Raw genomic sequence first — 211515 nt, 5'->3', positions numbered from 1 at the left:
GTTAGAACCAAACAGGATAAATACTCCTGCTGCTATTTTCTAAGATTTTGGTAGTACGTTTCTGTCTTATTCCTGACCCACACAAATAATTTACCAAAAACATTGAATTACTCTTCAAAAACTGTTGAACTGTGGTATGCAGATACTAGTTAACAATACTGTGCATATTAATAACTTAATTTTACCAGTTTACTGAGTTCAGCCACAGTAAATCAGTAAGTTTTCATGGAATAATGCTGTGGGGTCACTCTTGGCTCAAAAATGTGCTGTGAGAGTAATACCTGGTGCATCAACTGTAGGCATTAAGGAGTGGGGCTGACTACTGCTCCATAGTATATTCCCTTGAGAAATTTATTGAAAGTTACTGCAGTTCAAAAGAAACAACAATGTACAAAATTACAATACCAGAAGGGAAACCGACATTCATTACTCAATATTAAGGTTGTCTTTAGAACAAAGAAGTGTTGCAGAATGTTGCGGCAAAAATTGATAACTTACCCAGTAATTACTTACTTATGTTATGTGATCTACCCATCTAATCTTCAGCATTCTTCTGTAGCACCACATTTCGAAAGCTTCTATTCTCTTCTTGGCCAAATTATTTATTGTCCACGTTTCACTTCCATACATGGCTACACTCCATACAAATACTTTCAGAAACGACTTCCTTACACTTAAATCAATACTCAATGTTAACAAATTTTTCTTCTTCAGAAACGCTTTCCTTGCCATTGCCAGTCTACATTTTATATCCTCTCTACTTCGACCATCATCAGTTATTTTGCTCCCCACATAGCAAAACTCCTTTACTACTTTAAGTGTCTCATTTCCTAATAATTCCCTCAGCATCACCTGACTTAATTCGACTACATTCCATTATCCTCGTTTTGCTTTTGTTGATGTTCATCTTACATCCTCCTTTCAAGACACTGTCCATTCCATTCAACTGCGTGAAATGATTTCTGTTGTGAAAAGTTTGTAATGCGGGTTGAACAAAGTGTGGTAGCAAGTGATACTCCAAGAAACATGGGACCTTAAACGAATTCTGTATGGTTGAAGGATTTTTGCAGCAGCATGCATTGATTTTATATATCATTAATTACCTTTTTGCAAACAAAGTTGACACTTAGTGGCATTGGCTGACGGGAGCAACTGTAAATGGAAAATGTGTTAATGCATTTACAGTCACTCCCATCAGCCACCGTGCTGAGTGTCACAGTGTCACATTTTGGGGTCGGACATATAAACTTGCATGTTGTTGTTGTTGTTGTGGTGGTGGTCTTCAGTCCTGAGACTGGTTTGATGCAGCTCTCCATGGTTCTCTATCCTGTGCAAGCTTCTTCATCTCCCAGTACCTACTGCAGCCTACATCCTTCTGAATCTGCTTAGTGCATTCATCTCTTGGTCTCCCTCTACAATTTTTACCCTCCACGCTGCCCTCCAGTACCAAATTGGTGATCCCTTGATGCCTCAGAACATGTCCTACCAACCAATCCCCTCTTCTAGTCAAGTTGTGCCACAAGCTCCTCTTCTCCCCAATTCTATTCAATACCTCCTCATTAGTTATGTGATCTACCCATCTAATCTTCAGCATTCTTCTGTAGCACCACATTTCGAAAGCTTCTATTCTCTTATTGTCCAAATTATTTATTGTCCATGTTTCACTTCCATACATGGCTACACTCCATACACTTTCAGAAACGACTTCCTCACACTTAAATCTATACTCGATGTTAACAAATTTCTCTTCTTCAGAAACACTTTCCTTGCCAGTCTACATTTTATATCCTGTCTACTTCGGCCATCCTCAGCTATTTTGCTCCCCAAATAGCAAAACTCCTTTACTACTTTAAGTGTCTCATTTCCTAACCTAATTCACCAGACTTAATTCGACTACATTCCATTATCCTCGTTTTGCTTTTGTTGATGTTCATCTTATACCCTCCTTTCAAGACACTGTCCATTCCGTTCAACTGCTCTTCCAAGTCCTTTGCCGTCTCTGACAGAATTACAATGTCATCGGTGAACCTCAAGAGTTTTTATTTCTTCTCCATGGATTTTAATACCTACTCCGAACGTTTCTTTTGTTTCCTTTATTGCTTGCTCAACATACAGATTGAATAACATCGGGGATAGGCTACAACCCTGTCTCATTCCCTTCCCAACCACTTTTCACATATATTTAGTGTATATAGATTTAAGTGTCAGGAAGTCAATTCTGAAAGTATTTGTATGGAGTGTAGCCATGTATGGAAGTGAAACATGGACGATAAATAGTTTGGACAAGAAGAGAATAGACGCTTTCGAAATGTGGTGCTACAGAAGAATGCTGAAGATTAGACGGGTAGATCATGTAACTAATGAGGAAGTATTGAATAGAATTGGGGAGAAGAGGAGCTTGTGGCACAACTTGACTAGAAGAAGGTATCAGTTGGTAGGACATGTTCTGAGACATCGAGGGACCACCAATTTAGTATTGGAGGGCAGCGTGGAGGGTAAAAATCATAGAGGGAGACCAAGAGATGAATACACTAACCAGATTCAGAAGGATGTAGGCTGCAGTAGGTACTGGAAGACCACAACAACAACCCAGTAGGCCTAATATAAAATGTCCGACAGCAAATTACAATTTTAAAGCAAACCTAAGTTTCTCCTTCCCAACTATTCTCTAGAAGAATTTATATTACTATAATTCATAAAAGGTGGTGGGCAGGAATTACCCTTTTGTTTTAAACAGTCTTTATAAATGTCCAGCATATTGCCATATTTCAAAACTAATTTACAACGTGTATGTGAAAATCACTTTTTCCATGCCACTACAATGTTGCGTGCAAGTGATCTGCGGAACATGAAACCAATCTGTATCTGTTTTGTGTTAAAGTTACATCTATTTCATTTGGAATATAAACATAACAGCTCAGTAGTGTTAACTTTTCTTGGCTATATGGAGGTGTTGCCTTAACAGTCCCTATGACAGTTTTCACTATTCTTTGTGAGAATGACTAAGGTGAACTTGAAGCCTATTATAGGCCTAAAATTTTTCTGTCACTATTTACTTTATTAAGTTTATCATTGTTTTGGTATGTATTGCATTAGCAATTATTTACTGTTCCATTATTAATCATTTGTTGTTGCTGCTGGTTATGAAGATGACTGAACCTCAAGGTAGAACACTGCCTCTAAGTACTGATGATACTCGTGTACAAAATGAGTAACAGAATATATTGAGGCTGAAGTCTACAGTAATCACCTATGACCTTAAAAAAATCTGTGCTGAGAATGTTGATTTGAAATGTGTAACAACTATACTCACACTGCCATTCCCAAATGATAACTAAAAAATTAACCTACTTGTCTTTCAAAATTCTACACTAAAAATGGGTCAACAGAAACATCCGATCTCACGCGTCGGCTTTGACCCGTGACGTAAGGGTGTTGTGGTGTGTGACGTCATTACGGCACGGAGTTTTGTCGCTACTCGTTATGTCTAATGAATCAATATTGTTTTTTTCTTTTTTTTTAATTTGTTTCTTTTTTTTTATCTTTTGATTGACCTACACATTGGTCTGTAGCGTAGCCCTGAATACAAGGTTAGGTTGGGAGTTTTTTTTTTTGGCGGGGGGGGGGGGGGGGGGGGGGTGTCAGGGGGGGGGGCGCAGCCCCCCCCTGCCTGGCCTTGAGTACAACTTGTTTATTATTATCTTTGTTTGCTATCAATGTTAGCAGATTGTTCTTGTGAAACCTTTGTGTGTGTTGTTTTTCTATGTGTTTTCGTCTTTGTCATACGTATGCAACGTTTCTATATCCGCCATATTGGAATTGTCGTTTCCGCTATATTTGTGACGTCATGGGTCAAAGCCGACGGGTTAGATCGGACGCTTCCGTATTTCCCTAAAAATGGGAGTTGTAGTGTAAGTGCACATAAATTGTGGAGTCATACTTTCACTTTTAGACTGGTTTACTTTTCTAAACACACTGCCAGCAGTGTGTCTTCAATGTACACATGAGTTGTGCAACTACTTTTACAACTTTCACTAATGAGATTTTAAAAGTTTGGTCCCAGAGTTATGGCACAAAAATATTACAGCATTTAATTTAGCATGTATCACTTTCACTTTTATTATGCAACTCACACCAATGATGGAAAATTACAAGAAAATATGACTAATACTACCCACACCTTACCATTGTTCTTCATACTGATGGTATTTAATGTGATTTGGTAGCACAAAGGTACATAACTGCTGCTGCTGACAGTATTTTGAGAAGCCACACATATGAATAGGCTACTCTCAGATCTCTAGGGGTTGATAAGAAAATAAGTTTCTCTGTGGGTTCCATGAAAGAATGAGTAGATAAACAAAAAACAACTGGAATTCACACACCATTTATTGATTGAGAACAGCCTCATATAAGAGTTGGAGAATTTGTTGTGTAACTAACATTCTTGTTTCGTGACTTCTAATGGCCTTCATCTCAGTGGCCAAATATTTCACAAATGTATCATCATCACTATTAGTCTGTAATCTTTCAGCTATTAATTGAAGAGCACTTGAATAGCTCCCTTCCTCACTCAATTTCCTTCTTTTTGGTGTAGAATTATTTGCTGCACCACTCTGTGCTATACTCAATGTAGTTGCTTGCGAAAGTACTTCAGCTATTACTTCAGTTTCTTCATTGAAGTCTATCATTCTCCACCATCACATCATGTGTGGAAGCTCGCACAGCATTATTATCAACTGAGCTTTCATCCACCTGAAATACATAAAACAACTCAGATAAAAGTATCCAGCTTTGTATTTTAGGGTGGTGTAAACAAAAATTACTTTATATGAGCATGTAACAAATTCACATTGATATCAGAAACCACCAGCAGCAAAAGAATGCATTAGGATGGGTTAGATATGTTGCCAGACAACATCCCAATCATATTTTAAAAAATATTAAGACGGAAACTCCAAATCAAGATTAGTTGAAAGTAGTAATCATTACACTACTCCTACTGGTGAGATTTAAAATCAACCAATAAACAACAGTACCACGTAACAGGTTAAAAAGAGGCCTATGCAAACTTGACAGTGAAATACAGACACTTCAACGCAATTACAGATTCACTTTCAAAGGTGAAACACATCTATGTCCAAAAACCCCAAATAGCATGCAATTCGAACGTAACTACATGAATAACGGGGAAATATTTCCATGCAGTTCAGTTCACAGTGCTTTTCAAAATACCAAACACTAGGACAAAATAGGTTTTAAGTAAATGTACAAACCTGAAAACTATAACTGTTTTCAGTTGATGGTGAGGATGACGACGATAATGGTGTTGCCAGGCTATTGCGAGGATGTAGTGTTCTTGCAGAAATTCTAACCTATGAAAGTACCATAAAGCTGGCGTATACATCTGGAAAACGATTGAAAACAAACTATGAAATGTGCCGTACGGTACTTCTTTCCCAGGTTAGAGTGTACTCTCGAACACTAGTATTAAAGTTATTGGAAATTACCAAGTTATTAATAATCCACTAGATGAGCGGTGAATACTTACATTATCTGTTCCAACTCCGCTTCTCATATTCTCTTTCCTTTTTCTATTCTGAACATTGTACATGTTCCTCATGTTGTAGAACTTTGTTTGGCAATCCTTTGGACTGTCTTCTGCAGATGTAGCAGTTCTTAAGTGAATATTGTGCTTTGTGATATGAGGATACACTTTGTTAAGCACATACAGAAATGTATGCTCATCCATTATTAAGTAATAGATGTACGACTTTACGTCCTCCACTATAAGCTCACTAACTAGTTTTGTTGAATGCTTTTATCGTGTCGTCGTAAAACCCATGACTTCACCCAGGTGTGTTTCCTTTATTTCCGCATGTGCACACAGTGCAACTGTGGTAGATGCAACTGCTGCGGTTAATAAGTTGTTGTTATCAGCCATCTTTACCATTGACGAAAAATACCCCTTCTGCCGCTACGTCAAAGAACTTTATCAAATATATTTGACCATGGAGTACCTCCATGTAATTGACGGAATATTTGATCAGAACTTTATCAAATTTCTTTGTCAAAGATTTGATTAGTGTAATAACCGGCCTCGAAATATCGCAGAACTTATTTTGTGTTTCACGTTAGAAAAATGGCTCCTCAACGTGAAATAGCAGGAAGTGACGCTACAAAATTCGTAGAGCACCACGTCAACCGTTAGCTATTTCTTACTGTGTGCCCCCGCCTTAATGTATTCCGTTGTTGGATACTTTCTTTCATTCTTCCAAATTGCCGGCACTCTTTTTCGGTAGATCATCCATGTTTTGTTTCGATTTCAGCTGCATATTTTCGTACTTCAGGCCGTCGTTTTCTCTTCTGAGGCTGTTGATTACACACTGAAAACTTGAAATACATTCATTATATTTAGCGATTTCACTTCGCACTGCACACACGCTATCTTTTTAACTGCATCGCTATAATTCATTATAGCAGCAAAATCGCGTACACCCATATTCGCCGCCATCTTAACCCATGGCCTGTTATAGATGGTTCACAGAGGAGGCAAGGTAACCAGGTAAATCAATCTTACAAGAAATTACTCTGTACTGTGCCAGTCACCTAACCTCACTTCCCATTTACGGGTCAGACCAGTAACTTACCCATCTCTCTCAGTCACTAAAACCTGATAAACGGAGGCGGTCACGTTCGCTACATCTGAACAAATCAAATGAATCACTATATTAAAAGAAGCCCCCACAGAAGAAATTTGTGAGTATGGCAGAAGCTGTCTACTAATTTGAGACAAGTACACCAGAGAGATTCCAATATCTCAACTCTCATATTTCACCCATGCGGCGGCACACTGAAAGTCTGAAAGAGATAGCCACGGGGGTGAAAGCTATACTGGCGAAGAGGCAACAAGCCACGTAGTTCCATTCCAGACCATTAGAGGCGCTAGGGGACAAACGAAGCTGGAATTGACCAATGAGAGCTGTCTGAACTCCAATGGTGGTTGTTTTGAAATATTCTATCGCCTTGCTCTGCACTGAAGTCTGTGGTCCTCGGTTACAGTCGTCTTTGTATCTGTTTCATATTTACATACTACTCATCTTCATTATAAACAGATTTTTTACATTAAATTCATAAAGTTCTCCATGGAATTGAAGAGATTTCTTGCTGAAAAATGTTCACAATTAATTGTAAGGTAAGACATTTAATTTTTCATTAAATAATCTCGTAACCTATAAATGAAATGTATTCTCTTCTATCATGAATTAAGCAGTGTGGTTTCCGTTGTTTATTTAAATAACTTTGATATGTCTGTAGTAGTTTTATTTAATGAAGACTTATGTTTTTTTTCAGAATATTCAACACAACAGATTGACGGTGAAATACTCTTGCAAGTTCCCCGGCTGTTCATCTGGCTATTACGTGGGTTCAACGGAGGAAATTCTCAACAAGCGTTTCTACAGGTTTTCAAAACAACCTCAAGAGTTGCTTCTAACGTGGAAGAGTGTTTGTAAACTGTCACCAGATGTGAACTGTACTTTTTATTTTGTTTGTGAAGATCATTTTTTCGAAGCAGATTTTATGAATGCAAGTAGGCATAGGCTAAACAGGGGTGTGTTTCCAAGTCAGGTGACACTGTTGTTAATAGTGAATTGGGCCTACCAAGCACTAGTGGTGCTGTGGCACCTGTTCTTGTGTACTTGAGAAATAAAGAGTAAGTTTTGTTTTCATTTCAGTGTTTTCATTTCACTGTTTTTATCCACCTTTCCTGCTTTTGGTACTTGATATTGATGTTTTCTTTTTTGTGTTGAAGCATTTACAGTAGTAAGATGTAGGAACCTTTTTAAGAAATTAATGGTCAGTAGTGCAAGTTTGCTGGGCAGTTACTCAGAACTTATAGTCCTGAACCATAGTTGTAACAAATTATAGAATTCTTCATTAATTAATACTGTGATAAATATTTCTTAATTGAACCTCTTTAACTGCTGCTTATTCTCTTAATAATGGGCTTTTTTTGTCCATTGATCCAGCGGCTTGTATGACATTATTCAGGAATATATGTAGTCCAGTTTAGCTGCTGCAATGTTATTTTGCTTTTGCTTCAATTATTTACACTACAAGCTTGTTTCAACTTACTCTCAGTTTCATGTGTTTCATCTAGTTCTTATGAACCATAAAACATGCTGGAGCTTTTACATGTTGATGGATAACAATATAAGCATGTCAATTTAAAAGTCTATTTTTGACAGAATGAGATTTTCACTCTGCAGCAGAGTGTGCGCTGATATGAAACTTCCTGGCAGATTAAAACTGTGTGCCGGACCGAGACCCATACTCGGGACCTTTGCCTTTCGCGTGCAAGTGCTCTACCAACAGAGCTACCCAAGCACGACTCACACCCCGTCCTCACAGCTTTACTTCTGCCAGTATCTCGTCTCCAACCTTCCAAACTTTACAGAAGCTCTCCTGCGAACCTTGCAGAACTAGCGCTCCTGAAAGAAAGGATACTGCGGAGACATGGCTTAGCCACAGCCTGGGGGATGTTTCCAGAATGAGATTTTTCACTCTGTAGCAGAGTGTGCGCTCCCGAGTTGCAGTCTTGGTCCGGTACACAGTTTTAGTCTGCCAGGAAGTTTCTATTTTTGACGTTAGCGCCTGACAGTCGCTGCTCCTATCATGTTTTCTTGTCTGTCAGACGCAAACATCAAAAATAGACTGAAAATATTACTGAATAGGTTTCTCTCTGCTGTAGTACCGTGTGCTATAGCTGTGTTTCAATAATTTTATGATTACATAGCATGCCCAGAAAAATAAGGTAATAGAATTAAAAGAAAAATAGAAACCTACAACGTAAGTAAACTGGGGGGGGGGGGGGGGATGCAACCTGCAATGTTTTCATATTTTAGTTCATTTCCATACCACTTGAGGCACTGCTGCCGGTCTGTGTTTCCCACTTTTAACACGGGAGTTGCGTTTGTCTTTTTTGTTGTTCTGTGCCTGTGGAGATGGCACTTGCCGTTGGGGACAGCTCGGCTCGAAACGAGACCAACCATTGCGTTTACACTGCGATTTGTATTGGCACATGTATGAGATACACGTATATGCGACATGTATCGCGACTTGTATGAGTTGACAAGTATCAATCTCATACATGTATGAGCATGCATTTACACTGGTTGATTTGTATCACTGTGCGGTGGCTTCCGACGATGATTTGCAAGATTTCACAGTTTTATGTGCTGGTACACTTGCTCTTTTGGGAGATGATAGGAAGAAAAGGCGAAGGAAGCGTAGATAGTGGCAGAGAGAGTTTCTTTGCAAACGCATTACTCACGGAGCTTACGCAATGCTCGTTCAAGAATTAACGCTACAGGATGGCGCATATTTTAGAAACTATGTTAGGATGAGTATGGAGGATTTCCACGGTTTGATATCTCTTGTGGCTCCTCTTGTGTCCAAAACCAACACAAACTTTCGGGAAGCGATTCCACCAGAGGATCAGTTGGCAGTAACACTACGTTTTTTGCCGCTGGGGGTTCCTTTTCGACGTTAATTGTATCTGTATAGAATATCAAAAAGTGCCATATGCAACATTATTCTTCGTGTTTGCGACGCCATCCCAAGAAGTGAAGGTAAAAGTTTTATATATATCAGAGTATGTAATACATTATATACGTTTTTCATGCATCTGGCACGTATATCAATTTTTTGCTATTATTCCGGCGGCCTCGCGTGATAATGTTGACAACGGATGCTAATGCCGACAATCGTGTGTGAGACGTTGGCAATAGCAATTGCGCGACAATGCAAATGTTTTGTCATGAAATCTTCGTTTTCGAGGGCAATTATTTTTAACAAGCGGACGAGGGTACATACAAGTTGCTGTCAACCAGGAACAGCAGCACAAATTTTCTACCGCGTCGTTGATGTTGCCAACATAACCACGTGAGGCTTCTGGAATAGGAACTAAAACTTTAACGGCTCATACATTTTGCACCATATATTTCTCAAATTTTGCTGAAATGGGTTAGCTTTTAGTTCTTTGGAACGACTGACATGCTTCACTCAATAATACAATATCACAATTTCTGAGGACACTTTCTGCACAGTAAAGATATCCAACAACATTAATTTGTATTTAGTTTTATTAAGTAGTACTTGACAGCACATGACATGCATATTTCGACATTTATACATGTTTTTAAAGAATCCATAAATTATGTTAAATTTGCATCTATTAGTTCATCGTTTGCCTCCTGCAAACATCTGTATATTCCGTTCTCAAGTCTTGCCATAATTATAGAATGGCCATTTTCATAACGAAATCTGAGCTTATTGGCGACAAAGTCAGCCAAGTGGGAAAACTGGTCCCTTTTTCTGCCTGCTAAATTGTCGTCAACTTATCTTAAGGTCTGTAAAAGACCTTCTCGGTCTTCATCCAGGTCTCTCCTGGCTCTCTTCAGTGCACTTGATCTACCACTTCCACTCGGACTTGGAGTGGTACAGGGTGACATGGTTGCAGATCCACTTTCATGTGGAGGCACAGAGATGACTGGAGTGGTTTCCACTTCCACAATGGCTTGTGGGGTCGTGGCAAATGTCACCTCCTCAATTTCTGTTATATCGAAAGGGAAACTAATGCTTCCTTCTCCTTCACAATCTCCTTCTGTGGCTGGGGCTTCCATGACCTTTAAAATACATAACACATTTCTAAGGCAAAGTGAGCTATATGTTATATACACACATTATAATCAAAGCATCTTAATGTATTGGGAATTTTTTGAGTGTCCATGCGTAATTCAAATTAAAAAAGTAACAATTTTCTTTCCAGCTTCCTGCTACTGAAGGGGAATGGCTGAAAATTGCCAAAGAATATGAAGAAAAATGGAATTTCCCCAGGTGTTTGGGAGCCATAGATGGGAGGCACATTGACATTGTGGCACCACCCAACAGTGGAACAGTTTATTTTAATTATAAAGAGCGCTTCAGCATTGTTTTGCTAGCAATTGCTCATACTAATTATTGAATAATTTACGCTGATGTTGGCACACAGGGGAGGATATCAGATGGTGGTGTCCTTAAAGACACCACATTTTACAAAATGTTAGAAACCAAAACTCTAAATATAGCACCATCAACTCGTCTTCCTGGTAGGAGCAAGCCTGTTCCACATTGCTGAAGAAGCCTTTGGCCTAGAAGAAAATATTGTGAAACCATTTCCAGGTCTGCATGAAAAAAATAGTTGGCAACGTATTTTTAACTATAGAGCATGCATAGCAAGAAGAATAATAGAAAATGCATTTGGGATTATAAGTGCTGTTTACAGAGTGCTGAGGAAGTAAATGCTTCTCAGTCCAAAAAAGGCTACAGTGGTGGCACTATTCTGTGTTTATTTACATAATTTTCTTCAAAACAGAAAATCTCAAAGGTACTGTCGAGCAGGAACATGACAGCGAGGGAGATGATGGCAACGTAATACCTGGGTCCTGGAGGGACACCCCTACTGTGCTGGAGGCACTGCCCAGAACTGGGCAAAGAACTTCATTGCTGAATGTCAACAGAAGAGAATATGCTGAATACTTCTGCAGTATTCAGAGCTCCATCCCATGGCAGTATGGAAAATAAGTTCCACATCATTGTTAAATGATGACATAAAGGAACATGCTCTATTCTTCTGCAGTATTCAGGACTTCAAACCATAGCAGTATGGAGAATCATGTTTTTCAATGAAACTGTTAATAATTGTGAATATTCACATTACGTAAAGCATTAGCACGAAAAAATGTTGCCAAATATATGATTAATAAAATAATATAACAAATTTACTTACTGGTACTACTTCATGTGTGCTCCTATGAGAGAGTGGTTTGTAATTGTCTCTTATGAACTGCATACTTTCAAAAGCATACCATGTAGAATAGTACCCATTGCTTGTAGCACTTACAGTTCCTTTGCTGCTCTTCCTTATCGCTAACTCGCGACTATATTGGCTTTTTTAATTATGCCACTTGCCCTCGCATTCCTTCCTTGATGTTAAATGCCTTAGCAATTTCCTCTCACTCGTCGTACCTTTTCTGAGTGTTCTTATAGTCTCCTAGTTTCACATCCCATATACAGGGATGCCTGCGCACTGCCTCTAAAAAAATGCAGTGTATTTTGTTTTGACCAAGAAGTCATGGCAAATTTTAAAGTATTACACGCGGGCACAACACACGACACAATACACAAATACATAGACAACAAACGACAGTCGGCACCTCCAAAACTCAAACAGCCGCCAAAGAGCCTGGTACTAAGCATGCACTAATCGTCAAAATAAGCGGCAGGCGACAAGACGAAAGGAAATGATAGTACTGCGCATTCGCGACTTCTTCAAATGTCGCTCATACATGTCGCGTATATGGCCAAAAAGCGATATACAAAAAGCAATACGCGACATGTATGAACTCGAGGGTTCGCATACAAGTTCCGTGAATTTTCGTATCAGGTGATGTATCGCGACATGTCAAATAGACATGTTGCTTATGCATGTCGCGATGCTGCTGCTCTCATCTATTACTTTCCCCTGTTTGGGGAAGTGTGAGGGGGAGTTTGTAGCCTTTCGGCTTTTACTCCCCTGTGTACTTGTGTGTGTGATTATTTCTGTACTTTTTGGTGTCTGTGAAATGTGATGATTGTTCTGTGTGTGTCTGGTACTTGCCTGATTTGGCAAGATAATTGTAGTAATTTGAGTAGGAGCAGGATTTGGAAATGTATATTCGGATTTTCTCTTTGACTTAGTCGTCAAAGATCGTCATGGGGCAATTGTGTTTATCGCGGGACATGTCATGCCGACCTAGGGAGTGGATGAGGGCGTTTCCTGACCTGGAAGAACCTTCATAGAAGGCCCTTGCCAGGTCTTTAAAACGCTCTCCCAGGAGTGGGATTTCAGCAGCGGCATGCAAATCGTCAATGGGGAATCCAAGAGGTAAACGCAGTGCCCTCCTGAGGGCGCAGTTCTGCAGCCTCTGGAGTTTGTCCAGGTGCTGCTTCGCCGCGTATCCCCAGACAGGACACGCGTATTCCATGACTGGCTGGATCAGGGCCTGGTATACGTTCACTCCTACTGAGCAGGGAAGGGAGGTGGATGAGTTGAGGATTGGGTACAGGATGGACATTCTGGCGCAGAACTTCCTATGGACCTCGTCTATGTGGGGTTTCCACGTAAGACGAGAGTCCAAGGTTACGCCAAGATACTTGGCGGTTCTGCGCCAGGGGAGTTGGATTCCGTTTAGGTGAAGGTGGAGGGGGGCGTTGAGGAGGTTCGCGCCTTCCGAGCCTACGGGTAATCAGCATAGCCTGCGTCTTTTCGGAGTTGATGGTGATTCGCCAGCAACGGGCCCAAGTTTCTGTGTCATCTAAAACACTCTGAAGCCTACGGATGACCAGGTCCTTGTTCGCGTTTCTTGTGTAGAAGGCTGTACCATCAGCATACTGAGCGGTGTGCACCAGGGAGGCCGTTGGTGTGTCCGCAGTGTACAGACTGTACAAAACGGGCCCCAGGACTGATCCCTGTGGCACCCCAGCACGAATACGCCTCTTGGTGGAGGTGGCTGTTTCTACTTTGACAGAGAAAGTTCTGTTCGAGAGAGAGCTTTTGATCTGCTTAACTATGCTCCCTGGGAACCCTTGTGTGTACAACTTGTAGAGTAGCCCTCTATGCCATACTGAGTCAAAGGCTTTGGCTACATTTAGTAGCACTACCCCACAGTAGCCTCTGTGGTTGAAGCCCTCTGTGGCTGCTTCAACCACTCTCATGATCTGTTGTGGGGCAGAGTGGTTCTGCCGGAACCCGAATTGGAAATCCGGCAGAAGTTGCTCTCTGGTAATATGTTCCTGTATGGGTCTTAGCAGAAGGCGCTCATAGATCTTGCTGAGAGTTGGCAAGAGGCTAATCGGCCTGTAGTGCTGCGGGAATAGAGGGTCTTTCCCTGGTTTGTGTATCGCGACCACTTCCGCGTGTTTCCAGCAAGCTGGGAACTCGCGGGTACGAGTAATCTCGTTGAAGGCATTCGCGAGGTGTTCGATCGCCGTGGGTGGGAGGTTTTTGACCAACTGGTTGGTGACACTGTCATGTCCTGGCGCCTTTTTGGAGGGGAGAGACCTAATTACTTTTGCCACGTCTTCAGGGGCAAAAACTGTGGGTTCGTCCTCTGGGTCCTCCTCAGCATTGAGGAAGACAGCCAGTTGACGACGGACCACTCTTTCATGCTCATCATCCTGGGGTTCTGCCGCTTGGAACTGCTTCTCGAAAGTGTCGGCGAGGGCGTTGGCCTTTTCAGCATGGCTGTAGGCCAGACCCCGCTCGCTGTGCAGTGGCGGCATCCTAGCGCGTCTTTTTGTGAATTGTTTGGTTGCTTGCCAAAGTGTGTGATCGTCTACTTTGAGGGCTGTGAGGCAGTTTTGCCATTGCTGGTTTCTGCGCTCATTGAGCGCTACCTTCAACTGTCTCTGTAGACGATTGAGCAGCCTCCTTGTGGCCTGGTTTGTGGTTATCTTCCACTCTTTTGCCACTCTGTTCTTATGTCGAATTTGAGCTAGCAAGTGCTCCGGGAGCTGTATTTGCGGCAGCGGGCCATCCCTTTGTGGAGGGGTGGCCTCTTCTGCTGCCTGCAGGATGGTACCTGTTAGGTCTTGTAGCGCTTGCTCTACTGTTTCGGCAGTAGGTGGCGGAGCGCGAGCGATATCAGAGGCGACAGTTTCTCGGTATCGCTCCCAGTTTGTGCGTTTGTAAGACCTCTGGTACCGTGAGAGTGCTACCCATTCTCCCACGTCGACCTCTAGAATCACTGGGTTGTGGTCGGAGGACATTCTGTTGATTGTCCTCACAGTCACAAACCCCGTAATCCTCCTGGTGAGAGCTATGTCTAACATGTGGGGCCTGCCTCCATTTTTTGGAAAATGTGTGGGCTTGACTGGACCCCATGTTTCGAAATGGTGGTTGCGCGCTAGTTGTTGCAATCTGGCGCCTGCTCTGGAGGTTACTCTAGAATTCCAATCAGGATGTTTGGCATTGAAGTCGCCCCCTATTATGAGTTTGCCTTCAATTTGCCCTAGAGTAGCTATGTCTCCCTCATCTATCTGGTCTTGTGGGGGTCGGTAGATTGCAACGATTGTTAGGGGTCCAGTGGCAGTGGCTACTTCCACCGCCACTGCTTCGATTTTATTGGTAGCTGGTAAGAATACCTGGTGGTGGGGGATCCCTCTTTTTATGTATATGGCCACTCCTCCGCCTTGGGTTGGCCTGTCTTTGCGATAGCTAATATAGTTGGGGACTGTCGCTTTTATTCCCGGTTTTAGGTGGGTTTCCCACATCATGCATATGTCGATGGAGAACTCCTTCATGAGTTCTCTGAACTCAACCTCTTGATTAACAATGCCGTCTGCGTTAAAGACGCAAATTGTCAGGCCTTGGATGTTTGGTCGTCTATCCATGATGGGGTTTTGAAACTACTGAGGAAGTCGCAGAGGGCAGCGACTGCTGCCTGAAGGGCAACGAGGATCTGTGTGTTCTGCTTCTGGGCTTCCCTGAATTCCTTCATCATTTCCATGACAAGGTTCATGGTCTGCACCATAACGCCTAACAACTGATCCGTGGGGGGGGGGGGACTGTGTATGGGGTTCCCTAGAGCTTCCTCTGTCTTGGTGGACCTGGTCGTTGTTGTTGTGTGTTTCCCGGTGTTGTTCTTGTGACTGTGATTGGTGTTGTTGTGACAGGGCCACGCTTTCATGGTTTCTCGGAGGAGAAACCACTTCTGTGTATGTTGCCCTGGGTGTGTCCAGTCTTGGTTTTACCCAGGCCTTGTCTGTGTGTGTTGTTGTATTTTGTTTTCTTGTGTGACTGGTTGGGTTTGTCGTGTTTTGTTTATGTGTGTGGGTGGGGGGGGGGGGGGGGCGGTCTTTGCGCCCTTTGCCTGCTGTGACTGTCTTTTGTGGACCTCACAACCTTGGTAACCCGCTGTGTGGTTTTTGCCACACAGCACGCACCTTATTTGTGGATCCGTGTGTTTTAGTGTGCATGTCCTAGTGTCATGGGCTTCGGCGCACTTCCTGCATCTCACTGGCATGGTGCAGTGTGCAGCGATGTGGTTCAGGCCCTGACACCTGAAGCACTGCACCGTCTTGTTTTTACGGTGCAGCAGCTCCGTGGTGACAGACACAGCCAGGACCATCTTAATCTCCCTCTTGTTTTGTGGTATGTCAGGGAGTGTTACCTGGTACAGCGGCCACTTGCTGTCTATGCTGCCCATTTGCTGGACCACCTTGACGACGTACCCCTGGGCAGTCAAGTCTGTTTTGATTGCCTGGGGGGACAGTCGTCCTTGAAGGTCTCTAATAACTATGTTTCTGTTTCATGTCTTTGTTGTGGGGAATGTGTAGTGAGGTATGTTTTTTGTGTTGAATAGTGTTTTGACTGTGTTGTAGTGTTCGAGTGTGTGTACTGTGACATGTCGCTTATGCATGTCGCGATAGATGTATCCCACTGTAAACGTACCTTGTGGAGATAGCACTTGCCGTTGGGGACAACTCAGCTCGAAACGAGACCAACCAATAGCATTTCAAGGTAGCTAGAGCCAATAGGATTGCTTTGTTTCAGATGAGCTTGGCGTGGACATTTGCAGTTTGGTGTTTACATCACATGTAGTCATCTACAATAACAGAGACGGCATACGCTCTAACTTTTGAGATAGTTATTGTTTTTCTTATTTACAACTGAAATCAAGCATTAATTTTAACAATAAAAACTCTTGTTATATTGCCTTTACACATGTAGAGATACAGATAATGTAGTTACTGCGAAATTCCTTATATTAGTATGATAGTTACCGTTTTTACATGCGGCTACGTGAAAAGTGTTCACAGCTCTTCTCACAAGCAACAAAATTACGCATCATCAGTGAATACCTGTTTTTCTTGCACCAACAGTCTTTTAGTTGTACAGTTACTCAGGAGAAGACAAATATCTGTTTGGCAACAGCTTTTTGGCGATTTCTCAAGCATACTAGTGAAATGTTTAGTTACGTTTTTACAAGAAGTGGATTGGTGTATTTTGTCACTGCAGTTATCTGAAGGCACTATATATTCTGTAAATTATGCATCTCCGTGTAGGCAAATTGTGAAACACACAATACAAGGCTCTGAAAATGGTGGTCTTTCCCAATTTGTTTGTGACATGCACGTTTTAAAAGCGCAATGAACTATATGTGGGCTACAATTACCTAACTGCAAGAGTTTCATGTTATCAGAAATTTATTTTACTTCATTATTCAAATACTTCCAAGCTGCAAAATTTTAGGAATATTATGCAAATTAAAAGGTCCTTTCAAAGCATAGGCTCTTCTGCATTGAATAAAGGCAGAATCAAAATATCAGGTTGAATTATTTCAAACCCAAAAACTGACATGGATGTCCATTCTTTCTTTTGTATGACGTTGGTGCTGTATACAGCCTGACATAAGTAATGTGTGGCCCTTGGCTACATAATTTTCTGAAGCTGCTCGTGTTTGTTGAGTGAAACTACTCAAAATACAGAAAAATTACATGTAACTTGTGGCTGGTCTACAATTTCAATATCCAACAGTCACTGATTCCCTGCAGATGATGCTTGCTATTGCTAATACGAAATTGCGTTTACAACTTACACTGCCAATGTAGAGTCACTCATACAAATTGTCTCTCATTATTTACCATACTTGGCACACATAAACATTGCAACACATAAGATACACCTGGGTCATCAGGTATAGACTTTATGAAGTAATACAGTGATGTACAAAACATACAAAATGTGAAAAAAATAGTTTCCAAAAATCCAACACATCAGCTACAAATTAAGATACACAATTGAAATTTCATATTTAAACAGAAAATAGACTGCATATCAAAACTGTAAACCAAAAGAAAAGATTAAATTCAGTATATAAGTTTCTGCAGGCATAACTTACGGGAAGACTTTACTGTAACACTTTTAGCTGAATGCATACCGCAATTATAAAAATATTTCACAGTGTGATGAATTGCAATAAAATTGTACTTTTTGATAATTAAGTTTCTTTCCAGTCAGTTTCAGAAACTTGATTCATCCAAACTTCCTAAACAGTTTGCACACAAAACAATGGAACTTCCAAACACAATGGTGCTCGTCATCTGGCACACACTCGTGATGTGTTCCTGTCTTTTGAATAACCTAGAGAAATGATACAGTTTAGCTGTGAGTTTCCTGGCATCACAGGTTGCTGAAACATCAAAACGAAGGCAAAATAATAGACATTTCAAGGATATAGTAGTTCTAAAATTCAGTCTACTAGTGCCATTTATAGCATATAACCCATCCAGTTCTTCACACTCTGATCTGAAAGGCCCCCAAAAATAACAAAAACCAATGATTACCTTGATTTACGTATTGTCAGTTACTTTTGAGACAGAATTTTGCTTTACTTATCTGGCAATGATGGAGTCTTTTTCAATGGTTCTGAGTACTATCTTCGAAATAATTTCATTGTTGAAAAGCAGTTCCAAAAACGAAAAAGAGTCCTTTTGTTTACCTGGCTATGGAGAATGCAATGTCAAAAGGCTATGTAGTAAGCAACAAAGAGTTTTAAGTACTGGAACAAGGTGAAACAGATCAATATAGAGAATCTGCTCTCTTAGCACATTGTAGTACAAAAATAGTATGGGGAAATAACAGTGTGCAAATATTTTATCTGTTGCCAGTTTGACACGTCCTGACATTTTCTATAAAGCTTTTAAGTATCCCAACATTTCCATTCAGACAATGGATCCAAATCGCACCATATCCCTTTTACCAGGTATTATTTCCAATCCACAGCAGCAGAAAGAGGTAAAATAAAAAGAGTAGCCCAGTATAGGATACATTGTTTGAGTAGTTCTATTTCTGTCTCAATGAAAACAAACAAATTTTGCTTAATTTTGAATGATACATCCTTAAATAATGTGCTTGAACATGTTGCTGAATATAATTAATTTATGTAGTATGTGCATAAACATTGATACTATTAACTACTGTACTTCTATGGGATACAGCAGGTGACAATTTTTGTAAAGTCATACAATGTAGACTTTCACGGCTGGCATTTTCTTGAGTCAGATTTTCCAGGTTAAAAGGCCATGGTTGTTGTATAAAATTACTTCTTCCTGACGTTTCGTCTCTAACTGCGAGAGACATATTCCGAGGTAGAATGGAAGTTAGCATTGTGCCTCTGAAGATGTCTCCCACACTTGGAGTAGTAGTTTTATACATTGACCACAGCCTTTCAATGCATTATAGCTCAAGAATTCTTGTAAGGTAGGCATTGTTTGGTGGAAACTATAAATAAGATATGTTACCATGAATAGTGCAGTGAGCTTATTCAGTTTCAATAAGTTACCTGTCTAAGAGAAAGCAGCATTGTAAATAAGTATTATAGTAGTTCTGTTACATGTTTATTACCGTATAAATAAATAAAAGACTTTTTTTATTTTAAATTCTTCGCATTAGTGTTTGTCAAATGATTCTTTCATATAGGGTTGATTTTAAAATATGGTGATCATTCCACTTGGGACCTGTGGAAGGTATATTAACTTATTTGTTTCAGTTGTAAATATTTGTCATGTATTATTGTTTATCCGACATGTTCTACATCCTGGAGAACCTCCTCACTACAGATCATTTGGAATGAAAATAAATCTAATCTATTCTAAGGCATCAACAAGACATGGCAAACGAGACTCATTGCACCTCACATGTACAGAAAACCAGAGAATAAAAATTGATCATCCTGATCTGGAAATTTAATACTGTCAAGCATAACCTTTGGATGTTTGTTAACTTTACAGGTGAGACTAACACAGGAGATGGGATGATGAATTACACTATATGTTATGGAGGAAAAAGACACTGTTTTATCCAACTGTCAACATCACACAGCAATCAGCAAAGTGATGGCAGTTTGTCATTTCCAGATGGGATAATCCCAGTTTTTACTTTGGTGATTTATTTGTTTTTAAAGGACACATTTATTGAAATATTTTTGGCAGTAAATAAAATACTTAAGTGTGACTGCCCAGTTTGGTGCTCTCCTGACATGCACTGGGCACGGACACACGATGGTAGCACTAGTACAGTATGTGTATTGAAAGTGTAATCAAGTCTACTTCACAAGTCAGTGGTGAAAACTGCAAACAGTTTGGAAGTAGTAAAGTGTGTTGGCCCAAGACTTTATTAATTTTACACACAATTAACAATTAGTAAAGATTATTGTGGCACAATCAGCAATATCACATGACATTTACAAACTAAATGTATTTAATCCTATTACAAAATAATAGCTATGCTTCAATATGGAACAGTAAGTGGACAGTGGATAATGTGCGTTCAAAACGATGAACAATTTGTGAGTTCCTTTCCAAGAACTGGAAATACCATAAGAAATTGTGTGAACAGATAATTTTAGACTACAGCATTCAAGAACGACCACATTAATGGAACTTTGGATTAGGAATTTAGGTAATACAGTTGCTCTGAGAATTACAGTAGAGAAGAAATGCAGAGCAGCCTCAATGTAACCAACACTAAGAACAAAAAGTTATGCCCAAATGCGATCAAGTGTGCACGCTATCAAATAATTATTTGTAGGAAATACTGAGAATCTGTCAACTTGACACATTCATCCTCACGAGTACTACTGTGTCTATTGGTGGCCACTGTCGTACCAGGAAGCTTGGGGCAATCTTACGGCACTTCAATGTTCCGACTCGCCAGAGGACAGGTAACTTATTAACTTACTGCTGTGCATTAGCTGGTGCACTTGTGCTCCTTGTGGCATGACAATGAGGAAACAAGATGATGTCACATTTATATGGTTTAAACTTTACTTACGGCTTAGGCGCCCTCATGCGGTGATGTTGGCAACGACCATTGAATGCTAGTTTTAATCTGCCAGGAAGTTTCATCTTGGCATTATATCATTTAGCTACTCACAAGTTTCAAATATTAGCAGTTAACATATTTGCTGTTGGCTTACGCATGTGCTGTTAACGCATAATAAGTGTCAGTTGCAGAATATGTTAAGTATCGAATCAAGAGTGAACAGAATATTGTGTTGCTGGTCATTGCTTCAACTTACAGAGACAGTCTTCACGAAGAACACATTTTTAGACATAATCTGAGTGGCATGGGAGAGAATTATGGAGGAAAACGGTCATGCAAAGTGACTTCTCAGTCTTGCTTATATACCGTATGGCACATTCTGAGAAAATAATAAAATAAAAGGAATAATGTTGCTCTAAGGTGAAAATAATTCAAAGCTCCTAGCACACAGCCTAACTAAACAAAAGTTGGCTGCACTTGACCAGAGGTGACCAACATGTCTAGTACAGTCACACTGACTGACAGCAAATCATATATCTTCCACTCTCTCTCTCTCTCTCTCTCTCTCTCTGACATAAATTGAATGAAAATTATAAAAATGGTGGGTATGTTCTGTGTTGGCAACTTCATTTACTTCAAGTTAAAAAGACTGTTCAACTAATCAAACTTTTGAAATTGTGCACTAAAGGCTAAAGATGTCAATATCTAGTGGTGGTTATACCATATTGAGAGCTGACTACCACACTGTGTTGTCTTCTTTAGCCTTTGTCATTTGGTGTTCACTGCATCTGACACTGCTAGTTCAATGGCCTCCTCCTATCCTCACAAATTATGAACATTAGTTTTTGAATTTTTTCCCCCATCAAACCACTTTTCAGCACGTGCATGCAACATTATTGTACTGTATGTGACGAAACTAAAATTTTTTAAATGAGAGTGTGGATGTGCAGTTCCTAACATACTAGACTTCCATTTTTGGTGTGAAAGTCAATTCCTAATCTAACAACACTGGTTGGTTTTTTCACTATTTTTGAAACTCCCTCCAGACTAATAGCCAGAATGCTTCTTTTGAGAATTTGGGGATTTTCCCTCCAAACTTTGGATGCCTGTTTTGTTGTTAGCCATTTCACCATATCAGGTGGGGTGTTGTGCTGATATTGACAGTGACCAACCATGAAATAAATAATTAATCCTTTTCCTGCTCTATGGTGGACATGTTCTTCCATGTACCCTTGTCTGCTCAGTAAATTAATTATCCTTGTAGAGCGAACATTTAGAGAAAGTAATTACAAGAAACAAAATATAAGAGAATGATTTCCAGCATTCAATGGTCATTGCCAACATCACCGCACGAGGGCACCTAAGCCGTAAGTAAAGTTTAACCCATATAAATGTGACATATTCTTGTTTCCTCATTGTCATGCCACAAGGAGCACGAGTTCACCAGCTAATGCGCAGCAATAAGTTACCTGTCCTCTGGCGTGTCGGAAAATTAAAGTGCTGTAAGATTGCTCCAAGCTTGCTGGTATGACAGTGGTCACCCATGGAAACAGTAGTACTCGTGAGGATGAATGTGTCAAGTTGACAGATTCTCAGTATGTCCTGCAAATAATTATTTGATAGCATGCACACTTGATTGCATTTGGGCCTAACTTTTTGTTCTTAGTATTGGTTACATTGAGGCTGCTCTGCATTTCTTCTCTACTGTGATGTACAATGCTAACTTCCATTCTACCTCAGAATATGTCTCCCACAGTTAGAGATGAAACATCAGGCAGAAGTAATTTTATACAACAACCTGGAAATTTTGAGTAAAGAAAATGCCAGTCGTGGAAGTCTACATTGTACGACTTTACAAAAATTGTCACCTGCTGTGTCCCACAGAAGTATAGCAGTTAATAGTATTAATGTTTATGCACATGCTAAATAAATCAATTATATTCAGCAACATGTTCAACCACATTATTTAAGGATGTATCATTCAAAATTAAGCACAATTTGTTTGTTTTCATTGGGAGAGAAATAGAACTACTCAAACAATGTATCCTACACTATGTTATTCTTAATTTTACCTCTTTCTGCTGCTGTGGGTTGGAAATAATACCTGGTAAGAGAAATATGGTGTTATTTGCATCCATTGTCTGAATGGAAATGTTGGGATACTTAAAAGCTTTATAGAAAATGTCATGAGGTGTTAAATTGGCAACAGATAAAATATTTGCACACTGTTATTTTCAGATATTATTTTTGTACTACAATGTGCTAAGAGAACAGAATCTATATATTGATCTGTTTCACCTTATTCCAGTACTTGTGAAATATTTTTATAATTGCGGTATGCATTCAGCTAAAAGTGTTACAGTAAAGTCTTATCGTAAGTTATGCCTGCAGAAACTTTTATATTGAATTTAATCTTTTCTTTTGGTTTACAGTTTTGATACGCAGTCTATTTTCTGTTTAAATATGAAGTTTCAATTGTGTATCTTAATATTTGTAGCTGATGTGTTGGATTTTTGGAAACTATTTTTTTCACATTTTGTATGTTTTGTACATCACTGTATTACTTCATAAAGTCTATACCTGATGACCCAGGTGTATCTTATGTGTTGCAATGTTTATGTGTGCCAAGTACGGTAAATAATGAGAGACAATTTGTATGAGTGACTCTACATTGGTAGTGTAAGTTGTAAACGCAATTTCGTATTAGCAAAAGCAAGCATCACCTGCAGGGAACCAGCGACTGTTGGATATTGAAATTGTAGACCAGCCACAAGTTACATGTAATTTTTCTGTATTTTGAGTAGTTTCACTCAACAAACACGAGCAGCTTCAGAAAATTATGTAGCCAAGGGCCACACACTACTTATGTCAGGCTGTATACAGCACCGACGTCATACAAAAGAAAGAATGGACATCCATGTCAGTTTTTGGGTTTGAAATAAGTCAACCTGATATTTTACTTCTGCCTTTATTCAGTGCAGAAGAGCCTATGCTAGGAAAGAACCTTTTAATTTGCAGAATATTCCTAAAATTTTGCAGCTTGGAAGTATTTGAATAATGAAGTAAAATAAATTTCTGATAACATGAAACTCTTGCAGTTAGGTAATTGTAACCCACATGTAGTTCATTGCGCTTTTAAAACGGGAATGTCACAAACAAATTGGGAAAGACCACCATTTTCAGAGCCTTGTATTGTGTGTTTCACAATTTGTCTACACAGATATGTAAAATTTACAGAATATATAGTGCCTTCAAGTTTTCCTTTGAAATTCTGTGGCACAAAATGGATTGAAAATGTGGCCAAACTAGCTTGAAAATTCTTCCACATCTAAGAACTTATATTTCTCAATTGGCTTAAAATTAAACTCTTATCTAATTCAGAGCATTTGACAACTGTATCTTAACTGTTGGAGACAAATTCTTAGGTCTGAAATTGGCCTTTTTTCACTGTGACAGCTCATGCTTTGGTTGGTTGGTTTGTTTGTGGGATTAAAGGGACCAGACTGCTACGGTCATCGGTCCCTTTTTCCAAAACTTAAAAACACCTACACACAATAAATACGAGCAATGGAAAAGACAACAGATGACACAGGACAAGAAAGACTTAGACAGAGACCAGACAAAAGGGATTAAAATCACACAGTGTGTGACAGTGGTTGGCCAACCATAGAGACAAAAAAGGAAAAGCCAACCACCGAGAAACACACTAAAAACTCAGACTAAAATTGTAGGCCAAAGGCCAGAATCAATAAAAAAAGGACAAACACTTAGATGAAGTGATAAAAGCCCCCTGCCCGAATAAAACGCAAAACTAAGCCTGACATAGCAGTGTCATCTTTTAAAAGGGTAGGGAGTATATCATGCAGTACAAACGCCTGCCTGAGCACAGTTAAAGGAGAACAGGCTGACAAAATCTGGACCACTGTCAAAGCCGACCCACAGCGACATAGAGGCAGGTCCTCATGGCGCAGTAAATGGCTGTGTGTCAAGCGGGTGTGGCCAATGTGGAGCCGACAAAGGACTACTGAGTCCCTGCGAGTGGCTCGCATGGATGACCGCCACACATCCATCATCTCCTTGATAGGACAGAGTTTGTTTGGTGTGGTCAGGTTGCGCCATTCAGTGTCCCAAAGTTCGAAAACTTGGCGGCGTAAGATCGCTCGCAAATCAGTCTCCGGGAGGCCAATGTCCAGAGATGGTTTACTGGTGGCCTGTTTGGCTAGGCAGTCAACATGTTCATTGCCGGGTATCCCAACAGCCTGGAGTCCACACAAAGACCACAGAGCGGCCGCAACAGGCAAGAGTATGGAGGGACTCCTGGATAGCCATCACCAGACGAGAGCGAGGGAAACACTGGGCGATAGCTCGTAAACCACTCAGGGAGTTGCTACAGATAACGAAGGACTCACCTGAGCAGGAGCGGATATACTCTAGGGCATGAAAGATGGCGACCAGCTCAGCAGTGAAAACGCTGCAGCCAGCCGACAATGATTATTGTTTGTAATGGTCCCCTAGAGTCAGAGCATAACCGACATGACCAGCAATCATTAAACAGTCAGTGTAAACAACGCCAGAGCCCTGATACGTGACAAGGATGGAAAGAAAGCGGGGGCGGAAGGCCTCCGGAGGGACTGAGTCCTTCGGGCCCTGTGCCAATTCGAGCTGAAGGCAAAGGCGAGGCACACACCACAGGGGTGTATGCAGAGGGGCCCGGAAAGGAGGTGGAAGAGGGAAAACCTCAAGCCCTGAGAGAAGCTCTCTGACATGGACCGTGATTGTACAACCCGACCGGGGCCGACATTCTGGGAGATGGACGACTGACTGAGGGAACAGGAGACAATAATTAGGATGACCGGGCAAGCTACAAATATGTGCAGCATAAGCAGCCATTAAACGCTGGCACTGTAACTGCAGGGGAGGGACACCTGCCTCCACAGGAAGGCTGTTCACAGGGCTGGTCCGGAAAGAACCAGTGGCAAGTTGTATCCCGCTGTGAAGGCGCAATGCAGAAGGGGATGCTGAACCATAAGCCAGGCTCCCATAATCCAAACGGGACTGGATTAACGCGCAATGCAGAAGGGGATGCTGAACCATAAGCCAGGCTCCCATAATCCAAACGGGACTGGATTAACGCCTGGTAGAGCTGTAAGAGGGTAGATCGGTCGGTGCCCCAGCTGGTGTGGCTGAAGCATCGCAGAGCATTAAGATGCCGCCAACACATCTGTTTAAGATGCCGAATATGTGGGAGCCAAGTCAACCAGGCATCAAAAACCACACAAAAAAACTGATGTGTCTCCACCACTGCAAGAAGTTCGCCGGCAAGATAAAGCCGCGGCTCAGGGTGAACTGTTCGTCGCCGGCAGAAATGCATAACGCAGGTCTTGGCAGCCGAAAACTGGAAGCCGTGCGCTACAGCCCAAGACTGTGCCTTGCGGATAGTGCCCTGCAGGTAACGTTCAGCAGCTGCAATGCCAATGGAGCTATAGTAGAGATAGAAGTCATCAGCATACAAGGAAGCTGAAACAGACATTCCCACTGCTGCAGCGAGCCCATTAATTGCAATTAAAAACAGGCAGACACTTAGGACAGATCCCTGTGGTACCCCGTTTTCCTGAACTTGGGACGAACTATGCGAGGCCGCGACTTGCACGTGGAAGGTACGATGCGACAGAAGCAGAAAATTTCATAGGAAAATCGGCAGTGGACCCCGAAGACCCCAATCATGAAGCATAGAGAGGATGGGATGGGATGGCACCATGTTGTATCGTACGCCTTCCGCATGTCAAAAAAGACAGCGACGAGATGCTGATGGTGGGCAAAGGCCGTACGGATGGCTGACTCCAGGCTTACCATTTTGTCAGTGGCAGAGCGGGCTTTACGGAACCCACCCTGAGATGGAGCCAGAAGGCTCACATGAGAAAATGGCTCCTCAATGTGAAATAGCAGGAAGTTACGTCACAAAACTCGTAGAGCACCACGTCAATGTTAGCTATCTCACTTGCCATTGGGGACAGCTCGGCTCGAAATGAGACCAGCCAATAGCATTTCAAGGTAGCTAGAGCCAATAGGATTGCTTTGTTTCAGATGAACCTGCCGTGGACATTTGTATCTTTGGAGTTTACATCACATCTACAATAACAGAGACTCCATACGCTCCAACTTTTGAGATAGTTATTGTTTTTCTTACTTATAATTGAAATCAAGTATTAATTTTAACAATAAAAAGTCTTGTCATATTGTCTTTACACATGTAGAGATACAGATAATGTAGTTACTGCAAAATTCCTCATATTAGTATGACAGTTACCGTTTTTACATGCGGCTAGGTGAAAAGTGTTGACAGCTCTTATCATAAGTAACAAAATTACGCATTATCAGTGAATACCTGTTTTTCTTGCACCAACAGTCTTTTAGTTGTACAATTACTCATAAGAAGACAAAATATCTGTTTGGCAACAGCTTTTTGACGATTTCTCAACCATACTAGTCAAAACGCGCGCGCGAGTTATACCTGTCCTTTTTTCCCCCTAAGGTAAGTTTTTCTGCTCCCGGGACTGGAATGACTCCTTGCCTTCTCCCTTAAAACCCACATCCTTTCGTCTTTCCCTCTCCTTCCCTCTTTCCTGATGAAGCAACCGTGGGTTGTGAAAGCTTGAATCTTGTGTGTGTGTGTGTGTGTGTGTGTGTGTGTGTGTGTATCAACATACCAACACTTTCGTTTGGTAAGTTACATCATCACAAAGCGTTGTCATTCAGAAATTCTTTTAAGTTGGTTGGCTATCTGTCAGACTTTTAATGCTATTTGGCAAATGACCAAAGATTTTCGTGGCAGCATAATTCACCCGTTTCTCTGCCGAAGTGAGAATAGTGAAGATCTTCCTTTCTTCTAGTGTTGTAGCTATGCACTATCCTGTTATTTGTGAACTGAGCCGGGTTATCCTGTATAGTCCATCAGGAGAAACTCAGACTTAATGTCATACACCAGAATTTTGATGGTCTTAAAAATAAGCACAATCATCTGAATATTATTACATGTCTTGCTAAGCCTGATATTTTAGTCATAACTGAACACTGGTACACTAAGACCTAATTAACATTGGTCAACCACTCTCCACGAAATTTTGTTACTGGGGATTCATGTGGATGAAAACTTAAATTTTAATGACCACATAATACAACTTGCACAGAAACTTAATTCAGCCTGTTTTGCCCTCAGAATTATCACAAATATTTGTACCTCAGAGGGTGCCAGAATGGCATACTTCGGCTATTTTCAATCTCTTGCCGCATACAGAATAATATTTTGGGGTTCCACAACAGGGCACCTAAAACAAATTTTTTTGTTGCAGAAGAGGGCCATCCGAATAATAACTCACAGTCATCCACAGACACACTGCAAACCCATATTCAGAAAGCTTAGAATACTTACTATACCATCATTATACATATACAAACGTGTATTGTATGTCAGGACCCACATTGCAGATTTTCAGACAAATGCCGACTTTCATAACTACAATACCAGTAATAGCGCAGCAAACAAAAAGAACGAATACACAAAGGCATGTGAGCCATATCGGTGCAAAACTGTACAACGCACTGCCTGTCAACATCAGGCAGCTAGAAGATGAAAACAAATTTAAAACAGAATTTAAAAAATTTCTAGTAGAACAATATCTTTATTCTGTAAATGACTATGTAGGTCAATAATTTTTTTCTGATGATATTTATAAAGGCAAAATGGAAAATACTCTATCTGTACCTAATCATTCATTACCTAATCATTCATTACATTTACATACTTAAAGGACAGCTGTTGTGTGATGTAAATATATACTTAAGCAGTGTTGTGTCATGTAAATATATACTTAAGCAGTGTTGTGTATATAAGGACTTGCCATTTAGGGAGGACAAAACTAAAGCCTTATTAAAAACAGACTATGCATTTAAAATAACAAGCAGGGATGTATATAGGCTATATTAATTTCATTGTATTATTATTAACTTCATTGTATTATTTTGTTTTGTACTTTTTTACGTATATATTGTTTGTGTCCCATTTCTTTGAAATGGCTTACATGTACCCTTGACAACATCTATACAATATTTATTGTTAACGGATGGATAAATAAAATAAATAATAAATAAACATCAAGAGCTCTAAAATCTTCCAGTTCTGCAGGTCATGATGGCCTCAGTATTAATGTATTAAAAGTGTGCAGACAAAGTGACTCTGTACCTCTGTCTGTAGCAGTAAATAATAAAACAGAGTCATGCAACTACCCAGACAGACTAAAAATAGCTAAGGTAACACCAATCTTTAAAAAAAAGAGACAAACTCAAAATTCAAAACTGCAGACAAATCTCAATACTTCCAGTCTTTTCCAAAACAGTTGAAAAGTCATTTACAGCAGAATTATAAACTTTCTCCAAATGCACAATCTAATGTTTGAAAAACAAAATTGATTCTCAAAATGTAAATCAACCAGTACAGCAGCTGCTCAATTAATTGAAGAGATAATAAGTGACATCAAGAAAAGCAACATGTTGCAGGTATATACCTCGAGCTTGGGAAAGCTTTTGACTGTGTGAATGCCGCAATACTATTAGAAAAGCTATGGAACATTGGCATCAGAGGCACTACTCATAACCTAATAAAATCTTACATGAGTAACCAAAAACAGTTTGTACTGCTTAAAACTGAAAGTGTTGTTCACAAATACAAAATCACTAATGTAAAATATGGAGTATCCCACGGCTCAGTATTGGGTCGTCTTCCATTTTTGATTTATGTAAATGACATCAGATTTTGCACTCAGAGTTCCAAAATAATTCTGCATGTGGATTATACATCCATTTTATGTAGAAAGGTATCATTTAATGAACTAGAGACCCACTGTAATAATGTGACAAATGAAATTGTACAGTACTTTAATGAAGGCCACTTAAATGTAAGCAGTAGTAAAACATGTCTCATGGAGTTTAACAACAGTAGTTTTAATGATGAAATTAAACTATACATAGGCAATGAATTAGTAAAAATAGTGTTAAGTGTAAAATTCCTTGGTTTAACAATTCAAAGCAATCTAAAGTGGAACACATATGTTGATATTCTAGCAAGTAAGTTGGCTAAGAATATATTTGCAATTAATATGATTAGCAAGTGCTGCAAAGACACTCTTACCCTAAAGACTGCATACCATGCTGTGAATAGAAATGTGGGGAGCAACAACCAAAGCAAATCTAAATAGCCTATTGCTACTTCAGAAAAGGGCTACGAGAATCATCTGTGGAGCAAAATATAAGGAATAATGCTGTGGCTTATTTCCAAAAACTAGTGTATTAACCATAGTACACATGCACATTTTAAAAGCCACATTACTTGTTAAAAGACTGCAGCCCAAAATTTGTTCCAATTTGTATCAGTACAATACCATAAATATAGAAAAATTTTACATCAGCAGCCACAGAGTGTGGCTGCTGATGTCTTGACTGTCTGCTGCTTTCACTATTCATCCCTCAAAGCTACCCATTCTTCTTCTATTGTATTTCTTTCCCCCATTCCTGTCAATTGTTCCCTTATGCTCTCCCTGAAACTCTGTACAACCTCTGGTTCTTTCAGTTAATCCAGGTCCCATCTCCTTAAATGCCCACCTTTTTGCAGTTTCTTCAGTTTTAATCTACAGTTCATAACCAATAGATTGTGGCCAGAGTCCACATCTGCCCCTGGAAATGTCTTACAATTTAAAACCTGGTTCCTGAATCTCTCTCTTACCATTATATAATCTATCTGAAACCTTCTAGTATCTTCAGGGTTCTTCCATGTATACAACCTTCTTTCATGATTCTTGAACCAAGTGTTAGCTATGATTAAGCTATGCTCTGTGCAAAATTCTACCAGGCGGCTTCCTCTTTCATTTCTTAGCCCTAATCCATATTCACCTACTACGTTTCCTAATCTTCCTTTTCCTACTGTTGAATTCCAGTCACCCATGACTATTAAATTTTTGTTTCCCTTCACTACCTGAATAATTTCTTTAATCTCATCATACATTTCATCAATTTCTTCATCATCTGCAGAGCTAGTAGGCATATAAACTTATACTACTGTAGTAGGCGTGGGCTTCGTGTCTATCATGGCCACAATAATGCGTTCACTATGCTGTTTGTAGTAGCTTACCCGCACTCCTATTTTTTTATTCATTATTAAACCTACTCCTGCATTACCCCTATTTGATTTTGTATTTATAACCCTGTATTCACCTGACTAAAAGTCTTATTCCTCCTGCCACCGAACTTCACTAATTCCCACTATATCTAACTTTAACCTATCCATTTCCCTTTTTAAATTTTCTAACCTACCTGCCCAATTAAGGGATCTGACATTCCATGCTCTGATCTGTAGAACGCCAGTTTTCTTTCTCCTGATAACAATGTCCTCTTGAGTAGTCCCTGCCCGGAGATCCGAATGGGGGACTATTTTACCTCCAGAATATTTTACCCACGAGGATGTCATCATCATTTAATCATACAGTAAAGCTGCATGCCCTAGGGAAAAATTATGGCTGCAGTTTCCCCTTGCTATCAGCCGTTCACAGTACAAAAGCAAGGCCGTTTTGGTTAGCGTTACAAGGCCAGATTAGTCAATCATCCAGACTGTTGCCCCTGCAACTACTGAAAAGGCTGCTCCCCCTCTTCAGGAACCGCACATTTGTCTGGCCTCTCAACAGATACCCCTCCGTTGTGGTTGCACCTACAGTACTGCTATCTGTATCGTTGAGGCACGCGAGCCTCCCCACCAACGGCAAGGTCCATGGTTCATGGGGGGGTTATTAGCCATACAGTGGTCATTTTCAAAATTCGGGACCTATTTACATGGACATAAGGTAGTAGTGTACTCTGATCATAAATCCTCAAGCTATACACAGGAATGCAAGCTCTATCATGATAGGCTTACAAGTTGGGCATTGTATTTACAATTCTACTTTGAAATTAAGCATATTAAAGGCACTGACAACATAGTTGCAGAAGCTCTATCAAGGCTACCAGTAGGAGTGGAAACAGAAATTTTTGATCAGAATGAAGAAAAATAGTTTAAAATGAGGTATATTAAAGGGGTCACAGATGAAAAAGTTGTTAGATCATTGTGTGATAAAATTAGGAGGAGCCAGAACCATGATGTAAATTGGAAATTAGTAAAGAGCTGTTTAGGGAAAAAGAACTATGAAAAATTAGAGAAGTACTATAAGGTTTATAAGGGTACTCTATTTAACAGAACTGATGAAGACTTGGACAATTGGAAACTATGCTGGCCTGAGGAGGAAGCTGAGAGGTTAATTAGGTATACTCATGAGAGCTATGGTCATTGTGGCATACGGAAGTGTATGCAGAAATTACAAGAAAACATAGACTTCTACAATATGGCCAAGAAAGTTAGAAAAGAATAGTCAACTTATAATAAGTGCCAACGAGTCAAAGTAAGTAACAGAAAATGTCAAGGTGAAATGCAAAACATTATTCCTGCACAACCTCTAGACTTAGTCGCTGTATTTCTATGGGCTTCTTCCAAGGAGTATGAGTGGCCACTGCTACATTTTTGTCATGGTGGATGTATTTTCTAAACTAATCAAGTTGTATCCTGTCAGAAAAGCCACAGGTAAAGAGATAGTTACAAAAGTTGAAAAAGACTATTTCTTAAACGCTGGGAAACCAAAAGCAATCTTGTCGGATAACGGTTCTCAGTTTTTGTCAAAAGTTTGGAAAGCCTTTGTTGATAAATCGGGAATCAAACATGTTCAAATATCTGTATATAATCCGTCGTCAAACCCAGCTGATACGTATATGCGTGAGATTGGTCGTTTATGTTGTACATATTGCAGTCATAAACATCCTACATGGTATGACCATGTACGAGACTTTGAAGATGTTATGAACAGCTTGCAGCACACTTCCACAGGATTTTCACCTTATGAAATTGTGTTTCATCTAAAACCAGACAACATTATCACTGAACTCGTAGAATTTCCACCATGCACAATGATGACTATGCGTGAACGTGAAGCCATAGTCAAAGAAACCATGGTAAAACGGGGGGAAATTAGAAAAAGACAACATGATGGCAAGATCAAAGCAACCAAGTTTAAAGTAGGAGATTATGTTTTAGTAAAATCACATGAGAAATCAAAAATTCTAACTTCTGAAATAAAGAAATTCTTTGATATATACATGGGTCCATTCGAGATTGCAGAGCATCCACACCCTAATGCATACCGGTTGGTGTATCCTAAATCCAGGAAAGTTCTTGGGCTAAGGAATATTGTTTCATTGAAATTGTATAAACAAAAGGGGTATGACTATTCTGAGAAAGTTAAAAGGTGACTCAACAAAAGTTTTTCACTGGAAATTATGAAATTTTATATATAAAAATTGTCTGATTTTGATACAGTTTTGTGCCCTTGAAAATGTTTATTATGTTTAATATGTATTCACTGTATGAAGTGTTTGCAATGAATTTTCTGTGTAATGCGCTTGCCATGTTAGTTCTTGATATTTCTGTATGTTTACGCAATTTGATTGATATTTGATAATTTGTGTAATTTTAGCTTGTGTAACTTTCTCACACTACACTTGTTGAGACATCATTTAAAATGCAAGCCACTAATCAGCACAATTAAGTTTTTTTAATTTTTTAAATCTTAAAGGCAGAGTCCTAATTGTTGTTATTGTTGTTGTGGTCTTCAGTCCTGAGACTGGGAGTCCTAATTACTACACACTTAAGTGCTTGAAATGTCCAACTCTAGTAGGAGACAATCATTTTTAGTAAATCACATGAATTACTGTATATTTCTTTCTCAACCACTGAAAAAGCATAGGCAGTAATATTTTTTAATTTTGATAGATACATACCATTCCAAAACTTTCATCCATGATTCTACCTTTGCACTTTTACTGTGAATATGAACCCTTGTAACAAACTGCCTGCAACTTTACTTTTGAAAACAATTTAATTTTTTTATCCTTGGAGTAATGTCTTTGTGATAAGACATTTTACACCCAATATGTTAATGCATTTGTATTACATGTTTATTGAATTTATTATTATTATAGGATCTTTTTTTTGGACCAGTTCATACTTTTGTAGTATTACTCAGACAGATTCTGTAAACTTCTCCCACTAGAGAAACATTACCAGAAGGATAATTATGTATCCTAACCATGTACTTACATATAAACATTATGTATGTGATTTTTAGATAACATGGCGCTATAGTCAATGAAGTGATGCAGACAGCTAAGCTTTGGAAACAGACGTGCTGCAGGACAAGCAGAAATCAGACCTATTAATGGAAGTCACCTATGTGCAGATGGACAATGTGGGACATTACTGTGAGTAGTGTGAAAAGTGGGCAACAAAAGAAAATAAAACAAACCAATAGTTAAAAGTTACAATCTTTCAATGGCTTAATGTGAAGTGCTACAGCATTATGGACTTTTCTGAGTGAAAATTGTAAATCTTTTTTTGTATTTCAATTACCTTGATATCAACAATTGTATGTTTTCCTTTACTTTGTATAACAATTTCAGTGTTAGCATAATTCAAAGGAAACAGTACTATTAAAAATTTTAATGTATTTAAAATCATATTCTTGGCAGTTCCATTATTCTGGTGTCAGAATTTTGTTCACATTTTCATACTTACAAAATCCTTGGGGGGCTACTGTAATGGAACTGACAAATAGATATCATTTTGTTGTATTATACACTAAAGTCGCATTAAAAAAAGCTTTGGCTTAATATAATACTAAGTTAGGTGTTGCGATCAATAATCGATATTGGAATTGTATGTTCTTTGTAGCTTATGACCGTGATCTTTGGTCTACAATGGGTTTACGGCCGATTCAGTGTTGGCCGCGGTTGAGTGTAGTTGTTTATCTAGTTTTTGTTACAAATAAAGTCATGGAATACTGCGTCATGATTTTGATAGTCCAGTGATAATTAAAAAACTCACACCTTTTCTTGAACCCAGAGCAGCAAAGGAATCATCGCCTAGACAACAAGAAGCCACATGGACAACGCAGACTCAGCAGCATCAACAAAGGAGACATCATGGCCAGCTCTATTAAAGTACTATACAGCCATTAGCCACACCGTAATGGTGTCCTTATGGAAATAATTTTTCCGGCACAATAGAAAGGGTTCATAACAACGCATGAGACAAGTCGACGAAGGATCTCCCCTTGCACCCACTGTCTGCTGCCGTGAAAAACCCTGAAAAACACAGTATCATGTGGCGCAAAGTGATTCCTTTGGCGCCGGATGCTGAGGAGGGTGGAGCAGTGTTGGATGGCAGAGGCTGTGAGGCATTTCCACCAGTGATTGTCCATCTCATGGATGCGAATGATAGGAGGTGAGAAACAGTTGCAATGCTTGATCCCTAGTGTGTGAGGTGCGAAGTTTGGCCATGTGCTGCTGGAATGTTCTGGAAAAACATTACACTTCTCCGTTGGACTGTGGATGGAACAGTGCACTAGTTAGATGCTGTATGCCACAGAATGTTTCAAATTCATTTGATGTGAACTGAGGACCATTGTCTGACACTATGACTTCAGGCAAACCTTCGAGGAAAAAAAATAAGAGGAAAATGCCTGAATGGTTCTACATGACATTCTTGAGTTCATTGGCACAGCAAAAGGAAACTTGCTATTAGAGCCTACCACAATCAAGCAACGAGTGTCCCAAAAAGGTCACGTGAAGTCTATGTGCACACATTGCCATGGTGATTGCAACTTAGGCCAAGTAGAGAATTTTTGTGGCAGAACAGATTGATTTTCCGCACATGTGTGACAACATCTGTTCTTTTTGGGTATCCATACCCTGCCAAATACAATGTCGACATGCTAATTGTTTCGTATGAACAATCCTCCAATGTCCTCGGTGAAGTAACTGCAACACATCTTTTTGCAAAGCTTTGGGGATCAACGTACATGACTGTCCACTGTCATTTTGTCTTGTGTCCACTTGTGTCACAAGAACCACACCTTGCTGTATAGTGAGGCTATGCCGACATTCAAAGTATTGGCGCGCTTCAGAGTTCTTTACGCTATGCAATGAGTGAGGCCAAGATGTGCGAATATAGTTTAGTAAAATGTTCAAATCTGAATCAGCTCCTGTGGCCTGTTCAATTTACCTATACTTCAGAGGAAAGGATTGAAGCAATTCAGAATCCTGAGCATCAACGTGACGACAAGATGCAGCAGAAGCATCAAAATCTGTATCAGGGCCAATCAGAAGATGGTGAAAGTGCGTCTGCATTACCATGTTGAGCTGTCAGATGATACACAGTCTTCTATTGGCACTGAGACAACAACAAAGCCCATCTTTGCAATTTTTGGGCAGTTTGTACAGAAACTGGCTTCATCAGATGAAACAAGGACTGCAATGGCTTTTGATCCATTACTAAGTAGAATTTCTGCCATACAAATAGTAGTGAAATTTGGTCACACCATACACAATAGCCAATGCTTCTTTCTCTATTTGTGAATAGTTACACTGCTTTGGACAACACTTTTGATGCAAAAGCAATAGGTCTGTCTTTATCACCAAACCTGTGCAAAGCACTGCACTGATTCCGTAAGAGGAAGCTTCAATTTGCAACACAACCGTTTTGTCAGGATCAAAGTGAGCGAAGCATCTATCACTGAGAAATGCATCTTTAAGTTTTTCAAAGGTTTCATAGCTCTCATATGTCCAAACAAAGGGAATGCTCTTGCGATGCAATGTACATGGGATTTGTGCAGCATTTGATATGAACAGAATATAATAGTTCAGTTGTCCTAAGACTGACTGCAATTCCATCACATTGCGAGGAGCTGCAGGTCCCACATGGCTAACAAATGTGACTGAAGAGGATGTACACCTTGACTGTTTAAGACATGACCAAGATACTGAAAGTAACTAGCATTGGTGCTTCTATCCAAGTGCCTAATCTTGAAGCTGCTATTGAACTGGGCCACCACCAGTCAGAAGCCAACAGCCTTGCGGCAGTGGCAACAACGGTTACCCGTCAGATCACCGAAGTTCAGTGCTGTCGGTCTGGGCTAGAACTTGGATGGGTGACCATCCGGTCTGCCGAGTGCTGTTGGCAAGTGGGGTGCTCTCAGCCCTTGTGAGGCAAACTGAGGAGCTACCTGATTGAGAAGTAGTATCTCCAGTCTCATAAACTGACATATGGCTGGGAGAGCGGTGTGCTGACCACATGCCCCTCATATCCACATCCACTGATGCCTGTGGGCTGAGGATGACACGGCGGCAGGTCAGTACCGTTGGGCCTTCCGAGGTCTGTTCGGTAGTAGTCACCAGTCAGAAGCGGTGCTTATGTCCTCTTCACGCTGTCGCATTATTGTCCTGGAGAGGGGTTGATCACCATATGATTGGCTGATGTCTTCTCACAGCCATCTATCATTCCTGACTGGCGTGCTGGCACTTGACTTTGGATGCCTTGAGAGTGGCTCAAAATGGTGTATTCTGTGAAGTTTCATCACAGGTTAAAAGTCTATTAATAAATACATCAATACCCTGGTGACTTCACTGCTTTACATGATATTCTCATTGATTGCTACTGCTGGACAAACACTTGAAGGTATGTCAACACTATGCCTCTTTTGTTATGTGCAGTCGCAGATGCATGGGAATGAAAGGGCATGCACAAAAATTTGATGAAAGAATGGATGTACACATGGGCATTCTCAAGTGCACATGTTGCTTCATTGCACAAGCAGTCTGCTATGAATTCCCTTATTTTCTTGGGAGCTTGTGTTGTGTTTATTGTGGTGAAAAGGCAACAGAAGAAGAAAACACAAATGCGACTGTAGGTAAAGCAGTATATAAACAACAGAGGTCGAGGAATATAAAGTGATGACACTGTTTTGCCACAAATGTCAGGAGGAGGTCACAATGAGATTTTAGATTTTGTGCTTGGGAAACTGTAGTGATAAGGCTGGCAATAAAATTTTGTTAGCTAGTAACTGGCGACTTATATACTCATTTGAATTATTTATTCTTTTTTTTCCCCAAAACAAAGCATTTCAATTCTATAAAATTTGTAACTTATAATGTGGAATAATTGTAATTTATTATTTGATTGTTTTATACCTCGTTTCACTGTACGAAATGCCTAACCTTGTAATTATTAGCATATTTTGTTTACAATTTGTATCTATTAGCATCTATAAGTACTGTTCTCATGTATAATTATGACTTGTTCAGTATCCATGCAATTCTCTTGCATACTGGATCAAAGGAACATGAATAAACAAATAAAAACGTGATTTACTTTCAATGGGTCATTTGTATTTAATCATGAAATATAATGTGTAGATTAATATTCTCGGACTCGACAAATTTCGGAATTTCATGTATGCCAGAACCCACTAGAATGGAGGTTGTGTTTTTAAGTTCTGTGTTTTTTGCATCATCAATGTGTTTCTTTTCTATTTTTAGTAGTTTGTAGAGGAGCTACACATACTCCATAAGTTCTTTTGTTCAGATGACGGGCTTCTCAGTTGTGTCCTTAAGTTGCCATAACATGAGTATTTGTCCACAGTTTTCATACAGACTTTTCATAAATTTTTGGCTTATTCTTCTCAGTTTTCATATTTCAAAACTTATTTATCTTATTTGTTACAGAATTGTGATCAGAACTTTTTATATAATACATGATGCTCAGGCCAATACATCTCAGATTTGGTTCAAATAATCTTCAGAACTGGCATCCCATACAACTTTTTTGTTTGTCTGTAATCATCTATAAACTTTGGAGCACTTCTGCCAGAGTCAACAGACATTATTGCACATAAACCACTTCACAGCATAACCTCAACATGAAACTATCCACACTGAATGACTGCTACAGCAGGGTGGGCTTTATATAGCCGCATTGTCAATGTCTCAAAGTGTCAAGGCAACACAAGGCGGAGGGTTCCAGGCACTTCTGCTCCAGTGCTATTGATGTTGCTACGGCCGCAGCACTGACCCGCCGGCACCAGACTTTACCCGACAAATTCCAAGTGTGCCTGCAGCACTGCAACACTATCATGACTCACACCACTCGTTTTCTGTTAACCTGCTTAGTACTGTAATAATTATTTGTTTTAAATCATTACTGAATGTATTTTAAAAGGTAACTATCACCAAACAAGGGAAATAAAAAATTCCAACATAATTTTGTGATTTTACAATGCATAATGTAACTAATAATTTTCTTAAATTATTGGGGGCTCTGACGCCCCGCCCCACCAAACAAATTTTTGAGGGGGCTCGCTCGGGCCCCCTCGGGCCTCAGGGAGTCTGCACCTGTGTCTGTAGGTGATAATCCAGCTTTGGCTTTCATAGGTTAAGACAGGAGCTACCATCACTTCATAGAATTCCACGTTGGTCTTTTGTACTTTATGGCCTGATGTTCTACTAATGGTACCACAGACATTATGGAATTTGAGTATTTCGTACTCAATATCAGAGTCTAAGTCAAAACTTATACCACAACCCAAGTAAGATTTTTGGGAAACCTGTTCTAAAATAGAATCATCTAAAATAATTTTTGGTCTGACTGGATATTTTCCTCAGAATGTCATCATTTTTGTTTTAGTGCCAGAAACTTTTAATTTGTATTCCTTGCACATTTCAATCAGTTCATATATGGAGGTAATCTTCACGCCTTTGAACAAAAACGATATTCCGCAAACAGACGTGTATTCATGTACTCATCAATCACTATCTTAAGTCCTTTGTTTAATTTATATTTCCCTTTACGAAGAATGAAGCTGATCTAAATGTCAAAAGAACAGGCCACACCCTTGTCTCGTGCCTTGGTTAATGACTACTTCTTCTAACTGATTCTTACCTGTTTACTACAAGGTAGTTCCTGTTGTATTTTGGGAGATCACAACAGTAATTCATAGACTAGGAAGCAGGAGACAGACCAGGGCAGCTGAGCATACTACAGAATATCAATAGACAGCGCCGTGATTGTATAATCAAACAAATTTACTTATCTTTCGAGAAGAAGCCATATAGAAGACAGAAAACATTTTCAACTTCTGAATAAAGTCTTGTCAATTCAACAGTAAACTAATTTCTAACTGTGCTTGCAGACCTAACTAACTATGATGCTGACTGCTGCTGTCCCATGGAGCTGAGCGGTCAAACTGGGGAGACAGTCTGCGCTGAAGAACTGGCTCCCGAGTGCTGTTGTTGGTGTCCTTTATGACATTGCTGGAGAAGGCAGTAGTGCCATGTTGACACCACCCCTTGGGTCCGCAGATACTGGTGTTTGAACTGATGAACTTTTGATAGCCAGCACGCAAATGGTGTCTTACAATGATACCACTGTTCCTTTTCAATGAGAACATATTTTCAACCATAAATCCAACCGGGGAATATATGCAACAGCCTGCATGAATATTAGAAACTGGTGTGTGTGTGTGTCTGTGTGTGCGCACACACACACACACACACACACACACACACACACACACACACACACAAAGTGGTGGCAGAACACCCATACAAAAGACTGTTGTGATTGGCGAGCTTTCGGGTCTACTGACTCCTTCAGACAGAAGGGTTGAAGAGGGTGAAAGAAAAGGACTGGAGAGGTCAAGGAAAAGGGGTGGATTTTGGGAAAGTCACCCAGAACCGAAGGTCAGGGGAGACTTACCGTACGGGTTGAGAAGGAAAGAATGATTTTCAACTCTCCAATTAAATAATTTCATCAATAATTGATTGTGTGTCAGTGGATATTCTGTTTCTTCTTATTTTGTGTTCACCAACTGTGGACCATAATATTCAACTGTTGTGTCTGGAGTGGGTTTTGATGTTCACCAGGAGCTGTGCATCCTCTGGCTGTGTTGTTCCTTCCTCCCCATTGTCCAGAGATGTTTTGTCCTAGAACCTCAATTCCTCAAGAATTCTCTTGAGAGATTTCTGGCACCTTTCAATATTGCAGATGTTTTATGACTTTCATCAACCACTGTGACTGGGTCTTCCTCTTTTGCCAATATGTGAGAAACTGACTAGTCAATCTACTGGAATACAACATGTAGATGTGTCCATACAAGGCTAGATGTCTCTCCAGAGACCTTTGGAGAAAAGAGAAACACTTGCATGAATATCAACAGCTCAGATGGAAACCCAGTTCTAAGCAAAGAAGTGAAAGCAGAAAGGTGGAAGGAGTATACAGAGGGTCTATGCAAGGGCGATGTTCTTGAAGACGATATTATGGAAATAGAAGAGGAGGTAGACGAAGATGAAATGGGAGATACAATACTGTGTGATGAGTTTGACAGAGCACTGAAAGACCTAAGTCGAAACAAGGCCCCGGGAGTAGACATCATTCCATTAGAACTACTGACAGCCTTGGGAGAGCCAGGCCTAACAAAACTCTACCATCTGGTGAGCAAGATGTATGAGACAGGCGAAATTCCCTCAGACTTCAAGAAGAATATAGTAATTCCAATCCCAAAGAAAGCAAGTGTTGACAGATGTGAAAATTACCGAACTATCAGTTTAATAAGTCACAGCTGCAAAATACTAACGCGAATTCTTTACAGACGAATGGAAAAACTGGTATAAGCTTACCTAGGGGGAAGATCAGTTTGGATTCCGTAGAAATGTTGGAACACGTGAGGCAATACTGACCCTACGACTTAACTTAGAAGAAAGATTAAGGAAAGACAAACCTATGTTTCTAGCATTTGTAGACTTGGAGAAAGATTTTGACAATGTTGACTGGAATACTCTCTTTCAAATTCTGAAGGAGGCAGGGGTAAAATACAGGGAGCGAAAGGCTATTTACAATTTGTACAGAAACCAGATGGCAGTTATAAGAGTCGAGGGATATGAAAGGGAAGCAGTGGTTGGGAAGGGAGTGAGATAGGGTTGTAGCCTCTCCCCGATGCTATTCAATCTGTATATTGAGCAAGCAGTAAAGGAAACAAAAGAAAAGTCCAGAGTAGGCATTAAAATCCATGGAGAAGAAATAAAAACTTTGAGGTTTCCCGATGACATTGTAATTCTGTCAGAGACAGCAAAGGACTTGGAAGAGCAGTTGAACGGAATGGACAGTGTCTTGAAAGGAGGGTATAAGATGAACATCAACAAAAGCAAAACGAGGATAATGGAATGTAATCGAATTAAGTCAGGTGATGCTGAGGGAATTAGATAAGGAAAAGAGACACTTAAAGCAGTAAAGGAGTTTTGCTATTTGGGGAGCAAAATAACTGATGATGGTCAAAGTAGAGAGGGTATAAAATGTGGACTGGCAATGACAAGGAAGGCGTTTCTGAAGAAGAGAAATTTGTTAGCATCGAGTATAGATTTAAGTGTGAGGAAGTCGTTTCTGAAAGTGTATGGAGTGTAGCCATGTACGGAAGTGAAACATGGACAATAAATAATTTGGACAAGAAGAGAATAGAAGCTTTCGAAATGTGGTGCTACAGAAGAATGCTGAAGATTAGATGGGTAGATCACATAACTAATGAGGAGGTATTGAATAGAATTGGGGAGAAGAGGAGCTTGTGGCACAACTTGACTAGAAGAAGGGATCGGTTGGTAGGACATGTTCTGAGGCATCAAGGGATCACCAATTTGGTACTGGAGGGCAGCGTGGAGGGTAAAAATTGTAGAGGGAGACCAAGAGATGAATGCACTAAGCAGATTCAGAAGGATGTAGGCTGCAGTAGGTACTGGGAGATGATGAAGCTTGCACAGGATAGAGAACCATGGAGAGCTGCATCAAACCAGTCTCAGGACTGAAGACCACAACAACAACAACAACAACATGCAAGTTTATATGTCCGACCCCAAAATGTGACACTGTGACACTCAGCACGGTGGCTGATGGGAGCGACTGTAAATGCATTAACACATTTTCCATTTACAGTTGCTCCCGTCAGCCAATGGCACTAAGTGTCAACTTTGTTTGCAAAAAGGTAATTAATGATATATAAAATCAATGCATGCTGCTTCAAAAATCCTTCAACCATACAGAATTCGTTTAAGGTCCCATGTTTCTTGGAGTATCACTTGCTACCACACTTTGTTCAACCCGCATTACAAACCTTTCACAACAGAAATCATTTCACAACAGAAATCATTTCACGCAGTTTCTCAAGCTTCTCAGGAGATATTTATGCTACCAGATTGAACATGCAGAAAAACACGAGATCTGACTTTCTTTGAAATGCCATTTTTACTATGTTAACAACTGCACTGAAGTTGCTACAAGACACGTTTGGAAAGAGATTCGTTTACACAATGATAAAATTATTAACAGACATAACAACAGCCTCCTTTTTCCCCAGCATCTCATGTGTTGATATTTTGTCTTCAATATCAAGATTACAATGTTTCAAAGACTTCAGCATCGTTACTGAAAAGTAGTTAGTCTAAATGTGGGAAAACTTAGGTTACTGCGGATGAGTAGCAGTAACAAAACTGTAGTGTTCCGATACAGCATTAGTGGTGTACTGCTTGACACAGTCATTTTGTTTAAATATCTGGGCATAACAGTGCAAAGTGATATGAAATGGAACGAGTTTGTGATGACTGTAGTAGAGAAGGCAAATGGTAGACATCAGTTTATTGGGAGAATTTTAGGAAAGTGTGATTCATCTGTAAAGAAGACCGCATATAGGACACTTGTGCAACCTATTCTTGACTACTGCTCGAGTGTTTGGGATCTGTATCAGATCGGATTCAAGGACATCAAAACAACTCAAAGGGGGGGCTGCTAGATTTGTTACCGGTAGTTTCCAACAACACGTAACTGTTACAGAGAAGCTTTGGGAACTCAAATGAGAAGCCCTGGAGGTAAGGCAACGCTGTTTTCAAGGAACACCATAGAGAAAATTTAGAGAACTGGCATTTGAAGCTGACTGCTGCATCATTCTACTGTCTGCCACCAACACACATTGCATGTAAGGACCATGAAGATATGAGAAATTAGGACTCACATGGAGGCATATAGATAGTCATTTTTCCCTCACTCTATTTGCTGGTGGAACAGGAAAGGAAATGACTAGTAGTGGTACAGGGTACCCTCTGCCACACACTGCATGGTGGCTTGCAGAATATCTATGTAGATGTAGAAGTTGATGTTTAAACTCACACATCAAAATTTTGTAAATATCAATGTTCATCTCTGTTTAGATGTAAAAACTGTGTTGACACAGTCTTCAGACAGTATTCATTCACACATTTTGCTCCATAATTTCCATCGTACAGACCCTTTATGTATGTGGAATGAGTAGTCATAAAAATGTGAACAGTTATGTTCGAGTTTGACTGCCTCCATCTCTCTATGACCCTCCACTGCAGTTCATCAGGCAAATGGTGCTTTGGCTTCATTCTGGTTACTCCAAAGTTGTGTTGTTTATGAAAGTAAAGTATTTAATACTTTCCCCAAAACACTGTTATTCAAGTAGCTCAGAGTCATGAGATTCAATTATTTTTGTTTTTGATTACCCTGGAAGTATGGCTGCAGTGTAAACATTTACACTAGGTAAATGTATACTAATTTCATGATTAAAATAGCAATATCACTAATAAAATACTGAAATAAAGCATTCATTTCTAAACATCAATAGGGATGACAATACAGTAATGACTAGAAGATGAAGAATTGAAAACACGTAGTGATTCAAGTGAAGGAACAGCTCAGTTCAGAAAGGAATCTAATATAAAAAGGAAACACTGTAACAGTTTAGAATCAAATTTTACAGTAGTAATACTGAACAGCTGACAGCTGATATGTCAATAATCAGAGGTAACACTTCACATTAAGAACACAATCACTTAAAGACAAGGATGCGAACGTATCATGTATATTTTCATTTCCGGCTTACATAATTCTCTCTGGATAATGCAGCTACAGTAAGGAAATCTAACAGCAATAGTATTGGACATGGCGAGTTGCTGCACACCTTGGCAAAGGCACATCAACATACTTTGTATACTTACACACACTTTCCAGTGCATTATTTCTTAACGGTATTCATTTCTAATAGTAAACATCTGTTTTGTGTGAACTAGGCTTTACGAAATTGTAAAAATTTGCACATAGACTCTGCCTATCTGTCTAAGAGTTCCGAGTGTGATTTTGCATTATGATTTTCAGTGTAGTTTTATTTGATTTGGCAAACACTGAGGATTACTATAAACTAAAAGAGAAATTAAACACAAAACTGAAGATTCACATTAAGCTGTGAGACAAGTACAAGTACCAGATATGTGCGTTCTTATAGCTCAGAAACTTCTGTTCTATGATAAATATCAGTCGGGGTACATCTTTCGCTAACAATAAGATCAAATATTTCATATTGGTAAATGAAGAAGCAGCAGCTTCTTTTTTTTATCTTTTTAAGTAGCAGATCTTGTTTGTGTGTTATACTTGCATTGAGTAAGCACAAATAATTTGTAGCAATTTAATAATAATTAATTATTACTGTAGTTTCTAATAGTTACTCCACTTTGTTAAGGTATACCTTCATTTGTTTCACACGCCTGAAGGATCTTCATGGTGGAAACTATGAAATATAATGAATTAGTACATCAACAATGCAGGAAAAATGAGATAGATGTAACCTGGAGTAGGACGGATGGTGGATGTTAAGGGTTGGGGTTGATTTGGAGGGAGGAAACCAAACTGCGAGGTCATCGGTCTCATCAGATTAGGGAAGGAAGTCGGCCGTGCCCTTTCCAAGGAACCATCCTGGAATTTGCCTGAAGCAATTTAGGGAAATCACAGAAAACCAAAAACAGGATGGCCGGATGCGGGAATGAATAGTTGTCCTCTCTAAAGTGAGTCCAGTGTGCTAACCACTGCGCCACCTCGCTCAGTGGATGTTAAGAAAATTACATATTACAAGCACTGTAAAGAAAAAAATGGAATATGAAAGAAAAGAAAAAGATGAGTAAAATACATTTTTGAATGGAATAGACAAGCCAATACATACAAGGACACTAGATACGGAATATGATTGCTGTTCCCACTGACTTGGTCTCCACGTACATCACTTTCTTTGATATTCTCAGTTTTCTTCCTTAGCCAACTGATGTCCAGTTTTTAATGCTTTTTCCTGTAATTTCTTTTAAATTACATGTAACTGCATATAATTTTAGTACTCAATGTACACCACTGCCTCCTTTCCATCTGATGATCATTATTTTCTCAACCTTTTTGCACTTTTCTGTGTTCAGGGTGTGATTCCTTTCACGTTTTAATCCTCAACATCAAACCACAAATAATCTGAAACTCACCGTCAGTGCATCTTGATTCAAAACTAGTGCTTAATACTCCAATATTACTTCCAACTTCTTCCCTGCACCTGGTATCCATATTTGTATGCGACACTGCAGCTCATTACAAGACTCACACCAGTGTTCACCTAATGTTTCCCTGGGAACCACTTAAAACCAATATCAGGGGACAGAGGCAATGATTTGACACTGATCCTCCGGAATTTGACTACAGTGACTTGACCACTGCATCATTTCATTCACTAGATTGTACAGAGAGATTAACAATTCAATGAAATGCTTTTACACAATAAGGCAAACAAAATTTTATAAAATAAATTTTTATTTTCACAATGACATAGACGATTAGTATTTATTCATTTATATATCATAATCATATATGTCTCTGCATATTCGGAAATAATAAACCACACAATGAAAGTGCCCACCTCAACAACATTTTTACAATTAAAATATCATCGTCACACCACCCAGAAAGTCAGGAAGTTTTAACATTTCTGTATGCCACTTTACTATACAAGCAATGCTGCATTCATTTCCTATCAAATTATTTTATTAACAGATTTCACTAATTGTGACAGCTGCAGATCACATGAATAACAATTATTGTATTTATACTCCGGAAAAATGACACTAAAATTTGGAAATGAGTTTTTCATTATGGAAGGAAAAGGAAAAAAAAAACTAACTAAAACAACAAATGTTATTCAACTGATCCACAACTGACAAATCATATTAACACTAAGCATTCAGGTACAAGCACTCATATGTAGCCCAGTGAAATCCAATGTTTGAAACAATGTTTTAGTCACATACAAAATTCTAATAAATCTTGGAACATTTAAATAAAGTCAAAATACTGGAATTTTTCTTTGTATGTGCATACAGAAGTTTATTTCAGACACATGAATCATGCCTCAAACATTTCTTTCACTGTGCTACATATGACTGGACAGTGCCAGGAACTATAATCAGAAGAACACTATATTCTCTTCCTATTTCCCCATTTCTGTTGTGCATTACGCAATTCACATACCACAAACACACTCTACAATATTAGGCTAGATTCTGCGAGTATGGTGACAGTTGCAGTTTGCTATAAACATAGCACATTCTACATCACAAAAAAATAATTACAAAATTGAGTGGCAGTGAAACAGAATGGAGGGAGAAAGCTAAGAATAGCCGACTTTCAACAAACTCAGGTAACCCACTCTGGGTATTGTTACATATTTATTTTGAGAATGTAACTTGAAGCTCAAAAAGCAAATTAATTTTTGTTCCAGACATTAAACACAGAAGGTTAACCCTACAGTGTATACAGGAACAAGAGCATTACTTTTTGGACTTCCAGCTACATTTGATTTGTTGAAATAAGAATGTTTAATATGAAAAAATGCAAAAGTGGAACAGAAATCTGTATGGCTAATCAATAACCTCACAGTGATAGAACAGGATCAATTTTTTTTTTTTTTTTAATTAAGTTCTCTGCTGGACACCAGTCAGTCTATAAACAGAAACCAAATTCAGCATTTTTTGCTTCTATTCTTTTTTAATGTATAATGTACTGTTCATTTCCTCTTCCAGTTTCTCCTTTTCTTCTCCTCCTCCTCCTCCATCACTATCACTGTAGCCATCACCACCTCTCCCACCTTTCCTTTCATTGTCACTTGAATATCGTGTCCTTTACGATGCTGCCAGTCACCAATAACAACTACTTGTAGTGTGATAAGACACTGCACCACTCATCAATAACATAATGGCTGCGAGAATATTCTGCTGAGGAAAGTTTCTCTTCCTACAATCACAGCCACCTATGATGAAACTCTTTAAAAGTGGAGCAAGCAGAAGGTAGAATCCGTCGACATAGGAGAGATTTTAATGGGATGTGGTCCACATTCCACACCCCTGTCACTATAAGACACTGAAGTCCAACAGTAGAGACGTACAGTTTCTGAAGGTCAAAGTGGGAGTAATTTACACAACACTACTCCATTTATGCACATATTGCCCAAGTTGAAATATCTCGAAAAATCCTGCTCTCTACACACGATACAGCGAATTTTTTTAATTCGCAGTACGGTTGAAGATAGGGGGAAGGGAGGACACAAAAGCAAGAAATTACTACCATGCAGATTTCTGTTCCCAAGCTATTAAGGATAACATACACTAAGCTACACTTTAAACACATGATGGGTTTTCACCAATATTACATAATTACCCACAGTCAGGAGGGACTTAAGCCATTCCTTAAAACTATGTCTTCAGTAATTTGAATCCAAGATTGCCTGCATTAACCACTTTAGAAATAGATGAACAAAGAGGTTTTTAAGATATATGTTGGTACACTCTACAATAGAACGGTTCAAACCCTGTAAGATTACATATTAATAGTGTTAAGGAATGATCTAAATCCCCCTAATCTGTTGTTATTTTTGAGATTTTCATATAATTTTGAAGGGTGCTGACAAAGATTTTTTTGGGAGTGGGGTAGAAAGACAGGTGACAGAAAGAGATTTTTTTGGAAGTGGGATGTAGAGAGAGAGAGAGAGAGAGAGAGAGAGAGAGAGAGAGAGAGAGAGAGGGGGGGGGGGGGGGGGGAGGAGATTTAAAATAAAATTTACATAAACAGTTTTCCAACAAACTTTCATTCCAGGAAACCAAAATGGAGAAACTTATTGTAAGTAATTCATCTTATTAAAATGAACTCATAAGAATCATCCACCAAAAATTGTGATTACCATTTAACAACGTGGTATTATGAACATGGTTGATTTTCACAAACACTGATGCACTTTGTAGCAGTGTTTGCACATAAAAGCAAGTATCAGATATGGAAATGATGCAGCTTTTTTTTTTAAATGAATTTGCTTACAACTACAGCATTTCAAGACATACATAACTTAACAACTATGGTATGTATATGTACAACACATACTTAGTATGTAAAAATATATTCAAATATGTAAAAAAATCATATTTCTGTTCTGAAACATTATGTGGCGTAACTGAAAAATTTTTTGTTGTCATTGCTATTCCAGAATGTTTTCCTTAATATCTTACAAGAATGAGAAATTTATAAAGATGTCGTGATTTACAGAATCATGCAACAGCACAGTGATTGGCATCTGAAGCAAATCACATTACAAAAATAGTGAAACGGACATTGTTACATCTTTCTCACACTTATAAAAAATTTACAATACGGCCTTAGTAAAGGCTTCACCGAAATTCACTCTAGGATCAACACCAGAGCTTCATAATGAAGAAAATTCACTGCTGTCACAATCACAACAGGCAACATGCGAGTGGAATGTTGACATTCTCAATCTGTTATTAAGACTGAATATCAAAATGGCTATTTCACAAATGCCTCGGCAGGAACTAAGCCTTTACTACTGAGCTCTGTGAAGGCATTCAGTGCTGTTTGCGGGTCCCAATTTGTGTCATCCAGGCATCTGCAAAATATGGCATACAATTAAGTTTAAAAACAACAAAACAATAACATCAGCATGCACTGTTTACCTGACAGTAGACAGCAAAATGTGCTAATTTATCAGTAATCTGAAACTGACGCTACTGTTTTACCAAACAATACAGAGAAAGAAGGAGCTAAATTACAAGCTGCAGCAATTAAAAAGCATTTGCCTTTGTTTATTTTATGGGGAAGGGGAGATTTATTTGGGATTATAGTTAATTTTAACTTCTTCAGAATCCATTCTCTTGGGTTTACATTTCTAACAATTACAGTTCACTCTTCAGTTTTTTTGAGTCGACAGTGAATTAGCCTTTTATGAAATTTAAGGAAAATAATCTCCAGGGGAATGTATTTAATCCAATTGTTAACAAAATATTTAGTGATAACAGATGTCACATGTGCAAGTGTTTGAATGGCACAAACGGTTTATTACGATCAGGATGGAGTTGAACATTAGAAACATTTTGGTTGACCTAAGACAGCAATCAAGTGATGGAATACTTTCTGAAATTTGTTGCAGACTGCAATACTTGTCTATCTGGATGACTCCATACATGATGGACATTACACTTGACAACACAATAAATTTTGCACAAAAGGCTAAACACAATGAAACTATGTACAAACAAAAACTGAGCCAACAAACTTCACTTCAGAGCAAAGAATATAACAGGAAAAACATCTAGTTTTTCCATCATTTCAAAATGACATGGCAGAGCTGCTGCAAAAGTGTCTCGAAGAAAATGCAGGAAACTTCCATGAAATACTGCAGCTGGGATGGAGATTACATTGAGGTTTTTCACTGTTATTTATGGCCACAATAACAACCAACAAGCTTTTAACAATCTGGAGGGAAAAAAAAAAAGAGAAACGCCATTTACCTGACAAAAGTAACAATAAAAACTAAAAACAACAAAAAAGAACAATTGAGTTGATTCCAAAGGCAATGCTGATTCAAAATCAGTGCTGTAATCATGATAATGTAAGTGAATTGTTAATGAGGATTGCTGTATACTGAGGTCCCAATAGAGCTTTGGAAACTGAAAGGAAAAATCATCACACTTGTGGAAGAACAAATCTTGAAACAAAACAATGAAACCACCCACAATGCCTTACCTCTGAAGCAATTTATAATGAACAAGCATAACTGAGTTTGAGTACCAGTTTGTATTAACAAACCATTTTTAATAAATTCCTGCAACTAATAAATGTTTCACTCAGTCCTGACGAAACTGCTGTATGAACAGTTTTCTTTAAATTAATTGTTAACAAACTCCACTTTTCTGTTGGTACGAAGTTCTAAATATGGAAAGCTGGGTCCAAGTGAATACTATGCTAAACATTTCGTGCATGGCAAGAATGAAAAAGCAAAAGATGCCACCCAAATCTGGATGCACCATAGGATGTAGTGCGCACAATCTGATGTCAAAGACATTGTCTTGAAATTTAATAAAGCAAACACAACATGTTTTCTTTATTGTTTCAATCATAAAATGACTGTAAAAATCTGATGAGAAACAATGGTTTCGTTTTTGATACCTAAAGTTTTGCTCCTGCCAATCACGATTTTTATTTAACATGTCTCATTCAGAATGCGGAGTTGCGATTTCTAGTGTGTCTTCCATTATACGACAAAAAGTTCAACCTAATTCACAAATGGGGATTATTTCTTGAAATGAAATGTGGACAAGTTAAATTAAACAAAACTATGACTGGCATATATAGGGTAAAAATGAAATAATAAACATTTTCTGTTGTTCACAAACATACTGGATGGGGTAGCTGATATTTTTGTCAGTAAATATACTACGCAACAGGAAAAGAATTATTTGCAATGTTAATAACGGCCTCAATTTTAAACTCCCCATCATGGAAAGCACTTACAATTTTATCGAAAAAACTTCCTGAATAATGAAACAATGTTGTTCTGCGTTGAATATGAAAAATAATTCAGAGATTTCCATCACCTTAAAATGGAGTGAAAACAGAAGACAAAGAAATCATGCTTGCGATCAGGAATGAAGATGACACACATTAAACATCTGACTACGTAACACAAAAAATTATCTTAAAAGTGGATAAAGTTATGCAGTGGAATAGTGGAAGAACAATATTTTGCTACAGCTGATGCAAGGATATTGATCCAGAAACATTTTCAGTTTAAATGACATTAGGGTCTTTAACCCCCTCCATGAGCCATGGACCTTGCAGTTGGTGGAGAGGCTAGCATGCCTCAGTGATACAGATAGCTGTACCGTAGTTGCAATCACAACAGAGGGTTATCTGTTGAGAGACCAGACAAACATGTGGCTCCTGAAGAGGGGCAGCAGCCTTTTCAGCAATTGCAGGGCCAACAGTCTGGATGATTGGACTGATCTGGCCTTGTACATCAATCAAAAAGGCCTTGCTCTGCTGGTATGGCTGAAACCAAAGGGAAACTCCAGCCATAATTTTTCCTGAGGGCATGCAGCTTTACTGTATGGTTTGATGGCATTGTCTTGGGTAAAATATTGCAGAGGTAAAAAAGTTTAGACAAGAAGAGAATACCGTATTTACTCGAATCTAAGCTGCACTCGAAGCTAAGCCGCACCTGAAAAATGAGACTCGTAATCAAGGAAAAAAAATTTTCCCAAATCTAAGCCGCACTTGAAATTTGAGACTCGAAATTCAAGGGGAGGGAATAGTTTTAGGCCGCACCTCCAAATCGAAACAAAGTTGGTCCATTGTAATATGAGACACAATTTAGGTCGAATGAATGACGATACAGCTACAGTAGTTTGGTTCGAGTCTTAAGTTTAGCAGTTAAGCTTTACCAAGTAGCCATTGCTACGCGTCATGCGCTCCGTCCATATTTATACGGGTACCCTTCCTTTTTCACGTACTTCATCTGGTTTGAATCGATTAAGCAATCGATCTGATAAGTGTAGTTTTCTTTGTTATAGGTGTTTACATCACTCTAAGCTGAAAATGCATTACTGTACTGTGTCATGCATTGTTTGTCGCATTCTGATAGTGCGTGTTTACGGCCTGTCACCGCTCGCAGCATGGCTTGCCTTTGTGCGCGCTACTGCCGCTTTTTTTAAAAAAAGGAATCGTCTCATTAGCAAAACAATGGCAAGAGACTGCTATTTTTTGTTACTTACACCACTGCTTTCTTTGATAATGATCAGCAAGAACCAAATAATAGACTGCGTATGATAGAAGATGTTCTGAACGAGAGTGTAGTGAAAATTTTTCTCCGTTTGGAAATCTTTGCAGGCGTCTCTTTAGTACATTACATTCTGCACAGAAATTAGTCGTCTTAGATTTAAAAATCTAGTCGGCTGCCGTGCTTCATTTCTGACTGTATCACTATTAGGCATAAGAATAATACGAATATAAACATGACACGATACGTATATTCTTCCGCGTTTGCTGTTGTCTCACTCTAGTTTCGTAGTTTATTAGGCAGGCAGGATTTAAATGAGATAGCAGCAAACACGAAAGAATACATGGCAAAATGTTTATATTCGTATTATTCTTATGGTGAAGAGAATTCTGCATGTGATTCACAATTCATCAAATTCCTATTTGCAACCATCTCTCCTCACAGGCAGGAAAAATTTCAGAATGTAGAGTTGGCCATATTGACAAACATCCCAAACAGTTTTGCCAGTCGGATTTTCATAGTACATTGAAATGCTGCTACATTCGAAGATGAACAATACGGAATTTGTATTTACGTCGTTGGATAATGTATGAAAATGCAGTGGTCGAAACTCGGGGCGGAGAAAAAAAGCTCGGCTTCCACCTTTTTTTAAATTTATTTACTGACGCAGAGGTTTTGGCGCCAGTTTTTGCCAGTTTGTGCCTACAAAGCACACCTGTGTAGTGCTACATATATTCGACGACAGAAGTTAGTTGTGGCTGCACCTTCCAACATTTTTCAGAACTTCCGCTTGCTTTGCACTCGATTCTAAGCCGCAGGCGGTTGTTTGGATTACAAAAACCAGGAAAAAAGTGCGGCTTAGATTTGAGTAAATACGGTAGAAGCGTGGTGCTACAGAAGAATGCTGAAGAGTAGATGGGTAGATCACATAACTAATGAGGAGGTACTGAATAGAATTGGGTAGAAGAGGAATTTGGAGTACAACTTGACTAGAAGAAGGGAACAGTTGGTGGGACATGTTCCGAGGCATCAAGGGATCACCAATTTAGTACTGGAGGGAAGTGTGGAGGGTAAAAATCTTAGAGGGAGGCCAGGAGATGAATACATGAAGCAGATTCAGAAGGATGTAGGTTGCAGTAGTTATTCAGAGATGATGAAACTTGCACAGGATAGAGTAGTGTGGAGAGCAGCATTAAACTAGTATCTGTACTTCAGACAAGAAGAAGAAGAAGAAGAAGAAGAACAACAACAACAACAACAACAACAATACTCTAACTTTAATAGCAATGTCTGTGTGGTGGCAGAAAGACTGTTTTTATTATATCTAGATGTAATCTCACATATTAGCAACGTTAATATTGTGTTTTTCCTGCTTTCATAACTGCAGAAGTCATCTGCATCTCTGGACCTGGGTGTAATTCAACCTCTGAAAGCAAAATACGGAAACTGTTTAGCAGAGCTGAAATTCATTCCACGAGTGAAAAACAGTTATGAAAATGGATATTGTACAGTATTATCAGTTGCAGTAGATGTTTTTCCCCCAATATCCATTACAGTTATGTTGGAACTTCCAAGAAGAAGAATGGAAAGTCATTACAGACGTTTTACATAGTGAGACACTTCACTTCACGATTGTGTCTCAAGGCAGCTTGCCTTTCATACCTTAGAGGGATATACGTTAAATGCGTAATTCTCTTGTGAAGGACCAAGACAGAAGAAATTATGATGTAGGTTGTAGCAATTAAGATGACGATAATGACAATGAAATGAGGATTCACCTGGAAGGACTTTTCTGTTGCTGTCCAAGGACTTTATACTCAGTTCAGTTAATTCTTGCAGCATCAACCATCTGGCAACACCCAGCACTACATTATACTGGAAGACAGGAGGACACTAATTTTTTTATAATTTTACATAAAACAAAGAAATTATTTTAGAAATTTTCTTTAAGTTCCCTTATGTTCACCCAGTATTATTTGTCAAATAATAAAGAAATCCAAATAAAATAATGTCTGCCTGCATTTTGAAAAACCTTTAGCAAACCCCATCTCCCAGTCCCCTACACTTCAAGAAGCAAGAGAGAAAATTAAATCACTTAAAAATAACAGAGGACCAAGAGAGACTGACATAACTACAGAAACGTTAAAAACAGGAGGAGATGACATCACAGGAAGAATTCATGCACTCTTAACAGAAATCAAGGAAAACTGAAATGAATCCAATTAACTGGAAGGAAGTTATTATACATCCGTTGCATAAAATGGTTATAGAGGAGACCCCAACAACTCCAGAGGCCTATTTATTCTGTCAGCTATTTGTAAGGGTCTACCAAACACTCTCTTAAATAGAGTTGAACAGCAAACAGTTGATCAGTGAATATCAAGCAGGATTATGGAAAAGTAGAGTGTCTTAATGCAATATTAAGGATATGTTTAATACCAACACATATGTCACTTGTGTTGACTTTAAAAAGGCGTAACCATTTTGGACACTTTCGAAGAGCTCAGAGTAAGCAGGAAGGCTCTCTCAACATCTCAAGTGAAGTTTCTTGGTAAAATATCTCACCCTTTGGAGTTAAGTACAGGAGTTCAACAAGGGGGTGGTTTCGCCCCTCTTTCATTTAACATACTATTAGACAAAGCCATTGGAGTATGGGAGTATAAACATTGGGAAGTGGGAACAGAGATTCAATGTGAAGTGCCTACCTTTTGCTGATGATCTAGCTATCTTCACTAAGATCAGCGAGGAAACCAAGTACACCACAGAGAAGTTACACGAGATAGCATCAATATCTCCTAAATATAATATGGTAAGACTCATTTGATGGAAAATTTACATCAAAAGATTCCCAATACAAACAAAATATAGGACAGATTCATGTGTGTCATGTTTAAATATCTTTGATAAATCATAGAACCATCTCTACTAATATAGTAAAGCCAGATTAGAAAGAGCCACTAACCCCCAGAAAACAATCAGAATAACATGGAATCATTACAATAAACAAGAGATATCCTGTAACGCACAATTTCAGCATTACAAGACTTATGTTGTCTGAAGCACTGTATGCCTCAGAAACTACATCTCTAGCAGACCATTCAAAAATTTATGAAACTCCAAAGGAAGAGAGAGAAATTCTAAGGAAAATTTATGGTCCCACTATATATAAAGAGTATATGCAGTAAAAGAAAAACTTACAATTTATATGCAGCAATGGGCAAGTGCGCTTATGCAATGCATGGATGTCTAAATTCTATGCTCACATCTGCAAAATATGGGGAAAAATGAACACTACTCAGTATAATAATTTCAAAAAAGATAAAAATCATGTGGTCAGAAGAAGTTAAGCAAGACTTGGAAGAAATGAATGCCATCAGAGAACACAAAGCCTTTGGAACCCTTAAACAGCAAATAAATTATTCAGAGATATCTCTCTCTCTCTCTCTCTCTCTCTCTCTCTCTCTCTCTCTCTCTCTCGACAACAATACTGGATAGCAATAGAGAGAAATGTAAGAAACATCACAGTTAATTTGTGAAGACATTTTAGGAGAAGAAATAGAAGCTGTCTGACCGAGTTAAGATGTTCAAGGGTGCACTTTAATCAGGCATACTGAAGAAAGACTAATGTCTTCTGTATTTTAATACATTCTTTAAAGCTTTATACCAACTGATGATTTTTCATATAAAAGAGTGCAAATCTCTTGAGTTCATTCTAAGCAACATTCCAATTCACAGCAGATAACAGCTTGTGATTTAATTAATAGTTAATAAGTTTTGAAATTAAATTCTGGTCAGGTGAACTATTTAAGGACAAACCTCACGTAAAAGAAAAAGATATTCAAGTTTCCAGAAATTAGTAAAAAGAGGGGTCTACTGTTATATGTGTTGCCAAAAAAATGATCCAAAACACTATTTTCAACAACAGATGACTTGTTAGCAACACTGTAGAGATACATAAGACAAGTACAGTGAAGATAAAATAAAATGTATTAAGTCTGTAATGAACTATGTCTCTCATGATAGTCTCCCTAGGTACTTGGCACCTACTGTACAAAGATTAATTAATATCATGAATGTACTAACACACAGGAGGTGTTCTAGAATGATTTTTAGAAATTTGATCTCATGAGGGGGGAGGGGGGGGAGGAGAGGCAAGGAGAGAGGTGATGGGGGGTGAGAGGGGGAAGGGAGGGAGGGACGAGAGGCAGGATGCGGGGCTGGTGGAGGGTAGCTGGGTAGCTAGTGGCTTGAAGGAAGACAAATGGTTGGTTGGCTTGGAATGTGGGGAGGGAGGGGTGGCAGGTGCACAATGAAGGTGGTGTGAATGGAAGGGGGTAATAGGATAGAGGTGGGGGTAATAGGATAGAGGTAGGGGAAATTGTAGGGTGGAAGGTGTCAGGGTAGTAGGTTAATGTAAATTGAGACCGAGAGTGTTACAGGAGCAAAGCATGCATTGCAAGATAACTCTCGTCTGTTTAGTTCAAAAAAGCTGGTGATGGAGGGAAAGATCCAGATGGCCCGTTTCGTGAAGCAGCCACTTAAATTGAGCACATTGTGCTCAGCTGCATGTTGTACCACTGGGTGGTCAAGTTTCTTCTTGGCCACAGTGGCAGTGGCCATTCATTCTTATGGACATGACAAGGAAAAAAAAATTCCCGGATTTCACGGTTAAAAATATACTTTCTCGTGAGTGAAAACACATTTCTTCCGTGTTAAGTGACAGTATATTTTCTCTTGGAACTGCAAAACTTGTCAATCCTTTGAATGGTTATGGTTTTATACACGGGCGTAGAATTTTCCGGCACTTTACAAAACGAAACTCAGGGGGAAAAAGACACGTTTTGGAAATATCTTTGATGTGCAGCAACATGTACACTGCATATTTTTGTATTACGAAAGTATACATTGGAATTCCACTAAATACTGCATGTTACTTTCCGAATAATTGAAATTGAGATTGCGATGCGGTTTTGTAAGCCAGTCATAGCTCATGTCACGTGATCCCACCAGCTGATGAGAGCGGATATTCAGAGCATAGGACATGTGGTGCAGTCAGCCAACAGCAACATCACTGATAAGTAGCACGAACACACAGACAGGGAAAGTTAATAGTTTAAATTAATTTACATAGTGCTGCTACAAGAAAAGCAAAGCTTTCACATATAATATTTGTCTCTAAAGATAATAAGCTGCAAGAGAATCTAAGCTTTCGCATATAATGTTGAGCTTTTTCGTGCGTTTTACACTTTTAAGGCATATCACACAAATGTGACAGTAAAATTTTTAATAATGACAGAACTTTCTGATCTTCAGGGTTCAAATTCTTCTAAATGACTCGTCATCAAAGAAATGATTTTTAAATGAGAGTCAAATGCTCTGTGATTTAAGAAATTATGGTACATTCTCACACATATTTCACCTTACTTAAAAGGATATTTACTTTGAAAGTAATGCTTCTCAAACCACCATTTGCAATATTTTCCTGCGACCTGTTGGAAATAGGTTCGTTTCAGCAATTGCCAGAGAGTGTAGATAACAGGCGACACCACGCTTCTACATCTACATCTACATTTATACTCCGCAAGCCATGCAACGGTGTGTGAAGGAGGGCACTTCACGTGCCACTGTCATTACCTCCCTTTCCTGTTCCAGTCGCGTATGGTTTGCGGGAAGAACGACTGCCGGAAAGCCTCTGTGCGCGCTCAAATCTCTCTAATTTTACATTCATGATATCCTCGGGAGGTATAAGTAGGGGGAAGCAATATATTCGATACCTCATCCAGAAACGCACCCTCTCGAAACCTGGAAAGCAAGCTACACAGTGATGCAAAGCGCCTCTCTTGCAGTCTGCCACTTGAGTTTGCTAAAAATCTCCGTAACGCAATCATGCTCACCAAATAACCCTGTGACTTAACGCTTGCACAGCTACCATGACGTAGGAAGCCCGTATGTACGTACGTGTAAAACATGAAAAGATCATACATTATGTCATAAAAGAAACAAGACATCAGAGGGTACTCCAAGAGCATTGGAATTTCGTGAACCATACTAAAATGTGCACAATTAAAGTGCATACTTAAAATGCACATTCGTATGTCCAGAGTCCCTATGAAGTAGACCTCGACCTGATATTAAGCTTTTCAGTGTCGTTTTCGGGATGTACATTTTCTTGGAACACCAGTACAGTATTCTATCATGTTTGGTTCTTTATTATGGCATAATGCCATACGTGCTTGAAGATGAAAACGTGTTGAAATGCAGCGAATAGTTGAAACTGGCCAGTACTGTAAAATTAAACATTTCGTTTCAAATACATTGACAGCCTCTGTGGAAAAGGTTAATAAAAGTCAAATCTTTAACAAACAGACAAAAATAGCTTCATTGTTCTGCAAGGTGATTGATGATTGACTGTCAGAAAGGTGGAAATAAAATAAAATAAAAACTGAAACTATTAACATATTTTAGCCTTCCGTAATTACGTGAATGTATTTTAATTGACTTTATAGTTCCCGGCCACAGATATCAGTTTTGTTTTCATTTGACGTGAGAGTAAACAAAGGGGAAACAGCAAAATCACTAAATGTAAACATGGGTCACGTGGAGACTACCCACTGTAACTCAAGACTGCTCTGCTCATTAGCCCCAGGTCTACGAGATTTGCTAACCGGGTCAAGAATAAAAAAATTGAATTTTCAAAAATATGTTCATCTTGTAGCCCACATCTATCTGAAACATAGAACATATGTGTTTGAGGAAATGTAAGACATACTATTGGGTCTTCAGTGTGCCAAAGTGCAGTGCCACACCTCTTCATACAGCATTCTTCTATCGCACATCACTGTATTTTGCTGTGTGGAATTATAACATGTATATTTTGTAATGGATGCCATCAAACTATATTCAGAACAGTGGAAACTGAAATGTCCTGTGGTGCCTCTCCCGCTCCCAGTCGGCCGCTTTGACAGCCTGCCCCTCTTTGAAAAAAAAATCTTGCAATTAATAGGGGATGGGATTATTTGTAACTGGGAGAACATAACTCTTCAGAAAATTTGCTCTCTTTATTGCCTATTAGCTAATAACTTGCTGTTTTGTGTGACATAAAATTAAATGTAGGATACATAAAACCAATAAAGACAAGAGACAAGAAAAAAGTAAACATTTCTTCAATCCTTAGCTCCTAGCATTTCTTTCTCTCTGATCTTGCTACAGGTTTACACGGCGCGCTTTCCTTTCTGCGAAAGCATCTATTACCTCATCAAAGTTCGTCAACGTTTTGCTATACGAAAAATCGAAATGTCCTTATCTAATACTGAAAAAAGCTGTTACTACAAATAATATCCAAGACTGGTGTGGTTTCTCGACCTTATTACGTCTATTTTGTCACTGTACGCTAGATAAAACAAAATAGGCCTTTCTAATATTGCAGCAATTTTGTAACACACACCAAGTAAATGAGACTGTTTTGGCACACATGGTCATTTTTATAACACGACAGAATACAATTCACGAAGTACCAATATCAAATGCCTATTAAGCCTACTACAAGCAAAAAGCTTTATGTTAGGAAATAGTTTCACATTTCATTCATATGCACCAGTTTCTCAAGCATGAGATCGAAAAGTAGTATTACGAAATTTTTATATAAATTTGGAATCATCTTATTCTTCCGTAACTTGTGTGAAGTCCGCATTTCTTCCCTTCCCCGTTATCACAAACAATCTTATCATCACCAATTCTGTAACTATTCCGGCCATTGTCAAAATCTGTTCGCCAATTAACTCCACTAACCCTTCCAAAAATCACAGGTTTTTAACTTCACTAACCCTGTCAGAATCACAGGTTTTGTTATCCCGTGATTATACTCCTGTTAGGCATTATTACATGTTCGTACAACACGTTTTCCGCGTTACTTCCAGAATACAACTTAAGCGGCTGCTAGCCAGGGTCTGGACAACTGGTCCTTACTAGTGTAGCGATCTGGCCAAAAATTTTCTGTCAAAATTTCATTTTCTTGGATACATTGAGAAGGTAATACATAATATTTCTCACCTATTATTCTATTTAGTCGTTTATTTCCATTCTGATAGTACGGATCTATAGATTTAGCTAGTAATTAGAACAAAGCTGATAATTCGCAAACCCAATCAACCACATTATCGGACAGCGATTGGCATTCATCTGTTTGGCTTTACTCCGCTCAGCTCTTATAGCCCTGTCCCGTTTTGTCTCCAGGAAAGTTCATTTCTAGATGCGACAAGGATTCTCCTGGCAGAGGCATCACGTACACTACGCACGCATTCAGAAATCAAATTATAATGTGTTCAAAAATGTTCAAAAACTAACAGGGATGAGTTTCAAAATCATATGAATAATCGATAGACCGAAGTGCCCTGGATGCTAGGCGCTTTGTGAAACAAAGTTTTGGAAAGCTTTAATGAAAAAAAAAAGAAGAGAGAAGTTATGGAAAGACCTTTGATTTGCAGCAACATACGCTGCATATTTTCGTATTGCGAAAGCATAAATTCGAATTGCACCAAACACAGCGCGTTAGTTTCTGGAGCGTTGAAACCGAGATTGCGATGTCCTCTTGTAAGCCAATCACACAGTATCTCATGGCACGTGATCTCGTCAGCCGATGACAGCAGATATTCAGAGCATAAGACACGTGTTATAGTCAGCCAATAGCAAGATCACTAGCTTACGTAGCGCGAACACACAAAGAGGAAAAGTTAGCGGTTTATATTAATGTACATAGGATAGCTACAAGCAAAGCTAAGCTTTCACATGTAATATTGATCTTTTTTTGCATGTGTTATACTTTAAGATACATCACACAAATGTGCCAGTAAATTTAAAATTGTGACATAATGTCTGGGCTTGAAATTCTTGTAAGTGGCTGGTCATCAAACTGATCAATTTTAAACACTCTGTGATTTAGAAATCCATCCCACTTTCTCACACATAACATAATTCATCTTGCGTAAAAAGAAATTTACTTTGAAAGTAACGCTTTTCGAACCACCATTCGCAATACTATCTGGAGACTGTTAGAAATTGGTTCGATTTACCAGTTACCAGAGCGCGCCAGAAAACAGGCATTATTGCGCGTGAGCAGCTGCAGTGCTGTAGGAAGCCCACATGTAAATACGTATAAAGCACTAAGAGAGCTTACATTACACCATAAAAGAAACAGGGCATCAGAGGATACTCCCAAGAGCATCGGAATTTCGTAAACCATGCTAAAACGCATAATTCGGCTTTAAGTGCACATTGGTTTTTTCCAGAATCACAATGAAGTAGGTCCCATCTGATATTAAGTTTTTCAGTGTGGTTTTTTGGATGTAAATTTTCTTGGAGTACCAGTCCTCTACAATCTCATTTTTGTTTCTTTATTATGGGATAATGCGACACATGGCAGAAGATGATAACGTGTACTTGAAATCCAACGAACAGTTGGAACTAACCAATACTGTGGAATGAAACACTTCATTTCAAATGAAATGATTGCCTCAGGTGAAAGATTAATAAAGCCAAATTTCTTTAGCAAACTTGCAAAAATAACTTCATTGTTCTGCAAGGTGATTAATGCTTGACTGCTAATAACTTGGAAATAAAATAAAATCAGAAAACAAACTAAAAATATAATTTTGTCCTCCATAATTATGTGAATGTATTTTAATTCACTTGATAGAAATCCGTTTTGTTTTCATTTGACATGGGAGCTGTAAACGAAGAGAAGCAGAGAAATCACTTAATGTAAACATGGGTCACGTGGAGACTAATCCCCTCCACACTACAACTCAGACAACTCTACGCATGAGCGAATCTGGCAGCTAGGGCACGCAAGAAAAGATTTTTTCGTTAGAATCTGGCTGCTTGCTGCTAATACCTATACAGCTAATAGCCACACTTTTAGGTAGTGGGAAGCGGAGAAGATACTGCTCATACGCAGGTCAACTGCGCATGCGCATCAGCTCGCTGGCGACTGGTCAAACGAACCTAATGTGAACAGTTGTGACGTCATGCTTATAGCAAGCAGTTTATTGTTACGAAGAATTACATAGTCTTCACCCTACGGCCTTTGACATAGTTTTGCTATTTGCAGAAGAATGTGCGCTTGCACGGTGTTATGTTGTTGTAAATTGCACATTTCCTTTGCCACTAAAGTTTTATTTTTTTTCTCTTGTTTATATTTTATTGCAGTAGTATCATTCTCCAGAAGCAGGATATAGTAACATTCTTTGCTAGAGAATCAATTCTTACCAGTCAAAATTACAAAAATTTAACTGAAAGCTAAAACGATGAAAAATTCCCGGGTTTTTTCCAGATTGTATACACCCTGTGTAACTTCACGCTCATGGGAGGCAATTTGTTGTTATGAAGCATTGCATAGTCTTCCTAAAGCCTTTGACACATTTTGCTGTTGGCAGACACTTGCATGAGCACTGTGTGTCGTCGTCGTATATGGAGCATTTCCTTTGCAATTTAAGTTAGTTTCATTTTTTTTTCTTGTTTATGTCTTATTGTTGAAGTATTATTCTGCAGTAGTGGGACACAGTAATATCCTTTGTTAGAGTTTCGGTTCTTACTGTGGATGGTGTCTCTTACCAGTCAGAATTACAAAAATTTAAGAGAAAACTTTCACATATAATATTGATCTCTAAGGCCAACACACTGCAAGAGAAGCTAAGCTTTCACATATAATGTTGGTCTTTTATGCACGTATTACATTTTAAGATATATCACACAAATGTGCCAGTAAATTTTTTAATAACGGCATAAAGGTGTGATCTTCTGGGCGATAAATTCTTCTAAATAGCTCGTCATCAAAGAGCTGATTTTTAAATGAGTCCCAGACTCCCAGTGAATTAGGCATCGACCTGATATTAAGCTTTTCAATGCGGTTTCGGGACGTAAATTTCCTTGGGTACCAGTACTTTGTTATCTCATGTCTGGTTCTTTATTATGGCATAACATACACTTTAAATGCACCGAACAGTTGAAACTAGGCAATAGTTGGAAATTAAACCCTTTGTTTCAAATATATTGACTGCCTCAGCGAAAAAGATTAATAAAAGAAACTTTCTTCAGCAAACCGATAAAAATAACTTCATTATTCTGTACGGCAATTAATGCTTGACTGTCAGAAAGGTGGAAATAAAATAAAATCTGAAACTAATGATGTGTTTTAGCCTTCCGTAATTATGTGATTGTATTTTAATTCACATGGTAGCTCCCGCCCAAAGAAATCAATTTTGTTTTCATTTGACGTGAGTGCAGTAGACAAAGAGGAAACAGCAAAATCACTAAATGTAAACACGAGTCACATGGAGACTATCCGCTTCCCCATTATAACTCAGACTGCTCTGCGATATTTCCGAACCAGGGCAATAGTAGATGGTGGCGTCCCTTGAGCGTTTGAGATAGGACGTCAAAAATTAAAATATCGAGATTTCAAAAATATGTTCATTTTGTAGCACACATCTTTCTGAAGAATCTGATACACAAAACATATGTGTCCGAGGAATTGTTAAAGACATGTTATTTTCGTTGTGTGGAATTGAAACGTGTATATTTTGTAATGGATGCCATCAAACTATATTCAGGACAGTAGAAACTGAAATGTCCTATGGTGCCTCTCCTGCTTCCAGTCAGCCGGTTTGACATCCTGCCCCTTCAGAAAATTTGCACTCTCTTTTCCCTATTAGCTAACAACTTGCTGCTTTGTGTGACATAAAATTAAGTATAGGATACACAAAACCAGTAAAGAGAAGAGACAAGCAAGACAGTACACATTTCTTGAATCCCTAGCTCCTAGAATTTTTTTCTCACTACTCTTGTTACAGCTTTACATGGCATGTTTCCTTTCTGCAAAAGGATCTGTTACCTCATCAAAATTCGTCAAACGTTTTGCTAAATGAAAAATCGAAATGTCGTTGTCTAGCATTGAAAAAGCTGTAATTACAAATAGGTCCAAGACTGGTGTGGTTTCTCGACCTGATTACGTCTATTTTGTCACTGTCTGCGAGATACAACAAAATAAGCCTTTATAATACTGCAGCAATTGTAACACATGCCAAATAAATGAGACTGTTTCGGCAGAAATGGTCAATTTTATAAAACGGCGGAATATAATTCACAAAGTACCAATATCAAATGCCTATTAGGCCTACTACAAGCAAAAAGCTTTGCGTTAGGAAATAGTTTTACACTTTATTCATATGCTCCAGTTTCTCAAGCATGAGAACGAAAAGTAGTAGTGCGAAATTTTTATATAAATTTGGAATCGTCACATTCTTCCATAATTTAAGTGATGTCACCATTTCTTCTCCTTCCTCGTTCTAACAAATAATGTTGTCATCACTAATTCTGTATCTTTTCCTGCCAATGTCGAAGCTTATTTGCCGATTAACTTCGCTAACTCTGCCAGAATCACCAGTTTATTTATCCCGCGATTATTCTCCAGTTAGGCATTGTTACGTGTTCGTACAACGCGTTTTCTGCGCTACTTGCAGAATAGACCTTAAAGTGGCTGCTAGCCGGAGACTACTACTGGCCCTTGCTAGTATAGCGATCTGGCCAAAAATTTTCTGTCAAAACTTCATTTTCTTGGATACACCGAGAAGATAATACGTAATCTTTCTTACCTGTTATTTCTGATAGTCATTTATTTGCACTCTGGCAGTCTGAATTTATGGATTACGCTGGTTATCTTAACAACACTCATCATTCGCAAACACAATCAACCACATAATCAGACAGTGGTTGGCTTTCTTTAGTTTGGCTATACTCTACTCAGCTCGTATAGCCCCTTTTGTCTGCAGGATGTGACAAGTTCCACTGACAGAGACATCACGTACACTATGCACGCATTCACAAACCAACTTACGATTCACTCAGAAATAAACCTACAACATGTTCAAAAACCGACAGAGACACGTTTCAAAGTCATCCCAATAATCGATAGACCAACGTGCGCTGGATGCTAGGCGCTTTGTGAAACAAGGTTTTTTCCTCAAAGAATATGAATTTGCCACTTGGGACCTATGGAATGGTACATTAGCTTATTTGTTTGAGTTGTAAGTATTTGTCATGTAGTGTTGTTTTTCTGATATGTTCTACATCCTGGAGGACCTCCTCACTATGGATCAATTGGAATGAAAGTAAATCTAATCTAATCTCATCTCATACAGAGAGTCATCAATAAATGTAAAAGTAACTTCATGTGTGCCCTAGGCAAGTGTGTTGAGACCTGGTTGTTGATATTGTGACCTGGCAGACAATATGAGTAGAAACCTTTAGACACTTTGTAGACGATGCAGTTATCTATAATGTAGTACTGTATGAGAAAATCTGCGCAAGTATCCCTTCAAATGCTGATAAAGTTTCAAAGTTATGTAAAGACTGGCAACTTGTTTAAATATACAGAAATGTAAAACTGCGTACAAAACAGAAATAATAATAATAATAATAATTCCCGTGGAGGCCCGGGAAAAGAATAGGCCTCCGGTATGTTCTGCCAGTCGTAAAAGGCGACGAAAAGAACAAACCACTAATAGGGCTAACCCCCCTTTAGTGTGATTAGTTGGTTCAGGACAGAACTAAAGAAGCCTCGGACAAGTGCCGTCATGGTCACGGACGACACTTGAACCCTACGCCCGCCCACAATGGTAACGACACTCCTAGCCAACTGGAAAATGATTCAAATCCAAATAGAGGTGTTTTGCAGGATATGCTTCCTGCAACCACCGTAGAAGGAAAACAAAGACAGAAGATGAGATGGTCAGATGAGGTTAACCGACACCTCATGTTCTGTTATTACCAAGCAACAAACCTAGGAACCAGCACAACTGGATACAGATCACAAGTATGCACAACATTTATTACCAGATACCCGGAATTAAAATTTTTAACAGGACAACGACTAGCTGATCAGATCCGTGTAATAATCAAAAATAACCGGATACCCCAGTCAGAATTAGAAAACAACAAACAACAAGTACAACAAATACTGGAACAAAATAATGTGCAATCAGAAGAAGAAGAAGAAAAAAATACAGTAATGGACTCAAACATCCCAGAGCAAACAAACAAAGAACAACACGCATCAATTAAAGAGTCAGAGGAAAACGAAATCTTAAGACAGCCACCAGAACAAGCACAAATAGAACACGAAGCGACACACATGTTAGATATAGAAGAAAAATTTCAGCTGACATATATAGAATACAAAGACACAAATACAAGACATTAGACCATTCTTGCATAGACCGCCAAATAACCCACAAGTCGAAACAACAATAAAAACTATCAACACAATCATACACAACAAAATAAATGAAAACACAACTATGGAAGAGTTACAACTACTGGTTTATATAGGAGCACTCACTACACTAAATATACACACTAGGCAGAGGTCAGAACCAACCAACACACAGAAGAAACCCACAAAACCAGCATGGCAACACAGGCTACAGATCAGAATAGAAAAACTGAGAAAAGACATCGGACAGCTAACACAATTTATAAGAAACGAAATATCAGACAAAAAACGAAAAAGGTTAGGTAAAAACTCACAACAAGAGGTGATAGAGCAATTAGATGAAAAGAAGCAGAAATTACAAGCATTGGCCAAACGACTTAGAAGATACAAAAAAAGTGAAAATAGAAGGAAAAACCAAATATTCAACACAAAGCAAAAGACATTTTACCAAACAATAGATAACACACACATAAAAATAAACAATCCACCAAACATAACAGACATGGAACACTTCTGGAGCAACATATGGTCAAACCCGGTACAACATAACAGCCATGCACGGTGGATACAAGCAGAAACAGATACGTACAAGATGATACCACAAATGCCTGAAGTGATAATTTTGCAACATGAAGTCACCCGAGCAATTAATTCTATGCACAATTGGAAAGCCCCTGGAAATGATAAAATAGCAAATTTCTGGCTAAAGAAATTCACCTCAACACATTCACATCTAACTAAATTATTTAACAGAAATATGTGTGGATGGATATGTGTGTGTGTGCGCGCGCGCGCGCGCCTGTGTATACCCGTCCTTTTTTCCCCCTACGGTAAGTCTTTCCGCTCCCGGGATTGGAATGACTCCTTACCCTCTCCCTTAAAACCCACATCCTTTCGTCTTTTCCCTCTCCTTCCCTCTTTCCCGATGAGGCAACAGTTTGTTGCGAAAGCTTGAATTTTGTGTGTATGTTTGCGTTTGTTTGTGTGTCTGTCGACCTGCCAGCACTTTCATTTGATAAGTCACATCATCTTTGTTTTTAGATATATAAATTATTTAACAGTTACATTGCAGACCCATACACATTCCCTGATACACTTACACATGGAATAACTTATCTGAAACCTAAAGATCAAGCAGACACAGCAAACCCAGCTTAATAATGCCCCATAACATGCCTACCAACAATATACAAAATATTAACTTCAGTCATTACACAGAAATTAATGACACATACAACACAGAACAAAATTATAAATGAAGAACAAAAAGGCTGCTGCAAAGGAGCACGAGGTTGTAATGAGCAACTGATAATAGATGCAGAGGTGACATATCAAGCTGAAACTAAACAAAGGTCGCTACACTATGCATACGTTGATTACCAAAAAGCTTTTGATAGTGTACCCCACTCATGGTTACTATAAATATTGGAAATATACAAAGTAGATCCTAAATTGATACAGTTCCTAAACATAGTAATGAAAAATTGGAAAACCACACTTAATATCCAAACAAATTCAAATAATATCACATCACAGCCAATACAGATTAAGCGTGGAATATACCAAGGAGACGCAATAAGTCCTTTCTGGTTCTGCCTTGCTCTGAACCCACTATCCAACATGCTAAATAATACAAATTATGGATACAATATTACTGGAACATACCCACACAAAATCACACATCTGCTATACACGGATGATCTAAAACTACTGGCAGCAACAAATCAACAACTCAACCAGTTACTAAAGATAACGGAAGTATTCAGCGATGATATAAATATGGCTTTTGGAACAGACAAATGTAAGAAAAATAGCATAGTCAAGGGAAAACACACTAAACAAGAAGATTACATATTGGATAACCACAGCGACTGCATAGAAGCGATGGAAAAAACAAATGCCTATAAATATCTAGGATACAGACAAAAAATAGGAATAGATAATACAAATATTAAAGAAGAACTAAAAGAAAAATATAGACAAAGACTAACAAAAATACTGATAACAGAATTGACAGCAAGGAACAAGACAAAAGCTATAAATACTTATGCTATACCAATATTGACCTACTCATTTGGAGTAGTGAAATGGAGTAACACAGACCTAGAAGCACTCAATACACTTACACCATCACAATGCCACAAATATAGAATACATCACATACATTCAGCAACGGAAAGATTCACATTAAGCAGAAAGGAAGGAGGAAGGGGATTTATCGACATAAAAAACCTACATTATGGACAGGTAGACAATTTAAGAAAATTCTTTATAGAACGAGCAGAAACTAGCAAAATACACAAAGCAATCACTCATATAAATACATCGGGTACACCACTGCAATTTCATAACCACTTCTACAACCCTTTAGATTACATAACATCAACAGATACGAAGAAAGTAAATTGGAAAAAGAAAACACTACATGGCAAGCACCCATATCATCTAACACAGCCACACATCGATCAAGACGAATCCAACACATGGCTAAGAAAAGGCAATATATACAGTGAGACAGAAGGATTCACGATTGCAATACAGGATCAAACAATAAACACCAGATATTACAGCAAGCATATTATAAAAGATCCCAATACCACAACAGATAAATGCAGACTTTGCAAACAACAAATAGAAACAGTAGATCACATCACAAGCAGATGTACAATACTAGAAAATACAGAATACCCCAGAAGACATGACAATGTAGCAAAAATAATACATCAACAGCTTGCCTTACAACATAAACTTATAAAACAACATGTTCCCACATACAAGTATGCACCACAAAATGTACTGGAGAACGATGAATACAAATTATACTGGAACAGAACCATTATAACAGATAAAACAACACCACATAACAAACCTGACATCATACTCACCAATAAAATAAGAAATTAACACAACTAATCGAAATATCCATACCCAATACAACAAATATACAAAAGAAAACAGGAGAAAAAATTGAAAAATACATCCAACTGGCTGAGGAAGTCAAGGACATGTGGCATCAGGATAAAGTTGACATTATACCGATTATACTATCAACTACAGGAGTCATACCACACAATATCCACCAGTACATCAAAGCAATACAGCTACATCCAAACGTACATATACAACTACAGAAATCTGTAATTATTGATACATGTTCAATCACCCGAAAGTTCCTAAATGCAATGTAACATATACCGTACAGTTAAAAGGAAGTCACGCTTGATCAAGGTCCGCGTCACCTTCCATTTTTAACCAGACATAACGTCTGAGACAAGAAAGAAATAATAATAAAAGAGGTACACAATGACTACAATACCAATGAGTTAACTGGAAGCAGTTGAGTCTCTTAAATATCGGGATGTAACAGTTTGCACAGCGAAATGGAATACCTGCCCAAATAGACATGCCCCTGGGAAAGTGCAGCTAGGTCTTTTTTGCAGACTGCTTACAGATCACTTGTGTACACTGTCTTAGAAACCACTCATGTGTGTGGAACCCAAATCAAACAGGAGTAAGAGGGGACAGTGAACTTCTACAAAGGTCACAGGGTTTCTTTCATTTATATGTGTGTGTGTGTGTGTGTGTGTGTGTGTGTGTGTGTGTGTGTGTGGCCACTTTGAAAAAGTGGCAAAAGCCTACTTAAAAAGTTTTGAGGAGGAGTATTAAGTGAAGAATCTACAGATATTCTTCATACCCCTAAGAATTGCTCCCATAGGGAGTGTGGAAAAAAAGATTAGCCAAGTATGGTGTTCCTTCCTACATACCTTATGACTGGAACAAAAACATATCCTAGTATGTGGTATCATGTTAAATACTCTCTGCCACGCACTTCACAGGGGTTTATGTAACTGTAGAACCATTACTTTTAAACACAGAAAAAAATATTGATAGCATATTTGGAATTAAGAGGCACAAGATACCATGTGCCCAAGTTTCAAAGTGGTAGGTCAGATAATCCAACATACAGTTTTGGTCTCCGAGAACTTCAGCAGGTTAATGTTTTCACAACGACAAAGGGATGTAAACTACAGTTGCATACTTGTCCCAATTCCAAGTTACGCACTTCTGAGACCTTCATATACAAGTTGACCCCAATGTATAACAAGTGACTCAGTTCCAGCAGTAAGTTTGTTGAGAAGTAGAGTGGCTGCTGTATCTGATCTGATGAATATTTTTAGGCAATTCTGGTAATTTTGTTAACAGTCCTAAGAAACCTTACTGTCTCAACACTCCTTGTACCAAAAATTAAGGTCCCACATTTATACTCACTTTTTTGACCAGAGAAGGTTCATGCCCGTTTGCTGAGCCAGAGCTTCAACAATCTGCTGTTTGACGGCTTCATCTGCCATCGCTATAGGTGATACTGCAGTAGCGATGGCAGCAGAGGGTGGCGTGGCAGCAACAAGCTGAGATGGGCCAGCTGGAGCTGTAATTGGTGTCTCGACAGGTTTCGGAGGCTGGAATGCAACCTACAAAAAACAACTAATATTGCAGTTCAACAGGTCACATTCACAATAAACAATATGAGATAGAAAGTGCACATTGTATAAAAGTTGCACAGATATGAAGGTCATTTATAGGTTTGTAAACAACTGCTTATTTCTATCCAATAATTCCCCTTCAGTAGGGAACAAGGATTTCAGGAAGAAAGTTTTAATCTGTATTAAAACGCTCTTTGTCAGATTTCATTTACATGGATGGAGTGTTCAACAGTGTAATAGCTGTATTTCAACTCTTTCTGTGCCAAAGTTACATTCATTACAGGACAAACAATGGATAATGGAGCACAGAATAAAGAGAATAATATGAGAAGGATAGACTGCTACATACCACTCGAAATGCGACAATAAAGTAATGAGAATGATTTTCTTTGCAAGATGTGGCAACCCTGCAGGCTTGCGTAGGCACAATATCTTTGACCTTGGTCTACAGACTGCTTCTAGTCCAAGCGGCAACTGCTCAGTCGGAGCTGTACTGTAATAAGTTAACAGGTGGTGTGTCTCTCATCACGGAAATGGAACTGCATAATATTGCGCAACGATATGCCATTTCTTTTTGCGTTAAAATGGGTGAAAGCGCGATGACAACTTATGGTAAGTTTTAGAAGGCTTTTGGAGAGGAGGTTATGTCAAGAGCTCAAAGGGATCACCCAGACCAAAAAAAGCTCGCATGTCAAAGTCAAAAGTGAAATGCATGCTTGTGTGCTTCTTTGATTCTAAGGGAATTGTTCACAAAGAGTGGATGCCTCCTGGACAAACGGTTAACCAATATTACTACAAAGAAATTTTAGAAAGACTTCATAAAAGAGTTCGTGTCCGTGCCAACATTGCTGATAACTGGATTCTGCATCACGATAATGCGCCATCCTGTACTGCTTTGTCAGTACAGCAATTTTTAACCTCAAAACAAATTTCAGTACTACCACCGCCACCTTATTCACCAGATATCACTCGGTGCAACCTTTTTATATTTACAAGAATCAAAACGGCGATCAAGGGACACCATTTTCAAACACCGCAAGATGTCCAAAAAGCTGTGACGAGGGTCTTGGAGGATATTACACAAGATGAGTTCCAGAAATGTTACCATCAATGGCAGAAGCGCTGGAAAAAGTGTGTGCAATCAGAAGGGAACTACTTTGAAGGAGACAACACTAAACTTGACTAAAATGGTAAGCAACATTTTTTTTTCACATCAGCCTCATTACTTTATTGTGGCACCTCATATATTGCGGACGTTGAGTCACAGATAGGCACAACAAAAAGACAGTCAGACAAGCAAGCTTTTGGTCAAAGGCCTCCTCCTGAATTAGACAAAACAAACAAACAAACAAACACACACACACACACACACACACACACACACACACACACACACACACACACACATGACCACTGTCACTGGCTGCCAAAGCCGGACTGAGAATAACAATGCATGATGGGAGAAGCAATCTGGGTGGTGGAAGGGCTAAGGAGGTAGCTACGACAGGCAGGAGGACAGATAGCAGGGTAGGGGTGAAGGGCAGTAAAATGCTGCTTTTGGGAGAATACAAGGTGGAGAGAGGGTAGGGCAGCTAGGTGCAGTAGGTAGGTTACACAGAAGGCAGGGGGAAGTGCGGGTGGTTGTGTTTATGGACTTTAGGAAACAGGTAGAAGGTAGGAGTGCGCGGAGTGGTAGGGGTGAGGAGGGAGATGGACTCCAGGGAGAGGTTCTGGGATGAGCTTAAGGATCTGAGGAGACACTGGTGATCCTGTTGGTTTTCTGGAATGGCACCACTGTTGCAGTGTTTGTAGGTGGGATGAATCTGACAACTGGTGGATCCTTCTGCCAGGTAAGCCTTGCAGTTGCTTCTTTCTCTAAGCTGGTTGCAGGTTGTGATGTGAACAGCTTAGAGAAAGAAGAGATGACAATTTCTGCAGGACATGCCCATCATTTTGCAGGACAATGCTTGGATGTGTACATTGCAAGTTGTGATCGATTTGTTCAATCGAATGGCCTGGGAAGTGCTGTACCAACCACCGCAATGCCCAGACTTAATTCTTTGTGACATCCACTTGAATTCTAAACTGAAGGAAGCTCTCAAGGACATTAACTCTGAAACTTGTACTCAAAATACACACTGTGGGCGAATGAAGGTCAGTAAAACTTTGAACATGTATATCTTTTAATGGGCAGTTGCCACTATTAAAATTGCAACCCTCACAGAAAGTGACTGTCTAATGATGTGTGCAACAAGAACTACAGGAATTGAACATTTAATATGATGGTTGGTGATTTTTAATGTGAGTGTGTCTTCTTGTGTCATTCACATTGGAGTAACAAAAAAACAGCTGTTACATAAGTAGGGCCAATTCCCAATGGTGTCACAATGTACGGTGTAGCTGCACTGCACTTTACGACCAGTCTCTGAGCGGTATTTTGTTTACAGTAAGACTGATCTTACAATTGCCAAAGAATAACAAGAGAGGTAACATGTCTGTAAACGTTTCATTGCTGCTTAAGTATTTTCATATCTACTATAGTTTAATTAAAATAGCTTTGTGATTGATGTTTCCAAGAGTCTAGGGTAGTGTTAGGGCCCACCCACCAGCTAATTGTAGTTCTTTTTTGAGAGCCACATGCTCCTTATTTGTTTTACATGTACATACAGAACCTTGTCAATGTGGCCGGTTGTACACTGGAAACATTGCTTCCAACACAGCGCTCACAAAATTATTTTATTTCAGTCAGTGCCTCCTCATTTGGTGAGTAGCAAGCTATCCTCATACGGAAACTATATTCAACCTGGACTTTCTATCACTACATTTTGTTCGTTTTTATATTTTGGAGACTTTTAGTTCCTTGTGTGAAGTCTATAAAAGATGCAGAGCAGAACTTACCTTCAGCTGGTCTGCTGTGGGATTTGTGATAAGAAGCTCATCATTGGTGATGCACATGCCAACTCCGTGAGGTACTATGACCATTACGCGGCTAAATGAGCGAATGGGGAACGGTTTTGAACCACCTGGCTCCCGGAACATACCACTGACGGCCACGACCATTAGCTGTGGCTAAAAATGAAGGACAAGATGTTAACATTCAATGATAAATATGTCAATAATTGATCTGCAAATGAAAAGACACACAGAAGAAAAATGTAAAAAAACAAAACATAGCAAAACACTTCTGAGGAAGGTACCACTGAAAGTGCTGTAAGAGCGACATCTAAACTAGTTTCCACAATGGTACCACCCAAGTGCCTACCCACGAGCATAGTTCGTGTTACGATTTCAATCAGCAAGGCAGGAGTGTATGCTCCCAGACATCCGGTGAACAATTTTAAGTTTAAACACAGAGTACACCACATCATTAATGCATGGGCTGATAGTAGGTTTTAAACTTTGCTTAGAAACACAAGAAGAGGTACAGCTACAGCCTGGTTTGAATCGGGGTGGGGTGGGGGGAGAACCGGGGTGGGGTGGGGGGAGAACCGGGGTGGGGTGGGGGGGGGAGAACCGGGGTGGGGTGGGGGGGGGGGGGGAGAATCGGGGTGGGGGGAGAATCGGGGTGGGGGGAGAATCGGGGTGGGGGGAGAATCGGGGTGGGGGGAGAATCGGGGTGGGGGGAGAATCGGGGTGGGGGGAGAATCGGGGTGGGGGGAGAATCGGGGTGGGGGGAGAATCGGGGTGGGGGGAGAATCGGGGTGGGGGGAGAATCGGGGTGGGGGGAGAATCGGGGTGGGGGGAGAATCGGGGTGGGGGGAGAATCAGGGTGGGGGGAGAATCGGGGTGGGGGGAGAATCGGGGTGGGGGGAGAATCGGGGTGGGGGGAGAATCGGGGTGGGGGGAGAATCGGGGTGGGGGGAGAATCGGGGTGGGGGGAGAATCGGGGTGGGGGGAGAATCGGGGTGGGGGGAGAATCGGGGTGGGGGGAGAATCGGGGTGGGGGGAGAATCGGGGTGGGGGGAGAATCGGGGTGGGGGGGATGGGGGAGGGAGATTTTTCCAACCAGCTCGTGATTTTGAAAATCTTATACCACACCACTTAGACAGAATTTGCCACAATATCCCTCAGGACACCCAACAACTCTGTCAAGCAATACCAAGCCAAATACCTACTTGCATGCAGACCACAGATGGACCAATGAGTTAGTGACTTGCTCAATTTGTTAAGCACTTTCACTTGAATAAACCATCCAATCTTTCTTAAATTGGAATCATTCGTTTGTCCATACACATAGATTACATTTACCGATTTCTGTAGCAGTAAGCTAATTCCTTTAAGGTACAATTTATGCAAGAAACCGACTTCAAAAAGGGGGAACACCATCTTGTGTTCCATCAGGATTTGTACTAGGCGCACTCTTGTTCTTAACCTACATAAATGATCTTCTAATGTCCTTAAGGGACAGTTCAAAAACTATGATATCTGGTGAAATGCATACTCGTTGAGGGCTCAAACTCAAACCCAAACCTAGCAGACACAGCTTACAGCTGATGACACATACAATTGGTTCACTGTTAACAGTTTAAATGCGAAATCTCTGAGACTCATATAATGCAATTTCAAAAAAGCAAGACTGACCTTTTAGCATCAGGCATAGTTATTAAAATATGCTGAATGAAGCACAAGGCGTAAAATTTCTTGTGGTCCAGCTGGTTGACAAATTAAAATGGAAGCAACACAGGGGTAAATTGAGCAAGCTCAGCATGTTATGTCCTTAGAAGTTTCTCTCACTGAGCTGACCTAAAGAACAGACAGTTGGCATATTTCACGTATTTTCCCTCCCTTTTGTTTTACGGTACTATTTTCTGGGGCTCTGTGCCAAAAGTAAATGAAGTGCTTATCTAGCAGAAGTGAGCAATAAGAATATCACATAAAACAGACAACCACACATCTAGCATAAGTCCTTTTAAGGATCTTTGAATTCTTACAATAACTTCCCAATAAATATGTTCCTTAACTGACACACAAATAATTTTCATATAGACTCCTCTTGTCCAGGCTTCAGAATGCAGTTATACACTCTTGTGATAAACATTCCGCAACCTCCCATCTTACATAAATAATTGAATCCCAACCAATTCGAAACTAAAATAAAAACATATCCCATCAGGCACTCTTTCTACAAATTATTTGAATATCTACATTAACAGATTGAAAAGTTTTCTTGACTTCATGGCACACTCCACACACAAGGTTGTGCACATTACAACTAAATAAGGTGGATCAGTTTTGTAAAAAAAATATTTATTTCTTGCATTATACACCATTCTCGTTGACAATATATTGCCATTTCTCTGGAAGCTTATAAACTCCATTATTCGAAAATGTGGGGGTTTTCAGATTGATGACCTTTTTGAGGTTTAGTCTGCAGTCCTCCAAGGGATGAGGCATTTGCTATTCAGGAAATTCTGCAGCGAACGGAAAGATGGAAGTTGGAAGAGGTAATATCTGGTTAATATGGCGGATGGGTAACACATCCCACTCAAAAGAATGCAGCTTTTGACAGGTCACCAGGAGTAATGTGGTCAGGCGTTGTCGTGATGGAAGACATCATCATGTCCCGATCCGATAGTGATGGCTACCCTTTCTTGCACTACGATTTACTCTTTCAGGTATTGTACATGATCCACTTCTCATCTCCGGTTATCATCCATTCCAGAAAAGGAGCATTCTGATTGCTTCTTAATAAGGAGTCACAGATACACACACACTGAATCAAATTTGCTTCCCTCAGTTCATGAGGAACCCATGTACTGCAAATATTGACGTAATCTAGCTTCTTCAAGTTCCTGGCTACAGCAGCATGTGCAACACAGAGCTCCAGTGCCAACACCCACATTGTCATTCATGAATTGTTGACTATCATGTCATTAAGTCATTCCACATCCATAACCATTGGCCATCCAGATAAAGGTTTGTTTGTAAGGGAGAAATTCCCAGATCAAAATTGACTAAACCACTTTTGACATGCTCGAGCTGTTACTACGACATCCCCGTCTACAGCATAAATCTTCTGCCGGCACTGTGAGGTGGCTCTCCCCTCACAATAGTAAAACAGCACAAGATGTTGGAAATGTTCCTTCTTGCTTTCCACAGGTTGTAAACACACGTTCACACTATATCATCCAATAACATGAAAGAGAATTATACGGAGCAGAGATAATATGAGTGAAAATAATATTTTATTGCGCGCACACACAAATGTATATTAGGAGTTTTGAACAGATATGTGATTCAAAGATGACAACTGTATGCCACAAGTTCACAGTTTGCACCATGCTGCTCTGCTGAATGAATTTCTTACCAGCGAGAGTTTTGAATCTGGGTACTACCACAAGTCTTTGAAGACAAACTGCATCCTCCTGTCAGCCAACACACATCTACAAAGTTGTATTGTACTGATAGCCATTACAGCTGATCTCTCAGAGTATTTCATGTTGTTGCCAAGCATTTGTACCAGCTAGGGGCTAACTATTCACAAAACTTCCCAACTTCATGCTCTCATTTCTTTATTATCCTTACTTAAATAACACGGAAAAGATTCCTACTGACAATAAGAATTATTTGATTCATAATCCCAGAATACAAATGATCAAATAATTTCTGTAAGTGGCGACGTCAGCAATTATTTCTTGCTACCCCTTTATACGAGGGTTGACTGAAAAGCAATGCCTCCACCTTCATAACTCTTCAACAGTTGCCAGCATTGGTATGTGGCAGGTACCAGCTTGTTCTGTTGCCTCTTCTCTACAGCTCCAGTTGGTGGGAAGCCTTAGCATTGGGCAGTTGTGTTGCTACAGTGTGAAGTATGGAACCCTGCAAAGACGGTCGGTCAGTGCGATTTAAGCAACGTGCAGTCTTTGAATTCTTGACAGCAGAAGGTGTCACCCCAAAGGAGATTCGTCACAGAATGAAAGCACTTTATGGTGATTGTGTTGATGCGAGTACTGTGCATCATTGGGAGAGTAAGATTAAAGGTATTGAGGCAGAAACATCTAACATGCATGACAAACAAAGAGTTGGATATCCTGTGACAGCAACAATGGAGTTTCACAACCAAAATGTTGACAGATTGATTCAGGACGATCATTGTATCATTGAGAGAGAAATGCCAGCACAATCGACATTTCACAAGAACGTCCTTTGCTTGGCTATCTGAAGATCTGTGCATCATGCGTACCCCGGAAGCTGACTCCTTAAATGAAAGCGCACATACTTTAAATTTACCAGGAACTCATCTCACGTTACAAGACTGAAGGTGGCACATTTCTCTATTCAATTGTGACAGGAGACAAAATATAGTCGTGGAAACAGTGTCGACTTCTTCCACGACGGCTTCAGAAACGTTGTTCATCGATGGCAGAAATGCATCCAATCGGCTGGTGACTTTCATCGATGGCAGAAATGCATCCAATCGGCTGGTGACTAAGTGGAAAAGTCAATATTGGTAATTAAAGATCACATTCTAAGGAATATTTCTGCATTTGATTTATTAAAATATTCCCATCCAAACCCAATTAACAAAGGTTGAGGCGTTAATTTTCATTCAACCCTCATACACATGCCATTCGATTTGTCACCCTCATTCAGAATCTCAGACAAGGAACAGGAGTTCAAGATGTATCATGGTCGTATGTGTAACAGATTATTTAAACAACTTATTTTTTGTTACAAATAGCAGCAAGTAAGAAATATATTGAGGAGAGAGTCCAAAAATTCCATCATATTTCTGCCAACTGCAGAAAGACTTTGGACATTATTATTGCTTATTTCTCCAAAATGGTAGAACAATACTTTCTTATCAGCTTGTCACAGTGCCAATTCCATTTCAACTTTTACCTATATGTAGTTCAAGAAACTTCACACACAGTGTGGCATTTAATATGCGACAATTTCATTTGTAATTACATTACATTGTTTGTGAATAGTTGTTCTGTTCACTGTACGTGAGTGAATTATTGCTTAACTACAATTTTCTCGTGAGTCATGTCTGGCGTAGTTCGAGATATGATTGTTGTTGTTGTTGTGGTCTTCAGTCCTGAGACTGGTTTGATGCAGCTCTCCATGCTACTCTATGCTGTGCAAACTACTTCATCTCCCAGTACCTACTGCAACCTACACCCTTCTGAATCTGCTTAGTGTATTCATCTCTTGGTCTCCCTCTAGAATTTTTACCCTCCGCGCTGCCCTCCAATACTAAATTGGTGATCCCTTGATGCCTCAGAACATGTCCTACCAACCGATCCCTTCTTCTAGTCAAGTTGTGCCACAAGCTCCTCTTCTCCCCAATTCTATTCAATACCTCCTCATTAGTTATGTGATCTACCAATCTAATCTTCAGCATTCTTCTGTAGCACCACATTTCGAAAGCTTCTATTCTCTTCTTGCCCAAACTATTTATCATCCATGTTTCACTTCCATACATGGATACACTCCTACAAATATTTACAGAAACGACTTCGTGACATTTAAATCTATATTCTATGTTAACAAATTTCTCTTCTTCAGAAACACTTTCCTTGCCATTGCCGATCTACATTTTATATCCTCTCTACCTGGACCATCAGTTATTTTGCTCCCCAAACAGCAAAACTCCTTTACTACTTTAAGTGTCTCAATTCCTATTCTAATTCCCACAGCATCACCCGACTTAATTCGACTACTTTCCATTATCCTCGTTTTGCTTTTGTTGATGTTCATCTTATATCCTCCTTTCGAAACACTTTCCATTCCGTTCAACTGCACTTCCAAGTCCTTTGCTGTCTCTGACAGAATTACAATGTCATCAGCAAACCTCAATGTTTCTATTTCTTCTCCGTGGACTTTAATACCGACTCCGAATTTTTCTTTTGTTTCCTTTACTGCTTGCTCAATATACAGATTGAATAACATTGGCGATAGGCTACAACCCTGTCTCACTCCCTTCCCAACCACTGCTTCCCTGTCATGCCCTCGAGTCTTATAACTGCCATCTGGTTTCTGTACAAATTGTAAATAGCCTTTCACTCCCTGTATTTTACCCCTGCCACCTTCAGAATTTGAAAGAGAGTATTCCAGTCAACACTGTCAAAAGCTTTCTCTAAGTCTACAAATACTAGAAACGTGGGTTTGCCTTTCCTTAATCTATCTTCTAAGATAAGTCGTAGGGTCGGTATTGCCTCAAGTGTTCCAATATTTCAGCGGAATCTTCCCTGAGGTCGGCTTCTACCAGTTTGTCCACTTGTCTGTAAAGAACTTTCGTTAGTATTTTGCAGCGGTGACTTATTAAACTGATAGTTCGGTAATTTTCACATCTGTCAACACCGGCTTTCTTTGGGATTGGAATTATTATATTCTTTTTGAAGTCTGAGGGTATTTCGCCTGTCTCATACATCTTGCTTACCAGATGGTAGAGTTTTGCCATGGCTGGCTCTCCCAAGGTTGTCAGTAGTTCTAATGGAATGTTGTCTACCCCTATGATTAAGTTATGCTCTGCGCAAAATTCTACCAGGCAGCTTCCTCTTTCATTTCTTACCCCCAATCCATATTCATCTACTATGTTTCCTTCTCTTCCTTTTCCTACTACCGAATTCCAGTCACCCAAGACTATTAAATTTTTGTCTCCCTTCACCATCTGAATAATTTCTTTTATCTCATCATACATTTCATCAATCTCTTTGTCATCTGCAGAGCTACTTGGTATGTAAACTTGTACTACTGTAGTAGGTGTGGGCTTCATGTCTATCTTGGCCACAATAATGCGTTCACTATGCTGTTGGTAGTAGCTTACCCGCACACCTATTTTTTTTATTCATTATTAAACCTACTCCTGCATTACCCCTATTTGATTTTGTATTTATAACCCTGTATTCACCTGACCAGAAGTCTTGTTCCTCCTGCCACCACTATATCTAACTTTAACCTATCCATTTCCCTTTTTAAATTCTCTAACCTACCTGCCCAATTAAGGGATCTGACATTCCACACCCCGATCCGTAGAACGCCAGTTTTCTTTCTCCTGATAAGGACGTCCTCTTGAGTCATCCCCGCCAGGAGATCCGAATGGGGACGATTTTACCTCCGGAATATTTTACCCAAGAGGATGGCATCAGTTAACCATACAGTAAAGCTGCATGCCCTTGGAAAAAATTACGGCTGTAGTGTCCCCTTGCTTTCAGCGGTTCGCAATACCAGCACAGCAAGGCAGTTTTGGTTAGTGTTACATGACCAGATCAGTCAATCATCCAGACTGTTGCTCCTGCAACTACTGAAAAGGCTGATGCCCCTCTTCAGGAACCACACATTAGGATAGTATGCATTACAATTTTTGTGTAACCCTTTGAATGAGATTTTTCTAGTAGATGTTTAAGAAGATCAAAACTGCCAAACAGTGAACTGAAATGTTCCTTTTGTCTCTAATCCTGAGTTTAACCCCATGTAGGGGAATACCACAATGCAATAAAATTTACTTTCCACTAGAAGGTTCTTGCAGAACTGAGGTCTTGGAAAGGGCGCAGGAAAACATCACACAGATAATTTTTCATAGTCAGGCCTGCCAAAATATCGTACTTCAATTTGTATTTGAAGTATTTGTTACCGAACACCTGTGACAAAGCAGTTAAGAAGCTATTTTCACACAGGTTATAACTACAAAACAATTTTCTTCACCATTTGCAACTCCAATGAAGGTTCATACAAAGTACTCAACTAGCGTCTATTACCTGCCAATTAAATATGCTTCTCTATGCTTTGATCTAGAGAAATTTGATTATACAGAAACGAGAATGTGAAAGAAACTTACTGAGAAAATTAGAAGGTCAAATGTGAAGGACTGCGGGTCATGTTCTGTTCGAGGAAGATCCGCCAGAGCAGTGACCACCACATGACGTCCACGTCGCAGCAATTTTCGTCGGCGGTCTGTTTCTGTTACACGCATCAGGTTGCGATTGTTTCCAAGGTACACATTCAACCGGCTGAAATAAATCACAGTAATAGTTAAATTGCCACATGACAGACATGTTTCATCCTTTAATTGTGTGTGTGTGTGTGTGTGTGTGTGTGTGTGTGTGTGTGTGTGTGTGTGTGTGTGTGTGTGTGTGGGGGGGGGGGGGGGGGGGGGGGGGGACACGTCAAGTCTCTTTCTTGGCAGGAAATAACCCACAGCTATAGGTGGTGGAGGAGGAGGAGAAGGAGGAGGAGATTAGTGTTTAATGTCCCGTCGACAACGAGGTCATTGGAGACAGCTATAGGTACATAAAATGCTGTGCTCTGACCTGTCTTCTCTGAATTGTATGTATCTACTACAAAAAAGAATAAAATATTGCTCAAAATACTACGAGGGTAAGTCAATTATTATCTGCAGTTTAATTATATTTTTGTTTACTTTGGTAGTACTGTTGTTCTACATCGATGACGCATGCTTTGTTTATTTGCTGTTATATCTTTGCAGTTTTCAAGCTGCTAGGTTAGTTTTGTCATCACTGCCGTGCTGTTAAGCACGGCTGCTCTGCTGCCTATTTGCACCAAAGAAGAGCAACGTTCAGCGATCCATTTTTTGTGGTTTGAAGGCATTTCAGGGCTGAAATTCATCAAAGACTTTCAGTACAGCACGGGAACAGTGTTTTGCCACAACGGAGTGTCTATGAATGGATTGAAAAATTCCGAAATTGTCAGAAGTGTTATGCACGATGAAGGAACCAGAAGACCGTTTGTTGCCACAAATGAAGAAGCCATTGAGTGCTCACGTGAAATGATTCTCTTAGACGATGAACTACTGACAAAGTGGCACATCGTCTGCAAATTAGTCACGGTTCTGCCTACGAAATTACCCACAACAGACTTCGATTTCGTAAAGTTTGTGCAAGATGGGTCACAAAACAACTCTCACAGTTGCATGAACAAACGCGCTTGGACATCTGCAAAAAACATTTGTATCGGTATGGTAATGAAAGAGACAACTTCTTAGACAGGATCACTACTGGTGATGTAACATAGATCCATCATTATGAGCCGGAGAGTAAATGGCAGAGTATGGAATGGAAACATCCAAATTCGCCGTACAAGAATAAGTTCAAGACCCAACTGTCCGCAGGAAAACTGATCCTTATGGTTTTTTGGGATGCACAAAATCCAGTAATGGAGCAGTATGCGGAAAGGGGCACAACAATAAACAGTGTACGTTACAGTGAGATGCTTACTGCCAGGCTAAAGCCTGCAATTCGAAGCAAACGCCAAGGATTGCTGTCAAAAGGTGTTGTGTTGTTGCATGACTACGCCCATTTGCGTACTGCTGCCCACACTGCTGTAACACTCCAGAAACTCAAATCTGAAGTACTGGATCATCCTCAATATAGTCCCAATCTTGCCCCTTCTGACTATCACTTGTTTGGTCCACTCAAACAGGCATTAAGGGTGCCGTCTATTTGCCTCCAGCGAAGCAGTGAAAGAAGTGGTGTATTCCTGGCTCGCAGCTCAACCGAGAACCTTCTTTTATGAGGGCATCAGGAAGCTTGTACAATAATGGACAAAGTGCGTTGAAACGCAAGGGGACTATGTTGAAAAATGTTGTTCTTTTAAGTTTCCTATTCGATTACAATAAAATTTAAAACTACTTTGCAGATAATAATTGACTTATCCTCGTAATTCCAACAAAAAGAAACATGGTGTCCACTGAAGGAGTCCCTGATTTTCAAATTAAATATCTCTAAAATTAAGACTGATAGAAGAGTGCTGTTTACTGTAGAGGCTGTAAGAATTTAACACAGAGTTTCTAAATAGTGCAAAAAGCTGCTAACACATGGTACTATAATTGCTATACATATGCCTATAAATAGTGCACCACACTGAAACGTGAAAGGTGGTTAGCACACCAAAGGAAGAGCTAGAAATCATTTATGTCATTGAGCAACGTATTTTTCTGGTACTGGAATACCACAGGTTAGAACACAGTCTTACGGCAACAAGGCACAGTTTTCAAACATGATTTAATGTCCCAAAAGGACCCAATGCAAAAGTTATTTGCCAAATTCCAACGGACAGGCAGCTTGGCTGGTGTTATGGTGGGGAATGCTGACCCCAAGGAAATTGTAATAACAAGGGCTGTTCAAAAAGTATCCAACCTTATTTGTTATTGTTTAAGCCAAGAATATAATAAGCGTGTGCGCACTCTCTACCTTTGTAGGTACACGTAGTGGATAAATCTGACTTTTTCCCCATGACTGTGGATCCAACCAGTTGCTGACTAGCTGCTGACAAGTGAACACATGTAAGTGGTAGTCATTGGATTTTGTGTTGTGGGCAAAGTGACAGAAAAAGTGGGACAACATTACTGCAATGAATTTGTTTTAAGCTTGGCTGTTCTCAAGTTGAAATAATCCACAAGATTCGACAAGTGTTTGGGGAAGAAGCAGTGGATACCACACAGAGAAAAAGAGTGGTACAACTGCTTAAAAGAAGGTTGCTCATCAGTGAAGAATGAAGCACATTCAGGTAGGGCCCCCAAGATCCACAAATGAGGTGGTTATTGAACACATAAGTACACTGGTGGTGCAGGGTCGACAAATCAAAGTCAGCGAACTTGCAGGTAAGATTAAAATTGGTACTGGATTCATTCATTCCATTTTAATGGAACATCTGGACCTCAGAAAATTTGTGCCAAAGTTCCTAACAACTGAGCGACTCCAATGGTGTGGTACATCAAGATTACAGCTCAGAAGATACTCTTGTCAATAAGGATTGCTACCATGAGGTTTTGCGTTGCCTTTTTGAAGCAATGACACACAAACGGCTTGACTCGTGGCAGTGGTAAGTTGGCACCTCCACCACGATAAGGCATCCACTCATCATTCTTAATCAGTTCAGTTTTGACTGAACGCAACAAAGCTGTGGTTTGTCAGCCTCTCTATTCAGCTGACAGACACTGAGTGACTTCTGGCTGCTCCCTAAACTGAAGAGAGAGATGAAGTGACCAGATTTCAGAATTCAACAGAGCAGTTGCACACCACACCATATCAGAAGATATTTTCCAGTGAAGCTTCCAGAAGTGGCAGTAGCACTGGGAGAGGTGTGTAGAAGCCGAAAGAGACTACCTTGAAGGTGACTAGTGTCAAACAATTTTATCTGAATAAAGAATGATTTTACAGATTAAAGTCAGATACTTTATTAACAGCTCATGTACTCCTGAAAATTTTGCCACAGTTTGTGGAATTATTTGACAAAAGCCAAGGAAATCTGTCCAAAGAATTGCAGCAGAAACTGGCTTTAAGTGTTCCAGTATGCGCAAAAGACTGGGACTCAACTTACACATTTCCATTCAAAATCCAAAGCCACCAGGTCTTACGTGTAAGATAAAAGAGTTGACTTTGCGAACCAGATTCTCACAATGATTAATGATGAAGGATTTGACGTTGTCTGCATCTGGTTCATAGATGAAGCACACTTCCACCTTAATGGAATTGTGAATAAACAAAATTTGCGATTTTGAAGTTCCGTAAATTCCCATTTGTGTGACGAATGACCTCTATATTTTCCCAAAGTTACTGTTTGGGCTGCAGTAAACTATCATTAGTGAATGTTACATCACAATTTTGGAACAACTGGACTCTACACAGCTAGCGTTAGAGGATCAAGCAGGAAACGAGAGCTTCATGCAAAATGAAGCCAGGCAACATTGCACCGAATAAGTGTTTTGCTTTCTTGATGAATACTTCAGGAATAGCATCATTGTGCTGGATTATTGCAAATTTGTTGGCACAAGGATCCATTAGCATCCATATTTGCCGTATCTGATTCCTTGTAACTACTTTGTGTGTGCTACATTGAAAGACACTGTCTACTGGAATCGCACCATCACGCTGGACGAGTTCAAATCAGATCTATGTGGCACCTGAATTCATTTCCGTTGAGGCACTATAAAATGTGACAGCGGATTTCATTGTTCCTTTGTGCCACCTCCACACTGTGAGTAGAGGACATTTCGAAAAGATTGTCATGTGATTGCGAAGACCGCTTGCTGAGGACATGCATTATGTACGCTGATACTGTACCAGCTGCACAGCATACAGTGCCACCTGTTAGCAGTTTTTCGAACTATCTTGAAACTTCTGTATAAAATTCTTACAACTTTCACAATAATCACAGCTTTTGTTATGCTCGTCGATTGATCATAGTTTCTGAGATATTTATTTTGAAATCAGTGATCCCTTCACTGGACACACTGTACAAGAATCTCAAGATTACATTAAATTTTCTGTGCCCTGTATTGTGATGTAACTTCGTTGAAATCAATATTGTCTAGTTTAAAGCAACAGTCTTGACTGCTGCCACCAGCAACACATCAATGGAAGCCTGAGGCTGTTAGTTCCCTTTGCATTGCCACTTCCACTGTGCAAACCACTGTCCCTGCCAGTTTTCAGTTGGTCTTTGCAGTAGGGAATACATTTAATGTTCAGTTTCACATGCCTTACCAGTGTGATAAAAGTGGTTGAAAGAGGGGGCATGGGAGACACTGTACAGATCTCAGAAACCAGTAGCTAAGCGTGGAAGTCCGCTAATCATAAAGCAAATGGTTCAAATCTCACTAGTAGCAATTTTTTTCACTCTTATTTAAATTCCATATTTATTAACAAATACTGAATAATACTTTAATAAAAATAACATCTCATTACTTTGAATTACTAGTTGTAGAAAAACAAAGTTTGATACGGACATGTAATATGCCACTGTTAAATGAAAAATCATTATATCCATTAATAACGCTGATCAATCTTCATGAATAGAGGAGTCTTCTTTTCTATTTGATGCCTTGCATATTGGCACCAAACTGTAATATAATGCAAACACTGGCATTTTCATGTAATTAGTAACCAGAAATAAAATAAATATTTTTATTATAAAATATGATTCAACATTTGTTATTTAATATATATATACACTAGGAAGTTTCAAACCAGCAACTTCAATACAGTAAAATCCCGATTTAACAAACCCACTTTTCATGAATATTTGTCAGTCCCAGAGAAACTCCCGTAAGAGCGTTATTTTTCCTCTTTTAATGACCTCACTTTAAGAAAAAGTTCACTTTTAAGGAATACATGTTAAACACTCTGCAAATTAAAATCCATTTCTTATACTATCCCTAATACGTTCGAGTGAGTTTCCGATTTCTTTCAGTGTCAGACAGGCAGTACTTTATGTTGTGTGACAGTAGTATATTGTACTTGATTGTTTCAGTCAACACATATCTTGATCGAATTCCATTGCACTGATACTGGAAAAAGCATTGAATGAATGCAAAATCAACTTTCACTCTGCTTGCCTTGTGACTCCCATCACATGATTGGACGTCGTCACAGTCTCTGAGTCACGTAGGGCAAGCTGTTAAGTGTTGTCTTTATTATTCAGGGTGTATACACGGACAAGAAAAATAAATTTTCAGAATTCTCCATGATTTTCCAGTTAAAAATGCAGATTTTCTGGGTGAAAATATGCTATAACCCTGTTGAAAGTACCCTTTTCCCCGAGTGAAGTGGCAACAACTTTCCCCTCACAGTTGTAAAACTTATCAATACTTTGAACGCTGAAGGTTTTATACAGCAGCATAGAACTTCCCGGCACTTTACAAAATGAAACCCAGCAAAAAAAAAAAACAATGAGTCTTGGAAAGATCTCCGATGCGTCCAACATCTACACTGCATATTTTCGCACAATGGAGGTGTTAACAGGAGTTCCACAAATACAGCACAGTCGCTTCTGAAGAGCCAAAGACAAGATTGCAATGCGCTTTTGACAGACAATCACTACTCAAGTCATGTGATCTCACCAGCCAAAGACAGCGATATTCAGAGCACAGGACACGTGATGTAGTCAGCCAATAGCAACATCATTGTTAAGCAGTGTGAACGCTCAAATAGGGAAGGTAATGGTTTAAACTAATATAAATACAGTATAGTTACAAGAGACACTAAGCTTTAACATATAATATCGGTCATCAAAAATTATTTGCTGTTTTTTCTGTGGATGTGGTTAGAAAGGCTCCTACGAACATAGCTTAAATCACAGCAGCTAAACATTTCTGACAAGCACGACTATAAATTTCATTGCTGAGCACCAAACATTTTGTGGGTTACCTGGCTGAATACATGTTCTGTAGTGCACTTTGACTCTTCCATAGAAAAGCCAACTGCAGGTGTAATTCCTCAAGAACTCACTTCACACTTTATGCCTTTGTTATTGCGTAATTTGTAAGCTACAAAAGAACTAAAATAAATGTGAAAAACTAACCTTGAAATGTGGTCCTTTTTAGCATGTGTTACCCTTTTAAGATATATCAAACACAAATGGCCCAGTAAAATATTAAATAATGGCATAAATGGCTGGTCTTTTAAGCCTGAAAATTTTGTAAGTGGCTGGTCCTCAATATTAAATTTTGAATGAGGTCTAACACACTGTGACTTAAGAAATTCATCACATGTAACATAATTCATCTTGTGTAAAAGGAAATTTACTTTGACAGTAACAATACTCAAACCACCATTTGCAATATTTTCCTGTGACCTGTTAAAAATATAAACAGTTGTGACATTATGCTCATCAAAATGAGGCCCAAGAGAAAGATGCAAGGAAAGCAGTTTGTTGTTACAAAGTATTGCATAGTCTTTGACACATATTGCTGTTGGCAGATGCTTGAGTATGTATTTTATTTTGTTTTGTTGTTATAAATGGTGTATTCTTTCTTTTTTGTTACTAAAGATTTATTTTGGTGTTATTCTGTCGTTTATGTTTTATTGCTCTGGTATTATTACGCAATTATGGGCTCAAATAAAATTCTTTGTTAGAGTTTTTCTCCCAGTCAAAAATTTCAAAAATTTAACTGAAAACTAGAATACTGAAAAAATGCCTGGAAGTCTATGAGATTCTCAGGTTCTCCCCAGATTTCCCAGGGCATATACACCTTGTTATTATCAGCTATCAGTTTCAATTTTGTGGAGTTTGTAACGGTACTTTGACTACCACGCCTCTGCCAGACCAAGATGTGATTTACGATTGCGCATGCAGAAGAGCGCTGCGCCAGTGACAGATTTTAATAAGTAATTTTGATCCTTTTTACTTTTGCGTAGGTGCTTGTTTTAACAACTAGTTCATTACTCTCTTGTTTTCTTGTCTTCATATGTTTAAGACGTGTATTTTTTGGCGCTGATGTTAAAGAATGATTTTAAGTGGAAATTAAAACTATATTATGAAACGACCACACGGCGTCTTCAAGTTATTTCAGCAGTGATTTGCAATGGTTATCGCCAAATTTATAAATGAATCCAGACAGAGAGAACTTCAAGAAATGTTCGTCAGACGGAGAACAGGAGGACCAGTGAACAACGAAAAAAGGACAACCTACAAGAAAATCAAAAAGTATTCCAAATGCAGCCACGAAGACTATATTATAATAGATACTACGTTTCTGACAGAATTATAAGGTAAATTACAACTTATTTCTGATACTATTTCCTTACAGTCACTTTTTGTAGTGTTGCCGACCCGGTCTGCCATTCACGGTCAAATTACAGCACTATCTCAATCAGTAATACGAAGTCCGCCGTATCTGTAACTTATTCCATCAAAATTCAAAACCCAATCAGATTTTCTATTTTGTATTTTCACGGCAGAACCCCGAGGGAAAGAAACACAACAAGTTATGGAGCATAAATGAAGCAGATGTTGACTATCATCCAACACATCAAAGACAATTTCAACATAAAACTTACAGACATGGTGCAGAAGTACGATTTATCACAGTCTTAATGTCAAAGTTAGCAGTTGCTCTGGAAGCAAAAGGAAAAACATTTGAACGTCAACATTCAATGGTGTATAAGAGATTCAAACAAATGTGAAGCGACAGGATTCCTACAAGTGAAAACATACTACAAGAGAAGGCTCGAGAAATTACCATGAATATTGGTGTTGAAAATACTGAATGGCTCTCGTTTTTGAGTGTATGTGGATAGAGTGAGGCTGTGGAATAGACAATGTAAACCACTGGAAGAACATTACATTACCACAATTAATATTGTTATAAGACTAGAAACAAAGCAAATAAAACTGGCATCATTTATAACTTAATTCCTGTGAAAATATGTTCTGGTATGGGACAAAAATGTCAAAAAGGTAAAAAAAAAGTAAAGTAAAAATGACTGCGCTATCGTGTGTAAACACTGACAGAAGTGAGAAGTTGCCCCCACTGACAATAGGGAAATTTAAAACTATCAGGTGTTTTAAAAAACATAAAAACACTACCTTGTACTTAAGAGTACAATAGCAATGCCTAAATGATATCGGAAATCTTTAAAGACTTCTTTGGAGTTTGGACAGCAGGAAGGAAAATAGTTCTTATTACTGACCAATCCCAAGGAAACATCATGTAACTGTTGTGTTTCTTCCACCAAACTGCACAAGTCATCTGCAGCCTCTGGTGGCTTAATACACTTTAAAATAAATGCATTTCTTGAGAAGAAGGGAGTGAAGAGTCAACGTTCCACAGGCTATGCATGTTTTGTTGCTGCCTAGAACTGTGTAAAACAACAAAACGTGCTGAATTGTTTTGCAAAGACTGGCTGTGATACATCAGTTGCTGTCAAACATGGCATTGCCCCCAAAAGCAGAATGGAGCAGAATCACAGGTGTTCCTGAAAATGTGACATTCTAGTACTGTTTCTTAGGATGATGATGATTTGATTTCCACACCTGAGATGACAACGTGATGTATGAAATGCTTGTGAAGGAACACTTAATTAGGAAGTGGTGGCGACTATATGACGATAGAGAAGAAAAATTAAGAAGAAGAAGAAGAAGAAGAGGAGGAGGAGGACACTGCACAGTTTTGCAGTTGCTGTGCAAGGACTTGATATCATCACGAACTACTTTTCCTTTTTTAATGTAGGCAACAACTTCTGTCATTACAGTATGCTGGAAGGCAAAAAACAAACTTCTTGAATATGTTATGTGAAAAGTGAGTCTGCAAAAAACCCATTATAAAAAATAAAGAGAAAAAAGAAAAGAAAGAACCAGTTTGAGGAAAAAAATATTTTGGTCCCCAGAAATTTGTTAAAATGAGGTTTTGTTGTATTAAGGTGAGTAGGAACGCACTATCCCGACAATGTTAAATTTAGTGACTTGGCTTTCCTGTATTTCAGGAACCACTGTAGCCATTGACATGAAACTTTTATAGGACATTAAACTGTATGTTCTAAGTCTACTGAACTACAATAATTGCATTTCAGCCAATGCTTTCGGAAATACAATTTTTTAATTACATGGTTAAAATTTTGTGTATGTTTTTTTGTACGTTATCCTAAATCATTTTAATTATACGTAACATTATGTTCTTCTTTTAGTTCAGTAGACTCAGGATGTGTTTGTTATTGCTCCCTGAAAATCTGAATATTCTACTTGAAGTGGTTTCTGAGATTTAGGGAAAAATGCAACAGTAAGTGTAAATTTCAGGAACGGCTTCTAAAGTTTCAAAAGACTGTAACTCACTTAATATGTGCTTAATTTCTTATTTTTAGACACTCAGATGCACCCTGCACCATATTGTATATCATCCTCTTGATTTTTTCCAAGTTTTTTCTTCTTTTCTTCTTTCTGGGCTCCTTAGTGGCCAACTGTGCTGCACACACTGCTTCATCAATTCGAACCTTGTCCATCTGTTCAAGTTCTCTGATGCAGTATGCTCCAGGATTAATTCCCATATCCTGTAGCACTTCCAACTTACCAATATTGCCATCATTAAAAGCAATAATGGCATCACTGACACCCCACTTTAGTGTCTTCATTCCAAGAAAACCATTTTTTGGTAAGCGAGTCCATATAAGATTGCTGAACGAATCTTTGGGATTCTGGGTCTGACCACGCAGTCACTTCTTCAGTAATTCAGGATTTGCCAGGTCTCTGTAAATAGTCGAATTAAGTCGGGTGATGCTGAGGGAATTAGATTAGGAAATCATATACTTAAAGTAGTAAAGGAGTTTTGCTACTTGGGGAGCAAAATAACTGATGGTGGTCGAAGTAGAGAGGATATAGAATGTAGACTGGCAATGGCAAGGAAAGTGTTTCTGAAGAAGAGAAATTTGTTAACATCGAGTTTAGATTTAAGTGTCAAGAAGTCGTTTCTGAAAGTATTTGTATGGAGAGTAGCCATGTATGGAAGTGAAACATGGACAATAAATAGTTTGGACAAGAAGAGAATAGAAGCTTTCGAAATGTGGCGCTACAGAAGAATGCTGAAGATTAGACGGATAGATCACATAACTAATGAGGAGGTATTGAGTAGTAATTGGGGAGAAGAGGAGTTTGTGGCACAACTCGACAAGAAGAAGGGACCGGTTGGTAGGACATGTCCTGAGGCATCAGGGGATCACAAATTTAGCATTGGAGGGTAAAAATCGTAGAGGGAGACCAAGAGATGAATACACTAAGCTGATTCAGAAGGATGTAGGTTGCAGTAAGTACTAGGAGATGAAGAAGCTTGCACAGGATAGAGTAGCATGGAGAGCTGCATCAAACCAGTCTCAGGACTGAAGACAACAACAACAACAACAAAAACTGTAAATAGGTTATATGATAGCCATGACTGCTGCTGAAATGGAATGTTTCAGGCTGTATGAACTGTTTTGAGTACTGGGCATTGTGATAATTGCACCGTGAATCAGGTCCAGGAGGGCAAAGGTGGTGTACTGGTTTTTCAGCAGTTGACAGTCTGTGAAAGAAGGTAGCCTATACTGCCTGCTTCATTTTCAACAAATCCTCAGTATTATTTCTAATTGCTATCCCAAAATACTGCTGTAGTTCATCAATCAGTTTGTCAGTCAGCCTTCCTCTTATGGTTTTACCATCAGGAAGTTTCTTGTCTCTCAAACTTTGTTTCAAATTCCTGAACCTGGTGTCCTCTTCTGGACATGACCAAAATATTCCAGATTTATGACAATCTTCTCAACATAAGGCTGAGTGGCTGCTACACTGTTATATGCTTTTGAGTCTCCATTGCCTAAGAACTCAGTTAACACACTCCCCTTTTCGTTCACTGATTGACTAAAATTTTTAATAGCTGCAGAGGCCTCCATACCACCACTTGTTCCTTCATAATTTCTGTCACAGATATGCCCTTCTTCATTCCCTGATTTACACTTATAACAATGTTCCGTTAAAATCTGGAAATCTATTACCTTTCCAGTATCCACACTGGTCACCATAGCAACAGAATTCTTACAACTGTATACACACTTCTGCCAAGTGCCATCAAAAGCTACTGTTATGTCAGTCGTACCATCATTTTATTTCAACAGCTTCGTTTGCAGCACCCTTCATGGACTCACATGCAACAGATTCCACAGCAGCTCCAATAAATCCTGCATACGTGTTGATTTTACAAGGTGGGCGTGGCATATTAATCATGGCACACATTGTTTCTGCTGCAGTGTGTCCTTTGCCAATTGCTCTCAATCCACAAAACCACCTAACATTTACTTCAAAATAATTATCTTTACACTTATCCGAATTCCAAAATGAATGAGTATATTTACAACTGGAACAATTAAGTTTCCTGGCTGGTCCATTTTATATCTCACCATCTTTATGTAAACTAGCTGGAGATCCACACATTTTACAACACACACACACATTCACCTATCACCCTTGTTAGGATATGTAAATCTATCAGAATATACCCTAATGTACCATTGAGATCACTTTCGTTTTGAGAAAATAGTGTATCACAATGTTTTATTTTAATCTTCAAAGCACCAATGCCTTTATTCGAAAATATATTACCATGAAACCCACGTTTCTTAAAAACACTTCATTTTGGCATCATACTTTACTTTTTGAGAGATTTACCAATCTATCTGACCCTTTTCCTCAGAAAAACATTAGGACTTCGACATACAATGCGTGTTTATACTATGAAACGATACGATACTGTTTTTGACAGTGCTACCGATACAAACACGTAATTTAACCTTTATAATATAGCAATCCACGGCCTTCTATATAAAAAATTACGTTTTATTAGATCTTTAAGTAATGCACGAAAAAATTTTAACATTTTCAAATGGTGTACATTATATTTAAAAAAAATAAAATAAAATATTTCCCATGCGACTTTATAATTTTATTTGGAAAATTGCAAATTTTATAATGAGATAAGAATTCGAAAACATGAAATTTTTTTTTAAGTTGTGACTCCCCTAAAACAATGGAAACTCCAGGTAGGAATATCAACAATGCACGAAAAGATAGATTGCTACTTGCCATAAAGACGTCATGTTAAGTTGTAAACAGGCACAATTAATGGAAACTTAAAGAAAGCTTTTGGCCAAAGCCTTCATCATCAAAAGAGGAACACACACCACTCATACACACAAGCAAGAACATCTTGAGCACATATGACTGCTAACTCTGGCAGGTGCGTGCACGAAGTCCACTTGCTTGTGTGTATGAATGGTATGTGTTTCTCTTTTGCTGATGAAGGCTGTGACCAAAAGCTTTGTGTAACATTCTTTTAATGGTGCCTGTCTGAGGTTTTACTGTATTATCAGACAATCACATTACACACTCCGCTACGTTAATAAATTACAAATGTTTTGTACTTGACAGCACACTGAAGTCTTCTAATCATAAAAGCAGTGTGTTTTTTTTTTTTTTTTTTTAAGAAAATCAGAGGCCCATTCCTTTATGAGATATACACTTGAAAAGTGATTTTCTATCATTGTAAAGAGCAAAGTGCTGTGGTGGCTTCCTGCAGACAGTACTCCTCATGATGCACTTGCAGCTTTTGATCTTATACATCTGGTGCCAACCAGCTTAAATCAGACAACAGATCAGTGTGCCTCTATGGTGGCTCACAGCCAACAAAAACACTTACATCACACTTTGTAAGGGCATCAAACCTCGGAAAGTTTTCAGATTGTGTTATAATTTCATATTACAGGTGAGATTGTACAATTGTATAAACAATAACTGTGTAAACTAGGAAGTAATAATAGGTATGATTAAATTCAGCAGAGATTCAAACAAACTGCATTAGACATGGAATAAAAGTGTCATTTTACTATAAGACACCGATTTTTTCTTTTTACCATACCTATGGCTGGTACTCTGTCCCGGTGGATACACAGCTGACAATGAGAAGAGTGCCTCCTCATGGTAAGCATCAGCCAATGGCAGGCGAGATTCTGAGTCGTATACACCGTAATACTGCTCTAAGAACGCCTGCACGAGTGCACGACCTTGTTCAGAGCATGCAAAATGTGCTTTTGCAAGCGGAATCTTGGCCTCTTCATCCTGAACGTCAAAGAGAATCGGTGGCGGTAGCTCCGTCCCGTCCTGTATAAAAAAGAGTACGTATAGACATTTTCCAACTAATTCACAACTTGAGTGGGACTAATGTTGAATTTTACCCATACTTATAACTGTCAACTAATTACGGCACACAAAACATTTCTTAAAAATCTCTAGCACAAAAAATTGGAATAATACGGCAAAAAAGCATGTCACTCAGTTCTTAAGGTTCACAATGAAAATGAGCAAGAAAATTACAAAGTCCCTTTTTACAGAAAAAAGACAAAGATGCAGTTTTCTTAGGAGATCACAATTTCTTTGTGTGAGCCTGATATCTTTTACTCTGTAGTACATCTCTTTAAACAATTTTTGACAATTTTGAAAACTGTCCCACCTCTCACTGTTAACACAACACTAAATTCTGACCACTCTATTTTGGCCAGTGACTACTTTTTCTCCAGTACAAGTGATAACGTCACACGACGGCATATGGCAAGTGTGTTTCTTGAACTTTCATTTTCCATTTACAGAATCTCTTGTACTAGTACTAAAATGTTTCTGCAGTTTAATATAAGCAGCCTACAAAAATGAAACACCTGCTGTATGTAGTATTTATTATCCCTTTGTACAACACAAAATGAAAATTTTGAGCCTTTCTGAAATAACGAATAGGTAATATACACACCCACTGAGAACACAGTCCGAATGCCATGTTACAGAATCACAGTGTGTAGTTTCCGAGAATTAATTTTTACACGAGGAATGTTGCAACAATGCATATTCTATACTCTGGGATGCAGAGGGAAATTTCAATAGTAGCACTACATTGCAACAGAATGATAAAATAAGTGATGGGTAACTTCAAGGTTGGTGTAATCCTTTTAATCTGAGGCCACTATTAAGAGGACTTGCATTTCAATGCCACTATTAATTAATTCAAGCCATCTCATTTCATTCAGTTTTACATGGCTGAATGCACTCTGTTCCATACCATGCCACCTCACTCACACCTAACTTTGGACCTCCACTTCAGCAACCCCAGTTGCTAACTGATCTCACATGTGACCACATAAGAACGATACAAAGGATTAAACATGTCCGCACACAGAATCTGAATTCCCAAATAACTTTCATGCAAATAACAAATTCCATGTTACTGGACTAGGTATACACAAGCATTTATTCTTTTCGTTGAAAAGAGAAAAGGGGAATGTTGAACTATAAGAAATGTTTCTTCAAATCCTACAATGGTGCAGTATCTGCATATACCTTGTTTTTGAAAACTAAACTCTCTAAAGCTATAAACAATGTAATACTGATAATTTTGTGCTTCAAAGCCTACTTATGTTAATGTTAGTAATAACCACCACAGCTGTATTTAGGCATGTTTATCATGTCACAACTAGTTTTGCTCAAAAATCGTTAAGTGACCTGCAGTAGAAAAGAAAAAAAAAAAAAAAAAAAAAATTATGCTAAAAGCTACAGTAATACACACAATTAATTACACGCAACTCACACAAATATTCTGCTCAGCATCCTCGATAACTGTACGTAACTCAAATGTCAGCAGTGTAATTAAAGTCATTATCTTCACATGGGACAATTACAACATCCCATATCAATATAGCATAATCGGTTCTGAGCAGGATGTTTACATCTTTCAATGACTGGCAGCCCAGTCTGGACTGTCCAGTGGTCACAGAACATTATGTTCCCTGCACTAACTCTGCACCCATACCGGCCAGTTGGCGGGATGTATGTATGCCGGTCGTGTTTCAAAATGTGTCAAACACTTCGTAAGGCAATTAGACTTATCTAGGAATGAAAACAGCAATAGTCTGTGAAAACTAGTTATGAAGATTGTTGGTGAATTATAATGCATATAATTTCCTGCATATATGTTTCTATGGCTTTCAGCCGAATCTTTATTTGGAAGAACAGTGAAACTGTTACAATTTGGGTAATATTTTCAAGTGGTGTAGTGGAACAACAAGTGGTCAAAATATAGTATGTAGTACACACTTCCACACGCATAGCAAAATTTATCAAATTACCAGCTCCAGAATTAAAATATCCACTTTCAAGTTTGCATCAAGACAAAATTTATGATTTCTAGCATTAAGCTGCAAGTTCCACAAGGAATGTACTTATTTAACTGAACTGGTAGAACTCTTACAATTAGCAGTGAAGCAGTCACTCCGTCACAGTGGTTTTACAAAATGTAAACCAGTATCCACATTTATACGAATAGTAGTCACAACATAAAAATGTAGGGTTAAAATAGCACAGAAGATAATGCGAGGTGATCTTAATAAAGCAATCAGCAATAAAGTGCTGGTGCTTCGCATCTTGCATCAGCTTCAGCATGCAAAGTTGTTTTTTTTACTGTGCACATGTTTAAGAGGAGTTGGACCCATTGCAATGCTATGGGTATTATAATTTTAAATATAGGCTTATAGTATAAACTCCTTGCAATCCTCAGACACTTTCAATACATATTAAAGTATGAAATGAATATTAAAATTGTTTGAGGCAGAAGGAGACAGACACTCTTCCATTACATTTTTTCCATATAGGACTACTCACCAGTTTTAACACTTTTGGAAACCTCTTCCTGACTTCACTGTTGAGGGGAAAAAAAATTGTAGATCTTTCATCTGAACAAGGGATCATCAAATGTGAGGACTGAAACAATGCTAAATAATGCATTAATTTTAATCCACACATACATACAAACATAATGCACTGCCATTCAACTTTATATTATGAAGGTACTTTACAATAAACTGTTGCCAAAAAATAGGATTCAATGATTTACACACCAACAGCAACTGAATCACTTACTTCTGTATTGTAATGCTATATTATAAAAGATGCAAATTTCAAGGTATGGAACAGTCTAAAGGAAATAAACAAGAAATCTCACTGGAAATTAAAATGCTGTAGATTTTCAGTGATTCATGCACACTGAAAAGGAGAAACATTATAAAAACAATGTATTTCCATATTCTGGACAAGCAGTCACCAGTCAAATGTCAGTTTTACTCCACAAAGCAGACAGTTACAAGAAGCTGGTGCATAAGCAACATCAGTTCCAAGACATTATCATATGTGTTGACTTTCATCAACTAACCATTATTTTGCAGTTTCAAATGCAGTATTTTTGTATGTACATGTAAATACTTGAATATAATAGGGAAACATTCCACGCGGGAAAAATATATTTAAATACTGGAGATCTGGTGTGAAAAAAGGGGAAAAAGTTTACATGTTTAAACATGTAAATAATTGATCAGATTTAACAAACAGAACTGAGGGGACATTCTCATTTCTTATTAAACCACTTTGCTGGCCAGGATACACTTGCAGAAAGGACGCAAAATGTGATTATTTTTAGAATTTGTGCACATTTCAATACAGTATCTGATACAGAAAGTTAGTTCTGTTGAAAATTTTTTGTAACAATGCTGGGATGGTATTATACCATACTGTAGAGGTAGAGATATAAACCACAATACATGTATCTGTGAGCTGTGTGAAAGTGGTGGCCTGTGTGTATAACGATGAACAGAACTGATATTGCCACACTGTATGTTGTCACAATGTCCCATATTCATTTTTACATTTTTAATGCCTTTTTTTTCAATGTCAGCCACAGTCAACATTGGAACAAAAATGCACAAAGCTTGAGTAAGGTTTACTCTTTGTACAAAAGTGTAATTGTTTCACTACTTCTGTGTAATGTAAGTGACAGTGCCGAGGACAGCAATGTGCACGACACAACAAGCAGTGGAGCCACCGAGAACAATAAAACTGAAGGGCATGGCACTAGGAGTGATCCACTGCGTTTGTGACAGGCTGTGAGCTCCAGAGAATACCACATCTGGCTATCAACGAATCATAAAGCTGGCCAATTAAAGAGAACAGCCTATTCTTAAACAGCACTGTCTGACAGTATTGTGGAAGGAGGAAAACACTGTTCTGTTGCTCAATTGATAAAATGGGTGTTGTCTCTTGTCTGCTGCTAGAATGGATGCATGTTCAGGAAAGAGCCTAATTTTGCAAGTACTGCAATCAAGTATAGTGATATTTTTTTATGGAAATAAGTTCATGCACTAGTAGTCTTGAATTTTGAAAAAAGAATGCAACTTGCAATAACCTTTTTGCCAGCTGGTTCAATATTCTCACCAGACAATATTTGGCACGTAACAAATCTACATTGTGTTATCTACAATGACTGCCAAGAAAACTAGAATGCAAACTAAATAATAACCAGTACCAAGATACTTTGAGTTTATACCTATTAACTCTGAAGGTAATTGGTGGTAGTAGCAGTGTTTTGCTGCATGCTTACATCCATTTATCATGGTAAAACCACTAAGCTTAGATGTCACAGCATGTTGGGTTGTCTTTGTGTAAATAGCAGCTGGAACTCAATAGTGTGACATTCTTAAAAGTAATTGCTGCCTGAATGTATGTTACATGACACCACATCACAAAACTAACTGGCTTTTTAACACTGTGGATAGCATATTTCTATAATTATGACATACAACACAGGTCTTCTTTACTACAACCCAACCCCCCCCCCCCTTTTAAGACAGAATTTTAACTTTTTGAATGACCTTCATAATAAAAAGTGTGAAAGTACTAATAATGAAACTGAAATAAATAGGTTCAACATAATAAAGCATTTGCCTCTGCTGAACAGCTACTCTTCACTTTTAGTTCATATATATATTACCACAACACGTAAATGTTAAAATAGCTATTTGTACACATTCAAGCATGCAGCTGTCAACAGAGACATTAACAACAAACTGGCTGCAGCACAAAAGTATATATATATGTGATCATTTCAAGTAAAAGTAATCCTTTGTTTGATGCGAATCAAGCAGACTTCTTGGTCTTACCAGCACCAACCCGATGTTGAGTGTGATGATCGTGCATGCATCTGGGAACCAATTACTGTTAAAACAGAAAACCACTTTCCAAAGAAAATGCTAGACGAGGACAAATATTAAATAAAAATAAACAACATCATCAAAAAGAAATGTTTGCCCTCGTATTCTCATACACAAAATATTGTTCCATGTTATTAAATCAGTGGTAATGAGCATCAATCCCATGGCAGAAAAATAAATATTGTAATCATATCATTAATAGTGAGATTAAAAATCTACTCATCTCGCCACAAAAAAAAGTCTGATAGTATTAAGTGGACAGATAAAAAAATCTATTCATGAAGCGGCAGCAGAAGAACACATACATAAAAACGAAGTTTTACTTATGCAAGCTTTCAAAGCCAGTGGCTCCTTCTAGCAGAAGGATTGAAGAGGAAGGAAGAGGGGTGAAGGCAAAGGACTGGAGATGTTTAGGAAAAGGGTAAGGGTTCAGGAAAGTCACCTAGTGCCCCTGGTCAGGGGAGACTTACCAACATGAGGAGAAGGAAAGAGTGATTGTTGGGAACTGATGGTGTAGTCCCCAACAGTTGGTCTTTTCTTCTCATCCCATCTGGTAAGTCTCCCTTGACCCCGAGGTTCTGGGTGACTTTTCCAAACTCTAACCCTTTCCCTAAACATCAACAGTCCTTTTCGTTACCACTCTTCCTTCCCCTTCAACCCTTCTGCCAGAAGAAGGAGCCACTGGCTCTGAAAGTTGGCATAAGTAAAATCTCTTTTCTTGTACATGTTCTGCTGCCGCTCGATGACTAGATTTTTTTTATCCATCCAATTACATTATATTGTCAAAAATTGATTACTTTTTTTCTGATAATATTAACATTTATTCATTTTGCAATCAATCTTCTGTCCTGCAACCCTGTAACAGTTCACGTGATACATCCTGTGTGTTATACTGGCAACCCACTAATCATATCATTTTCATGCAGCTGTTGAAATACTAACTTCAGTGATAATTAATATTTTATTAAAGGAGAAGTGCACAAAATGCCCAATTAGCTTAACAGCAGAGAACGTGACATTTATCCACTATAAACTCCACAATCCCCATCAACATTACATCACCTTTTGGCTACAACACAACAATTTTCCATTAGTACCTCTTATGATAGTAGCATCATGTACCCCACCAACACAATTCACTGCATCAAAATTATCTTTCTTTGTTACACACGCCTAAACATGGACATCCTCAATTCCTTTCTTTTCTTGTGCTTAGAGGTTCACAAGAAAGCTCCCACAGAAACTGAACTACATATTAATACCCATGCAGTGCAGTAATCAAGGACATCAGGATTACATCCATACATTAATGACCATCCCTCTACATGTGTTACGCATCAGCCCCTTGGGCAGATGTATTTCTTGTGCACCTACCGCGTCACCAGTGTCATACCTTACATAGGAACTTCTATCCTCATAGCGTCGACACACAGGATTGCCCTCAAGGACTAGTTCCACTAGGCGCAATCCCTTAAGTGCATCCAGCTCAATGATATTACGGATCTGGAAAAATAGAAATACAATAAAAATGTGAAATTGAAGTGACTGTTTCAAAGAAACTACAAAAGTTGCATACAAATTTGTATCGTACCTCAAATCCAACTAAAATACTTGAATATAATTCCATTACTTAATCCATCATTCAAATCCGGCTTAAATAGTGAAATTCTTATCTTCTACAGCCATTGCAAGTTCAAGTACACAGAGTAATGTGAAGTTATAGAATATGGGTCAATTAAATTCAGAAATTTTCTTGTAAACATTACAGGCACAAAACTTTTTGTACCCTCATTGAAACTGTGTGCCAGACCGAGGCTTGAGTTAGAGACCTTTGCCCTTCACAGCCAAGTGCTCTACTGACTGAGCTATACTTTCACCAGTACCTCATCTCATACCTTATGAACTTCACAGGAGTTCCCCTGCGAAACTTGCAAAATTAGCACTCTTGAATGAAATATTGCGCAGACATGGCTTAGCCACAGCCTGGGATATGTTTCCAGACTGAAATTTTTATTCAGCACACACACACACACACACACACACACACACACACACACACACACTACTGCAGATCAGCACACACACACACACACACACACACACACACACACACACACACACACACACACACACAACTGCAGAGTGAAAATTTCATTCTGTTTACTATGCTAATGATTTCACAACTAACTCATTATCTGTAAGTGATACAGTCAAGAAGGGAAACAGAGTAACCTTCAAAGTAATATAGTTAACCAATATGGGGAAGTTATAGCTACAGCGACAAATGAAGGGGAATTTTCAAGTTAAATACTGCTAAAGACATAGGTGAAGTTGTAAACCATTTTAATACTCTACAAATGGTTTTTTATGGCATAGAAGACTTGGCCCGAAGTCTAAGAAAGATATTTTTGTAGGCTACTGTGAGGCTTAGGCCGGTATTACACTATCAAATTTCTTTGTCCAGTACCTTTGTCAAAGATATTTGATGGTGTAATAGGAACTTTGTCAAATGTCATGCAATATTTGATCAAATCTAGGGCCTCCCTGTAGCTTTGATCAAAGAAATCGCTTGTCTTCTGTTCACTGCAATGTGACATGTTACCACATGGAGCACTAGCATCGCTGCAGCGTTCTGTCGTCTGTAGTGCTTTTATAAACATTGCCGGTAAATACAATTGGTGTGTGCTGACAACTACAAAATTAATAGAGATGTATGAAACTGATGAGGCGCTTTACAACGTGAGGCACCCTGAATACAGAAATAGATTAAGAAGATTGGAGACGAGACCTAACCTAACCTAACCTAACCTAGCCCTCTCCTGCAGCAAGGAATTGGAGTGTTAACAGAGAGCCTGTCTTCTAAAGATGTAGCAGTTCTTAAGTGAATATTGTGCTTTGTGATATGAGGATACACTTCACTGAGCACATACAGAAATGTATGCTCATCCATTCTTAAGTAATTGAAGTACGACTTGACGTCTTCCACTGTTAGCTCAAGTAACAAGTTTTGTTGAATGCTTTTATCGTGTCGTCGTAAAACCCACGGCTTCACCCAGATTAGATTAGTTTTCCATTCCATAGATCCGTGCTGAGGAGATCCTCGCAGATGTGGAACATGTCAATTTTTTTAAAGCTGAAATAACAATACTAATAGTATGAATAAATACAATACATCATTTGTTTCTATTAAAAAATTTTGTCACTGGAGTAGGAGGAGTTGGCCACTAGTAAGTCTTTCAGGCTCCTTTTAAACTGATCTTTATTTGTAACTAAATTTTTTATGTTTGCTGGCAAATTATTGAAGATGAGTGTTCCTGAGTAGTGGATCCCTTTTTGAACTACAATAAGTGCGTTTAAGTCCTTGTGCAGATCATTTTTGTTCCTAGTATTGTATGTATGTACAGAGTTGTTTGTTGGAAAAAGATATATTATTTACGACAAATTTCATTAAGGAGTAAATATACTGAGAGGTAGTAGTTAGTATACCCAGTTCTTTGAAGAGGTTTCAGCAGGACGTCCGTGAATTTACTCCACATATAATACGTATTACACGCTTCTGGACTCTGAAACTTTTGTTTTACTTGAAGATTTACCCCAAAATATTATACCATATGACATTATGGAATGAAAGTTTGCAACCTTTTTCATTCTTATGTTGCCTATGTCTGCTAACACTTAAATTGCAAATACAGATCTGTTAAGGCGTTTCTGCAGTTCTGTGGTGTGCTCCACCCAACTGAATTTATTATCAAGTTGTAATCCCAGGAATTTAAGACTGTCAAGCTCGTATGTATGGTTCCATTTTTTCCCCCACTTCTTTTCCGCATGTGCACACAATGCAACTGGGGTACGTGCAACTGCTACGGTTAATAACAAGTTGTTGTCAGCCATCTTGAATTTCAATGAAAAATTTGATGACAGTGTAATACCCCTTCTAGCGCTACGTCAAAGATCTTTGTCAAATATATTTGACGGAATGTTTGATCACATCTTTGATCAAATCTTTGACAAAGAAATTTGATAGTGTAACACCGCCCTTACAAATGAGAAGATACAGAATGGTAAATATGTATTTCTAGAGAATAATGAAAATGGAATAAAAGTATGGAGAAGAGGAAGAAAGCATTTCAAGACATTCTTTTGGTGCACCTAAACCTAAAGAATATCCTGATTATGGAATGTATATAGTCCAACCTTTTAATGATGAACCAACAATGGTTGGAGAGTCTACGATTGGTCTGAATTTCCAACTATGGAAAGCAGCCATGGAAAGAGAATTGGAGTCATTTTATCAAAAATGAAACTTTTGAATGGCTCGAAATATCAGAAAGAAGAAAACCGTTACAATCACGATAGATGTTTAACATAAAAAAATCTAGTGGGTGTAGCAGAAAAATCTAAAGCACGACTTCTAGTCAATGGATGGTCACGAGAAGAAGGGTTAGACTACAGAGAAACATTTTTGCTAGAGGTAAAATATGGATCACTTTGATACTTTTTAGTCATGGCAATAACAAAAATATTTACTAATTCACCAAATGGATGGGAAGACAGCTTCCTCAAATGGGGAATTAGATGATGAAATCTACATGATCCCTCCAGCAGAAGCTGGAAAAAAAAATAATTTAGAAAACGGAAGATTTGGCAATTGAAGATAAGTATTTATGGATTAAAACAAGTTGGCCCTTGCTGCAACACAGATGTCTGCGTAAAACCTTGCTAAAGATGGGTATGAAGCAATCTAAGACATATTGTGGTCTCTATTATAGATTAAATGAAGAGGTCACAATGGCTATATGAGCGGACGATTTCTACACTCTAACTAAAGATGAAGAACATATGGAACAATTTTAAGGGATAATTAAAAACCAAATTTAACATGCATGATTTGGGAGGGATAAAACAATACTTGGATAAACCCCCTCCCTCCCTCCCCCCCCCCCCCCCCCCCCCCCCACACACACACACACACACACACACACACACACACACCTGCAGTCTCATGAAATAGACGTCACACTACGAGCAGCAGCACCAGTGTATGATACAAGTGGCGACTGGGTGAGGGTGGAGGAGACTGGGACGAGGAGGGGGAAGGATGGTGGACAGTATAGAGCTCCAGGTTAGACGGAGGGCAGGCGAGAGGTGAGGAGGGACAAGAATGGGCGGTGGGAGGATCAGAAAAGGAGACAAGTAGAAAGACTGGGTGCAATGGTGGAATGTGGGCCGTGTAGTGCTGGAAAGGGAACAGGGAAAGGGCTGGAAGGGTGAGGACAATGACCAACGAAGTTTGAGGGCAGGAGGGTTATGGGAATGTAGGATATTTTGCAGGGAAAGTTCCCAGCTGCGCAATTCGGAAAAGCTGGTGTTGGTGGAAAGGATCCATATGGCACAAGCTATGAAGCAGTTACTGAAATGAAGGATGTCATGTTTGGCAGTGTGCTCAGCAACAAGGTGGTCCACTTGTTTTTTGGCCACAGTTTGTCAGTGGCCAGTCATGCTGACAGACAGCTTGTTCGTTGTCGTGCCCACATAGAATGCAGCACATTGGTTGCAGCTTAGCTTGTATATCACATGACTGGTTTCACAGGTATCCCTCCCATTGATAGGATAGGTGACGTTTGTGACAGAACTGGAGTAGGTGGTGGTGGGATGATGTATGGGACAGGTCTGGCATTTATGTCCTATCACAGGGGTATGAGCCATCAGGTAAGGGTTTGGGAGCAGGGGTTGTGTAGGGATGGACAAGTATATTGTGTAGGTTCGGTGGACAGCTGAATACCACTGTGGGAGGGGTGGGAAGGATAGTTGGCAGGACATTTCTCATTTCATGGCATGATGAGAGGTAGTGAAACCATGGCGGAGAATGTAATTCAGTTGCACCAGTTCTGGGTGGTACTGAGTTACAAGGGGAATGCTCCTCTGTGACCGGATGGTGGGACTTTCGGAGGTGGTTGGAGACTGGAAAGATAAGGCATGGGAGATTTGTTTTTGTACAAGGTTGGGAGGATAATTACAGTCCGTGAAAGCTTCAGTGAGACCCTCAGTATATTTTGAGAGGGACTGCTCATCACTGCAGATGCGCCGACCATGGGTAACTAGGCTGTATGGAAGCGACTTCATGGCATGGAACGGGTGGCAGCTGTCAAAGTGGAGGTATTGCTGGTGTTAGTAGGTTTGATATGGATGGAGGTGTTGATGTAGCCATCTTTGAGGTGGAGGTCAACATCTAGGAAGGTGGTTTGTTGAGTTGAGTAGGACCAGATCAAGCAAATGGGGGAGAAAAAGTTGTGGTTCTGGAGAAATGTGGATAGGGTGTCCTCATCCTCAATTCAGATTGCAAAGATGTCATTAATGTATCTGGACCAAGTGAGGGGTTTAGGATTTTGGGTGTTTAGGTAGCATTCTTCTAGATGGTCCATGAATAGGTTGGCATAGGATGGTGCCACGCAAGAGTCCTTGGCTGTCCTTTGGATTTGTCTGTAGGTAATGCCTTCAAAGGAGAAGTAATTGTGCAATAATGGTAAGGCCATGGCAGTGGGGATGTTACTGTAAAGGGAGGTGGCATAAATAGTGACAAGCAGGGCACCGTGTTGTAAAGGGACAGGGACTTTGGAGAGTCGGTGGAGGGAATGGTTGGTATCTTTTATACAGGAGGGTAGGTTCCAGGTAATAGGTTGAAACTGTTGGTCTACGAGAGCAGAGATTCTCTCCGTGGGGGCACAGAAGCTGGCCACAATGCTGCATTCTGGATGGTTGGCTTTATGGGCTTTAGGAAGCATGTAGAAGATAGGAGTGCAGATAGTGATAGGGGTGAGCAGAGAGATGGACTCTGGGGAGAGGTTCTGGGAAGGGCCTAAGGATTTCTGGAATGGGGTCACTGCATCAAGGTTTGTACGTGGAAGTATCTGACAGCTGGCGGAGTCCTTCTGCCATGTAATCCCTGAGGTTCAAAACAACAGTGGTGGAGCCTTTGTTGGCAGGTAGGATTATAAGGTCGGGATCAGTTTTTAGATGGTGGACTGCAGTTCTTTCTGCAGATGTAAGGTTGGTTTGAGATGGTGGACTGCAGTTCTTTCTGCAGATGTAAGGTTGGTTTGAGATGGTGGACTGCAGTTCTTTCTGCAGATGTAAGGTTGGTTTGAGATGGTGGACTGCAGTTCTTTCTGCAGATGTAAGGTTGCTTTGCATGTTGAGGGGTTTAGGGACTGATGGTGAGGCATGGTCCAAGGATAAGAAATTCTGGAAAGTTAACAGGGGGTGATTTGGGAGTAATGGTGGTGGATCACGGTTGGATGGAGCAGTGAACTGAGTTAGGCAGGGTTCAACACTGGTATTTGGTTGAATCTGATCTGCAGGGTTGGTGGTGAAAAGGTGTTTCCACTGTAGGGACCAGGAGAAGGAGAGAAGATCTTTAACAAGTCCTGGATGACTTAATTTGGGAGGGGAACAAAATTTGAGGCCTTTGGAAAGGGCTGATGTTTCTCTGAGGCTAGGGCTTCTGGAGGAAAGGTTGATGACTGTGGTGGGAGTGAGTTTTGGATGGTGGAATAAGTGGAGTAGGTCTGCGAGACAGGGTTTGTAAGCTATGAGGGGGCGTACGGGAGGTTTGGAGGTTGTTGTTGAGGTGGTGGGCAGTGGTACTCCAAAGCAGGAGTAGGAAATGAGCAAGGTGGAGAGCTTTTTGAGGCAGCATTGTGCATGTTGCTCTAGTTCCTGGAGGGCAAGATTCTCAATGTGTGTTATGGGTTATAGGAATTTGGGATTGCGTAGCACGAGAATTTTGCGGATGGAGAGAAGATACCACGAGGAGTTTTGGGGTTGGTTGATATGGTTTTGCCGGACTATGTTGGTGAGGGCTAAGGACTGGCGGAATCTCAACAGGTGGACAGGTGGAGGTCATTGTGCAGCAGCCAAAGATGGAAAATTTGCTGGTAAGGCCATTTGGGGGGGGATTTCATGAGAGACTGGGTTCTAGCTAAGGATAAGGAAACTTTTCTGTATTGACGCAGGTGGAAGGAGTACAGATCCATGGCGGTGGGAAAAATGTGAAAAATTATGTAAATAATGTGGTCACTCCCATCATGCATCGGTGCTGCTACTCGCAGTGTGGCCTCAGTTGCCTGAGACGGCAGTGTCTCTCTCTCTCTCTCTCTCTCTCTCTCTCTCTCTCTCTCTCTCTCTCTCTCTCTCTCTCTCTGTGCGTGTGCGCGCGTGCGCGTGTGTGAGAGAGAGAGGGAGAGATCGATCTATTTTTTATGAACACCTTACTGGCTGAAAGCTTTATTTGTGACAATCTTTCTGTTGTGCCTATCTGCAACTCAGCCTCTCCACTATATGGTGAGTGGCAACTTCCCCTATCATAATATTGTTACATTCCATCCTGGATTTTCCATTTTTTGATACTTGGATGTGAAGATTTTTAAAAATACGAAAACAGACGAGTTATTACAGACCAATCATCATACACAAAGAAAATTTTGAAAACGTTTGGCATGAGTAACTGTAAACCCATTTCTACTCTGATGGAACCAGGAGCCAAGTTAACGACCAATGCATAAGATGTACAGTTCAATGAAAATGTACCATATTTAGAGGCAGTATGAGCATTTTGTATTTGTCACAAAGATCAAGGCCTGATATTGCTTTCGCCACAAATGCTATAATCAGATTCTGCAAAAGCCAGAGAGAGAAATGCTCGAAAGCCATTAAAAGACTATTTAGATATCTAAAAGGACAGACAGACTATAGATTAAGATATTGTAAAAAGGGAAATAAAAAAACTAACGGGCTATAGTGATGCAAATAGTGAAGGGAGTTGGACAGCAGGTCTTCCACTACTGGATGTTGTTTCAGATTAATGGTAGGACTTACGTCCTGGTCTCATAAAAGGTAGCTCTCTAGAAGCTGAGTATGTGGCTGTCACATGCAATTGAAGAACCGTTGTGGGTCAGAACTCTAAAAAAGTGATATAGAGCCTAATATCTGTATGGAACCCACTAAGATATTCTTTGACAAGGAAGCTATACACTTCGATAAAAATTATGTTACTAGTGCCAGAATCAAACACGTAGACATAAAGCACCATTTTGTTGAGATTAGATTCAGGTTTTGCCTAGTAAGGCAACGCGGGGCTTCCGCGTAGTTCCCCTACACTCTGTAAAGAAGTATGGGACTCATCATTATCATCATCATGATTCAGGTTTTGTTCCACAAACCCAAAAAATGAGACGATTCTTGTGGGTGTGGAACATGTCAGAAAGTATAACATAAAAACATTAAACATTTGAATGATACTTACTACCATGATCACATTTTTTTTTTTTTTTTTTCGGGAGGTTATCGAAACAGGTTAATAAAACGTGGTAACTGGAACAGCTATTATTTACAGAATTAACACGCTGTCAGAATGAAACATTGTTATGCACTATTAATAAATTTATCATACGCAAAATACCTAATCTTGACTGTTGTGACCAAGTGCTGTCAAAACTGAAATATAATACTTATTTTTACTTAAGCTAGTTTAATAGTCTCTGTTAAGATATTCATCTATGGAGTGGGAGGAGTTGCCTATCAAAAAGTCTTTCAAACTCTGTTTAAACCGTGCTTTATCTGAAATCAAGTTTTTAATAGTTGCCAGAAATTTATTGAAAATGTGTGTTCCTGAATACTGGACCCCTTTTTGGACCAAGGTAAGTGATTTTAGGTCTTTATGTAGATTGTTCTTATTCCTAGTATTGATACTATGTATTGAGCTACTGGTTGGAAATAGAGATTCATTTCTTGCAACAAATTTCATTAAGAAATAAATATACTGAGAAGCAGTGGTTACAATACAGAGTTCCTTGAACAGGTTTCTACATGATGTTCTTGAATTTACACCACAAACGATTTTTATCACACACATTTGCACCCTAAAAACTTTTGCTCCGTTCGATGAGTTACCCCAGAATATGATCCCATATGACATAATACAATGAAAGTAAGCAAAGTACGCAAGTTGTTTTTATTTTTATTTTTTTATTTTATTTGTCTCTCCTACATCTGACATCATTCTCACGGCAAATACAGACTTGTTTAGGTGTTTAAGCAATTCTGTGGTATGCCCTTCCCAACTGAATTTATTATCGAGTTGTAATCCCAGAAATTTAACACTGTCAACCTCTTCGATCTGCATTTCTTCATATGTTATACACATACTGGAAGGAAATCTCTTACTGGTTCTGAACTGCATATAATGGGTCTTTTCAAAGTTTAATGACAGTGAATTAGCTTTAAACCACTTATTAATGTCTGTGAAAATTTGATTATCAGCTATTTCTAAGTCTGTACTTGACTTGTTACTTACTGCAATGTTTGCATCATCTGCAAAATGTTTGTATATTTGCAAACAAAACAATCTTAACATCTGGCAATGTAACAGATGAGAGGTCATTAATGTACACAAGAAAAAGCAATTGGCCCAAGATGGAACCTTGAGGAACACCACATGTAATTAATCCCCAGTCAGATGAAGACTGACTGCTTACTGCGCAGGTATTTTGCAACGACACCCTTTGTTTCCTGTTAGATAAGACTCAAACCATTTCACAGAATTGCTGGTGACATCATAATATCCTAATTCACTGAAGAGAATGCTGTGGTTCACAGTCAAAGGGTTTTGACAGGTCACAGAAAATGCCAGTAGCCTCTAATTTATTATCTAATGAACTAAGTACATTCTCACTGTTAAGTGTAAATAGCTTTCTCTATATCAAAACACTTAAGAAATCCAAACTGTTGCTTGGACAATATATTATTTGCAGTAAGATGTTTAAGGAGACATTTGAACACAACCTTTTCAAATATTTTTGAGAAATCCCGCAAAAGTGAAATTGGTCGATAGTTTGATGGTATCTCTATCACCGTTCTTGTAAAGAGGCTTAACTTCAGCATATTCTGCTGATAAGAGATTGATTTCACAAATAATGTAAGATAGAATTCAACTCACATAAGCACTCTTTGATTAACTTTGTTGATATGTTATCATACCCACTGGAATACTTAGATTTTTAAGGATTTTATGATGGACGCTACTTCTTTGGCAGACGTGTCATTTCCATTTTACTGAAGGTATTTTTAAAGAGTGGTCTCAGATACTCCATTGCACTGTTCACTGAACGTGATAACCCCAAGCTGTCTGTAACAGAAATAAAGTACTTGTTTAAGAGGTTTGCAACACTACATACAGTTCTGTTCCTCTACCTTTATGGCCCCACCTGTTTCTGTCTTCACTATATCCCATAGAGTTTTTATTTTGTTGCCTGATGTAATTATCTTTTTCTCATAATCAATCTGCTTTGATTTCTGGATTACTTAGTTCAATATTTTGCTGTATTCTTTGTAATACATTACAATTCTAACATCAGAGTTGTTCCTAGATAGTAGATACAGACTCCTTTTTGTCTAACAGGATATCTTTGTTCCTTGTGTGATTTGAGTTACCTTTAGGGGAAATTTTTTTTCGAAAGTGGAGGTAACTTTATTAATGACTGCTTCGTATTTGTAAGGAATCACACAGAGCAAGGGATAGTGAATTCAACTATTTATGGACAGAAGAGATGTTGGCTGATCTACTAACCAAATCCATGAACATGAAGAAATTTTGGAAGCCAGTGAGACAATATGGTTTGGCTTATGAAAGTGACATCTGAAGTACCTCTTCCATGGGGATGTTGGGAACATAAGAACAATATATTTTTATGTGGAAGTGTGTGCTGCATTGTGTACTGCACGGATTGTAATAGGCATTTATGACTGTGCTTTGTATACTTTGTGGCATTACCTTAATGACATATTGTAATGCACTGTTCTACGTAATTATGGATGTTAGAACACGACTTATTCTTGTATTTTTCGTATTCAGAATTAATTATTTCATTCTGCCAGTGCCAACAAAAATGGACTTTCATTTCAGAATTGAGACCACTTGCTACCTGTGAAATGGAAAGACATTACGGACATATTTCTTTTGACACCAAAACACAAAATCACCGCATCTGATGTCAATATCGGAATAAAATTAGGGATGACATAAGATGAAACCTGCCTTTATTTTGGATTACAATAGAAACAAGGCTGGTGTGGAGTACAGAGACCAGCTAACGAGCTGACAGTCTTTCAAGAGGAAGCAAATAAAATGGCAAAAAGAAAGCTTTTGTTCACATTTTCATGATCATGATGATAAAATCTTATGTAAAAATCAGGTTACTATCAAACATTTCTTCAAATTGCTTAGTGACCTGGCAGCGACATTGATAAACAAAGGACGCCTGGTTGAAATCAATTTCCACTCAAAATAGTTTATATGTAAACAAACTCCAAAAGCGTTTAAAATTTTTCATTCAACGGCAAAAGTAACTATGTAATTTTCAATCAAAATCCAAATTTTCAGACAACTTCTAATTCTGCCTCATGTTAGGAAAAAAAGGTGGGGTATGGGGTGGGGGGGAAGGCAAAAAATTCTATTATTGTGAAAACAGTTTCATTTCGGTATACAAAATGGTTGCTTGTGTAAATCTGCGTTTCATTTTAGTATTTCATAGAAAAAAGACCCTTCTTTCAAATACAATGAAATGATGTAAGTTCTGCGTAGTAGAATTCGCAACATAAAATGCAGGAAAACTATGAAAAAGCCAGTTGAATTACACCCTAACTGCCCAGTCCTTGAACTGTCAAATCAGATGTTACTGGGGGAATCAGGCTACAAAGTCACATACTAAAAGCAGCAGACCAGTTTAGCTATTTGGGCAGTAAAATAAACGATAATGGCTGAAGTAGAGGGAATACAAAATGCAAACTAGCAACAGCAAGGAGAGTATTTCTGAAAAAGAAGAAATAATTAACATCTACTAACATCAATTTAAATGTTATGAAGTCTTTCCTGAAGGCACTTGTCTGGAGTGTGGCCTTGTAAAGTGAAATGGGGATGATAAACAATTCAGACAAGCAGAAAACCGAATCTTTTGAAATGTGAACCTACAGAAGAATACGGAAGATCAGATGGGTACATCAAATAACCAATGAGGTGGTTGTGAATTGAATTCTGAATAAAAGAAATTTATGCCACAACTTGCCTAAAACAAGGAGTGGCTAATAAGATACATCCGGGGCCATCAATAAATTGTCAATGTGGTAATGTGTGGGAGAAAAAAATTTAAATGGATGTAGGTTGCAGTTGTTATACAGAATGAAGAAGTTTGTAAAGGACAGACCAGCGTGGAGAGCTGCATCAAACTATTCTTTGGACATGAGGAAACAACTCAAATTGGGAAAGGCAGGGAAGGAAATTGGCTTTGTTCTTTTCAAAAGAACTGTCTATCTTTTGTTTTGAGAAATTTAGGGAACCCACAGAAAACATAAATGGCAATGGTCACACAAGGAACTGAAGCCAATTCTCCTGAATAATAATCCTGTGACTTAAGCACAGTGCCATCTTACTCTATGGACACAGGTAGAAAGGTTGGCATCATCATGTGTTTTGGTTAACACGTGTAAAATAAAACAAAGGGTGTAATTCACACACCTTGTTGTTCCCAATGTGTAGCACAGTCAAAGATGGCAAGCGGCGTGCCACGACTCCCAAAAGGTCTATTCCACCCAGCCTGTTGTCAGACAAGTTCAGGGCTGCCAGTTCAGAAATGTTCTCGGCAACTAGATCCAGCATAGCGGATAATACAGCAGGCCGTTGGATAGGGAGTGCGTGTTCCATCATATCTGAAAAAAAAAAAAAATAAATAAATAAATAAAAAAAATAAGAGAGAAAAAACTCAATATGACATAAAAAAAGTGTTTCACAACTCTTCAATCTAAAATAAATGGGAATTTGCACCAATACATATATAAGTAATTCATCAATGATTAACAAGAAACATTATTACGCGAAATGGAAACCACATGAAGAGATGTAGTGTTATTTTGAAACAATATTAAAGTTATTATATATCACTCATTTTTATTGTTATGAGTGACTTATATGTGATCAGATTTTTACATTTGCATTGCAAATGCGTTCTTATGCACATTTGCTTTTCCAGTTTAGTTTTGCTAGATGATGTGCAATATCTATAATCAAAAAATGGTTACTTTTTCGAAATTTATAAGCAGGAAATATAGCTATTTCAAACTCTCTCTCATACGGCAGTTGTTTTTGATATTATTCATTTCTAAGTAGCATTTATTATATAAATTCACATTAACTGCAAATACGAGTTTTTCAGATCCCTAGGGATCACAAATGGCTATGAAGATTCAATACATAGTGACAGGCTGATAGAATTACAGAAAATGTAAAAGAAAGTTCATTGTCAAAAAAGTATCATGTAAGTTTCCTACACCTGTACTATTTTAGTAATTTTCAATGTTATTTTGTTTTTATCCTCGATTGTCATTTCCATACTTGTGGAAACTCATGGTGCAATGAGATAAATTGTAATAAAACACTTTTGCTAAACACGTGCAGTGATACATCGATGTCAAATACAACTACACACTGTCAAGTGTTTGACGAAACTAGTAAAGTTTGCCACAGTGATAATTTACAGAGGCCTCAAATTATGAAAGCTAGGTAGCGTACTTCTTACTTTCATATGTGCCTACTGTTAGCAACAGACATCTCTCTTCCTGGTCCAACAAGTCTGTTTCGTAATTTATAAAATATTACAATGTAACACACAGAATGTCTTCGGTAGGCGCTCTGTCATTTTCACTTATAATACGGAATTTACAACACACATACCAGCACATGTGTGTCCGCTTTCAATCACTGTGCTCATGCAACACCTGAAATTCTGAACATTCATTTATATTCTCTGTAATTCTTAACAACATAATGCTAGGCTTGCAATATTTATCATTATCATTTATCAATTGTTATCATTTTACTCATTTTTAATTTCCATTTATAATGAGTAGCTGGCTGCAAGTGGTCTGCGGCAAATAAGTATTGCATTTGACACAAGACCATTAATGGAGGCTAAGAGAAGATAAAGTAAGTTCAATACTGCACCAAACTTTGTCACTTTTAACTGTATCCACATACTATGGACAAATACAAGAGTAATCACTTTTCACAAATGTATTTTGTATATCTTTTTACTACCATCCACCCTGCCCCAATAGCTAAAGGCAACTTCCTCTTCCCCTTCCATTCATATCAAATTTTTTATGGATGATTCATTGTTCTGTACATCTTCCCTCTCCTATGGCTGAATTTACAGTCTTTCTTACGTCCAAAATATACCTGACAATGATTATACTGATATGGCAAAATAATGGCTAGTCACTACCAATCATTTTAATCCTCCCTGTTACATGACTACACATGACCTCAAAATTCAAGCAGTTACTGTAGTGTGTCTATATACCATGACCTGAAAGTGTGTCTTTAGCACCTCAGTTCTGGTTTCATTTCTCTCTACATTTTCAGAAATGAATGTCTGAAACAGAAAATGGGTTGTTGCATACTTCACACAACTGTATTAGTTACGACTGAGCGCAGCTTCCGTTTATCCATTAATGTAGCAAATCTCACCTTACACTCATTTCAAAGTTATTACCTGGATCATCACGGAGTTTCGATAGGTCCAGAGCTTTGGTAATTGGGTTGAACCGCTTTGCCATGACTTGCTTTAGAAGGTCCTTAACACCGTCTGTTAGCTGAATGTTGGGCACAGCTGGTCTTACAATCACATTTAGCTGAAACAGTGCAACAAAAATTATGGACAAGTTTCACCAACATCAAACAAATATACCAGCAAACAACTTAACAATAAAATGCAATGATGGATGAAAGAAAAAGGTGAAAATCTAACTTGCTTATACCTGCAGATGTTGTCTCTTTTTCGACTTTTAATTCCCCAAAATTCTTTTCCAAATGCCAAATAAATTTATTTTACTGTTACCTTGACTAAAGATAAGATACATAAAAGCCCATTAATCTGGCATCTGACAATCCAGCACGTTCAATAACCTGGTATCACTCCATACATACTAAATATTTTGGATGTGTTCCACGTAAGTGTGGAGGGTGAAAATCGTAGAGGGAGACCAAGAGATGAACATACTAAGCAGATTCAGAAGGATGTAGGTTGCAGTAATTATGGATGTAGGTTGCAGTAGTTATGGATGTAGGTTGCAGTAGTTATTCGGAGATGAAGAGGCTTGCACAGGATAGAGTAGCATGGAGAGGTGCATGAAACCAGTCTCTAGATTGAAGACGATGACCACCACCACCACCACCACCACCACCACCACCACCACCACCACCACCACCCACAGCAGCAGCAGTAACAGCAGCAGTAACAGCAGCAGCAACAGCAGCAGCAACTTTTCACAGTACTGTTTCTGTCTCGCAACAGCACCTTCCTTGTTTCTGATACAGTTGTCATGGTCATCATCTAGCACCCATGTACAAGGATTAAATTCACCAGTGATGCTGTTGAAGTTTTTGAGAGATCATGTTATTTATAGTGATTATGATGATGATCTATCTCATCACAGATACCCAACAATGGAAAATCCAAGGCCAATTTTAGCATTGAAGTATCCGTGAACGATTGCTTGTTCTTTGTTAAAGATCTTACAAAGGACTTGTTCCAGTTGTTCATAGAACTCCTCTATCTCCTTATCTGATGCTGCAGCAGTAGGGGCTCAGGTCTGAACGATGTTGAAATTACACTCAATTCGATAGAGATGATCCTGTCACTAATGGTTTATAACTGAGAACACAGATGTTCACACTTCTAGGAACAACATCATTTCCACTCTGGCCACTACTCCCAGAAAAACACGCAGTGTTCTCTCCTTTGGGTAATGAAGGGGCCACTCCACACCTGCGAGTCTCACTAAGCCCAGAAGTATCCAGATCATTCACACTACTTCTCTTTATACTATAGAAAGTTTTCCCATCTTAAGTACAACACGCACATTCTAACTGCACAGCAACCTTTGTTACAATGTCCAGGGTAGTTTATTGGTCTAATGACTTCTTTGAAATACACTTCCCCCACCCCAGATCCTACTAGGCGATGTCAGACACCAGATAATTTAGAACTGAGCCATGCACGACATTCTCCTGGGAAAATTTCAGTGTTGGTTTCCCACTGCCTTCCACCAAAGTACAAAACTTGTCTGCTCACGAACTCACTTTCCTGCTGGGGTCATTTACCCAGCTTTCCACTGAAAGGCTCAACTTAACAGGGGCACTGCACGTTAGTAGAACGTTGGAGAATTGAGGTGACAGAGGTTTAGAGAACTCATTTGACGAGTTCTTGTAATCGCTTAGCACTCCCATTTAGTTGGAAAACTAGTAGAACTGATGCCTCCACAGCTGAACAGTTAGTGTCACTGCCTCAGGTCTTTAATGACCCACATTCAATTCCCATACTACATCCTCAGATTTTTTTCTGAGATAGTGAGATCTGGAACAGGTCCACTCAGGCTTGTGAAGCAAAGTGCAGGGCTGCTCAAACAGAGAAGCAGCAGTATCACAAGGATTCGTCTACTGACAGTAGCAGCTGGAAGGATTGAGGAGATGGCAATCATATACTGCCTCGTTTGCAGCAGCCAGCCAGTTGGAACATGCCTAAGGCCGAACACGTGAGAGCCTTCATGTTTTTATGTTTATGAAAAAAACTTTTTTTACATCCTTGACTTGAAATTACAAACAACTATAATTTTATTTCTTATTTCAAAGGTAATGAGAACAGATTACACAAACATTATTACAGAAGAACCATGTGAGGTTTGCTAAACTGAAATTCCGTACAAAGTAAAATAAGACATGTTAGAAGCTCATCAATATCTCACCCTTGGAAATGTATACGACGAGGAGGCTCTCACATTTGGTGTTTCAAACACTGAACAAAAACCTCCACCGATTTTTACACGAGTGGGGGATCTGAAAAGTGCCATGTATGCTGGACTGATCGCTTAGATACAGGTCTCATAATAGTGTGTCCACACAGCCTGGGATGCTAGCTCTTCCAGTATCAACATTGCACATATAGTGACTCTTTCTGTTACTGGTTTTACTTTTCTTCCCTGCAGCTTCACACACTGCTTTCTCAAACGTTCTCAGCTCATTTTACCATTCTTATTTTTGTAGAACAACATCTCGTAGCACTGCTGATAAAGGGATCATCTTGGTTGTAACATATTTCTGATCTCATGACATCCCACTTTCTTTTTCCACATTGTCAAAATAGCACTGATCATGTAATGGTTAATGAGACTTGCATATCAGAGATTTAAACAAATGTTCATACAGGAAAAGTAATTCATACTTCAGTCACACTGTTATTTCAAAGATTGCTGGTCTAGCAAATTGAGAAATGAAATTAGATCTAACATATCTTCAAAAATTCTTGAAAGAGATGAACATAAGCCCTTGGCCACATGTTCCCTTGGAATTTGCTAACCTTTTCACATTCATTGCTATTAGAAATGTAATTACCAGGAACCTTAAAATGTAGCATCTATTTTTGGCAAAATTTTTGTTGAAATTAATATGTAAATTTTTTCTGTTGGTAAATGTTTGGAAGTAAAAATTTAAAATGCGGCTTAAGGCAAAGCCTTAGCCCTTTGAAATTGACTATGTTTGTTATTTATTTATTTACTGAAAGAAATGTAGTCAACTGGGGAGCTTTTTGAGTGGATTGTTTGCTTTTGTAAAAGCTTAAATAGTTCTTTTCCAAAATAGTCTAGTTTGTTTTCGTTTCCTTTTTTGGCACTATTAAAGCCTTAAATAAGTGATTTTCCCACCTCTGAACAGAGTGTTTCTCTGATCTAAAGTATTTCTTGAAATTAGTTTTTCTTTTCCCATCCAACTAAAAAATTACAAAATCTGCACAATACTGATTTTTACCATCCATCACCATTCACAGGAGTGCTATTCATATCTGGAATTGCTACATATGCAACAGACAAGGTACATAAGGGGCAGGAGGGGGGGGGGGGGGGGGGCAGTTCTGTTTGTACGTCATGGGACTGCCCTTTTTTTTGTGGGGGGGGGGGGGGTCAAAATACGTTGACTGCTTTCATCAGCTGGTCGTTACAGTGTAGATAGTGGACACTATAAAGTGTCAGTCGACCACCAACGAGAAACGAACTAGAACTCTGACCACCAGTACTGCAGGTCATCCAATCACTCTGACCGGGGCTCTCCATATGAATGCCACTCTTCCACAGTGACAACTGCACAGCACTGTAACCCTTGCTCTAAGTCCCTGGGCCCAAATTCAACAGGCATATTCTCCTCAGCACATGTGAAGAGGTCGCAGTCTTGCATCAACAGCGCGTACCCTACACTGTAGTGGGCTACGACGTGAGGGCACTTTACGAACACCATACAACTAGCTACCACGTTAGGCTTTAGGGAGTCTAATTCACCGACTCACACAAGAGGAGCTTATGACAGAACAGCACAGTTTAAATGAGTAACTTCAATCAGTGTCCAAGAGAAAAGCTGTATTGTCAACATGGAAGCTGTCCTAAAACCAAGTCACAGAAAAGGAGCAGAATAGTATTGCTGCACAGGAAAGGAAGGAGTACTGCAATGGCTCAGGATCTCACACTCGTCATGCACATACCCCCAAAGGAATTGTGACACCCTGGGGAGAGGTTACTCAAGAGGACCCGACTTACAGAAAAAGGAAGTACTACTGCATGGCCTCGGGATCCCACATTAACTAATTACATACTCATGAAAGAACTGAGTGTCCCTGAAGGCTGCAGGTAAGAATTGACCAACCATTCTGTCTTTGTAATTCAATTATCTCAAATGAATTTTCCTACTGAACTATTTTATTCGATAATGTCACATTCTGCTCAATTCTTGTCTGCTGCATGTTAAATATGAGTGCATCTGCAGTTTCCTTATTATTCCAATCACAAAGATACCACGGACTGTACTCCGGAGTAGATACCTAAAAATGATGTGCTTGTAGCTACACACGAAGATGAACTGGAGGAGATAAGAATAAAATACAGATTTCGTTCTAATGCATGGGAATGTTTACTTACGCATTCACATGTTCATCCCTTTCATAATTTCTTATGAATCAGTTGATAAACTAAAGTGATAAAGCAAAATAAAATAAAATACTGCATTATAGATGGACATCAAAAAGGTCTTACCTTGAACCCATCAGTCAGTGTAATCCGTCTGTCTGCGTTGAGTAACTCATTTGCAGCATCATAATCATCGACATAAAAATACGATTCATTTCCACTGATCTTGTACTGGAATACAAACGGGAAAAAATGATGAAAACCTCAAAGAAGATTTGTTACTATCTCAGAACATACTTAGAAATTAACATAAAAACTACATGTTCAAACCCTCCGAAACACAGCATGTTTGTACTTGTTAAGCGACTATCTTTGAGCACAGAACTCACACCCAGTTCATGTTGCCTATCCAACAGCTTCCACGGACAACAAAAATTTGATTTTCGATGTTTCATATCAATAGTGATCAAATTTAACAAACTAAAATGGTGAAATCATCTACTCAATAACAGGTATAATGTTATGTGAAAGGTTCAACGCACTAAGACATATACATCAGCTATAGACTGCATATATTGTCTTTAGAATGTGTACTTATTGCATGGATATACTGAGACTATATCCATCTGGTATTTGAGAATGAGAGCACTTAGCCCAGTCAACAAGGACTGAAATGGACAATTAAGGGAAAAACCACATGGTCATAAATTTTGCACAACACCCTGAACAACATACTAAAAACCCTGACTTGTGGGGTGTGCCTGTTGGGATACGGGTGGATTTATAGGTCACTTTTTACATATTGCTTAAACAACTCAAAAATTGCAGCTTCTACTAACAGTTTCCATGTTCCAGGGACGGAAAAAAATCAAAGATTTTTAAAAATATTGTTCTAACAGCATAACATTTATGTTTCTCTTTAAGAGAAGTGGGTTAAAAACAAATATTAAATGAGTGTACCACATCTAAGTGCAGCACGCTGTAACAAGGTATAAATTGCATTCTGGGGAAGGGGACGGGAGGTAAAGAGCAAAGGGAGGTAAGTCACTGGATTGTGCACTTCCCTCCTTTATAGAACTGTAAACTGAAGTTCGAGAGTACAATTCCCCCCCTCTAACTATTCCACTATGTCACAAGAAGCAACTACATAGTGTTTCACAATGTTATACGGGCCCTCCGCAGTGTGCCTTACAAATCACTAACGATGTAGTGTGCAGATGTGCCCAGAGAAAAGTTTATTTTCCACAAAGTGTGTTAATGCTACATGGCTAGCAAATATGCGTTACTAGTGATATTAACACAAGTAATGCATATGGACAAAATATACATAAATCCCTGCACCCTGTCCTACACAGGTAGAGTGGACATTGATTCTTAGTCAGCCTGTACGGAAGCTGCAGTTTTCTTTAAGGAAAGTTAACTATCCCCATCATGAGCATTTCCTGATTTTCAGTCTACAGACAGACTATCTTGCCAGCATTTCCTGTAAAGTTCTCTTGCATAAATAGACAAAATAACTTCAGTGAGCACAAGTTTATAAAGTGGAGTTACCATTTTATTGAACGACTACTTATTTGCAATTGTTAAGTGAGCTTTCATGTAAAATAAGTTCCTTTGTGTTTTATTTGTACGTGCAATGTTCTCAGCAATCTATGTAGTGTTGCTCGGAAAGGGAATGGATTGACAAATGTGTCACTTTTCTGCTGTCTATCACTGACAGTGTATTGTACAGCCGTATAGTAGTCACTTGCTGTAGAATTAATAAATGACCAGAAAGTTTCTACACTTTTCTCACTATTAGCTGTGTTACTGGTAGACCGCATAAATCTCTTCCATTGGAGAACTGCTCACACTTGTAAAGCTGGATGCACTGACAGGAGCCACTCACTATCCATCCACAGGACATCTTCCAAGGTGTGTGTGAATATGTCTGAGGGAATGGGACTGATCATGTTAAGGTCTAGAACAGCAATCTACTGTAATGCTTTGCTTGACTTTTATTGAAATATCGGTAGTTACACTACACCTAGGTGACCTACTCTGTTGCAGAGGTTGACAATTTAAGCCTCTGGGCCTCTTCATATGTTGGGAGAGATGAGGCTGGGGTGAAGCCTGAGGTGATGCAATTGATAACCCTCTGCTGTGAAAATTATTCCACATCGCCATTGACGAACATATAGTAACAGCATGTCACACTTCAAAAAGGCTCTTCGGTGTGGTAGACAGACGACAGCTCAAACTGTTGATCATTTTTATATAATAGCTCACTTAACAACTGAAAAAATTGCACTATATAAACACGAGCTCAGAGCATTTATTTTGTCTACTCACAGAACTGAACATGAGATGCTGGGGAGGTATAGTCTGTCTAAACTGTAAAGCAAGCAGTGCTCATGGGGGTGGTGGAAGTGGGGAGGGGGGGGTGCCTTTCCTGGAAGAACACTACAGCTGCATACAGGATGCCTAAATGTTACTCTAGCAGTGCAGAATAGTAAATAGAGATTTACATAGATTCTATCAAGATGCGTTAGTGTTGTTAGTAACACATATCACTCCATGTGCTGCTCTGTGTAAAATAACACTCCTCGGGCATGTCTGTGCACTGCGTCACCAGTGATACATGAGGCCTGCTGTGGAGGACCTGCATAACTTTGTGCAACAACCTATAGTTGCTTCTTGTGATGTACTGAGGTAAATAGACGATGGAATCGCCTGTTTGACGTTCAGTTAGCAGACCTATGAAGGAGGGAAGTGCGCAAACACAATCCAGTGAGCTACCTCCACTCACACTTCTGCCCCACCCATCTCCCCCTTCCACTCTGTTACAGGCCCAAAACACAATTTATCCCTTGATACAGCTCTATTGCACCTAGATGTGGTACATACATTTAATACTTGTTTTTAACCCACTTCTTTATAAGAAAAACATTAATTTTATACCATTAGAACAATATTTTTAATAAATTGAGATTTTCCATCCCCTGAATGTGGAAAAAATGAATAGGACCTTTTTTGCAGAAAATTTCACGTTAACTTAATTTTGACCTGAAAACATTTTCACTAGAAGGAATGGTTTCAAGTTATTTGAGAAAAATACTGTGACTTTTGAAACCATCCCCTCCCCAACCCTAAAGCCCCACCAGTCATGATTTTTAAGATGTTGTTCAGGACACTTCTCTTAGTACTCTGCAAAAATTTGGAAGTACACAATTTTTTCCACTGATTTTTCCATTGGTGACTGGACTAACACAGTGACTTCCAACAAACTTTAAACATAATTTATAACCTTTTCTGAACTTTCATGCTTACATGGTTAATATCAAACATTTAACACACTGAAGGTATTTTATACATTAGTCTTTGGCATTTATGGCGAAATATAAAAATTCAATGTTAAGTTGCAATTTTATATTCACATTGCAATTTTCATGTAACTGACATTAATAGTATAAACTGTTCCTCTAAAAACATTTTCTTTAATGAAATACTGTAAGTTAACACTTCAAGAAATCTATGTGCACTTAAAAATTTTACATTGCTAATAATTTTTTATTTTTGGCTTGGTCTGACAACCTTCATTGCCCTCTTTTTAATGAACACCTTATCATCTTTGAAACTTGTGTAATTCAAGAAATATGTTAATGCAGAATTATTATCACTGTAAGAATTTCAAAATGATCAATTATCAAAAGTAATCTCTCTGAAAACCCAATGTTGCTGTTCTTGTACCCCAACATACAGCGGGTCTCCACAGCACAGCGACTCTCACACGCTGTGAGTCACTGGCAAGAAAGTCACTACAGCCATCAACAAGATATGAGACTGGTGTCTCACATGTACGGCAGTGGCATTCACCCCAATATAAGCACGGCCAGTGGGAGCCTTGGCACCTGTTGTATGTTGTACGAAGCTTCTCACCAACTGTCATACTGTTATGCCTACAATGGCTCCGATCTGTTTTTGGATTGTCTAGTTTTTGGTATCAGTATACACTCAGTGCGCAGCCAACGACGACTCTTGCTGTGTTACGGTTTTGTATTGGAGTGGACAGAAATGTTATCTTTGAGTCCCAATTGTTCTATTATTAGAAAGTGTATACTTTCAAAGGAATAATGTATTATTAGTGAAATATTTTAAATGAATTACTTCAGTGTCTACAAATTTCTTGGCAGACTTTGCTAGAACGCACGGGTGCACAGAATTCCATTCCAGAAAATAGAACTTGATATTCGTACCATTTTAAGGGCATGCAGACAAATTAAATAACTTTATTTATTTTGTAGAATCCTTAAGCATGTTGTCAAACAAAAGGCGTGTCTGAAAAGTCCGCTGAACAATCTCAGAAAATAAAGTGAACAAGAGTTACAAACAAAATACCTTTACTTGCTTTCAAATTAATCACCATTACCTGCAACACACTTCTAACATCGGTTGTAAAGCTGTTGGAAATTGTCAGCAAACACTTCTTGGAGAATTGCTCAAACTACCTTGGCCATGCATTGTTGGATAACTAATGTCTGTGTGCTCAACTTTCTTGTTCAACACAAGGTGACTGTTGTTAACACTCACCTTAGTCCCCGAATTTAGTACCAGCAGGCTTCTTTCTGGTTCCCTGCCTTAGGCTGAAAGGATTACACTTAACAAAAACTGCACGGAAGTACGGTGCTTCAAGCGATTCCATAAGCAGAATTTGCTGCAGCTTCACAACCGAAGTCAGACGTGTGTTGTCACTAATGGTGATTAACGTAACTACATAGGCTTTTGTGTGATGATGATGATGATGTTTGGTTTGTGGGGCGCTCAACTGCGTGGTTATCAGCGCCCGTACAATTATCCAATCTTTGCTCAGTCCAATTTCGCCACTTTCCTGGATGATGATGAAATGATGAGGACAACACAAACACCCAGTCATCTCGAGGCAGGTGAAAATCCCTGACCCCGCCGGGAATCGAACCCGGGACCCCGCGCTCGAGAAGCGAGAACGCTACCGCGAGACCACGAGCGGCGGACTACATAGGCTTTTGTGGCCAGAGTCAGTTGACATAATAGTTTTCTGGGTATGGTACTGTGTCATACTGTAGGAAACTATTACTGATTAATGTTTCAGATATGTTTACAGTGGCCTCCTCCTAGGTCTACCAGGAGATCCAGAAGAAGGCCACTGTAACTGTGGATGAAACATTGGTTTCCACCAGTAATAGTTTTTTTACGATATGGTACCATTATAAAGAAAAATTTTATGCCAACTAATGGTGATTACTTTGAAGGCAAGTAAAAGTATTTTGTTTGCAGTTCTTGTTCCCTTTATTTTCTGATACCATTCACTGACAATTTTAAATGCAAAATGTAGATGCAATGAACAATGCTAGACAGTCTTGACTGAGCACTCACTGAGTAATTTACACAAAGTCCAGATTCAGCATTTCACAAGTAAAGTTCCATGAAAATCAATGTTCTGTACTGTGTCATTTGCACAGGTTCACATAAAGCATTCTTTGATTGTAGTTCTTGCAATACATCCACTTGTTTCCTTAAGTTAAATTATTCTCCTATGTCTCTGTGCATTACTGACATTGACTCACAAGTCGCCGAAGTAGCGTCAACTAATAAGAGCTTGCAATATGGCAATCGAACTCCTCCGAAGGGGGCCTCCTGGCCAACAATGCCATATGATAATTTCATTTACTGACCTAGTTTGTGACAAATATAGATTGTATTATCTACAAGTTGGTCACTATTAACATGATCAGTAGCAAAACATGCACCACTTGACAATTAACTCTGATAGTGTTGGCTTGCAGTATTCAAAAAATTATGAACATTGCAGTAACCTACAGGAAATTAATTCAAGATAACATATGAGAGCAGAAGATTAGTAATGTTACACCCTGAACACAAACAAAAATGCTGGACTTTTTAACGATAATATGGAATTGTAGCCAACAAAAACTGCAAAATGACTCAAATTTTTGGAGCTATCCTCTGAGATTTAAGGGAAGAGAAACTACAAGGAAGATTTGCAGAATGTTGCAGGTGTAATACAATGGCAAAAACCTTATGAAACAATGATTAAATGGTTCATACATAGCAGTTAGGAATGGATGTTTAACAATATGTTGAACCAATAGTCTGGAATCCCTCGAAGTGAATGAAGTATTGTTAGAGAAAGTAAAGATAGCAGGAAAAAAAATTTATTGTACCTGAAAGGTCATCAGATTACGTAGTAGTCTTAAGATACAACAATTAAAGTAGGGATACACTCACACACTGTGACTGCTTCTCCTGGCTTGCTCAGTTGATAATTTACTATGTAACAAAAGCCTTTGTTTACAGAATAACTTTTGCTGCAACTAGTCACAATTTTATTTTTATTCATCTTTTTCATGGCTTGTTTCATTTTCAAGTGTGTTTCTCATCTATTACACCATTCATGCAAAGATAAAAAATTAGAAAATTGTGACCATTAACTGAAAGTTACATTATAAACAAAGCTGTTTCTTTCACAGTTACGTGCTCTCACCATCCACTAATAACGTATAAAATCAAATATATACGTAACATATTCAACTGCGTAGCTTGTGTACACAGTTTAGTTTCCTAGTATTTTACTACCCCCCCCCCCCCCCCATTTTTCCTTCAACAGCCCAACTGATGAATTACAAGGAATGGTCACCAGGAACTGGATCACCATTTCGGAACTATCTGTACAGTCAAAATTTCTTGTGATCCACTACAGTCCTAAAAAACTGTAAATAATTTCAAAATGGAACCATAGGTGGCTTGGAATCAAATTGCGTGCTTATGAAACATCGTCTAAGTTATGCAACAGGATTCATGATTTTCTGTCAGAGAGGTCATAGTTCATAATATTTGATGGAAAGTCACTTAGTACAACAGAACTGATTCCTGTTATTCCCCAACGTAATGTTATAGATACCCTGCTGTTCCTTACCCATATAAATGATTTATGAGACAATCTGAGTTAACATCTTACGTTGTTTGCAGATGATGCTGTCATTTACCATCTAGTAAAGTCATCAGAAGATCAAAACAAATTGCAAAAAGATTTAGATAAGATATCTGTATGGCGCAAAAATAGGCAATTGACCCTAAATAATGGAAAGTGTGACACCACCCACATGAGAGCTAAAGGCAATTGACCCTAAATAATGGAAAGTGTGACACCACCCACATGAGTGCTAAAAGTTATTTGTTAAACTTCAGTTACAGAATAAATCTATCAAATCTAAAAGCCATAAATTCAACTAAATACCTATGAATTACAAACACGAAAAACTTAAATTGGAAAGAACGCATAAAAATTTTGTGGGAAAGGTGAGCCGAAGACTACATTCTATTAGCGGAACACTTAGAAGATGCAACAGATTTACTAAAAAAAACTGGGTGCACTATGATTGTACATCCCCTATTGGAATACTGCTGTGCAGTGTGAAATCCTTACCAGATAGGATTAATGGAGTACATCAAGAAAGTTCAAAGAAGGGCAGCACATTTTGTAGTATCAAGAAATTCAGGAGATAGTGTCATGGACATGATACAGGGTTCAGGATAGATGCCATTAAAACAAAGGTGTTTCTCGTTGCAGCAGGATCTTCCCACAAAATTTCAATCATCAATCTTCTCCTGCAAATGCTGAAATATTTTGTTGATGCAAACCTACACAGGTGGAAGTGATAATCATAATAAAATAACGGAAATCAGAGCTCACATGGAAAGAAACAGGTGTTCACTTTATCCACACACTGTTTGAGAGTGGTACAACAGAATTATTGCGAACGTAGTTTGGTACATCCTATACCATGTACTTACGTGTGATTTGCAGAGTAGCCACGTATATGTAGCAGTTACATTTTTTTGCTGGTGTGCTGAAGGTTGTGGATTCAAATACCATCTGGTGCCAACAGAGTCACTTTATCAAAGTGACTGTGTTTTCACTTTTATTCAATTACTTAGTTTATGTATAATTTTTTCATTTGGAATCTTTACCCATGTTATTTTAATTATTTTATGTACCTGTTTCAATTTAATTTCTTCCTCTTCATTGTTTTACATTTTTATCTATGTAAATGCAATCATTATTTCTATTACTCATTTTCTTACATTTCTTTTTTTTATAAAGCCTTCTTTCATTTAAACCTTCAACAGTGTAATTTTGTCCGTGGTGCAAAAATAATATACGTCTTATATGTTTGTATGATGGTTACACTAAAAATGTACATCTTTTAACACAAAATTAAACTTCTGATGCCACTGCGCAGCCATAATAATGCATTATTTCATCTTTTGTTTTTTAACCAATAGATCGGTATTTTTAAACCTTACAATAAATAAAAACACTGGGACAAAGATCCCGAATAGTGGGACGGGGGGAGGGATAGAAAATTTTAATACTAATAGGAAGAAAAGGAGGAATAGCTGGAAGAAAAAATGGAAGCAAATAAAAATGTTAATATGATGATTAAAATGAAGGTAAACAATTACAAATGAAAAAAGTTATACTTAATCCCAGTGCCACTCTAAAAACCAGCCACTTGCAAGAATGTCATCAGGCCTAGAAAACTGGCCATTTATGCCATTAATTAAAGTGTTGCTGGCACATACATAATTGATAATCTTCAACAGTAGTAGTAGTAGAAGTAGTTGTTGTTGTCTTCAGTCCTGAGACTGGTTTGATGCAGCTCTCCATGCTACTCTATCCGGTGCAAGCCTCTTCATCTCCCAGTACTTACTGCAACCTACATCCTTCTGAATCTGCTTAGTGTATTCATCTCTTGGTCTCCCTCTACGATTTTTACCCTCCACGCTGTCCTCCAATACTAAATTGGTGATCCCTTGATGCCTCTGAACATGTCCTACCAACCGGTCTCTTCTTCTTGTCAAGTTGAGCCACAAACTCCTCTTCTTCCCAATTCTATTCAATACCTCCTCATTAGTTATGTGATCTACCCATCTAATCTTCAGCATTCTTCTGTAGCACCACATTTCGAAAGCTTCTGTTCTCTTCTTGTCCAAACTATTTATTGTCCATATTTCACTTCCATACATGGCTACATTCCATACACTTTCAGAAACGACTTCCTCACACTTAAATCTATACTCGATGTTAACAAATTTCTCTTCTTCAGAAACGCTTTCCTTGCCATTGCCAGTCCACATTTTATATCTTCTCTACTTCAACCATCATCAGTTATTTTGCTCCCCAAATAGCAAAACTCCTTTACTGCTTTAAGTGTCGCATTTCCTAATCTAATTCCCTCAGCATCACCTGACTTAATTCGACTACATTCCATTATCCTCATTTTGCTTTTGTTGATGTTCATCTTATACCCTCCTTTCAAGACACTATCCATTCCGTTTAACTGCTCTTCCAAGTCCTTTGCTGTCTGTGACAGAATTACAATGTCATTGGCGAACCTCAACGTTTTTATTTCTTCTCCATGGATTTTAATACCTACTCCTAACTTTTCTTTTGTTTCCTTTATGATTGCTCAATATACAGATTGAATAGCATCAGGGACAGGCTACAACCCTGTCTCACTCCCTTCCCAACCACTGCTTCCCTTTCATGTCCCTCGGCTCTTATAACTGCCATCTGGTTTCTGTACAAATTGTAAATAGCCTTTCGCTCCCTGTATTTTACTCCTGCCACCTTTAGAATTTGAAAGAGAGTATTCCAGTCAACATTGTCAAAAGCTTTCTCCAAGTCCACAAATGCTAGAAATGTAGGTTTGCTTTTCCTTAATCTATTTTCTAAGATAAGTCGTAGGGTCAGTATTCCCTCACGTGTTCCAATATTTCTGCGGAATCCAAACTGATCTTCCCCGAGGTCAGCTTCTACCAGTTTTTCCATTCGCCTGTAAAGAATTAGCGTTAGTATTTTGCAGCTGTGAGTTATTAAACTGACAGATCGGTAATTTTCACATCTGTCAACACCTGCTTTCTTTGGGATTGGAATTATTATATTCTTCTTGAAGTCTGAGGGTATTTCGCCTGTCTCATACATCTTGCTCACCAGATGGTAGAGTTTTGTCAGGACTGGCTCTCCCAAGGCTGTCAGTAGTTCTAATGGAATGATGTCTACTCCCGGGGCCTTGTTTAGACTTAGGTCTGTCAGTGCTCTGTCAAACTCTTCACACAGTATTGTATCTCCCATTTCATCTTCGTCTACATCCTCTTCCATTTCCATAATATTGTCCTCAAGTACATCGCCCTTGTATAGACCCTCTATATACTCCTTCCACCTTTCTGCTTTCCCTTCTTTGCTTAGAACTGGGTTTCCATTTGAGCTCTTGATATTCATACAAGTGGCTCTCTTTTCTCAAAAGGTCTCTTTAATTTTCCTGTAGACAGTATCTATCTTACCCCTAGTGAGATAAGCCTCTACATCCTTACATTTTGTCCTCTAGCCATCCCTGCTTAGCCATTTTGCACTTCCTGTCGATCTCATTTTTGAGACGATTGTATTCCCTTTTGCCTGCTTCATTTAGTGCGTTTTTATATTTTCTCCTTTCATCAATTAAATTCAATATTTCTTCTGTTACCCAAGGATTTCTACTAGCCCTCGTCTTTTTACCTACTTGATCCTCTGCTGCCTTCACTACTTCATCCCTCAGATCTACCCATTCTCTTCCTACTGTATTTCTTTCCCTCATTCCTGCCAATTGTTCCCTTATGCTCTCGCTGATACTCTGTACAACCTCTGGATTAGTCAGTTTGTCCAGGTCCCAATTCCTTAAATTCCCACCTTTTTGCAGTTTCTTCAGTTTTAATAGATTGTGATCTGATACCTTCTAGTATCTCCAGGATTCTTCCATGTATACAACCCTCTTATGATTCTTGTTAGCTATGATTAAGTTATGCTCTGTGCAAAATTCTACCAGACGGCTTCCTGTTTCATTCCTTAACCCTATTCCATGTTCACGTACTATGTTTCCTTCTCTTCCTTTTCCTACTGTCGAGTTCCAATCACCCATGACTATTAAATTTTCGTCTCCCTTCACTATCTGAATAATTTCTTTTATCTCATCATACATTTCATCAATTTCTTCATCATCTGCAGAGCTAGTTGGCATATAAACTTGTACTGCTGTAGTAGGCGTGGGCTTCGTGTCTATCTTGGCCACAATAATGCGTTCACTATGCTGTTTGTAGTAGCTTACCCACACTCCTATTTTTTTATTCATTATTAAACCTACTCCTGCATTACTCCTATTTAATTTTGTATTTATAACCCTGTATGTTAGATCCCTTAATCGGGCAGGTAGGTTAGAAAATTTAAAAAGGGAAATGGATAGGTTAAAGTTAGATATAGTGGGAATTAGTGAAGTTCGGTGGCAGGAGGAACAAGACTTCTGGTCAGGTGAATACAGGGTTATAAATGCAAAATCAAATAGGGGTAATGCAGGAGTAGGTTTAATAATGAATAAAAAAATAGGAATGCGGGTAAGCTACTACAAACAGCATAGTGAACGTATTATTGTGGCCAAGATAGACACGAAGCCCACGCCTACTACAGCAGTACAAGTTTATATGCCAACTAGCTCTGCAGATGATGAAGAAATTGATGAAATGTATGATGAGATAAAAGAAATTATTCAGATAGTGAAGGGAGACGAAAATTTAATAGTCATGGGTGACTGGAACATCTCCTTTTTTAAATTTTCTAACCTACCTGGCCGATTAAGGGATCTGACATTCCACGCTCCGATCCGTAGAACGGCAGTTTTCTTTCTCCTGATAATGACGTCCTCCTGAGTAGTCCCCGCCCGGAGATCCGAATGGGGGACTATTTTACCTCCGGAATATTTTACCCAAGAGGACGCCATCATCATTTAACCATACAGCAAAGCTGCATGCCCTCGGGAAAAATACAGTAGTACATACTAAAAAAAAGACCAAGTGTCAAGATTTATTTCAGTTCTTTGATAGACTTCAAATTTTAAAACAATGACAAGGAAATTTAATAATCCTCCTAAAAAATCTGCAAGGGGAGTTATTGAGCAATTTCTTCCTCCTGAGCTTCCAAAATTTCTTGCTCACTGAACAAATTGCATGACAAACATGTCTCTGTAGCAGAATTATAGCGTACTGCAAAAACATAATAAGTAAATGCGCAAAATTACATCAGCTTGATCAAATATTGGTTCAGCCATTCACAACAGCAGCTGTTATGTTCACTAATGTTTGTTTTGAAACAATTCCATAAATTAACAACAGAAGGCAACACCTGTCAAGGGACAGGTGGCGAGACACCAGTACACTGATCTCGTATGAAATGAGTCGAGCTTTGAAGCGACAGGTGGATCGCTGCCGAGAAAATCACAGCCCCGTCTTTTGAACACAGCATTGTGGCTGAAGCTGTGCTCGGGCTTGGTCTCCAAATTGTTAACTAATGAAAAGTAATAACTGCAGTCATTTGATAAAGATGTAAAAAAAAGTAGATTGCATCCAAAGGGGTCTGAACTCTCAATCTCCAGCATACCAGCCAAATAACTGCACTGCTATGCTATAGTGCTGTTTTGAAGTCAGTGATCTTTTTTTCAAAGATCTCGTTTATCACAAGAAATCCTGAAATTCCTTTTTGCTGATTACTTAAACGTGGCTCATCAGACTGAATGGCTGCAAGATGATATATTTGGGACCCTAATCTACACCGTATAGGTCGTTTGAAAATGCTGATCCCACTCTTAGGGACCTACACTGTTGTAAGAAGCTAAAACAGATCGTACTATTTGTGTGACCCAAAGCCGAGAAATACTACGCAGAAACATTTCTGCAAAAACTTAAATATAGGCGACATTTAAGTAGGGAGGAGAAAATAAGAGAATAAAAGAAAAGATAGGACAAGGATAAACAGGACAGACAAAAGGTACAGCAAAATATGAGCACGAGGAGAACATGAACAAGAAAAAGATAAAAAATGAGATATTATGTAGCAGTTTCCACTATAAGAGCTACAGCTACAAGAAAATGTAAGATTTACTTAAGAAATACAATGACCAGCCACCTTTTTACGTATGCCACTGTATGTTGCTGGCTTTTGTCCGCCTTCAATTTGCGTGATATATATTTAAACCTTCAATTAACACATCATTTAGAACACTGACTGATTCTTGCATGCTGCAGCTTCCCTGTGCAAAACAACAATTTTGTTTATCTACTATACTTCAAGAGTACATTTACAAGGAATAATATGTTATAAATATTTTTGCATGCCAACCTTCTACAAGGCAGCAAAGAGAGCGAAGCTACCTCGTTTACATTACTGCTGTGTTGACACTAGGTGGGAGCGAAGAATGACATTTCACCACCAAGAGAGGATCAGAGGAAAACACAACACTGACGCTTCTGGCGAGCCAGACACTGAACCTCCGCAGAAATGTAGTAGGGCAGAGGAGCTGGACAGGATCACATCACCTTTGTAACATGATGAAAGAAACGCTACTGATAACACAACCACATGTACCAAGAGCTTTTATGAACCAGTTCTATTATACAACAAACTTGTCAAGCAAGCACAGCAGTGTGATAACTGCTGATACCTCTGGAATGGTAAGACCTATGCTGTCATGACAGGTGACAGCAGGTAAACATTTTGACTCTTTAGGCAGTTAGGTGGACCACAGCGCACATTATGTCCACACTCATTTCCCTGATTACAGTAAAGTGATGGGAGAGACGGCAACCTCTCCGTAATCACCAGTCGCAGAGTTCAACAGCACAGCCTGCTGCTGTTGCAGATGGGTGGAACCAGGGTTCTTCCCTATCGTTCTGGGGCAGAACACCAGCATTGTTGATACTTTGGCAGACTGAACAGGGTCTACCTGAATGACAGGCCAAGATTGTTGCACTACACAGCAACAGTCATCACATCATGGTGAGACAGCTGTAGAAGAATGACAGTGAGTGGGAGAGGACAGAGCACATCCAAAATCAGCATGTGTATGTCCAATACATGCACCACATTCAGTCACTGCCGTGGCATGGTCAGTGCTGGAGTCAACGCAGTCAGCAAACCACCACTGCAACTGCCGGCCAGGACCAGTGAGTGCGGCATCAGATACCTTGAGCTGCACAAACAGCAAGTCAAGACACTGACTGTAACTTACAGAAATGAATAACTAATTCTGAATCTTCTTTCACAGTACCTACTGGCGACAACAGGTCGCCACCATCCTTCCAAGAGAAACTGGCAAAGAGCAACTTGGGTTAGTGCCTCCTGACATAGAACCATCTCTACTTCTGCACAATTTGCGAAGTGTAGTAGATAAATGAAATTGTTATATCTTACTGGGCAGCTGTAGCACCCAAATCACTGTCAATGTTTGAAACAATGTGCTAATTGAGGACGTATATGTTGACAAGAGAAAAAAATACCAGTTTTTTTTCTGGTTAAAAATACACTTTTCCCCAGTTAAAAACACATTTTTCCTGGATGAAAATACAATGTACCACAGGTGAAAGCACAAATTTTTTTGTGTTAAGTAAAAGTATAATTTCCCTCAGAGCTATAAAACTTATTTATCCTATGAACAATAAAGGTTTTACACACACGTGTAGCACTTCCTGGCATTTTCAGAAATGAAAAACAGCAAAAAAACACATTTTGGAGGAAAGCTCCCAATGTGTGGCAACATGTACATTGCATATTTTCGTATTATCAGAGCATAAATACAAATTCCACCAAATGCAGCGTGGTAGCTTCCAAAATTATGAAATCAAGATTGCACTGTGCAATGTGCTTTTGTCAGCCAATCACAGCTCATGTCACAGGATCTCACCAGCCAATGACAGCAGATATTTAGAGCGTAAGACAGATGATGTAATCAGCCAATAGCAAAATGAGTGTTAATAGTTCGAACACACAAGTAGTAAAAGTTGATGGTTTAATTTAACATAGATACAGTATAGCTACAAGAAAAGCTAAGCTTTCACATATACTATTGGTGATCAAATATTTTTTTGTCTCCCCCACCCCCCTCTCCCTAGGGTGAGGTTAGGCAGTCTCCTGGAGTACAGCTTAAATCATAGCCACTGAATATTTCTGACAAGCACAATTATAAATTTCACTGCTGTGCACCGAACATTTTGTGGATTCCCTGACTGATTATGTTTTATCGAGCTCTGACTTTTCCCCAGGAAAACCAATTCTGTGTAAAATCGCTCACGAACCCCCTCACACTATTTTTGAAAGGTAATTATACTTTTTGCCATCATTATTGCATAATTTGTAATCTATAAAAAAACTAAAATAAACAAGAAAAACTTATCTTGAAGCTTGGTATTTTTTTAGTGTGTATTATCCCTAAAGACATATCAAACACAAACGTGCTAGTAAAATTTGAAATGGCATAAATTGCTTGTCTTCTAGGCCAGAAATTATTCAAAGTGGCTGGTCCTTAATATGTCACATTTTGAATGAGAGATAACGCAGCACGATTTATGAAATTCCCTGTACATTCTCACACGTAAAAGGAAGTTTACTTTTAAAGTAATACTTCTCAAACCTCCATTTGCAACTTTTCTCACGACCTGTTAGAAATATGAACAGTTGTGATGTCACGCTGAATGAAAGCAGTTTGTGTACACTGTATTGTTGATGTAAATGGCGCATTTATGCTGCTGAAGTTTTATTTTGGCTTTCTTCTCTTGTTTATGTTTGATTGTTACAGTGTTATTCAGCAGTAGTGACTTCAAGTAAATTTTTTTGTTAGAGTAACAAAACAATGAATAATTCCAAGTTTTTCCCAGATAATAATGCATAAAAAGTGTCTGGTTGATTATTTCTTAAAGTAATATAATCCACAGCTATGGAGCTCAATAACAAGTAAAATAGATAAATTAATAGAAATATATGGGATGATTTTAAAGAGAAGAGATAACATAATGCAGGAGGGACGCAGAGCTAAGAACACAAAGCTACATCCATACTGTTGCACAGGATGTTCTGCCATAGTGAACTGCCCACTGTCCTTACATAACATTGTGCTGGCCTCACTAACTCTTGCACATAGGTTCTCAGTGAACATAACACACAGAAAGCCAATGATATACAGGGAAAATCTGATAAACAATGTGAAATATCTGACAGATGGCTAAGCCACTGACTTGATAAGTTTTGGCAGATGACCATGGAATAATCGGGTCATTGAAAGGCATTTTGAGAAAGAAAGCACTGATAACAAGAGAAGGGTTTTGACAATGTTGCCTAAATTAGTTTAATTTTATGGACTACCCAGAAACAGGTTAATAAAATTAGGACCTTGACACACAAGTCCTAACCAAGGGATGGAAGGTTGGAAGGAAAACTAATGTTTAACATCCTGTTGACATTGAGGCCATGGAGCATAATCTTGGCTCCAGGAAGGACGCGAAGAAAATTGGCCATTTCTTTTTTCAAAGCAAACATGCTGGCATATTTCTGGAGTCATTTTCGGAAATTATGGAAAACCTAAATCTCAGTAGTCTCCAAAATGCAAGTCCAGTACACCAACCACTGTTGGCACCTCACTCAGTTTCACATTTTGAGATAGGATTTACTTGACTGCAAATACGAATTTTTGAGGTGCCTCACTACTGAGTATAAAATTTACAAAAGTAATTTCTTAGGTTTAAAACCACATAATAGTTTGGAAAAAATGCCCTGTAATAATGATGGTGTGTTTATATTTAATATCTATAAGACACTAACTAGAACTGAAGGATCATCAAGCTTCATCCTGCCACCCGCTTTTACATATTTGCACCCCCTCACTCAGAAAAAAAGCTATAATCTCTCACTGTGCAAACATGGTGGTTTACAGATAAAGTATCTTATATATTAAGACCATGTGGTTGAGAAATTCGCAAATACACTAAGCAGTAAAGTAGTAGCTTTCCCAAAATCATAATGGTAGTCAGAAAACATATCAATCCCAGAATTTTTATCCTTTAAGTTCTTAATTCACAGGATAGCAGTGGACTCACCAGTGTTATTCTACACACTTTTTTTGTCTCCAACTTACAGTATCAAAGGACAATGTTTATCTTTCTTGTCATGAAACTCACCCCAGACTCCAAACATTTAGATATTTTGGGTTATTTCTAAACCACTTACCAACTAACCACTTTAAATTTCAGCAAATGTATGTTGAGACTGTGCTATTAAACTTGTGCACTATGTAATCATTACTCAAGCAACACAAAAAATAAACAGAAAAATTAGGCTTTTGATTTTATCAACATTCTTATTTTACTTTCATACTGAACTATTACAGTTAAGTCACCAAGTTGCAAAGCGCTGAAGTGATGACCAATGACAAACAAGCCCCCTGTTCCTCTTTGTCCCCTCACTTTTGTTTTGTAATCTGCTCTCCACATCTGTGGAAAAATGTCAGTCTAATATCCACTGCCAACAGACACATTGGGGTGGGGTGGGGGGAACAGAACTGTGTGTTTCTTCCCCATGGTGGAAAGGGGGATGTTTACAAGAGAAAGTTCATTCAAACCCCAGGATGAGAGAGAGGCAGGGAGGAAAGGAGTGGAAGAGATGACATTTGAAGAGCCAGAGCACATTCTTTTGTAATCTTCCCCAGCCTTTTATCTCTTTCCTCCTTCGGAAAGGAACTAACAGTTCCAAAAGTTAGGAACAGAGTTTTAACTTTTGAATAAGTCTATTGGCTGTACTAAAATTTTTTGCTTGTGATGAGCCATTTTCTCTCAAATTTTTTAGTTTTCTTGAGGGAATTATGCTTTCAATACAACTGGTCTAATAAGGACAGACTAAGCTCAACTACTTCGTGATGACTTTTCAATACAATGTAAAAATCTCACTGCATACATTTTTTACGCTGTCATCTAGAATACAGAAAAGTTCACTTCTAAATGAATGAATATGTGGAGTCAGGAGAACACACATACCAATGGTATCATGCATGCAAGCTTTCAGAGCCACCTCCTGGCAGAAAGAAGGGTTGAAGGGGAAGGAAGGAGGGTGAAAGAAAAGGACTGGTGACAATTACGAAAAGGAGCAGATGCAACTTATTTTAAATCTTACACAGAAATGGCTATTATCTACAATTCAAAGAAAATAGCTGTGCAACTGACACGGGGCAGTGTCGCCAGTGTGCAACAAGACAGACTCAATGATGCTCTGCAAAACTCACAATGCAAATAGCAAGTAGCAATTGAGAAACAATTGTTGTCAGTCGGCAGATGGACATTACCATTTGACCTACTGAAAGATCAATTACAACGTTGTTTTAATCCAAGTGTAACATAAGGCACCACCATACAGTGGAAGTCAGTGTTAGTGCACACACTTATTGGTAGGGTCAAGAAAATCTTTTTTATGTTATGGCCAAATTTAGAGCTATTTTTGTCAGTTTTGGTGTTCTTTTTTGACAGCTTATTTTTTTAGCACTATCTGTTCTTTATTTCTTTTTCTCATTTCATGGTTTTGTTGAAAGTGAAACTATAACTACCAATTATAATATATTTACTGACATCACACATAATTGCTTTTCAAAACAGATACACTTTAAGTTGGCCCCCGAGCAGACGACACTGGGAGTGGAATCTTTTAATCATCTTGCAGTGCACTGCCTGTTGGCTCAAACTCCACCTCCTCCTCCTACTCCCAGGGCAGCCAGCCTACAGCTTATAAAAGATACGAGCATGTAACGGATTAATGCTTCACAGAAGGGATAGGAAAGTAAGCATCACTTAACGTTTGAGTAATTGAGTTAATAGAAGCACAAGTACAGCCTCATCACTCGTTTTTATATTTAATATTAACAATCACTGTGCACACACACTGATCAATAATATGTTAAAAATGGCTACTACTGGTACGTTGCTATTACCAGCTAAGGTTAGAAATGAGCATAAACATTCTGGAGTGGCATGAAGGCAGCCGCCTTTGCCAATCAGAGATGGGCCAACTTAAAGTGTATGGCCTGTAGTAATTCATTCATGAATTAGTAAATATTTTTTTAGCTATACTACATAGAGCATGTATATTAGACAATCTATAACTCCATTAACTTACTCAGGTTTTTAACGTATGTGACATTTATTCATTACACCCTTTCATGTCGCCAAGCACAATTTTAAAATACATCACACTTACCGACAGGGGACTGAACACGAGAGGAGCAACATAATTTGCTAGTGTCTTCAGGATGTACTCCTTTGAGTATTTACCTCCATGTGGTAGCTGAAATTAGAATATTTTTCTTGTTACTAATCAACTGTAGAACAGGTAGCTAAATTTCAAAACAAACAAAGAAACCTTACAATCTCACACAACAGGGGAGGATATTGCTTAAGCCTTAACAACAAATTCGAAACTAATGCCTCTTAAATATTCAAAACTTAACTATGTAAAAACTTCCAAGAGCCTTATATAATGTGATTACATCATCTTATAAAGCATTCAAATCCAAGTTAAAAGGTTTCCCTGCTCCACATGCCTCCTACTCTGTACAGGATTTCCCCCAAAAAGTTGAGAACTTTTCTCTATAATGTGTTCTTTATTCATATACATTCACATTTTATCCTTTATTAATTCTTTTCTTCATAAATTTTATAATTAGCACTGACTCGTTCCGCAACCGATTGGCCGTGGCTCACATGGTCCCACAGAACCTGAGGTAGGTAAATAAATACACAGATACAATGTGGACAACGGTATCATTGAGAAAACGCTTAAGTATTTTCACAGGAGCCACACAGCATTGACAAAGCGTTTCAGCATTAATGTTTAATTTGTGCAACAATCTCTTTCGCTGCATAAAGCAAGATACAAATGCCAATTAAAGTGAAGGTTACAGATATTCTGAGTATCATACACCTGACAAAGTATAACAAAAGGCAGCAAGCTATAATTAACACTGGATACAGGCAGTGGAATGAGTAACAATAATCACCCACAAGTTACCCCTATACGACAACCTGTTAACATGCTGTTTAAATGAGTTTGTTATAGCCACCTAAAATTCTAAAAGCTTTACATGGTTCAGGTTTCATAGATGATACAGTGATGATCTGGAGCCACAATCACGAAGCACTACTTCCATTTACTCACAATCTAACCATCTTCACTTGTATCCATTTTACCTGTTCACATCTCCTTTATTAATTCCAGTTCCATAGAACGTAGGTGCTGACACATGTGAATATTACCAACCTATCTGTTTGGTAAGTCATGATTTCAAATTAGTGACAACTATTTACAGAAGGATGAAACAGCTGGTAGACACAAATTTTGAGGAAGATCGGTTTGGATTCCAGAGAAATGTGGAAACACTTGTGGTAATACTAATTTACAACTAAGAGGTCAGCTTGGTCAAAGGCAAACCTACATTTATAGCATTTCTAGGTTTAGAGAAATGCTTTTGTCAACGTTAACTTGGCTGCATTCTTGAATTTTAAAGGTAATTGGAGAAAATACAGGGACTGAAATGTTATGTAAAACTTCTATAGAAACCGACAGCAGTTACAAAGAATTAAAGGACAGGAAAGGGAAGCTACAGTTGAAAGGAATGGATAGCATCTCGAAAAGACATTATAACAAGAACATCAATAAAAGTGAAACATGAGTAATGGAATTTAGTCGACTTACATCAGGCGATGCCGAGAGAATCAAATCACGAAATGAGACACAAAATTGTAAATGGCATTTGTTACTTGGGCAACAAAACAAGCAATTATGGCTGAAGTGGAGATACACAAACTGGCAATAGTGGGGAAAAAAAGCATTCACGAAGGAAGAAATTGTTTTACATCCATTATGAATTTTAGTGTTAGTACATCCTTTTTGAAGGTATTTTTCTGGTGAAGTGAAACACACACAACAAGCAGTTCAGACACGAAGAGAATAAAGCTCCGAAATGTGGTACTACAGAATAATGCTGAAGATCACACGGGTAAATTGATTAACTAATGACGAGGTTCTGAGTAAAATCACAGAAAAGCAAAATTTATGGCGCAACTTAACTGATGAAAGGATTACGATGTTGCAGTGCCTGCGTTGTTCTGACAACAGTGTACCGCGGCGACCACAACCGTTACGAAACACATTACATGAATTCGCAATTGCGAATAATGACTACCGTCAGCTGTAGAATGGAATGACGACAATGAAAATTTGTGCCAGACCAGGATGAAAGGATTGGTTGACAAAGACACATTCTGTGGTACGAAGGAACAGTCAGTTTGATAATGGAGGGAAGCGTGGGGGTTAAAATCTATTCTGGGAGACAAATGGATGCATAAAGTAAGCAGGTGGAAACGGATGTAAGTTGCAATAGTTATTTGGAGACGAAGAAGGTCGGACAGGATAAAGTGGTGCGGAGAGCTGCATCAAACCCATATTGGAACTGAAGACGACGACGACGATGCTTATCCCGATTTGATCATCTATATGACAACTCCATAAAAACCCTGATCAACTTCTCATTCGCTCAGTCCTATTTAAATGTCTACGAACCAACATACCATCTGATCGTGAGCAAAATAAGAGTTATATGGGGTATCAAACAAAATTTATGATTGTGCTGAGGATTTCTCGGTAGAAAGGAAGAGTTATATGGGGTATCAAACAAAATTTATGATTGTGCTGAGGATTTCTCGGTAGAAAGGAAGCAGTAAGTTATGAACACAGAGTCATTCACAGAAGTAGAAGTAACTTCAGGTGTGCCCTAAGGATGTGCATTGAGACCCTTGCTGTTAATGATTTATATTAATGACCTGGCAAACAATAGTAGCATCAGAAATTTTGCAGATGATGCATTAAGCAACAGTGAAGTACTGCATTTCACATTTTCACAAAGTAATACACCCAGGTATTTAAATGAGTTGCTGGTTCCCGTTTGTGACTCACTGATATTGTAGCCATAGAGTCTGAATACTTAAAGCATGCTGCCAACCTTTGAGCCACCTTGAACTCTTACCAAGTTCTGACTGAATATTTGTGGAGTTCTTTTACAGATCATATTTCACGGCATGTAACTGTATCATCTGCAAAACGTCTGAGGCTACTATTAACATTGTCTGTAAATGTCCCAATAAATTTCCTTCAGGCAAGCTGAAATTACTTCTGTATCTGTCTATGGCACATCATCAAAGATAACATGTTCTGTCTCCCTACCAATAAATCCTTAATCCAGTCGCAGATTTTATACCCAATACAACTGCACATTTGTTAGTAAAAATTGGTGTTTTACTGAGTCAAATGCTTTTCAAAAGCAAGAAACAATGTGTATGTGGTTGCCTTCAACCACCGATTTCGGGGCGCCACATGAAAAAGTGTGAGGCAGGTTTTTCACAAATGATTATTTCAGAAGCAGTGCTGGTTGGCTTAGAGAAGGTCATTCTATCCAAGATACCAAACTGCATTTGAGCTCTGAATATGATCTAATATTGCCAATGAAACTAAAGAGTATCTACAATATATTATGGTTAGAAGAAGCCAAAAATTCAAGACAGGCTCTGATAAGGATTCATGGGCTCTGAAGCTTTGTTCAATTTTAGATAAGTCAGCTGTTTCCAAACACCACCAACACTAACTTGTTTACCATTTCTTCGAAGTACAGTGAGAATAAAACTGGAGCAGTAGTCTTTAATCTTCCTTTGTACACAAACATTGAAACTTCAAATTCACCATTTTTGGTTTTGCTTCGGTTTCTGTCTTACATGGATTATCTGGACACTGATTTCAATGCCACTGATGACTTTTAGACGTGACCAGAATTTCTTAGGGTTTTGTGACAGACTTTACGATAAGATGCTGCTACTGTAGTCCGTGAAAGCTTCGTGCATTGCCATCTTGGCAAGTCAATGCGTTTCATTCAGCTCCTCTCAACGCATAGACGTATGCTTTGATGTACACCTATTATTCACTGTTTGAAAGTGGAAGTCAAAGTAAAAAAATAGTGAGAAGGGGCACAAGCATATTATCTATCTAATGAGGTGTAATTTTTGTTGTACAGAATAGGACAATAAACAACAATATTTGTCAAAGCTTTAATTTCACTAATGTATAGGTTTGCTTGAAAATATGTTATGTAGAGGACAGCTGCAGAACAATATTTCCATTGTTTCTCTGTATGCCCCCACTTTATTTATTTGGGTAATCTACAACACACAATGCGAGTCCCAGAATAGCTAACACTACATTTGTATTATACGACCAATATTGTTGTTTGACCAAAAAGTAGTTTGTATTTGTTTGTTTGTTCAGTCATTCATGTCCACAGATTCCATCAACATGTAGTATTGTTGCAAATGTGCAACAAGTGAAGATAAACATTAACTGAAGACATGGAAATGTGAACATGGAAATCTGACATCCCAGAAACACAGGTCTAATACATCTACCCAGAATTGGTAGGATCAATCCCAGTCACATGTAACTGCTTGTCGTGCATATCTCTGATCGACAGATACACCAGGTGGCCAGAAGTATTCTAACTGGAAACAAACTGTTGAGAATGTGGTGGGCAGATTCACCTGCAGTTGGGTTTCACATTTTAGCTGTCCCCAGCAAGTGACCTCCGACCAATATCAGGCAATGAGAGGCAGAAATATTTCTTAAAATGGCACAGACTGTGTTACCTCACAGAGTCACAAATGGTGTGCTTACATGATTCCTCAAAGGCTGCTATAATGTGCCATATGAAAGATTTGTAATTTTACACACTCCCAGAAGTGCTGTTGGGAATGCACATTGCATTAATAGAAGACCTCCAGACCTCTTCAGTGGAGATGCTATATGGTGAACCTCTGTGTATGCCAGGCAAGTTTTTACAAACAAATGCACAACCCTTAAATAAAGCGACAAAAACCCCCATCACGAAGAAATTGTAAAACTAGATCAGCCGCTGTGCCATTGTCAGCTAACGCCAGGGGTAGTAAATCAGAAAAGCTAAAAGACCGTCACAGGGCAGCTAAGTCGGGACAGTCCACTGAGAGGTGAACCACAGTCAACAATGATCCACAACGACAGAGAAGGGGGTCCTCACGACAGAGGAGATAACTGTGAGTCAGCCAAGTATGGCCGATGCGGAGCCGGCAAAGGATGACAGAGGCTTTACGAGAGGCCCATAAGGAGAACCGCCACATAGTGGTAGAATCCTTTATCGCCCTGAGCTTGTTTAGCGAAGAAAGAGTGTGCCATTCTGCATTCCAATGTCGTAAAACTTGACGACGTGATGCTGAACGAAAGTCTATTTCCCTGCAAGTTCATTGCAAGGGATGTCAACATGGCCTGGGGTTTAAATGAAAATGACAGAGCAACTACGTTGATCAAGGAGAGAAAAGGAGTCCTGGATAGCTATGACCAACAGGTGGCAAGGGAAGCACTGGCCGATAGCTTCAAACTGCTCAAGCAGTCACTACAGATAGTGAAGGAGCATAAGCGGACATGGTCCAGAGCGCGCAAGATGGCTACCAATTCTGCAGTAAAAACACTATAGCCATCTGGCAAGGAACAAAGTTCCGTGTGTCTCGCATAGGTGTAAGCATAACTAGTGTGACCAGCAACCATGGAGCCATCAGTATAAATCACTTCTGAACCCCGGAATGAACTGAGGAGACACTAGAATTGGTAGCGAAGGGCCTCGGAGGGACAGAATCCTTTGAATTGATGGAGAGATCAAGACAGAGCTGTGGCCAAGAGACGCACCACGGAGGGGTATGTGCGTAAGCGGAGAAAAGAGGCAGTAAAGGGAAGTGCTGCAGCTCAGAAAAGAGCGACTGAATGCGGGCAGACATGGCAAGCCCACATCGTGGCCGCCGCCGCAGGAGAAGGTTGATCTCCATGTCAGGATAAAGGAGACCATAATTCGGGTGCTTTGGGGTGCAGTAAATGCAGAGCGCGTAAGATGTCAGCTGTTGTTGGCGCAAAACTTGCAGCGGTGGAATCCACAAGACTGGACCAATGCTTTGTACAATCGCAGGAGAACGAGCGGTCTGCACCACAGGTGGTATTGCACAGACATCTAAGAACACTGAGATGTAACCAGCACGTCCTCTTCAGCTGGCAAAGATGAGAGAGCCATGTCAACCGGGCATCGAAGACCAGACCCAAGAAGCGATGGGTGTCCACCACCTCGAGGGACTGGCCATTGAGGAACAGGTCCAGATAGGGATAGACTGTACGGCGACGGCAGAAATGCATGACACACGACTCTGCCACCGAAAACTGAAAGCCATGGGAGAGAGCCCAAGATGGCACCCGGTAGATTGCCCCCTGCAGACGGCGTTCTGCACCGCCCATGACGGAGAAAGCGACGTAGATACAAAAATCGTCAACATAAAAAGAGCAGCCACCACCAGTCTATTAATGGCGATGAGAAAGAGAGGGATGCTCAGCATGGAACCCCATTTTCTTGCTGATGGGAAGTGCTTTATGAGGATCCAGAAAGAGCGACAAGAAAGAAAGTTACAGACAAAAATGGGCAGAGTGCCACAAAGGCCCCATTTGTGAAGGGTGGTGAGGATGTGGTGGCGCCAGGTGGTGTCGTAGGCTTTACGCAGGACAATGGAGACTGCAATGAGGTGTTGCCGATGGGCAAAAGCTGACCAGATAGCAGACTCCAGGTGGACAAAATTATCCACCGTAGAGCGGCCACAGCGAAAACCACCTTCAGTCAATGACAAAAGGTCGCAGGATTGAAGGATCCAAAACAGCTGCCAACTCACCAGGTGTTCAAGGAGCTAGCAGAGACTGTTGTGTTGGGACAAAGGGCGAGGGTGCTGGCGAATTCCCACTCGCTAAATGGGGCAGTATGGGAGAGGATGCAATCTGAGGAAGAAGGGATGGCTGAAACAGCTGCAGAAAAAATGGTGGCAGTCAAAATCTGTGTAGACTCATCAATACTAGTGTGTGGTAGTACAGGGGGGATGGTAGCAGAGGAGGAGAGGCAACCCAATCAGCTTTAGAGAGGGCCCACCTGGGAGGGTGATAGAGCGAGTTATACTGAGGTAAGGTCAAAACAATTGGGTAATGATCGCTGTCAAACAAGTCATCGTGGACACCCCACTGAATGGAGGGAAGAAGGCCGGGACTGCACCCCACTGAATGGAGGGAAGAAGGCCGGGGCTGCTGTGTGCCACACTAAAGTGTGTGGGAGCACCTGTGTTTAGGAGACAGAGGTCAAGCCCTGCCAGAACAGCTTCAACTGTCCTGCCCAGGGTAGTAGATGTGTGACTACCCCAAAGAGGGTTGTGGGCATTAAGTCCCCTAGAAGCAGGAAGGGAGTTGTTGAAGATGGGTTGTCAGGGCAAGGGATGTGGGTGGCCTGTCAGGTGGGAGATAGAGATTACAGATTGTGATTGGAGTGGCCAGATGGACCCTGAGAGCAACTGCTTCCAGAGTGGTATGGAGGGGAACCCATTTACTAACAATGTCCTTGCAGACCTAGGTGCAAACACCACCAGAAGCCCACAAGGGGCCAATTCGGCTTCAGTTGAACCCATGAAGGGTGGGTGAGTAAGAATTGACAAAATGGGTCTCCTGGAGAGCAATGCATGCTGCAGAGTAGGAGGAAAGAAGGGGCTGCAACTCTGGGAGGTGACGCAAATAGCCATTACAATTCCACTGGAGGATTCTCAAGCTGGAGTCCAAATGGGAAGCAAACTGACTGGAGCCGAGTCGCCATATCACCAATAAGGATGGGGAAATGTCCATGTAGGGGAGGTCAGACTCTGTTGTTTCTTTGGCTGGAGGGTGCCGGAGGGGCTTTGCCATTGTTCTTGTGTTTCTGCTTCTTCTCTTGTGAAAGAAGAGAAGGGCAGACTGCAGCGAGGTCGGGCACAAAATTACACCTGACAATCTTGGTGTCCACTGGCCGCGGATCAAGCAGCCGATGTGGAGCTGCAGATCGCCTTTCAGGGGGGTGTTGGGTAGAGGAGTCCCGAGAGGGAGCTCCAGTACTGGCAGCTGCTGAAGAAGGGGAGCACTTCTCCAGTGGAGGAGGGGGAGCAGCACCCAAAGGGGTGGGTATGGGTACTGATGGGTAGGGGGGAGGGAGGGGAAGGGGGAGAGTGAGGGTGATGCGGAAGGTGTGGGGTGAACGGGGCGGGACTGGGAAGAGGAGGAGTAGGAGGGGGAATGGACGTAACTGAAGCAAAAGTAGAAGTTATAAGCACGGGATGGAGCCAGTCATACTTTAGACAAGCCTCGGTGTATTAAGTTGATCTGAGGTCTTGTACTCTTGAATCCATCGTTCTTTCATATACACTGGGCATGCTGGTGAGCGTGAAGGATGCTGCGCATTACAATTTACTCACTCTGACGGGGGAGCACACCACTCCCCTCATGGAGGGGGCGCCCACAGTCACCGCAGAGGAGATCATTGGCGCAGCGGGAAGACGTGTCCAAACCGTAAGCATTTAAAGCATCTCATCGGTGGTGGAATGTAAGGTTTCACATTACACTAATACACCATCACCTTTACCTTCTCTGGGTAGGTATCCCTCTCAAAGGCGAGAACAAAGTTGCCTGTATCGGTGAGATTGTTTATAAGGCCTTGCTGTACACGGCAGACAGATCAGACTCCTCGCCACTAGAGGTTTGCACAGAGCTCTTCGGCAGATTGGAGAAGATCACAGTGGAAAATGATGCCATGTACCAAGTTCAAAGATTGGTGGGGTGCGACGGGAGACTGGGGTGTCACTGAGATGGTCACAAGAACGTAGGGCTTCAGACTGGGCAGCAGAGGATGTCTTTATGAGCAAACAACCAGATCGCATTTTACTCATGAATTCCATTTCACCATACTTATCTTCAATTGTTTCCACGAAAAACAAAGGCTTGGTCGTGGCAACACTTTTGCCATCTGTCCTGGTACAAACCAGATACAGAGGGAAAGGTTTCAACCCAAGCCAGCGAGCTTGACCCTCTTCCCAGGGGGTGGCCAGGGAGGGGAAGGCCGAAGTATCAGAAGAAGGAGTGTCATGACTTCTATCACTCTCAGAGACAGCCACAGAATGGCCAGGATGTGGAAGCTTTTGTTGTTTCATGTGCAAGGCGTCCGCCCTCGTACCACCCACCCCGACAAGGGGCTCACCCCGCGGGCGCCACCCAGCCACAGCAAGGGTCATCTGGCACAGCGGCCGTTGTCGGAAGTTCTGCCGCCCCAAAGTGATGAGCATCTAGGCCTTGGCACACACGAGGCATTAATAGCTCAGGTACTAGCAGTGTGATCCCTGTGTTGTCAGGGGGCTCAGCCAAGTGGGTACTTGACAGCCCCACCACACAGACTGGCTATCGTGCTGGTGACCTAGCAGAAAGGGGGCCAAGGGTGCAATGGGAAAAGGGAGGGGAGGGTGAGAGGAGCCATCACCATGGAAACTAGGTTGGGAGTTCATCCCCAAATGACTCACACTAAGTGGAAAATGTTGGAAATGGTGGTCAAACACGAAGGGGACCAAAAATGCCGAAAGGAGATGGAAACAGCAAACTAAACAATAGCACATACCGAAACAAAGCCAGCAGGATAGCCAGGTCGATATAAAGAAGTCCACCAAGAGGGAAAGGAGGGTGCAGGGAGAAAGGAGTAAGGACAGGGAAGGAGAACAGGGACTTGTAATGCAGTCTGGAAAAGGGAAGGAGACTGCAATAGCTCGGGGCCCCGTGCAGGCCACGTATGTAGCCACAAAAGGGACTGTGGCCCCCCTGATGGGATGGAAAGTGTGGTTCCATTTCGGTCCAGCAGAGATTTTATACCTCAAAATAGACAACTATTTTTTCCTTTATTCGTGGGGGTGTGGTGTACCAACATCAGCACCTTCTATTAGTTCCCAACATTGTGAACAACTAACACCAGAAAGACCGAACTCTGCAGCAATCAAGGTGTGAGCATCAGAGTGAAGTAATGGAAAGGAAATGGGATTGGAAAGAGAGGGGAAGGAAATAATGACTTCTAACCGCACAGGACACTATGGCTATACACCAATGAGAACTAGCCGAACACACTTTCCTTCAGACCCAAACTCCCAATTTCCTGCTAGCCACACCACAACAAACCGCATCAAATAAACCCCCTACGCATAGACATCTGATTCTTATAAGAGTTCGGATGTTGGTTGTGTATCCGCAATGAAATTTCTTCATCCAACAGTCGTCATAGAATTACAGATACGAAAGGCGCTGCACAAACAGCTTCCCACCACGGTGATAAGGAAGAGTGTGCCCAACACTGGGGACATGAAGACACGGCACTACTGTAGACAAGGAACCATCATCCTGCATGAAATCCGCCACTACCAAAAGAGAACCGAGCTGCTCATCAGGAAGCTTTCCTTCCAGCACCTAGTGCGCGAGATCACTCAGGACTTCAAGACCAACCTGTGATTCCAAAGCTCCGTCATCGTGGCACTGGAGAAAACCAGTGAGGCCTGCCTCATCGGTCTCCTCAAAGGCACAAACCTGTGCATCACCCATGCCAAGTGCATCACCATCGTGCCCAAGGACATTTAGCTCTAGCGCCACATCAATGGTGGGCAAGCCTAACTGTCCCGCAAGGCACATGCAGGTCATTGCAGCGAGTCAACAGATCAGAAGTCTGAACCTAAGTAGTAGTTGTGTGTTTTTTTTTTTTTTGGGCACTCAACTGCTAAGGTCATTAGCGCCCAGTCACAAACATTAGTGCACTAATAGCGTAGAAAAACACAAGGGGGCAACACCAGAAAGTACTTACAAAGACGCAGATAAACAAAATAAAAGAGTTAGATCTCTTTGGGCAAGTCCGTCAATATAATAAAACTAAGGACACGAGCAGCTGCTCGAGCGTCATCAGCTGAAAGTTCCTGTAAGGTAGATGGTAGACACAGGACAACACGAGAACGAATAAAATGGGGACAGGACAATAAAACATGGCGCACCGTCAACGGATGACCACAGGGGCACTGCGGGGCCGGGTAACCAGATAACAGGTAGCGGTGGCTAAATCGGCAATGCCCAATCCACAACCTGGTCAAAATGACCCCCTCTCGCCAGGAAGGTTGGTTGGTTTGGTGGTTTGAGGTTTAAGGGACCAAACAGCAAGGTCATCAGTCCCTTGTTTCAAATATACTCCATTCCGCTAACGGGACATCTCAGTAAAGTCAGAACAATAAAACGGAAAAAGGGAAAAACGTAAAAGGGCAGTCACATTGTCATTGGTAAAAAAACAAAATGAGGGAAGTCGGCAAGAGAACGAACCCAACACTATGCTGAAGCAGCATAGGCAAGACCACCTGTGACTTAAAAGGTACAACTGCTATAATGTAGAAAGTATGTATGGGAATAGAAAGACAAACCGAGCCTTTTTATATATATATAAAAAAAAAAAAAAAAAAAAAAAAAACAGAGTAAAAGGGGAAGAAAAGAGGATTTCGGTCAGGGAGGTGAATCGGGAATCTCCGAACACTGCCTACAGTGGGAGACACCCAAACACTCACCGCCCTGCCCCAACACCAGAGAGAGATTAAAAACCTTAAAACTGAGAATAAAAACCACTTTCCCGGAGGAAACCGAGAACCAGAGAGACCATCCGGGAATCGTCAGCCAACATCAAAGGTAAAGTGTGGGGGAGTTTGTACTTAGCACACAGAGCCAAAAGAAGGGGGCATTCAACCAAAATGTGGGCTACTGACTGGAAGGCTCCACAACCCCATAGTGGGGGTGGCTCATCACGCAAAAGAAAACCATGGGTCAGCCTGGTATGGCCAATGCAGAGACGACACACTGTGGTCGAGTCCTTTCAGGAGAGGCGAAAGGTAGAACGCCACGGGACTGGCGTCACCTTAATTGCACGAAGTTTATTAGACGGGAGTAGCCTCCCAAGAATTGACCCATGACTGTGCGAAGTGGGATTTGATGTGAAGCCGTAAATCCGCTGCAGGAGGGGTTACAGAAAACGGGGGGTAAGTAACTGCTCCCCCAGCCAAACGATCAGCGAGCTCATTACCCGGGATACACACATGGCCAGGGACCCAAAGGAAGTCAATGGAACAAGCAGCACGGTGAATATCAGCGAGATGGTCATGGATGGCAGAGACCAAGGGATGGCGCAAAAAACACCGGTCAATAGCAAGAAGGCCACTCATCGAGTCCGTACATAACAAAACGCGGTTGTGTTGGGATTGTTTAATAAAGGTAAGGGCCTGGGAAATTGCCATCAATTCCGCAGTAAACACCCCTCAAGTAGGTGGCAGCAGATGACTTTCCGTTCCAACAGAGGACGTGAAGGCATACCCAACATGATCAGCAGATTTAGAGCCATCAGTGTAAAAAACAACAGCATCCCGAAACTCCCATAAAATTTGGCAGAAAAAGGAACGGAACACCACCGGGGGGATGGAATCTTTCGGACCTCGGCGGAGATCCATACGAATTCGAGGCCGAGGAACTAACCAAGGAGGGGTGGAGGGGAGGGAGCGAGGAAGACAGGACAAAGAAGGAAGCTGAAAATCACAGCAAAGAGACGCAGCAAGGCACAGCCCAACCGGTAAACCCGCCCGAGGGCGGGAGTCGGGTGGGCGACGTCCATGGTCTGGGAACAGGATAGAATAGGAAGGATGAGTGGGAGAGGAACGAATAGTGAGGGCATAAGACACCAGAAGCTGGGACCGCCGAATAGAAAGGGGGGGGATCCCAGCTTCAACCAGGAGACTATCAACAGGGCTAGTAGGGAAGGCACCGGTGGCCAAACGGATACCACGATGGTGGACTGGATCCAGCACATGCAGTGTGGAAGGAGCAGCTGAACCATAAACTTGACAACCATAGTCCAAGCGAGACAGAACTAGAACACGATAAAGACGGAGGAGGAGGGAACGGCCCACACCCCAAGAGGAGTGGGCAAGGAAGCGAAGGACATTGAGTTTATGGAAACATCCTACTTTCAGGAGTCTGATATGGGGCAGCCAAGTGAGCTTGTTGTCGAAAAGAAGACCCAGGAAACGAAACTGTGGGACCACAGGCAATCGTTGTGCAGCGAGATAGAGCACCGGATCGGGCTGGATCGTAGTACGGCGACAGAAGTGGACCACTCGCGATTTTAAATGAGAGAATTGAAACCCGTGTGAGAGGGTCCACACAGAGGCACGCCGTATAGCCACCTGGAGCTGCCGTTCTGCAGATGCCATCGAGGAGGAACTAACCCTAATGCAGAAATCATCCACATACAGGGCAGGGGCGACCAAGGGACCGACAGAGGCCACAAGTCCATCGATAGCAATGAGGAAAAGAAGGACACTCAAGACAGAACCCTGTGGGATGCCCGGTTCTCCTGGGCCCGTGGAGAACTAAAAGCAGTACCAACTCGAACTCTGAATGACCGATGGATCAGGAACTGGCGAATAAAAATCGGGAGTGGGCCCCGAAGACCCCACTGATGAAGGGTTAGTAAGATGTGATGGCGCCAGGCCGTGTCATAGGCCTTGTGAAGGTCAAAAAACACTGCAACCAAATGGCGGCACTGGGAAAAAGCCTGCCGAACTGCAGATTCCAAGCGCAGTAAATGATCGATTGAAGACCATCCCTCTCGAAAGCCACACTGGTAAGGGGACAATAGATCCCGAGATTTGAGGACCCAATCGAGCCGACGGGCTACCATCCGTTCAAGTAACTTACAAACAACATTGGTCAAACTAATTGGCCGATAGCTGTCAACAGATAGGGGGTTCTTACCAGGCTTAAGGACAGGAACCACAATGCTATCCCTCCACTGAGAAGGGAAGTCACCCTGGAGCCAGATACGGTTAAACACCCAAAGAAGATGTTGCCGTTGTGGAGCACTGAGATGTTGAAGCAGTTGGTTATGAATGGAATCTGGGCCAGGGGCCGTATCATGAGAAGAAGATAGAGCAGAAAGAAATTCCCATTCAGTACAAGGTTCGTTGTAAGATTCTGACTCACAAGGGGTGAAACATAAGGTGGAAGGAAAGCAGCTGGATAGGAGGCTGACGCTGATGCCACTGCAAAATGGGTCGCAAGATGTTCTGCAAGAACTAATGGGTCCGTACAAATGCCATCTGGGAGGTGAAGGCCTGGGAGGGTGGACTGCCAAAGGCAACCTTGGAGAGAGCGAAGTATAGCCCATACCCGTGACAGGTGGACAGTAGAACCAAGGGAAGAAACGAATCGTTCCCAACATATCCACTTGCTCTGTTTGATTAAATAACGGGCTTTAGCACGAAGGCGTTTAAAGGTAGTAAGGCTGGCTACGGATGGGTGCCTCTTAAAGTGTTGCAAAGCTCGACGGCAATCACGGATGGCAATGGCAATGGCCGTACTCCACCACGGGACTTTCCGACGACGAAATGGTCCAGATGAGTGCGGGACAGCAAGGCTAGCAGCGCGAACAATCGCATCAGACACATCACGTAGGACGTCATCAATACAACCCGACAAAGAGGGAGAAAACACGACCTGTGCAGTGTATAGAGGCCAATCGGCGCGTTGGAAAGACCAACGAGGCAACCTGTCCATCAGGGAGCGGGAGGGGAGCGTGATAATCAACGGGAAACGGTCACTATCACAAAGGTCGTCGTGTGGCGACCAGTGTAATGAAGGGAGGAGAGAGGAGGAAGAAAGAGAAAGATCAATGGCAGAAAAGGTACCACGACCGGCACTGAAATGAGCAGGGGAGCCATCATTAAGAAGGCACAGGTCGTGGTCAGCAATAAATTGGTCTATAAGAAGACCTCGTCCAGATGGAAAGGCACTGCCCCACAAGGGATGATGAGCATTAAAATCCCCAAGGAGGAGGAAGGGAGGAGGAAGTTGCTGAAGAAGGGCGGTTAAGGCAGCAGGTGTAAGAGTCCTGTCAGGAGGGAGATAAAGATTGCAAACTGTGACTGCAGAGCCTAGGTGGACCCTAACAGCAACCGCTTTCAATGTAGTTTGAAGAGGAATCCACGTGCTAGCAATGTCTGTACGGACCAACGTACAAACGCCACCAGAAGCCCGAAGGGGTCCGACCCGATTTCGACAGAAAACATGGAACCCCCGGAGTGTCGGTGAGTGAGCATCAGTAAAATGAGATTCCTGGAGAACCACACAAGTTGCAGAGTAGGACGAAAGAAGGGATTTCAATTCTGGAAGGTGACGATAGTATCCATTACAATTCCATTGGAGAACCACAGAACGATGGTTTAAATGGGGGCTGAACACGCTAAATCCAGTCATACCGCCGGGTCCCCACCCGTCACCGACAAGGAGGGGGCGACATCCATGAACGACAGGTCAGAATCCGGTTGTGAAGTCGGGGGAGGGACCTCCGGTGACACCAGAGGCTCTCTGTCCCAGGACTTATGTTTCTTATAATTTTCAGGCTGAGATCGAGGATGGCTGTGTGGCATAAAGGAGCCAGCTGCAGCAAGATCAGGAACAAAAAGAGACCGGGCGACCTGGGGGCCGACAGACCGCGGCTCTCGCGGTCGTCACGCGGCAGCAGACCTTTGGTCTGGAAGGTGCCGGGAAGGGGCATCCCGGGAGAGGCGCCCTTGACCGGCAGACGCCGAAGGAGTGGGACACTTCTCCGGCTGGGGAGGGGGAGCAGCGCCCATAGGAGAAGGTGTGGGATCCACGGGGGAGGGGGGGGGGGGGGGGGAGGAGAGGGGTCCGGGATGGGGGTAAGGAAGGGGGAGGAAGGGGAGAAGATGTAACCAAGGTGTAACTAGATGTCATGGACACAGGGTGAAGTCTTGCGTATTTCTTATGGGCCTCAGTGTAGGTTAAACGATCGAGGGACTTATACTCCTGTATCTTTTTTTCCTTCTTATATAGTGCGCAATCTGGTGAATGTGGAGAATGACTACCATGACAATTTACACATACAGGAGGGGGAACAGAGGGACTCCCCTCATGGAGTGGACATCCACAGTCACCACAGAGAGGGGCCTGGGAACAGCGAGAAGACATGTGGCCAAAACGCAAGCACTTAAAACACCTCATAGGAGGTGGGATGTACGGCTTCACATCACAGCGATAGGCCATAATCTTAACTTTCTCAGGGAGGGTATCCCCTTCAAAGGCCAGGATAAAGGCACCACTATCAATAAGATTGTCTTTAGGACCCTTCTGAACACGCCGAACAAAGTGAACACCCCGCCGTCCGAGATTGTCCCGAAGTTCCTCATCAGTTTGAAGGATGAGGTCCGTGTGAAAAATCACACCTTGTACCATATTTAGAGACTGGTGGGGGGTAATGGACATAGGAATTGTGCCAAGATGGGTACAGGCACGAAGGGCCGCAGATTGGGCAGCTGAAGTAGTTTTTTATCAGCAACGTACCCGACCGCATCTTGCTCAGGGAGTCCACTTCGCCAAACTTGTCTTCAATGTGTTCCACAAAGAATAAAGGTTTGACACTGGTGAAAGTATCTACATCAGTCCTGGTGCAAACTAGATAACGGGGGAAAGGTTTTGCCCCTAGACGACAGGCCTGACCCTCTTCCCAGGGGATAGCCATGGAAGGGAAGGGCGAAGGGGCAAGAGAAGCAGCACTTGAGGAATTGAGGAATCAGTTCCACGCAGAGAGACGGCCACAAAAGAACGGCTAGAGTTCTGGACCCGTATGCGTTTCATTTGCATAGCGTCCGCCCTGATACCACCCACTCCGATCAGGGGCTCTCCTCACGGGCGCCACCCAGCCACAGCAAGGGCCGTCTGGCATGGCAGCCATTGCCGGGAGTTCCGATGCTCCAGGATGACGAGCAACCACTCCAAGGCATGCATGAGGAGGTCACAGCTCAGGTACCAGAAGTGTGATCCCTGTGTGTTCAGGAGGCTCAACCAAAAGGGTACATAGCGACCCCACCACACGGGCTGGCTACCGTGCTGGCTATGCACCCTAGTATCAGACAACGACGTGAAAGAAAAAGGTGGAATGTACTAGGAGGGTGCACGTCGAAGACACTACGTAAGGTGCTCTTCCCCAAATGGCTCACACTACGGAGGCGAAATTTTGTAATGGAGGTCAAACCCCAGAGGGGGACCAAGGAATGCCAAAAGGAGATGATGACGCAACAAAGCCGGAGTGTAAAACCAACAGAACCAGGAGGATAGCGGGGGCCAACATAAGCAGGGACACCAAGAGAGGGAGAGGTGAGGGAGAGGGGGAAAGGAGCAAGGATGGGAAAGGAAATGCAGACCTGGAGAGAAAGAAGGCTGCAATGGCTCGGGGCCCCGTGCTCGCAACGCATGTATCCACAAAAGAGTTGTGGACCCCCTGGGGGTTCGCCGGGAAGGGCGTGAGGAGGTCGTCCAAGCTGTCGGGATCAGTTTGATGGCCTTAAGCTTATTTTCATGGAGAGAGGACCAAGCCTCATACCACAATGATGAAACACTCCGACAAAGAACCCCACTAACATCAGTTGATGGGACACAAAAGGAAGCTGTCTGAGGCAGGAGGACAGCAGCCATGGCCGCAGCATCAGCAGCTTCGTTCCCAGGCACACCAACATGGCCAGGAATCCACATAAAAAGGACACCAGCACCGGTATCAGCTAGCGACTGAAGGGACCGTTGAATTCGTTGCACGAGAGGGTGGTCCAAATATGGGTCACGGAGACTCTGAATGGTGCTCAAAGAATCAGAGCAGATGGCATAGAGTGAATGACGGTGGCGGCAGATATACTGAACAGCCTGATAGAGTGTAACAAGCTCAGTTGTAAAGCTTGAACACAGGTCAAGGAGCCGGTATTGAAAGGTATCATCCCCAACGACAAAGGCACATCCGACGCCAGCAGTTGTCTTGGAGCCAACTGTGTAAATATTCACGTTATTAGCAAGCCTCGAACAAAGTTTGACAAACCTCGAGCAGTGTATCAAATAATCCGTGGTCCTCTCCTTTGGGAGCGAGCTGAGTTCAAGGTGAACGCGAACCTGAGCCTGGAACCAAGGGTGCATTGGGCTCTCAGCCACTCGAAAAGTCATAGGGAGTGTAAAATGAAGCTTCTGCAGCAGGCGACGAAAGCAAACTCCAGGAGGTAACAGGGCAGAGACATACAGCCCATATTGGCAGTCGAGAGTCAACAAAGAAGGAGAAATATGACGGGTGGTCGGGCATTGACATCAGTCGGCAGGCGTACCGACAAAGCAACAAATCTCGCCTGTAGTTTAGCGGTAATTCGGTAGCTTCGGCATACTGACTCAACAGGGCTGGTGTAGGATGCTCCAGTCACCAGACGTGACCCCTGATGGTGGATACAGTTTAGACGGCATAAGATGGACGGCCTCCCCATGAACCATGGACCTTACCGTTGGTGGTGAGGCTTGCGTGCCTCAACGGTACAGACAGCCGTACCGTAGGTGCAACCACAACGGAGGGGTATCTGTTGAGAAGCCAGACAAATGTGTGGTTCCTGAAGAGGGGCAGCAGCCTTTTCAGTAGTATCAGTGGCAACAGTCTGGATGATTGACTGATCTGGCCTTGTAACGCTAACCAAAACGGCCTTGTTGTGCTGATACTGCGAACGGCTGAAAGCAAAGGGAAACTGTAATTTTTCCCGAGGGCATGAAGCTTTACTATATGATTAAATGATGATGGCATCCTCTTGGATAAAATATTCCGGAGGTAAAATCCCCCATTCGGATCTCCGGGCAGAGACTACTCAGGAGGACGTCATTATCAGGAGAAAGAAAACTGGCATTCTACGGATCGGAGCATGGAATGTCAGATCCCTTAATCGGGCAGGTAGGTTAGAAAATTTAGAAAGAGAAATGGATAGGTTAAAGTTAGATATAGTGAGAATTAGTGAAGTTCGGTGGCAGGAGGAACAAGACTTTTGGTCAGGTGAATACAGGGTGGTGGTTGTTGTTGTGGTCTTCAGTTCTGAGACTGGTATGATGCAGCTCTCCATGCTACTCTATCCTGTGCAAGCTCCTTCATCTCCCAGTACGTACTGCAACCTACATCCTTCTGAATCTGCTTAGTGTATTCATCTCTTGGTCTCCCTCTACGATTTTTACCCTCCACGCTGCCCTCCAATGCTAAATTTGTGATCCCTTGATGCCTCAAAACATGTCCTACCAACCGATCCCTTCTCCTAGTCAAGTTGTGCCACAAACTTCTCTTCTCCCCAATCCTATTCAATACCTCCTCATTAGTTACGTGATCTACCCACCTAATCTTCAACATTCTTCTGTAGCACCACATTTCAAAAGCTTCTATTCTCTTCTTGTCCAAACTATTTATTGTCCATGTTTCAATTCCATACATGGCTACACTCCATACAAATACTTTCAGAAACGAGTTCCTGACACTTAAATCTATACTCTATGTTAACAAATTTCTCTTCTTCAGAAACGCTTTCCTTGCCATTGCCAGTCTACATTTTATATCCTCTCTACTTCGACCATCATCAGTTGTTTTGCTCCCCAAATAGCAAAACTCCTTTACTACTTTAAGTGTCTCATTTCCTAATCTAATTCCCTCAGCATCACCCGACTTCATTCGACTACATTCCATTATCCTCGTTTTGCTTTTGTTGATGTTCATCTTATACCCTCTTCTCAAGACACTGTCCATTCCGTTCAACTGCTCTTCCAAATCCTTTGCTGTCTCTGAAAGAATTACAATGCCATCGGCGAACCTAAAAGTTTTTATTTCTCCTTCCTGGATTTTAATACCTACTCCAAATTTTTCTTTTGTTTCCTTTACTGCTTGCTCAATATACAGATTGAGTAACATTGGGGAGAGGCTACAACCCTGCCTCACTCCCTTCCCAACCACTGCTTCCCTTTCATGCCCTTTGACTCTTATAACTGCCATCTGGTTTCTGTACAAATTGTAAATAGCCTTTCGTTCCCTGTATTTTACCCCTGCCACCTTTAGAATTTGAAAGAGAGTATTCCAGTCAACATTGTCAAAAGCTTTCTCTAAGTCTACAAATGCTAGAAACGTAGGTTTGCCTTTCCTTAATCTTTCTTCTAAGTTAAGTCGTAAGGTCAATATTGCCTCACGTGTTCCAACATTTCTACGGAATCCAAACTGATCTTCCCCGAGGTCGGCTTCTACCAGTTTCTCCATTCGTCCGTAAATAATTCGCGTTCGTATTTTGCGACTGTGACTTATTAAACTGATAGTTCGGTAATTTTCACATCCGTCAACACCTGCTTTCTTTGGGATTGGAATTATTATATTCTTCTTGAAGTCTGAGGGTATTTCGCCTCTCTCGTACATCTTGCTCACCAGATGGTAGAGTTTTGTCAGGACTGGCTCTCCCAAGGCCGTCAGTAGTTCTAATGGAATGTTGTCTACTCCCGGGGCCTTGTTTCGACGCAGGTCTTTCAGTGCTCTGTCAAACTCATCACGCAGTATTGTATCTCCCATTTCATCTCCATCCTCTTCCATTTCCATAACATTGTCCTCAAGTACATTGCCCTTGGATATACTCCTTCCACCTTGTATATACTCCTTCCACCTTTCTGCTTTCCCCTCTTTGCTTAGAACTGGGTTTCCATCTGAGCTCTTGATATTCATACAAGTGGCTCTCTTTTCTCCAAAGGTCTCTTTAATTTTTCTGTAGGCAGTCTCTATCTTACCCCTAGTGAGATAAGCCTCTACATCCTTAGATTTGTCCTCTAGCAATGCCTGCTTAGCCATTTTGCACTTCCTGTCGATCTCATTTTTGAGACGTTTGTATTCCTTTTTGCCTGATTCATTTACTGCATTTTTATATTTTCTCCTTTCATCAATTAAATTCAATATTCCTTCTGTTACCCAAGGATTTCTACTAGCCCTCGTCTTTTTACCTACTTGATCCTCAGCTGCCTTCACTACTTCATCCCTCAGAGCTACTCATTCGTCTTCTACTGTATTTCTTTCCCCCATTCCTGTCAATTGTTCCCTGATGCTGTCCCTGAAACTCTGTACAACCGCTGGTTTAGTCAGTTTATCCAGGTCGCCCTTAAATTCCCACCTTTTTGCAGTTTCTTCAGTTTTAATCTACAGTTCATAACCAATAGATTGTGGTCGGAGTCCACATCTGCCCCTGGAATTATCCTACAATTTAAAACCTGGTTCCTAAATCTCTGTCTTACCATTATATAATCTATCTGATACCTGTCAGTATCTCCAGGATTCTTCCATGTATACAACCTTCTTTTATGATTCTTGAACCAAGTGTTCGCTATGATTAAGTTATGCTCTGTGCAAAATTCTAACAGACTGGTTCCTCTTTCATTTCTTTCCCCCAATCCATATTCACCTACTATGTTTCCTTCTCTCCCTTTTCCTACTGTCGAATTCCAGTCACCCATGACTATTAAATTTTCGTCTCCCTTCACTACTTGAATAATTTCTTTTATCTCATCATACATTTCTTCAATTTCTTCATCATCTGCAGAGCTAGTTGGCATATAAACTTGTACTACTGTAGTAGGCACGGGCTTCGTGTCTATCTTGGCCACTATAATACGTTCACTATGCTGTTTGTAGTAGCTTACCCGCATTCATATTTTTTTATTCATTATTAAACCTACTCCTGCATTACCCCTATTTGATTTTGCATTTATAACCCTGTATTCACCTGACCAGAAGTCTTGTTCCTCCTGCCACCGAACTTCACTAATTCCCACTATATCTAACTTTAACCTATCCATTTCCCTTTTTAAATTTTCTAACCTACCTGCCCGATTAAGGGATCTGACATACAGGGTTATAAATACAAAATTAAATAGGAGTAATGCAGGAGTAGGTTTAATAATGAATAAAAAAATAGGAGTGTGGGTAAGCTACTACAAACAGCATAGTGAACGCATTATTGTGGCCAAGATGGACACGAAGCCCACGCCTACTACAGCAGTACAAGTTTATATGCCAACTAGCTCTGCAGATGATGAAGAAATTGATGAAATGTATGATGAGATAAAAGAAATTATTCAGATAGTGAAGGGAGACGAAAATTTAATAGTCATGGGTGATTGGAACTCGACAGTAGGAAAAGGAAGAGAAGGAAACGTAGTACGTGAACATGGAATGGGGTTAAGGAATGAAACAGGAAGCCGTCTGGTAGAATTTTGCACAGAGCATAACTTAATCATAGCTAACACTTGGTTCAAGAATAATGAAAGAAGGTTGTTTTAGATTGTATGCATGGAATAACCCTGGAGATACAAGGTGGTTTCAGAAACATTGTATAATGGTAACACAGAGATTTAGGAACCAGGTTTTAAATTGTAAGACATTTCCAGGGGCAGATGTGGACTGACCACAATCTATTGGTTATGAACTGCAGATTAAAACTGAAGAAACTGCAAAAAGGTGGGAATTAAGGAGATTGAACCTGGATAAACTGAAATAACCACAGGTTGTACAGTGTTTCAGGGAGAGCATAAGCGAACAATTGACAGGAATAGGGGAAAGAAATACAGTAGAAGAAGAATGGGTAGCTTTGAGAGATGAAGTAGTGAAGGCAGCAGAGGATCAAGTAGGTAAAAAGACGAGGGCTAGTAGAAATCCTTGGGTAACAGAAGAGATACTGAATTTAATTGATGAAAGGAGAAAATACAAAAATGCAGTAAATGAAGCATGCAAAAAGGAATACAAACGTCTCAAAAATGAGATCGACAGGAAGTGCAAAATAGCTAAGCAGGGATGGCTAGAGGACAAATGTAAGGATGTAAAGGCTTATCTCACTAGGGGTAAGATAGATACTCGCTGCGGGAAAATTAGAGAAAAGAGAACCACTTGCATGAATATCAAGAGCTCAGATAGAAACCTGGTTCTAAGCAAAGACGGGAAAGCAGAAAGGTGGAAGGAGTATATAGAGCGTCTATACAGGGGCGATGTTCTTGAGGACAATATTAAGGAAACGGGACAGGATGTAGATGAAGATGAAATGGGAGATTGATACTGTGTGAAGAGTTTGACAGAGCACTGACAGACCTAAGTCTAAACAAGGCCCCGGGAGTAGACATCATTCCATTAGAACTACTGACAGCCTTGGGAGAGCCAGTCCTGACAAAACTCTACCATCTGGTGAGCAAGATGTACGAGAGAGGTGAAATTCCCTCAGACTTCAAGAAGAATATAATAATTCCAATCCCAAAGAAAGCAGGTGTTGACAGATGTTAAAATTACCGAACTAACAGTTTAATAAGACACAGCTGCAAAATACTAATACGAATTCTTTACAGACAAATGGAAAACTGGTAGAAGCCGACCTCGGGGAAGATCAGTTTGGATTCCGTAGAAATGTTGGAACACATGAGGCAATGCTGACCCAACGCGACTTATCTTAGAAGAAAGGTAAGGAAAGGCAAACCTACACTTCTAGCAATTGTAGACTTAGAGAAAGCTTTTGAAAATGTTGACTGGAATAATCTCTTTCAAATTCTGAAGGTGGCAGGGGTAAAATACAGGGAGCGAAAGGCTATTTACAATTTGTATATAAACCAGATGGCAGTTATAAGAGTCAAAGGGCATGAAAGGGAAGCAGTGGTTGGGAAGGGAGTGAGACAGGGTTGTAGCCTCTCCCCAATGTTATTCAATCTGTATATTGAGCAAGCAGTAAAGGAAACAAAAGAAAAATTTGGAGTAGGTATTAAAATCCAGGGAGAAGAAATAAAAACTTTGAGGTTCGCCGATGGCATTGTAAATCTGTCTGAGACAGCAAAGGACTTGGAAGAGCAGTTGAAAGGAATGGATAGTGTCTTGAAAGGATGATATACGGTGAACATCGACAAAAGCAAAATGAGGATAATGGAATGTAGTCAAATGAGGTCGGGTGATGCTGAGGGAATTAGATTAGGAAATGAGACACTTAAAATAGTAATCGAGTTTTGCTATTTGGGGAGCAAAATAACTGATGATGGTCGAAGTAGAGATGATATAAAATGTACACTGGCAATGACAAGGAAAGCGTTTCTGAAGAAGAGAAATTTGCTAACATCGAGTATTGATTGAAGTGTCAGGAATTCGTTTCTGAAAGTATTTGTATGGAGTGTAGCCATGTATTGAAGTGAAACATGTACGATAAATAGTTTGGACAAGAAGAGAATAGAAGCTTTTGAAATGTGGTGCTAGAGAAGATTGCTGAAGATTAGATGGGTAGATCACATAACTAATGAGGAGGTATTGAATAGAACTGGGGAGGAGTTTGTGGCACAACTTGACAAGAAGAAGGGATCGGTTGATAGGACACGTTCTGAGGCATCAAGGGATTCACCAATTTGTACTGGAGGGCAGCGTAGAGGGTAAAAATCGTAGAGAGAGACCAAGAGATGAATATGCTAAGCAGATTCAGAAGGATGTAGGCTGCAGTAGGTACTGGGAGATGAAGAAGCTTGCACAGGGTAGAGCCGCATGGAGAGTTGCATCAAACCAGTCTCAGGACTGAAGACCACAACAACAACAACAACAACAACAACAACAACAACAAGATGGACGGCCGGGCAGAAGAGTAGACAAAGCTCCCATAATCCAGCTTTGATCGGACAATGGACCAATATATGTGAAGCAGGACCATTCGATCTGCTCCCCATGACGTACTGCTGAGAACACGGATGTTTAGGGAACAGGTACAAAGAGCAGCCAAGTAAGACATGTGGAGACCAGCAAAGTTTGCTGTCAAATGTAAGACCTAAAAATTTTGTCGTCTCCACGAATGGGAGAGCAACGGGACCGAGATGTAAGGATGGTGGAAGTTCATACTGACCATTTTCTCACCAGAAAAACGGAAACCGTTAGCGACACTCCAGGAATATAGACAGTCTAGACAACGCTGAAGACAGTGCTCCAGGAGACTGAGGGCTGCAGTAGATCGTAAAGTCATCCACGAAAAGAGAACCTGGAACGTCAGCTGGAAGGCAATCCATTATTGGATTGATAGCTACGGCAAAAAGGGCCACGCTCAAAACAGACCCCTGGGGCACCCCACTCTCCTGGCGAAAGGCATCTGACAAAACAGAACCCACACGTACCCTGCACGTGGTATCCATTAAAAATGCATTAATAAAAAGAAGGAGGCGACCACGAAGGCCCGAAGTGTGCATGGTGAAGAGAATGCCCGCCCTCCAACAGGTGTCTTAAGCCTTCTCCAAATCGAAGAACACAGCCACTGTCTGGTGCTTACACAAAAAGTTTTTCGTAATGAAGGTCGGCAAGGTAACTAGGTGGTCAACAGCAGAGCGGCACCTACGAAAGCCACATTGGACATTGGTAAGGAGGCGTCGAGATTCAAGGCGCCAAACCAATTGAGAATTTACCATGCACTCCATCACCTTGCAGACGCAGCTGGTAAGGGAAATGGGGCTATAACTGGAAGGAAGGTGTTTGTCCTTTCCTTGTTTGGGTATGGGAACAACAATTTCTTCATGCAAGCATGTGGGGACATGACCTTCAGTCCTGATGCAATTATAGGTGCGAATAAGAAAACCTTTACCTGCAGAAGAAAGGTTCTTCAGCAACCGAATATGGACACCATCAGGCCCCGGAGCAGAGGATCGGGACCGGGCAAGTGCACTTTCGAGTTCCCGCACGGTGAAGGTGGCATTGTTACTTTCATGATTCAAAGATTGGAAAGAAGGTGGCCGTGCCTCCTCTGCTTGTTTTCAGGAGAGGAAGGCAGGGTGGTAATGGGCAGAGCTTGAAACCTCCGCTAAAAAGTGGCTGAAGGCATTTGAGACATCCTGAAGATCCACAAGGACTTCATTCGCTACAGTCAGGCCAGAAAACCGGGAGGGGACCTCGGTGCCATATAGCCAGCGCAGGCCACCCGAGACAACCGAAGAAGGAGTAAAACTGTTGAATGAGGTGGTGAAAGCCACCCAGCAAGCCTTTTTGCTTTCTTTGATTACACGACGACATTGTGCACGGAGTCGTTTGTAACTGGTACAGTTCACCATCGTAGGGTGGCGTTGGAAGGTGCGTAAAGCACGTCGCCGAGCACGAATAGCGTCGCTGCATGCTGTAGTCCACCAGAGGACTGGGACTCGACGTGGAGAAGATGAAGTACTAGGGATGGAATATTCAGGAGCAGTGAGAATAACGTCCGTGAGGTATGCAACATGACTATCACAGCTGGAGAAGTTTCGATCATGGAAGGTCGCCAGGGAGGTGAAAAGACCCCAATTGGCTTTGGAGATGTTCCAGCTAGTGGAACGTGGAGAAGGGGTGCGATGCAGGAGATGGATTACGCAGGGGAAATGGTCGCTCGAGTATGTGTCAGACAGAGCATACCACTCGAACCGACGTGCAAGTTGGACAGTGGATATTGAGAGGTCCAAGTGGGAATAGGTGTGCGTTGCGTCCGAAAGGATGGTAGGTGCACCAGTATGTAAGCAGACTAGATTGAGGTGGTTGAAAAGGTCTGCCAAGAAGGAGCCTCTCGAGCAGGATGCCGGAGAGCCCCAAAGGGGATGGTGGGCATCAAAGTCTCCAATCAACAAAAATTGTGTAGGAAGCTGAGCAATCAGTTTTATCATGTCTGCCCTAGTAAAGGCAGACAATGATGGAGTGTAAACAGTACAAATGGAAAATGTGAAAGTGGGGAGAGTAATTCAGAAGGCAACTGCCTGCAGATCTGTGTGCAATGTGATTGGATCGTAGTAGACGTCATCCCGAACCAGCAACATGACCCCTCCATGAGCCGGAAGACCTGCCACAGGGGGTACGTCAAAATGCATGGAGGTATAGTGTGCCAGGTCAATACAATCGCATGGGCATAACTTCGTTTCTTGGAGACCTATGACAAGCGGGCAGTGCATTCGAAGGAGCAATTTTAGTTCCCTCTTGGTTGGACCGAATGCCGCAAATATTCCATTGAAGAAGTGCCATTATGAAAACAAAAAGAAATAGAAGAAACAAGAGAGGGTCACCTCGATGGCCGCTGAGGGCCTGGCTTCGAGGGAGCACTGCTGCTGCAATCGATAGGTGGTGGGTCATGGTCCATCAACTCGACAGTTGCGTCTGCTATTGAAAAACTTGTGAGCAACTGAGGTCGACACCTTCTCTTTCACTCGAATTCCCTGTGTATTTTTCTCATCTTTGTAGACGGAGCAGTCGCGAGAGCAGGCAGCATGGTCGCCCATACAGTTGATGCAACGAGGGGACGGAGGTGGACAGTCATGGGTGCCCCTGCCACAGGTAACGCACTTAGCCGCACTTGAACAAGACCACCATGTATGGTTAAACCGCTGACATTGGTAACACCTTGTAAGGCTGGGTACATACGGCCGAACAGAAATGATCTCATAACCCGCTTTAATTCGTGAAGGCAATTGCACATTGTCAAATGTCAGGAATATGGTTCGGGTCTGTACGAGGTCCTTGTCGACCCTTTTCATGACACGATGGACGGCCGTCACGTGGCTCGAAGTAATTTTTGGGCCTGGAAGGCGCCCTCTGTCTCCAACAGCAAGGTACAGTTACGCAACCGAGTATAAGATTTCACTAGTCCTGCAATCGCATCTACACCCTTCTGAATGACGAAAGGGTTGACTGTTGAGAAATCGTGACCGTCAGATCTTGTGACAACAAGAAACTTTGGTGCTGGTGGTAGAATTTTCGGAACAGGAGTTTCATCTAGGTTTCTTTTTTGGGCAGAAGACAGCGAGGAAGAAGAAGAAGAAGAAGAAGAAGAAGAAGAAGAAGAAGAATTCATTGCAGATGAATCCCCCATGATTGCCAGCATCTCCGATGGCACGCTCCTTCCTTGTGGGGGCCCTCTCAGAGCGCACTCCCACCTTAGGTGATTGGTCACACCTCTCGAGAAACGGACGGAGGGACCAATCGGCACGTGCGGAAGGTAACAGCTCAGGCAATCACCCCTCCTTAGGCCTGGCCTTCACTAGGGGGTACATGCGTGCCTTACCTTGTCTACCCAGGGTGGGGAATTACGCGTTACCCCGTCACAGGCTACACGTGCGAACGCGTGCGTCGGCCTTCAGACACGCACAGGGAGGAAAGGAGAGGAAAGAGAGAGAGAGAGAGAGAGAGAGAGAGAGAGAGAGAGAGAGGTAAGGGGGGAGGGGGTAGGATTGGGGACGAGGAGGAATGGGGAAGGGGGGTAGGGCAGCCCAGAAAGGAAGGAGAACTGCACTGCCTCAGGGCCCCATGCTCGCCACGCACATACCCACAAAAGAGTTGTGGACCCCCTGGGGGGTCTGAACCTAAGGTTTAATAGGCATGCATCACTGCGGTGCGGTGGGCGGGAAAATAAAACTTTTAGTCTGATGGAATGCGTGTCTAGATGGCTGAAGCAGTTACGGCAACTGTTTTAGAAAAGCGGAGCACCCACATTTGGTCAGAGACTGGCACAAATTTTCAACTCTTGCTGTTGCACAAACACAATGCCCTGTGTGATGGGAAGCCATTATTTCCTTCTTATCCCTTTCCCACTAAGTTTCCATTGCATTCCTTTCACACCAATTATTCACGTATTGCCTCATAGTCAATGAAGTTTCAAGCCTTGACTCTACATACCAAGATAATTTGTAGGAAAGCTAAAAAGTTACGTTTTTAATTTTTTTTTCTGTATTGAAGGGGTTCCCAAAAACTTGTACTCTGTTACACTGGAGCTTATTGAATATCTTAGCACTGAAAAATATAACTTTATTCTGAACCCTAAACAAGGAGATGAAGTTGACACAAAATTATTTGTGTGTCTTTTATTTTGACTACAAGAACTGCAGTCCAACAAACTAAAATGAACACCATTAAGGAGTAAATGGATTGGGGAGTGGGTAAGAGTTCTGCGATCTTCAGAAGGTCTCCCGCAAACTGAACTCTTCTACATTACACAGGACTCTTACTGCTGTCTCCTGCTAAGTAAACAATTGATTCAAATTAGAGCCACTGTCCCAGAAGATAATTCCACGAGACAATGGAGCAGAATTATGCAAGACAAGCCAACACACTTGTTTTGGCTCAACACAATGAGGGCTCCTTCTAAGGGCAAATCACAACAAATTCATCTTCTCGAATAGTTTATTAATGTACTGACTTATTTTAACTAGCTAGCCAACTGGATACCAAGGAATTTTAAACACTATTTTTCAAGTATTGTATGACCATTAATACCTATTTCTGGTGCCAGTAAATATGTTATTTATTTCAAATAATAATGTAATATGACCATACAGATATTAACAGCACCATATATAGGTTAATATATATGCTTACTCCATTTTTTCATACTTGCAGGATCTGAAAAACATCATATCGCTGTCACACATGAACTATGAAACAACATGAGTATGAAACAACATGAGTTATCAGTGACAGAATCCCCCTTAGCATTTTCATCTTCAAATTACAATATTGCGTGTTCAGTTCTCACTGAAAGGAACAGCATCAGGGAGTATACGTGGACAAGGAAAAAAAAAAATTCCCCGATTTCCCAGTTAAAAATACCCTTTCCCCAGGTGAAAATACCGTTTTCCCGTGTTAAGTGACCGTATACTTTTTCTTGGAAATGTAAAACTTATCAACCATTGAATCATTATGGTTTTATGCAACAGTGTAGAATTTCCCGGCACTTTACTAAAGTAAACGTAGGGGAAAGAAACACATTTTCGAAAGATCTGTGATGTGCAGTAACATGTAGGCTGCATATTTTCGTATGACAAAAGTATAAATTCGAATTCCACGAAACATCGCATGTTACTTTTCGAAGCATTGAAATCTAGATTAGGATGTGCAGCCAGTCATAGCTCATGTCACGTGATCTCGCCAGCCGATGATGGATATTCAGAGCATAGGACACATGATGTAGGCAGCCAATAGCAACATCATTGTTCAGTAGCGTGACCATACAAATAGGAAAAGTTAATGGTTTAAATTAATATACATGATGTTAGAAGAAAAGCAAAGTTTTCACATATAATATTGGTCTCTAAGATTAATAACTTGCAAGGAAATACAAGTTTTCACATATAATGTTTATCTTTTTTTACGCGTGTTACACTTTAAGACATATCACACAAACATGCCAGCAAAATTTTTAATAACGACATAAATGTCTGATTATCTGGGCTTGAAATTCTTCACAACGTGTTTATTTTTAAACGAGAGTCAAACGCTCTGCGATTTAAGAAATTCATCGTACAGTCTCGCACATAGTTCATCTTGTGTAAATGGAAATTTACTTCGAAAGTAACACTTTTCAAACCACCATTTCCAATATTTTCCCACAACTGTTAGAAATATGTTTGTTTCAGCAGTTGCCACAGAGCGGCAGATAACAGGTGCCAACGCACTTGCGCAGCTACGACAATGCGGGAAACCAGTATGCTCATGTGTGTAAACATTAAAATATCATATCATGAAAGAAACAAGACATCAGAGGATACTCCAAGAGCATTGGAATTCCGTGAAACATACTAAAATGCATAATTCAGCTTAAAGTGCACATTCATATGTCCAGATTTGGATGCAAATTTTCTTGGAGTACCAGTACTGTATTATCTCATGTTTGGTTCTTTATTATGGCATAATGCCATATGTGCTAGAAGATGAAAACATGCACTTGAAATGCTGTGAACAGTTGAAACTAGCCAATGGTGTGGAATTAAACACTTTGTTTCAAATAAATTGACTGGCTCAGCGGAAAAGATTTATAAAAGGCAAATTTTTTTAGCAAACCAACAAAAATAACTTCATTGCTCTGCAAGGCGATTAATGCTTGACTGTGAGAGAAAGGTGGAAATAAAATAAAAACCGAAACTAATAACCTACTTTAGCCTTCCGTATTTATGTGAATGTATTTTAATTCACTTGATAGCTCCCGGCCACAGAAATCTGTTTTGTTTTCATTTGACATGAGAGCAAAGAGCAAACAGCAAAATCACTAAACGGAAGTACGGGGCAAGTGGAGCTACCCACCTCCCCGCTACAACGCAGACTGCCCTGTGTATCAGTCCCGGATCTACGATAATCGAACATGCATGCTTGAAATCTTTGAGACAAGAATACTATGCAGTCAGCTAGATTCAGTTCTGTTAGTGTAAGCTCGAAGCGATTCACAGATTATACACAACAGTGCCCAGAAACTTTCAGTCATTTTTCTTGGATGTCTTTAAGAAGTGTCTCAAACAGCTTCATAAAATTAATGTCCGAGCACTGAGCTTCAAAATCTGTGTAACTATGAAGACGAATTCATGACTATTTCTTTGAACCATCTGTAACCCAGTTTGTTGTCATCTAAATCATATCTCTTATGACTGGATTTGGTGCTGTCACGTTCCAACTCGTGAAATCTGAATTTATAGTGAAATATTAAGTAATAAGCAGCAACTTTCACTTTATGTCTGACCTTTTTTTTATTGGAAAGTAACGACAGTCTATAATAACTAGCAATATTTCAGGAGGTACATGTAACACTCAAGGGAACAACTTTTATTCTGAGCTTTACATTTCAACAAACACGACACGTGACACTTCTGACAACTCTGTTTCAACTTAACAACAACATGTGTCAAATTCATCTGGTTTTTCCAACAGAAACTATACTGTATGAACTGTATTGCTTAAACTCACCACAACTTTGTACCAAGTACAACTGTTGGGAACTAACTTCCGCCTATGGCCAGAGGCATTTGATGAAGGTGAATTGCGACCTGATCTTCTGACCCTTCCACTGCCACTGCTGTGTGAGCGTCCCCCCCTTCCGCTGTATGGATTGCTGAAGTACACAAAAACAAAAATAATATTAGACTCAACAATTTTATTTTGAAAATAAAACTTAATTTAAAGAGGTATACAGGTTTTTGATATTACTTACAAGCGATCATAAGATCTTGATCCGCTGGTGCTTGCACCTGACATATCAACATCGTCATCCATAACAGATCGCAGCAACTCCCAGCTCTTGTTTCGCCTTTTTGAGCGGTTGGGGGGCTTGAAAGACACCCTTCTTGGAGGATCCATAACACGGTCATCATGTTCTGTTGACAATTAAAAAGAAAGAAAAATAAGACAAACAAAACTTTTTCTTTTGATTATATTTTACACATTCAGACACACTTCACTTAGACAACTGGCACAACAAATTCATTATGATGGGTTGCTTGTGCCCGGCAAAGAGAAATGGGCATCCCAGTACGAGTGAAGTGAATGTGGAGCTTGCACAAGAGACATTCATTAGGAGTCCAAAGAAATCTGTGCGCCTGCATCCCGTGAAATTGAAATGGCTTCAATGACTGTGTGGAAAGTCCTGCGACAGAAGCTGTCTACAAAATCATTCACATTGGAGCTAGTGCAGAAGCTAAATGACGACAACAAAGACAAGTGTTTTGACTTTTGTTCGTAGTTCCTCATTCAAGAGGCATAACTGTCGAATCTGGGATACGAAGTACCCACACGAATGCATTGAATTTGAGCACAATTCCCCAAAGGTAAATGTTTTCTGTGCCTTGTCATGTCAAAAACTGTATGGACCATTTTTCTTCGCCGAGAGCACTGTCACTGGATATTCGTACTTGGACATGTTGCAGCAATAGCTGATGCCTCAAATGCAATTGGACTCTCCTTTCATCTTTCAGCAAGATGGGGCTCCTCCCCATTCTCAATGTGAAGTTTGTGAGTACCTGAACACAGAGCTTCTGCATTGATGGATCAGCTGTGCTACAGAAGGGGACAGCTGTTTCATGAAATGGCCTCCCCAATCACCAGATCTCACTCTGTGAGACTTTTTCTGTGGAGACACATTAAAGATCTGGTGTATGTTCCACCTCTACCACGTGATGTAACAGAGCTCTGGGAGAGAATATAGGAAGCGACTGCCACAGTTGACGATGCCATGCTGGGACAGGTATGGCAAGAATTCTTTTACCTTATTGACGTCTGCCGGGTCACTCATGGTTCGCATCTCAAATGTTTGTAAAAAAAAACTTTCAGAGTTTCTCTTCAAAATGCAATATGTATGACATCTGTACAATGTTTAGTTCTTGTGCAATAAATAATTGAAAGTGTTCCCAGACTTTGTGTACACCCTGTATAAATGTGTTGGTATGGTACATGGTGACTTAACCGCTGCTGATTCCTTTTAAAGTGAGAAAATCAGCATCCCCATTGCTGCAGGAGCCACACCCGATTGCTGCGCAACAGCAGCCACAGCCGAGTTTCAGTAACTCTTGTTACCAAACCTGATAAAAGTCTTTACACAGGAGCCCAACATGATGATACATTTCTATAAGTGTGAGAGGTCAGAGACAGAAGACTTCTCTTTTAGGGGCCTAAGCTTATATTTACTTCAACCAACTTGAATATGTTGCATTAATCTTCTGTGGAATATCATGAGGAAAACTATACTGTCAGCCAGAGGATGTCACTAATGGGACTGCTTGGGAAGAAATTTTAATACGACAGAACTCAAAAAATTACATGTTTCAAAGGTGAGTACCTCAAATTAATAGAGCCACAAAAAAAGAGATTATTATTCTTTATACTGGTTTCCTTATTCCATTTCATTTTTCACAAAAAGAATTTTTTTGAGCTGAATGCTGTAGAGACATCTATAAAAACAAAGGACTATGGAATATGGGCCCCCCATTTTCAATATACCTCCACCTTGTCGCTCCTTGTCGGTTTTATACGCTCACATCACAAAACCAAATACAGGTTTGTAGGTGGTTTAGTACATTCTAATGAAAACAGTTTAAAAAAGAGTTTGTAGAAGACCTTTTTAAAAACAAGTAGGTCAGGAACAGGTATTTTTGGCCTTTTTTTTAATAAAAAACTGTCAACTCTGCCCTTAACTGGTGAACTACTGCATATCACTAGGAGAACGAACCTATATATTCTAGGACCGTGTGTGTGTGTGTGTGTGTGTGTGTGTGTGTGTGTGTGTGTGTGTTTCTTGGGATCTTATGGGCACTCAACAGCGAGGTTATCACCACCCTGACACTTATTAAAACAAACAAATGTTGAGAAGAACCAAAATTGTCACACACGCATGTACTCGACCACACAATCACTATTTCACATATACTAAAACCAATGAGGAGGGAAGATAGCTAATCAAAAAATTAAAACAGTGGAAAAACAAAACGTAGAAGAGCTAAAAGAAACGCACAGGAAAATGTGACTGGCTGACCACTTACAAAAATCGTGGGTGAGCCAGCCACCCTGTTGACACATTAAAATCGTCTCCCCAAAATTTTTTTAGAAATGTTGGACAATTCACAAAACTTTAAAACCGAACTACATTCGTTTGATCATTACATAAAATAGACTGCAGAGCTCCCAACAAATCTGCTGTAGTCCGCTGGTCGGCAAATAAAATGCAGCCCAATAAACTGTGGCACACTGTGATCTGCATGCCACAAGCACAACACACTGGAGGGTCCAATAGCCAGAGTAAAAATCCATGCATCATAGGGCTGTAGCCTGTGCTAAGACAAGTAAGAAGGAACTCATCCCGTCGATGTGACTGGAAGGAAGTACTCCACAGGCAAGTTGTGGGCTTGAAGACACGGAGGTTGTCTGTCACTTCTAGCCACTCGTCTTCCCATCGACACAGGACTTTATACCTCAACAGCAAGGTGAGAACATGCAGGGTGATAGCACACCGAAAGATCTGATAATCGCGACACGCCTCCTTGGCTGGTCAACCTGCCCTTTCTTTTCCTGCATTTCCCACGTGCCCTGGTACCCAGGAGGACCTCCTCCTCCAGTCACTGTAGTTGGAGGAGGGTGTCCTGGATTACTTCATCTGCTGGACACAAACGTTGGAGAGAGTGAAGGACATTCAAAGAATCTGAAAACACAAGAAATCTACTCCAGTGCCCGCAAGATCACATACAATCTTGCGTCAAAGTTGGTAAATTCGGGAGGCAGTCCGACCTTGAGGACACGATCCGGTAAAACGACAGATCAACCAATGGAGGCACCCTGCTTAGACCCAACCGTAAAAACAGCTACAGGGTTGTCATGCTCAGTTAAAGTGGCAGAAAATACTGCATTAAAAACTGAAGCAGGAGGGCTCTCTCTCCTGTACCACACCAAATCTAAAATAACTCTGGGCCTCTTAAGTATCCATACCGGCAGATGGTTAAAACCCTGGATTTGAGGTTGGACTGGCGCCACACCGAGTAACTCCAGCAGACACTGCACGCGGATCCCAAATGTCATCGTGGCTCGTGGCCAGTTGGCAAGAAGGCGCTCCAGATGTGAATGAACAACAGTACGGTGTGCGGGTGAAGATGGAGCTGCGAGGAACTTGCACACTTGGCTCACCATAAGCAGCTGGCGCCGAGGCTCGGTATGGGACTGGTCTGATAAGCACCCATGGGCAGCCGAATCCCCTCAGTGTGGACAGCGTCAATGATAGGCAAATAAGAGGGCATTGCTGACCTACACACCATGAACCCATAGTCTAGCCACAAACACACAAAAGCCCAATAAAACTGGAGGGGAGATGCCCTGTCTGCTCCCCAAGACCTGTGGATAATTGAGGACGTTCAGTGCCTTCAGGGTTCTGGCTTTCAAGTCTCACAGGTGTGGCAACCATGACAATCTGGAGTCAAAGATGAGGCCCAGAAACTGCAGTGTGTAGGATGGTGTCCCCATCTTCAAAGCAGGCCAACTAAAAAGACGACGAGAACTATTCTCCCAGGAGGAGAAATGTTCAGGGGAGTGGTTCCATAAGATCTGAGAGAGTCTCAGAGTGTACTGCATCCAGTGGAGGTAAATAAAGAGAGCAAACTGTAAGCCTCTGATGTGCATGAATGTCAACTGCACACACACACACACACACACACACACACACACACACACACACACTGATCAGCAGAAAACTGAAACCCGTCTTTGCAGCCCACTCCTCTGACCGCCACACTGTAAGTTGCAACTGACTGCTCGCCATTGCGAAAGTGGAGGAGGAACAGAAAACTGCAAAATTGTCCACACATAAGGAGCACTGTACAGGACTTCTTACTGTAGATGTGATACTGTTGATGGCTATGACAAAGAGGGTAACACTTAAAACACTGTCCTGAGAAACATCATTCTCCTTCTCAAACTGATCAGACAGCGTGTCACCAACTCTGATCCTAAAAAACTGCTGAGACAGGAAAGACTGAATGAAAATGGGGAGGTGGCCACAAATGCCCCATTGATGCAGTTGTGTGAGGATACAGTGTCTCCAAGTAGTATCGTATGCCTTACTTATATCGAAGAAAATGCCAATACAGTGATGCTTACAGAGGAAAGCCTGCTAAATAGCTGCCTCTAGGAGTGTCAGGTTGTCGACAGTGGACCGAAATCTTCGGAATCCACACAGAGTGGCTAAGGAGTTGCCTGGTCTCTAACAACCAGACCAGACAACAGTTAATCATTCGCTCCATTGTCTTTTCTACACAGCACATTAAGGCGATTCTCCGATAACTACTGGTACATGTGAGATCCTTTCCTGGTTTGAGGAGAAGGATCACAATTGCCTCCGTCCATGAGTTGGGGAAGTTGTTTGTCTGCCATATTAGATTAAAATATTTGAGGATGATTTCCTTGGACACTGCTGGCTAATGTCCAAGCACGCAGTACCGAATGTCGTCATAACCGGGCGCAGTGTCGTAAGTCGCTGCCAGTGCCGATTCGAGCTCCCACATTGAGAAAGGGGAATTGTATGCCTCAGAACTGTTGGACCTGAAGTCCAACTTTGCCCTCTCTACAGTCCTACGGTAGTGATGAAACACCAGATCCTGCATGCATTGGCAGTAGTTTGTGCTAAATGCTTGGCCAGCATCTGAGCAATGTCTCTGGGAGTTGTTTGGAGGCACCTGTTTTGGCACTGCTGCTATCAGTAAATGGCTGTCTGTTCCGGAAATCCTCTGGATGGCTTCCCATACTTTCGTGGAACAAACTGTCAAAGAGCTGCACGCCTGTCCCGGATAGCTGAATGGCATTTGCCTGTCCACCAAGGCACAGGTGGCCTCGTAGGAGGGTTGAAAGATTTTGGAATGGATAGGTCAGCAGCATGATGGATCACATGTGATGTGATCCAGCCATTCCCAGACACTGTCTCGATGTTCAAACACAGCCAACTGGTTGTACAGTGTCCAGTTAGCCCTGCCTATCATCCATGTTGGTGGCTTCTGTTACAGCAACACACCATCCAGTAGGTGAATGTGGATGGGGAAGTGGTCACTGGAATAGAGGTCGTTAATGACCTCCCAGTGAACAGATGCGGCAAGGGCTGGAGAGCAAAGAGATAGGTCAATGGCTGATGATGACCCAGTAGCAGCACAGAAATGAGTCGGAGTACCAGTGTTTATGATGCATAGCTCTCGAGATGTCAGGAGGCTCTCCAAGGCTCGACCCCGAGGTCAAAGTAGAGGTTGAGCCCCACAGGACATGATGGGCATTTAAGTCTCCCAGGTGGAGAAATGTTCAGGGGAGTGGTTCCATAAGATCTGAGAGAGTCTCAGAGTGTACTGCATCCAGTGGAGGTAAATAAAGAGAGCAAACTGTAAGCCTCTGATGTGCATGAATGTCAACTGCAACTGCTTGCAGGTCAGTATCCAGGGGGAGAGCAGAGGCGTGGTGCCTGTTATTGACGAACACAGCAACCCCTCCTTTGGCCCTTTCCCCAGTCAGTTCATTCTTGCGATACAGCAAGTGGTCCCTTAGTACAAGAGCATCAGACGCTTTTAAATGTATTTCCCGTAAACACAGGCACAGGGGATGTTGCTATGCTAGGAGGGTTCTTTCATCCTGACTTTCTGCTGTGGAGGGGAACCCACAATGGGCAGAGGCTCAGTTTTTGGGCGAGACGACTGCCACAGCCTGGCATCAACCTCCATTGCCTCTGAAGAAGATGAGAGAGAGACGTCAGATAGAATGACATCGACAACATCGGACTGTGTACCGCCCATCTCCTTCAGCGGCCTATTCCTTGACTTTTGATTTCGATTTTTTGGTCTGAGGTGGCGTTGGAGTCACTACCTCAGAAGTGGGAGAGGGTGGAGCAGCATTGGGCGATGCACAAGAGGGGCAGGAACGTCCACAACCACGGCCTTGTCTGAAGCTTGTTTTTTTGTTTTTTGTTTTTTTCTTTTTTTGGGGGGGGGGGGGGGGTGTAGGCTTCAAAGGAACAGCAGCAGCACATGTACATTGACAAACACAGCTGTGCTAGTGCTGACAGTAGCAACCTCTGTTTGTGTAGTGGCATCAGTTTTCAGGGCTGGCTGTTTCAGAACAGAATAGAATGTAGCAACTGTGGGTGGCTGCATGGATTTGTACAACTTCTTGGCTTCACCATACAGGAGGAGCTTCATCATTTTGATCTCTTAGATCTTCCGCTCCTCAAGGAAATCTCTGCAGCCCCTGCTCCACACAGGGTGATCCCCAGAGGAGTTAACACACTTTGGAGGAGAGGAGCTTTACCGCGCTTCCCGCAAGTGGCTTCTCCTTTACAGCCCAGAGTAGTTTGCCCAAAGTGCTGGCATTTAGAACACCGCATTGGATTTGAGTAATAAGGTCGTACACTGAGGTGTAGGAAACCTGCCTTCACATGCTCTGGTAGTTTGCTGCTGTTACTAGTGAGAATAAAAGGGTCTGACTTTATGAGATTGCCATCCACCCGTTTCATAACATTCCGCACGTCGACAATGCCTTCCCAGGATCATTCGGCTTTCAGTTGTTCTCAGGGAATGTCAACTGGATCCCTGCAAGTCAACACCTTTACTGAAGTTCAAGGTGTTGTGCAATTCTGTTTCTATTGCATACTCCCTGTGGCATTGAGCTTTCTGAAGGTTCTTGACTTGTTGGGAGCTAGATGCTTCAACCAACAGGGTCCCAGTGCACAAGCACTTAACAGATTTTACATTGCCAGCAATGCCTCCTAAACCTTTTTGTATATAAAATAGCTAAACTTTTTCAGAACTCCCCTCTTTTCTTTTAACTATAAAAAACACATTCTGTGAAACAGCATGCATTCTGTTACTAATGACTGAATCAGGAGAACTGGCTACACAAGCTCTCTCGTTAGACTGGGTGTTGGTACCTTCCAGCAGACCACCCTTTCCATTGGGAGGGGGTAAAGAAAATTTCAGATGATCCATTTTGGTCCCATGAGCAGCTAGGGAAATATGGGTCCACTCAGAGCCCAACGTGTCAGAGTAGGCCTTATATGACTGAGGTTTGGCAGGTTCCCCAGAGGTTTCCCACTAACGACTGCTCCACCTCAACAGTCATTGATCCCATCTGCGCGCAGCACACCTTGAAACTAAGGGGCTTTTTATAGAGGTTTATTCCGTCCTCACGATTTGGGCTATCAAGCCAAGATCCCTGAGTCACACAACGTTCCACCGCCACACCACACAGTGGTCAGTGAAGCATGCCCAGAGTGACAGAGGAACTCTCAGTGTTCCCAGCTCAGGAACCCTGGGGTCGCTAAGCCTGTACCCAGCAAATGAAAGCCGAGCCCCTGGGGGTAATGGCCATGTGCTTGTAAGTTATTGCATGCAAGGTTTCAGGTTCATCCCGCAGTTACTGCCAGAGATATAAAAAGCTAAACTTCGCTATTTTTTTCAAGTGTATTTTTTGCTGACTACTTCAAATTATTCATACGCAAATCATCAGTTGTAATTCCTCCACATTGTTTTAATATCTTATTAGAGACTCCATCTACTCCAACAGAACATTTATTTTTCAAAGTTAATAATTTTAATTATTTCACAAGAGGTTGTTAGGTGAAACTTAATCTGACTAAAATTTTTCAAAACTGACTGTTCCATGTACTGCCTGGCTTTTTCTTTTGAACCATTCTCACCAATTTTTTCTCCTAGACTTAAGAAATCTCATAAAAGATGGAGATCAGTGGCAGTGCCGTACATGTATTGAGCGCCTAATAGAAAACGGTATAAAGGACTCGCTAATATTACAGGAAAAAGAAATTAATGAACTGAAAGAAGAAATAGGAGCAATACGCCCTGAACATTAACAGCTCGTGAAGAAATACGAAACTGCGATGGGAAATCTATCTGCTGAGCGGTCAGCAGTCAGCAATCTCTAAGTTCTTTTGGCGTCACAGGAGAAGCGAATAAGTGTATTAAAAGGTGATTAGCCGCGGCACGTTTAGAATATGAAGACCTCAAGATGACAAATGAAGAAATGATAAAAAAAATTGTTCAAAGCAGAAAGTGATCTACCTGTGTGTTCGTGTGATTCACATGTGCAAAATAATCCCGTTATAGGTAACTGCATAAGTGTGAACAAGGATCATGTCTCCAGTGCCCCATTCAAGAAATCAAATACTAAACACATCATCAGCACCTCAAAAGGTACTGTGCGTACATCTCTTTCGTCAGGTAAATCTAATATGTGGCCAAAAACAGTGCAGGTAAATCCCGCGAAATTATCAATCGATAATTTTCAAAATAAAGTGGAAGTAAATACGAACCTTTTTGGTAAACAAAATTTGCGTGACAAAAATTTCAAAGCTATTGTATTGGGCGACAGCCAAGCCCGCAATGTATCTAAATTCTTAAATGAAGATATAGACTTCGAATGTTTAGGTTATGTTTATCCCAAGTTCAGTGCAAACTTTGTCCTGAAAAACATAAACCAAAACTCTGCCACAACAAGCACATCTGATATTGTGATAATTGTAGCAGAAACAAACAATATTGCTTGCAACAACAGTCAATACCTGATAACTACTCTAAGAAGGAAGTTACCTTGCATTGTATCTAAAAAAAGTGTTTCCGGTTGACGTGCCATTCAGACATGATCTTGGGTCATTCCACATCAAATCACCCAATAAAAAATAAATTTTACACCCACCTCCTTAGATTTTCATGAAATTTGGCTCAAATGGTTCTAATACCATCCTGACAACACCTGCAAAATTTTTTTGCTGTATCTCTTATGGTTTTTTTTTTAATAAATTTTTTAAGTTTTTATGTTTTGCGTTTTCCGAACCTTCCGAAATGGTAAATTTAATTTGTATTCAAAACTTTAAAATTCCTTATCTTAAAAACTCTTCTAGATAACATCATGAATTTTTGCAGCAAGTTTATTTATTACACATATTTGAAGATAAAAATGATACTATTAAAATATATTAATATTTTCTATGAAAAAAATATATATGTATTTTTTTTCTTTTCTTTTTTTTAACGGATATTTTGTTTTATAAGAATTGCAATATCTAGAGTCTCAGACCTGATAGAATGCTCGAATTTGTTTTAATTTACTCTTAAACATATAGGCTACTTGATAAAACAAAGATGATGATGGCTTTTTAACATGTTTATTAATTATAGTAGATTACATTAGAATTATGTACAAAGATATTGTACTTACGACACTTATGTATAACCCAACTGATTGCTTGAAACATTGAATTTTTTTGAGTAATTGTCTTTTTAATAAACATTAATGCTGATTCAACTTGTTTTTCCACTTCATCCAAGAGCTTTCATTTCAGTTCTTTTGATACAGCCTTTATTGAAGTAATACATTCTTCCAGTGCCGCTTGATTGAGGTGCGTCTACTAGACAGACTATGTGCTCCAAAGGCACTATGCAAGAATCTTCTCTTTCAGGCCAATAAAATGATGCAGCTGGTCCTGAAGGATGTAGATATAGAATTTCTGCATCTTCTTCATCATTGAATATTGTTTTTACCAGTCGAAAGTACCAGTTACCATCATAATTTACAGCCACATAGCTATTTATGGATGGTTCAACACGAACCCAATCAGAAGATGAATGGAAAGAAAAGAGTAAGGAGGGTTTTACACTATCTGTAGTCCTCCTAATTTCAAGGTTGGTTGTTGCAAGTGGTTTGAAGTTATGAAAACTTGTTGTTCCAGTAATGGTTCGGATTGCTGAAAAACGGTTTTCTAGTTTTAACCGTAGCAAATCAGCTTCTTTTTTGTCAATAAAGTGAAAATGAACACACATCGATTACTGTCATTATTTGTTCTTTGTCTGAAAGCTGTAGACCAGCTTCCCTTAAAATTCTTTTAATAGTTCCTCCTAGGCCATCACAAATTGACTTCCCATGACTTGTTGCAAAAAAAAGAGTGTTGGGCCTTCAAATTAAAGTCTCTCAAGTGTTCAGTCAAATTTTTAAAACTGTTTCTATTTTTGTACTGCCCAGCACAACTATCTGTAAAGTAGTGAACTGAGTCAATGTCAGTATGATGTGATGACAGACACTTTGTAATTTCTTTTTGTACAAAGTTAACAAAACCAGTATCACATTCTTGGTCACCACTAATAAAACATTGGTTGGAAACAAAAACATTGTTTTCCTCATTTCTTAGAAAAACTCCAACTGGGTGTAGAGTACAACCACCTCTACTCCAGTGGTAACTTTGGATCTCATTTTGTATAACAAAGGAATAATTTTCACTGAAACCCATCACAATAATTGCTGTTTTGGGTGGTGGGTCTTCTTTCAATCTTTTAAAGGCTGCTGATTGGGATTTTGCTATAAACGAGTGCGGGGTGAGCTTTTCCAATGACCTAACCAATAAAGAAATGTAGTCTTCAACACTGACAGACTGTTTGATCATTTCTGCCCTGTCTGTGTTAACCCACTGACTGATTACAATTTCTTCTTCTAAATCATAATCTTCACTTAGTTTTTCAGATAAGTACTCAGTTAGTGCAGTATTTGCAGTATAGCTGTCGCAATGACGTAGCATGCAGTTTTGGTTTTCCGTGTTGCACACAAGCATCTTAATTAGGTCTTTATAAGATTCTTCAATTTTCACAGCATCCAGTAATAGTTTAACATTCTGGTGGATACTGCATACACATACAGTGTGTCTGCCTGCAGCACCAGCAAGGATACACCATTTAGGTCTGAAGAAACAAAATTTTGAAAATCCTACTTCTACCTCGGGATTCTCCCATTAGAAAGAATAATAGAGTTCTCTCAAGTTACACAAAATGAGTCTTTTTTGCATGTACACATTTTTTTGAACACTTACTTTGTCTTTTGTTCCAGGTAGCACTCTGGAACTTTCATCCTTTTCATAAAAATCTGTTACAAGTCTTACTGTATTTTCAGAAAGAGTTTTACCTTTTTTTGGACCAGGAGTTTCCAAAATACCCTTTTCAGATTTTAGCTTTCTAGCTTGTCGCACCATGTACTCACTCACATTAAATTCTTTTATCACTTTATCTTGACTCCAAGAATCTGGAGCCAAGGTCAGAATCTGGATTTTTCTAGACCTCCCAACAGGTGAAATCTTCTCTTTCATAAGAGAAATCATTACATCAAAATCCTTTAATTCAACCATGACTTCATCATCTGTTTCACTTTCATTGACTTCAACTCTTTATTTTTCCTCACAAAAGTTACAGCATGTTGAGCAAAACTTTTGTCCAGGTTTTATGCTAATATTTTTTGTCAGTAATTGTTTAGAAAGATCCAAGCCTACACTTCTCAACGATTTTTTGATGGGCTTTTTGCGTTTTTTTAGTGGGTCTACACATGTTTGATACTTTTCAAAAACATTTAAAAAGTAGTAGCTGTGGTATGAACATGTATTCTTAAATTCACACAGATTAATTCCAGATCGTAAGTGGATCAAATCTTTTTCTTCCTCGCTCAATTCAGATACCGGCTGTAACTGTTTTGAAGGTGTGTAGGTTGTTTGGGAACAGTCAGATTTTTTAAATAACCCTACGCTACAGGTTTGAATATCTGACATACTGATTTCACTTTTGGTCTGATTACTGTTCTGGTTACTTTTATAAGATATTGGAAAAGAATCTCTGTAAACTAAGTAACAGTACTTACTGAAAGTTCGAATAAACTTAATAAAATACTATCCAAGCACTATTTAACATTGTAATAATTTTTTACTTCAAAACACAGGAGTAACAAAACAAAATCCAAGCGTACATTGTTACTCGAAGAAGACAAAAACTTATTTTCGGTGTATAAGTCACTTGGTACTTTTTATTTTTAAAATATAATATTATTTTAAAAATTAGATAACTATTAAACAGGTTAAAAAGCCAACATAATTTTTCTTTTATCTAATAGCCTATACAATTAAGAGTATTTTAAAACAAATTTGAGCTTTCTATCAGGTCTGAGACTCTAGATATTGCAGTTTTTGTAAAACTAAACATCCGTTAGCTAAAAAAACTTGTAAATTTTTATTCATTTGGAAGGTTTTAATATATCTTTATGGTAATTTTTTTTAACATTTAGATATAATACACAAACTTATTCCAAAATTTCATACTGATATCTTGAGTATTCTTTAATATACAAATTTTTTTAGTTGTGAGGACATGTTTAAGTTACGATTTCCGACTGCTGAAACAACGCCAAATCTAAAAACTTTAAAAATTTATTTAAAAAAACTATAAGAGATAGAGCAAAAAAATTTTACAAGTGCTTTCAGAATGATAAAAGAAGTAATTGTACCAAGTTTCATCAAAATCTGACATGGTTGGTGTCAAGGCCTGGGTGACTTGACATGGAATGACCCTCTTCCAAATTGGTCATGTGTGAATGTTGAAGTAGCAAGTACTAACTCACAGATACATAAATTATGCTCAAAATACGCAAATGTTACCTTAATAAAAGCAAGTGAATTTAGTAGAGATCTATACACACACACACAATGGATTTCACCTTAACAACTTAGGTAGAAATGAAATCGCTAAATTCATAACAGAAACTGTAAAGAAAACAAAAGTACAAAGTAGGCCCACAATACCACTCGGCTACAGAGAACTGAATATCACCCCCAATGCTACTGTTACATCCGACAGGTCTCACGAAAATTTGGTACCCAAGTGCAAAAATGGTTTGGATCATACCAACATCAGAGCTCAATTCAGCACACCTAATATAGATAAAACTAGTGATTGCTTATCACAGCTGCCTATTCCTGCAATAGTTAACTCTCAAAGGAAATCTTTTTAGACTAAAGAACTAAAAGAGTTACAGAGTAAATGTTGTACCCAGTAATGTGCCAGAGTCCCACTCACTTAAAAAACCAGTGTACTCACACAAAAAGTCAAAATTTTGTGTTTTCTTCCAGAATATGCAAAGCATAAGGAACAAAAGTTTAGAACTACAAATATTTTTAGAAAGCTTTAGAGAGACTATAGATGTGCTTTGTATAGCCGAGCATTGGCTTAAAGGTAATGAAACTGCCTATTTTTCCCTTCCAGGCTTTCAAATGGTTAACAATTTTTGCAGAACTAACAAAAAGGGAGATGGCTGTCTAATACTTGTCCGAGACTGTAGAATGTAATGCATTAATTGAAACCAAGTATATGAACTGTGAAAAGCATTTTGAACACGTCACAGTAGAAGTTAAATCTATTAAGCTCTAAGTTATATGTATCTACAGACCACCTGATGGTAACATACAAATATTCACCTCCAAACTAGATATGCTACTACAACAGTACAGTTTAAAATATCTCAGTATTATCTTATGTGGAGACTTTAATATAGATTTCCTAGTAGAATCCACTGTTTCCCGGGAAATAGTGAATATATTGCAATGTTATAACATGATAAACTTAAACAAAAAACCTACTAGAACAACTAATACCAGTTCCTCTGCAATAGATACTGTTTTGGTTAACACTGACATGTCATCTGTCTGCAAACTAGACATCTCCAACGGTATATCAGATCACAACTGCTTGATAATGAATATGACCATGCAAGATGCAAATAGACAGACAAAACCTCCCCAACAGACTTACAAAAGATCAACTGGCAATAAAAATAATATAGCACATTTCTCACTTCTGCTCCATAAAGCTGAGTGTAAAGGTGTCTATTGTGCCAGCAATGCTGACAGAAAGGCTAATGAATTTATGAGCATCTTGCAACACTGCTATGAAGTGGCATTCCCAATCAAACTTACAGCTAAAAAAATACACATTTCAACTGTCCAATAATAAATTGTTAACACCAGGAATATAAACCTCTTGCAGAAATAAGAGACTGCTATATGCATACAGCAAAACTATAGACAGTGAGGTATTCCGTAACTATTTAAAGCAGTATAAAAGAATTCTAAACAAGGTAATTCATGAAGCAAAGAAAATGTATAATAGGCAATTCATTATCAACTCAAGTAGTAAATCAAAAGCCGTGTGGAGATTGATAAATGAAACAGTTGGCAAAAAAGACAAGACACATTCAATAACCTGCATTAAAGATCAGGATGGTGTTATCACTGACCCTAAGCAATTATGTGAAATATTTAATGACCATTTCACAAATATTGGTGACAAGTTTTTTTCTTTAATCAAGACTCCTGCACTCGCTCATCACTTAGATTCAGCAGTATGCCCACAATCAATTTTCCTTGGCCCAGTCACACCAAATGAAATCTGCAATATTATAAGGCAGAGACCAAACAAACATTCCTGTGGTCTTGATGGTATATCTGATTGCCTTTTAAAAAGAGTCTGCCATCATGTGCATGAACAACTGTCAGATATAATAAACTGCTCTTTATCATCAGGTCAATTTCCTAGAATTTTTAAAGCAGCGAAAGTCATTCCTCTGTTTAAAAAAGTGGAAAGGAGTGATGTAAACAACTATAGACCCATCCCAGTCTTATTAAGCTCATCAAAAGTCCTCGAAAAATCAGTATATGACCGTGTTATAAATTTCTTGGAAAGTAACTGCATACTAAGACCTCACCAGTTTGGGTTTAGGAAAGGGAGATCAATAAATGGAGCATTATACTCATTTTTAAATTAAATCTATAGGGCACTCAATGATAGAAAATACACAACAGGTGTGTTTCTTGATCTCACTAAAGCTTTTGATCTTGTCAACCATGAATTACTTTTGGAGAGACTACTACGTTATGGGATCAGGGGATATTGCAATGACTGGTTTAGGTCATATCTCTCAGACGGAGTACAGAAAGTAGTGATTACATCAAAAATTGGTGAAAATGCTCGATCAGAGGAGCAAGTTGTAAGACAAGGTATTCCCCAAGGCTCTACACTTGGTCCCCTTTTATTTCTAATATTCATCAATGATCTGCCCCAAAGCATTCAGGAAGGTCTAATGGTAATGTTTGCTGACGACATCAATATACTGTTTTCAAATCACTGTCCTCATCAACTCAACTCCACAATTGCTGATACAAATTGTAGTCTGGTAAACTGGTTGAACAAAAACATACTTCTCCTAAATAAAGATAAAACAGTGTATTTAAATTTCCACTCGACACAAAAATCTACTAGAACTAGTGGTCTGTGATAGATGATATCAGGATTGAGAATGTGCCCAACAGCGAGAAAGAGCCACAAAAATCCTTGGAGTGTGGATAGATGACACACTACAGTGGGACATACATAGTATTTTAAGTAAAATCTGTTGATATCGAAACACTAAAATGTGCCTACTTTGCATTAGTACACTCAATAATTACACACTGCATTCCTTTTTAGGGCTTTTCCCATAAGAATGTATTTATTATGCAGAAGCGAATAATTAAGACAATGAAACAAGTACCCCTGTCTTCCACCACTAAACATCTCTAAGGAGCTCAGTATTTTGCCAGTGCCTTGTATCTATATTCATGAAACAGTGTTTTATTCATGAAAATCTTCATATATTTACCAAAAATAGAGATGTCCACCATCATGATACTTGTCATTACAATGACATATTTATAGCTGATCAATGGCTTCATAAAGGGCACAGTAGTGTAAGGCACAGGGGAGTACTTCTGTACAAGAAGCTACCTGAAAATGTCAGGTCTTGCCAGAAAGGATTCAGATCCAAAATAAAGTCAATCATACAGAGGCACTGCTGCTATTCTGTGGAAGAATTTATGAATAGTAATCTAAAACAATTTTTTGTCATGTATTTTACTGCATGTGTTAAAATATTACTTTCAACTGACTTATTTGACTCTATTCACAGATATAACTGTTCCTTGTTATGGCTCATCTGCACTTATGATAACACAATGTAAATAGTGTTACTCTGTAATCATTATCTGATGACCTTATTTAACATACCAAAAAAGTTATGATTCACTATGTACAGCATATAATTTATATAAATGTATATCTTAAGAATGTCTATACTTATGCATGTAACTGAATACCTACAAAATAAGTATATTTACGTATCAAAGCATGTTAAATGTAACTTATCCTACATCTATGTGTAATAACACAAGATTTCTGGATGAATAAATAAATGAAATGGTTGTTAAATACATTAGTTACTTGTGTACTGTTGATTAGGATGGTCTCATTCTCTTTATTAGTAATACTACCTACCCCTCTGGTTACTTTTCCTGTCTTCCTTCTAACAACATTCCACACTGATTCAATTTTATTGCCAGAGTTGTTAATTTATTCTCTCTACAAAGCATTCCAACTAAATGGAGGAAAAGTTGCTTATGTACGTAACAACTTTATATGCGCCATATTGGAATCTTAGTTTATGGTCGTTTCCGCCACATTTGTGATGTGACGTCATGGGTCAAAGCAGGGGGGGGGGGGGGGGGGGGGGAGGGGGGGGGGGGGGGTTCGGACGCTTCCGTATCCTACAACCCATGTTTACTATTCAATTTTTCTTGTTTTGGTCTCTACTACTTTCTTCCACAATATGGAAAGCAAATAGCTTGCATTAGAAGATTTGTTTCACAGTACTGAAGATGGGTTCATAGCTATTAAGATAAGTATTGAGTGAGGTGGTGCAGTGGTTAGCACATTGGACTTGCATTCAGGAGGACAACAGTTCAAATCCACGTTCTGTCTTCCTGGAATAAGTTTTCCATGATTTTCCCAAACTGATTCAGGCAAATGATGGGATGGTCCCTCCGAAAGGGCACGGTTGATGTCCTTCCCATCTTTCCCTAATCTGATGGGAACAATGACCTCGCTGTTTGGTCCCCTCCCCCAAATCAACCAACCTATCTTAAGATATGCTATTCAGAGCCCATGTTTACTAGACTTATTTGATTCAAATCATCATTCCCATGTGAAAGGAGCAACAAACATATGGAATATTTTTAGCACAGTACACTTCCACATACCATGCCTCATGGGAGTTGGAAGTTGTCCACAATCCTTAGTTTTCATCTTTAATTCTTCCAAAAACAATTGGATAACTTCCGTTCTACCTCAGCTTTGGATATTTTGAAGCCTACAATAAATTCTAGATACTAGGGATTAATTTAGCTTTTACTTATAATTTGTCCAATTTCATAACATCAGTGAGGACTAGAATATTAGGTGCTCATATTTCTTTAATCTCATTAGGAGCTGCCAAGAAGAATTTCCTTGTTGGAAGCATTTCCCATCTTGAATCTTTGCAATTCTCCGTTTCGGGCTGACGCTGGTCTTGGCCTCCACAAATAATTGTTGATTTGTTGCTACAATGCGTGTAAGTGCTTTCTGACATCTCAAACATAGTCACTTACATAGCACGTGACCATATGCTCCACTCAAGGACTCTGTTAAAGGTAGAGTTTACAGACATAGCTCAGCCGATTTGTGTACTGGTTTTGCTGTACCTTAATTAAAACAAAGTTTTGAAACAAGTATGTCTGGACCACCTGGCTGACAACATAGAAAACCTACATAGTAATAACATAGCTACATTATGATGACAAAGGTAGCTGCGTCGTTACTGGAAAATTTCACTGACTAGTCAGTTAACAAATACATTAAAAAATTACCTACCACTATTGAAGATGATTTCTGATAATTCTAAGCACAGACCTTTTTTTTATTTTCATCTTGTTTACCAGTGTGTGTGTGTGTGTGTGTGTGTGTGTACACGAAATATTAACAAGTAACCAATCTATGGCACAGGGTAAATTTTTTATGTTGATATAATAATTTTTACTGAATTATGGGAACTTGAATCGTTAGGGATTTGAACATCGAATCTTCCGCATTATTTGGAAGACCAATGTTCTAATCTAGGCCGATTCAATTTGTTTGTCGACACTGAAAACTGTTAGTGTTTCCTTCTACTAGTTATGTCACCTCGAGATTGCATACAGAAAGAGAAATAATGGTCAAGTGGTTAGAATACTGTGCGCTATCTCCCATGATACAAAATTAAAGCTTAATCGAAACTACATGATCGGCGAAGGCCGTCGAAATACAAATAACCTATGTTAATAAGTTATCTCAAGGGACCACAACAAATGAATATTAGTTACGGAACCCACACGAGCCTCTGTCCTACTGATCATTTACGAACGTTAATTTAGCATGCACGCTTTGTTTTGTTTATACGGAAAAATGTGCACTTTGAAAGAGGCCATTTTGATTGTGAATGATCTGCGTACTGGAAAACTGAATAAGAAACATGTACAACTACATCTACATTTACGAAGAAACATAAAATGTGCTTCACTGTTACGTATACAGTAGTGTTTCACGTGTGAAAATTACTCACCGAAATAATATTTGCCTGGATCACGAATTCCTCCATCGCTGCCCCAGCTCCTGTTCGGTTTGTTCTTTTTAGGCATAATCACCTAGCTAATAAATGCAACTTAGCTTTTAAACTATATAACTCTAAGCTCCAAGAAAACTAACACCTTTCTTACGAATTACAAGTAGTACATCAAAATAAAACACAATAATCCGCAACCATTCCTCAAACGCAACATGGGTATGCACCACTGTTGCCAACTTCACGTAGTTACTAGTTAATAAGTTAAATATACGTGATTTCCGTTTGTTTGTAATCGTTATAAATCGAATCTATAGGACACCTACGTTTCCGTCAAGTTCGTAGACGGTTTAAGGAATTGTCTAAGAACAAAGTTTTAGATGTATTATGTATTGAGAAACAATTATTAATGCATATTTTTATCGCTACATTTTATGAACCTGGGGTTCCAGGGAAATTAGTTCAGTTGGAGTTATTTGTTTCCGTCCCTAACGAAAGAGAACAACGCTAAGTTAGGCAAATACCTGCTGCAATTTCCGGTGAACTTTACAGGAGAAGGATCTTTTCCTCGTGAAATACATTCTTTAGAATTCACTTACGAAGTGCGTGAAGAAAGATTGCTTGAACGTCTCTGAGTACCCTGTAAATAGTCTTTAAAGGAGTTGGTGACGGATATCATGAAAAAAAATCAGAAGACATTATTATTTGCAAACACACAATTGGGGTTATTAGCCAAGAAGCGTTGCATATTGATATAGCGGCCTGTCTCCGACCGATATATATCGAACGCGCTACCGTCGAGGCGCCCTGTGGTACACGGCGGACATGCCACCGCCGTCACCCCCCGTCCACCTTCTCCAGTTTGCCGATGACACCGCCTACCTTGCCCTTGCCCCCACCCTGCAACGCTCCCAACGCCTTCTCCAATCCCATCTTGACCGGTTCACCGCTTGGTGCAACCAGTGGTTGCTCAAGGTCAATCCTTCCAAAACCCAGGCGATCATTGTAGGCAAAACCACCCCTTCCTTCCGCCTCCTTGATTTCTATCTCACCGTCTATGGCCGTCCCACCGCCCTCACTCCTACCCTTAAGTACCTTGGCGTCACCCTCGACCGTCGCCTCTCCTGGACTCCCCATCTCCAGACAATCCAAGCCAAGGCACGTTCCCGACTCCGTCTCCTCAAGCTCCTTTCCGGCCGTACGTGGGGTCTGGACCCCTCCACCATCCTCCACACCTATAAATCCCTCATCCGCCCTATCCTTTGTTATGCCCATCCAGCATGGATCTCCGCTCCCCCTACCTTTTATAAATCCCTCCAAATCCTTGAACGCCATGCTCTCCGCCTCGCCTATCGCATCCGTCTCCCCTCCCCCACACGGATCCTGTATGATCTCATCCCCTTCCCCCACCTCCTCCTTTTCTTTGAAAGGATACGGATCCTGTACACCTCCCGTAAACTTGATCCTCCTCACCCGCTCGTATCATCGATTCTCTCCCATCCCCGCCCGCTGCCGCGCCTGTATTCCCACATCCCGCCCGGTCTCCATCTCTCCACCCTCCTTACCCTCTCCCAAGGTGGCTTCCGCCAGCTCCCTCTCCCTGATGATGTCCTCGTCCCCTCCATCTACCCCTGCTATCAACTTTGACCCTGCCTCGCCCCCCACTTCCGGTTCCTTTCGGCACCCTCCGTCCCTTCTCTTCTCTTCCCTTCTTTTTCCTTTTCCCAGTCCCCTCCCTCCCCCCTCTTCCCCCGGGCTTCCTCTCCCCCTTCCTCCCTCCCCCCTATCTCCCCTGCCCGTGGCATCTCTGCTCTCCCCTCTCGCTCTCCCACTCCCCTTCCTCCTCCTCCTCTCTTGGCAGGTCCCCGGACTCACACACGCAAAGTGAACATTCACGCGCCGGAGATCATCGCCTTCTGTGTCTTGTGTGTGTGACGTCGTTTAGTGTTTTTGGTGTCCGCCATCCCACTACTACGTTCACTTGTGCCGTCGGATTCGTCAGTGTTCTGTGCGCCGTGCCAACGTGTTTTCAGTGTTTTTATCGTCACGTGTGAACGACTCCGTGTTTTTTGTGTCTCTGTGACCTCTCTCTTATGCCCGTCACTTTGTTTCATTATCATGCTCCGTTCTTCTACTCTTGTAAACGCTATGGCTGAAGAGCGGCGTAGTGTGCCGCTGCCAGCCTACCTGATTTGTACAGGCTTTAAAATAACACTAAAGAAAAAAAGAAAAAAAAAAAAAAGTCGAGGCGCCAAATATGGATCTTATTTCCATTTGCGTCCAGTTGCGAGACGCAAGAATTGTCTTCCGCGTTAACATCTGAACGCCGTATAACTACAATGCAACCACAGTCTAACACACAGTCGCGACACTTCACCTCTCCTCGATTTGGATGCCTACTGCAGCGCGCCAGTAAGTAAAACTGTTGAGTTCCGCGCGATCGGGAAAGCGAAAGCGAATAATATTTGTTTATTTTGGGTAGTACAATGGTTTTTACAAACGGGAGCGTAGCGTAATACATTGCAGCAGCGGCAAGAATAAGATACCTCATCTGTGGTGGAATATGGGACAGATAGCCCACATGGGAAGTAATACCTTCATTATTTAAAGTACCAAATAAACCACCACAACTGTAGCTTAAGGGAAAACCACACAGACGTCATAATATAGCGTCAAAATCAATAAAACTGTTTCCCAACATAGAAGAAACCAATTCCACAACTGTTGCTAAATCTGAGCCACAAACGGCAAGAATCTTCAACATATTTGCTTTTGAAGTAAAAGTAATTTTTTACAAAAATATTCCTGTATTAGGAAGACGAGTTAAGGCTAATGCACACTGTCCGTCATGTCATGTCATGTCCCATCTAAATATTCACGGCACCTGCACGTCAAGCTTTATTCACACTGTCCGCCACGTCATGGAACATCAAATCAATTCAAGCGACGTGATCTTTACGTGTGAAGTGCACATATGCAATACGGTAGCTTATACATGTAGATGCTGGAGTGTATATTCATACAAGAATTACATTTATTTGACTAAAGTGGTTTGCAGTCTGCAAGGACAGTTGTGTATTATAGAAGGAATACAGAAGTGCAGAACAACACAAAGCAGAGTGGCGTCCAAAAACGGTCATTACGAAACACAGAAGGGGAATTTCATACACTATACCAGGAGCTTACGGAAGGGGAATCTGCATTTCATATTTTAGACAGTCGAAGCACCAGTTTTTTCACTTGTTAAATAAAATTGCACCGAGAATTACTAAAAGGAACAGAGTGTTATGAGCTGCTGATACATCTTGCGAAAAATTGGTCTGTTTAAGGTTAAGTTTAGCTGCCAGTCCAGTGCAAATTTTTATACAGTCATCATATTGTACTCAATACCTTTCCCTTCGAGATCTATAGGTTTTCTTTGCATCCCTTTTTTAGCTTTTAATAGTTCAAGTACCTTAGTTGTACTGAGGTTAGCTAGTGAAACCACATAAATATTGACCACTGATGGTTGCAAAACCTTCACACACAATCCAGAGAGATACTTAACGATAAATAAGTCGGCCACAAACACATTATTTAAGCAAAAAACTTGCCCTCAAACACATATTTAAACAAACGACTTGCAGTGTCTGAAGGTTTCGGTCTATTTCTTTATGAAGCACTATAAATGCCTGACAACATTAAAATAAATTCCACTTCCCAATCAATCTGATTCTGTCCACAGTGCTTTTTTCGCTTCAAGTTGCAATAATATTACAATCCATTTCGTTGCAAAATACGTGGGTCGTTCAATAGGTAATACCCCACTTCTTTTTTTTTTTTCAGAACATATTTATTTTTACGAGTAAGAATTTGGTGACAATATACATCAACATGTCTTGTCCATGTCCCATTTTTCTATGTAGTATCCATCACATGCTATCGCCATACGCCAATGTTGTGGAAGATCATGTATTCCCTGCCGATAGAAGTTCTTGTCCTGTGGGCATAGCATGTGTTCACTGCATGACTGACACTCTCATCATCTTCCAAGGGTGCCAGGTCTGGAAGGTAGGGTGGATGAACCAATGATGTCCAACCGAACTTGGCAATTTGTTCACGGGTTCTCAGACTTGTCTGTGGGCGTGCAATATCGTGTTGGAGCAAGATTTCTGTTGGATTCTTGTCTGATCGAACACGTCGGAAACGGTTCTTGAGCTTATTCAGAGTCTTCACGTATGCCTCTGAGTTGATGGTTGACCCTCTTCACATCACATCCACGAGAATGACGCCATCACAGTCACAGAAGACGGTCACCATGACTTTTCCAGCAGAGGGGGTTGTCTTGAATTTCTTCTTTTGTGGTGAATGAGGATGATGCCATTCCATTGACTGCTTTTTTGTTTCTAGCAGAAAGTGGCCCACCCAGCTTTTGTCCCCCATAATGATCCGTGACAGAAAGGCCTCTATGTCGGTCTCAAAGTACTCCAACTCTTCAGACGAAATGGCCTTTCTCTGAATATGGTGGTCCGCTGTGAGCATTCGTGGAACCCATCGTGAGCATCTCTTTGAATATCCGAGAGCCTCAATCATTGTAGACGCACTTCCCATGCTGTCCGACGACTGTAGAGACAATTGGCGAGTTGTGATACGCCGGTCGGCTCCAATATGGGCATCCGCACGATTCAGCATGTCTGCAGCAGTGGCTGTGACAGGACGTCCCGAGCGTGCTTGATCATGGAACTCTGTTTCTGCGTTTCCTGAGGCTGTAATTTTCCTTACCCATCGCCCAACTGTACCCATATCAACTGTAGCATCGCACGCAAACGTTTATGGATCTTCACCACGAAACACCAACAATGACGTTTGTCTGTGTATATTAATTTTTTTTTTAATGTGCTGAATTACATATTGAATGACCCTCGTATTAAATACAGTACCGATATGTACAAATTCCACTTTGTAGTAGTAGTAGTAGTAGTAGCTTTATTCATCCCTAGATCTCTTTTTCCGAGGATATAGGACATGTCAAAGAATTTACAAATTTAGATCAATTTAAAATAAGCTAATTTGTACACACATATTTTTACAGACTTCTAGTTAGAGACAATCATTAGATTTACTCCTGGTATACAATACTTTTTTTTACAAATAGCTTACTAAATAATGTAATGCCACATTGTTCACTCATATCTCACTATCAGTGACTGCACGCGCGCGCGCGCGCGCGCGCACACACACACACACACACACACACACACACACACACACACACTCTCTCTCTCTCTCTCTCTCTCTCTCTCTCTCTCTCTCTCTCTCTCTCTCTCTCTCTCTCTGGTGATCTCTGGGCCATTTTCTGTGCCGCAACTTCCCATTTGCTATCCTGAAAAACTGAGTCAGCATCCCTTCATAATGCAGTGAGATGTTGAGATCAGAAGGAGGAAGAGGTGCTACTATTGTGCTATGCATAGGTTGGGGGTAAGTATTTCTAGAAAGGAAAAAAGAAGGAAGAAAACATAAAGTGAAGGTGTTGTGTGGAATGTTGGATATTTTATAATCATCATAATTATTATTATAACATTTTTTATCCTACCCCTACTCTGTTTTAGCTAAGTAATCCTTCGATGTATAAAATGTATTGCACAACAGGCCCTTTTTAGCTGCCTTTTTAAATAAGTGTATTTTTGCAATTTCTTTAATCTGTCTTGGTAATTTATTGCACAGTTTTATTCCTAGGTAGAAAATGCTGTTTTGAATTTTGTATTTATTTTTTCTTGGTAAATGTAAGTTGAGTCTATCTCTTGTTGCATGGTCATGGACGGAGCTGTCTGTGCAGTAATTACCAATGTTATTGTTGATGTGTACAACTGACTAGTAAATGTATTCACATGGAGCAGTTAAAATCCCCAGTGTTCTGAACAAATCTTTACAATGAGCTCGACTAGTGTTTTTGGTAATTATTCTTAAGGCTCTTGTCTGGAGTTTGAAAATTGTGTTCATATTTTGTGCATTTGTTCCCCAAAAAATAATGCCATAACTAAGAATTGAGTGTACATATGAATAATATGTAACTACAAAGACATTGCATGTTAGACACTGATGATAGGATCCTAAGGGCATAACATGCTGATGACATTCTGTTTGCAAGTACCTTTGTGTGTTCACACCACTTCAACTGAGAATCAATATTATTCCTAGAAATTTTGCATTTGTTACACAGTCTATAGAGGTGCCATCTACATTTAATTTAACATTGTCATTTTTCTGCTTCAAACTGAAATTCACGGAATTAGTTTTCTTTACATTAAAGGTCACCTTATTACTTATTGACCAATCATAAACTTCCTCGAGACTTTCATTTGCTTTCTTGGCAAGGAGTTCTCTTGTTTTCTCAGTGACTTTAATATTGCTGTCATCAGCGAAGAGGATTTTTTCACCATGAGTAACACTACTGGGAAAGTCATTGATTTATATCTTTTTGGAACCCCTATACTAATGTATTTTGGTTCTGATAAGTGTTTTACTAAATGCTTAGATCTATTTGAAGTATGTGTTATCTCTACTCTTTGTACCCTATCTGTTAGGTATTATCGAAACCAGTCATTAGCTACACCTCTTATTCCTAATGCTTCTAATTTATTTAATAGAATCTTGTGGTCGACTGTGTCAAACGCCTTAGAAAGATCCAAAAATCTGCCTGTGACACAATCATCTTTATCAAGAGCATCAAGTACAACTTTTGTGAATTCTACTATGGCTGACTCCATATTTTTGCCACTTCGGAAACCAAACAGTGATTCGCTTAAAAGATTGTATTTATTCAGGTAATTCATTAATGTGTCTTTCATAATTGCTTCTATTATTTTTGAGAATGCTGACAGCAGGGAAATGGGCCAGTAATTTTCTATGTCTTGTGCGTTACCTTTCTTAAGCAAAGGTACAACTCTTGCCTGTTTTAACTGCTTTGGAAATGTCCCTGATGTGAAGGATTCATTTATTATATTTGTTAAGGGGCCTTGTATAATCCCTATGCATTGTTTCAGTACACACATTGGTACTTCATCTAAGCCTACTGACTTTTTATTTTTCAGTTTTTGAATTGTTTTACTGACTTCATTCTCTGTGGTTGGAAGTAACATTATTGTATTTAGTGCAACATTATTTACAGGTGTTAATTTCGTTTGGGGGGATTTTTGCTGTAATGTCTCTGTAATACTTGAAAAATACTCGATTACGTAGTTTGCTGAGTGCTGCGGATCATTTATTACTTTATTCCCCTCCTTTACAGTATGTTATTCTGCATTTGTTTGCCTCTCCCCGTTTCCTTTTTTGTAACACCCCATAGTGCTTTGCTTTTATTCTCAGCACTATATATTATTTTGTCATTAAATTACTTTTTTGCAGCAATCAGCACCTTCCTATAGATCTTTTTGTATCTATGATAGAAATTTAAGAATTCTGGATCACTGCGAACCTTTTTCATGGAACTGAGGTGTTAAAGTGTTTGGGAGGACTTCTTAATACCTGCTGTTACCCATATGTTTTTGTGAGATGTTGATACAGACATGCATACTTTTGGAAATGCCTTTTCAAAGTTCAATTTAAACAATGTGGAGAATTTAGAGAATTTCATATTAACATTGGTTTCCTTATACACTTCATCCCAGCTTTGTTTTTCTAGTTCTTTTGAAAAAATTTTTGTTTTGATTTCTGATAGATGTTGTTTGTAAGCTTTTAGTTTAGGGAATGATTCTGCGCCTGACTTTACTGTTGTTATTTGACAGAGATGGTCTGATAGTCCAAGATCTTTTATAGCTACATCACATTTTTCCCTGTCCATATTCGTGGCCACATGGTCAATTACTGAAGAAGTCATTGTGGTAACCCTTGTTGCACTATTGACCATTAGGGACATGCCAAAACTTTGAAGGATGTTTATGAAGGTGCTGCTAGATTCATTTATGATAAAAGTGTTGATGTTAATGTCCCCACACAGAATTATGTTGACCTTTGTACTTGAGACTTTATCTAGAACTTCTGTAAACTTATTGAAGAAAGTGTCCACACTGCCACTGGGAGATCTATACACAAACAAAATGATTAATTTCTTGTGATATCAAGCCCTGTTAATTGAATAGCTAATATTTCAAAGTGTTTGTCTTCATTTATGCTACTGAGGACATGTCTTGATTTGAACTGTGTTGCTTTTCTGATATAAATGCTTGATCCTCCACCCCTTGAAGCAGTTCTGCAGTAAGATTTTGCTTTTTCATACAGTAATAATACTACATGTTGGATTTCTGTGTCTCTACACCACTGCTGAGTAATACAAACTACTGAGCAGTTCAAAGATTGGAGCTCAACTTCTAATAGTTTTATTTTATTTTTATTTTTTATTGCCTGCATGTTGTGATGGAGAATTGTTAACTCTGTGAAATGCTCCATGTTTCTCTTTCAAGTGGCTTGTTTTTCTTTGCGACATCTGGTGTGTGATATTTGAGGTGTTAAAATCTAAAATTACCAAATAAGCAGCAACCAGTCGCAAAATCATGTTTTACTTATTCACTTTTGCAAATCGGTTTCAACTGGTTAACAGCCATCATCAGTGCTACAAATACAAGAATAAAAATAATTAATAACAGTGACCAAATGAATAAATGTACATAAAGCAATGTAAAACCAGTTAAATGTATATAGATGCATTAAGCCATTTAAAACGCACATACAAATTTACCTTTCAACGAATATGTGCCCTTAGTAATAATACTGTCTTAAGCAGAGGTCAAACATAAAGTGATACATCGAGAATTGACTATGACAACGAGAAACCATAAGGGGGCCCTTATTTGGTCACTGCAGCCCACCTCTGAATTGCTTTGATGTCTTCCTTCAATCCGACCTGGTATGGATCCCAAACGCTCGAGCAGTATTCAAGAATAGGCTGCACAAGCGTGGTAGGTGCGGTCTCCTTTATAGGTGAACCACTCTTTCCCAAAATTCTCCCACTTAACCGAAGTCGATCATTCACCTGCCCTACCACAGTTCTCACACGTTCGTTCCACCTCATATCACTTTGCAATGTTATGCCCAGATATTTAAATGAGTTGACTGTGTCAAGCAGGACTCTAGTAATGCCGTATCCGAACGTTACAGGTTTGTTCTGCCTACTCATCCTCATGAACCTACATTTTTCCACATTTAGGTCTATCTGCCATTCATCACACCGACTGGAAATTTCGTCTAAGTCGTCTTGTATCTTCAATCAGTCACTCAACTTCGACACCTCACTGTGTGCCATGGCATCATCAGCAACCAACAGCAGATTGCTGGCCATCGTGTTTGCCACATCATTTATGTATATAGATAATAGCAGCAGTCCTATTACACTTCCCTGGGGCACTCGTGATGATACCCTTGTCTCTGATGAACTCTCGCCATTGAGGACAACGTACTGGGTTCTATTATTTAAGATGTCTTCGAGCTACTGACACATCTGTGAACTTATTCCATATGGTTGTACCTTCGTTGAAAGCCTGCAGCGGGGCACTGTGTCAAATACTTTCCAGAAATCTAGAAATATGGAATTTGCTGGTTGTCCTACATCCATAGTTTTCAGTACATAATGTGAAAAAAGGGCAAGCTGAGTTTCGCACAAATGATACTTTCTAAAACCATGCTGATTCATGGACATAAGCTTCTCAGTCTCAAGAAAGGTTATTATATTGGAACTAGGAATATGTTCAAGGATTCTGCAGCAAACAGAAGTTAGGCATATTGGTCTTTGATTTTGTGGTTCCATTCTTTTGCCTTAATTGTTTACTGAAGTCACCTGCGCTTTTTTCCAGTCGCTTGGGACTTTATGGTGGGTGAGAGATTCTTGATAAATGCAAGCTAGGTAGGAGGCCAATGCCATAGGATACTCTTTGTAAAATCGAACCCAATTCCATCTGGACCCAGTGATTTATTTACTTTCAAATCATTCAGTTGTTTCTCTACGCCAGGTATGCTTATCACTGTCGTCCATACAGGAGTCCGTCTGTTGGTCAAATGACTCTATGTTTGCACAATTCTCCTGAGTGAATAATTTCTTGAATGTAAAATTTAAAACTGCAGCATTTTGTTTTGCCATCCTCAACTGCCACACCATGCTGGTGAACAAGGGACTGAATGGAAGCCTTAGACCCGCTTAGCGATTTTACATAAGACCAGAATTTTCTCAAGTCCCCTGTCAGATATTTTGCTAAGGTATGACGATGGCAGTTGTTGTATACTTGTCCCATAGATATTTTCACAGACGCACGAATTTATACTCGCTTATCGCCATTTGTGCATTCCCTTTTGAATCGAAAGTGCAATGGCCTCTACTTCCTTAGCATCCGCCGAATTTCTTTATTAAACCCTGTTGGGTTTTTTCCATCATTTATCCACTTACTAGGCACATAACTCTCCAGACCACGATTTGCAGTCTGCTTAAACTTTACCCATAATTTCTCTACAGCCATCTTACTGGAACTTGTGATGTCAATTCACTCTCTAAGTGAGATGCAAATAATGGCCTATCTGCTCTATCTAACCTTCTTGAGTGATTTATTAACTTTCATATCATAGTTGCTACAATGACATCATGGCCACTAATTCTCATATCTATACTGAAATTGTCGGTAAGGTCCGGCCTTCTTGACTGATTCATTCGCTTTCGTAATCATAGTTCCTATAATGACATCATGATCGCTAATTCTCATTTTTATACTGAAATTGTCGATAAGGTCCGACCTGTTTGTAGCTACAAGGTCTAAGGCATTTCCATTGGGTATGGGCTGCCAAGCTAGCTGAACAAGACAATTTTCAGAACAGGTTTATAAAAGTATTCTGCATGAGTGTCTGTCTTTACCACCCCCCCTCCCCCCCCGCAATGAATCTTTAGACATCCCCAATTGTACTTGGCAGGTTAAAGTCGCCTCCATCTAGTACTGCATTATATGTGTACTTACGCGCGATTTACCAGAGACTTTATTTGAATGACTCAAGAACTTGCACAGCAGAATCAGGTGGCCGGTAAAAAATCAAACAATTAACTTGATTTCACCTAGACCTGTTATACTCTACCAATGACTTCACTGTCATACTCAACTTCGACCTCCATAGAGACAACATTTTTGTCAATTCCAATGACCACTCCCCCTCCTATGGCCTCTAATCTGTCTTTCTGACATACGTTCCATTACCCACTAAATACCTCAGAAGTTTCCACCTTGGTTTCAGCCATTTCTCAGTTCCAGGAAGACCCATTTGACTTCGCTTGCTTCATATCGACTGACGAGTGTTCATAAGAGCACCTCAAACTGCTGCCTAGCTTAAAAAAGCCCTCATGTGTCCTCTGCAAGCACTCTGCTACCTGAGTCCTACAAATACCCACACATTAACACAGGTCTAGAAATGTACAGCCAAGAACATCACAGAGGTGATGTAACCTTTGGTTGACACCATCCGCTCGGCTCCAAACTATAGGATCCTGATCAACTCTGGGTACGATGCTGCAAATTGCGAGGTCTGGTTGCACCCCGCACGTGAGACCAGCATACTTCAACACCTCTGCCAGCTCCGGCAGCTGCCTGTACGAACTGAAAATCGCCTCAGAATCTATGCGACATGTGTAGTTGATGCCGACAAGAGCCACAACTTGCAGATGAGTGCACCCTGATCGCTCGATAGCCACAGGCAAGGCCACCTCCACATCTCGGCAGATGGCAGACATACCAAGTGCACATTGGCTTCCTTTCCAGTCCTGAACGCTATCTACCTCAGGGGTTCCGTAACGCACCAAACATTGGAGCTCCCAGTAACAAGCAAACCTCTCCCGATGTGTACCTGCTCAGACCTTGCTGAAGGAGCGGCCACTAATGTTACTTAAAATCGATATCTGACACACATGAATTTATCGATAGTATTTTTTACAATCTATGGATATATCGAATAAATATCGATTGTTTTGCGCTAGTATTTCAAATGAAATGTAACTTTCTAAGAAATTTTATTGAGTAAAGACAACAATACAACATATGCAAGTTTTGTTTTATAAATAATAAGGAATTTAAATTCTTGCTCTTTAGTCTCTTGCTTAAAATGCAACATTACAAGATATGCAATTTTTTTTATAAAATGGAAGGTACTTTAGGATATACGGATTTTTGGGTACATGCATTTTCGAAAAATTTAGACTCTCCTGTTTAATACCATGTATAAAATATTTGGATGACGTGAATAGAACTATTTTAAATAATTTTTTCAAATAATTTCGACACACGATGTTCCGCACCTTGTATATGAGACGCAAAATATACCTGATATAGACAGCCTTGCCAGAGATATAATTGAGCACAAGAGAGTTAGCTTGGCTACACTGCTAGACAGACAATAGATTCTGCACCATTTGTATTGTTTCCTTTGTGAGTACATCCATGTCATTGTTGTGAAAGTCGTATGTAGAGAAGTCATTGAGTTTTCTTTCCTTCAACATGCCAAGTCCTAGTCTGAAGGTATTTAGAAAGTGTGTACATTACCGCAAGAAAGTAAAGTGTACTAAAAATTCGTCTGATTCATCTTCATCAGTATCTGATGTCCCAGTAGCGACTAACCTCAACACTGGTAGGGATACATTGAGTGATGCTGCTGCCACTACACCGGAAAGTGCTTCAAGAAGAACTAGCTGGAATTGAAGAAGAATACAAGAAACTAAATGCTGGAACTACAAAATATGAGGTAATTAACGTCTCTTTTATTATCAGACGTTTTGGAGAACAATGTGTGCTGCAAACAATGTGGAAAATGTGGTGTTTCATTGAAAACAAACTTACATATAGGACTTGCTTGTGTATTAGAGTTGATGTGCAGTTATTGCAAACACAGTGTTACTTTCTTCAATTCCTCACATGTTACTGCAGATACAGGTAAACTATACGATATAAACATTAGACTGGTTTATGGATTACAGTGTATAGGAAAGGGCAGGGCTGCAGGTGCCATGTTGTGTGGTGTGATGAACCTCCCTCCTCCACCTTCAAAATTTAACAAACATATAATTTCAATAGGCTCAGCTGTAGAAGATGTGGCACAGGAAAACATGAAAGATGCTGTTAAGGAAGCAGTTGTTGAAAATAATAATAGCAGAGATTTGTCCATAGCTTTTGATGGAAGCTGGCAGAAGAGAGGCCACACATCTCTGAATGGTGTAGTAACAGCTACAAGTGTGGACACTGGTAAGGTAGCTGATGTGGCAATACTTTCCAAGCATTGCAGATGCAAGGAGAAAATGAAAAATAAACATGAAGAGGAGTGCATGGCAAATTACTATGGGTCAAGTGGTGGTATGGAAGTTGCTGGTGTAAGAAGTATTTATCAACGCTCAGTAAAATGGTACAACGTTAGATACATAAATTATCTTGGAGATGGTGACTCAAAGGCTTTCAAAGAAATTGAGGAACTGAGACCCTATGGTAACGATGTGAAAATTTCCAAACTGGAGTGTGTTGGCCATGTTCAGAAAAGAATAGGATCAAGACTTCGGTGGCTCAAGGCTATCATGAAAGGCAAGAAATTGAGCGATGGAAAAACTTTAGATGGGAAAAATAGACTGACAGATGCTACAATGGATCATATTCAGAAGTGCTATGGTCTAGCAATAAGACAGAATACAGCAGATGCAGAATTAATGAGAAGAACAGTCTGGGCTCTGATTTTTCATACAGCTTCAAACAATGACAATCCCCAACATGGGCTATGTCCAAAAGGAGACGATAGTTGGTGCAAGTACAACAGAGGCAAGGTAACTAAGAAACAATACAATCACCCTCATCACCTGCCACCTGCCATAATGGATGAAATAAAACCAATATTCCGAGACCTCGCAGATATTAGTCTACTAAAGAAATGTCTTCATGGCCGGACTCAAAATCCAAATGTGTATGTGAACCATGTGATATGGAATAGACTACCTAAAACTGTGCTTGTGGGTATAAACACACTTCATTTTGGCGTTTATGATGCTGTTTCATCATTCAATCAGGGCAATATAACAAAGTGCAAAGTTCTGCAGAAGTTGGGACTCTGTGTAGGACTACAAACTGCCGCAGCTATGCTTTGTTTGGACAAGGAACGGCTCAGGTCTTTAGATAATGCCATAAAAGTATATTCAAAGATGGCTAGACAGCATAGCAGAGCCATCAAGAGGAAGCTGTGGGACGATTCTGATGATACAAGCTATGGTGCAAGCTTGTACTGAAGTAAAAACTTTGAAGCTAATTTCCCGTAACTTTAGTTTTTTTTGTGTATAAGGTACATTTTCTCAGGGCCTATTTACAGTAGAAAGATGAAATTTTCTGTAGTTGTTCCCTAAGACCTTCTAATGTATCTGAATTAAAAGATATGTGGAATTATTTTGTATTAATGGATCTAATTTTAAAATACTTGTTAAAATGTATAACTTTTTTTAACATTTACAAAAAATAAAATATCTGAAAAACTATACATTATTTTTTCAAAATTAATAATTCAGCATAAAAGCAGAACGTATCTCTGCGTTCTGTGAAAAAATCAAGAGTATCGTCTAAATAACAAATGAGAAAATGTTCCTAACTTTTAGCTCAATTTAACATTGTAAGCATAGGGCATTCCGTATACCCTTAAATTCTTCTCTTTTATTCTGCTGCGTTTTCCATTAATTATTTCTCCTGTCTTAGAGAAAATGCTCTCTGCAGGAACAAAAATCGCAGGACAGAACAAAAATTTAGTGTCTGTTACATTAAACGTACTATTAGATTTTACCTAATATTCCAATACGCAGGCTTGCCTGTCTATTACAGCTATTTCCAAAGTACTGACGTGGGTCACTTATGGAGTCACTGACTGGTGTAGTGACATCGACTTGACGGTGTTGCTGACTATGCAAAAAAGTAGATCATCCGATTTCGAACTGGTAGACATATCAGTAGACGTATTAGCACTGTTCATGGATGTTTCTGTTTCAGTCATTATTCTTGGTGTTGATGCCATGACAGCAGCATACTCATTCTGAAGTAACTGTGCAGTGTTGTTTGCCTATTGAATTGTCCTGAAAACAAGTTTTTTAAACCTAGGATCTAATAATGATGCAGGCATATTAACAGTGTGTGTGTTAAATGATTTTAGTCTTTCATTGACTGATTTCATCAAGGGATCCAGACCACTTTGTGCTTCATTAGTTGTCAGTGTGCTTTGCAGTCTGACAACTTTGCAGAAACACCTTGTATAAGAGATATAATTAAGGAAGCAGTGATGTATGATTCCCCTGATATTGTTGCTGCTGCTAATGCAAAAGGTTCAAGAAGGCCTATTATCTCTTGTATAGCTGAGTAATTTTCTGTTGTGAGGGAAGGTGATGCTTCTGAACTTTCACTGATCGCAATCGCAAGCTCACTTGTTACTTCGAAATTCGTCTGAAAATTTAGTATGAGCTGTTCCATCGAGTCGGCAGCTGTTGTGTTAGTTTCAGCTCTTTTTTGTTTGCTCTTTTTTTTAGCATTGTGGAGTTTCTTAGTGGCTAGTGTGAAGTTGTGAAAGAAAGTCACAAGAGCCTTAGTTTTCAACAAAATTTCGGCAAATGATTCTACTTTGAAACAGTCTTTCACTACTACATTGATGCAGTGGGAGAAACAGGGTGAATGTCCATTCCTTAAGATTTCGGCAGGTTTTCATAACTGCAACATTGTCTGTAACCACTACTACTGTCTTATCATGAATATTGTTTACAAGTAACATTTGATTGATGACCTAGAGTAAAATAAAATGTTATAATTAATTGCCAATATGCCCGAAATTTTGCATAATATTCTCAAAAATTTGTTTTTCAACATCTTGTTAATGTGCAAAATTACTTTCGTGTACAAAAAATAATTCTCATAAAAATTGGGCCATTATATTACTTGCCATTGCCAAGTTGAACTTCAGCATCTTAGAAGCATGTGGAAAGCAGGAAGAAGGAGAAGGAGAATAAGATGACTATGAGGAATAGGTATGGAGGAGGGGAAATGTGTACTGGCATGCCATGTAATGCTACTAACTTAAGTTTGTCTGTTTGCTGATGAACAGCAGCAGATAGGAGTAAAAAGGTATAGTGTGAACGCACTGAAGAGAGCAGGGGTGTTTCTCAGCTGAGTTCACACTGAATACAAAATAATAGGGCCATCACTCTGCTGTAGTGCTACAGCCGCTACATAGCTGAGGTGTGCAGCAGTCGTGACCTTAATGCAGTTGACATAAAGTGTGTAACTTGTAGAATTTTTCTCAGGAGTTTCGCTGTTTGCAGAGGTAAGTGCATGGAGTGATATAAAGAGCACAACAGTGATGAAGGGCAAGGAAAGGTGCGGGGAGAGACAGCAGTGCTGACACCTTCACCCATCATACCAATGTATTGCTATAATATAACCGGGCTGCTCAAAGTTTGCACTTGACAGATCCTGATACGTGTTTCGTCGGCCTCCCAAGAGTTGAGATACAACAGCTTAAAATGGAAATAAATGGTTGTAGCTCCACCGTAAGTTGCATTGAGAAGTTGCATTGAGAAGTATCTATTTGTAATTTCTCTATAAAAAGTCAAGTTGCTGATCTATTTTCCAGCTGCAGCATGCTGCAAGTTCGTAAACAGCTTAAATTACATAACAGCTCAACGTTTTCCTTTACCATTCAAACATTCCAATTCGGTTAATATGGAGTATATTTACAACCTGTTATGGTTAGTATTTTTTCGTAAAAGATGGGCATTAATATTGACGCCATTTTAAAACCACCAATAGATTTAATTCTGCTCCGACTTGATAACACAATGGAAGCACTTCCGTATAAATCACACACCAAAGCATGTTGTTTACCTATTCTGAACACAGCAATCGTAACGCCACGACAAGCTGATTTGTGATGCTGCATTAATTTTGGTTCAAGTGGTGTTGTGTTTCGCACTCGTTTCTCACTTGTTACTTTGTTACCGTACAAATTAGAAATGCACCTCTCAAAAGTAAACCTTGGTCGGGCCGCTATAAATGGCGCGCGGCAGTAACAACGTTTTGAGAAAGCGCATTACAGAGAGACCCACGTTCAAATGTGTTACTAATTTGTAGTAATGAATAACAAACTAAACTTAGCAGTTGAAACCCAGTTAATCATTGATTTATTAAGGTTGGCAGTGTCTGTAAACAGAGCACAAATGACACTACGTCATCAGATTTCTATCCACAAGACGGTGAGGGTGGGGGGTGAAGCTGCCAAGAAAAGCTTGGCAATCTATGCCGATTCTTACCTTGTATCGACGTGTACCGACCACAAAAATGAACCGAAACTCAGCGTGGAATCGACGAGTTAAAGAAGAAAACATTTTTAAAAATATTACTTACATGTGCCATAGATGATGTGCCATTGTGATGACCTGCAATTTTTGTCACTTTTAATATGGGTGAAACTAATTTTCATCCACTATAAAGTGGCAAGTCAGTGCCAGTATCCATTCATTTGTGTTGTTTGTCACACGCCGATTGTAACAACCAAAAAATTACATTTTGTAAGGGCTTTTCCTAATTTATTTTTTTATCCTCATGTAATTTTGTGTCAGCGAACTATTAAGTGTGATTTTATCTGGCAAGTCATATGCTGTCTAAGGTATGAACAATTTTTTTCAAATCTTGATGGCCGGAAGTTCTGTGCGACAGATTATCGACAGCGACCATTTGTGCATGAAGAGAATCAAAAGCACCACTTGGAACACTTTATGGCGACTGTGCTCTGTGTCACACTGCTACCAATGATAGCGATTCAACAGTTGTGGCACTATACTTGCGTGATGACGAATAATCTTGTGATTTTGAGGCGTTTAAATAACGAAATGAGTGACAAAGAAACTATTGTTGGCACGTTGAAATCACCTCCTACGATACCCTGAAGAGCTATAAGCTTTAGGGGCAGCCATTTTCGCTTGTGGCACTGGAAAAGTTATTAATCATTCAGAATACGGTAAACTCGAAAAAAATAAGAAAAACAAGAAGAATGGTGAGCTAATTAATCCATTTCATAAGTTTCAAACAAGAGGTTTCATCATTAATGGGCAAGAGCCTAAGAAATATCTACAGGATTAGGAGTTTTTAGAAAAACATTCCTGGACATTCACCATCAACTTTTGGCAAGAGGAGGTTAGTTTTGTCTCACATCTATTACAGCATTCACAATTTGCGCAAATGATTTATTAATATGCACTGCAGTACTGCGAAAGCAGATAGAATATAAATACAGCTATGCATTTTAATGTTTATGTCCTGTCACTACACAAATAAAAAGCTTGACACTCGACAGATTGTATTCTTACTGTATTCAGTTTTGCAGGAACTGGTGCTTTCTTGATGGAACAATTCTCCGCTAATATAAAACAACACAGCTAACCAACATATGAACGGTATTTGTGCTCCTACAAAAGCAGAAGAGACGCAGGGGCGTTAGGATTGCATCGATGTTTTGTGGTTTCGAATCACCTTATACACTAACATGTACAATTCAAAAAATTTGTAAGTGCAATGTGGATTGAGAAACGGAAGACTACATTAGCAGGTGTGTTTCATTAATAACGATAATAATCATATTTATTTTAATATATCTTATGCAGTACAATCACAAACGCTTATCAAATCTTTAAAATGTCTTTTTCCCCCTATTAACTGCGTTTTATTACAACAGCATTATTTGTGTATTCCTTGTTGCAAGAAAGCATGCTCGCACATTTGACGATGATCATCTGTATAATGCGCATTATGAATCCATGTTATTTACATGATTAATTGTTACCATAAGCATCTGACAGATTTGAGATGCACATAACTGTGGGTTGTCATCACTGGAAGACAAACAAGAAAATTCCTGAAACTTCCTGGCAGATTAAAACTGTGTGCCCGACCGAGACTCGAACTCGGGACCTTTGCCTTTCGCGGGCAAGTGCTCTACCAACTGAGCTACCAAAGCACAACTCACGCCCGGTACTCACAGCTTCACTTCTGCCAGTACCTCGTCTCCTACCTTCCAAACTTTACAGAAGCTCTCCTGCGAACCTTGCAGAACTAGCACTCCTGCAAGAAGGGATATTGCGGAGACATGGCTTAGCCACAGCCTGGGGGGTGTTTCCAGAATGAGATTTTCACTCTGCAGCGGAGTGTGCGCTGATATGAAACTTCCTGGCACATTAAAACTGTGTGCCCGACCGAGACTCGAACTCGGGACCTTTGCCTCTCGCGGGCAAGTGCTCTACCAACTGAGCTACCGAAGCACGACTCACGCCCGGTACTCACAGCTTCACTTCTGCCAGTACCTCGTCTCCTACCTTCCAAACTTTACAGAAGCTCTCCTGCGAACCTTGCAGAACTAGCACTCCTGAAAGAAAGGATATTGCGGAGACATGGCTTAGCCACAGCCTGGGGGGTGTTTCCAGAATGAGATTTTCACTCTGCAGCGGAGTGTGCGCTGATATGAAACTTCCTGGCACATTAAAACTGTGTGCCCGACCGAGACTCGAACTCGGGACCTTTGCCTTTCGCGGGCAAGTGCTCTACCAACTGAGCTACCGAAGCACGACTCACGCCCGGTACTCACAGCTTCACTTCTGCCAGTACCTCGTCTCCTACCTTCCAAACTTTACAGAAGCTCTCCTGCGAACCTTGCAGAACTAGCACACCTGAAAGAAAGGATATTGCGGAGACATGGCTTAGCCACAGCCTGGGGGGTGTTTCCAGAATGAGATTTTCACTCTGCAGCGGAGTGTGCGCTGATATGAAACTTCCTGGCAGATTAAAACTGTGTGCCCGACCGAGACTCGAACTCGGGACCTTTGCCTCTCGCGGGCAAGTGCTCTACCAACTGAGCTACCGAAGCACGACTCACGCCCGGTACTCACAGCTTCACTTCTGCCAGTACCTCGTCTCCTACCTTCCAAACTTTACAGAAGCTCTCCTGCGAACCTTGCAGAACTAGCACTCCTGAAAGAAAGGATATTGCGGAGACATGGCTTATCCACAGCCTGGGGGGTGTTTCCAGAATGAGATTTTCACTCTGCAGCGGAGTGTGCGCTGACATGAAACTTCCTGGCAGATTAAAACTGTGTGCCCGACCGAGACTCGAACTCGGGTCCTTTGCCTCTCGCGGGCAAGTGCTCTACCAACTGAGCTACCGAAGCACGACTCACGCCCGGTACTCACAGCTTCACTTCTGCCAGTACCTCGTCTCCTACCTTCCAAACTTTACAGAAGCTCTCCTGCGAACCTTGCAGAACTAGCACTCCTGAAAGAAAGGATATTGCGGAGACATGGCTTAGCCACAGCCTGGGGGGTGTTTCCAGAAAGAGATTTTCACTCTGCAGCAGAGTGTGCGCTGATATGAAACTTTCTGGCAGATTAAAACTGTGTGCCCGACCGAGACTCGAACTCGGGACCTTTGCCTTTCGCGAGTTCGAGTCTCGGTCGGGCACACAGTTTTAATCTGCCAGGAAGTTTCATATCAGCGCACACTCCGCTGCAGAGTGAAAATCTCATTCAAGAAAATTCCTTCTCACACTTCTCCTCCCCCACAGTGACTAACCTATTAACAACATGCGTTTACAAAACAGCATGGCATATTTCATAACTTTTCTGAAAGATTTTGACAGGAAAATTACATTAGTGTTGTGTAGTATTCTGTGACAAAACTATTCATTATGCTTAAAGAAAAGTGCTGCCACTTCTAACAACAGTAGCTTTAAATTCGATAAACGATATGGAACTTAGTGCCACCGTATTTACACTGCTTGACAGACAGCATTGTTACACGTTGCCAGGTGGCGATTTCTTTAGCAAAATAAAGATCATTAGCCAGGAAATGCAGTGTTTAAATAAAACCTCATGTTACACTGATAATGACTAACTAGTTTTATTGTAATCTTGCTGAAATTGTACAACATGCAATCAGGCCACAATACTTGCACGCCACATTTGCGCCCAACGTGGGGGGCCACAATACACAACATTTATTATAATATTGTAATTGTTTACAAGTGTAGTGTACCATAATTATTATTAATAATTAATATTTATATTATTTTCTTTTCGTATAACATTGACAATCCGACACGGGAGAAATTACCGAACGTATGTATATGTCATCTGAAATGTTGTGAGGAACATCAATTAAGCTGTGCTGTCCATCGACGGCTGACACAAGGTGGAAACAGATGTTAATGTTCCAACACGAAC

At 40.1% G+C, this 211515-nt stretch overlaps 3 protein-coding genes across 4 annotated transcripts; all 3 read right to left on the bottom strand.

Moving 5' to 3' along the window:
- Nucleotides 1-4297: 4297 nt before the first annotated feature.
- On the bottom strand, nt 4298-7161 carry LOC124551107. The gene is made up of 2 exons (XM_047126045.1): nt 5277-7161; nt 4298-4755 (listed from the first exon to the last, which is right to left on the bottom strand). The coding sequence occupies exon 2, from the start codon at nt 4689-4691 to the stop codon at nt 4389-4391; it is 303 nt and encodes a 100-aa protein (XP_046982001.1). The 5' UTR covers nt 4692-4755; nt 5277-7161; the 3' UTR covers nt 4298-4388.
- Nucleotides 7162-10196: 3035 nt separating this feature from the next.
- On the bottom strand, nt 10197-12206 carry LOC124551106. Of its 2 annotated transcripts, none has more exons than XM_047126043.1 (2): nt 11831-12206; nt 10197-10688 (listed from the first exon to the last, which is right to left on the bottom strand). In XM_047126043.1, the coding sequence occupies exons 1-2, from the start codon at nt 11891-11893 to the stop codon at nt 10401-10403; spliced, it is 351 nt and encodes a 116-aa protein (XP_046981999.1). In that variant the 5' UTR covers nt 11894-12206; the 3' UTR covers nt 10197-10400. The 2 variants fall into 2 exon arrangements, with proteins under 2 accessions (XP_046981999.1, XP_046982000.1); XM_047126044.1 differs by having other exon boundaries at nt 11945-12206.
- A 34212-nt stretch (nt 12207-46418) lies between these two features.
- Nucleotides 46419-190481, bottom strand: LOC124550905 (nuclear RNA export factor 1-like). Its single transcript, XM_047125687.1, has 14 exons — nt 190253-190481; nt 171642-171804; nt 171398-171542; nt 140050-140136; nt 121047-121151; nt 116468-116606; nt 114436-114626; nt 102262-102371; nt 98491-98527; nt 95708-95949; nt 82379-82550; nt 74494-74664; nt 71384-71583; nt 46419-49680 (listed from the first exon to the last, which is right to left on the bottom strand). Exons 1-14 carry the CDS (start codon nt 190326-190328, stop codon nt 49581-49583), a joined length of 1938 nt encoding a protein of 645 aa, XP_046981643.1. The 5' UTR covers nt 190329-190481; the 3' UTR covers nt 46419-49580.
- Nucleotides 190482-211515: the final 21034 nt, after the last annotated feature.

This window comes from Schistocerca americana, chromosome 9 (genome assembly GCF_021461395.2).
Source record: "Schistocerca americana isolate TAMUIC-IGC-003095 chromosome 9, iqSchAmer2.1, whole genome shotgun sequence".
Taxonomy (NCBI): Eukaryota; Metazoa; Arthropoda; class Insecta; order Orthoptera; family Acrididae; genus Schistocerca; species Schistocerca americana.
This window is presented reverse-complemented; position numbering and strand designations above follow the sequence as displayed.

Coding starts and splice junctions, on each gene's coding strand:
- LOC124551107 (XM_047126045.1), bottom strand. CDS start 4,691: ATGATAGACTTCAATGAAGAAACTGAAGTAATAGCTGAAGTACTTTCG.
- LOC124551106 (XM_047126043.1), bottom strand. CDS start 11,893: ATGCAGTTCATAAGAGACAATTACAAACCACTCTCTCATAGGAGCACA. Junction 10,689..11,830: donor GCACACATGAAGTAGTACCA/GTAAGTAAATTT, acceptor TGTATTTTAAAG/GTCATGGAAGCCCCAGCCAC.
- LOC124550905 (XM_047125687.1), bottom strand. CDS start 190,328: ATGCCTAAAAAGAACAAACCGAACAGGAGCTGGGGCAGCGATGGAGGA. Junction 98,528..102,261: donor GATAGAAGTTCCTATGTAAG/GTATGACACTGG, acceptor TCCCCTCAACAG/TGAAGTCAGGAAGAGGTTTC. Junction 74,665..82,378: donor TTGACCTTCTAATTTTCTCA/GTAAGTTTCTTT, acceptor CTTCATTTTTAG/CCACAGCTAATGGTCGTGGC.